The sequence below is a fragment of the Passer domesticus genome, chromosome 9, assembly GCF_036417665.1.
Source record: "Passer domesticus isolate bPasDom1 chromosome 9, bPasDom1.hap1, whole genome shotgun sequence".
Taxonomy (NCBI): Eukaryota; Metazoa; Chordata; class Aves; order Passeriformes; family Passeridae; genus Passer; species Passer domesticus.
The window spans coordinates 3,620,180-3,903,653 of NC_087482.1; the positions used below are offsets into that span (position 1 = coordinate 3,620,180).

At 52.2% G+C, this 283,474-nt stretch overlaps 1 protein-coding gene and 3 long non-coding RNA genes across 5 annotated transcripts; 1 reads left to right on the forward strand and 3 right to left on the reverse strand.

Annotated features, from left to right (window-relative positions):
- Positions 1-13,867: 13,867 nt before the first annotated feature.
- LOC135307046 (uncharacterized) lies at positions 13,868-191,528 on the reverse strand. Of its 2 annotated transcripts, none has more exons than XR_010367788.1 (3): positions 191,432-191,528; positions 191,243-191,344; positions 13,868-13,978 (listed from the first exon to the last, which is right to left on the reverse strand). It is a non-coding gene; the product is annotated as an uncharacterized LOC135307046 (long non-coding RNA). The 2 variants fall into 2 exon arrangements; XR_010367789.1 differs by lacking the exon at positions 13,868-13,978 and adding an exon at positions 190,712-190,813.
- Positions 191,529-215,355: 23,827 nt separating this feature from the next.
- Positions 215,356-216,327, reverse strand: LOC135307455 (uncharacterized). The gene is made up of 4 exons (XR_010368175.1): positions 216,254-216,327; positions 216,094-216,165; positions 215,905-216,006; positions 215,356-215,463 (listed from the first exon to the last, which is right to left on the reverse strand). It is a non-coding gene; the product is annotated as an uncharacterized LOC135307455 (long non-coding RNA).
- Positions 216,328-237,551: 21,224 nt separating this feature from the next.
- LOC135307047 (uncharacterized) lies at positions 237,552-240,293 on the reverse strand. Its single transcript, XR_010367790.1, has 5 exons — positions 240,207-240,293; positions 240,047-240,118; positions 239,861-239,959; positions 237,971-238,042; positions 237,552-237,663 (listed from the first exon to the last, which is right to left on the reverse strand). It is a non-coding gene; the product is annotated as an uncharacterized LOC135307047 (long non-coding RNA).
- An 11,829-nt stretch (positions 240,294-252,122) lies between these two features.
- LOC135308308 (TOG array regulator of axonemal microtubules protein 2-like) lies at positions 252,123-275,364 on the forward strand. The gene is made up of 19 exons (XM_064433249.1): positions 252,123-253,037; positions 253,121-253,167; positions 255,063-255,274; positions 256,793-256,953; positions 257,379-257,434; positions 259,022-259,110; positions 260,062-260,209; positions 261,304-261,465; positions 262,254-262,338; positions 263,867-263,972; positions 264,704-264,939; positions 265,954-266,106; positions 267,255-267,372; positions 268,314-268,417; positions 269,795-269,999; positions 271,170-271,386; positions 272,470-272,556; positions 273,837-274,391; positions 274,871-275,364. Exons 1-18 carry the CDS (start codon positions 252,994-252,996, stop codon positions 274,070-274,072), a joined length of 2,466 nt encoding a protein of 821 aa, XP_064289319.1. The 5' UTR covers positions 252,123-252,993; the 3' UTR covers positions 274,073-274,391; positions 274,871-275,364.
- Positions 275,365-283,474: the final 8,110 nt, after the last annotated feature.

Here is a 283,474-nt window from a genome sequence, read left to right on the forward strand (position 1 = left end):
GTCTTCCCTGTAGACACATCTGTAACACAACAGCCACAGAAGCTTCTGTCACCTGGTGCCTGCCCGCTTGTCTACAATTCTTCCTTGGTGGCACACTGAGAACATACCTGCAGGAGGCTCCAAGGGCTTCAAAACTTTATTCATCCAAGCTGATGGAGAAGCCTTCCCAGCACCCTCATCTACAATGCAGCACAGATGAGAACATTTTCCAGTGTGTGCTGGGATCTCTTTCTGCCACAGGGAACTGGGCACTGCCAGGGGGTTGGGTAAGGCCATGGGAGCCAGATGTGAATAGACATGGCCAAAGCTGCCCAGGGGCCTGGGGAGCTCTGGGCTGGCTCCTGGTCACTCTCCACACTCTTTCCCTGCCCTCAGCAACATCCCTGGGAGGGGTGGCTGCAGCAGTGCAGGGACCTGGGACTCTCCCCCTCACACACAGAAGAAATCCTCCCTAAAGCATGGGGGAAAACTGCAGCAGGCAGTGCCACAGCTATCCATCCTGCTCTCCCTCTGTCCCTCCTGCCCTCCTTCTGTGGGGAAACCCCCCAGATCCCAAGGGCAAACAGCCAGGCCCTCTCAGGACACACTGGAGCCTTGCTCTCCCCCTCTGTCCTTTCCCCACCGTGGGCACCCAGTGCAGTCGCTCCCAGGTTTCAGGACATGTCTCCCATGGAGGGACCCCAGCAGGACTGCTCAGTGACCTGAGCCTGCTTGGGATAATTCCTCTGGGCTGTGCCGCTCTAGTCCAGGCTGTGCCCGCACTGCCAAGCAGCAGAAAGTGCAGCTCAAGCCTCAGCAGGGCTCAGGCCCAGAGGCACAGCAATTACCTCCTGTGCCTGTGCCTGGCATGGCCTCCCTTCCTGGAGCTGAGGCTGGCATGCAACCACTGCTTCTTCCGGGAAATGCTTCCTTCTGCACAGGCTCTCCTTTCATTTCTGGAGAATGGAAAAGAGACAGCTGCATCAGATGAAAACATTCCTGACTGGGAATGGGGAAGGGGACAATTTCAGGAGGCATCACTTGTGAAAGGAAAGCATAAGGGTCAGAAAACACCCAGGATTTTGGGACAACCCAAGGCTGCTTCCTTCCCCAAACAGCCCCAACATCTGATCTGCCTGGACACCAGGAAATTGCAGAGCATCTGAGGGTGGGCATGGCCTGTGGTGCAATTGGGGCTGTCTGCCAGCTGTTGCCAAATGCCTTCCTGCAGAGGCTGGGCAGAAGCTGCAGCCAGGCCAGGCTGGGAAACAGCCCTGCAGGGCGTGAAAGCAGCAGCAGGGCAGCGAGGCTGCCATGGATCCCTTCCTGCTGTGCCGGGCACGGCGTGTCCAGATGTGCAGCCAAAGCCCCCGGCTGCTGAGTCCCAGGAGCAGCATGAGGGAAATGCACCCACCTTGTCTTCTCTGCAGACATTCCTTCAGCATTTGCCACATGATTTCTAATGGGTCCTGGAATTTCCTGCCTGCCATGTCTTTGGTCTCTCCTGTCAGAGGACCTTAAGAGAAAGTAGTTCCATTTCCCAGCAATGGACCCCACAAAAGCAGGGCTCAGCCTGAGGGGTCAGCAGGGACACACTACTCACCCCTGCCATGGGAGCTGGCCATTTGTGCAGCATCCAAGGTAGGAGTTGGTGAGGTCGTCCCTGCAGACACGCCTGTAACACAACAGCCACAGAAGCTTCTGTCACCTGGTTCTTACCAGTCAGTCAAACATTACGCCTTGGTGGGACAGTGAGAACATACCTGCAGAATGCTCAGAGTGCTTCACAACTTCAGAGCGCCAGGCTAATGGAGAATCCTTCCCAGCATCCCAGTCTGGAAGCAAACCAAGATGAGAACTGTTTCCATTGTGTGCCAGGGCTGGCTCTGGCCCTGGGCTGGCGGCAGGGCTCCCGCTCGGGGCTGCTCCTGTGCCTTGGGCCTCTGGGCACTCAGGGCCAGCTCCGCAGCAGCTGCAGCGCCAGGGACGTTGCTGCACCAGTCCCGTTTCCCCGGGGCTCTGAACCAGCTCCAGAGGCCTGGAAGCCGAGGCGCCTCCAGCTTTGGCTGCTGCCGGGCCGGGCAAGGGCAGGCCCTGGGGGAAGAGCTGCTGCCACACAGCCCCGGCCAGGCCTGAGCCCGGCACAGCAATTACCTGCTGTGCTTGTGCCCGTGTCTGGCTTTGCTTTCCTTCCTGCAACAGGGGCTGGCACCGAAAATGGAGTGCTTCCTTCAAGAAATACCACCTTCCACTGAAGCACTATGTCCATCTCTTGACAAAGGAAGGGAGACAGCTGCATCAGATGGAGCTGTTCCCCACTTGGGTGGTGGCATCAGAGGTAATATTTGTGAAATTTATGGAGCAGGAAAATGGCCAGGTTACAGTGGCATGATGAGAGCACTTCCACCGCCAAACAACCACCCTTTTCCTAATCTGCAGGGCTGGATATAGTGGGGGATCTCAGGGTGTGTTACAGTTTGGGCATGGCCTGTCAGCTGATGCCAAATAACTTCCGGCAGAGGCTGGGCAGAAGCTGCAGCCAGGCCAGGCTGGGAAACAGCCCTGCAGGGCGTGAAAGCAGCAGCGGGGCAGCAAGGCTGCCATGGATCCCTTCCCACTGTGCCGGGCACGGCGCGTCCAGATGTGCAGCCAAAGACCCCGGCTGCTGACTCCCAGGGGAAGCATGAGGGAAATGCACCCACCTTCTCTTGTCTGCAGGGGTTCCTTCAGCTCTTGCCTCATCTGTTTGGATGGTTCCAGGGATATCTTATCTGTTGTATCTTGGATTTTCCCTGTTGGAGTACCTTAGAGAAAAATATTTCCATTTCCCAGGAATGGATCCCAGAAAAGCAGGGCTCAGCCTGTGGGGCCAGCAGGGACACACTACTCACCCCTGAGATGGGAGCTGGGCTTGAGTGCAGCATCCAAGGTAGCAGCTGGAGAAGCTGGAGAAGTCTTCCCTGTAGACACATCTGTAACACAACAGCCACAGAAGCTTCTGTCACCTGGTGCCTGCCCGCTTGTCTACAATTCTTCCTTGGTGGCACACTGAGAACATACCTGCAGGAGGCTCCACGGGCTTCAAAACTTTATTCATCCAAGCTGATGGAGAAGCCTTCCCAGCACCCTCATCTACAATGCAGCACAGATGAGAACATTTTCCAGTGTGTGCTGGGATCTCTTTCTGCCACAGGGAACTGGGCACGGCCAGGGAGTCGGCTAAGGCCATGGGAGCCAGATGTGAATAGACATGGCCAAAGCTGCCCAGGGGCCTGGGGAGCTCTGGGCTGGCTCCTGGTCACTCTCCACACTCTTTCCCTGCCCTCAGCAACATCCCTGGGAGGGGTGGCTGCAGCAGTGCAGGGACCTGGAACTCTCCCCCTCACACACAGAAGAAATCCTCCCTAAAGCATGGGGGAAAACTGCAGCAGGCAGTGCCACAGCTATCCATCCTGCCCTCCCTCTGTCCCTCCTGCCCTCCTTCTGTGGGGAAACCCCCCAGATCCCAAGGGCAAACAGCCAGGCCCTCTCAGGACACACTGGAGCCTTGCTCTCCCCCTCTGTCCTTTCCCCACCGTGGGCACCCCGTGCAGTCACTCCCAGGTTTCAGGACATGTCTCCCATGGAGGGACCCCAGCAGGACTGCTCAGTGCCCTGAGCCTGCTCGGGATAATTCCCCTGGGCTGTGCTGCTCTAGTCCAGGCTGTGCCCGCACTGCCAAGCAGCAGAGAGGGCAGCTCAAGCCTCAGCAGGGCTCAGGCCCAGAGGCACAGAAATTACCTCCTGTGCCTGTGCCTGGCATGGCCTCCCTTCCTGGAGCTGAGGCTGGCATGCAACCACTGCTTCCTCCCGGAAATGCTTCTTTCTCCGCAGGCTCTCCTTTCATTTCTGGAGAATGGAAAAGAGACAGCTGGATCAGATGAAAACATTCCTGACTGGGAATGGGGAAGGGGACAATTTCAGGAGACATCACTTGTGAAAGGAATGCATAAGGATCAGAAAACACCCAGGATTTTGGGACAACCCAAGGCTGCTTCCTTCCCCAAACAGCCCCAACATCTGATCTGCCTGGACACCAGGAAATTGCAGGGCATCTGAGGGTGGGCATGGCCTGTGGTGCATTTGGGGCTGTCTGCCAGCTGATGCCAAATGCCTTCCTGCAGGGGCTGGGCAGAAGCTGCAGCCAGGCCAGGCTGGGAAACAGCCCTGCAGGGCGTGAAAGCAGCAGCGGGGCAGCGAGGCTGCCATGGATCCCTTCCTGCTGTGCCGGGCACGACGTGTCCAGATGTGCAGCCAAAGCCCCCGGCTGCTGAGTCCCAGGAGCAGCATGAGGGAAATGCACCCACCTTGTCTTCTCTGCAGACATTCCTTCAGCATTTGCCACATGATTTCTAATGGGTCCTGGAATTTCCTGCCTGCCATGTCTTTGGTCTCTCCTGTCAGAGGACCTTAAGAGAAAGTAGTTCCATTTCCCAGCAATGGACCCCACAAAAGCAGGGCTCAGCCTGAGGGGTCAGCAGGGACACACTACTCACCCCTGCCATGGGAGCTGGCCATTTGTGCAGCATCCAAGGTAGGAGTTGCTGAGGTCGTCCCTGCAGACACGCCTGTAACACAACAGCCACAGAAGCTTCTGTCACCTGGTTCTTACCAGTCAGTCAAACATTACGCCTTGGTGGGACAGTGAGAACATACCTGCAGAATGCTCAGAGTGCTTCACAACTTCAGAGCGCCAGGCTAATGGAGAATCCTTCCCAGCATCCCAGTCTGGAAGCAAACCAAGATGAGAACTGTTTCCATTGTGTGCCAGGGCTGGCTCTGGCCCTGGGCTGGCGGCAGGGCTCCCGCTCAGGGCTGCTCCTGTGCCTTGGGCCTCTGGGCACTCAGGGCCAGCTCCGCAGCAGCTGCAGCGCCAGGGACGTTGCTGCACCAGTCCCGTTTCCCCGGGGCTCTGAACCAGCTCCAGAGGCCTGGAAGCCGAGGCGCCTCCAGCTTTGGCTGCTGCCGGGCCGGGCAAGGGCAGGCCCTGGGGGAAGAGCTGCTGCCACACAGCCCCGGCCAGGCCTGAGCCCGGCACAGCAATTACCTGCTGTGCCTGTGCCCGTGTCTGGCTTTGCCTTCCTTCCTGCAACAGGGGCTGGCACCGAAGATGGAGTGCTTCCTTCAAGAAATGCCACCTTCCACTGAAGCACTATGTCCATCTCTTGACAAAGGAAGGGAGACAGCTGCATCAGATGGAGCTGTTTCCCACTTGGGTGGTGGCATCAGAGGTAATATTTGTGAAATTTATGGAGCAGGAAAATGGCCAGGTTACAGTGGCATGATGAGAGCACTTCCACCTCCAAACAGCCACCCTTTTCCTAATCTGCAGGGGTGGATATAGTGGGGGATCTCAGGGTGTGTTACAGTTTGGGCATGGCCTGTCAGCTGATGCCAAATAACTTCCGGCAGAGGCTGGGCAGAAGCTGCAGCCAGGCCAGGCTGGGAAACAGCCCTGCAGGGCGTGAAAGCAGCAGCGGGGCAGCGAGGCTGCCATGGATCCCTTCCCGCTGTGCCGGGCACGGCATGTCCAGATGTGCAGCCAAAGCCCCCGGCTGCTGACTCCCAGAGGAAGCATGAGGGAAATGCACCCACCTTCTCTTGTCTGCAGGGGTTCCTTCAGCTCTTGCCTCATCTGTTTGGATGGTTCCAGGGATATCTTATCTGTTGTATCTTGGATTTTCCCTGTTGGAGTACCTTAGAGAAAAATATTTCCATTTCCCAGGAATGGATCCCAGAAAAGCAGGGCTCAGCCTGTGGGGTCAGCAGGGACACACTACTCACCCCTGAGATGGGAGCTGGGCTTGAGTGCAGCATCCAAGGTAGCAGCTGGAGAAGCTGGAGAAGTCTTCCCTGTAGACACATCTGTAACACAACAGCCACAGAAGCTTCTGTCACCTGGTGCCTGCCCGCTTGTCTACAATTCTTCCTTGGTGGCACACTGAGAACATACCTGCAGGAGGCTCCAAGGGCTTCAAAACTTTATTCATCCAAGCTGATGGAGAAGCCTTCCCAGCACCCTCATCTACAATGCAGCACAGATGAGAACATTTTCCAGTGTGTGCTGGGATCTCTTTCTGCCACAGGGAACTGGGCACGGCCAGGGAGTCGGGTAAGGCCATGGGAGCCAGATGTGAATAGACATGGCCAAAGCTGCCCAGGGGCCTGGGGAGCTCTGGGCTGGCTCCTGGTCACTCTCCACACTCTTTCCCTGCCCTCAGCAACATCCCTGGGAGGGGTGGCTGCAGCAGTGCAGGGACCTGGGACTCTCCCCCTCACACACAGAAGAAATCCTCCCTAAAGCATGAGGGAAAACTGCAGCAGGCAGTGCCACAGCTATCCATCCTGCCCTCCCTCTGTCCCTCCTGCCCTCCTTCTGTGGGGAAACACCCCAGATCCCAAGGGCAAACAGCCAGGCCCTCTCAGGACACACTGGAGCCTTGCTCTCCCCCTCTGTCCTTTCCCCACCGTGGGCACCCCGTGCAGTCACTCCCAGGTTTCAGGACATGTCTCACACGGAGGGACCCCAGCAGGACTGCTCAGTGCCCTGAGCCTGCTCGGGATAATTCCCCTGGGCTGTGCTGCTCTAGTCCAGGCTGTGCCCGCACTGCCAAACAGCAGAGAGGGCAGCTCAAGCCTCAGCAGGGCTCAGGCCCAGAGGCACAGCAATTACCTCCTGTGCCTGTGCCTGGCATGGCCTCCCTTCCTGGAGCTGAGGCTGGCATGCAACCACTGCTTCCTCCGGGAAATGCTTCTTTCTCCGCAGGCTCTCCTTTCATTTCTGGAGAATGGAAAAGAGACAGCTGCATCAGATGAAAGGATTCCTGACTGGGAATGGGGAAGGGGACAATTTCAGGAGGCATCACTGGTGAAAGGAATGCATAAGGATCAGAAAACACCCAGGATTTTGGGACAACCCAAGGCTGCTTCCTTCCCCAAACAGCCCCAACATCTGATCTGCCTGGACACCAGGAAATTGCAGGGCATCTGAGGGTGGGCATGGCCTGTGGTGCATTTGGGGCTGTCTGCCAGCTGATGCCAAATGCCTTCCTGCAGGGGCTGGGCAGAAGCTGCAGCCAGGCCAGGCTGGGAAACAGCCCTGCAGGGCGTGAAAGCAGCAGTGGGGCAGCGAGGCTGCCATGGATCCCTTCCTGCTGTGCCGGGCACGGCGTGTCCAGATGTGCAGCCAAAGCCCCCGGCTGCTGAGTCCCAGGAGCAGCATGAGGGAAATGCACCCACCTTGTCTTCTCTGCAGACATTCCTTCAGCATTTGCCACATGATTTCTAATGGGTCCTGGAATTTCCTGCCTGCCATGTCTTTGATCTCTCCTGTCAGAGGACCTTAAGAGAAAGTAGTTCCATTTCCCAGCAATGGACCCCACAAAAGCAGGGCTCAGCCTGAGGGGTCAGCAGGGACACACTACTCACCCCTGCCATGGGAGCTGGCCTTTTCTGCAGCATCCAAGGTAGGAGTTCGTGAGGTCGTCCCTGCAGACACGCCTGTAACACAACAGCCACAGAAGCTTCTGTCACCTGGTTCTTCCCAGTCAGTCAAACATTACGCCTTGGTGGGACAGTGAGAACATACCTGCAGAATGCTCAGAGTGCTTCACAACTTCAGAGCGCCAGGCTAATGGAGAATCCTTCCCAGCATCCCAGTCTGGAAGCAAACCAAGATGAGAACTGTTTCCATTGTGTGCCAGGGCTGGTTCTGGCCCTGGGCTGGCGGCAGGGCTCCTGCTCGGGACTGCTCCTGTGCCTTGGGCCTCTGGGCACCCAGGGCCAGCTCCGCAGCAGCTGCAGTGCCAGGGACGTTGCTGCACCAGTCCCGTTTCCCCGGGGCTCTGAACCAGCTCCAGAGGCCTGGAAGCCGAGGCGCCTCCAGCTTTGGCTGCTGCCGGGCCGGGCAAGGGCAGGCCCTGGGGGAAGAGCTGCTGCCACACAGCCCCGGCCAGGCCTGAGCCCAGCACAGCAATTACCTGCTGTGCCTGTGCCCATGTCTGGCTTTGCCTTCCTTCCTGCAGCAGGGGCTGGCACCGAAGATGGAGTGCTTCCTTCAAGAAATACCACCTTCCACTGAAGCACTATGTCCATCTCTTGACAAAGGAAGGGAGACAGCTGCATCAGATGGGGCTGTTCCCCACTTGGGTGGTGGCATCAGAGGTAATATTTGTGAAATTTATGGAGCAGGAAAATGGCCAGGTTACAGTGGCATGATGAGAGCACTTCCACCTCCAAACAGCCACCCTTTCCCTAATCTGCAGGGCTGGATATAGTGGGGGATCTCAGGGTGTGTTACAGTTTGGGCACGGCCTGTCAGCTGATGCCAAATAACTTCCTACAGAGGCTGGGCAGAAGCTGCAGCCAGGCCAGGCTGGGAAACAGCCCTGCAGGGCGTGAAAGCAGCAGCGGGGCAGCAAGGCTGCCATGGATCCCTTCCCACTGTGCCGGGCACGGCGTGTCCAGATGTGCAGCCAAAGCCCCTGGCTGCTGACTCCCAGGGGAAGCATGAGGGAAATGCACCCACCTTCTAATGTCTGCAGGGGTTCCTTCAGCTCTTGCCTCATCTGTTTGGATGGTTCCAGGGATATCTTATCTGTTGTATCTTGGATTTTCCCTGTTGGAGTACCTTAGAGAAAAATATTTCCATTTCCCAGGAATGGATCCCAGAAAAGCAGGGCTCAGCCTGTGGGATCAGCAGGGACACACTACTCACCCCTGAGATGGGAGCTGGGCTTGAGTGCAGCATCCAAGGTAGCAGCTGGAGAAGCTGGAGAAGTCTTCCCTGTAGACACATCTGTAACACAACAGCCACAGAAGCTTCTGTCACCTGGTGCCTGCCCGCTTGTCTACAATTCTTCCTTGGTGGCACACTGAGAACATACCTGCAGGAGGCTCCAAGGGCTTCAAAACTTTATTCATCCAAGCTGATGGAGAAGCCTTCCCAGCACCCTCATCTACAATGCAGCACAGATGAGAACATTTTCCAGTGTGTGCTGGGATCTCTTTCTGCCACAGGGAACTGGGCACTGCCAGGGGGTTGGGTAAGGCCATGGGAGCCAGATGTGAATAGACATGGCCAAAGCTGCCCAGGGGCCTGGGGAGCTCTGGGCTGGCTCCTGGTCACTCTCCACACTCTTTCCCTGCCCTCAGCAACATCCCTGGGAGGGGTGGCTGCAGCAGTGCAGGGACCTGGGACTCTCCCCCTCACACACAGAAGAAATCCTCCCTAAAGCATGGGGGAAAACTGCAGCAGGCAGTGCCACAGCTATCCATCCTGCTCTCCCTCTGTCCCTCCTGCCCTCCTTCTGTGGGGAAACCCCCCAGATCCCAAGGGCAAACAGCCAGGCCCTCTCAGGACACACTGGAGCCTTGCTCTCCCCCTCTGTCCTTTCCCCACCGTGGGCACCCCGTGCAGTCGCTCCCAGGTTTCAGGACATGTCTCCCATGGAGGGACCCCAGCAGGACTGCTCAGTGACCTGAGCCTGCTTGGGATAATTCCCCTGGGCTGTGCCGCTCTAGTCCAGGCTGTGCCCGCACTGCCAAGCAGCAGAAAGTGCAGCTCAAGCCTCAGCAGGGCTCAGGCCCAGAGGCACAGCAATTACCTCCTGTGCCTGTGCCTGGCATGGCCTCCCTTCCTGGAGCTGAGGCTGGCATGCAACCACTGCTTCTTCCGGGAAATGCTTCCTTCTGCACAGGCTCTCCTTTCATTTCTGGAGAATGGAAAAGAGACAGCTGCATCAGATGAAAACATTCCTGACTGGGAATGGGGAAGGGGACAATTTCAGGAGGCATCACTTGTGAAAGGAAAGCATAAGGGTCAGAAAACACCCAGGATTTTGGGACAACCCAAGGCTGCTTCCTTCCCCAAACAGCCCCAACATCTGATCTGCCTGGACACCAGGAAATTGCAGAGCATCTGAGGGTGGGCATGGCCTGTGGTGCAATTGGGGCTGTCTGCCAGCTGTTGCCAAATGCCTTCCTGCAGAGGCTGGGCAGAAGCTGCAGCCAGGCCAGGCTGGGAAACAGCCCTGCAGGGCGTGAAAGCAGCAGCGGGGCAGCGAGGCTGCCATGGATCCCTTCCTGCTGTGCCGGGCACGGCGTGTCCAGATGTGCAGCCAAAGCCCCCGGCTGCTGAGTCCCAGGAGCAGCATGAGGGAAATGCACCCACCTTGTCTTCTCTGCAGACATTCCTTCAGCATTTGCCACATGATTTCTAATGGGTCCTGGAATTTCCTGCCTGCCATGTCTTTGGTCTCTCCTGTCAGAGGACCTTAAGAGAAAGTAGTTCCATTTCCCAGCAATGGACCCCACAAAAGCAGGGCTCAGCCTGAGGGGTCAGCAGGGACACACTACTCACCCCTGCCATGGGAGCTGGCCATTTGTGCAGCATCCAAGGTAGGAGTTGGTGAGGTCGTCCCTGCAGACACGCCTGTAACACAACAGCCACAGAAGCTTCTGTCACCTGCTTCTTACCAGTCAGTCAAACATTACGCCTTGGTGGGACAGTGAGAACATACCTGCAGAATGCTCAGAGTGCTTCACAACTTCAGAGCGCCAGGCTAATGGAGAATCCTTCCCAGCATCCCAGTCTGGAAGCAAACCAAGATGAGAACTGTTTCCATTGTGTGCCAGGGCTGGCTCTGGCCCTGGGCTGCCGGCAGGGCTCCCGCTCGGGGCTGCTCCTGTGCCTTGGGCCTCTGGGCACTCAGGGCCAGCTCCGCAGCAGCTGCAGCGCCAGGGACGTTGCTGCACCAGTCCCGTTTCCCCGGGGCTCTGAACCAGCTCCAGAGGCCTGGAAGCCGAGGCGCCTCCAGCTTTGGCTGCTGCCGGGCCGGGCAAGGGCAGGCCCTGGGGGAAGAGCTGCTGCCACACAGCCCCGGCCAGGCCTGAGCCCGGCACAGCAATTACCTGCTGTGCCTGTGCCCATGTCTGGCTTTGCCTTCCTTCCTGCAGCAGGGGCTGGCACCGAAGATGGAGTGCTTCCTTCAAGAAATACCACCTTCCACTGAAACACTATGTCCATCTCTTGACAAAGGAAGGGAGACAGCTGCATCAGATGGAGCTGTTCCCCACTTGGGTGGTGGCATCAGAGGTAATATTTGTGAAATTTATGGAGCAGGAAAATGGCCAGGTTACAGTGGCATGATGAGAGCACTTCCACCGCCAAACAACCACCCTTTTCCTAATCTGCAGGGCTGGATATAGTGGGGGATCTCAGGGTGTGTTACAGTTTGGGCATGGCCTGTCAGCTGATGCCAAATAACTTCCGGCAGAGGCTGGGCAGAAGCTGCAGCCAGGCCAGGCTGGGAAACAGCCCTGCAGGGCGTGAAAGCAGCAGCGGGGCAGCAAGGCTGCCATGGATCCCTTCCCACTGTGCCGGGCACGGCGCGTCCAGATGTGCAGCCAAAGACCCCGGCTGCTGACTCCCAGGGGAAGCATGAGGGAAATGCACCCACCTTCTCTTGTCTGCAGGGGTTCCTTCAGCTCTTGCCTCATCTGTTTGGATGGTTCCAGGGATATCTTATCTGTTGTATCTTGGATTTTCCCTGTTGGAGTACCTTAGAGAAAAATATTTCCATTTCCCAGGAATGGATCCCAGAAAAGCAGGGCTCAGCCTGTGGGGCCAGCAGGGACACACTACTCACCCCTGAGATGGGAGCTGGGCTTGAGTGCAGCATCCAAGGTAGCAGCTGGAGAAGCTGGAGAAGTCTTCCCTGTAGACACATCTGTAACACAACAGCCACAGAAGCTTCTGTCACCTGGTGCCTGCCCGCTTGTCTACAATTCTTCCTTGGTGGCACACTGAGAACATACCTGCAGGAGGCTCCACGGGCTTCAAAACTTTATTCATCCAAGCTGATGGAGAAGCCTTCCCAGCACCCTCATCTACAATGCAGCACAGATGAGAACATTTTCCAGTGTGTGCTGGGATCTCTTTCTGCCACAGGGAACTGGGCACGGCCAGGGAGTCGGCTAAGGCCATGGGAGCCAGATGTGAATAGACATGGCCAAAGCTGCCCAGGGGCCTGGGGAGCTCTGGGCTGGCTCCTGGTCACTCTCCACACTCTTTCCCTGCCCTCAGCAACATCCCTGGGAGGGGTGGCTGCAGCAGTGCAGGGACCTGGAACTCTCCCCCTCACACACAGAAGAAATCCTCCCTAAAGCATGGGGGAAAACTGCAGCAGGCAGTGCCACAGCTATCCATCCTGCCCTCCCTCTGTCCCTCCTGCCCTCCTTCTGTGGGGAAACCCCCCAGATCCCAAGGGCAAACAGCCAGGCCCTCTCAGGACACACTGGAGCCTTGCTCTCCCCCTCTGTCCTTTCCCCACCGTGGGCACCCCGTGCAGTCACTCCCAGGTTTCAGGACATGTCTCCCATGGAGGGACCCCAGCAGGACTGCTCAGTGCCCTGAGCCTGCTCGGGATAATTCCCCTGGGCTGTGCTGCTCTAGTCCAGGCTGTGCCCGCACTGCCAAGCAGCAGAGAGGGCAGCTCAAGCCTCAGCAGGGCTCAGGCCCAGAGGCACAGAAATTACCTCCTGTGCCTGTGCCTGGCATGGCCTCCCTTCCTGGAGCTGAGGCTGGCATGCAACCACTGCTTCCTCCCGGAAATGCTTCTTTCTCCGCAGGCTCTCCTTTCATTTCTGGAGAATGGAAAAGAGACAGCTGGATCAGATGAAAACATTCCTGACTGGGAATGGGGAAGGGGACAATTTCAGGAGACATCACTTGTGAAAGGAATGCATAAGGATCAGAAAACACCCAGGATTTTGGGACAACCCAAGGCTGCTTCCTTCCCCAAACAGCCCCAACATCTGATCTGCCTGGACACCAGGAAATTGCAGGGCATCTGAGGGTGGGCATGGCCTGTGGTGCATTTGGGGCTGTCTGCCAGCTGATGCCAAATGCCTTCCTGCAGGGGCTGGGCAGAAGCTGCAGCCAGGCCAGGCTGGGAAACAGCCCTGCAGGGCGTGAAAGCAGCAGCGGGGCAGCGAGGCTGCCATGGATCCCTTCCTGCTGTGCCGGGCACGACGTGTCCAGATGTGCAGCCAAAGCCCCCGGCTGCTGAGTCCCAGGAGCAGCATGAGGGAAATGCACCCACCTTGTCTTCTCTGCAGACATTCCTTCAGCATTTGCCACATGATTTCTAATGGGTCCTGGAATTTCCTGCCTGCCATGTCTTTGGTCTCTCCTGTCAGAGGACCTTAAGAGAAAGTAGTTCCATTTCCCAGCAATGGACCCCACAAAAGCAGGGCTCAGCCTGAGGGGTCAGCAGGGACACACTACTCACCCCTGCCATGGGAGCTGGCCATTTGTGCAGCATCCAAGGTAGGAGTTGCTGAGGTCGTCCCTGCAGACACGCCTGTAACACAACAGCCACAGAAGCTTCTGTCACCTGGTTCTTACCAGTCAGTCAAACATTACGCCTTGGTGGGACAGTGAGAACATACCTGCAGAATGCTCAGAGGGCTTCACAACTTCAGAGCGCCAGGCTAATGGAGAATCCTTCCCAGCATCCCAGTCTGGAAGCAAACCAAGATGAGAACTGTTTCCATTGTGTGCCAGGGCTGGTTCTGGCCCTGGGCTGGCGGCAGGGCTCCCGCTCGGGGCTGCTCCTGTGCCTTGGGCCTCTGGGCACTCAGGGCCAGCTCCGCAGCAGCTGCAGCGCCAGGGACGTTGCTGCACCAGTCCCGTTTCCCCGGGGCTCTGAACCAGCTCCAGAGGCCTGGAAGCCGAGGCACCTCCAGCTTTGGCTGCTGCCGGGCCGGGCAAGGGCAGGCCCTGGGGGAAGAGCTGCTGCCACACAGCCCCGGCCAGGCCTGAGCCCGGCACAGCAATTACCTGCTGTGCCTGTGCCCGTGTCTGCCATCGCCTTCCTTCCTGCAGCAGGGGCTGGCACCGAAGATGGAGTGCTTCCTTCAAGAAATACCACCTTCCACTGAAGCACTATGTCCATCTCTTGACAAAGGAAGGGAGACAGCTGCATCAGATGGGGCTGTTCCCCACTTGGGTGGTGGCATCAGAGGTAATATTTGTGAAATTTATGGAGCAGGAAAATGGCCAGGTTACAGTGGCATGATGAGAGCACTTCCACCTCCAAACAGCCACCCTTTTCCTAATCTGCAGGGCTGGATATAGTGGGGGATCTCAGGGTGTGTTACAGTTTGGGCATGGCCTGTCAGCTGATGCCAAATAACTTCCGGCAGAGGCTGGGCAGAAGCTGCAGCCAGGCCAGGCTGGGAAACAGCCCTGTAGGGCGTGAAAGCAGCAGCGGGGCAGCGAGGCTGCCATGGATCCCTTCCCGCTGTGCCGGGCATGGCGTGTCCAGATGTGCAGCCAAAGCCCCCGGCTGCTGACTCCCAGGGGAAGCATGAGGGAAATGCACCCACCTTCTCTTGTCTGCAGGGGTTCCTTCAGCTCTTGCCTCATCTGTTTGGATGGTTCCAGGGATATCTTATCTGTTGTATCTTGGATTTTCCCTGTTGGAGTACCTTAGAGAAAAATATTTCCATTTCCCAGGAATGGATCCCAGAAAAGCAGGGCTCAGCCTGTGGGATCAGCAGGGACACACTACTCACCCCTGAGATGGGAGCTGGGCTTGAGTGCAGCATCCAAGGTAGCAGCTGGAGAAGCTGGAGAAGTCTTCCCTGTAGACACATCTGTAACACAACAGCCACAGAAGCTTCTGTCACCTGGTTCCTGCCCGCTTGTCTACAATTCTTCCTTGGTGGCACACTGAGAACATACCTGCAGGAGGCTCCAAGGGCTTCAAAACTTTATTCATCCAAGCTGATGGAGAAGCCTTCCCAGCACCCTCATCTACAATGCAGCACAAATGAGAACATTTTCCAGTGTGTGCTGGGATCTCTTTCTGCCACAGGGAACTGGGCACTGCCAGGGGGTTGGGTAAGGCCATGGGAGCCAGATGTGAATAGACATGGCCAAAGCTGCCCAGGGGCCTGGGGAGCTCTGGGCTGGCTCCTGGTCACTCTCCACACTCTTTCCCTGCCCTCAGCAACATCCCTGGGAGGGGTGGCTGCAGCAGTGCAGGGACCTGGGACTCTCCCCCTCACACACAGAAGAAATCCTCCCTAAAGCATGGGGGAAAACTGCAGCAGGCAGTGCCACAGCTATCCATCCTGCCCTCCCTCTGTCCCTCCTGCCCTCCTTCTGTGGGGAAACCCCCCAGATCCCAAGGGCAAACAGCCAGGCCCTCTCAGGACACACTGGAGCCTTGCTCTCCTCCTCTGTCCTTTCCCCACCGTGGGCACCCAGTGCAGTCGCTCCCAGGTTTCAGGACATGTCTCCCACGGAGGGACCCCAGCAGGACTGCTCAGTGCCCTGCGCCTGCTCGGGATAATTCCCCTGGGCTGTGCTGCTCTAGTCCAGGCTGTGCCCGCACTGCCAAGCAGCAGAGAGGGCAGCTCAAGCCTCAGCAGGGCTCAGGCCCAGAGGCACAGCAATTACCTCCTGTGCCTGTGCCTGGCATGGCCTCCCTTCCTGGAGCTGAGGCTGGCATGCAACCACTGCTTCCTCCGGGAAATGCTTCTTTCTCCGCAGGCTCTCCTTTCATTTCTGGAGAATGGAAAAGAGACAGCTGCATCAGATGAAAACATTCCTGACTGGGAATGGGGAAGGGGACAATTTCAGGAGGCATCACTTGTGAAAGGAAAGCATAAGGGTCAGAAAACACCCAGGATTTTGGGACAACCCAAGGCTGCTTCCTTCCCCAAACAGCCCCAACATCTGATCTGCCTGGACACCAGGAAATTGCAGAGCATCTGAGGGTGGGCATGGCCTGTGGTGCAATTGGGGCTGTCTGCCAGCTGTTGCCAAATGCCTTCCTGCAGAGGCTGGGCAGAAGCTGCAGCCAGGCCAGGCTGGGAAACAGCCCTGCAGGGCGTGAAAGCAGCAGCAGGGCAGCGAGGCTGCCATGGATCCCTTCCTGCTGTGCCGGGCACGGCGTGTCCAGATGTGCAGCCAAAGCCCCCGGCTGCTGAGTCCCAGGAGCAGCATGAGGGAAATGCACCCACCTTGTCTTCTCTGCAGACATTCCTTCAGCATTTGCCACATGATTTCTAATGGGTCCTGGAATTTCCTGCCTGCCATGTCTTTGGTCTCTCCTGTCAGAGGACCTTAAGAGAAAGTAGTTCCATTTCCCAGCAATGGACCCCACAAAAGCAGGGCTCAGCCTGAGGGGTCAGCAGGGACACACTACTCACCCCTGCCATGGGAGCTGGCCATTTGTGCAGCATCCAAGGTAGGAGTTGCTGAGGTCGTCCCTGCAGACACGCCTGTAACACAACAGCCACAGAAGCTTCTGTCACCTGGTTCTTACCAGTCAGTCAAACATTACGCCTTGGTGGGACAGTGAGAACATACCTGCAGAATGCTCAGAGGGCTTCACAACTTCAGAGCGCCAGGCTAATGGAGAATCCTTCCCAGCATCCCAGTCTGGAAGCAAACCAAGATGAGAACTGTTTCCATTGTGTGCCAGGGCTGGCTCTGGCCCTGGGCTGGCGGCAGGGCTCCCGCTCGGGGCTGCTCCTGTGCCTTGGGCCTCTGGGCACTCAGGGCCAGCTCCGCAGCAGCTGCAGCGCCAGGGACGTTGCTGCACCAGTCCCGTTTCCCCGGGGCTCTGAACCAGCTCCAGAGGCCTGGAAGCCGAGGCGCCTCCAGCTTTGGCTGCTGCCGGGCCGGGCAAGGGCAGGCCCTGGGGGAAGAGCTGCTGCCACACAGCCCCGGCCAGGCCTGAGCCCGGCACAGCAATTACCTGCTGTGCTTGTGCCCGTGTCTGGCTTTGCTTTCCTTCCTGCAACAGGGGCTGGCACCGAAAATGGAGTGCTTCCTTCAAGAAATACCACCTTCCACTGAAACACTATGTCCATCTCTTGACAAAGGAAGGGAGACAGCTGCATCAGATGGAGCTGTTCCCCACTTGGGTGGTGGCATCAGAGGTAATATTTGTGAAATTTATGGAGCAGGAAAATGGCCAGGTTACAGTGGCATGATGAGAGCACTTCCACCGCCAAACAACCACCCTTTTCCTAATCTGCAGGGCTGGATATAGTGGGGGATCTCAGGGTGTGTTACAGTTTGGGCATGGCCTGTCAGCTGATGCCAAATAACTTCCGGCAGAGGCTGGGCAGAAGCTGCAGCCAGGCCAGGCTGGGAAACAGCCCTGTAGGGCGTGAAAGCAGCAGCGGGGCAGCGAGGCTGCCATGGATCCCTTCCCACTGTGCCGGGCACGGCGCGTCCAGATGTGCAGCCAAAGACCCCGGCTGCTGACTCCCAGGGGAAGCATGAGGGAAATGCACCCACCTTCTCTTGTCTGCAGGGGTTCCTTCAGCTCTTGCCTCATCTGTTTGGATGGTTCCAGGGATATCTTATCTGTTGTATCTTGGATTTTCCCTGTTGGAGTACCTTAGAGAAAAATATTTCCATTTCCCAGGAATGGATCCCAGAAAAGCAGGGCTCAGCCTGTGGGGCCAGCAGGGACACACTACTCACCCCTGAGATGGGAGCTGGGCTTGAGTGCAGCATCCAAGGTAGCAGCTGGAGAAGCTGGAGAAGTCTTCCCTGTAGACACATCTGTAACACAACAGCCACAGAAGCTTCTGTCACCTGGTGCCTGCCCGCTTGTCTACAATTCTTCCTTGGTGGCACACTGAGAACATACCTGCAGGAGGCTCCACGGGCTTCAAAACTTTATTCATCCAAGCTGATGGAGAAGCCTTCCCAGCACCCTCATCTACAATGCAGCACAGATGAGAACATTTTCCAGTGTGTGCTGGGATCTCTTTCTGCCACAGGGAACTGGGCACGGCCAGGGAGTCGGGTAAGGCCATGGGAGCCAGATGTGAATAGACATGGCCAAAGCTGCCCAGGGGCCTGGGGAGCTCTGGGCTGGCTCCTGGTCACTCTCCACACTCTTTCCCTGCCCTCAGCAACATCCCTGGGAGGGGTGGCTGCAGCAGTGCAGGGACCTGGAACTCTCCCCCTCACACACAGAAGAAATCCTCCCTAAAGCATGGGGGAAAACTGCAGCAGGCAGTGCCACAGCTATCCATCCTGCCCTCCCTCTGTCCCTCCTGCCCTCCTTCTGTGGGGAAACCCCCCAGATCCCAAGGGCAAACAGCCAGGCCCTCTCAGGACACACTGGAGCCTTGCTCTCCCCCTCTGTCCTTTCCCCACCGTGGGCACCCCGTGCAGTCACTCCCAGGTTTCAGGACATGTCTCCCATGGAGGGACCCCAGCAGGACTGCTCAGTGCCCTGCGCCTGCTCGGGATAATTCCCCTGGGCTGTGCCGCTCTAGTCCAGGCTGTGCCCGCACTGCCAAGCAGCAGAGAGGGCAGGTCAAGCCTCAGCAGGGCTCAGGCCCAGAGGCACAGAAATTACCTCCTGTGCCTGTGCCTGGCATGGCCTCCCTTCCTGGAGCTGAGGCTGGCATGCAACCACTGCTTCCTCCCGGAAATGCTTCTTTCTCCGCAGGCTCTCCTTTCATTTCTGGAGAATGGAAAAGAGACAGCTGGATCAGATGAAAACATTCCTGACTGGGAATGGGGAAGGGGACAATTTCAGGAGACATCACTTGTGAAAGGAATGCATAAGGATCAGAAAACACCCAGGATTTTGGGACAACCCAAGGCTGCTTCCTTCCCCAAACAGCCCCAACATCTGATCTGCCTGGACACCAGGAAATTGCAGGGCATCTGAGGGTGGGCATGGCCTGTGGTGCATTTGGGGCTGTCTGCCAGCTGATGCCAAATGCCTTCCTGCAGGGGCTGGGCAGAAGCTGCAGCCAGGCCAGGCTGGGAAACAGCCCTGCAGGGCGTGAAAGCAGCAGCGGGGCAGCGAGGCTGCCATGGATCCCTTCCTGCTGTGCCGGGCACGACGTGTCCAGATGTGCAGCCAAAGCCCCCGGCTGCTGAGTCCCAGGAGCAGCATGAGGGAAATGCACCCACCTTGTCTTCTCTGCAGACATTCCTTCAGCATTTGCCACATGATTTCTAATGGGTCCTGGAATTTCCTGCCTGCCATGTCTTTGGTCTCTCCTGTCAGAGGACCTTAAGAGAAAGTAGTTCCATTTCCCAGCAATGGACCCCACAAAAGCAGGGCTCAGCCTGAGGGGTCAGCAGGGACACACTACTCACCCCTGCCATGGGAGCTGGCCATTTGTGCAGCATCCAAGGTAGGAGTTGCTGAGGTCGTCCCTGCAGACACGCCTGTAACACAACAGCCACAGAAGCTTCTGTCACCTGGTTCTTACCAGTCAGTCAAACATTACGCCTTGGTGGGACAGTGAGAACATACCTGCAGAATGCTCAGAGGGCTTCACAACTTCAGAGCGCCAGGCTAATGGAGAATCCTTCCCAGCATCCCAGTCTGGAAGCAAACCAAGATGAGAACTGTTTCCATTGTGTGCCAGGGCTGGCTCTGGCCCTGGGCTGGCGGCAGGGCTCCCGCTCGGGGCTGCTCCTGTGCCTTGGGCCTCTGGGCACTCAGGGCCAGCTCCGCAGCAGCTGCAGCGCCAGGGACGTTGCTGCACCAGTCCCGTTTCCCCGGGGCTCTGAACCAGTTCCAGAGGCCTGGAAGCCGAGGCGCCTCCAGCTTTGGCTGCTGCCGGGCCGGGCAAGGGCAGGCCCTGGGGGAAGAGCTGCTGCCACACAGCCCCGGCCAGGCCTGAGCCCGGCACAGCAATTACCTGCTGTGCCTGTGCCCGTGTCTGGCTTTGCTTTCCTTCCTGCAGCAGGGGCTGGCACCGAAGATGGAGTGCTTCCTTCAAGAAATACCACCTTCCACTGAAACACTATGTCCATCTCTTGACAAAGGAAGGGAGACAGCTGCATCAGATGGAGCTGTTCCCCACTTGGGCGGTGGCATCAGAGGTAATATTTGTGAAATTTATGGAGCAGGAAAATGGCCAGGTTACAGTGGCATGATGAGAGCACTTCCACCGCCAAACAACCACCCTTTTCCTAATCTGCAGGGCTGGATATAGTGGGGGATCTCAGGGTGTGTTACAGTTTGGGCATGGCCTGTCAGCTGATGCCAAATAACTTCCGGCAGAGGCTGGGCAGAAGCTGCAGCCAGGCCAGGCTGGGAAACAGCCCTGTAGGGCGTGAAAGCAGCAGCGGGGCAGCGAGGCTGCCATGGATCCCTTCCCGCTGTGCCGGGCATGGCGTGTCCAGATGTGCAGCCAAAGCCCCCGGCTGCTGACTCCCAGGGGAAGCATGAGGGAAATGCACCCACCTTGTCTTGTCTGCAGGGGTTCCTTCAGCTCTTGCCTCATCTGTTTGGATGGTTCCAGGGATATCTTATCTGTTGTATCTTGGATTTTCCCTGTTGGAGTACCTTAGAGAAAAATATTTCCATTTCCCAGGAATGGATCCCAGAAAAGCAGGGCTCAGCCTGTGGGATCAGCAGGGACACACTACTCACCCCTGAGATGGGAGCTGGGCTTGAGTGCAGCATCCAAGGTAGCAGCTGGAGAAGCTGGAGAAGTCTTCCCTGTAGACACATCTGTAACACAACAGCCACAGAAGCTTCTGTCACCTGGTGCCTGCCCGCTTGTCTACAATTCTTCCTTGGTGGCACACTGAGAACATACCTGCAGGAGGCTCCAAGGGCTTCAAAACTTTCTTCATCCAAGCTGATGGAGAAGCCTTCCCAGCACCCTCATCTACAATGCAGCACAGATGAGAACATTTTCCAGTGTGTGCTGGGATCTCTTTCTGCCACAGGGAACTGGGCACGGCCAGGGAGTCGGGTAAGGCCATGGGAGCCAGATGTGAATAGACATGGCCAAAGCTGCCCAGGGGCCTGGGGAGCTCTGGGCTGGCTCCTGGTCACTCTCCACACTCTTTCCCTGCCCTCAGCAACATCCCTGGGAGGGGTGGCTGCAGCAGTGCAGGGACCTGGAACTCTCCCCCTCACACACAGAAGAAATCCTCCCTAAAGCATGGGGGAAAACTGCAGCAGGCAGTGCCACAGCTATCCATCCTGCCCTCCCTCTGTCCCTCCTGCCCTCCTTCTGTGGGGAAACCCCCCAGATCCCAAGGGCAAACAGCCAGGCCCTCTCAGGACACACTGCAGCCTTGCTCTCCCCCTCTGTCCTTTCCCCACCGTGGGCACCCCGTGCAGTCACTCCCAGGTTTCAGGACATGTCTCCCATGGAGGGACCCCAGCAGGACTGCTCAGTGCCCTGCGCCTGCTCGGGATAATTCCCCTGGGCTGTGCTGCTCTAGTCCAGGCTGTGCCCGCACTGCCAAGCAGCAGAAAGTGCAGCTCAAGCCTCAGCAGGGCTCAGGCCCAGAGGCACAGCAATTACCTCCTGTGCCTGTGCCTGGCATGGCCTCCCTTCCTGGAGCTGAGGCTGGCATGCAACCACTGCTTCCTCCCGGAAATGCTTCTTTCTCCGCAGGCTCTCCTTTCATTTCTGGAGAATGGAAAAGAGACAGCTGCATCAGATGAAAACATTCCTGACTGGGAATGGGGAAGGGGACAATTTCAGGAGGCATCACTTGTGAAAGGAATGCATAAGGATCAGAAAACACCCAGGATTTTGGGACAACCCAAGGCTGCTTCCTTCCCCAAACAGCCCCAACATCTGATCTGCCTGGACACCAGGAAATTGCAGGGGATCTGAAGGTGGGCATGGCCTGTGGTGCATTTGGGGCTGTCTGCCAGCTGATGCCAAATGCCTTCCTGCAGAGGCTGGGCAGAAGCTGCAGCCAGGCCAGGCTGGCAAACAGCTCTGCAGGGCGTGAAAGCAGCAGCGGGGCAGCGAGGCTGCCATGGATCCCTTCCTGCTGTGCCGGGCACGGCGTGTCCAGATGTGCAGCCAAAGCCCCCGGCTGCTGAGTCCCAGGAGCAGCATGAGGGAAATGCACCCACCTTGTCTTCTCTGCAGACATTCCTTCAGCATTTGCCACATGATTTCTAATGGGTCCTGGAATTTCCTGCCTGCCATGTCTTTGATCTCTCCTGTCAGAGGACCTTAAGAGAAAGTAGTTCCATTTCCCAGCAATGGACCCCACAAAAGCAGGGCTCAGCCAGAGGGGTCAGCAGGGACACACTACTCACCCCTGCCATGGGAGCTGGCCTTTTGTGCAGCATCCAAGGTAGGAGTTGGTGAGGTCATCCCTGAAGACACGCCTGTAACACAACAGCCACAGAAGCTTCTGTCACCTGGTTCTTACCAGTCAGTCAAACATTACGCCTTGGTGGGACAGTGAGAACATACCTGCAGAATGCTCAGAGGGCTTCACAACTTCAGAGCGCCAGGCTAATGGAGAATCCTTCCCAGCATCCCAGTCTGGAAGCAAACCAAGATGAGAACTGTTTCCATTGTGTGCCAGGGCTGGCTCTGGCCCTGGGCTGGCGGCAGGGCTCCCGCTCGGGGCTGCTCCTGTGCCTTGGGCCTCTGGGCACTCAGGGCCAGCTCCGCAGCAGCTGCAGCGCCAGGGACGTTGCTGCACCAGTCCCGTTTCCCCGGGGCTCTGAACCAGCTCCAGAGGCCTGGAAGCCGAGGCGCCTCCAGCTTTGGCTGCTGCCGGGCCGGGCAAGGGCAGGCCCTGGGAGAAGAGCTGCTGCCACACAGCCCCGGCCAGGCCTGAGCCCGGCACAGCAATTACCTGCTGTGCCTGTGTCCATGTCTGGCTTTGCCTTCCCTCCTGCAGTAGGGGCTGGCACCGAAGATGGAGTGCTTCCTTCAAGAAATACCACCTTCCACTGAAGCACTATGTCCATCTCTTAACAAAGGAAGGGAGACAGCTGCATCAGATGGAGCTGTTTCCCACTTGGGTGGTGGCATCAGAGGTAATATTTGTGAAATTTATGGAGCAGGAAAATGGCCAGGTTACAGTGGGATGATGAGAGCACTTCCACCTCCAAACAGCCACCCTTTTCCTAATCTGCAGGGCTGGATATAGTGGGGGATCTCAGGGTGTGTTACAGTTTGGGCATGGCCTGTCAGCTGATGCCAAATAACTTCCGGCAGAGGCTGGGCAGAAGCTGCAGCCAGGCCAGGCTGGGAAACAGCCCTGCAGGGCGTGAAAGCAGCAGCGGGGCAGCGAGGCTGCCATGGATCCCTTCCCGCTGTGCCGGGCACGGCATGTCCAGATGTGCAGCCAAAGCCCCCGGCTGCTGACTCCCAGAGGAAGCATGAGGGAAATGCACCCACCTTCTCTTGTCTGCAGGGGTTCCTTCAGCTCTTGCCTCATCTGTTTGGATGGTTCCAGGGATATCTTATCTGTTGTATCTTGGATTTTCCCTGTTGGAGTACCTTAGAGAAAAATATTTCCATTTCCCAGGAATGGATCCCACAAAAGCAGGGTTCAGCCTGTGGGGTCAGCAGGGACACACTACTCACCCCTGAGATGGGAGCTGGGCTTGAGTGCAGCATCCAAGGTAGCAGCTGGAGAAGCTGGAGAAGTCTTCCCTGTAGACACATCTGTAACACAACAGCCACAGAAGCTTCTGTCACCTGGTGCCTGCCCGCTTGTCTACAATTCTTCCTTGGTGGCACACTGAGAACATACCTGCAGGAGGCTCCAAGGGCTTCAAAACTTTCTTCATCCAAGCTGATGGAGAAGCCTTCCCAGCACCCTCATCTACAATGCAGCACAGATGAGAACATTTTCCAGTGTGTGCTGGGATCTCTTTCTGCCACAGGGAACTGGGCACGGCCAGGGAGTCGGGTAAGGCCATGGGAGCCAGATGTGAATAGACATGGCCAAAGCTGCCCAGGGGCCTGGGGAGCTCTGGGCTGGCTCCTGGTCACTCTCCACACTCTTTCCCTGCCCTCAGCAACATCCCTGGGAGGGGTGGCTGCAGCAGTGCAGGGACCTGGAACTCTCCCCCTCACACACAGAAGAAATCCTCCCTAAAGCATGGGGGAAAACTGCAGCAGGCAGTGCCACAGCTATCCATCCTGCCCTCCCTCTGTCCCTCCTGCCCTCCTTCTGTGGGGAAACCCCCCAGATCCCAAGGGCAAACAGCCAGGCCCTCTCAGGACACACTGGAGCCTTGCTCTCCCCCTCTGTCCTTTCCCCACCGTGGGCACCCCGTGCAGTCGCTCCCAGGTTTCAGGACATGTCTCCCACGGAGGGACCCCAGCAGGACTGCTCAGTGCCCTGCGCCTGCTCGGGATAATTCCCCTGGGCTGTGCTGCTCTAGTCCAGGCTGTGCCCGCACTGCCAAGCAGCAGAGAGGGCAGCTCAAGCCTCAGCAGGGCTCAGGCCCAGAGGCACAGCAATTACCTCCTGTGCCTGTGCCTGGCATGGCCTCCCTTCCTGGAGCTGAGGCTGGCATGCAACCACTGCTTCCTCCGGGAAATGCTTCTTTCTCCGCAGGCTCTCCTTTCATTTCTGGAGAATGGAAAAGAGACAGCTGGATCAGATGAAAACATTCCTGACTGGGAATGGGGAAGGGGACAATTTCAGGAGGCATCACTTGTGAAAGGAATGCATAAGGATCAGAAAACACCCAGGATTTTGGGACAACCCAAGGCTGCTTCCTTCCCCAAACAGCCCCAACATCTGATCTGCCTGGACACCAGGAAATTGCAGGGGATCTGAAGGTGGGCATGGCCTGTGGTGCAATTGGGGCTGTCTGCCAGCTGATGCCAAATGCCTTCCTGCAGAGGCTGGGCAGAAGCTGCAGCCAGGCCAGGCTGGCAAACAGCTCTGCAGGGCGTGAAAGCAGCAGCGGGGCAGCGAGGCTGCCATGGATCCCTTCCTGCTGTGCCGGGCACGGCGTGTCCAGATGTGCAGCCAAAGCCCCCGGCTGCTGAGTCCCAGGAGCAGCATGAGGGAAATGCACCCACCTTGTCTTCTCTGCAGACATTCCTTCAGCATTTGCCACATGATTTCTAATGGGTCCTGGAATTTCCTGCCCGCCATGTCTTTGGTCTCTCCTGTCAGAGGACCTTAAGAGAAAGTAGTTCCATTTCCCAGCAATGGACCCCACAAAAGCAGGGCTCAGCCAGAGGGGTCAGCAGGGACACACTACTCACCCCTGCCATGGGAGCTGGCCTTTTGTGCAGCATCCAAGGTAGGAGTTGGTGAGGTCGTCCCTGCAGACACGCCTGTAACACAACAGCCACAGAAGCTTCTGTCACCTGCTTCTTACCAGTCAGTCAAACATTACGCCTTGGTGGGACAGTGAGAACATACCTGCAGAATGCTCAGAGTGCTTCACAACTTCAGAGCGCCAGGCTAATGGAGAATCCTTCCCAGCATCCCAGTCTGGAAGCAAACCAAGATGAGAACTGTTTCCATTGTGTGCCAGGGCTGGCTCTGGCCCTGGGCTGGCGGCAGGGCTCCCGCTCGGGGCTGCTCCTGTGCCTTGGGCCTCTGGGCACTCAGGGCCAGCTCCGCAGCAGCTGCAGTGCCAGGGACGTTGCTGCACCAGTCCCGTTTCCCCGGGGCTCTGAACCAGCTCCAGAGGCCTGGAAGCCGAGGCGCCTCCAGCTTTGGCTGCTGCCGGGCCGGGCAAGGGCAGGCCCTGGGAGAAGAGCTGCTGCCACACAGCCCCGGCCAGGCCTGAGCCCGGCACAGCAATTACCTGCTGTGCCTGTGTCCATGTCTGGCTTTGCCTTCCCTCCTGCAGTAGGGGCTGGCACCGAAGATGGAGTGCTTCCTTCAAGAAATACCACCTTCCACTGAAGCACTATGTCCATCTCTTAACAAAGGAAGGGAGACAGCTGCATCAGATGGAGCTGTTTCCCACTTGGGTGGTGGCATCAGAGGTAATATTTGTGAAATTTATGGAGCAGGAAAATGGCCAGGTTACAGTGGGATGATGAGAGCACTTCCACCTCCAAACAGCCACCCTTTTCCTAATCTGCAGGGCTGGATATAGTGGGGGATCTCAGGGTGTGTTACAGTTTGGGCATGGCCTGTCAGCTGATGCCAAATAACTTCCGGCAGAGGCTGGGCAGAAGCTGCAGCCAGGCCAGGCTGGGAAACAGCCCTGCAGGGCGTGAAAGCAGCAGCGGGGCAGCGAGGCTGCCATGGATCCCTTCCCGCTGTGCCGGGCACGGCATGTCCAGATGTGCAGCCAAAGCCCCCGGCTGCTGACTCCCAGAGGAAGCATGAGGGAAATGCACCCACCTTCTCTTGTCTGCAGGGGTTCCTTCAGCTCTTGCCTCATCTGTTTGGATGGTTCCAGGGATATCTTATCTGTTGTATCTTGGATTTTCCCTGTTGGAGTACCTTAGAGAAAAATATTTCCATTTCCCAGGAATGGATCCCAGAAAAGCAGGGCTCAGCCTGTGGGGTCAGCAGGGACACACTACTCACCCCTGAGATGGGAGCTGGGCTTGAGTGCAGCATCCAAGGTAGCAGCTGGAGAAGCTGGAGAAGTCTTCCCTGTAGACACATCTGTAACACAACAGCCACAGAAGCTTCTGTCACCTGGTGCCTGCCCGCTTGTCTACAATTCTTCCTTGGTGGCACACTGAGAACATACCTGCAGGAGGCTCCAAGGGCTTCAAAACTTTCTTCATCCAAGCTGATGGAGAAGCCTTCCCAGCACCCTCATCTACAATGCAGCACAGATGAGAACATTTTCCAGTGTGTGCTGGGATCTCTTTCTGCCACAGGGAACTGGGCACGGCCAGGGAGTCGGGTAAGGCCATGGGAGCCAGATGTGAATAGACATGGCCAAAGCTGCCCAGGGGCCTGGGGAGCTCTGGGCTGGCTCCTGGTCACTCTCCACACTCTTTCCCTGCCCTCAGCAACATCCCTGGGAGGGGTGGCTGCAGCAGTGCAGGGACCTGGAACTCTCCCCCTCACACACAGAAGAAATCCTCCCTAAAGCATGGGGGAAAACTGCAGCAGGCAGTGCCACAGCTATCCATCCTGCCCTCCCTCTGTCCCTCCTGCCCTCCTTCTGTGGGGAAACCCCCCAGATCCCAAGGGCAAACAGCCAGGCCCTCTCAGGACACACTGGAGCCTTGCTCTCCCCCTCTGTCCTTTCCCCACCGTGGGCACCCCGTGCAGTCGCTCCCAGGTTTCAGGACATGTCTCCCACGGAGGGACCCCAGCAGGACTGCTCAGTGCCCTGCGCCTGCTCGGGATAATTCCCCTGGGCTGTGCTGCTCTAGTCCAGGCTGTGCCCGCACTGCCAAGCAGCAGAGAGGGCAGCTCAAGCCTCAGCAGGGCTCAGGCCCAGAGGCACAGCAATTACCTCCTGTGCCTGTGCCTGGCATGGCCTCCCTTCCTGGAGCTGAGGCTGGCATGCAACCACTGCTTCCTCCGGGAAATGCTTCTTTCTCCGCAGGCTCTCCTTTCATTTCTGGAGAATGGAAAAGAGACAGCTGGATCAGATGAAAACATTCCTGACTGGGAATGGGGAAGGGGACAATTTCAGGAGGCATCACTTGTGAAAGGAATGCATAAGGATCAGAAAACACCCAGGATTTTGGGACAACCCAAGGCTGCTTCCTTCCCCAAACAGCCCCAACATCTGATCTGCCTGGACACCAGGAAATTGCAGGGGATCTGAAGGTGGGCATGGCCTGTGGTGCAATTGGGGCTGTCTGCCAGCTGATGACAAATGCCTTCCTGCAGAGGCTGGGCAGAAGCTGCAGCCAGGCCAGGCTGGCAAACAGCTCTGCAGGGCGTGAAAGCAGCAGCGGGGCAGCGAGGCTGCCATGGATCCCTTCCTGCTGTGCCGGGCACGGCGTGTCCAGATGTGCAGCCAAAGCCCCCGGCTGCTGAGTCCCAGGAGCAGCATGAGGGAAATGCACCCACCTTGTCTTCTCTGCAGACATTCCTTCAGCATTTGCCACATGATTTCTAATGGGTCCTGGAATTTCCTGCCCGCCATGTCTTTGGTCTCTCCTGTCAGAGGACCTTAAGAGAAAGTAGTTCCATTTCCCAGCAATGGACCCCACAAAAGCAGGGCTCAGCCAGAGGGGTCAGCAGGGACACACTACTCACCCCTGCCATGGGAGCTGGCCTTTTGTGCAGCATCCAAGGTAGGAGTTGGTGAGGTCGTCCCTGCAGACACGCCTGTAACACAACAGCCACAGAAGCTTCTGTCACCTGGTTCTTACCAGTCAGTCAAACATTACGCCTTGGTGGGACAGTGAGAACATACCTGCAGAATGCTCAGAGTGCTTCACAACTTCAGAGCGCCAGGCTAATGGAGAATCCTTCCCAGCATCCCAGTCTGGAAGCAAACCAAGATGAGAACTGTTTCCATTGTGTGCCAGGGCTGGCTCTGGCCCTGGGCTGGCGGCAGGGCTCCCGCTCGGGGCTGCTCCTGTGCCTTGGGCCTCTGGGCACTCAGGGCCAGCTCCGCAGCAGCTGCAGCGCCAGGGACGTTGCTGCACCAGTCCCGTTTCCCCGGGGCTCTGAACCAGCTCCAGAGGCCTGGAAGACGAGGCGCCTCCAGCTTTGGCTGCTGCCGGGCCGGGCAAGGGCAGGCCCTGGGGGAAGAACTGCTGCCACACAGCCCCGGCCAGGCCTGAGCCCGGCACAGCAATTACCTGCTGTGCCTGTGCCCGTGTCTGGCTTTGCCTTCCTTCCTGCAACAGGGGCTGGCACCGAAGATGGAGTGCTTCCTTCAAGAAATGCCACCTTCCACTGAAGCACTATGTCCATCTCTTGACAAAGGAAGGGAGACAGCTGCATCAGATGGAGCTGTTTCCCACATGGGTGGTGGCATCAGAGGTAATATTTGTGAAATTTATGGAGCAGGAAAATGGCCAGGTTACAGTGGCATGATGAGAGCACTTCCAGCTCCAAACAGCCAGCCTTTTCTTAATCTGCAGGGATGGATATAGTGGGGGATCTCAGGGTGTGTTACAGTTTGGGCATGGCCTGTCAGCTGATGCCAAATAACTTCCTACAGAGGCTGGGCAGAAGCTGCAGCCAGGCCAGGTTGGGAAACAGCCCTGCAGGGCGTGAAAGCAGCAGCGGGGCAGCAAGGCTGCCATGGATCCCTTCCCACTGTGCCGGGCATGGCGTGTCCAGATGTGCAGCCAAAGCCCCCGGCTGCTGACTCCCAGGGGAAGCATGAGGGAAATGCACCCACCTTCTCTTGTCTGCAGGGGTTCCTTCAGCTCTTGCCTCATCTGTTTGGATGGTTCCAGGGATATCTTATCTGTTGTATCTTGGATTTTCCCTGTTGGAGTACCTTAGAGAAAAATATTTCCATTTCCCAGGAATGGATCCCAGAAAAGCAGGTCTCAGCCTGTGGGGTCAGCAGGGACACACTACTCACCCCTGAGATGGGAGCTGGGCTTGAGTGCAGCATCCAAGGTAGCAGCTGGAGAAGCTGGAGAAGTCTTCCCTGTAGACACATCTGTAACACAACAGCCACAGAAGCTTCTGTCACCTGGTGCCTGCCCGCTTGTCTACAATTCTTCCTTGGTGGCACACTGAGAACATTCCTGCAGGAGGCTCCAAGGGCTTCAAAACTTTATTCATCCAAGCTGATGGAGAAGCCTTCCCAGCACCCTCATCTACAATGCAGCACAGATGAGAACATTTTCCAGTGTGTGCTGGGATCTCTTTCTGCCACAGGGAACTGGGCACGGCCAGGGAGTCGGGTAAGGCCATGGGAGCCAGATGTGAATAGACATGGCCAAAGCTGCACAGGGGCCTGGGGAGCTCTGGGCTGGCTCCTGGTCACTCTCCACACTCTTTCCCTGCCCTCAGCAACATCCCTGGGAGGGGTGGCTGCAGCAGTGCAGGGACCTGGAACTCTCCCCCTCACACACAGAAGAAATCCTCCCTAAAGCATGGGGGAAAACTGCTGCAGGCAGTGCCACAGCTATCCATCCTGCCCTCCCTCTGTCCCTCCTGCCCTCCTTCTGTGGGGAAACCCCCCAGATCCCAAGGGCAAACAGCCAGGCCCTCTCAGGACACACTGGAGCCTTGCTCTCCCCCTCTGTCCTTTCCCCACCGTGGGCACCCCGTGCAGTCACTCCCAGGTTTCAGGACATGTCTCCCATGGAGGGACCCCAGCAGGACTGCTCAGTGCCCTGAGCCTGCTCGGGATAATTCCCCTGGGCTGTGCTGCTCTAGTCCAGGCTGTGCCCGCACTGCCAAGCAGCAGAGAGGGCAGCTCAAGCCTCAGCAGGGTTCAGGCCCAGAGGCACAGCAATTACCTCCTGTGCCTGTGCCTGGCATGGCCTCCCTTCCTGGAGCTGAGGCTGGCATGCAACCACTGCTTCCTCCGGGAAATGCTTCTTTCTCCGCAGGCTCTCCTTTCATTTCTGGAGAATGGAAAAGAGACAGCTGGATCAGATGAAAACATTCCTGACTGGGAATGGGGAAGGGGACAATTTCAGGAGGCATCACTGGTGAAAGGAATGCATACGGATCATAAAAGACCCAGGATTTTGGGACAACCCAAGGCTGCTTCCTTCCCCAAACAGCCCCAACATCTGATCTGCCTGGAGAGAAGGAATTTGCAGGGGATCTGAGGGTGGGCATGGACTGTGGTACAATTGGGCCTGTCTGTCAGCTGATGCCAAATGCCTTCCTGCAGAGGCTGGGCAGAAGCTGCAGCCAGGCCAGGCTGGGAAACAGCCCTGCAGGGCGTGAAAGCAGCAGCGGGGCAGCGAGGCTGCCATGGATCCCTTCCTGCTGTGCCGGGCACGGCGTGTCCAGATGTGTAGCCAAAGCCCCTGGCTGCTGAGTCCCAGGGGAAGCACGAGGGAAATGCACCAATACACCCACCTTGTCTTCTCTGCAGACATTCCTTCAGCATTTGCCACATGATTTCTAATGGGTCCTGGAATTTCCTGCCTGCCATGTCTTTGGTCTTTCCTGTCGTAGGACCTTAAGAGAAAGTAGTTCCATTTCTCAAGAATGGATCCCAAGAAAGCAGGGCTCAGACTGTGGGGTTAGCAGGGACACACTGCTCACCACTGCCATGGGAGCTGGGCTTCTGTGCAGCAACCAAGTTAGGAGTTGGTGAAATCGTCCCTGCAGACACATCTGTAACACAACAGCCACAGAAGCTTCTGTCACCTGGTTCTTACCAGTCAGTCAAACATTACGCCTTGGTGGGACAGTGAGAACATACCTGCAGAATGCTCAGAGGGCTTCACAACTTCAGAGCGCCAGGCTAATGGAGAATCCTTCCCAGCATCCCAGTCTGGAAGCAAACCAAGATGAGAACTGTTTCCATTGTGTGCCAGGGCTGGCTCTGGCCCTGGGCTGCCGGCAGGGCTCCCGCTCGGGGCTGCTCCTGTGCCTTGGGCCTCTGGGCACTCAGGGCCAGCTCCGCAGCAGCTGCAGCGCCAGGGACGTTGCTGCACCAGTCCCGTTTCCCCGGGGCTCTGAACCAGCTCCAGAGGCCTGGAAGCCGTGGCGCCTCCAGCTTTGGCTGCTGCCGGGCCGGGCAAGGGCAGGCCCTGGGGGAAGAGCTGCTGCCACACAGCCCCGGCCAGGCCTGAGCCCGGCACAGCAATTACCTGCTGTGCCTGTGCCCATGTCTGGCTTTGCCTTCCTTCCTGCAACAGGGGCTGGCACCGAAGATGGAGTGCTTCCTTCAAGAAATGCCACCTTCCACTGAAGCACTATGTCCATCTCTTGACAAAGGAAGGGAGACAGCTGCATCAGATGGAGCTGTTCCCCACTTGGGAGGTGGTATCAGAGGTAATATTTGTTAAATTTATGGAGCAGGAAAATGGCCAGGTTACAGTGGCATGATGAGAGCACTTCCACCACCAAACAGCCACCCTTTTCCTAAACTGCAGGGCTGCATATTGTGGGGGATCTCAGGGTGTGTTACAGTTTGGGCAGCCTGTCAGCTGATGCCAAATGCCTTCCTGCAGAGGCTGGGCAGAAGCTGCAGCCAGGCCAGGCTGGGAAACAGCCCTGCAGGATGTGAAGGCAGCAGCGGGGCAGTGAGGCTGCCATGGATCCCTTCCCGCTGTGCCGGGCATGGCGTGTCCAGATGTGCAGCCAAAGACCCCGGCTGCTGTATCCCAGGGGAAGCATGAGGGAAATGCACTCACCTTCTCTTGTCTGCAGGGGTTCCTTCAGCTCTTGCCTAATCCGTTAGGATGGTTGCAGGGACATCTTATCTGTTGTATCTTGGATTTTCCCTGTTGGAGTACCTTAGAGAAAAATATTTCCATTTCCCAGGAATGGATCCCACAAAAGTAAGGCTCCGCCTTTGAGGTCAGCAGGGACACACTGCTCACCATTGTGATGGGAGATGGGCTTGCGTATAGCATCCAAGGTAGGAGCTGGAGAAGTCTTCCCTGTAGACACATCTGTAACACAACAGCCACAGAAGCTTCTGTCACCTGCTTCCTGCCCGCTTGTCTACAATTCTTCCTTGGTGGCACACTGAGAACATTCCTGCAGGAGGCTCCAAGGGCTTCAAAACTTTATTCATCCAAGCTGATGGAGAAGCCTTCCCAGCAACCTCATCTAGAACGGAGCACAGATGAGAACACTTTCCAGAGTGTGCTGGGATCCCCTTCTGCCACAGAGAACTGGGCACTGCCAGGGGGTCGGGTAAGGCCATGGGAGCCAGATGTGAATAGACATGGCCGAAGGTGCACAGGGGCCTGAGGAGCTCTGGGCTGGCTCCTGGTCACTCTCCACACTCTTTCCCTGCTCTCAGCAACATCCCTGGGAGGGGTGGCTGGAGCAGCGCAGGGCCCCCGGGTTCTCTCCCTCAGACACAGAGGAAATCCTCTCTAAAACCCCGGGGAAAACTGCAGCAGGCAGTGACACAGCTATCCATCCCTCCCTCTGTCCCTCCCGTCCTTCTTCTGCTGGGACAGCTCCCAGATCCCAAGGGCAAACAGCCAGGCCCGCTCAGGACACACTGGAGGCTTCCTCTCCCCCTCTGTCCTTTCCGCACCGTGGGCACCATTGCAGTCGCTCCCAGGTTTCAGGACATGAAATAAATGGGCAGGAGATCTTTCTCCTTTTTAATGGCTTTATTAAGAAGAATCAGCTCACGTGGGGAGAAATTGACGGGTTGCGCCCTCGCCGCCGTTGCTCCCAGGTGTGGCACGAAGGAGGAGGATGATGCAGTTTGTCCGCTGGTCTGCAGACAGAACTGGGGACTCTGTCCTCACGGGAGAGTCGTTGAGTCCTTGGTTTGTTTTGTTTACAAACCCGGGGGGTCTCTTTAATCAGTGTCTTTTCAGGTTAGGGTGAGAAAATAAAAAGGTCCAAGCAGGTACGGGACTATGCTCCCATTCTTAGACCACTTAAGTCACTTGTTGGCTCCTGATTTTAGGGGTTTTTTTCTTGTAAAAACTGTAAAACTGTAAAAACCCAGGGTGCACTGCATTTCTTATTTGCATGTTGTCTCTGGTGTCACTGCCCATTCTCTTTACCCTGGAGGGTTTCCCTTGGTATCTTCTTGGCATGCAGCCAGCATCAGGGAAACGATCAGTTAATCACCTGCCATTAACAGGCATTTGAAGAGCTTTCCTTCAGCAGCGAAACCAAAGGAGTCTGACTCGGTCTGGCTTGTTTTTTTTTAATTCTGAAACTTAAAAAAAATACAATTTTCTATTCATAACAGGACATGTCTCCTATGGAGGGACCCCAGCAGGACTGCTCAGTACCCGAGTGCCCTGAGCCTGCTCGGGATAATTCCCTGGGCTGTGCCGCTCTAGTCCAGGCTGTCCCTGCACTGTCAGGCAGCAGAGAGAGCAGCTCAAGCCTCAGACGGGCTCAGGCCCACAGGCACAACAATTACCTCCTGGGCCTGTGCCTGGCATCGCCTCTCTTCCTGCAGCAGAGGCTGGCACGGAACCACTGCTTCCTCTGGGAAACGCCGCCTCATGCCCAGCCTCTGCATCCACTTCTGGAGAAAGGAAGAGGGACAGCTGGATCAGGTGGGGCTGTTCCCCACTGGGGAGGTGGCGCCTTCAGAAGGGAATGCTTGTCAAAGACATGGCTAAGAATCAGGAAATCCCTATAAACATTTTGGGAAGGCCAGGGCCCTCCCTTCTCCAAACTGCTGAGCTTTCTGTTCTACCCGGCGACTGGAAAATTTCAGGGGATCTCAGGCCTGTGGTGCGATTAGGTGGCCTGTCAGCTGATGCCAAATGCCTTCCTGCAGGGGCTGGGCAGAAGCTGCAGCCAGGCCAGGCTGGGAAACAGCCCTGCAGGGCGTCAAAGCAGCAGCAGCAGCTGTGGGGCAGAGAGGCTGCCATGGATGCCTTCCCGCTGTGCCAGACACAGCGTGTCCAGATGTGCAGCCAAAGCCCCCGGCTGCTGAGTCCCAGGGGAAGCATGAGGGAAATGCACCCACCTTCTCCTGCCTGCTGCATTTCCTTCAGCATTTGCCTCATGTTTTCGGATGGATCATGGGGTTTGTGGTGTCCTGTGGCTTGGTCCTTCCCCCTCGGAGGACCTTAGAGCAACAGAATTCCATTTCCCAGGAACAGACCCCACAAAAGCAGGGCTCAGCCTGTGGGGTCAGCAGGGACACACTACTCACCCCTGCGATGGTTGCCAGGCTTCTCTGTAGGAATCAGCAAAGGAGCTGGAGAAGTCCTCCCTCCAGACACACCTGTAATTCAACAGCCACAGAAGCTTCTGCCATCTCTGCTGATCTGCACGGGCACCACTGAGCCGCAGCAGCGATGAGGGGATCGTGCAGGGCAAGGGCACACACGTGCATGGTTCTGTGCTGGCACCTGCAGCGCTGCCTCCCTGGCCCAGCTTTGGGCTCTGAGCTGGCAGCTCTCCCAGGGGAAAGGCCTTGACCTACCCTCAGCATCTCCCAGAGCCTCAGTCCTGGACGTGGCTTGGGAAGCTGCACCACCTTCACCAGCAGGTTCAGCTGCAAAGAAAGACAGGACAGGAGACCTGTAAATCCACCAACAGAAACACCAGCCAAACCTCACTAAAATGTCACCACTACTCCTTGAAGTAAAATAGACTGATGCATGTTAATACCTAAGCTTGTAAGCTGTAAAACCCATTGTAAGGAGAAGTAAAATATTTTATTTTAAACTGTATTATTCATGAGGTTGTTTTAAGTGAACTGAATATTTAAGGTGTGATATGCAAATTTATTTCAAAAAATAAAATATTTTTGTGCTTTTGTTATAACAGACAAAAGAAATAGAAGTAAAAGCTAATGAAACACTGTAAAAATATATTAGAACAATAATATGATTCGTGAAAAATCGGAAAAAAATTAAGTATATAAGATACAAACCAGATTTAAGTTCCAAGAAACACTAAAAGTAACATTAAATCAGATAGGATATAACAAAAGCCGTTAGATATTTAATAAGGATCAAATTAAAATAAAGGAAAAAAGCCAAGTATAGCTGAAAGAAAGAGAAGTGTACAGACTAATTACAACTTTAGAGCTAAAATGTCAAAGAAACAAAACTATAACAATTAGAAATAAGCAGGTGCTATCCTAAATCCTGAAAAACAATTTAAAAGGCTCTTATAAATCTTATGAAGTAATACTGAGAATGAGACGAATGACGTCAGTGACTAGATCCCAAGGTGTAAGCTCTGCTACCAAGAAGATACACATCTTGGCCCTTTGGCTGCAACCCAAAGGGGCTTTGAGAGAGCTAGAGTGTTAAAACTGCAGAGGATTATTGTCACTGTATTAGTTATCCAAGCCCAAAAAGAATGAGCCATATGCACACTACCAAGTTAGTGTAGTACGCTATAATTTTAACAAATTCAGAAGGTGCACTATGAGTAGTAAAAGACTGCAATGAAGAAAATGTGAAATACAGCAAAAAGAATAAAATGGCAAAATTTGTAAGCAATATATTAAAACTTTTTGCTCTGCAAGAGCTAGAGAAGAAATAAATCCTGAGAGTAGAATAAAGCAAATTGCTCAAGAATTAGAAAACAAGAACATGAGACAGTTATAAAGACACATTTTAGCAGGCAACATAAGAAAACATGAAAAACTTATTTTACAAATATTACCAGCCTTAAACGACTATGGAGTCAAAATATATCTAAATTACAATAAGCACATGCATTGATTTAAAAAAATATAATTGACAATCCAAAGAAAAGAAATTAAAGATTTAGAATAATATACCTTATGAGAAGAGCTGTTAATTTTATACCCTGACTAGTAGTATGAAAGTGTAGTTGTCAAGTTTTATAAATACTAAACATAAAATTAGAAAATAAGTAAGCTTTGTCAAAGTGTATCCTAAAAGTACAAATTTAATAAATTAATAGAGAAAGGGAGGGATTCTGATAGATTGTATGCACAAATTCATGCTGAGACTACAGTAATCTCGCCTAATGAAAATCCTAGCATAACAAAGGAGGGTTCAGGGCAATCAACATGCACCAAAATCCTAGCCTGAATATTCGTCCCCAGAAATGCTGATTCCAGAAGATTATTTCTCTGACCAAACCTCAGCAATGTGCATTCGATTTGCATCATCTATAAGATAAATGTGTGCCTCCTAGAATGCATATTGCAGGAGATTTTCCTCTAACAAAGTGAATTTTTTACCAGTTTTGGGGAAACTCTCAGCAAGAGCTGCAGCAAGAAAGGAAAAAATACATGAATATGCAAAAAGGATAAAAACAACCATAAGAAAGCAGAAAAACTCCTGCCCTCCACACCGCTTGGAGCTTGGAAATGGACAAAAAAGACTTTGAGAGAGCTGTCCCTTCGTGATGCACAGGGGAGAGAAATGCCCCACCTGTCTCACCTGACGCTGTCAGCCTGCTTCAGGGCCAATCTGATATTTGCTTCTAGATTTTCTACGACTGAATTTTAATTATGGAATAAATTCTCCGTATTAATCAAAAAAAGCTAATTCATTTAAAACATCCGGGACTCCTGGAACCCTCATCAGGCAACCCAAAATATCCCTTTGTGCCTCTTCAGGTCCAGGCCCAGATGATCCCACAGAAGGAAATGTGCCCTCAGCCCAGGGATGCTCAGCATGGGCTCCCCCATCCCCTCGGGGCCCCGCCGCTGGGCACAGCAGCCCCTGCCTGGCTCCTGCCTGCCCACACCGTGGCCATCCATGGCTGCTCCTGGGCATGGAGCTCAGGCAGTACTGCTGCCGGGTGGGCTTTGCTGGTGCTACCACCAGGACAATCTGGTCACAGCTCCATCTCTCTACTGCAGCAGAAGAGCTGATTTGGGAAGTGCTGTGCTGCCCCATTTCTTCAGCCCCACTAGCTGCCCACACCCACAGTGGCACTGGGCTGCCCCCAGAAAACTGTCGAATCTGGGCTGTGGCTGCAGGGCACAGCTGCTCTACAGCACAGCTGGACTGCCTTGGGGGTAGGACTGCCCTGAGAGTAGGGACAAGGAACAGGGTGAGGTCTGCTCTATGTTTTCCTAAGGTGATTATTCTGCAGACCATCAGGGGCAGGCCAACACTGCATTAAAAGCATACACCAACTTACAAACAATGCAGGGTCCCAGGGCAGGATCCAATCTTTAGCCAATTGGGAGAAACTGAGGGTGGAACACCAGGCGGGGAATACAAGGTTTAAACCAATTGGGGATTACAGGGGAGGGGAAGAACTTAAACAAACCAATGGGATTCCGAAGGATACAAAATTGATAGGGAAGTTTCTAGAGCAAGGGGCAGGCTTGGAGAGGGACTGACATGCAATGGGAGGAGGAACAGTGAACAAAAGGGCAGGTCTTTGGAGAGATGGACAAGTGGGGCAAAACCAACATCACAGGGGGGAAAGGAGCAACCCATTGCTAATAAAATATGCTATAACAATAGAAAATAAGGGGAGGGGTATAAAACTGACTGCTAGGACTGAATTACAGTCAAAAATTTTGTTATATTTCTCCAATTACTGTATCATGAAAGAAAACCAAGCAAATTAAATGTTGCAGCAATTTTAATGAAGTAGCTGAAAAGTATATGAAATTGAATCCACTCAAAATATTGACAATATAATTTGGTTATGATAAGGGATAATTTGGTTCTTATAATAGCGCATAAGGAAAAATAACCGTGCGGGGTACACGGGGGGTACGGAGGGCAGGGCTTGACCCCTGTCCCCTCACATACAAATTGCCAAGCCTAAAATTCTCCTTTTTACACTGTACATCATCACCATCTCTTCCCATTTTCAATTTGTCACACTTGTATCTCCACCTTCATTATCACTTTTACCACGCATGCTCCACCATTTTTTAGGTGGTTGCACTGTTCTTTGGGGTCATCTCTGATGAAGGCCTCTCCTCTTCCTCAATGTCCTTTGATTCACCTTTTGGATTACACATGCGCACCAAGCTGGTATAATGTAAGCCAAAGCTAATATCATACAAGCCAATACTATGTTCTAGCATCAAAGCAATAAATCTCCTATAATTAACATTTTCCTGGATGTCCAACCAAACTTTCCTCTCTTCCAACTAAATTCAGTAATACTTATCTCTTGCTTCTTCCGGTTCTGAACATCTGCAGGAGAAGGGGGGGAGCCCCTCCTCTCCCTTTCTTCCTTGGCATTACACCTTCTAACTGTTTTACTGTTTCCAAATATTAATTATTATATCAATATTGATTACTTTACAATTTTATCAGCAGGAATCACACCTATTTATTACAACATGAACTGCAATGGAGAAGCTCTGAGTCAAGGCTCGGATGAGCTCTTCAAATAATTTCCTGGCAGAAACAGATAGCCAAACTTGCCCTTATCCCATGCAAACAGAGGGTTCCAAAAATAGCAAGACCTTCCGAGGCCCTTCTGGGCATCGGGAACACGTGTTGTGGTGCCGGCTGCATCTGTGGGAGCAATGGGGAGCGTGAGCCCGTGCTGTGCTGCACTGCTGAGCTGGCAGCACGGTGGATATGGGCAAGACGTTCTCTGTTTCCCCCAGAGCTGGGGCCTGCAGGAACCTTGCCGGCCCTTGGCACAGGCTGTGCCAGCCAACAAAGCCCAGCAGGCCGGGAGGAGAGCCCGGGGGCAGCGCAGCTGCTTGGGCAGTGGCTGCTGCCAGGGACATGGGCCAAAGCCATCCCTGAGCAGCCACTGCCAGCCCTGGCCCTCCCTGCCCCGTCACAGCTCCCCCAGCCCCAGGGGACAGGCTGTCAAAAAGTCCACAGCCAGCAAAGAGATTGTCCCAGGAATTGTGTGCTGCTTTTCCTTCCTGCAGTTGGTCCCAGAAACATCCCTCAGACTGCTGTAAATGGCCACACGTGGTCTGATCAGCCCCTATGCTTTTCCAGTCTGCTCTCCGAAATTCTGCAACATATCCACCAATAAATTCCAGGTTACCTCTGTTTATTGCACACTACAGTTTCCTTCATTTTTTCCGAATAGCTGGAAGTTTCTATATATAGCAATGCCCTTGAGGATCTCTGATTCTTTTCAGTATTTTTTTTTTTCTATTCAGACATATGAAACAGCCTTATTGGTTTTTATTTTGGCAGGTCTGTTTTTTTTCTTAGCATGATGGTTTACTTATTACCTATATGTAAATTTGTTATTATTTATGGTTATTCATTCCCCAAGTAATTATTTTCACAATCTGTCATTCACTTCCTAGTTAATGTTCCATACATGAACAACTTGGACTCTCTTTTTATAGGAATAGAAAGATCTCAGAAAGCTGAATTTTTTATTTTGATGACACTCTTTCTGCCCACTCCCACCTATAACGGTGATTCCTTTTGAAACATATCTGAGGACATGTGGAGTTTTTGGGAAATGCTTAGCTTAACCTGGGTATTGGATTATTATTTTCAGTGCTATAAACCTACATTGCTTCAAGGTTCACACCACGGTCCTGATTTGTGGCTCAATGCATGGATGCCTGCCTGAATTAAAACAATGTTTGTGAGGCAGCTGAAGAGCTTAGACCTCAGAGATTAAAATTCCTAGGAGGAGGAGGAGAAAGAAGAAAGGATAAAATCCTGATTCAAAGGTTTTTTTCTCACTTCTAGTATGCCAGAAGTATGGTAGACTACACCTGTCTTCAGATGTCATTTACTTACAGAAAAAACTCTCTACAGTGCCAGATTCCAGGAGAAATGACTCAACACTTTGCCTCCCAATGCATCAGCTATAATTCTAGTGAGAGGTAGCCTTAATTACAGTCCAATTAGAGCAAATCAACAAAGCAGTCTTGCCGTTGTGAGAGTGGCAAGAGGAATTTGCTTGTGAACAGATGACTATGTCCCACACAGTAATGAACAAAATTTGCCTTGACTTGGAAGAAAGTAGACAAGGAGCAATGCAGTATTTGGGGTTTATCCAGGGATAAATGTGGCAAGAAGCTGTAACAACTTACCTGTTTTACAGAACACAAGTACTGATACGGCCAATAATGCACCCACATGAAGGGATCTTCAGGACATTCCTTTATTTCTCTAACCAGGAATGGGCAGCAAAATGCTGGCATTTATCTGAACTGGAAGCCGTGTTGCTCTCCTTTTTCTCCTTGAGCACACTGTGTGTTATTTGCAGACTTCACTGCCCAGCCCATCAATCCTCTCATGGCCAATTGCTAAATGGCACAAGTACCAAAATACAGGTGCCAGCACAATCAGCCCAGCACTAATGCAGCACTGCTTTGATGGTGCACAGGAGCACAGAATGGCTTGGCTTGGAAGGGACATTTAAAGGCCATCTAGTCCCAATGGCCTGCAATGAGCAGGGACACATTGAACTAGGTCAGGTTGCTCAGAGTAGGAGCTTGAATGTCTGCAGGGATGGATGTCCACCTCTATGGGTAACCTGTGCCAGGGTTTCATAACAAACAGTGTAAAAAATGTGTTTCTTTCATCTAGTCTGAATTGACCATCTTTTAGTTTAAAAGACCCTCGGTCTTGTCACAAAAGACTTTACTAAAAATTCTGTCCCATCTCTTTACAAGCCCCCATAAGGCCCTGAAAGGCAGCAATCAGGTGTCCCTGGAGTCTTCTCTCTTCCAGGCTGAACACTGCCAGCTCTCCCAGCCTGTCTCCAAAGCAGAAGGGCTCCAGCCCTCAGAGCATTTTGTCCCTCCTGTGGACTTGATTCAACAGGTCCATGTCCTTCCTGTCTTGGGGACCCAGAGCTGGATGCAGTACTCTGTCGTGGGAGAGACTGAGACACTACAAAGCAACACACTCCATTTCCAGAAGGCTTCAAACCCTGTTTTAATTCTAGCCTGCATGCTTTTTCTCCATTCTTACAAAGCTCTTAAGTTTACACTTTATTCATTGGTCACGAGAGACAAGCAAAATGCTCATTGGAATAGGGAGTTGCAGGTTTCTCTTATTTATCTTTCTTTCTTGGTTTTCATGTCAAAAACATTGGTAGGAAATTCTTCCAGGGGTAAACATGGATCTTGTTATCAAACTTCTCGATGTCTCACAGAGGCCACTGTAAAACCTCTTCCACAGTACTCCAGGTGGGGTCTCACCAGAGCAGAGAGGTGGAATCACCTCCTTCAACCTGCTGGGCACTCTCCTTTGAATGCACATGGCTGCCTCATGTCCAGCCTCTCATCTAGCTGCAACACCAAGTCCTTCTCGGCAGAGCTGCTCTGCATCTCTTCATGCCCCAGCCTGTGAGATCAGCTGGGCTGGGACTGTGTCACAGCCCTTGGGCAGAGCAGCTGGGCAGGATGAGCTCCCTTCCTAAGAAGGCAGATCCAGCTCCAAAAACAATTCCACCCTGGCCATGAGGTCACAGAAGGCTCTGAGGTCACAGAGGTCCCAGAGCCCCGCGGTTGCACAGCAGCACTAGGACCCAGCAGTCAGTCCTTGAGCACAACTGTTGCGGCAGCAGTGGCGGTGGCAGCAGCGGTGCTGACGTTGGCACAGCGGTGTCAGGACAGCGGTGGCAGCAAGAGCTGTGGGACTGGCAGAGGACAAGGCACCATGGCCCTTGCTCTGCGCCTCTTCCTCCTGCTCCTCCTGGCCGTAGCCCTGTCTACCAGGGCTGCCCAGGCTGCTCCGCTGCAAGCGCGGGGAGCAGGTGAGCCGGCAGCCTGGCTGCTCTTTCCCGGGACAGCGCTCCCTGCTCCCTGGGAAGTGCTGGGGATGGTTTTGCCCAGGGCTTTGAGGAAGGTTTCCCCTGTGGGAGGGAGAGAGCCCCCATGGTCCCTGGGCTCCTCCAGCCACCCATCCAGGGATGTTGCACAGGGCCTGCAAAGAGGGTGGAGAGTGACCAGAGCCATTCCAGAGCTCCCCAGGCCCCTGTGCAGCTTTGGCCTTGTCCACTGACATCTGGCAGCCAAGGCCTTACCCGACCCCCTTGCAGTGCCCAGTTCTCTAAGGCAGAGGGGAATCTCAGCACACCATGGAAATGGGTCTGATCAGATCTGTGCTCCCCTCTAGATGAGCATACTAGGAAGGCTTCTTCAGCAGCTTGGCTGAATGAAGATTTCCAGGGTCTTAACCCTCCAGCAGGTATGTTGTCAATGTTCCTAAAAGAATAATCATTGAGAACCTGGCAGGAAGCAGGTGACAGGAGCTTCTGTGGCTGTTGAATTACAGGTGTGTCTGCAGGAAAGACTTTTCAGGCTCCTTTCCTGGTTGCTGCACACAAGCCCCGCTCCCATGGCAGGGGTGAGTAGTGTGTGCCTGCTGACCCCACAGGCTGAGCCCTGGTTCTGTGGGATCCATTCACCTGAAATGCAAATGCTTTTCTTAAGGTCCTCCGAGAGGGAGGAACAAACCTAGAGGAGACAGCAAGTCCCTGGAGGCATCCAAACAGATGGACAGGATCTGGAGTGACCTGGAGAGACAACGTGGTGGGTGCATTTCCCTCATGCTTCCCCTGGGACTCAGCAGCCGGGGGCTTTGGCTGCACATCTGGACACGCCGTGCCCGGCACAGCAGGAAGGGATCCATGGCAGCCTCGCTGCCCTGCTGCTGCTGCTGCTGCTTTGACGCCCAGTAGGGCTGTTTCCCAGTCTGGCCTGGCTGCAGCTTCTGCCCAGCATCTGCAGGAAGGCATTTGGCATCAGCTGACAGGGAGCCCAAACTGCACCATGGCCCACCCTGAGATCCCCTGCACTTTCCCAGTCTGTGAGCGCATCTGGAGGGGCAGCTCTTTGGAGGAGGCAGGGCCCTGGTCTTTCTCCTAAATCTTATCCATTACTTAGACAAGCATTGCCTCCTGAGGATGCCACATTCCCATTGGGAAACAACCCCACCTAATTCAGCTGTCCTTTTTCCTTTCTGCAGACATGGAAGGAGAGCCTGTGCTGAAGGCTGAGTTTCCCAGAGGAAGCAGTGGCTCCATGGTAGCTTCTGCTGCAGGAAGGGAGGCCATGCCAGGCACAGGCCCAGGAGGTAATTGCTGTGCCTCTGGGCCTGAGCCCTGCTGAGGCTTCAGCTGCCCTCTCTGCTGCTTGGCAGTGCAGGCACACAGCATTACCTGACCCCCTTGCAGTGCTCGGTTCCCTATACAAGGGGATCCCAGCACAGCATGGAACAGTTCTCATCTGTGCTCCTTTCTAGATTGGGAACGTGACTTCCATCACTGGGAAATGCTGTTAAAGAACAGTTTAAGGATGTTGGAGCTTGGTGATGGTAGGTTTTCAGCAACTCTTTGCTAACAGAGCAATCATTGTCCAAGTGTAATCATTGTCCAGAGTAATATTCCTCTGTCATTTCCCTTGAGATCCTCTGAAGTTTGATGGATTGTGGAAATCCTAGCCTCCAAATTTCTACTCTTGTACCCAACAGTGATCCCACAGGATGGCTGTCAGTGGGAGGAAGGAGCATTTAGCTGTCCATCTTCCTCCCGTGTGCAATGCCAGTGTGTCCTTCCATGTGCTCTGTGCAGCCAGGGAGAAGGCCAGAGAGGGAAGGGGCCGGGCCCAGGGCTGTGCCCCGGGGCTGAGCCTTTGGCAGCTCCCTTGCCAGCCCCAAGGAGCCTGAGCTGCTCCTGCTGCCACTGCCAAGCCCTGGCCCTGCCTGGGGCTGGGTTTAGAGCTGCTGGCAGCTCCAGGGAGTCCTTTCTGCCCACACAGCCCCCCAAGGGGCCCCTTCCATCCCAGTGTGGGGCCACTGCAGGCATGAGGTCCCCCTGCTCCTGAGTGGGAGGCAGAGCTGATGGAGTGCCTTGGAGGGCACCAGTCACCCAGGTGCCCTCCCAGGTACTTGGGCTTGAAGGAGAATCTTCAACAGTGTCAGAGTAGCTCTTCTGTCCTGCCTTTCTTTGCAGCTAACCCGGTTGGTGAAAGTGATCTGGCTTCCCAACCCACGTTCAAGATTGAGCCTCTGGGAGATGCTGAGGGTAGGTCAAGGCCTTTCCCCTGGGAGAGTTGCCAGCTCAAGAGCCCAAAGCTTGGCCAAGTAGGCAGCGCTGCAGGTGCCAGCACAGAACCATGCACGTGTGTCCTCTTGCCCTGCACGATCCCCTCATGATTTCTGCTCAGCACTGGCAGCTGTCTGGGGAAGGGAGGGCCCTGGCCCAGTCACAAAAGCCCAGATACTTTGTAAATCTTTTCCCAATTTTTGATAACCATGCTGCCCTGAAGATGCCAGCAAAGGAATGGGGAATTGTTCCATCTGATCCAACTGTCCTTTTTTGTTTCTCAAGTGATGGACCAAAAGGCAGGGCTGAAGGAGGTGTTTCCCCGAGGAAGCAGTGACTCATTGGCAGCCCCTGCAGCAGGGAGGAAGGTGATGGCAGACACGGGCACAGGCACAGCAGGTAATTGCTGTGCCGGGCTCAGCCCTGGCCGGGGCTGTGTGGCAGCAGCTCTTCCCCCAGGGCCTGCCCTTGCCGGGCCCGGCAGCAGCCAAAGCTGGAGGCGCCTCGGCTTCCAGGCCTCTGGAGCTGGTTCAGAGCCCCGGGGAAACGGGACTGGTGCAGCAACATCCCTCGCGCTGCAGCTGCTGCGGAGCTGGCCCTGAGTGCCCAGAGGCCCAAGGCACAGGAGCAGCCCCGAGCGGGAGCCCTGCCGCCAGCCCAGGGCCAGAGCCAGCCCTGGCTCCCGACTGGGCAGGGGCTGCGCTGGGTCCTGACAGGGCCTGAGCCTGTCCCCTGGGGCTGGGGGAGCTGTGACGGGGCAGGGAGGGCCAGGGCTGGCAGTGGCTGCTCAGGGATGGCTTTGGCCCGTGTCCCTGGCAGCAGCCACTGCCCAAGCAGCTGCGCTGCCCCCGGGCTCTCCTCCCGGCCTGCTGGGCTTTGTTGGCTGGCACAGCCTGTGCCAAGGGCCGGCAAGGTGCCTGCAGGCCCCAGCTCTGGGGGAAACAGAGAACGTCCTGCCCGTATTCACCGTGCTGCCAGCTCAGCAGTGCAGCACAGCACGGGCTCACGCTCCCCATCGCTCCCACAGATGCAGCTGACCCCACAACAGGTGTTCATGATGCCCAGAAAGGCCTCGGAAGGGTCTTCTATATGGGAACAGGCTGCTGGGCAGGGTTAATGGCTGGCCTGCTTTTTTTGGACCTTATTCTCATGTTGTACTGTGTCAAAATCTGGTGTAACTGGAAGAAGAAATGGTGAGTGGTCATCTTTCCCTGAAAGAGCTTCTTTTGAAAGCCTTATGTAGACAGGAAGCATTCCCACTGAGGCTGCAATGGAGTTGTGGCCAGTCCATGATTGTCCAAATAACTCTGCTGAGGGTTCTGCTGCTGCCCAGTGCTTCCATTGGCCTCTCAATTGCTGGGCCTTGTCCTGGGGCCCCGCTGGGGCTGCAGCCAGAGCTGGCTCCCACTGAGGCTGCCTGGCCAAGAGCAGCCCCAGGGGCACGGGGCAGAGGCAGAGGGAGGTGGGGAGGAGAAAGAGCAGGGCCGAGGTTGCCCTTGAAAGGCAGAGGCGCTGTGGGGCCCGCTCCTGGCCAGGGACCCTGCCCAGAGCCGTGCCCTGCTGGCCGGGGCCTTGAGGGGCAGCTGTCCAGCTGGGCCCAGCTGTGCCAGCAGCTCCAGCCGTGCTGGGGAGCCTTGCCAGCTCTGGGCCCTGCTGTGCACGAGGGTCCCTGTGTGCCACTGGCAGCTGGGGCCTCAGACACCTCCTCTCTCCACAGGAGCACCTCTGGAACTTCCCTAGTCCAGCCAAATACCTCAGTCATGGAGAACTTGGCCTGTCGTCGTGCATCTCCGTGCCAGTGTCCGTTGTCCCTTCCACAGGTGTATTACCAGCTTGTAGCTGGCAGTATGCTACAACCACTGCCTAGAACAGATCCGTCTCTCCCTGAAGGGACTGGCCTAGCTGCCCATCCAGGACAGGAGGTGCAGCCCTCTAGCCAGGGAATGGATTATTCAAAAAGTTATATTTACTTGTAAAAATTTTAGATGTTTATTAAAAACCTTATTAGAAATATAACAGGACACTGAATAAAGACAATGTTACTGTGCTGGGAGTAGAGGATTTTTCCCACCACATTCTCATCCACACAATGGAGGTTTCACCTTTTAACTCTTTTGCCCTTCTTAAAGTTCTGTCCATCGACTCCTTCTTTGATGTCCAGTGCTGGAGTTTACTTCCTTACATCTCGATTGGAGGTCAGGTGCTGCTGTCGTAGTAAGGTGACCCTCTTAAATGTCTCAAACTCAGGTAATCCCAAGATAACAACACAACAGGGGGTAAAACATATCTATATATATAAAAAACTTCTCTTAACAAATATACATGATATTTCTCCTTTATTGTGAGAGTCAACTGTCACTTTACTCATCTATCACAGGCTTGAGTCCAGCTTCAGCTCAGGTTTCTGTGTGCAACCACCAGCACTGGCGGAGCTGCTCGTCTGGGCACAGCCAGGCATGGGCAGGCAGCAGCTGGGCATGGGGCTCATCAGACCAACAGCACCCTCATGTTATCTTTGTCTTTCATTTTAAAACATTTAGATATATTTTTCCTTTGTAGCATTGAGGAGAGTTTTTCATAGAATACAGACACCAGATATTTGTTCCCCTTTGCTCCAACAGTTCTGTAATTGATAAAGTAGCTTTACAGTTAAGGAAACCTAGAATCTTCTGACACTTTGGCAATAAAATGTAAAATTGCTTTTAATTCTTAATGTTTAGTCTTACACAGCCCAGGCACGACCGGCATAGCTCAGGGGAATTATCCCAAACAGGCTCAGGGCACTCAGGTTCTGAGCAGTCCTGCTGGGGTCCCTCCATGGGAGACACATCCCGAAACCTGGGAGTGACTGCATGGGGTGCCCATGGTGAGGACAGGACAGAGGGGAAGAGCAAGGCTCCAGTGTGTCCTTAGTGGGCCTGAGCCTGTCCCCTGGGGCTGGGGGAGCTGTCACGGGGCAGGGAGGGCCAGGGGTGGCAGTGGCTGCTCAGGGATGGCTTTGGCCCGTGTCCCTGGCAGCAGCCACTGCCCAAGCAGCTGCGCTGCACCCAGGCTCTCCTCCCAGCCTGCTGGGCTTTGTTGGCTGGCACAGCCTGTGCCAAGGGCCGGCGAGGTGCCTGCAGGCCCCAGCTCTGGGGGAAACAGAGAATGTCCTGCCCGTATCCACCGTGCTGCCAGCTCAGCAGTGCAGCACAGCACGGGCTCACTCTCCCCACGGATCTTGTAGAGGTTCAAAGCAAGACAGGAACACATGCCCTGACTCCACTTTGATGAATCCCAATGATTTTCTGCTTGCAGGATGGGCACAATCAGTGCATGATAGGTATAGCAGAGCCTCTGTTCACTGTGTCACTTGCCATGGCCTCTTTCACAGTTGTATCTTTCTCCCATCATGTGTCCTGCCGAACACCTAAGGGAAAACTGGACCTCTAATTGTATCGCACATCTCCATGCCCATGCCCGATGTCCCTGTGCCAGCTGCTTTAACAGCTTGTTGCTGTGCAGATGCTGCCTGCAGCCAGACAAGGTCCTCTCCCCGTGAAGGCACTGGCCCTGCTCTCTGGCCCCTACTGAAGGTGGGCAGGGCTTGGCCCAGCTCTTCTCTTGCACTAAAGAGATGGAGCTGTCACCCCAGTGTCCGGGTGGTAGCAGCAGCAAAGTCCAGCCAGGATCAGCACTGGCTGAGCTGCGTGCCCAGGGACAGCTGGGGATGGCCACGGGGTGGGCAGGCAGGAGCCAGGCAGGGGCTGCTGTGACCAGTGGCAGGTCCCCGGGGAGGATGGGGCAGCCCATGCTGAGCGTCCCTGGGCTGAGGGACATTTCCTTGCCTGGGACCATCTGGGCCTGGACCTCCTCCAGTGGCATGCCCAGGAAAAGAGGGAAGCCATCAAGAGCCTGTGAGTTACGCAGGGATGGGGTGCAGCTTCCTCCCTCCTTGGTTAGCGGGCGGATTAAAAGAGGCCTCTAGGGTTTGCGGCAAACAGGAGTGGGCAAACAGGGCCATGGCATGTCTCTGAGGGACAATTCACGAGGCAGTGTGCACAGGCAGGGCAAGGAGGCAGGGTTGCAGGTTTTCTTGCTAGGGAGGTTTACTGTGTGTTGTTTGCATTGTTTCTGTTGGTTGCTTGGCTTTGGACTTTCTGGTAGTAATGGTTTTTACACAATCGAAAACTGTAGTTAGTACAAGTGCATGTAACTAAGTGGAACCCTCCAAAAAGGATGTGTCTGTCCTGACCCAGTCCTGTGCAGAGTGTTTGAGCTTAGCAGTGGTTTCAGGGGGCAGTGAGGAGAAAAGCTGCCTGCGGTGTGAACAGGTGAATGATCTCCTTTCACTGGTGGCCGAGCTTAGGGAGGAAGTTTAAAGACTAAGGAGTATCAGGGAAAGTGAAAGGGAAATAGATTGGTGGAGTTCAGCCCTTCCATCCTTACGGAAGGCCCAGCAAGAGTCACAGGACTCCTATGCCGCACACTGTCAGGCAAGAGAAGGACACCTGGTAGATGAAGGGGAGTGGAAATGGTCCCTGCACGGGGAGGTTATGATAAAAATTCCTCCCAACCCCCGTCCCCTAGCCAGGGGCCACTTCAGAATAGGTATGAGCCCCTGGATCTAAAGAGTCAGCCAAATGATCAAGAAGAAAATTATCTGTCCGGAGAGCCTCCCAATTATAATTAATCTGTAACATGGATTGCCAGCTCTAACATCAAAAAGGAGAGAAGGGTAATCGTGGTGGGTGACTCCCTTCTGAGGGGAACAGAGGGCCCCATGTCAAGGGGACCCACCCCGCAGAGAGCTCTGCTGCCTCCCTGGGGCCCAGGTGCAGGATATTCCTCAGGGACTTCCTGGGCTGATTCAGTCCTCTGATTATTATCCACTGTTGAAACTCCAGGCTGGAAGTGATGAGATTGAGAAGAGGAGTGTCAGGACCATTGAAAGTCACTTTAGGGCCCAGGGACAAGTGGTTGATAGGACAGGGACACAGGTAGTCTTTTCCTCAGTCCCTTTGGTGGCTGAGAAAAATGGTGAAAGCAATAGGAGAGCTCATATCATCAACAAGTGGCTCAAGGGCTGGTGTCATTGGCAGAATTTTGGATTCTTTGATCATGGTGCAGCTTTGATGGCACCTGGCCTGCTGGAACCAGATGGGCTCCATCTCTCTGTTAAGGGCAGAAGGTTTTTAGCTGATGAGCTTGCAGAACTTGTTGAGAGGGCTTTAAAGTAGGTTTGAAGAGGGAACGGGATGCAGCTGGGCTGTCTGGAAGCAGGCCCAAGGGTGGTAAGCCTGAGTTAGGGATGAAATCAGCAGCCCAGCTGAGGTGCATGGATAGCAGTGCACACAGCATGGGTAACAAACAGCAAGAGCTGGAGGCCATGGTCCAGCAGCAGAGCTGTGATGTCATTGCCATCACAGAAATGTGGTGGGATGCCTCACATGGCTGGAGCACTACACTGGATGGCTACAAGCTCTTCAGGAGAGACAGGAAAGGGAGAAGAGGTGAAGGTGTGGCTCTTTATATTTGGGAGGCTTTGGACACCATGGATATTGAAACTAATGATGATGAGGTGGAATGCCTATGGGTGAGAATTAGGGGGAAGGCCAACAAGGCTGACATCCTACTGGGAGTCTGCTATCATCCACCCAACCAGGAAGAAGTGGTGGACAACTCATTCTATGAACAGCTAGAGGATGTTTCAGGATCATCAGCCCTTGTTCTTGTAGGCGACTTCAACTTGCCAGACATCTGCTGGGAACTTAATACAACAGAAAAAAACCAGCCCAGGAAATTTGTAGAGTGTGTGGAGGACAACTGTTGGTTGCAGCAGGTGGGTGAGCCCAGCAGGGGAGGGACTATGTTAGATCTGCTGTTTGCAGATAGAGGTGGGCTGGGGGGACATGTGGTGGCTGGAGGCCGCTTGGGGCACAGTGATCATGAAATGATAGAATTTGTTGCATTGCAAGCTGATCTGTAGTCAGCATTAATCAAGTTCTAAGAAGCAGTCCAGCTCAGCTCCATGAACTAGCCTCTGTGTCTGACTGACAGAAGCTCACATGCAATGGGAACTCTCCTAGGATGCAGACATTGCCTTGGTTCAGAGTCTGGGGCCACACAGATAGACCAATGAGCTGTCTCGGCCCAGGAGATTGGAATGGGCTATAAAAGAACACTCCGGACAATAAACAAGGCTGCTTTTCTGAGGAAACATGAGTGGTCTGTCTTATGTTATGTCTCAGACAGGGGAACACCAATGTATCAAGAATTCTTGGTATTTTGTGAAAACAGGAGGAAGATCAATAAGACTTTTACACATGACTTTCAGAGGGCAGACTTTGGCCTGTTTAGGAGACTTCTTCAGAGAGTTCCTTGGCAAGCAGCCCTTAAAAACCAAGGAGTCCAGGAAAGGTGGGCATGCTTCAAAACAGAGATCTTGAGGGCACAGGAACAGTCTGTCCCTGGCTGCCGAAAGATGAGTCAATGAGGCAAACGCCCAGCCTGGATGGGCAAGGAGGCTTTGGAGGAATTTAGGAATAAAAAGAGGATGTATCATCTTTGGAAGGAGGATCAAGTCTCTCAGGAAGTATTTAGAGGAGCTGCTAGAGCATGTAGGAAAAAAAATTAGGGAGGCCATAGCTCAGTTTGAACTTAAAATGGTGACTTCTGTAAAGGATAATAAAAAAATGTATTTACAAATATATCAACGGGAAAAGGAAGGGTAAGACCAACCTTTGTTCTTTATTAGATGTGGGAGGGAACTTAGGAACTGCAGATGAGGACAAGGCAGAGGCGTTGAACACCTTCTTTGCCTCAGTCTTTAGTAGGAAGACGACTTGTCCTCAGGACAAGTGTCCTGCTGGGCTGGTAGATGGTGTCAGGGAGCAGAATGGGCGCTGTTAGCCAAGAGGAGGCAGCCAGAGAACTGCTGAGCTGCTTGGATGTTCCTAAATCTATGGGGCCAGATGGGATCCACCCCAGGGTGATGAGGGAGCTGGCAGATGAGCTGCTGAAGCCGCTCTCCATCATTTACCAGCAGTCCTGGCTCACTGGTGAGGTTCCAGGTGACTGGAAGCTGGCCAATGTGACGCCCATGTACAACAAGGATGGGAAGGAGGATTCTGGTAATTATAGGCCAGTCAGTCTGACCTCAGTACCCAGTAAGGTGATGGAACAGTTTATACTGAGTATCCTCACACAGCACTTACAGGATGGCCAGGGTATCAGACCCAGCCAGCAGGGGTTTAGGAGTGGTAGGTCGTGTCCGACCAACCTGATCTCCTTTTATGAGCAAGTGACCTGCCTGATGGATGCAGGAAAGGCTGTGGATGTGTCTGTTTAGACTGCAGAAAGGCCTTTGCACTGTCTTCCACAGCACACTCCGGGAAAAGCTGCAGCCCAGGGCTTGGAGAGGAACACTCTTTGCTGGGCTCAGAACTGGCTGGATGGCTGGCCCAGAGAGGGCTGGTGAACGGTGCTGCACCCAGCTAGCAGCCAGTCACCAGAGGTGTCCCTCCGGGCTCTGTGCTGGGGCCAGCTCTGGTCAATGGTTTTATTGACAACATGGATGAGGGGATTGAGTCTTTCATTAGCAAATCTGCAGACAACACTAAGCTGGGAGAGTGTGTTGATCTGTTGGAAGGTAGGAGGGCTCTGCAGGGAGACCTGGAATGGTTGGAGGGATGGGCAGAGTCCAGTGGGATGAAGCTCAGTAGGTGCAAGTGCCCCGTCCTGCACTTTGGCCACAAGAAGCACCTGCAGTGTTCTAGGCTGGGGATAGTGTGGCTGGACAGTGGCCAGGCAGAAAGGGAGCTGGGGGCACTGGTCACAGCCAGCTGAACATGAGCCAGCAGTGTGGCCTGGTGGCTAAGGAGGCCAATGGCTCCTGGCCTGTGTCAGGAACAGCGTGGCCAGCAGGAGCAGGGAGGTCATTCTGTCCCTGTACTTGGCACTGGTGAGGCCGCACCTCGAGTGCTGTGTCCAGTTCTGGGCCATCAGTTTGGGAAGGACATTGAGTCGCTCGAGCACATCCAGAGGGGGCAAGGAGGATGGTGAGGGGCTGGGAGCACAAGCCCTGGTGAGGAATGACTGAGGGAGCTGGGAGTGTTTACCCTGGAGAAAAGGAGACTCCGAAGTGACCTTATCACTCCACAGCTCCCTGAAGGGTAGTTGTAGTCAGGTGGGGTTGGTTTCTTTCTCCAGGCAGCACTGACAGAACCAGAGGACACAGTCTCAAGCTGCATCAAGGGAAATGTAGGTTGGATATCACGAAAATATTTTCCACAGAAAGAGTGATAAAATTCTGGAATGGCCTGCCAGGGGAGGTGGTGGAGACACCATCCCTGGATGGGTTTAAAAAAGACTGAATGTGGCACTTGGTGCCATGGTTTAGTTGTGGTGTTGGGACATGTGTTGGACTGGATGATCTTGAAGGTCTCTTCCAACCTGGTCATTCTGTGAATTCTGTATGAATACTGAGCATCTCCAGGGACACAGCCTGACCTGCAATGTCAGTAGGCGAAAAAAAAGTTTTGTGAATGGCCCTTTGATGAAGCAAAACATTTACAATCAGGGCAGTGCATTCATAGAGATGGGCGCACACTCTGGGGGTACAGCTAAGGCCATGAGGTCACAGAAGGGCTCTGGGGTCACAGCAGGCTGAGCTCTCAGCAGGCCCTGAGGTCACAGAGGTGCCAGAGGTGCCAGAGCCCCGTGGTTGCACAGCAGTACAAGGACCCAGCAGTCAGTCCCTGAGCACAACTGTTGTGGCAGCAGCGGCGGTGGCAGCAGCGGTGCTGACATTGGGACAGTGGTGACAGGACAGTGGTGGCAGCAAGAGCTGCAGGACTGGCGGAGGACAAGGCACCATGGCCTTTGCTCTGCGCCTCTTCCTCCTGCTGCTCCTGGCCGTGGCCCTGCCTGCCAGGGCTGCCCAGGCTGCTCCGCTGCAAGCGCGGCGAGCAGGTGAGCCGGCAGCCTGGCTGCCCTTTCCCGGCACAGCGCTCCCTGCTCCCCGGGAAGCGCTGGGGATGGTTTTGCCCAGGGCTTTAGGGAGGGTTTCCTCTGTGGGAGGGAGAGTGTCCCCACGGGCCCTGGGTAGCCCCATTTCCCTTTCCTCTCCCAGAATGTTACACAGGGCAGGGAAAGAGGGTGGAGAGTGGCCAGGAGCCTGCCCAGTGTTCCCCAGGCCCCTGGGCAGCTTTGGCCATGTCCATTCACAACTGGCTCCCATGGCCTTTCCTTTCCCATTTCCTGTACCCAGCTCCCTGAGGCAGAAGGGGATAAAACTCAGCATGGAAATAGTTATGATCTCTACTCCCTCTAGATTTGGATGGCGACATAAATTATTTGCAAGTACTGGTGAATGACACTTTAAAGATCTTGGAAAATGCTGGAGGCAAGTTCTGAATATCTGTTTTATCTGATAGAATAATCAGTGTCAATGTGGCAAGAGCTCATTCATGCCACTTTCCTCAAGGGTCTGTCAGGGTTGAAAGGCTGAAAAATTTGCTCTGCTCCCTTCTGGAGCCCTGAGGGATCCCACAGGATCACTGTCAGTGGGAGGAAGGAGCATTTAGTTGTCAGTCTTCCTCCCGTGTGCAATGCCAGTGTGTCCTTCCATGTGCTCTGTGCAGCCACAGAGAAGAGCAGAGAGGGAAGGGGCCGGGCCCAGGGCTGTGCCCCGGGGCTGAGCCTTGTGGGCAGCCTGAGGATCTCCTGCAGTGCCACAGGAGCTCTTCTGTCCTGCCTTTCGTTGCAGCTGAACCTGCCGGTGAAGGTCCCACATCCAGGACTGAGGCTCTGGGAGATGCTGAGGGTAGGTCAAGGCCTTTCCCCTGGGAGAGCTGCCAGCTCAGAGCCCAAAGCTGGGCCAGGGAGGCAGCGCTGCAGGTGCCAGCACAGAACCATGCACGTGTGTGCCCTCGGCCTGCGCCATCCCCTCACCGCTCCTGCGGCTCAGTGGTGCCCGTGCAGATCAGCAGAGATGGCAGAAGCTTCTGTGGCTGTTGTGTTACAGGTGTGTCTGCAGGGAGGACTTCTCCAGCTCCTTTGCTGATTCCTACAGAGAAGCCTGCCTCCCATTGCAGGGGTGAGTAGTGTGTCCCTGCTGACCCCACAGGCTGATCCCTGCTTTTGTGGGATCTGTTCCGAGGAAATAGAAATATTTCTCGTAAGGTCCCCTGAGAATGGAGAAAAAACCCAGAAGGAACAGTAAGTCCCTGGAGGCATCCAAACACATGGAGAAGATGCCGAGTGATCTGGAATGATGCCGTGGTGGATGCATTTCCCTCATGCTTCCCCTGGGACTCAGCAGCCGGGGTTTTGGCTGCACATCTGGACACGCCGTGCCTGGCACAGTGGGAAGGGATCCATGGCAGCCTCTCTGCCCTGCTGCTGCTTTCACGCCCTGCAGGGCTGCTTCCCAGCCTGGCCTGGCTGCAGCTTCTGCCCAGCCTCTGCAGGAAGGCATTTGGCATCAGCTGACAGGCAGCCCAAACTGCACCACAGGCCATGCCCACCCTGAGATCCCCTGTGATTTTGCAGTCTCCAGGCTGATCACTAATGGCGGGTGTTGTGATGAAAGTGGGCCCTGTTCTACCTAGGATGTTTATGTCTTTGACAAGAATTGCCTCTTGATGATGCCGCCTATCCAGTGGGGATCAGTCTTACCTGATGAGCTGTTGCTTTTCCTTTCTCCACAAGTGGATGGAGAGGCTGTACAGAGGGCGGCGTTTCCCAAAGGAAGCAGTGGCTCCATGCCAGCCTCTGCTGCAGGAAGAGAGGGGATGCCAGGCACAGGACCAGGAGGTAATTGCAGTGCCTCTGGACTTGAGACCTGCTACGGTTTGAGCTGCCCCCTCTGCTGCCTGGCAGTGCGGGCAATGCCCAGACAAGACTGGCACAGCCCAGGGGAATTATCCCAAGCAGGCTCAGGGCACTTGGGTACTGAGCAGTCCTGCTGGGGTCCCTGCGTGGGAGGCAGATCCTGAAACCTAGGAGCGACTGCATTCCCATGGTGGGGAATTGACAGAGCAGCACAGGAAGGCTCCAGTGTGTCCTGAGGGGCCTGGTTATGTCCTCTCCATTCAGGGAGGAATTTCAGGGGGAAGAGGAATAGAGGGAGAGAAGAAATTAGGAAGGGAGGGAGAGAGGGCAGACGGAGGGAGGGATGATTGTGGCAGTGCCTGCTGCATTTTTTCACTAGTGCTTTAGCAAGAGTTTTAGCTCTGGGAGTGGGAGAGCCCAAATGCACCCTGGGCTGCTCCAGCCACCTCGCCAGGGATGTTACACAGGGCCTGCAAAGAGGATGGGGATTGGCCAGGAGCCTGCCCAGAGCTCCCGAGGCCCCTGTGCAGCTTTGGCCACATCCATTCACATCTGGCTCCCACAACCTTACGCAACCCACTTGCAATGCCCTGTTATCTGAGGCAGAGGGGGCCCCAAGACACCAGGGAAATGGTTCTGATCTGTGCTCCCTTCTAGATCGGGATGGCAAATTGCATTATTTGGATGCCCTGCTGGATGATGGCTTAAGGCTCTTGAAGAATGCTGGAGGCAAGTTGTCCCTGTGCCTTTCTTAACAATATCCTGACAGTGCTGCAGGTGCCAGCACAGAACCATGCACGTGTGTGCCCTCGCCCTGCGCGATCCTCTCACAGCTCCTGCGGCTCAGTGGTGCCTGTGCAGATCAGCAGAGATGGCAGAAGCTTCTGTGGCTGTTGTGTTACAGGTGTGCCTGCAGGGAGGACTTTCCCAGGTCCTTTGGTGGATGTTGCACGCAAGCCCAGCTCCCATGGCAGGGGTGAGTAGTGTGTCCCTGCTGACCCCACAGGCTGATCCCTGCTTTTGTGGGATCTGTTCCTGGGAAATGGAACTCTGTTGCTCTAAGGTCCTCCGAGGCGAAAGAACAAAGCTACAGGTCACAAGAAACCCCATGAGCCACTCAAAATCACGGGACAAATGGTGAAAGAATTACTGCAAACCGAACAAGGTGGGTGCATTTCCCTCATGCTTCCCCTGGGTCTCAGCAGTCAGGGCCTTTGGCTGCACATCTGTGTGGAAGGGGCTAACAGCAGGCCTGTTAGCTAAAGGAGCAAGAAGAAGCTGAGAAGAAAGAAGAGGCTGATAAGGACCTCTCTCCAAGGCTGTAACCAAGGAGACCAAGAGAATTGAGGGACTGAAGAAAGATAAGAACTTCACAGCTGCATGAAGTATATTTAGAAAGTTAGTTAAGTCACTGTAACTTTTCACCAATGGTGTTATGTTGATTTATTGTATCCAATAGTTAGGGTAGAGGAAACATAAACAATTAAAAAGTGTATAAAAGGTCAGCCATGTTCAATAATAAAGTGTTGCCATCTGAAACTGCTTGTAGTCCCTGCTTTGTGTCGTGACCGACTCGACAACGACACATCTGGACACGCCGTGCCCGGCACAGCGGGAAGGGATCCATGGCAGCCTCTCTGCCCTGCTGCTGCTTTCATGCCCTGCAGGGCTGCTTCCCAGCCTGGCCTGGCTGCAGCTTGTGCCCAGTCTCTGCAGGAAGGCATTTGGCATCAGCTGACAGGGAGCCCAAACTGCACCACGGGCCTGAGATCCCCTGAAATTTCATAGTCTCCAGGATGATCACTAAGGGCGGGTGTTATCATGAAAGTGGACCCTGGCCTACCCAGAAAATTGTGTGGATTCCTGATCCTTAACCATGACTTTCACAAGTACTGGCTGCTGAAGATGCCACCTCCCCAATGGGGAACAGCCCCACCTGATCCAGCCATCCCTCTTCCTTTCTGCAGAAGTGGATGGAGAGGCTGGGCAGAAGGCGGCGTTTCCCGAAGGAAGCAGTGGTTCCGTGCCAGCCTCTGCTGTAGGACTGGAGGCGATGCCAGGCACAGTCATAGGAGGTAATTGCTGTGCCTCTGGGCCTGAGCCCTGCTGAGACTTGAGCTGCTGTCTCTGCTGCCTGGAAGTGAGGGCACAACCCGGGGGAATTATCCCGAGCAGGCTCAGGGCACTCGGGTCCTGAGCAGTCCTGCTGGGGTCCGTCCGTGGGAGACATGTCCCGAAACCTGGGAATAACTGCACGGGGTGCCCATGGTGGGGAAAGGACAGAGGGGCAGAGCAAGGTTCCAGTGTGTCCTTAGTGGGCCTGGCTGGGTCCCTTTGGGCTGTGGGAGCTGTCCCAGCAGATGGAGGAAGGGCGGCTGGGAGGACAGGCAGGAGGGAGTTTGCGAGGGATACTTGCAGCACTGCCTGCTGCAGTTCTCCCCAGGGATTCAAGGAGGATTTTCCTTGTGCGACTAAGAGAACCCCCACGGGCCCTGGGCTGCTCCAGGCACCTCTCCAGGGATGTTGCACAGGCCCTGCAAAGAGGATAGGGATTGACCATGAGCCTGCCCAGAGCTCCCCAGGCCCCTGAGCAGCTTTGGCCTTGTCCATTCACATCTGGCTCCCATGGCTTTACCTGACCTACATGCAGTGCCCAGTTCCCTGAGGCAGAAGGGGATCCCAGCACATCATGGAAATGGTTCTGATCTTTGCAAACTTCTAGGTTGGGATCAAGACATGGATTATCTGGGAAAGCTGCTGGATTATGGCTTGAGACTCATGGGAAATCCTGGAGGCAAGTGCTCAATGTACCTTTCCTGAGAGAATACACGGTGACCAGGTGTCAAGAGCTCATAAATTTGCCCTTTCACTTAAGATCATCTGAAGGTTGATGGATTATGGAAAATTTGCTCTGTTCCCTTCTGGAGCCCTGAGAGATCCCACAGGATCACTGTCAGTGGGAGGAAGGAGCATTTAGTTGTCAGTCTTCCTCCCGTGTGCAATGCCAGTGTGTCCTTCCATGTGCTCCATGCAGCCACAGAAAACAGCAGAGAGGGAAGGGGCCGGGCCCAGGGCTGTGCCCCGGGGCTGAGCCTTGTGGGCAGCCCGAGGATCTCCTGCAGTGCCACAGGAGCTCTTCTGTCCTGCCTTTCTTTGCAGCTGAACCTGCTGGTGAAGGTGGTGCAGCTTCCCAAGTCACGTCCAGGACGGAGCCTCTGGGAGATGCTGAGGGTAGGTCAAGGCCTTTCCCCCTGGGAGAGCTGCCAGCTCAGTGCCCAAAGCTGGGCCAGGGGGGCATCGCTGCAGGTGCCAGCACAGAACCATGCACGTGTGTGCCCTCACCCTGCACGATCCCCTCCCTGCTCCTGTGGCTCAGGCATGGCAGCTGTTTGGAAACAGGAGAGCCCTGACCCTCCCCTGAAAGCCAAGACATTTTCTGAAACCTATCCCCATGTTTAACACGCATGACATCCTGAAGATGCCAACACCCAAATCAGGAACTCTTCCATCTAATCCAACTGTCCTTTTCCTGTCGGAAGTGATGGACCAAACATCTGTGCAGAAGGAGGCACATCCTGGAGGAAGCATTTCCCCATGGGCAGCCCCTGCTGCAGGAAGGAAGGCGATGCCAGACACGGGCACGGGCACAGCAGGTAATTGCTGTGCCGGGCTCAGCCCTGGCCGAGGCTGTGTGGCAGCAGCTCTTCCCCCAGGGCCTGCCCTTGCCCGGCCCGGCAGCAGCCAAAGCTGGAGGCGCCTCGGCTTCCAGGCCTCTGGAGCTGGTTCAGAGCCCCGGGGAAATGGGACTGGTGCAGCAACGTCCTGGCGCTGCAGCTGCTGCGGAGCTGGCCCTGAGTGCCCAGAGGCCCAAGGCACAGGAGCAGCCCCGAGCGGGAGCCCTGCCACCAGCCCAGGGCCAGAGCCAGCCCTGGCTCCCGACTGGGCAGGGGCTGGCTGGGTCCTGACAGGGCCTGAGCCTGTCCCCTGGGGCTGGGGGAGCTGTCACGGGGCAGGGAGGGCCAGGGCTGGCAGTGGCTGCTCAGGGATGCCTTTGGCCCGTGTCCCTGGCAGCAGCCACTGCCCAAGCAGCTGTGCTGCCCCCGGGCTCTCCTCCCGGCCTGCTGGGCTTTGTTGGCTGGCACAGCCTGTGCCAAGGGCCGGCAAGGTGCCTGCAGGCCCCAGCTCTGGGGGAAACAGAGAACGTCCTGCCCGTATCCACCGTGCTGCCAGCTCAGCAGTGCAGCACAGCACGGGCTCACGCTCCCCATTGCTCCCACAGATGCAGCCAGCACCACAAGACCTGTTCCCAATGCCCAGGATGGCTTCGGAAGGGGCTTCTGTAAGGGAGCAGGCTGCTGGCTAGGGTTTCTGGCAGGCGTGCTTTTTTTGGAGCTTATTCTCATACTGTGCTGTGTCAGAATCTGGTGTAACTGGAAGAAGAAACGGTGAGTGGACACCTCTCCCTGAAAGAGCTTCTTTTGAAAGTCTAATGTAGACAGAAAGCATTTCCAGCGAGGTTGCAGTGGAGCTGTGGCCAGTCCATGGTTCTCCAAATAACTCTGCTGAGGGTTCTGCTGCTGCCCAGTGCTTCCAGTGGCCTCTCAATTGCTGGGCCTTGTCCTGGGGCCCCTCTGGGGCTGCAGCCAGTGCTGGCTCCCACTGAGGCTGCCTGGCCAAGAGCAGCCCCAGGGGCACAGGGCAGAGGCAGAGGGAGGTGGGGAGGAGAAAGAGCAGGGCCGAGGTTGCCCTTGAAAGGCAGAGGCGCTCTGGGGCCCGCTCCTGGCCAGGGACCCTGCCCAGAGCCGTGCCCTGCTGGCCGGGGCCTTGAGGGGCAGCTGTCCAGCTGGGCCCAGCTGTGCCAGCAGCTCCAGCCATGCTGGGGAGCCTTGCCAGCTCTGGGCCCTGCTGTGCACGAGGGTCCCCGTGTGCCACTGGCAGCTGGGGCCTCAGACACCTCCTCTCTCCACAGGAGCACCTCTGGAACTTCACAAGACTGGCCAAAGAGTTCCATCAGGGAGACTGCCACCTGCACCTGTGCTTCTCATCAGCCTTCTCTAAGCCAGTGTCCAAAGATCCTGCCACAGCTGCATTACCAGCTTGTTGCTAGGGACATGCTGCCACCACTCAGAACAGGAGCCTCTGGCCCTGAACATGCTGGCCCTGGTGTCCGGCCCGGACTGAAGGTGGGACTCGCCTGCCAAGGAAGGGCTTGATCAACACCTTTCACCTCTGCTCTCTGGGTGGTAGCACCAGTTCTTCCTTTGCTGATTTTCTGGGCACAGCCAGGTTTGTCCAGGCAGCAGCTGGCCATGGGTCTCCTGAGACTAGGAGCTACTATAGTTATTTTTAATTTTGCAAGATTTAGGAACATTTGTCATAGAATATTCCCCTAATAATTCTTCCCTGTTTCTACAATAGTTCTATATTTTTCAACGTAGTTTTAGAATTGGGAAAAACACAGGACATTTTCACACTTCTAGAATAAAACATAGAATTGCATTTAATTGGTAATCTTTATTTCTGGAAGAGCTAAGACAGCCAACAGCACCTGTGTACTGCCGAGGCTCATTTCCTAGGGCAGATTTGTGTCTTGTTAAAACAACTAACGAAAAACCTTTTCCCTTATATTTAGTGGGATTTCTGACTAGCTCTCCTCTTAGTCTTCAGAGGCAAACTTTGAGCACAGTAGGAATCTCTTCAAGTCACCATCTTTTTTTGCTTCTGCCAAGAACTGCCTCAGTTCTAGAGCAGAGGCTTCTCTCAGCTTCCTTCCACCCCGCTCCGCCCCAAGCCTGTCCTGAGCCCTCTCCTGCAGCTGCTGCACTGCCATGGAGCTGCTGTAAAACACAACAGCTCTGCCACAGCCACTCAGCTGGATTGGAGAAGCTTTCTGGCCGTGTTTACATTAGGCTGGTGGCTTCTTGAAACACAAGCTGAGCTTCTGAATACTGTGTTTCACCTGGCAAAGGAACTGATGCTACCTTTCTCATGCAGCCTAAACTCCCATGGGCTTTCAACGCTTTCTGGCCAGCAAATCGCCTGGAAAACCATTTAATGCATCCATTTAGTACTGAAAATGGCCCAGTCTGTGTATCAAAGGAACTTGTTTAAATGCTGGAGCCCACCAGAGCATCCTTCCAGGGCATATCTTTCTCCCCACACCTCTCCCTCCATGACTGCCAAACAGCACCTTTGACAGTTCTTTCCTCCAGAACATGAATGGCACCATTTTATTTGGGGGAGGAAAATAAAGGAAATGTTCTGGGATACAATCATCATCTTCATCATCATCACAATGAGCTGCAAATCAGTTAAATGACATCAACAACTCAGACTGTGGACTTACTTCTCAGAGTGCAGCACTGCCTGTACTACCCCTTGAAAGTGCAGATGTGCTACAGTCTTTAAAATCAGGTGGACGCAGACGAAATTTGGAGCCAAGCACAGCTCTGGGAGAGCTTTTGGGATTGGGCCTCCATGGGCACCGCTGTGTGCCTGGAGTAACCTGCCCCAAGCCATCTGCCACCTGAAGAGCCAAGTGGGGCATGGAAAAGCACAGGCTGCAGAGGGGCTGGGAGTGCAGGGAGCCCATCCTTGTCAGGACTAACACGCTCATCCCACCTTTGGACTGGGTTTGGATGGAGACCAGAACTAATAGCTCGCAGAAGGAAAAGAGGGTACAAAGGTCCCTGGAGTCCCCTGCCCCAGTACCTTAGCCAGCGGGGAAAGGAAGAGGGCAATATGTGGCCGGGGATTTAAAAGGAGGCTGTGTTCCCCACTAGTTGAGAGAGACAACCCCACAAGTGGATGTCCCAATGGACTCTCTCCCTATGTTCAAACAAAGCTGCAGGACTTCTCTGGCTCCTTTATGGACACTGGCTTTTCACAGCGTGATTTTTATGCATACCTGTTTCCTTGTATCAGACTATCAGCAGCCTGCAGTGACTCACTGCCACTCTGGTCTGCAGGGGAAATGGAACTAATTTCCATTGGGGCCCTCCCAGAGGGAAGAACAAACCCAGAGGAGACAAGCAACCCCTGCAGGCATCCAAACTTCTGCACCAGAGGCTGAGTGAGCTGCAGAGGGGGCCTAGTGGGTGCATTTCCCTCAGCCTTCTCCCGAGACTCAGCAGCTGGGCACTTGCACTGCACATGGGTGTTGGATAATATACCAAGTTTAATTTTTGTTTCATGTCTCCAGTCAGGCTTGGTTTGCCTTTCCCTTGGGGAAAGGAATTCTCATGGCTTTTTTAAGGGATCTTGCACCACTCTCAAAGGAAATGAGCTTAACATCTCAATGAACTGGGAATAACCCAAAAGGTCCCCAAAAAGATAATGACCATCAAGAACACATCAATGACCATCAGCAAACATCCAGGAACATCTGCCCCAGACACTGCCCCCTGGCATAGTTGGAGACACCTGGTCTGCAAGAGGCTGAGACGAAAATCAAGGAGGGTGGACTTTATTAACATCAGAGGCCAAGAAATCTGGGTCCAGGAGGAAAACAAATACTAAGAACTATGTGACTTGAGACCAACGAATATTAAATGAATGGAAAATTACATCTAGTTGAATATTAGGAAGTCTGAAGCTTAATAATGGAGCTCTGTGTATTGTGATGTGTTTCTTCTTTTATTAATTTGATTCGTAATTTTGTAGTTTCCTTATGCTGTTCCTTTTGTCCCTACCCTTTTCCCAGAACTTTCATCACTTTTCCTTTTACTAGATGCCGGTTTCTCCCAGAGCCTGCCTCCCCTCGAGAATTTTCAGTTTTGTATTTCTTCAAACTTTATTAGTTCACTGAAACTGTTTTGCTCCCTTGAAATTCTTTATTGGTTTATACATTGTATTTCCAGCCATATATTAACTCCCAATTTTCCTGATTTGTTAAAGATTGTATCCTCCCGCTGGGACCTGCCCCTGTCTATAAGTTACTGTTTGCCCTCAGTTCAGGGTCCTGGGATGATGAAGAGGGGAAGTTTTACCATCAAATAAAGTTACCTTGGTACCTGTGTTTCTGTTCCTTCGTTTCATGCTGTGCCGTCACTGGCAGCTGGGATTTAGTGGAGCTCGGGGTAGGGGGATTGTTGCCCCTCTGTCACCATCCAGCTGGGCCAAGCAACAGTGATGTGTAGTTATGTTATTGTAGTTTAGATGTCCTCTGTTCTCCCCATAGTTCCCTTTCCCCCCATGTCTTGTTACCGTCAGGCAGCCCGCGTTGTCAAGGCCAGGTAGAAGGCGGCGTGCACGTGTCCCTTACCTGGGGCAGTTGGGAATGGAGAAGCTTGTTGCCAAGGGGGTGCAGCATGGCAACACCTGATCTCCCATCAAGTTACAAGAAAGCAATCTCCACCAATAAATGGCAAAGAAGAGCTGACTGACAGACTTTGGCAGGGCCCAGGGCTGTCGGAAGCAACTCTCAGGGGTAGAAAAGTCTGAGTACCAATCTTGAAAATTAATCAGACACGTGGTCTCCATGAGGCCAGTTCCCAGCACTGCAAATTTTTTCTTATGTTGTCCTTTGCTGTATTTTTGTTAAGGTTTAATAAACCTTTTTTAAATTTTCAAAGTGAGCAGTTGTTTCTCACTGATAGAACTACTGTCAATATGCTTTTGCTTTGTGTGATTGGTCAAAAAACTTTTGAAGTAAGTTGTAACATTAAGTTCTTGGTCTGCTGCCAGGGATGTGAGCTGCTGGCATCTTCCCATTGTCATAGCCATGTAATGGGACTGATGCTGGAAAAGAAACAGCTTGAGACGTGTTCCCCAGCAGTTCCATCCCGTTCGTGATTTGTACGTAGACTCCCCCGGTCAGCAATAAATGGTGCTCCTCAGTGAGGAGGATTGGTAGACTAGAGGAATATAAAAAATAAAAAATAAGACCGTGGACAGTGCTATTGCCAGAGGCCCAGGCTGTTAAAAGGAGGAATGGATCATGCCCTTTGTTGTCTGTCGCTGGTATGCTTGTAAGTAACAAGTAGCAACTTTAGGGGCTCCTGGGCAATGAGATGGGAAACCATCTATCTAAAACAGGAGGGGATGTCTTTTACCGGCTTCAGACAATTTTACAGGAAAAAGGACATTCAGACAGCTCAAAACATGAACGAAAAGACTTATTAATCTGGGTAAAAGCGAATACTCAAAATATAGACTTGAAGTCTGCTTTTGCCTTTGATTTCTGGGACCAGATAAACTGGAAAATTTACAGTCTAGTCTCTCTCAAAAGGAAGAGACTTTAATCAAACCTGTTTCCAGAGCTTTATCATAGAGCTTTAAACAGAATGATCGTAACAGAGACTTTCTCAAACACCAAAACAGAACACCTAGTTCTAAGATGTTAATTCCGAGTGGTGCTAGGTCTTTGTCCATCTCTGGGAGGATCTGGGGTTTTGTTTGTAGCTCTTTCCCTTCTCCTGGCATGTCTGGGGTTTCCCCAGGCAGTGTGAACAGCATCCCAATCCCCGTGAAGGGGGAATCAGATCAGCTTCTAGCTTCGGTCGTGTCCTCTGTTTCTTCCAGGATTCCCTGTGCCTCTGATGCTGTGACCAGGCATCCTCCATTTCTCCGCAAAATCATCCACCCCTGGATTTCCTGGGAAAGCATTTGGGATTTTTATTGTGCTCCAAGAATTTGGGGGTTAAGGAGTTGTGTTCTGGGGAGATTGGGAGTCAAACGGGTGTGAGAGATGAGAGTTTGGGGAAGGTTTGCAAAACAAGGGCTGCTGTTTCTGCGCCCTGTTCCTCTTCCAAACAAGTTGCGGTCGGATCTTGTTCTGAAGTTGTTCAGCGGGGTCTGCCAAGGGGGGCTCCAGATCCGCTTTGCCTGGCCGAGGGGCTGTGGGAGTCACCCCTGCCACGGTTTCTTCCCGGGAAATCATTCCCTCAGATCGGGCTCAGGCGGGCAGATTGTTTTGCAGTTCTGAGAATTCTTTTCATAGAGATTCCTCCACCAAGCCTCTTCCAGGGTGTTTGCCGCTTTTAGCACCCCAGACTCTGGTTACAGCTAGTGGGGGGGGCTTTAGATTTAGCTGTGCCTGCAGGGAAGCAGGCAGGGGGACAAACAGAAGCAGCGGGAGGCAGCCAAGAGTCGAGCAGAGCTGGGATGGCTCTGCCCAGAGAGATGGATGGGGTGGAGGCGGGAGAGTTCAGGAAAGTTTCTGTGCAAACACAAAGAGTTCAGTAGAAGCCTTGAAACCTCTCTCATTTGTTGCTGGGGGTTGGGCGGGGGGGAAAGCATGCTGAGATCGCAGCTCAGACCTGAGAGTTTTCCAGCTGAGTCCCTGTGGGTAGGGATGTGGTGTGGAACCTGTAACAGTTCATTGCAAAGTGTCACAAATACAAATTTGGGATCTGCAGCTGTAGAGCAGCTTGATTTGTATGAATCTATAAACCCCAATTTAGTGAATTGAGATGTGATTTAGCAAGCTCTAGCTTTCTTCCTCTAACCAATACAACACATTCCTCGGCCGCTACCTCCAGCGGCGGGCAGGGGAAGGGAGGTGTGGGGTGTGTTAAAAATGTAGAGCTCTCCTCCTCCACCCTTCCTGGCAGGGCTCCCGGGAAGGGCGACACCTCTGCCAAGAACTTGGAGCTTCTTGGCAAGGTTCCTGAGACAGCTGATTGCTGTGACAACACTACCTGTTCTTCTGTACCAGATACAGGAGTGATGAGAGGAAGAAACCACACGCAGTCTAAATCAGAGGGAAACCTTCCACTTCAACTACCTAATTCATCTAATATTAGTCAAAGTTTAGAAAAAATTTAGACTCAAATAAACAGCTTCTTGCCTTAACCTGTAGGATATAGTCATAATGATGTAAATCCATGCTATGAAACTCATTCTCACCATGATATAAAAGAACTCCATCAAGCTTTGAAAGAATGTAGGTTCTCTTCTCCTTATTTTAAGAATGTCTTGAAAAGTATATTTAATTCTTTTACTTTAGTCCCTGCTGATTGTCAAAATGTAGCTTCCTTGATCTGAACCAATTCACAATATCTTTTATGGGAATTACAATGGAAAAAATCTTCTTAATAAATCAGTTGAAAAATATAACAATACTCCTTATGAGAATATAGATATTATATGCCCAACTAGCAAGTGATCCAACTTTCCACAGACCAGAAAGTCAGGCTGTAGAATTGCCTCAGCCTATAGTCACAGATATTAAAAATGCTGCTAGAAAAGCTTTCCTTGCAGTTGAGCCAGCTGGTACCCATGTAAATGCTTACCCTACTATCAAACAAACTGATTTAGAACCCTTTAGTTCTTTCCTAGATAGATTACCCAAGCTGTTGAAAAACAGTGTCCAGGTGAACAAACTCATTTCTGTTTTATTCAAAACCTTGCTTTTGTCAATGCCAACGAAGAATGTAAAAAAATTATTTTAATGTACCTGATCAGCCTCCAAGTGTAACACAGATGCTAACAGCTGGCAGTAAGCTCACCTCTCCACAACATCTGGCTAATGTACAAGTCAATGCTTTTGGAAAGCAGATTGCAGAATCGCAGCAAGAATAGTCTAGAAAAACATCGGGAGATAATTTAGGAAAAGCTTTAAGTGAAAATTTGAGACAACAAATGGAAAAGCTTGAAAAAGCCCTAGAAGCACAAACAAAAATTTTGTCAAAATCTGTTGGCACTGTACAGTTGGACTCTGATAAAAAAATTTCTTGCTTTGCTTGTAGTAAAACACACTAAAAAAGATTGTCCTTCAAAAACAATCCAACCTAAACAACTTTCTATTTGCCCTCGATGTCGGAAAGGGAAGCATCTTGCTAAGCACTGACACTCTCAGTTTGACATCGATGGCAAACCTTTGTCGTTAAACTCAAAAAAGATCGTGGATAATCTCTAAAAAGAGCGTGGATTAGCACCCCCCCCTCGACACAAGCAGTGGTACCTCCTGACAGTCAATTACCCAGCCAAGTGGCATTGGTTCCTCCATCATTTATTCCGCAGTCAACCATTCCTCAAATGGTCCCAGCTCAATACGCTCAAGTACAAGGTTTGAATTGGCCTCCTCAAAATTAATACGGCTTTTAAATAAATTTTGTTATGAAAGTATTTCTACTGGAATTATCAGGTTTTTTTCAACTAAGACAAGATCTTTTAATTATAGGCAAGGCCAGCACCAAAATTTTCAGACTTTCAGTGCATCCAGCTGTTGTTTCAGTAAATTGTAACAAAGAGCTAGTAATTTTAGCTCTTGCACTTAATGTTCCTATAGTAATTCCACCAAAAACACCTATAGCTATTGCATTTCTTTTACCCATGAATACATCCAAGCAAAACAACTTTCCAGAGAATTCAATTCTGTCTGTGCCATGTGGAACTCAGGTCCTGAGGTCTTTTGGGTGCAATCTTTAGACCACAGCCAACCAAAATTGACTTGCAGCCTGACTCACCGTGGTAAAACAATTTCCATTACAGGCATGCCAGGTACTGGTGCAGGTGTCACTGTAATTTCTCACGTGTTTTGGCCCAGTGATTGGGATTTGGTAACTCCTGCAAGTTCCCTCACAGGGACTGGAGGTGCTACTGCGTGTTTGCAAAGTGCATCCCTGATTAACATTACAAGTCCTGAAGGACAAAGAGCGACACTGTGTCCTTTTGTTGTTCAGAAGCCTCTCAGTGTCTGGGGCAGAGACATCCTGTCCTAACAGGGAGCAGAACTAAAAGTGAGCCTGTGATGGAAACCACACCAAAACCTGCCACTTTAAAGCTGAACTAAAAAACTGATCATCCTGTAGAGATTGATCAATAGCCTTTAACTGAGAAAAAAATTAAATATCCTTAAAAGATTAGTAAAAGAACAGTTACAGCAAGGTCACATCACACCCACAAACAGTCCCTGAAATTCACCAGTATTTGTCAACCACAAGAAGACATCGGACAATCCTGGATGTTGCTTCATGACCTAAAGAAGATCAATAAAATAATTGAAGACATGGGACCTCTTCAGCCTACACTTCCTTCTTTATCAATGATCCCAAAACCCTGGCCTCTTGTTGACATTGATTTAAACTATTGTGTTTTCCACATCCCACTTCATCCCAGTGATGCTCCAAGATTTGTCTTTTCAGTTCCAGTCAGTCATCAATCGAAGAGAACCCATCCAGAGATGCCACCAGAAATCATTGCCTCAAAGAATAAAATAATTGCCTATAATTTGTCAATATTTTGTTGCACAAGTTTTGTCTCCAGGTCAACAGAAGCATCCAAGATCCATTATTCTACACTAGATAGATAATTTGCTCATCACAACTACAATGCAGCCAAGGAGAAAACAAACTCGTGCTAGTGTTGTTACTGAAATCCAAAATACTGGAGATGAAATTTCTATGACCACAACTCAAGAAGTTCCACCCTAGAAGTATCTAGGATGGAAAATGACTGAAAAAACAATACAAAAGATACAGCTCCAGACCAGTATCAGCAACCCACAAAATTTACAACAACTTCTAAGAGAAATCACTTAGGTCAGGACTGATTTGAGAATTACCAGTGATGAACTGAGACCACTTTTTAATTTACTGAGAAGAAGATGTGACATCAATTCTCCTAAAACTCTAATATCTGAAGCTCTTGCAGGCCTTAACAAAGTCATAGAAGCTCTCCAAAGGCGACAAGCTCATCACTGTATTCCAGAAAAGCCTTACTTTTTTGCAATTTTGAGAGAAAAAAATGCAACTTTGTAGCCTCATCTTTTGATGAGACTCCTCTAAGAGACATCCTTTGTTGATAATAAAACAAGTCTTTCTTCCCTACAAGTTTCCAAAGACTCTTTTTTCAGTTTTAGAGATAATAGCACAAATTGTAATGAAAGCCAGAATAAAATTGTTAAGTTTAGCAGGTCAAGAGTTTACAGTTATCTATTTACCATTGGAGAAAAAAATATCTTAAATAGGCAAAGTAAAATTCTGATGATTTGCAATATGCATTGTTACATTTTCCAAGTATTTGTTGTGTTCATTACCCAGCTCACAAACTATTGCAAGCAAAATTGAGTTGGAGAGAGAAACCTATGTTAGGCAAAGAACCCTTGAACGCAAAAACTCTTTTCACTAACAAATCTAGCAAAAGTCACAAGTCAGTCGTAACTAAGTTGAACCAAACAACTAATACTTAAGAATCAGATATTAGAATAGCAGAAGGATCTCCTCAAATTGTTAAGCTTGCTGCTGTAGTTTGGGCTTTTCAGCTCTTTCTACAACCTTTTAATTTAATCACAGATTCTGCTTATGTTGCTAATGTGGTTAAAATATAAGAAAGATCAGTTCCAAAATATGTTATGCTGCTAATGTAGTTCAAAGAATAGAAAGATCAGTTTTAAAGAATGTTAATAATGACACTTTATATCGTTGGCTTTCATGTCTTTATACAACTTTGCAATCTAGAACTAATCCATATTTGATTTCTCACATTAGGGCTCATTCCTTGCTTCCTAGATTTTTAGTGGAAGGAAACACAGGAGCATCAAACCTGACAATGGTCATTTCAAACACTTTACCAAACAATTTTTGAATAAGCAAAACTGAGTCATGCCTTTTTTCACCAAAATGCACAAGCATTTGTGCAAATGTTTGAAATTTCCAAAAGTGAAGCTAAGGCTATCGTCAGTACTTGCACTCACCATCAGCTTGTGCAGCCTCCTGTTTCTACAAGAGCAGTCAACCCACAAAGCTTACAAAGCCTGCAGTTATGGCAAACGGATATCACTAAATATCCTTCCTTTGGTAAATTTAAAAATATGCAGGTTTCAGTAGACACGTTCTCTTGCACAGTTTTTACTTCTGCTCGCAAAAGTAAAACAAGTAATCATGCCTGTCAAACTTTTTTGCAAGCTTTTGCTTCATTAAGTGTACCCCAAGATAGAAAAACTGACAATAGTCCTGCATATAGATCTAAAAATTAGCCACATTTAAAAAAATTTAAGTGTTCATCACATCTTTAGTATTCCTCATTTTCCCACAAGTCAAGCAATTATTGAGACAACACATCAAATATTAAAACATATTCTTCATCGACGGAAGGGGGATTAGAGGTCACACCACAGATGAGGTTGAACAAAGCTTTCTATGTTTTGAAGTTTTTAAACAGCTCTGTTGCAGAACCCGATCCCCCAATTTTTAGGCATTTTTCAAATAATAGACAGATAAAACGGAAAGAAAATCCCCCTGTTTTAATTAGAAACCCTGAGACTGGACAAATTGGAGGTCCTTTTTGCTTAATCACTTGGGGCAAAGGGTGTGCTCCTGTCTCTACAGGTGCAGGAATTAAGTGGGTCCCAGCCAAAAACGTCAAACCGTATCGCACCCCAGAACGTGTTGGCGAGTCCAAGACCGTGGAAGCGAGTACGCAGACGTGAGCCCAACAGAGGCATCACGGGCCACGCCTGGCATTCCTTGTTCATCCCTGGAACCTGCAAAGTCTGATTGTATGCTATTTATCAATGTGTCAGTTGTGTGTTTCGTAGAATCTTTTTGGCAAATGCATGGGTTTTGTTTTGTTACATTATAGATCCCCCTACTGGATTTTCAAAGGTGAAATTCTTTTTAAAGGTCAAAAGCAAAGTTTTTAAATTGAGATATATAGGAAGATCTTTTGCCAAAAATATACTCACTAAAAGGATGGAACAAAATTGAGTGATACACTAGTGTTAGTTGGTTTTAATTGTTTCTTGTAGTGCAAATTTGCCTGTAGAACAACTAAAAACAAATGTTTGGGTGACCTTAGCCAAGGCAACAGGCTCAGATATCATATGCTTGTCTAATTCAGAAGCAGAAAACCTGTCCAGTTGGTGTGCCAGTAAAGGATTTGCCTTTGATTGAAAAACAATTTAATAGTAAGCCTAGTGAAATTGACAATGAGAGCAATCCTGTACTGAATTGGAACATTTGGGCCTAGGAACTTCCCAAAGCAGTGTCTGAACCCCAAGAATTAGAAATCCTCGGTTCTTTAACAATGGACTATTGCCTTACGTTGACAGCTAATGACTCACCAGAAGGTGACCTTCCAAAGTACAATGTTAGTCCCCATTATTTTGCATACAGAAATTCAAGTTTTTAGTGTAGTGATTCAGACAGTTGGGATGTGCTTTCCGAGGCTGACCAATGTCCTTGACAATTGCCAAAAGGATATGGGCTCATTTGTGGAGATAGGGCTTGGCAAGGCTTTCCATCACGCCTTGAAGGTGGCCCATGTAGCATTGGCATGCTCACTGTGATAGCACCTACTGCTAAAGCAGTCATTAAGAAGAAACATAGGGGAACAAGATCTGCTCATCACTATGATGAGAATTGTAAGAGTGATTTCATGCCTTAGAATGCTGCCAAAAAGGTTTCAGCAGGTTTGTTTTTACCCCAAATGGCTTCAGCAAGGGCATTGAAACAATGAGATTGAGTTGGATGTTGGCTGAGTAAAGGAACTAATGCCACATCCACTGCAATCAGTGATATGCTGACAGATGTTAATAATGTTAGACATGCTACCCTTCAAAACAGAGCAGCAGTGGATTTTCTTTTACTGGCACATGGACAGGGTTGTGAGGAATTTGAAGGATTCTGTTGCATGATCCTGTCAGAGCATTCTGAATCCATCCAAACAGCATACAAAAGCTGAAAGATTTGACAGCTCAAGTTAAAGAAGATGGTCTGTCATAGTTAGATGATTTGTTCCAAGAATGGAGCTTTGCACCTTGGCTAAGGGAACTCTGTAAGATAGGTCTATATGTGCTGAGTGTTTTGGTGGCCATACTAGTAGTGACACCTTGCAGACTTTGGTGCGACAAATGATGGAGAAAACTATCAGAGAAGTTTTTATCATACAAGAGAGAAAAGCAGGAAATAGATTTCCACAAAGTTCTCCAAATCTTATATAGATGGTAGATGAAGGTATAGCCATAGAAAAAGGTTTTGAATTAAAACCTTAGAACAGGCAGGAGTTTTTGAACAATGAGTTGTAATTGTTATCAGACATGACTTATGCCCTTTGAACCAACTGGATTTACACTGCATTAAAATTGCTGTGTTGTAATATAGCAATACTTAATGTGAGCAAAAAGGAAGCTCTAAGCAAGTAACAAGCAGATATATTAGAGTAACGCTACAAAACGCAAGGGAGTTAATAAAGGAGACAGTTAGGAAAGTTTCTTTTTAGTTGAACCAAGAGGGGGAATTGTGGGAATCCATAAAATCTGAGGGTTTTGGGAAAGCTGCAAAAGGCAAGCCTCAGTGACAGCAGAACTGCAATTAGAGCTAAAAAGTAATCATAAGATTTGTCAGCAGAAAAATTGTATAAGAAGTAGGCAAGTAAAGACTTAGAGAGCAATGGTCTATGTATTAACACTTGTCTAGAACAACTCCCTAACCTGCAGAAAAGTCTATCTAGTTGAACATGAGGAAGTTCTAAGCTTAATAATGGAGCTCTGTGCGTTGTATTTTAAGCAGATATTGTATTTGAAATAAGCAAGCATTATTTTAACCAAAGGAATGTGTGCTTATAGTAATTGGATGGAACTAATGTCAATAGGTTTTGCTTTTTGTGATTGGCCAGGAAACTTTTAAAGTAAGTTGCAACATTAAGTTCTTGGTCTGCTGCTTGGGATGTGAGATGCTGGCATCTTCCCATGGTCATAACCATATAATGAGACTGATGCTGGAAAATGAAACTGCTCAAGGCACATTCCTGAGTAGTACTGTCCTGTTCGTGATTTCTACATAGATCCAGATCCAACAATAAGGGGCAGCTGTCCAGCTGGGCCCAGCTGTGCCAGCAGCTCCAGCCGTGCTGGGGAGCCTTGCCAGCTCTGGGCCCTGCTGTGCACGAGGGTCCCTGTGTGCCACTGGCAGCTGGGGCCTCAGCCACCTCCTCTCTCCACAGGAGCGCCTCTGCAGCTTCACAAGACCGGCCAAAGGCCTCAGCCATGGAGAACTGGGCCTGTCCTCTTGCATCTCCTTGCCAGTGCCCATTGTCCCTGCCATGGCTGCATGACCAGCTTATTGCTGGGCACATGCTGCTGCCACCACCACCCAGAACAGGAGCCTCTGTCCCCAGAGGTGCTGCTCCTAGTGTCCAGCCAGGACAGATGCTGCAGCCCTCCTGCCAGGGAAGGGCCTGAGCCCAGCAACATCTTTGGGCTTCAGCTCAGGTGTCTGTGTGCCACCACCAGCACTGGCTGAGCTGATTGTCTGGCACAGCCAGGAGGGGCAGCCAGCAACCACATATAGGACTCCTGAGAAAAAGCGACCCCATTTTGTCTTTGATTTACATTTTGACATATTAGAAATTTTTAGAAATATTCAGCATTATTTTTCATAGGAAAAAATCCCCAAATGATTCTTACATATTTCTATAGTACTTTAGGATTTTTCAAATTACTTTTTGAATTAGAAAAATTTAGAACACTTTTACACTTGTAGAATAAAAAATAAAATTGCATTTAATTGGTAATCTTCACTCTAAGAAGAATGAATTCATCACAAGACACCCAGTGTACTGGAGAGACTCTTCTCACTGGAGATTTGTACCTAGTGAAAACAACCAACTTAAAACCTTTTCCCTGATATTTTCTGGGATTTCTGACAGCTCACGTCTCCATCTTCAGAGGCAAAATTTGAGCCCAGTGGGCATCTCCTGCAGTGCAGGAGGGTCTGTGTGTGCCAGCTGCAACTGGGGCCTCAGCCACCTCCTGTCTCAACAGGTGTCCATCTGCAGCTTTACAGGAACGGCCAAACACCTCAGTCTGGGACACCCATAGCACACATTTCCCATCTCCATGCCCATGCCCGATGTCCCTGTGCCAGCTGCTTTAACAGCTTGTTGCTGTGCAGATGCTGCCTCCAGCCAGACAAGGTCCTCTCCCATGAAGGCGCTGGCCCTGCTTTCTGGCCCCTACTGAAGGTGGGCAGGGCTTGGCCCAGCTCTTCTTTTGCACTAAAGAGATGGAGCTGTCACCCCAGTGTGCGGGTGGTAGCAGCAGCAAAGCCCAGCCAGGATCAGCACTGGCTGAGCTCCGTGCCCAGGGGCAGCTGGGGATGGCCACGGGGTGGGCAGGCAGGAGCCAGGCAGAGGCTGCTGTGACCTGTGGAGGGTCCCTGGGGAGATGGGGCAGCCCATGCTGAGTGTCCCTGGGCTGAGGGACATTTCCTTCCATGGGACCATCTGGGACTGGACCTCCTCCAGTGGCATGCCCAGGAAAATAGGAAAGACATCAAGAGCATCTCCAGGGACACAGCCTGACCAGCAATGTCAGCAGGTGAAAAATAAGGTTTTTCTGAGCAATGGAACTGTGATAAAGCAAAACAATCAGGGCAGTGCATTCATACAGATGGGGGCACACTCTGGGGGTACAGCTAAGGCCATGAGGTCACAGCCGGGCTCTGGGGTCACAGCAGGCTGAGGTCACAGCAGGCCCTGATGTCACAGAGGTGCCAGAGGTGCCAGAGCTCCGTGGTTGCACAGCAGCACAAGGAGCCAGCAGTCAGTCCCTGAGCACAACTGTTGCGGCAGCAGCGGCGGTGGCAGCAGCGGTGCTGACATTGGGACAGCGGTGTTGGGACAGCGGTGGCAGCAAGAACTGCAGGACTGGCGGAGGACAAGGCAGCATGGCCCTTGCTCTGCGCCTCCTCCTCCTGCTGCTCCTGGCCGTGGCCCTGCCTGCCAGGGCTGCCCAGGCTGCTCCGCTGCAAGCGTGGGGAGCAGGTGAGCCGGCAGCCTGGCTGCCCTTTCCCAGGACAGCGCTCCCTGCTCCCTGGGAAGCGCTGGGGATGGTTTTGCCCAGGTCTTCAGGGAATGTTTCCTCTGTGGGAGGGAGAGTGTCCCAAGGGGCCCTGGGTATCCCCATTTCCCATTCCTGTCCCAGAATGTTACACAGGGCAGGGAAAGAGGGTGGAGAGTGACCAGAGCCAGTTCAGAGCTCCCCAGGCCCCCATGCACCTTTGGCCATGTCCATTCACATCTGGCTCCCATGGCCTTACCAGACACCCTTGCAGTGCCTGGTTCCCTGAGGCAGAAGGGGATCCCAGCACACACAGAAGTGGTTCTGGTGTTTGCCCCCTTCTAGATTTGGATCACGACTTACATGACTTGGAAGTCCTGGTTAATGACACTTTGAATGGCTTGGAGAATGCTGGAGGCAAGTTCTGCATTTCCGTTTTTACTGGCAGAATAATCAGTGTCCATGTGGATAAAGCTCACTCATGGGCCATTTTTGTTAAGGTTAAGTCAGAGTGGAAAGATTCTAAAAACTTTGCCCTGCTCCCTTCTGGAGCCCTGAGAGATCCCACTGGATCACTGTCAGTGGGAGGAAGCAGCATTTAGCTGTCCATCTTCCTCCTGTGTGCAATGCCAGTGTGTCCTTCCGTGTGCTCTGTGCAGCCACAGAGAAGAGCAGAGAGGGAAGGGGCCGGGCCCAGGGCTGAGCCCCGGGGCTGAGCCTTGTGGGCAGCCTGAGGATCTCCTGCAGTGCCACAGGAGCTCTTTTGTCCTGCCTTTCTTTGCAGCTGAACCTGCTGGTGAAGGTGGTGCAGCTTCCCAGCTCACGTCCGGAACTGAGGCTCTGGGAGATGCTGAGGGTAGGTCAAGTTCTTTCCCCTGGGAGAGCTGCCAGCTCAGAGGCCAAAGCTGGGCCAGGGGGGCATCGCTGCAGGTGCCAGCACAGAACCATGCACGTGTGTGCCCTCGCCCTGCGCGATCCCCTCCCTGCTCCTGCGGCTCAGCGGTGCCTGTGCAGATCAGCAGAGATGGCAGAAGCTTCTGTGGCTGTTTTGTTACAGGTGTGTCTGCAGGGAGGACTTTCCCAGGTCCTTTGGTGGATGTTGCACGCAAGCCCATCTCCCATCACAGGGGTGAGTAGTTTGTTCCTGCTGACCCCACAGGCTGAGCCTTCGTTTTGTGGGATCCTTTCCTGGGAAACGGAAATATTTCTCTTAAGGTCCTCCAAGACGGAAGAAGAAACCTACAGGAGCTCGTACATCCCTGGAGGAATCCAAATATCTGGAAAAACTCCTGAGTGATGTGGACAGCCAGCGTGGTGGGTGCATTTCCCTCAGCCTTCCACTGGGACTCAGCAGCCGGGGGCTTTGGCTGCACATGTGGACACACCGTGCCCGGCACAGCGGGAAGGCATCCATGCACCACAGGCCATGCACACCCTAAGATCCCCTGCAATTTCCCAGTCTCTGTGCACATCTGGAGGGGCCGCTCTGTGCAGGAGGGAGGGCCCTGGAGCAGCTCCAAAACCCTGGCCATTCTCCTTATCCATGTCTTTGACAAGTGTTGCCTGGCGCAGAAGGGCACAGCACAGAGGAATTATGGCATGCAGGCTCAGGGGGTTTGGGTACTGAGCATGCCTGTGCCAAGGGGCAGCAAGGTGCCTGCAGGCCCCAGCTCTGGGGGAAACAGGGAGTGAGAACGTCCTGCCCGTAACCACAGTGCTGCCAGCTCAGCAGTGCAGCACAGCACGGGCTCACGCTCCCCATTGCTCCCACAGATGCAGCCAGCACCTCAACACATTCTGACATCATCTGGAAAAGCATGAGAAGAGTTTTCTGCTGCGGAACACCTTGTTTGATTAAGTTGATGGCCATTGTGGCTGGTGCGGCACTGTGCCTGATGATGTGCTGTGCAGGAATCTGGTATTGCTGGACGAGAAAATGGTGAGTGTTTTGCGATTCTCCACCTCAAACAGCTTCCTTTAAAGGCTGCTCATAGTCAGGGAACATTCCCAGAGAGTCTGCAGTGGAGTTGTGGCCAGTCCATGATTGTCCAAATAACTCTGCTGAGGGTTCTGCTGCTGCCCAGTGCTTCCATTGGCCTCTCAATTGCTGGGGCTTGTCCTGGGGAGCCCTCTGGGGCAGCAGCCAGGGCTGGCTCCCACTGAGGCTGCCTGGCCAAGAGCAGCCCCAGGGGCACGGGGCAGAGGCAGAGGGAGGTGGGGAGGAGAAAGAGCAGGGCCGAGGTTGCCCTTGAAAGGCAGAGGCGCTCTGGGGCCCGCTCCTGGCCAGGGACCCTGCCCAGAGCCGTGCCCTGCTGGCCGGGGCCTTGAGGGGCAGCTGTCCAGCTGGGCCCAGCTGTGCCAGCAGCTCCAGCCGTGCTGGGGAGCCTTGCCAGCTCTGGGCCCTGCTGTGCACGAGGGTCCCTGTGTGCCACTGGCAGCTGGGGCCTCAGCCACCTCCTCTCTTCACAGGTGCTCCTGTGTATCTCCAGAAGACCAGCCTAAAAACAGAGGCAATGACAACCTGACCGTTTATCCCAGCTCTTCACTTCCGCCCCTCTTTGAACTGCCGTGGCTGCATGAGCATCATGAGGCATCCCAAAACCCACCCCTCCTCAATGAGACCCTCTGCCCCTGAGCCCCCTGGTCCTGTTCCCTGGCCAGGACTGAAGGTGGGCAGCCCTTGTCTGCCAGGGCAGGGCTTGGCCCACATTTTATATTTAAATAAAGAAATAGAGTTTTCGCAGCTATGTTTGTGTGGTAGCACCAGCAAAGCCCACCCGACACCAGCACTGGCTGAGTTCCATGCCCAGGAGCAGCCGTGGATGGCCACGGTGTGGGCAGGCAGGAGCCAGGCAGGGGCTGCTGTGCCCAGCAGCGGGGCCCCGAGGGGATGGGGGAGCCCGTGCTGAGCGTCCCTGGGCTGAGGGCACATTTCCTTCTGGGGGATCATCTGGGCCTGGACCTCAGGAGGCACACAGGGATATTTTCGGGTCGCTGCTGAGGGGTGCAGGGATCCCTCATGAGGCACAAAGGAATATTGATGGCCTCGCCTACATTGTGCAGGGATCCCTCATGTGTTGGGCACCAGGGTTACATTTGAGGGGGTTTTTACTCTTCTCAGCACAGCACAGGGACACTTGGCCGAGGTTTTGCCAAGCTGGGAGAAAGCCTCTTGCAAAGGCTTGGGCCCAGCCTGTGGGCAGAGAGGGCGGGCGCAGCCCATCCCCTGGGCCAGTCCGGGCTGCTCAGGCCGGGCCGGGCCGGGCCAGGCTCGGGCCCCGGCAGGGAAGGGCCGCGGCCCTGGGCTCTGCTGAGGCTGCTGAGCTCCGGCCTGCCCTGTGCTGCAGCCCAACACATTGACAGCCATGGCCGTGCCCTGGGCCACCGCAGGCACCCGGGGCTACAGCTGAGGCCGCACCTTCTCCCACTGAAGGGAGGCTGGCTCTGTTCCCTCGCAGGGCACAGCTTAGCTCCCAGCACCTTTGGGAACCTGCCTGCCGGGCAAGTGCTGGGGGGCAGAGAGTTCCAACCCTTCTCACTGGGAAGTGTGTCTGGTGATGTAGGGATTTCAAATTTTTTTCCCTCTAAATTTGTGTCCTGGCAGAGGGTTAAGTTTGGTTGCTCTCAGTAGGGCGCTTTTCTTCTTGGCAGTCAGTGGGGCTTCAATGCAGCCAGGGTTGAAGGAGGATCTCTGGCTGCTTGGGCCATGGTTGTGGGACACCTTGGCTTCATCCTTCCTTTGGCTGTTATTTGCACTGGTGCTTGTGCAGGCATTTTACAGTGAGTGGCTTCAGTTTGTTCCTCTTGGTACCAAAAACCGAGAATAAACCTCTTTAACACCACTGTAGTATTAAGAGGCAGGCCTTACTTTCTTGACTTGCTGGATTGCACAGGCCATTGGCATCACAGGGCCTTCTTGGTGGGGTCTTCAGATACCCTGGTGGTCACTGAAGAAGGAAGCTGAATTTTCTGGGAAAAAGATAGTTTCCCATGTGTGGAAAAGAATAACCTGTCACTTCCCCATCCATTTCTATACAAAGTGATACAGGCAAGTGCATTCATCTATCTCTATCTGCCTTGTCTATCTATCTATCTATCTATCTATCTATCTATCTATCTATCTATCTATCTATCTATCATCTATCTATCTATCAACTATCTATCTTAATAATCTATTGTGGTGTTGCATTTTATTCAAATGGTATGCTCTGTCTCAAAAATGTAGCTCTTGGAAATATATGGTTTATTCCAAGCTCTGTTCCTCCCCTGAAGTCCCATGAATCTACAATCCCATTTGCCCAAACCTTATTTCGCACCTACATTGAATTTCCCTCTTAAGCTGTGCGAGGAAGACCAGATTCTCTCATGGCCCATCTCTCCCCTAGGCTCGCCCTCTCTCCCCCTCTCTTTCCCTTTCCCCCTTCTCCCTCTGAAACCATGTTACACCCGGGGCTGGGACCCCCAATAAACCCTCATCTAATCAGCACCCTCAGAAGCCGTGTGGAGTCTCCTTGTGTGCCTGCTGCTGCCAGCCAACTCACAGCCCAGGGGGCCCTCCGGGGACTCCCTGGGGAGCTCCCCTCAAAGGAACTGCTACAATCCATGAAATATTTCTATGCATGATATTTTGTTTATTGGTAAATTATGACACATCTCTTGAGAGCTGGAAAAGAATACCATCCATCTTTGATATAGAAAAGCTTGGGTGTAGGAGCAGAGATGATCTGTGATTTCCTTCTTGCTAGACATATGCTGGCTTGTTTAGATTGACTTTGAACTGAAATCCTACAAAGCTGGAAAATGACTGGTGGCCATCACTCTGATATCCTTAAAAGCCCTTTTTTCATTTTAATTTTTTTCATCTATGGTGGCTGGTAAATACCTTTCTTCCTTAAGCTATGTGCAGGCAATATTGGAGGTAGAAAATAACATAACACGGCATATTTTAGATACTTGAAAATTTTCTTGTGAAATTTTATGGCAGTATCTCCTGCCTCACAGCTAAAGCAGCAGGTCAGCTACTGAGCACAACTTACTGCATAGCTGCAGCTCATGTTTCTACAGTGGAAGTGGCTTTTTGTTCTTCTGCATGGGTATGAAACACTACCAATTGAAAGGTTGATTACAGAGCAAAGAGCCTTGTTTAGTGTAGCCTGGACTTTGGGAAGGTGGTATCTGTTAGATGAATACCCAGCAAACTACCTAAGTTATTTTTCGTGACTACTCCCTCGTGATTTTGGCCTGGCTTCTTTAGGAGATTCTGTTTTCATTTCTAAATGGCATAGTGGAGCCAGTGCTGCCTCAGGACAGGTGGAGCTGGGACAAATGGCTCATTGATTTTGATCTCAACAAAAAGCCACCTGAGCTCCTCATGACAGCAACCCCACAGAATGGTAATGGATCCATTAAAACTAACTCATCACAGAGCTTTTCACTTGAGGCTCTGACATATGTTGCTTGTTCAGTTCTGCCATGGAGGAAGGGAGTTTGTAGACAAAGAGGTTTAGCAAGGAGATCCATGTACAATAAAAGTGCTTCTATTTCAGCAAATGAAGTATCTTAGGATGTAAACCCTAATCCATACTCCAGTCTTATCCCTCCATTACCCAAATTCTTGGTCTTAATTCCTTAGTCAGTAGGAAAATATGACAGGGAAGTGTAGATCCTCCTTTCCTTCTTCAGCTGGACAGCTTGTAATCTCGTCTTCTCCCACAGACAGGAGCAGACAAACGGGAATCTTGTGATGAAACCATACTTGGGCAAGTTTGCCCTGTGTTTGTTTTTGCCCTGAAGTAACTGAGATTCACCGGAATATTTACAAGCCATAAATGATGGATTTATTGGGGTTGCTAGAATCTTTCATATTTTATGACTTTTCTGCTGCACAAGAGCCTGGCACTTGCAGAACTCTTACCCCATGCACTTCCCCAGTGCTTCTTGCAGAGAAGCTTTGGGAAGCACTCAGGAAAAGTGCCATGTTCATGTGTGGTTTGTGGAGCCCACAGGACAGGGAAATGTCTTTGCAGTGGGCACTGCCTTTTATTCCAAGGTGTAGAAGGATTCTTGGCTGAACAATGCCATGATATTCCCCTGTGGGAATTGGACAGCCCTGGTCTGCAGATTACAGAGTTACTCTGAAAACCATGTATCGTCCTCAAACAGGAACAAGATAGACCATGTGCTGTCCTCAAATAGATACAACAAGGAAGAATGAGCATTGTGCCAGGATGAAACCAAATGCGCCAAGCACGTTGTGGGAGCTGCTCATTTGGCACACCTTAGCTAAAGATGCTTATAGTGTGACAACCAATCAGTAATTAAGATGTATGTGTGAATATAGCTACTTAACCAATCAGCATTAAGCATTAGTGGCAGGAGACAGTGTATAGAGGAGGATAACTATGTCAAAGTTGCTTAATAAAGGAGAACGACATGTAGCCACATTGGCTGTGAGTGTCATTACTCAGCCGACTCTCCGTGGGACCCTCCTCACCAAGGAATTGTCATTGCTGTGGGCACTGGCTGTTATTCCAACACCTGTGTCATTTATTCTACTGGAATCCTTGTCAGAAAGGTTGTTCTTCGCCATTGAGATTTTTAGGTAACATTTTTGATCTCAAACAGCCCAAAGTTTTCCATCTCACAGGTTTCTGATGCTGGTTTTCCCTTTCCAGTCTGTTGTTGGCCAAGGAAGATGCTGCTTAGATTCTGCAGGCCCCCATACATGGATACTGTTATAGGTAAAAATCGATCCAGCCAATTTAATAAAAATAAAATATAAATTTATTCACAACCGATATGCAGCCACGATAGCCAACAATCAAGGACAGCACCGACCCCGGGATGGAAGCTGGGTGAACACAGATCCGCCTTCTATCGCACCCAATCCCCCCTGTTCACCAATGCCGCTTGGCAGAATCCTTTCTTATACTCTTTTTCTAGCCCATGGCAGAGTCCCTTTGTCTTTCCTCAGGGTTCTTCACATTCATGATGCCTCTATTCTCCGTCCTGTGCTGGACAAAACCTTGTGCAGGAACTGATGTGTATCCACTCTTTGGTTACCGGAATCCCGTATGCAGATGTATGTCCTTGATGGTCCCCTCTGTCTATGATGAACATCTCCATGGGCCATCATCGCTGGGCCTCCTCCTGTTCACACCAGTGAGAACGACAATCTCCTGTGCCGGCTGGGTTCACTTCCTATGTTAATGACACTCCTCCTACCCGACTGCCAGCTGCGGTTTCCTCACCCTGTGAAGCAATCCCCTCTTCCCTTGCTACTGTGATTTCAAGTTTTATATTTTATTCTTATATATATATATATATATATACATATATATATATAGTATGAGTATGAATTACCATTATATATATATCTATGTATCTATCTATCTAGCTATATATATATATATATTCTATCAGCACGAATTACCATAATATACATAACAGGTACCAAGCTGAAAGTTCTCCAGTGCTCCACAGTAGTCCCGTTATCACAGGAGGGCCAAGAGCAGCTCCATAAGCTCCAAGGGATTCTAACAGATGAATTTCTATCCCTCAGGAAGGCAGGGCTGGGTCTGAAGTAAAGGGTCTGACTCTGCACCCACTTTGCATTGCAGCAGCTGTCCCACACTCTGTGGAAGGCACATAACATGTGCCACTCTTAAATCAGCACTGGCTTAGTCAGTCTTATAAGCCTCTTAAAAAAACCTAGCCTGAGCAAATAATATTTGCGTTTTAGTTGCTTGGGGTGTTTTTGGGTTTTTTTGTTGTTTTTTTTTTTTTTCCTTGGTTCTTTGCTTTGGTGCTCAGAGATCATGGAGGAAGAGGCAGATTTTCTGTTCAACTTGCCTGTCAGTATGCAAGGAGCAGGAAAAGAAGATCAGTGTTTCACCATCTGGTTAATGAGCTCTAAAAGCAATTGTGCTGTCCCTAATCAGGGGGTGGGGGCACTGCTAACAGCCTGGATTGTCCCCACCTGTGTTCCCCTCCTTACCAAAGTGCTGTGTAGATCCAGAGCCTTCTGTCTCGGCCTGATGGTGCAAAAATTCTCCCAATATCCATCCCTTCGCAAAAATAAAGTCTTTGTGCTCATTAAGATGAAAAGCTGTATGGGTAGCCTGCAGCTAATGTTGTTTTGTTGCCTGTACCCCAGTCAGTGCTTGTTATGATTAGAAACTTGTATTTTTTTTAAGTTTCAGAGTTAACAACAAGTCAGACCATCAGACATCTTTAGTTTCACTGCCAAAGAAAAGCTCTTCAATTACCTGTTAATGTCCGGTGATTAACCATTGTTCCTCTGATGCTGGCTGCTTGCCAGGGAGGGACACAGGGACAGACCCTCCAAGTATGAAGAGAATAGGAGTGACATCAGAGCCAGTATGCAGATGAGAAATGCATTGCGCCCCAAATTTTTACAGTTTTACATTTTTTACAGGAAAACCCCTAAAATTACAAGCCAACAAGTGACCTAAGTGAAGTCTAAGGATAGGAGCATTGTCCCGGACCTGCTTGGATCCTTTTTGCTTCTCACCCTATCCTGAAAAGATGTTGATTAAAGAGAAGCCCCGGGGTGTTAGACAAAAAAGCCAGGAATCTGCTAATCTCCCGTGAGGATGGAATCCCCAGCTCTGTCTGCAGACCAGTGGACAAAGCTGCATCACCCTCCTTCTCCGTGCCATGCCTGGGAGCAACGGCGGCGTGGGCGCGACCCGTCGATTTCTCCCCACCTGAGCTGATTCTTCTTAATAAAGGCATTAAAAAGTAGAAAGCTCTCCTGTCCATTTATTTCAGTGCTCACATCTAAATGACTGACCAGCCCCAAGCTGCTCTTAAGACTGATTTGATCAAAGGCACTGAAGCTCTGTTGAGTGCAAATTCTTCAGGAAAACAAGCACAGGAACTTGGATAATGTTGCTGGAAAAAGCAGAGTGCAGAGTTGAACCTCTGAGGACACCTCCCTGCTGCCTCCCCCCACCCTTTTATTTTAAATTCATTTAATATTCTGAGTGTGAGCTCTTGCATGAAGTGGGTCCTCAGCAAGGAGCTGCTGAGCCTCCTGGCTTTGTCCCTTTGTGCTCCCAGTGCTTCTTGAAATAAATGGGGCAGGAGATCTTTCTCCTTTTTATTGCCTTTATTGTTGTGGTTTGACCTGGAAATGTGTTTTTGGAAAAGTTTAAGTCGGGGTAATTAGTGGCTAAATTCAAAATTAGCATTTAATGTGGCTACTAAGAATTTGAATACGCTTTTGAGAATACACAGGGGTTAAAAGCAGGAGATTCTCAGAAAACTTTTTCTTTAGGAATCCGACGTTAGTGAGTAGAGTCTAGCCTCTCCCCTGCCCAGCTACGTCTGGGTGGGGGAGGGGGAGGCCATGACAGGGAGGAGGCCGGGAGTCCCAAAAGCTGCAGAGGTGGAGGAGAACATGCAGGGGTGGAAGAAACTTGAGATGTCTGGGCAGCCCCCCCCGGAGAGAGGGACAAAAATTGTGCTAGCAGTTCAGCCGGCCAGAAGCGGGGGATGCGGCGAGAGAGGTGCCCAGCTGCTGTGGGAGTCCTTGGGCAGGCAGAAGAAAATTTTAACCCCTTTGTAGACTAATAGAAACCTTACAAATACTGAATCCTCCTGAATCAGGATGAGGTGAGAGAGAGATGAGAAATGGGCAAGCGTGAAGAAAGCTGGAAAAGAGAAGAATCCTGAGTAGAAGAGATGATGGAGTAGCCTTGGGCTGGACTCTTTCTTGTATAGCCATAGACAGACCCGTGTTTTTTCCCTGTAACCCAGAGACTGTATTTAAAGGGAGGCAACACCCGGGAGTCAAAAGTAAAGCAGCAGCGTGAACAGAGACGGCTGAAGGGAGTGTAGGATGCCCTCTGTCTCCACGGAGAAGAAAATCTCTGTTCATGAAGCCCCTCGGCCCCAAGGGGTGAAATTTGAGGGAGACTGGTGTCCCAAGAGTTGAAAGACTGCTGCTTCTGGAAGTGGGTGGAACATCTTTAAATGAGGAGCCCTAAAAGCAGTCCTGGCCCGTGTCCAGTGGTGAGAGCACTGGACATGGGGGGGGAGAAGTCACGAGAGCCGATGTTCTCTGAGTGGAGCCATGGGTGACACGGAAGCACAGGAAGTTTCAATTATGCTTCCGGGGGAGGCCCATAAAGCAAGGGGGGTCTCCTCTCTCCCTGATGAATTTGAAAGTTGATAATTTGAAGGGTAGTGGATCTCTGGAAAAAAGGGAGAGGGAGGAGGAAGGTATCTGGAAAGTTTTCATTCTTAGTTTAGTATGTGTTCCTTTCTAGATTTGTAATAAATAAAGTGTTATGTTTTTTTTCCCTCCATCCCCGAATGAGAGCCTGCTTTGTTCTGTTCCCGGGTCACATCTCACAGCCACCATTTTGAAAATATACCCTTCATAGGGGCCCTGGCATTGTGCCAAGGTCAAACCATGACATTTTTGGTTCCCTGACCGGGAAAAATCGAGAGTTTTAAGTAAGTGATGAAATGAAAGCTTCGAAATAAACCAAAGGAAATAAGAGCAAAGCACGTATTAAGTAATAAATAAGTTGATGATAAAATCTAGAGATAGAGGTTTGGTGTATGTCATTGTTGTATGTAAAAGTATGTTGAATGTAATTTTAGTAATATCTTAGAATGAAATGTGTGTTCTCAGAGGCAAGAGGTGGAATGTCGTGGTTTGACCCGGAAATGTGTTTTTGGAAAAGTCTAAGTCGGGCCAATCAGTGGCCAAATTCAAAATTAGCATTTAATGTGGCCACTAAGACTTTGAATACGCCTCTGAGAACACACGGGGGTTAAAAGCAGGAGATTCTCAGAAAACTTTTTCTTTAGGAATCCGACGTTAGTGAGTAGAGTCTAGCCTCTCCCCTGCCCAGCTACGTCTGGGTGGGGGAGGGGGAGGCCATGACAGGGAGGAGGCCGGGAGCCCCAAAAGCTGCAGAGGTGGAGGAGAACATGCAGGGGTGGAAGACACTTGAGATGTCTGGGCAGCCCCCCCCGGAGAGAGGGACAAAAATTGTGCTAGCAGTTCAGCCGGCCAGAAGCGGGGGATGCGGCGAGAGAGGTGCCCAGCTGCTGTGGGAGTCCTTGGGCAGGCAGAAGAAAATTTTAACCCCTTTGTAGACTAATAGAAACTTTACAAATACTGAATCCTCCTGAATCAGGATGAGGTGAGAGAGAGATGAGAAATGGGCAAGCGTGAAGAAAGCTGGAAGAGAGAAGAATCCTGAGTAGAAGAGATGATGGAGTAGCCTTGGGCTGGACTCTTTCTTGTATAGCCATAGACAGACCCGTGTTTTTTCCCTGTAACCCAGAGACTGTATTTAAAGGGAAGCAACACCCGGGAGTCAAAAGTAAAGCAGCAGCGTGAACAGAGACGGCTGAAAGGAGTGTAAGATGCCCTCTGTCTCCACGAAGAAGAAAATCTCTGTTCATGAAGCCCCTCGGCCCCAAGGGGTGAAATTTGAGGGAGACTGGTGTCCCAAGAGTTGAGAGACTGCTGCTTCTGGAAGTGGGTGGAACATCTTTAAATGAGGAGCCCTAAAAGCAATCCTGGCCCGTGTCCAGTGGTGAAAGCACTGGACATGGGGGGGGAGAAGTCACGAGAGCCGATGTTGTCTAAGTAGAGCCATGGGTGACACAGAAGCACAAGAAGTTTCAATTATGCTTCCGGGGGAGGCCCATAAAACAAAGGAGGACTCCTCTCTCCCTGATGAATTTAAAAGTTGATAATTTGAAGAGTAGTAGATCTCTGGAAAAAAGAAAGAAGGAGAAAGAAGGTATCTGGAAAGTTTTCATTCTTAGTTTAGTATGTGTTCCTTTCTAGATTTGTAATAAATAAAGTGTTATGTTTTTTTTCCCTCCATCCCCGAATGAGAGCCTGCTTTGTTCTGTTCCCGGGTCACATCTCACAGCCACCATTTTGAAAATATACCCTTCATAGGGGCCCTGGCATTGTGCCAAAGTCAAACCATGACAAAGAATCAGCTCAGGTGGGGAGAAATCAAAAGGTCGCGCCCACGCCGCCGGTGCTCCCAGGAGTGGCACGGAGGAGGAGGATGATGCAGCTGTGTCCACTGGTCTGCAGGCAGAGCTGGGGATTCCGTCCTCACCAGAGATTAGGAGATTCCTATCTTTTTTGTCTAACACCCCGGGGCTTCTCTTTAATCAACATCTTTTCAGGTTAGGGTGAAAAACAAAAAGGATCCAAGCAGGCACTGGACTACGCTCCCATCCTTAGACATCACCTAGGTCCCCTAGTTCTATGTTGGCTCCTTGTTTTTAGGGGTTTTCCTGGAAAACTGCAAAATTTGGTGCAATGCATTTCTCATCTGCATACCAGCTCTGATGCCACTCCCATTCTCCTGGTACCTGCAGGGACCCTGTGTCACTCCCTGGCAAGCCTCATGGGGACAATGGTTAATCACCAACCATTAACAGGTAATTGAAGAAGAACTCTTAACAATGAAGCTAACTGAACAGCAACTGGTCCAACTTGTTTTAACTCTGCAACCTTAAAAACATAGATAACTTTTTATTCATAACACTTCTGGTCTGGTTTGGCTGGGAAAATTGTCCATCCTGCCTCTGTGGCTGCTCCCTGTCATTCTAATGCACAGCCCTTTCCCACTGCTTGGCATTTACAAGCTCTGATTACTTCATTGGGTAACTTGCATCTTGCACTCCATGACATTAAATTGTGTTTACTCAGACTCTGCCCTATCCTGAGTTTCTGGAACACATTTCTAAGCCTTCCAGCTGTAGCCCAAGGGAAGCTGTTTCTGTCTTGCATAACAAAATTGGCAATTTTTTTGCAAAGACAGCCCGTTACAAAGGACTTGCTGTGTGCATTAACATCTGAGGGGCTGCTTTCAAAGACAGGCAAAAAACCCATGAACAAACAGCAAACCAACCAAACAACATATTTTTAAAAATTACTTTATTTTTACCTCTTATTTTTAATCTTTTCCAAGCTGGCCTCCTTTTTCACTGCAGTGTTTTTCTTTGGACAGAAAAGCCCCCTTGCCAGATGATGCGACTTCACAGGAAAACAAAACTCACACACAATGCATATATGAAAGCTAAACGTAGAGATTCCCATTATCACAATCACCATCATAGATTTTCAGTTTATTTTGATGTCAGATTGTTTCCAGAAGGGTGAGAACAGTATCTCAGATCCCCTGGCTAGTTTGGTGTCATACCCACTTATTATCTCTCCTTTCTTATTATCTTTCCTTTCTGCACTTCTGTAGTTGCTCTGCCCATTTGTTGCTCTTGGATCTCTGCCTCCTTCACCTGATTTTTACCTTTTTCTGGATTTGTGGGGATTTTTCTGTTGGTTTTGGCTTTTTCTTGGTGGTTGTTTTGTTTACCTATTTTATTTGGTCACAGTTTTGCTATAGTTTTTTGTGGGTTTTTTTTAATCCACTCAACAGCAGAATCAGCTTGTGATTTCTATTATGAAGTTTTGATATACAGGTGTAGCACATTAAGGTTGTTTTTGTTTTTAAAGTCATCTCAGACACAGACCTGCAAGCTCCTGTGACTTTGAGAACTGAGTGCTCTCAGACAGCAAATTGTGTATGAATAGGATACTTGTAGTACCTATCTCCATTACACACAGCTGAATGTCAAGTGGTTGGAATTGTTATAGATAGAAATTGATCAAGCCAATTTAATAAGAATTAAAAAAGAAAAGAATGGAATGTATTGCATGACTGATATACAGTCTTGAGATCCACAATAAAAGGGACAGCGTTGAGCCTGGATGGACACTGGGTGAACACTGATCTGACCTCTATCGCATCAGGCCCGCTCTGTTCACTAAGGCAGTCTGGTACAGTCAGGTTTTATACCCTTTCTGTCGCTCGAGGCAGCACCTCTCTTGTTCTTTTCATAGTCAAACACATTCATGATGTCCTCTTTCTCCAAGTTGCACTGGACAATGTGGTTCCTGGCAAGCTGTGAATGCTGATGGTAGGGGGAACCTGGTATTGGGATACAAGTTCCCTGATAATTTCTGCTATCTTGATCTCAGAGCTTGATGAGCGTTGACCGCCCAGGTGGCATTTGAGTAAGGATCCATCTCCTTCCCCAGCTAGGCTCTTTTAATTGCAAGTTAGACCCCTCCTCACTGCTGTATGCAGTTTTGCAATGGCATGTGGCAGTCTCTAAACATGAAGCAATTACTTGGCTTCCGCTGAAAATGCTTTTGAGTATTTCTTTTCAACATTATAACGTATCTTCATCTCATATTCTACATAAGCACAAATTACCTGTATCACATATTACAATCCCTCCCCTTCTATATAAACACATTAATTCATGCTAGAGTCCTAATATCCTTTAATTCATTTAGTGAATTTTCCCTTAGCCCATGTAACTTCTTTAATATCTATGTGTGTTAGCTATTTTGTGTTTTTAGGAAATATAGTTACCTTTTTAATTTTCCCCAGCCTCTCTGTCTTTTTCCTATTTGTCCTGGGATATCTCCTGATATACTTTACAGACAGCCCTGTCTCCCTTCACTTGTTTTTCAAATGTTGCCAGGGCCTCAGCTGCTTTATTATCTTTTTCCTCTAATTTCATTATTTTAGACACTTGACTTACTTTTCCTGCAGCACATTCTAGGTCTATGGGCATGGCTGCTACTTACATACCTTACACAACTGAGTACAGCAGTCTAATAAAGCAAGGTATTAAAACAGGGTAGGAATATAACCCTGGCTACTGAACATAGTATAAAGAATACTACTTTCTTCTACCAGGCTCCTTCGAATAAGTGATCCCACCAGGATGCTTAGAGAATGGAATTCCATTTCTGAACTGGTACATGTGCTACCCTCTTAATTTCTGCTGCCAGACCTCAGATGGTTTCCCCATAATGGCCAATTTCTATGCAACATTCTGATTTGTTAAATTTTCCACAGATGCCCCCTTCTTCAGCTAACAAATAATCCAGGGCTATCTGATTTTGATATACAAAAACCCGCATTTGGGAATGCTGTCTAGATAACAATTCAAGGGCATCTGATGTATGTTTTGAAATTATCTCAACTACAGCCTGAAGTCATATTAGCCTGTTCAACAGAAAAATCAGGGTTCTGTACCCCCAGCTTCCATCTGGGGCTTACGTGGCAGGGCCATAATATTCTATTATTCCCTCAGCAGGCCACTCTTCCTCTCCCCATGTCTGGCTACCGTCCACCACATGGAATTTCTTCTTTATTTCTCTTTTTCCCCTACTTAAAGTTTCATATAAGGGTGCTCCCAATGAGCTACTTTCTGACATAGGGAGTGTGAACAAAACCTGATTTTTCCTAGGGTGCACGACCCTTTCCATTTCAGGGGTAATTTTTTGTATGCTTTTCTCCCACAGATCCAATATATACCATTTGGGGTTTTCCAATTCCCCTTGGTATTTTCTGGCTCCCTTTGGGGAGTTCCAGTATCCCTTTAGGTCTCCCAAGGATTGGTAAGGATTAACTCCAGAGCCTTTGTTCCAGCAGAGCGCAATTATTTTGTTCCACTCACAAGTGGTCCCTTTTTCCCGGCTCCAATATCCAGCAGGAGGTTCTGGTTGCCAGGTCCTGCTTTTATTAGTTGAATTTACTGATAAGGTAGAGATAAATGAGGTATATCCCACTACCTTGTTATATTCTCTCCCTTCTTGGCTGATACAAACCATCCCAATTCCCCACTGGTCCAAGACCCACCTCTGGGGCCTCTGTATTGTTCTTGAAATCTCAGTGTTATCCCATTTTAGCAGCTGCTCTGGAGTTAAGCTCTCACCTTTCCAAGGCCATTTGTCCGCTGATTTAAGCCCTCTGCAAATCCAGCAATTTGATAAACCCAGTTCAGTAGCAATTTCTTGCATTAGATCTATAAATAAATTTCTCTCGGAAGCAGGCAGCCCCCAGCCAGTATACTGCTTTTCCAATTGGTCGTATTGTTCACTTAGAGTTCTTAGCCTTTCTTGCTCTATTCTCTTTTTCCTCATTTCTGATTCCTGTCTTTTCAATTCTTGGGCTACCTGTTTCATTTTCCCCTCTGGGTCTATACCATCCTTATTCTTTGAAAGGCAGAATGTTTTGTCAAACTGTAGATAGGCTCTGTCATCATGTTCCTCAAGGAGGTCAAGAAAGACCAGTTCATTTCTGAGGGATACCCTGCCTTCATATTTCAAGTTCTTTCCAACCTAATATGTTTTCCTCCCATTGCACACATCTCCAGTTGGCTATTATCATAACATAGTTTGTTAACCTGAAAGTAAGCTACAAATCCTGACTCTGTTTTTCCTCCTACCCATACCGTGTGATTGCATTTGTTACAGATAGGAATAGACATCTGTTCAACATTCTGTTTATGTAGTCTATGTTCTGACTGCCTGTCCTTAGATTGCCTTTTGTGAATAACATATCATCTTTCCATTCAACTCACATATTGAGTGCCATTTATAAAGCAGAACCTGCTTTGCTTATTCATGTTGCAATTTCCTGGGGCTGGGTATGCCAGAGTCTCCGCTTCTCCTTGTCCTCCCCCGGACAATTTCCACACACTGCCCGCACCCCTTATCGAGACTTGACCCTTTCTGGCTGGGTGAATTCTCTTGGTGCAGGCTAATCAAGTGGCACGTGACTAGACTCAGGCTCATCAGAACTCCCCATATTTGTATCCCTCTGCCTCTGCCTGTGCCCACTGGGTTGCCACCAACAGCGAGATAAGCCATCTTTTCAGCAACAGGAATATTCTTCCAGGGTCCTGGACCGAGCTGCATACGTCCTCTTAAAGGAGCCCCACCTCACAAGTTTAATGGCATCAGCGCTGCAGGGAACTTTTTTTTAACCTCTGGCACTCAACCGTTATAATTTGAGCTCTGGAGTTTAATTTTCCTCCCACCCTGTTTTGAAACAGGTGAAACCATTCCCAGGAATCTAATTCTATTATACCCAAAGCAGTAGCGAGCTCTAAGACACGGCTAGTCAGGTACAGTTTGTCCTCTAGGCACTTATCACACAAGCCCTTTGGTCGATATCCCCTTCTACAATGTACCACCCACACCTTGTTACAATATTCACACTTAAAATGCACAAATGGATAACATCTACACCTAGGAGTTGCACAACTTATCTGATCCCGTTTGGTCATTTACTTGGCCGACATAAAGTTATCTTTAGGTCTCCAGGGGAAGTGGTAGCCTTCCACTCAGGCATCTCCTCCCGGTGCTCAATCTTTCTTACTCGAGATGCATGGGTCCAGCCTTTCTCTGCTGTCCCGACGGCGGTGTCTGTGGTCAATAGGATGAGAAAAGGGCCTTCCCAGTGAGGAGAGAGGGACCTCTCTCCATGTTTTTATGAGCACTCAATCCCTGGGCTGTAGCCTATGTACAGCAAACCCCAAGGGGGTGCCCTGAGTTATTATATCCTGCTTTCGTAATTCCTGCAGATTCTTATCTCTATCAGGTATGGCTGTATCTGGCCATCCTCTTTTCTTGGGTGTCCTACCAGCATCCCATATTACATTTCAAAAGGTGACAGCCCTGTCTCTGAATGGGGCATGGTCCTGATGTTTAGCAAAGCTAAGGGGAGGCACTTTGACCAGGACATCTTGGTTTCGAGTGTCAGCTTTGATAATTGAGCCTTCAGCGTCTGGTTCATCCTTTCAACCTGTCCCAAACTCTGTGGGTGCCATGGAGTATGGTGTTCCCACCTGATCCCCAAGGCTCCTGCTAGTTGCTTAATGATTTTAGAATTTGATCTGAATCTATATATTTTGATCTGAATCTGTATATTTCACCAACCCATATCGAGGTATGATTTCTTCTAGTAAAAATATTGATACTGCCTGAGTCATAGCCCTAGAGCTTGGAAAGGCCTTTACCCAATGGGTCATTTTTTCCACTAGTACTAGTAAAAATTTGCATCTTCCTTCCTTAGGCAGTTCTGTAAAATCCACCTGAATCCTCTCCAAAGGACAGTATGCTGTTGGACGCCTTCCCAATGCTACCTGTCGTGCCCTGGCTCAATTAACTTTCTGGCAAACCATACATCCCTGTATTCCTTGTTTGGCTAATTCATAAATCCTCTTACATCCGAAAAATTTTAGAAACTGTTCTGCAAGGGCCTGAGCGCCCCAAAGCGTCTGCTGGTTTAATCTTTTCAATATCCTTCAGGTATAGTCTTTAGACAGTAATTCTGTCCCATCTGGTAATTTCCACTTACCTTCTTCTAATCTTCCCCCTATTTTCTCATACCCTTCAATTTCTTTGGGAGAAGGATACAGAGGATATTCCTGGGTACCGCTTTCTTCGATCTCTGGGGTACTTACCTGCAATAGAGCCGCGTTTTTCACTTCCCTGCTAGATTATTCCCTCGGGTCCAGAACTGCATTCCTGCTTGGTGCCCTTTCACATGGACTATTGATATTGCCTCTGGCTCCCTGATGGCTTCTAAGATTTGCTTTATTAATTCTCCATGCACTAGTTCTCGTCTCTTGGTGTTAAGTAATCCTCGCTCCTCCCAAATTTTTCCGAAGGTATGGACTATCCCAAACGAGTGCTTAGAATCTATGAAAACCGTTCCCTTTTTGCCTTTTAATTTCCATAGGGCTGTAATTACTGCATATAATTCACATGCTTCTGCTGACCAGCTAACACTCAGGGGTCCTGATTCTATTACTTCTCTGATCTTACCATCCACTACAGCATATCCAGATTTCCTATTCCCCTCTATGACTCTGGCTGAGCCGTCTACAAACCATTTCTCTCCCTCGTCTAATTCCTCTTCCTCTAGGTCAGGTCTTATCTTGGTCTGCAATTCCACCACCTCGACGCAATCATACGCTGGTTCCCCTGAGGCTTCCCTGAACAAGATTGTGCCAGATTTTTTGCAGTAGTCAGTTGTAGTTCAAGATCACGGGAGTGGATTAATATGGCTTCATATTTCAAAAGCCTGGCATCAGTGAGCCATTTCTCGACCTTTTGTTGCAATATGTTCCTCACACTATGAGGAGTGTATACCACTAGTGGGGCTCCAAAAGTTACCTTTTTCGCTTCCTCCACTAATAATGCCACAGCTACAATAGCTTGCAGACAGGTGGGCTACCACCGGGTCTAAAGGCTTAGATACATATCCTACTGGTTTCTTATCCCCTGCCCAATCCTGCATTAGTACCCCGTGAGCAGTATGGCTACTCATGTCCACAAACAACTGAAATTGTCTTTTTATATCAGGCAAACTCAACACCGGAGCTGCCGTCAGGGTCTCTTTTATCTGCTTAAATCCTTCCTCATCCTGCTGTGTCCATTTCAGTCTATCAGTGGTCCATTTCTCATAGAAAAACTTCACCTTCTCACTATATCCCTCTCACTATATCACTGCCTGCAATATCCTAAAAGTCCCAACAGTTGTCTGATTTCTCTCTTCGTCCACAGGGAGGGTAAAGCAACAATTCGTGCCACTCTTTCAGGACAACCAGCGTCCCAAGTATCTTACCTCGGGCTCAGTAAACTGTAGCTTGGAGTTTGAGACCTTTAATCCTTTGTCTCCTAAGAAACAATGAAATTGTGCTGGCCCTTACATCTTCCTCCTTAGGACCTGCTACCAGTAAGTCATCTGCATACGGCAGTAGCTTGATACCCTCTGGCGGTACAAATTGGCTTAGAAATTGCTCAAGAGCCTGTCCAAATGAGTTTGGTGAATCCACGAACCTCTGAGGCAGATGTCCATCTGAGCTGTTGCTTCCTATTCGTCTCTGGATCCTCCCATTGAAATGCAAAATAGTCCCTACTTTCTTTAGCTAAAGGACGGGTCCAAAAAGCATCTTCTAAATCTATTACGCTATACCATGTACCCTCAGGAGAAATATTATTTAGCAGAGTGTAAGGATTGGAAACTGTGGGGAATAGCATTTTTGTCCTCCCATTCACAGCCCTCAAATCCTGTACTAATCTGTAATTTCCAACTGGTTTCCATACTGCCAGAATAGGAGTATTATGTCTAGACATGCACGGTTCTAGTGTTCCTTTTGTGATGAATTCCTCTATTATTGCTTTCAGCCCTTTTCTACCTTCCATAGGTATAGGGTATTTCTAATTCTAACTGGATCCTCTGGTCTTTCGATTTCAATACAAATTGGCTCCATATGCAGCCTCCCAGCCTCTCCTTGTGTATGCCGAACCTTTGAATTTATTTTGCTTTTGTCCTCAGTGGTTAGTTTATATAAACTTAGCATGAGTTGAGACTCCTGTGCAATTATACTTATCCCCAGGGCTACCATCAGATCCCTTCCTAGTAGGTTATAATCTGCCTCTTCCACCAGTAACATATTCCCGAAGCAAAACTTTGATTCTATCTTAACATTTTTAATCACAGGTACCTTAAAAAGGTCTCCCTTCAATCCGATCACCACCATGGTGTCTTTGCTTCTTATACATCCTGGTGGCAGCCGCTGAATGGTGCTCTGCTCTGCTCCTGAATCTACTAGAAAAGTTAATTCCTGTTTCGGGGTCTTGTCTTTAATTTTATTAAGGGCTCGTTGGATGTTCTGGACCCCAAATTAAAAAGCCCCTGACACCTCTAATCTTCCTGAAAGATTTTCTCATCCTTCACTCTTTTCTTGCATTCCCTCCGAAGGTGCTCCCTGGGCTTGCAGTAAAAGCACTCGGGGTTGTACTTGTTACTGTTTGAGTGCCTTCTCTGAGGAAGGTTTGGCTTTCTCGGAGGCGGATGACTCTGTGTTGGTTTCATAGAGTCTTGAGTCCGTTCCTGCTTTTGGGCTTCCCTGACGGCGGCCACCAGTACCTTTGCCTGTGCTTTTTGTTGTTCCTCGTCTCTTCTCATATAAACCTTTAGAGCCTTCCTTAGTAATTTCTGTAATCCTTTTTCCTGCCAGCCTTCTATTTTCTCTAGTTTTCTCTATATATCCTCCCATGATTTCGCAACGAATTGTGTTTTTAGCATAACCTCCCTGACAGGGGAGTCCGGATCTGTCCCCGAATGCATTCAAAGTCCTTTCCTTAGTCTCTCTAGCCATTCTGTGGGTGTCTCATCTTTTCATTGGCATTCCCGGAATACCTTACTGATATTTTGTTCTTTTGGCACTGCTTTCCCTATACCCTGTATTACCATATTTCTCAGTTCTATCATTTTTGTTCAGTCCTCCTCATTCTGAGCATTCCATGATAGCCTCTGATCTGGCCACTTCTGGTTCCCCCATGTCCCTTGGGGATTCCTGTGATCCCAGTCTCATATCGCCACTTGTCTTATCATATCCCTTATGATAAGACAATGACCTTCGTATGCCGTTATATCATCGTAAGTGTATACGCTTGTCCCCAGGAATTCATCTAGCTTTCTGCTACTCCTATCGGATTGTCCATCAAACTCCCCATCTCTTTCTTGAAAGCCCTTACATCCTCAGTATTAATTGGTACATTTACGTACCAAATTATTCCTGGGGCAATGGGCATTTCTCTTAAAGAGATTCTGTTTGTCCTCCTCGCTCTCACTATCATCATTGGCCACCCTCCTTGTCTTGTGCCGTATTCGGCTGGCTGGAGGAGAACTGGTTTCCCCAGTATGACAGGCTTGCCACTTGCTTTCCACTGGCAGCAGTAGGGGAGGGGGCTGAGCACTATCTTGTGGATACTATGGAGCCAAGCCTGTCCCTGTGGGAGCAGGACTTACGGCTGCTGCACTGGGAGCGGAGGTGCCTGTGCCTGTGTGGGTGGGTGTGAAGGATCCAAGGATGCAGGCAAAGGAACCTGAGCCTGCAGAGGATATGGAGGCGGAAGGTTATCTAAGGGCTCCCACGTTTCTCCCTGAATCATGGCACTCCTGTAAGTTTTAACTGTGCTAGCATATTCCCATAGTTTGGCATAGCTCATCTCCTCACTTTCTGGCAGGGACTCATCGTACACGTAGTCGTGCAAAGCTCGGCAAGTCCACCTTTCGAAAGTGCCAAACATCAGCCACGTTAGGTGTCTTTTAATCTCTTTTCCTCCCCATACCTCAATGCAATAATGTATCATTCGTTCCTTGGATCTCATACTTCTCTTGAGGCAGTCCTCCCAGTGTTCTAACATCCACCCCAATGGACTATTTCTCGGAATTTCAGGTAAACCGTTCTCCTGTTCCTTTTTTGATTTACCCTGAGTTTTTCCCTGCATCTTACTCTTTTTCTGCCCCACCTTCCTCGAGTCTATTTCTTTTAGTCTCTCCATACCGTGTTCCTGTGTTGTATTTCGATATGAGTCCTAAAGTTTTCCCTGAATCAGTACCGTAGCTGTTTTTAATCCTAATTGAACGTTACCAGCCTGCTAGGCTCACAGTGTTGGTTTGCCGACTGGTAGAAGGCTCTCTTACCTGGACTTACTGAAGTCCTGGACCAAAAAAATTTACCAGCTTCCGAACGCCTGGGAACGTACCCTCCCTTTCTGGTCCGCCCGTGATCAAACCCCTGAACTCCCCTCCCCGGAGTTACAGGCTTTACGTGTGAAATGAGCTCCTCTGCTTCCCCCTTGACCGACCCCTTCCCTCAAGGGAGAGGGGAGCTGGGATCTTGGAGTTTGCACTCGCTTTGTGATAGTATCATGTCTCACACACGCGCTCAATCACACCTCACTCAACCACATGATATGATTCTTTTTTCCGTGTGGATTCTTCGTGCACGTAGACTTCTATGAGTGAAAAAATGTTGCCGCAGCCTCGGAGACCCACCTCCAAATACCTGAGAGCTATTTTTGGGCCCCCTTTTTTTTTTTAAATCTCGTCCCAGATTGTATCTTTTAGCTTTTGGTTTGTCTGATTGGTCCTACAGGGCTTCCCAACCTTGTTGGGCCACTGAAATGACCAGGGCACCTCCTGACCAGAGGAAGAGGGTCCCCAGAACCCCTAAATCAGATCATGTAGGGGTCACTAAGATTGTTGTAAATAAAAACTGATCAAACCAATTTAATAATAATAAATATATGTATATAATTTATTGTGCGACTGATATACAGTTTTGAGATCCACAATCAAAGGGACAGTGTTGAGCCTGGATGGACACTGGGTGAACACTGATCCGACCTCTATCGCATCAGACCCGCTCTGTTCACTAAGGCAGTCTGGTACAGTCAGGTTTTATACCCTTTCTGTTGCTCGAGGCAGCTTCTCTCTTGTTCTTTTCATAGTCAAACACATTCATGATGTCCTCTTTCTCCAAGTTGCACTGGACAATGTGGTTCCTGGCAAGCTGTGAATGCTGAGAGTAGGGGGAACCTGGTATTGGGATGCAAGTTCCCTGATAACTTCTGCTATCTCAATCTCAGTGCTTGATGAGCGTTGACCGCCCAGGTGGCCTTTGAGAAATGATCCATCTCCTTCCCCAGCTAGGCTCTTTTAATTGCAAATTAGACCCCCTCCTTCCTGCTGTCTGCAGTTTTGCAATGACATGCAGCAGTCTCTAAGCATGAAGCAATTCCATGTGGATTTGAAAATGCTTTTGTGTATTTCTTTTAAACATTATAACATATCTTCCTCTCATATTCTACATAAGCACAAATTACCTATATCACATATTACTGAATGGTACCAATTCTAGCCTTTATTTTGCCTTCTTTTGCTGCCATGCACCAAATTGTGTCAGACTCATCAATGAACTGGGTTCTTCCAGGATGGGGTGTGCAAGGACGATCCCTCAGCTCATGTGTGGACCTGGTGTGCACCAGGCCAGAGACGTGAGTGTCATCCATAGCCAGCCCCTGTCTGCCAAGAGAACAGGGAGCTGCAGCTCTGAGGAACTCCGGGGTGAGGCAGCAAACAGCCCAAATGCCTAGTTTATATCAGTTACTGGTCAGGAGGATTTACTGCTGAGAGATTTTTATTGTCCTGCCCAGAGCTGGAAAAAAAGAACCCTGGCAGTTTGCTTTAGCTGTGAAGAGACTCTTTTCAACAGGTTCCAGCTCTTCTGCTTGTCTAAATTAAAAGCAGAGCCAAACTCTTCTGTTGGTCACATCAAACCAACATAAGTTTCAGGAGTCTGTGGAAGACATAAGAGTGTCAACATTATTTCATTTTATAATACTTACAGTCTTCTAATTCAGCCATGGGATAATTAGGCCATCACTCACTATATCAAATAACTGGAAAAAGCACTGGAAAAGAAGTTTTTTTACAACTAAGTTTTAAAAACTAATGAATGAATTTCATAAAGAAAACCATGTAGTAAGAATACAGTAATTTAAACGTCTCAAATCTCTTTGATAATGGAACCCCGAATCCCAGTCATGTGCAGTGCAGCCTCAGCTGTCCCTTTGAGGCCAGAGAACTGCCAAGGCTCAGGGCTGGGATGAGCCTTCGCCCAAAACCAGCTCCAAGACTGATTTGGAATCAATCCAGAGCAAGGCCTACACAAAGAGGAAAGTCTCAAGGCCAAAGCCAAACCTTCATCATGTTGGATTTGTTTTAACACTGATCTGGAGCAAATTTGCTTGACCTGCAACAACACTCTTACTGTAAAACTTTACATGTGGTACTAAATAAGCACTGTCCTGTCCTGTCCTGAGCTGTGCTGCCCAAATACTGTGGAGAACTTGCTCTGCCTCTGCCCTGTGCCCCTGGGGCTTCTCTTGGCCAGGCAGCCTCAGTGGGAGCCAGCACTGGCTGCAGCCCCAGCGGGGCCCCCAGGACAAGGCCCAGCAATTGAGAGGCCAATGGAAGCACTGGGCAGCAGCAGAACCCTCAGCAGAGTTATTTGGACAACCATGGACTGGCCACAACTCCACTGCAGCATGACTCCCAGTGAGGCTATGTATGCAGGAGCAGAGTTATAAGAAAACTGTGGAGAAAAATCAACAACTGACTGTCTGAGCCCGTACAGTTTGCGAATGCCAAGATAGCAGCCTATCAGCACAAGTGGCACAGTGAACACTGTCACCACCGTGCCTATCATGCAGGTCCTGCGCACATCCTGGAGGCAGACAATTCTTGGGAAGCGCACTGGATCCGGGGCATATATTCCTGTTTCATTGATAACGTCTGTGGGAGCAATGGGGAGCGTGAGCCCGTGCTGTGCTGCACTGCTGAGATGGCAGCATGGTGGATACGGGCAGGACGTTCTCTGTTTCCCCCAGAGCTGGGGCCTGCAGGCACCTTGCCGGCCCTTGGCACAGGCTGTGCCAGCCAACAAAGCCCAGCAGGCCGGGAGGAGAGCCCGGGGGCAGCGCAGCTGCTTGGGCAGTGGCTGCTGCCAGGGACATGGGCCAAAGCCATCCCTGAGTAGCCACTGCCACGCCTGGACCTCCCTGCCCCATGACTGCTCCCCCAGCCCCAGGGGACAGTCAGGCCCTGTCAGGAGACACTGGAGCAATCACCTGCTGTGCCAGTGCCTGGAACCGCCTGTTCTCCTGCAGAAGAGGCTGCCACTGAGCCACTGCTTCTTCCTGGAACAGCCACCTTCTGTGCCAGCTTTTGGGTCATCGCTTGAGAAATAAAAGGGACAGATGTATCAGATGGGACAGTTCCCCATTAGGGAGATATCGTCTTCAGAAGCTAATACTGGTGAAAGTCACGGACAATGATCAGGAAATCAGATGAGCTTTTGGGATTGGACAGGCCCCTCCCTTCTCCAAAGCACCACCTCTCGTGATCTGCCTGGAGACTGGGAAATTGCAGGGGATCTCAGGGTGGGCATGGCCCATGGTGCAGTTTGGGCTCCCTGGTGGCAGATGCCAAATGCCTTCCTGCAGGGGCTGGGCAGAAGCTGCAGCCAGGCCAGGATGGGAAATAGCCCTGCAGGGCATCAAAGCAGCAGCAGCAGCAGCGGGGCAGCGAGGCTGCCATGGATCCCTTCCCGCTGTGCCGGGCACGGCATGTCCAGATGTTCAGCCAAAGCCCCCAGCTGCTGAGTCCCAGGGGAAGCATGAGGGAAATACACTCACCACGGCACCTCTCCAGATCACTCAGCATCTTGTTCAGAAATTTGGCTGCCTCCAGTGACTTGCTTCCTCCTGTGTCTTGGTTCTTCCATCTAGGAGGACCTTAATGGAAAGTGATTCAATTTCTCATTCAGGCCTGAGTGGCAGTGAGGGCACCTGCGTGACTGGTGCCCTCCAAGGCACTCCCTCAGCTCTGCCTCCCACTCAGGAGCACAGGTGGTTTCTCAGTGAGCTTTGCTTGGGTGGTATGTGCAAAGTGGTGAATTATTGGTGGATCAGGCTCTGATGTTGTACAGTTCAAGAAGTTGATGACATAGAGAGCCTTGCAAAGTCTTTCAACTGGAGAAATGATTTTTGTTTCTCTCTATTGCTGATTGAGGACTCTTTTGAGGGTTTGATGCATCCTTTCTATGACGGATTGTCCTGTGGGGTTTGCAGGTATACCTGTCTTATGTTCTATTCCCCAGTCACTGAAGAACTCTTTCAACTTGTGAGAGGTATAGGCAGGTCCATTGTCTGTTTTGATCTCCTTTGGTACTCCCAGGGTAGCAAAGGCCAGGAAAAATTGTTTTATGGTGTGCTGCGCAGTTTTTCCTGGATGTGTTGATGCAAATACTGCTCCTGAAAATATATTGACCCATACATGCATATATTTTGACCTTCCAAAAGTTGCAAAGTGGGTTACATCTGTCTGCCACAGCTGGCAGCTGTTTAAACCTCGGGGATTGACTCCCGTCTCCATAGATGGTATCTGGTAGTTTTGACGGTGTGGGCATGTGGCAACAATAGCTTCTGCTTGATCTTTTGAATGCTTGAACATTCTGATAAGGGCAGGCACATTTTGATGAAAAAATGAGTGTGACAACTTTGCCTGGGCAAAGATGTTAGGGACATTAGCAGTCTCTATTGCCATGGCTAAGGTGTCTGCTTTCCTGTTCCCTTCTGTAATGAAACCTGGGAGGTCAGTGTGTGACCTCACATGCATTATATGGTAAGGTTGTTTTCTGTGGGAAATTAAGCGTGTTAATGTAGAAATCAATTGGTATAACTTTGGATTGGAAACCTCTTTGAGAAGAGCATGTTCTGCTCTCATAGCTATGCCAGCAACATAAGCTGAGTTTTATGTGACCAGATTAAAAGGTTCATTTTTGAATTTCTCAAAGGCTCTGACAACAGCTGCTACTTCTGCAATCTGTGGAGATCGCTCCACTATTTCTATGTCAGATTCCCAGTTTTGGGTCTTAGGGTCTTTCCCGGTCCTTACCGACTTGTGGGACGACCCTGAGCCATCTGTAAATGCTGCAAGGTAGGGCTGGAGAGGAATGGGGGGGGATTTGGTTGTTCTGCAGGAAGCACTGCCAATTGGAGATATCTCTCCTGAGAATTCACCTTAACTGGCTTGGTGAGCCACAGGTTTCCTCCAGCTAAAGTCCACTTTCTTCCTGAGAGGATCATATTCAAGAAAGAGTCCAACCTGTAAGCTTTACACACTGCTCACGTTTATAGTTTCATATTTATCAAGGAAATGCTTTCTCCTTTTAGGCTCAGATTTTAAAAGCTCTTTTAGCATCTAAATCCCTCTTCTAGACCTTCATCTGAGACCTACTTGCTATCACTTAGATCTGAAATCCCAGCCATGACCTTAAGTTATAATCCCTAATGCAGGAAACAAGAGTTTGCATTTAGTCAAGAAAGTGTTTAAGTACCTGCAAGTGATTAAATGTTGTCCTGAATTGGAGTGTGTAATTATAATCACCTATTCCTGATTTCATATTCCAGACTCATATTCCTGCAATCTGTATGACTTAAACATGAACTTCTTCTGAGAGCACAAGTTCCTGTGCCAGGGTTTGAACTGCCCCTGTCATGTCACTGGGTTCCTAAACCAGCCTAGTTGACCAAATAGTTCATAGTTCTTTTCTTCAGGTGCCCATCCTGATCTTCCTACTCTGATGCGTGTGCCAGGTTTGTGTCTGGACTATCTTTCAGCTTTTACTTTTTAATCCCTGTCAAGTTAGTGAGTCAGCTCAACTTTAAAGGTACATTTCAATAAATTCCTTCCTGAAAAGCTTGAGTTCAATTCATTTCAGTGCAAAAGACATCACAAGAAATTGTACACTTACCATTGGTGTTGTATCAAGAGTGTGTAGTTGCCAGTGCCTGATGACAGGAGAGTTTAGGAAGTCAGGCAAGTCCCATTTTTATGCAGTGCCCAGGGATTTATTCTCACAGGACAAATCATTGGTCACTATTCCCTAAACTCCCTTTTTCCCCCCCTCTAAGTTCTGCTGCAGCACAAGGTGACATCTTCCATGTTCTAATGGAATCCTATGATTTTTAAGTGTTGTTTCTAAAAATACCACACATTAAAATATTACTACAGTACAAATGTCACATCTACTGCTTCTTTCACCCATTGAGCCATTTGCCCTGTCAGAAAAGGAAACTGGATTGGTTTGACGTGAATTGTTCTTGCCAAATATGAGTTAGCTTTGTTTTCTATACTAGATTGGAGGTGGCTTAGAAATCGATTACTTAATAAAGTGTCCATATTCTTTTTCTCTGTAAGAGCATTGGAGGTGTCTTGGTGGGAAAAGACAGCTTTTGCTAAGGAAGGCAGGAGCCTTCCATGAAATGGACAATGTCAACCCCCTCCCTTCAAATTGCTATAATTTTGAAATTAAAAAGTTCTCAGTTAAAGATATGGGAATAGGAATAACATTTCTTTACTAGGAAAACTAAAAATACAAATGCAACAATACAAAAGAAAAAAACCCAAAACCCACAGCCAGGGTCAGAGCAGGACCTGACACCCTGTGGGTCAGTGTAGCAGGCCCAGGGGCTGCACGGCCTCCTTGGCGGTCAGACGCCTGAGCTAGGAAATGCCAGGTCAGCATGACTGGACCCTAGCAGCCCCTCTCTTCCGCCTTTCCGACCCTGCTTATCTCTCTGTAAGCCCATAGGTCACTTTCCCCTGACCCTTTCTGTTGGACAGTTTTCAAAACCCCTGTAGGGTATAAAAACCCCCGATTCTGCCCGGTTCGGCAGAAGAGCTGTCACTGGGAACCTTCGTGGCACACCTGCATAAAGAATCCTGTGGAACCTCACACGGCCTTCTCCTCTCTCTCCCTGCGTCTGCTGCTGCAGCACCTAGCAAGCCACGAGCTGAAATCACTGAGCTGATAATCACTAAGAGCTCCAATCACTATAGCTTGCCTAGGCTGCTTGAGCCTCCACTGAGTTATCCTGGCTCCGGCACCCTGCTGGGCATCAGCCTGGTGGGAAACTGCCGTGATAAACTGGCACCCAAACTGAATGCTGGACCTGGCATTTCAGAGGAGCAGCATTTCTTCTTGAAATTGTCACTGCCTTTGCTCACCAGACGTCCTGGAAGAAGAAGCCCTCCGTTTTAGCAGGACTCTTCTGAAAGGCTGTCAGTCGACCCTCAAACCGCTGACATCTGGGCACAAAAAGTGCTCGAGGAGACTGATTCAGCAGACTACATGCTGGCAGACCTTTGACCCACATCTGGCTGAAGAAGTGTACGTTTTAAAACAGCCTTTCTTGCACGCAAAAAACTTTTTCCTTGGGTCCTTTTTTTTGGGTTTTTTTTTTTTTTTTATTTTATTTTTTTCTCTTTTTTTCTGCTGGCAGGGAAAGGGAACATGGGATCAAAGCTCAGTACGTTAAAACGATCCCAGAACGAGAGAGATTTATATTTACTAATCCTAGAAATCCTGTCTTCTAACAACTTTTCTTTTTCTAAAGGTAACCTTTAAAAAACTAACCTGAAAAAATTTATAAAATGGATTCTTTCCCACTTTCCAGATACTAACACACACACTACCACTTTAGACTCCTTTTGGGATACAATTGGGACCACGATATATAAGTTTCAAACTAACCAAGATTTTTCTGTAACTCAGTTTATCCCTATATTTCACATTATAACCAAAGCCATAGAAAAAACTAACAAAAAACCTGTAACTTCAGTGCGAACCTTTTATGAACAAAGTGCTAACTTATCTGTTTCACCAGAACCCTTTCCATCAAATGCTAATCGTGCTGATAACATTCCTTCACCCTCCACTCTTCCCCTGGTTCCTAGTGTCCTGCCGTCCCCCTTCCCCTTGTGCCGCCTCCCCCACCCCTGCCGTGCCCGAGGCTCCTGCCTGTGTCCCCCCCTCCCCCTTGGACATGAATTCCACTGTGCAGCCCGCGGCATCCTGCGAGCGACCTTGCTCTGCGTTATCTCCAAGTGCAACTGCGCCTGTTTCCGTTTTGGCTCAGAGAATTACTGCCTTTCCAGTAGATTATAAAAAGGAAAAAAGGGGCGGTGCTACTACTAGAAAGACATGGGAACCTATTACAAATAAAGAACTTGTACAAAAGAACATGGTAGAAGTTCACATATTTTTAGAAATTCCCTAGAATCTATGTTCTCAGCACATGTTCTGGTACCCCGCGATATTAAAAATATTGCCCAGTGCCTCCTTTCTCCTGCCGAGTACATGCTTTGGGAAAGGCATTGGAAAAAGCAATTAAAAACATTATCAGATAACTATGCTGCTGATGCTGATAAGTCAAACTTTACAGTCGAACAGCTGGCTGGTGAAGGGGATTTGCAGAAACCCTCTCACCAAGCTGATACCTTACCTAAGACAACACTACAAGACATGGTTATTGCAGCAGAAACCTCCTTACTTCTTACCCCTGATGACTCTATTTCTACCCAACACTTTTCTAGTATTAAACAAGGAATAGATGAAAGCTTTATCAAATTTGTAGATAGAATTAAGGATGCTCTGGAAAAACAGATAGAGAGCACAGAGGCAAGGAAAGAACTGTTGTGTAAGCTTGCCATGAGTAATTCAAAAGAAAAATGTAAAGCAATTCTGAGAGTCTTACCCTTAGACACAGAACCTACCATAGAGCAAATGCTGGAAAGCTGCACACGCCACCTGTCCACTGAAGATACAGTGGCCCAAGCAGTTACTAAGGGTGTTGCAGAAGGAGTTTCTGGTGCATATGCAGCAATAGCTTCTAAAGACCAGGTCCGCTGCTACCACTGCAGAGACTTTGGACATTTTATAAAGGACTGTCCAGAGAGGTCACCTCCCAGGTACCCTCGCAATTTCTACCAAAGGTCCCAGAATCAGCAGTACTATCAGCCGTGTCCGGGAAACTTCCAGTGGAGCGTGGTGGGGCCCCAGGCAAGGACACCAAATCAAAGGCCATCCACAGCCAGTCACGCACCATCCCAGGAGATTCCAGACCACATGAGGAGGACCCAACACACAGAGCAATACCGAGGGGAACCCGTCAGCTACTGGTAACTGCTATGTCCATTGACTTTAAAAATGACAATGTTTATCGTGTTCCCACAGGCAAACGTGGGCCAAAAGGTGGTCCTTCTAACATCCTAATTATAGGTGATACTCTCCGTAGCCCAAAGGAAGTATTTGTTGTTCCAGAAGTACAAACAGTGTACTCGGGACAAGAAATCTCTGTCAAGATGTGCCGCACAGACTTACCATTTTTTCTTCCAAAGGGTACTCCGTTTGCACAAGCCTTTTTACTCCCTAAGAATCACAGGGAACAGCTTCCTCTCAACCCCACAGCAATGTGGACACAAGCTGTGGGACCGAGTAAGCCTGTCATCGAGTGTGGTCTTACCTGCAGAGGAGAAAAGATCCACCTACCAGGGATGTTGGACACCAGTGCAGACGTGTCCATCATCACCCGCTCAGAATGGCCAGCACACTGGGAACTACAACCTGTGGCAGGCATGATTACAGGGATCGGTGGAGCTACAGTTTCCATGCGGAGCAAGAACTACATCCTTGTCGAAGGGCCTGAAGGCAAGTTGGCAACCATCCGCCCATTCGTGGTAAGGGCCCCCCTCACCTTGTACGGATGGGACATTTTATGTCAGTGGGGTGCTTCCCTATGTATATTCCCAGTCCGGATTTCTAACTGGGGCCACTGAGGAGCGCGCACTGCCAGACACTCCTCGTCTCACCTGGAAATGCCATAACCCGATCTGGATCGAGCAGTGGCCCCTCTCTAAAGTCAAACTGCGCGCACTACATGCCCTTGTGGATGAACAGCTCGCCAAAGGCCACATCGTAGAGACCACCAGCCCTTGGAATTCTCCAGTCTTCGTACTACAAAAGCCTGGAATGGACAGGTGGAGGCTCCTCCACAATCTTTGCAAAATCAACGAGGTCATCGAGGACATGGGTCACCTCCAGCCTGGCCTGCCCTCACCATTGATGCTGCCTAGAGACTGGACACTATCGATCATTGATATTAAAGACTGTTTCTTCAGCATCCCGCTGCATCCCCAGGACGCCCCACGGTTTGCCTTCTCCGTCCCCTCTCTTAACAGAGAGGCTCCACTCAAAAGATATCATTGGCTTTTTCTTCCTATAGGTCTCAAGTGCAGTCCCACTCTATGCCAGTGGTATGTTGCTCACATCCTGTCGCCCGTTCGGAACCTATTCCCAGACCCAATCATCCATCACTATATGGACGATATCCTGGTCTGTGCACCAGAAAAAACGTACTTGGACAAAGCAGTTAAAAGGACTATTGAAACCATAGAAAAGGCAGGATTCGAGATCCGTGAGGACAAAATACAGTACACCAATCCATGGACTTACCTTGGACTCCAGATCCGGGAAAGGACCATCGTACCCCAGCAGCTCGCCATCCGAGACAACCCAAAAACTCTGAGAGACTTACACAGTCTTTGCGGATCCATCAGCTGGGTATGTCCACTGCTAGGAATTACAACAGAGGACCTCGCTCCACTGTTCAACCTTCTTTGGGGCAAGGAGGATCTGGACTCTCCATGCACTCTAACACCAGAGGCCCGAGATGCCATCACCAAGGTCCAAGAAGCCCTGTCTTCACTCAAAGCCCATCGCTTTGAGCCCAGCCTGCCTTTCCAGTTCGTCATTCTGGGAAAAGCACCTTGGTTCTATGGACTGATCTTCCAATGGGACACTCAACTTCGAGACCCTTTACTAATACCGGAATGGATCTTTACAAATAACCAACCCACAAAGACAATTACCACCTTCCAAGAAATTATGGCACATTTAATAAAAAAGGCTAGAACTCGCCTCCACTCCCTTGCAGGGTGTGAGTTCACATGCATATATTTGCCAGTGACCACTGGGGACCTGGAACATTTGCTCCAGACCAATGAAAATCTCCAGTATGCCTTAGACAGCTATACAGGCCAAATTTCAGTACATATCCCAAAACATAAGCTTTTTAATTGTGATGTAACCTTTCATCTGACCCCAAAATTAATCCAAAGTAGAACACCTCTCAAAGCTCTAACCATCTTTACAGATGGCTCAGGGTCATCCCACAAGTCAGTAATGACATGGAAAGACCCTAAGACCCAAAACTGGGAATCTGACACGGAAATAGTGGAGCGCTCTCCACAGATTGCAGAATTAGCAGCTGTTATCAGAGCCTTTGAGAAATTCAAAAATGAACCTTTTAATCTGGTCACATAAGATTCAGCTTATGTTGCTGGCATAGCTATGAGAGCAGAACATGCTCTTCTCAAAGAGGTTTCCAATCCAAAGTTATACCAATTGATTTCTACATTAAAACGCTTAATTTCCCACAGAAAACAACCTTACCATATAATGCACATGAGGTCACACACTGACCTCCCAGGTTTCATTACAGAAGGGAACAGGAAAGCAGACACCTTAGCCATGGCAATAGAGACTGCTAATGTCCCTAACATCTGTGCCCAGGCAAAGTTGTCACATGCGTTTTTTCATCAAAATGTGCCTGCCCTTATCAGAATGTTCAAGCATTCAAAAGATCAAGCAGAAGCTATTGTTGCCACGTGCCCGAACTGTCAAAACTACCAGATACAATCTATGGGGACGGGAGTTTAAACAGGTTTAAACAGCTGCCAGCTGTGGCAGACAGATGTAACCCACTTTGCACCTTTTGGAAAGTCAAAATACTTGCATGTATCGGTCGATACATTTTCAGGAGCAGTACTTGGATCAACACAACCAGGAAAAACTGCGCAGCACACCATAAAACATTTTTTCCTGGCCTTTGCTACCCTGGGAGTACCAAAGGAGATCAAAACAGACAATGGACCTGCCTATACCTCTCGCAAGTTGAAAGAGTTCTTCAGTGAGTGGGGAATAGAACATAAGACAGGTATACCTGCAAACCCCACAGGACAATCCATCCTAGAAAGGACGCATCAAACCCTCAAAAGAGTCCTCAATCAGCAATAGAGAGAAACAAAAATCATTTCTCCAGTTGAAAGACTTTGCAAGGCTCTCTATGTCATCAGCTTCTTGAACTGTACAACATCAGAGCCTGATCCACCAATACTTCACCACTTTGCACATACCACCCCAGCAAAGCTCACTGAGAAACCACCTGTGCTCCTGAGTGGGAGGCAGAGCTGAGGGAGTGCCTTGGAGGGCACCAGTCACCCAGGTGCCCTCACTGCCACTCAGGCCTGAATGAGAAATTGAATCACTTTCCATTAAGGTCCCCCTAGATGGAAGAACCAAGACACAGGAGACAGCAAGTCTCTGGAGGCAGCCAAATTTCTGAACAAGATGCTGAGTGATCTGGAGAGGTGCCATGGTGAGTGCATTTCCCTCATGCTTCCCCTGGGACTCAGCAGCTGGGGGCTCTGGCTGCACATCTGGACACGCCGTGCGTGGCACAGCGGGAAGGGATCCATGGCAGCCTCGCTGCCCCGCTGCTGCTGTTGCTGCTTTGACGCCCTGCAGGGCTGTTTCCCAGCCTGGCCTGGCTGCAGCTTCTGCCCAGCCTCTGCAGGAAGGCATTTGGCATCTCCTGCCAGGGAGCCCAAACTGCACCATGGGCCATGTCCACCCTGAGATCCCCTGCAATTTCCCAGTCTCCAGGCAGATCACGAGAGGTGGTGCTTTGGAGAAGGGAGGGGCCTGTCCAATCCCAAAAGCTCATCTGATTTCCTCATCCTTGTCCATGACTTTCACCAGTGTTAGCTTCTGAAGACGACACCTCCCCATGGGGAACTGTCCCATCTGATCCATCTGTCCCTTTTCTTTCTCCAGCGATGACCCAAAAGCTGACAGAGAAGGTGGCTGTTCCAGGATGAAGCAGCGGCTAAGTGGCAGCCTCTTCTGCAGGAGAACAGGCAGTTCCAGGCACTGGCACAGCAGGTGATTGCTCCAGTGTCTCCTGACAGGGCCTGAGCCTGTCCCCTGGGGCTGGGGGAGCTGTGACGGGGCAGGGAGGGCCAGGGCTGGCAGTGGCTGCTCAGGGATGGCTTTGGCCCATGTCCCTGGCAGCAGCCACTGCCCAAGCAGCTGCTCTGCCCCCGGGCTCTCCTCCCGGCCTGCTGGGCTTTGTTGGCTGGCACAGCCTGTGCCAAGGGCCGGCAAGGTGCCTGCACGCCCCAGCTCTGGGGGAAACAGAGAACGTCTTGCCCGTATCCACCGTGCTGCCAGCTCAGCAGTGCAGCACAGCACGGGCTCACGCTCCCCATTGCTCCCACAGATGCAGCCGGCACCACAACACGTGTTCCCGATGCCCAGAAGGGCCTCGGAAGGTGTTGCTATTTTTGGAACCCTCTGTTTGCATGTGATAAGGGCAAGTTTGGCTATCTGTTTCTGCCAGGAAATTATTTGAAGAGCTCATCCGAGCCTTGACTCAGAGCTTCTCCATTGCAGTTCATGTTGTAATAAATAGGTGTGATTCCTGCTGATAAAATTGTAAAGTAATCAATATTGATATAATAATTAATATTTGGAAACAGTAGAACAGTTAGAAGGTGTAATGCCAAGGAAGAAAGGGAGAGGAGGGGCTCCCCCCCTTCTCCTGCAGATGTTCAGAACAGGAAGAAGAAAGAGATAAGTATTACTGAATTTAGTTGGAAGAGAGGAAAGTTTGGTTGGACATCCAGGAAAATGTTAATTATAGGAGATTTATTGCTTTGATGCTAGAATGTAGTATTGGCTTGTATGATATTAGCTTTGACTTACATTGTACCAGCTTGTTGCGCATGTGTAATCCAAAAGGTGAATCAAAGGACATCGAGGAAGAGGAGAGGCCTTCATCAGAGATGACCCCAAAGAACAGTGCAACCACCTAAAAAACGGTGGAGCATGCGTGGTAAAAGTGATAATGAAGGTGGAGATACAAGTGTGACAAATTGAAAATGGGAGGAGATGGTGATGATGTACACGGTAAAAAGGAGAATTTTAGGCTTGGCAATTTGTATGTGAGGGAACAGGGGTCAAGCCCTGCCCTCCATACCCCCCGTGTACCCCGCACGGTTATTTTTCCTTATGCGCTATTATAAGAACCAAATTATCCCTTATCATAACCAAATTATATTGTCAATATTTTGAGTGGATTCAATTTCATATACTTTTCAGCTACTTCATTAAAATTGCTGCAACATTTAATTTGCTTGGTTTTCTTTCATTATACAGTAATTGGAGAAATATAACAAAATTTTTGACTGTAATTCAGTCCTAGCAGTCAGTTTTATACCCCTCCCCTTATTTTCTATTGTTATAGCATATTTTATTAGCAATGGGTTGCTCCTTTACCCCATGTGATGTTGGTTTTGCCCCACTTGTCCATCTCTCCAAAGACCTGCCCTTTTGTTCACTGTTCCTCCTCTCATTGCATGTCAGTCCCTCTCCAAGCCTGCCCCTTGCTCTAGAAATTTTCCTATCAATTTTGTATCCTTCGGAATCCCACTGGTTTGTTTAAGTTCTTCCCCTCCCCTGTAATCCCCAGTTGGTTTAAACCTTGTATTCCCCGCCTGGTGTTCCACCCTCAGTTTCTCCCAATTGGCTAGAGATTGTATCCTGCCCTGGGACCCTGCCAAGTTTGTAGGTTGATGTATGCCTTTAATGCAGTATTGGTCTGGCCCTGATGGTCTGTAGAGTAATCACCTTTGGAAAACGTAGAGAACACCTCACCCTGTTCCTTGTCCCTACCCTCAGGGCAGTCCTACCCCCAAGGCAGTCCACCTGTGCTGTAGAGCAGCTGTGCCCTGCAGCCACAGCCCAGATTGGACAATTTTCTGGGGGCGGCCCAGTGCCACTGTGGGTGTGGGCAGCTAGTGGGGCTGAAGAAATGGGGCAACACAGCACTTCCCAAATCAGCTCTTCTGCTGCAATAAAGAGATGGAGCTGTGACCCAGTGTCCTGGTGGTAGCAGCAGCAAAGCCCACCCGGCAAAAGCACTGGCTGAGCTCCATGTCCAGGAGCAGCCGTGGATGGCCACGGTGTGGGCAGGCAGGAGCCAGGCAGGGGCTGCTGTGCCCAGCAGCGGGGCCCCGAGGGGGTGGGGGAGCCCATGCTGAGTGTCCCTGGGCTGAGGGCACATTTCCTTCCGGGGGAACATCTGGGCCTGGACCTGAAGAGGCACAAAGGGATATTTTGGGGTCCCTGATGAGGGTCCCAGGAGTCCCGCATGTTTTAAATAATTAGCTTTTTTTGATTAATAAGGAGAATTTATTTCATAATTAAAATACAGTCTTAGAATGTCTAGAAGCAAATATCAGATAGGCCCTGAAGCAGGCTGACAGCGTCAGGTGAGACAGGTGGGGCATTTCTCTCCCCTGTGCATCACGAAGGGACAGCTTTCACAAAGTTTTTTTGTACATTTCCAAGCTCCAAGGGTTGTTGGGGGCAGGCGTTTTTCTGCTTTCTTATGGTCGATCTTATCCTTTTTGCATTTTCATGTAGTTTTTCCTTTCTTGCTGCAGCTCTTGCTGAGAGTTTCCCCAAAACTGGTCAATAATTCACATTGTTAGAAGAAAATCTCCTGGAATATGCATTCTAGGAGGCACACATTTATCTTATAGATGATGCAAATCATTGCTGAGATTTGGTCAGACAAATAATCTTCTGGAATCAGCATTTCCGGGGATGAATATTCAGGCTAGGATTTTGGTGCATATTGATTGCCCAGAACCCTCTTTTGGTATGCTAGGATTTTCATTAGGCGAGATTACTGTAGTCTCAGCATGAATTTGTGCATACAATCTATCAGAATCCCTCCCTTTCTCTATTAATTTATTAAATTTGTACTTTTAGGATACACTTTGACAAAGCTTACTTATTTTCTAATTTTATGTTTAGTATTTATAAAACTTAACAACTACACTTTTATACTACTAGTCAGGGTATAAAATTAACAGCTCTTTTCATAAGGTAGATTATTCCAAATCTTTAATTTCTTTTCTTTGGATTGTCAATTATATTTTTTTATATCAATGCATGTGCTTATTGTACTTTAGATATATTTTGACTCCATAGTCGTTTAAGGCTGGTAATATTTGTAAAATAAGTTTTTCATGTTTTCTTATGTTGCCTGCTAAAATGTGTCTTTATAACTGTCTCATGTTCTTGTTTTCTAATTCTTGAGCAATTTGCTTTATTCTACTCTCAGGATTTATTTCTTCTCTAGCTCTTCCAGAACAAAAAGTTTTAATATATTGCTTACAAATTTTGCCATTTTATTCTTTTTGCTATATTTCACATTTTCTTTATTCCAGTGTCTTTTACTACTCATAGTGCACATTCTGAATTTGTTAACATTATAGCGTACTACACTAACTTGGGAGTGTGCATATGGCTCATTCTTTTTGGGCTTGGATGACTAATACAGTGACAATAATCCTCTGCAGTTTTAACACTCTAGCTCTCTCAAAGCCCCTTTGGGTTGCAGCCAAAGGGCCAAGATGTGTATCTTCTTGGTAGCAGAGCTTACACCTTGGGATCTAGTCACTGGTGTCATTCGTCTCATTCTCAGTATTTACTTCATAAGATTTATAAGAGCCTTTTAAATTGTTTTTCAGGATTTAGGATAGCATCTGCTTATTTCTAATTGTTATAGTTTTATTTCTTTGACATTTTAGCTCTAAAGTTGTAATTAGTCTGTACACTTCTCTTTCTTTCAGCTATACTTGGCTGTTTTCCTTTATTTTAATTTGATCCTTATTAAATATCTAACGGCTTTTGTTATATCCTATCTGATTTAATGTTACTTTTAGTGTTTCTTGGAACTTAAATCTGGTTTGTATCTTATATACTTTTTTTTTATCCGATTTTTCACGAATCATATTATTGTTCTAATATATTCTTTACAGTGTTTCATTAGCTTTTACTTCTATTTCTTTTGTCTGTTATAACAAAAGCACTAAAATATTTTATTTTTTGAAATAAATTTGCATATCACACCTTAAATATTCAGTTCACTTAAAACAACCTCATGAATAATACAGTTTAAAATAAAATATTTTACTTCTCATAACAATGGGTTTTACAGCTTACAAGCTTAGGTATTAACATGCAACAGTCTATTTTACTTCAAGGAGTAGTGGTGACTTTTTAGTGAGGTTTGGCTGGTGTTTCTGTTGGTGGATTTACAGGTCTTCTGTCCTGTCTTTCTTTGCAGCGGAACCTGCTGGTGAAGGTGGTGCAGCTTCCCAAGCCACGTCCAGGACTGAGGCTGTGGGAGATGCTGAGGGTGGGTCAAGGCCTTTCCCCTGGGAGAGCTGCCAGCTCAGATCCCAAAGCTGGGCCAGGGGGGCATTGCTGCAGGTGCCAGCACAGAACCATGCACGTGTGTGCCCTCGCCCTGCGTGATTCCCTCACCTCTCCTGCGGCTCAGTGGTGCCCATGCAGATCAGCAGAGATGGCAGAAGCTTCTGTGGCTGTTGTGTTACAGGTGTGTCTGCAGGGAGGACTTCTCCAGCTCCTTTGCTGATTCCTACACAGAAGCCTGGCAACCATCGCAGAGGTGAGTAGTGTGTCCCTGCTGACCCCACAGGCTGAGCCCTGCTTTTGTGGGATCTGTTCCTAGGAAATGGAATTCTATTGCTCTAAGGTCCTCCGAGGGGGAAGGACCAAGCTACAGGACACCACAAACCCCATGATCCATCCGAAAACATGACGCAAATGCTGAAAGAAAAGGCAGAAAGCAGGAGAAGGTGGGTGCATTTCCCTCATGCTTCCCCTGGGACTCAGCAGCCGGGGGCTTTGGCTGCACATCTGGACACGCCGTGCCCGGCACAGTGGGAAGGGATCCATGGCAGACTCGCTGCCCCGCTGCTGCTTTCACGCCCTGCAGGGCTGTTTCCCAGCCTGGCCTGGCTGCAGCTTCTGCCCAGCCTCTGCCGGAAGTTATTGGGCATCAGCTGACAGGCCATGCCCAAACTGTAACACACCCTGAGATCCCCCACTATATCCACCCCTGCAGATTAGGAAAAGGGTGGCTGTTTGGAGGTGGAAGTGCTCTCATCATGCCACTGTAACCTGGCCATTTTCCTGCTCCATAAATTTCACAAATATTACCTCTGATGCCACCACCCAAGTGGGAAACAGCTCCATCTGATGCAGCTGTCTCCCTTCCTTTGTCAAGAGATGGACATAGTGCTTCAGTGGAAGGTGGCATTTCTTGAAGGATGCACTCCATCTTCGGTGCCAGCCCCTGCTGCAGGAAGGAAGGCAAAGCCAGACACGGGCACAGGCACAGCAGGTAATTGCTGTGCCGGGCTCAGCCCTGGCCGGGGCTGTGTGGCAGCAGCTCTTCCCCCAGGGCCTGCTCTTGCCCGGCCCGGCAGCAGCCAAAGCTGGAGGCGCCTCGGCTTCCAGGCCTCTGGAGCTGGTTCAGAGCCCCGGGGAAACAGGACTGGTGCAGCAACGTCCCTGGCGCTGCAGCTGCTGCGGAGCTGGCCCTGAGTGCCCAGAGGCCCAAGGCACAGGAGCAGCCCCGAGCGGGAGCCCTGTCGCCAGCCCAGGGCCAGAGCCAGCCCTGGCACACAATGGAAACAGTTCTCATCTTGGTTTGCTTCCAGACTGGGATGCTGGGAAGGATTCTCCATTAGCCTGGCACTCTGAAGTTGTGAAGCCCTCTGAGCATTCTGCAGGTATGTTCTCACTGTCCCACCAAGGCGTAATGTTTGACTGACTGCTCAGGACCAGGTGACAGAAGCTTCTGTGGCTGTTGTGTTACAGGCGTGTCTGCAGGGACGACCTCACCAACTCCTCCCTTGGATGCTGCACAAAAAGCCAGCTCCCATGGCAGGGGTGAGTAGTGTGTCCCTGCTGACCCCTCAGGCTGAGCCCTGCTTTTGTGGGGTCCATTCCTGGGAAATGGAACTACTTTCTCTTAAGGTCCTCTGACAGGAGAGACCAAAGACATGGCAGGCAGGAAATTCCAGGACCCATTAGAAATCATGTGGCAAATGCTGAAGGAACGTCTGCAGAGAAGAGAAGGTGGGTGCATTTCCCTCATGCTGCTCCTGGGACTCAGCAGCCGGGGGCTTTGGCTGCACATCTGGACACGCCGTGCCCGGCACTGCAGGAAGGGATCCATGGCAGCCTCGCTGCCCCGCTGCTGCTTTCACGCCCTGCAGGGCTGTTTCCCAGCCTGGCCTGGCTGCAGCTTCTGCCCAGCCTCTGCAGGAAGGCATTTGGCATCAGCTGGCAGACAGCCCCAATTGCTCCACAGGCCATGCCCACCCTCAGATCCCCTGCAATTTCCTGGTGTCCAGGCAGATCAGATGTTGGGGCTGTTTGGGGAAGGAAGCAGCCTTGGGTTGTCCCAAAATCCTGGGTGTTTTCTGATCCTTATGCATTCCTTTCACAAGTGATGCCTCCTGAAATTGTCCCCTTCCCCATTCCCAGTCAGGAATGTTTTCATCTGATCCAGCTGTCTCTTCTCCATTCTCCAGAAATGAAAGGAGAGCCTGCGGAGAAAGAAGCATTTCCCAGAGGAAGCAGTGGTTGCATGCCAGCCTCAGCTCCAGGAAGGGAGGCCATGCCAGGCACAGGCACAGGAGGTAATTGCTGTGCCTCTGGGCCTGAGCCCTGCTGAGGCTTGAGCTGCCCTCTCTGCTGTTTGGCAGTGCGGGCACAGCCTGGACTAGAGCAGCACAGCCCAGGGGAATTATCCCGAGCAGGCTCAGGGCACTGAGCAGTCCTGCTGGGGTCCCTCCATGGGAGACATGTCCTGAAACCTGGCAGTGACTGCACGGGGTGCCCACGGTGGGGAAAGGACAGAGGGGGAGAGCAAGGCTGCAGTGTGTCCTGAGAGGGCCTGGCTGTTTGCCCTTGGGATCTGGGGGGTTTCCCCACAGAAGGAGGGCAGGAGGGACAGAGGGAGGGCAGGATGGATAGCTGTGGCACTGCCTGCTGCAGTTTTCCCCCATGCTTTAGGGAGGATTTCTTCTGTGTGTGAGGGGGAGAGTCCCAGGTCCCTGCACTGCTGCAGCCACCCCTCCCAGGGATGTTGCTGAGGGCAGGGAAAGAGTGTGGAGAGTGACCAGGAGCCAGCCCAGAGCTCCCCAGGCCCCTGGGCAGCTTTGGCCATGTCTATTCACATCTGGCTCCCATGGCCTTACCCGACTCCCTGGCAGTGCCCAGTTCCCTGTGGCAGAAAGAGATCCCAGCACACACTGGAAAATGTTCTCATCTGTGCTGCATTGTAGATGAGGGTGCTGGGAAGGCTTCTCCATCAGCTTGGATGAAGAAAGTTTTGAAGCCCTTGGAGCCTCCTGCAGGTATGTTCTCAGTGTGCCACCAAGGAAGAATTGTAGACAAGCGGGCAGGCACCAGGTGACAGAAGCTTCTGTGGCTGTTGTGTTACAGATGTGTCTACAGGGAAGACTTCTCCAGCTTCTCCAGCTGCTACCTTGGATGCTGCACTCAAGCCCAGCACCCATCTCAGGGGTGAGTAGTGTGTCCCTGCTGCCCCCACAGGCTGAACCCTGCTTTTCTGGGATCCATTCCTGAGAAATGGAAATATTTTTTCTCTAAGGTACTCCAACAGGGAAAATCCAAGATACAACAGATATGATATCCCTGGAACCATCCAAAGAGATGAGGCAAGAGCTGAAGGAACCCCTGCAGACAAGAGAAGGTGGGTGCATTTCCCTCATGCTTCCCCTGGGAGTCAGCAGCCGGGGGCTTTGGCTGCACATCTGGACACGCCATGCCCGGCCCAGTGGGAAGGGATCCATGGCAGACTCGCTGCCCCGCTGCTGCTTTCACGCCCTGCAGGGCTGTTTCCCAGCCTGGCCTGGCTGCAGCTTCTGCCCAGCCTCTGCCGGAAGTTATTGGGCATCAGCTGACAGGCCATGCCCAAACTGTAACACACCCTGAGATCCCCCACTATATCCAGCCCTGCAGATTAGGAAAAGGGTGGCTGTTTGGAGGTGGAAGTGCTCTCATCATGCCACTGTAACCTGGCCATTTTCCTGCTCCATAAATTTCACAAATATTACCTCTGATGCCACCACCCAAGTGGGAAACAGCTCCATCTGATGCAGCTGTCTCCCTTCCTTTGTCAAGAGATGGACATAGTGCTTCAGTGGAAGGTGGCATTTCTTGAAGGAAGCACTCCATCTTCGGTGCCAGCCCCTGCTGCAGGAAGGAAGGCAAAGCCAGACACGGGCACAGGCACAGCAGGTAATTGCTGTGCCGGGCTCAGCCCTGGCCGGGGCTGTGTGGCAGCAGCTCTTCCCCCAGGGCCTGCCCTTGCCCGGCCCGGCAGCAGCCAAAGCTGGAGGCGCCTCGGCTTCCAGGCCTCTGGAGCTGGTTCAGAGCCCCGGGGAAACGGGACTGGTGCAGCAACGTCCCTGGCGCTGCAGCTGCTGCGGAGCTGGCCCTGAGTGCCCAGAGGCCCAAGGCACAGGAGCAGCCCCGAGCGGGAGCCCTGCCGCCAGCCCAGGGCCAGAGCCAGCCCTGGCACACAATGGAAACAGTTCTCATCTTGGTTTGCTTCCAGACTGGGATGCTGGGAAGGATTCTCCATTAGCCTGGCGCTCTGAAGTTGTGAAGCCCTCTGAGCATTCTGCAGGTATGTTCTCACTGTCCCACCAAGGCGTAATGTTTGACTGACTGGTAAGAACCAGGTGACAGAAGCTTCTGTGGCTGTTGTGTTACAGGCGTGTCTGCAGGGACGACCTCACCAACTCCTACCTTGGATGCTGCAGAAAAGGCCAGCTCCCATGGCAGGGGTGAGTAGTGTGTCCCTGCTGACCCCTCAGGCTGAGCCCTGCTTTTGTGGGGTCCATTGCTGGGAAATGGAACTACTTTCTCTTAAGGTCCTCTGACAGGAGAGACCAAAGACATGGCAGGCAGGAAATTCCAGGACCCATTAGAAATCATGTGGCAAATGCTGAAGGAACGTCTGCAGAGAAGAGAAGGTGGGTGCGTTTCCCTCATGCTGCTCCTGGGACTCAGCAGCCGGGGGCTTTGGCTGCACATCTGGACACGTCGTGCCCGGCACAGCAGGAAGTGATCCATGGCAGCCTCGCTGCCCCGCTGCTGCTTTCACGCCCTGCAGGGCTGTTTCCCAGCCTGGCCTGGCTGCAGCTTCTGCCCAGCCTCTGCAGGAAGGCATTTGGCATCAGCTGGCAGACAGCCCCAATTGCACCACAGGCCATGCCCACCCTCAGATGCCCTGCAATTTCCTGGTGTCCAGGCAGATCAGATGTTGGGGCTGTTTGGGGAAGGAAGCAGCCTTGGGTTGTCCCAAAATCCTGGGTGTTTTCTGATCCTTATGCATTCCTTTCACAAGTGATGCCTCCTGAAATTGTCCCCTTCCCCATTCCCAGTCAGGAATGTTTTCATCTGATCCAGCTGTCTCTTCTCCATTCTCCAGAAATGAAAGGAGAGCCTGCGGAGAAAGAAGCATTTCCCGGAAGAAGCAGTGGTTGCATGCCAGCCTCAGCTCCAGGAAGGGAGGCCATGCCAGGCACAGGCACAGGAGGTAATTGCTGTGCCTCTGGGCCTGAGCCCTGCTGAGGCTTGAGCTGCCCTCTCTGCTGTTTGGCAGTGCGGGCACAGCCTGGACTAGAGCAGCACAGCCCAGGGGAATTATCCCGAGCAGGCGCAGGGCACTGAGCAGTCCTGCTGGGGTCCCTCCATGGGAGACATGTCCTGAAACCTGGGAGTGACTGCACGGGGTGCCCACGGTGGGGAAAGGACAGAGGGGGAGAGCAAGGCTGCAGTGTGTCCTGAGAGGGCCTGGCTGTTTGCCCTTGGGATCTGGGGGGTTTCCCCACAGAAGGCGGGCAGGAGGGACAGAGGGAGGGCAGGATGGATAGCTGTGGCACTGCCTGCTGCAGTTTTCCCCCATGCTTTAGGGAGGATTTCTTCTGTGTGTGAGGGGGAGAGTCCCAGGTCCCTGCACTGCTGCAGCCACCCCTCCCAGGGATGTTGCTGAGGGCAGGGAAAGAGTGTGGAGAGTGACCAGGAGCCAGCCCAGAGCTCCCCAGGCCCCTGGGCAGCTCTGGCCATGTCTATTCACATCTGGCTCCCATGGCCTTACCCGACTCCCTGGCAGTGCCCAGTTCCCTGTGGCAGAAAGAGATCCCAGCACACACTGGAAAATGTTCTCATCTGTGCTGCATTGTAGATGAGGGTGCTGGGAAGGCTTCTCCATCAGCTTGGATGAATAACGTTTTGAAGCCCTTGGAGCCTCCTGCAGGTATGTTGTCAGTGTGCCACCAAGGAAGAATTGTAGACAAGCGGGCAGGAACCAGGTGACAGAAGCTTCTGTGTCTGTTGTGTTACAGATGTGTCTACAGGGAAGACTTCTCCAGCTTCTCCAGCTGCTACCTTGGATGCTGCACTCAAGCCCAGCTCCCATCTCAGGGGTGAGTAGTGTGTCCCTGCTGACCCCACAGGCTGAGCCCTGCTTTTCTGGGATCCATTCCTGAGAAATGGAAATATTTTTCTCTAAGGTACTCCAACAGGGAAAATCCAAGATACAACAGATAAGATGTCCCTGGAACCATCCAAAGAGATGAGGCAAGAGCTGAAGGAACCCCTGCAGACAAGAGAAGGTGGGTGCATTTCCCTCATGCTTCCCCTGGGAGTCAGCAGCCGGGGGCTTTGGCTGCACATCTGGACACGCCATGCCCGGCCCAGTGGGAAGGGATCCATGGCAGCCTTGCTGCCGCGCTGCTGCTTTCACGCCCTGCAGGGCTGTTTCCCAGCCTGGCCTGGCTGCAGCTTCTGCCCAGCCTCTGCAGGAAGGCATTTGGCATCAGCTGACAGGCCATGCCCAAACTGTAACACACCCTGAGATCCCCCACAATATCCAGCCCTGCAGATTAGGAAAAGGGTGGCTGTTTGGAGGTGGAAGTGCTCTCATCATGCCACTGTAACCTGGCCATTTTCCTGCTCCATAAATTTCACAAATATTACCTCTGATGCCACCACCCAAGTGGGAAACAGCTCCATCTGATGCAGCTGTCTCCCTTCCTTTGTCAAGAGATGGACATAGTGCTTCAGTGGAAGGTGGTATTTCTTGAAGGAAGCACTCCATCTTCGGTGCCAGCCCCTGCTGCAGGAAGGAAGGCAAAGCCAGACAGGGGCACAGGCACAGCAGGTAATTGCTGTGCCGGGCTCAGGCCTGGCCGGGGCTGTGTGGCAGCAGCTCTTCCCCCAGGGCCTGCCCTTGCCCGGCCCGGCAGCAGCCAAAGCTGGAGGCGCCTCGGCTTCCAGGCCTCTGGAGCTGGTTCAGAGCCCCGGGGAAACGGGACTGGTGCAGCAACGTCCCTGGCGCTGCAGCTGCTGCGGAGCTGGCCCTGAGTGCCCAGAGGCCCAAGGCACAGGAGCAGCCCCGAGCGGGAGCCCTGCCGCCAGCCCAGGGCCAGAGCCAGCCCTGGCACACAATGGAAACAGTTCTCATCTTGGTTTGCTTCCAGACTGGGATGCTGGGAAGGATTCCCCATTAGCCTGGCGCTCTGAAGTTGTGATGCCCTCTGAGCATTCTGCAGGTATGTTCTCACTGTCCCACCAAGGCGTAATGTTTGACTGACTGGTAAGAACCAGGTGACAGAAGCTTCTGTGGCTGTTGTGTTACAGGCGTGTCTGCAGGGACGACCTCACCAACTCCTACCTTGGATGCTGCACAAAAGCCCAGCTCCCATGGCAGGGGTGAGTAGTGTGTCCCTGCTGACCCCTCAGGCTGAGCCCTGCTTTTGTGGGGTCCATTGCTGGGAAATGCAACTACTTTCTCTTAAGGTCCTCTGACAGGAGAGACCAAAGACATGGCAGGCAGGAAATTCCAGGACCCATTAGAAATCATGTGGCAAATGCTGAAGGAACGTCTGCAGAGAAGACAAGGTGGGTGCATTTCCCTCATGCTGCTCCTGGGACTCAGCAGCCGGGGGCTTTGGCTGCACATCTGGACACGCCGTGCCCGGCACAGCAGGAAGGGATCCATGGCAGCCTCGCTGCCCCGCTGCTGCTTTCATGCCCTGCAGGGCTGTTTCCCAGCCTGGCCTGGCTGCAGCTTCTGCCCAGCCTCTGCAGGAAGGCATTTGGCATCAGCTGGCAGACAGCCCCAATTGCACCACAGGCCATGCCCACCCTCAGATGCCCTGCAATTTCCTGGTGTCCAGGCAGATCAGATGTTGGGGCTGTTTGGGGAAGGAAGCAGCCTTGGGTTGTCCCAAAATCCTGGGTGTTTTCTGATCCTTATGCATTCCTTTCACAAGTGATGCCTCCTGAAATTGTCCCCTTCCCCATTCCCAGTCAGGAATGTTTTCATCTGATCCAGCTGTCTCTTTTCCATTCTCCAGAAATGAAAGGAGAGCCTGCGGAGAAAGAAGCATTTCCCGGAGGAAGCAGTGGTTGCATGCCAGCCTCAGCTCCAGGAAGGGAGGCCATGCCAGGCACAGGCACAGGAGGTAATTGCTGTGCCTCTGGGCCTGAGCCCTGCTGAGGCTTGAGCTGCCCTCTCTGCTGTTTGGCAGTGCGGGCACAGCCTGGACTAGAGCAGCACAGCCCAGGGGAATTATCCCGAGCAGGCTCAGGGCACTGAGCAGTCCTGCTGGGGTCCCTCCATGGGAGACATGTCCTGAAACCTGGGAGTGACTGCACGGGGTGCCCACGGTGGGGAAAGGACAGAGGGGGAGAGCAAGGCTCCAGTGTGTCCTGAGAGGGCCTGGCTGTTTGCCCTTGGGATCTGGGGGGTTTCCCCACAGAAGGAGGGCAGGAGGGACAGAGGGAGGGCAGGATGGATAGCTGTGGCACTGCCTGCTGCAGTTTTCCCCCATGCTTTAGGGAGGATTTCTTCTGTGTGTGAGGGGGAGAGTCCCAGGTCCCTGCACTGCTGCAGCCACCCCTCCCAGGGATGTTGCTGAGGGCAGGGAAAGAGTGTGGAGAGTGACCAGGAGCCAGCCCAGAGCTCCCCAGGCCCCTGGGCAGCTTTGGCCATGTCTATTCACATCTGGCTCCCATGGCCTTACCCGACTCCCTGGCCGTGCCCAGTTCCCTGTGGCAGAAAGAGATCCCAGCACACACTGGAAAATGTTCTCATCTGTGCTGCATTGTAGATGAGGGTGCTGGGAAGGCTTCTCCATCAGCTTGGATGAAGAAAGTTTTGAAGCCCTTGGAGCCTCCTGCAGGTATGTTCTCAGTGTGCCACCAAGGAAGAATTGTAGACAAGCGGGCAGGCACCAGGTGACAGAAGCTTCTGTGGCTGTTGTGTTACAGATGTGTCTACAGGGAAGACTTCTCCAGCTTCTCCAGCTGCTACCTTGGATGCTGCACTCAAGCCCAGCTCCCATCTCAGGGGTGAGTAGTGTGTCCCTGCTGACCCCACAGGCTGAACCCTGCTTTTCTGGGATCCATTCCTGGCAAATGGAAATATTTTTCTCTAAGGTACTCCAACAGGGAAAATCCAAGATACAACAGATAAGATATCCCTGGAACCATCCAAACAGATGAGGCAAGAGCTGAAGGAACCCCTGCAGACAAGAGAAGGTGGGTGCATTTCCCTCATGCTTCCCCTGGGTGTCAGCAGCCGGGGGCTTTGGCTGCACATCTGGACACGCCGTGCCTGGCACAGTGGGAAGGGATCCATGGCAGCCTTGCTGCCCGGCTGCTGCTATCACTCCCTGCAGGGCTGTTTCCCAGCCTGGCCTGGCTGCAGCTTCTGCCCAGCCTCTGCTGGAAGTTATTTGGCATCAGCTGACAGGCCATGCCCAAACTGTAACACACCCTGAGATCCCCCACAATATCCAGCCCTGCAGATTAGGAAAAGGGTGGCTGTTTGGAGGTGGAAGTGCTCTCATCATGCCACTGTAACCTGGCCATTTTCCTGCTCCATAAATTTCACAAATATTACCTCTGATGCCACCACCCAAGTGGGGAACAGCCCCATCTGATGCAGCTGTCTCCCTTCCTTTGTCAAGAGATGGACATAGTGCTTCAGTGGAAGGTGGCATTTCTTGAAGGAAGCACTCCATCTTCGGTGCCAGCCCCTGCTGCAGGAAGGAAGGCAAAGCCAGACACGGGCACAGGCACAGCAGGTAATTGCTGTGCCGGGCTCAGGCCTGGCCGGGGCTGTGTGGCAGCAGCTCTTCCCCCAGGGCCTGCCCTTGCCCGGCCCGGCAGCAGCCAAAGCTGGAGGCGCCTCGGCTTCCAGGCCTCTGGAGCTGGTTCAGATCCCCGGGGAAACGGGACTGGTGCAGCAACGTCCCTGGCGCTGCAGCTGCTGCGGAGCTGGCCCTGAGTGCCCAGAGGCCCAAGGCACAGGAGCAGCCCCGAGCGGGAGCCCTGCCGCCAGCCCAGGGCCAGAGCCAGCCCTGGCACACAATGGAAACAGTTCTCATCTTGGTTTGCTTCCAGACTGGGATGCTGGGAAGGATTCTCCATTAGCCTGGCGCTCTGAAGTTGTGAAGCCCTCTGAGCATTCTGCAGGTATGTTCTCACTGTCCCACCAAGGCGTAATGTTTGACTGACTGGTAAGAACCAGGTGACAGAAGCTTCTGTGGCTGTTGTGTTACAGGCGTGTCTGCAGGGACGACCTCACCAACTCCTACCTTGGATGCTGCACAAAAGGCCAGCTCCCATGGCAGGGGTGAGTAGTGTGTCCCTGCTGACCCCACAGGCTGAACCCTGCTTTTCTGGGATCCATTCCTGGGAAATGGAAATATTTTTCTCTAAGGTACACCAACAGGGAAAATCCACGATACAACAGATAAGATATCCCTGGAACTATCCAAACAGATGAGGCAAGAGCTGAAGGAACCCCTGCAGACAAGAGAAGGTGGGTGCATTTCCCTCATGCTGCTCCTGGGACTCAGCAGCCGGGGGCTTTGGCTGCACATCTGGACACGCCGTGCCCTGCACAGCAGGAAGGGATCCATGGCAGCCTCGCTGCCCCGCTGCTGCTTTCACGCCCTACAGGGCTGTTTCCCAGCCTGGCCTGGCTGCAGCTTCTGCCCAGCCTCTGCAGGAAGGCATTTGGCATCAGCTGGCAGACAGCCCCAATTGCACCACAGGCCATGCCCACCCTCAGATGCCCTGCAATTTCCTGGTGTCCAGGCAGATCAGATGTTGGGGCTGTTTGGGGAAGGAAGCAGCCTTGGGTTGTCCCAAAATCCTGGGTGTTTTCTGATCCTTATGCATTCCTTTCACAAGTGATGCCTCCTGAAATTGTCCCCTTCTCCATTCCCAGTCAGGAATGTTTTCATCTGATCCAGCTGTCTCTTTTCCATTCTCCAGAAATGAAAGGAGAGCCTGCGGAGAAAGAAGCATTTCCCGGAGGAAGCAGTGGTTGCATGCCAGCCTCAGCTCCAGGAAGGGAGGCCATGGCAGGCACAGGCACAGGAGGTAACTGCTGTGCCTCTGGGCCTGAGCCCTGCTGAGGCTTGAGCTGCCCTCTCTGCTGTTTGGCAGTGCGGGCACAGCCTGGACTAGAGCGGCACAGCCCAGGGGAATTATCCCGAGTAGGCTCAGGGCACTCGGGTACTGAGCAGTCCTGCTGGGGTCCCTCCATGGGAGACATGTCCTGAAACCTGGGAGCGACTGCACTGGGTGCCCACGGTGGGGAAAGGACAGAGGGGGAGAGCAAGGCTCCAGTGTGTCCTGAGAGGGCCTGGCTGTTTGCCCTTGGGATCTGGGGGGTTTCCCCACAGAAGGAGGGCAGGAGGGACAGAAGGAGCTAGGGAGGCATAACTATGGCACTGCCTGCTGCAGTTTTCCCCCATGCTTTAGGGAGGATTTCTTCTGTGTTTGAGGGGGAGAGTCCCAGATCCCTGCACTGCTGCAGCCACCCCTCCCAGGGATGTTGCTGAGGGCAGGGAAAGAGTGTGGAGAGTGACCAGGAGCCAGCCCAGAGCTCCCCAGGCCCCTGGGCGGCTTTGGCCATGTCTATTCACATCTGGCTCCCATGGCCTTACCCGACTCCCTGGCAGTGCCCAGTTCCCTGTGGCAGAAAGAGATCCCAGCACACACTGGAAAATGTTCTCATCTGTGCTGCATTGTAGATGAGGGTGCTGGGAAGGCTTCTCCATCAGCTTGGATGAAGAAAGTTTTGAAGCCCTTGGAGCCTCCTGCAGGTATGTTCTCAGTGTGCCACCAAGGAAGAATTGTAGACAAGCGGGCAGGCACCAGGTGACAGAAGCTTCTGTGGCTGTTGTGTTACAGATGTGTCTACAGGGAAGACTTCTCCAGCTTCTCCAGCTGCTACCTTGGATGCTGCACTCAAGCCCAGCTCCCATCTCAGGGGTGAGTAGTGTGTCCCTGCTGATCCCACAGGCTGAACCCTGCTTTTCTGGGATCCATTCCTGGCAAATGGAAATATTTTTCTCTAAGGTACTCCAACAGGGAAAATCCAAGATACAACAGATAAGATATCCCTGGAACCATCCAAACAGATGAGGCAAGAGCTGAAGGAACCCCTGCAGACAAGAGAAGGTGGGTGCATTTCCCTCATGCTTCCCCTGGGTGTCAGCAGCCGGGGGCTTTGGCTGCACATCTGGACACGCCGTGCCTGGCACAGTGGGAAGGGATCCATGGCAGCCTTGCTGCCCGGCTGCTGCTATCACTCCCTGCAGGGCTGTTTCCCAGCCTGGCCTGGCTGCAGCTTCTGCCCAGCCTCTGCTGGAAGTTATTTGGCATCAGCTGACAGGCCATGCCCAAACTGTAACACACCCTGAGATCCCCCACAATATCCAGCCCTGCAGATTAGGAAAAGGGTGGCTGTTTGGAGGTGGAAGTGCTCTCATCATGCCACTGTAACCTGGCCATTTTCCTGCTCCATAAATTTCACAAATATTACCTCTGATGCCACCACCCAAGTGGGGAACAGCCCCATCTGATGCAGCTGTCTCCCTTCCTTTGTCAAGAGATGGACATAGTGCTTCAGTGGAAGGTGGCATTTCTTGAAGGAAGCACTCCATCTTCGGTGCCAGCCCCTGCTGCAGGAAGGAAGGCAAAGCCAGACACGGGCACAGGCACAGCAGGTAATTGCTGTGCCGGGCTCAGGCCTGGCCGGGGCTGTGTGGCAGCAGCTCTTCCCCCAGGGCCTGCCCTTGCCCGGCCCGGCAGCAGCCAAAGCTGGAGGCGCCTCGGCTTCCAGGCCTCTGGAGCTGGTTCAGATCCCTGGGGAAACGGGACTGGTGCAGCAACGTCCCTGGCGCTGCAGCTGCTGCGGAGCTGGCCCTGAGTGCCCAGAGGCCCAAGGCACAGGAGCAGCCCCGAGCGGGAGCCCTGCCGCCAGCCCAGGGCCAGAGCCAGCCCTGGCACACAATGGAAACAGTTCTCATCTTGGTTTGCTTCCAGACTGGGATGCTGGGAAGGATTCTCCATTAGCCTGGCGCTCTGAAGTTGTGAAGCCCTCTGAGCATTCTGCAGGTATGTTCTCACTGTCCCACCAAGGCGTAATGTTTGACTGACTGGTAAGAACCAGGTGACAGAAGCTTCTGTGGCTGTTGTGTTACAGGCGTGTCTGCAGGGACGACCTCACCAACTCCTACCTTGGATGCTGCACAAATGGCCAGCTCCCATGGCAGGGGTGAGTAGTGTGTCCCTGCTGACCCCTCAGGCTGAGCCCTGCTTTTGTGGGGTCCATTCCTGGGAAATGGAACTACTTTCTCTTAAGGTCCTCTGTCAGGAAAGACCAAAGACATGGCAGGCAGGAAATTCCAGGACCCATTAGAAATCATGTGGCAAATGCTGAAGGAACGTCTGCAGAGAAGACAAGGTGGGTGCATTTCCCTCATGCTGCTCCTGGGACTCAGCAGCCGGGGGCTTTGGCTGCACATCTGGACACGCCGTGCCCGGCACAGCAGGAAGGGATCCATGGCAGCCTCGCTGCCCCGCTGCTGCTTTCATGCCCTGCAGGGCTGTTTCCCAGCCTGGCCTGGCTGCAGCTTCTGCCCAGCCTCTGCAGGAAGGCATTTGGCATCAGCTGGCAGACAGCCCCAATTGCACCACAGGCCATGCCCACCCTCAGATGCCCTGCAATTTCCTGGTGTCCAGGCAGATCAGATGTTGGGGCTGTTTGGGGAAGGAAGCAGCCTTGGGTTGTCCCAAAATCCTGGGTGTTTTCTGATCCTTATGCATTCCTTTCACAAGTGATGCCTCCTGAAATTGTCCCCTTCCCCATTCCCAGTCAGGAATGTTTTCATCTGATCCAGCTGTCTCTTTTCCATTCTCCAGAAATGAAAGGAGAGCCTGCGGAGAAAGAAGCATTTCCCGGAGGAAGCAGTGGTTGCATGCCAGCCTCAGCTCCAGGAAGGGAGGCCATGCCAGGCACAGGCACAGGAGGTAATTGCTGTGCCTCTGGGCCTGAGCCCTGCTGAGGCTTGAGCTGCCCTCTCTGCTGTTTGGCAGTGCGGGCACAGCCTGGACTAGAGCAGCACAGCCCAGGGGAATTATCCCGAGCAGGCTCAGGGCACTGAGCAGTCCTGCTGGGGTCCCTCCATGGGAGACATGTCCTGAAACCTGGGAGTGACTGCACGGGGTGCCCACGGTGGGGAAAGGACAGAGGGGGAGAGCAAGGCTCCAGTGTGTCCTGAGAGGGCCTGGCTGTTTGCCCTTGGGATCTGGGGGGTTTCCCCACAGAAGGAGGGCAGGAGGGACAGAGGGAGGGCAGGATGGATAGCTGTGGCACTGCCTGCTGCAGTTTTCCCCCATGCTTTAGGGAGGATTTCTTCTGTGTGTGAGGGGGAGAGTCCCAGGTCCCTGCACTGCTGCAGCCACCCCTCCCAGGGATGTTGCTGAGGGCAGGGAAAGAGTGTGGAGAGTGACCAGGAGCCAGCCCAGAGCTCCCCAGGCCCCTGGGCAGCTTTGGCCATGTCTATTCACATCTGGCTCCCATGGCCTTACCCGACTCCCTGGCAGTGCCCAGTTCCCTGTGGCAGAAAGAGATCCCAGCACACACTGGAAAATGTTCTCATCTGTGCTGCATTGTAGATGAGGGTGCTGGGAAGGCTTCTCCATCAGCTTGGATGAAGAAAGTTTTGAAGCCCTTGGAGCCTCCTGCAGGTATGTTCTCAGTGTGCCACCAAGGAAGAATTGTAGACAAGCGGGCAGGCACCAGGTGACAGAAGCTTCTGTGGCTGTTGTGTTACAGATGTGTCTACAGGGAAGACTTCTCCAGCTTCTCCAGCTGCTACCTTAGATGCTGCACTCAAGCCCAGCTCCCATCTCAGGGGTGAGTAGTGTGTCCCTGCTGACCCCACAGGCTGAACCCTGCTTTTCTGGGATCCATTCCTGGCAAATGGAAATATTTTTCTCTAAGGTACTCCAACAGGGAAAATCCAAGATACAACAGATAAGATATCCCTGGAACCATCCAAACAGATGAGGCAAGAGCTGAAGGAACCCCTGCAGACAAGAGAAGGTGGGTGCATTTCCCTCATGCTTCCCCTGGGTGTCAGCAGCCGGGGGCTTTGGCTGCACATCTGGACACGCCGTGCCTGGCACAGTGGGAAGGGATCCATGGCAGCCTTGCTGCCCGGCTGCTGCTATCACTCCCTGCAGGGCTGTTTCCCAGCCTGGCCTGGCTGCAGCTTCTGCCCAGCCTCTGCTGGAAGTTATTTGGCATCAGCTGACAGGCCATGCCCAAACTGTAACACACCCTGAGATCCCCCACAATATCCAGCCCTGCAGATTAGGAAAAGGGTGGCTGTTTGGAGGTGGAAGTGCTCTCATCATGCCACTGTAACCTGGCCATTTTCCTGCTCCATAAATTTCACAAATATTACCTCTGATGCCACCACCCAAGTGGGGAACAGCCCCATCTGATGCAGCTGTCTCCCTTCCTTTGTCAAGAGATGGACATAGTGCTTCAGTGGAAGGTGGCATTTCTTGAAGGAAGCACTCCATCTTCGGTGCCAGCCCCTGCTGCAGGAAGGAAGGCAAAGCCAGACACGGGCACAGGCACAGCAGGTAATTGCTGTGCCGGGCTCAGGCCTGGCCGGGGCTGTGTGGCAGCAGCTCTTCCCCCAGGGCCTGCCCTTGCCCGGCCCGGCAGCAGCCAAAGCTGGAGGCGCCTCGGCTTCCAGGCCTCTGGAGCTGGTTCAGAGCCCCGGGGAAACGGGACTGGTGCAGCAACGTCCCTGGCGCTGCAGCTGCTGCGGAGCTGGCCCTGAGTGCCCAGAGGCCCAAGGCAAAGGAGCAGCCCCGAGCGGGAGCCCTGCCGCCAGCCCAGGACCAGAGCCAGCCCTGGCACACAATGGAAACAGTTCTCATCTTGGTTTGCTTCCAGACTGGGATGCTGGGAAGGATTCTCCATTAGCCTGGCGCTCTGAAGTTGTGAAGCACTCTGAGCATTCTGCAGGTATGTTCTCACTGTCCCACCAAGGCGTAATGTTTGACTGACTGGTAAGAACCAGGTGACAGAAGCTTCTGTGGCTGTTGTGTTACAGGCGTGTCTGCAGGGACGACCTCACCAACTCCTACCTTGGATGCTGCACAAATGGCCAGCTCCCATGGCAGGGGTGAGTAGTGTCTCCCTGCTGACCCCTCAGGCTGAGCCCTGCTTTTGTGGGGTCCATTCCTGGGAAATGGAACTACTTTCTCTTAAGGTCCTCTGTCAGGAAAGACCAAAGACATGGCAGGCAGGAAATTCCAGGACCCATTAGAAATCATGTGGCATATGCTGAAGGAACGTCTGCAGAGAAGACAAGGTGGGTGCATTTCCCTCATGCTGCTCCTGGGACTCAGCAGCCGGGGGCTTTGGCTGCACATCTGGACACGCCGTGCCCGGCACAGCAGGAAGGGATCCATGGCAGCCTCGCTGCCCCGCTGCTGCTTTCATGCCCTGCAGGGCTGTTTCCCAGCCTGGCCTGGCTGCAGCTTCTGCCCAGCCTCTGCAGGAAGGCATTTGGCATCAGCTGGCAGACAGCCCCAATTGCACCACAGGCCATGCCCACCCTCAGATGCCCTGCAATTTCCTGGTGTCCAGGCAGATCAGATGTTGGGGCTGTTTGGGGAAGGAAGCAGCCTTGGGTTGTCCCAAAATCCTGGGTGTTTTCTGATCCTTATGCATTCCTTTCACAAGTGATGCCTCCTGAAATTGTCCCCTTCCCCATTCCCAGTCAGGAATGTTTTCATCTGATCCAGCTGTCTCTTTTCCATTCTCCAGAAATGAAAGGAGAGCCTGCGGAGAAAGAAGCATTTCCCGGAGGAAGCAGTGGTTGCATGCCAGCCTCAGCTCCAGGAAGGGAGGCCATGCCAGGCACAGGCACAGGAGGTAATTGCTGTGCCTCTGGGCCTGAGCCCTGCTGAGGCTTGAGCTGCCCTCTCTGCTGTTTGGCAGTGCGGGCACAGCCTGGACTAGGGCAGCACAGCCCAGGGGAATTATCCCGAGCAGGCTCAGGGCACTGAGCAGTCCTGCTGGGGTCCCTCCATGGGAGACATGTCCTGAAACCTGGGAGTGACTGCACGGGGTGCCCACGGTGGGGAAAGGACAGAGGGGGAGAGCAAGGCTGCAGTGTGTCCTGAGAGGGCCTGGCTGTTTGCCCTTGGGATCTGGGGGGTTTCCCCACAGAAGGAGGGCAGGAGGGACAGAGGGAGGGCAGGATGGATAGCTGTGGCACTGCCTGCTGCAGTTTTCCCCCATGCTTTAGGGAGGATTTCTTCTGTGTGTGAGGGGGAGAGTCCCAGGTCCCTGCACTGCTGCAGCCACCCCTCCCAGGGATGTTGCTGAGGGCAGGGAAAGAGTGTGGAGAGTGACCAGGAGCCAGCCCAGAGCTCCCCAGGCCCCTGGGCAGCTTTGGCCATGTCTATTCACATCTGGCTCCCATGGCCTTACCCGACTCCCTGGCAGTGCCCAGTTCCCTGTGGCAGAAAGAGATCCCAGCACACACTGGAAAATGTTCTCATCTGTGCTGCATTGTAGATGAGGGTGCTGGGAAGGCTTCTCCATCAGCTTGGATGAAGAAAGTTTTGAAGCCCTTGGAGCCTCCTGCAGGTATGTTCTCAGTGTGCCACCAAGGAAGAATTGTAGACAAGCGGGCAGGCACCAGGTGACAGAAGCTTCTGTGGCTGTTGTGTTACAGATGTGTCTACAGGGAAGACTTCTCCAGCTTCTCCAGCTGCTACCTTGGATGCTGCACTCAAGCCCAGCTCCCATCTCAGGGGTGAGTAGTGTGTCCCTGCTGACGCCACAGGCTGAACCCTGCTTTTCTGGGATCCATTCCTGGGAAATGGAAATATTTTTCTCTAAGGTACTCCAACAGGGAAAATCCAAGATACAACAGATAAGATATCCCTGGAACCATCCAAACAGATGAGGCAAGAGCTGAAGGAACCCCTGCAGACAAGAGAAGGTGGGTGCATTTCCCTCATGCTTCCCCTGGGAGTCAGCAGCCGGGGGCTTTGGCTGCACATCTGGACACGCCGTGCCTGGCACAGCAGGAAGGGATCCATGGCAGCCTCGCTGCCCCGCTGCTGCTTTCACGCCCTGCAGGGCTGTTTCCCAGCCTGGCCTGGCTGCAGCTTCTGCCCAGCCTCTGCCGGAAGTTATTGGGCATCAGCTGACAGGCCATGCCCGAACTGTAACACACCCTGAGATCCCCCACTATATCCAGCCCTGCAGATTAGGAAAAGGGTGGCTGTTTGGTGGTGGAAGTGCTCTCATCATGCCACTGTAACCTGGCCATTTTCCTGCTCCATAAATTTCACAAATATTACCTCTGATGCCACCACCCAAGTGGGAAACAGCCCCATCTGATGCAGCTGTCTCCCTTCCTTTGTCAAGAGATGGACATAGTGCTTCAGTGGAAGGTGGTATTTCTTGAAGGAAGCACTCCATCCTCGGTGCCAGCCCCTGCTGCAGGAAGGAAGGCATAGCCAGACACGGGCACAGGCACAGCAGGTAATTGCTGTGCCGGGCTCAGCCCTGGCCGGGGCTGTGTGGCAGCAGCTCTTCTCCCAGGGCCTGCCCTTGCCCGGCCCGGCAGCAGCCAAAGCTGGAGGCGCCTCGGCTTCCAGGCCTCTGGAGCTGGTTCAGAGCCCCGGGGAAACGGGACTGGTGCAGCAACGTCCCTGGCGCTGCAGCTGCTGCGGAGCTGGCCCTGAGTGCCCAGAGGCCCAAGGCACAGGAGCAGCCCCGAGCGGGAGCCCTGCCGCCAGCCCAGGGCCAGAGCCAGCCCTGGCACACAATGGAAACAGTTCTCATCTTGGTTTGCTTCCAGACTGGGATGCTGGGAAGGATTCTCCATTAGCCTGGCGCTCTGAAGTTGTGAAGCACTCTGAGCATTCTGCAGGTATGTTCTCACTGTCCCACCAAGGCGTAATGTTTGACTGACTGGTAAGAACCAGGTGACAGAAGCTTCTGTGGCTGTTGTGTTACAGGCGTGTCTGCAGGGACGACCTCACCAACTCCTACCTTGGATGCTGCACAAATGGCCAGCTCCCATGGCAGGGGTGAGTAGTGTCTCCCTGCTGACCCCTCAGGCTGAGCCCTGCTTTTGTGGGGTCCATTCCTGGGAAATGGAACTACTTTCTCTTAAGGTCCTCTGTCAGGAAAGACCAAAGACATGGCAGGCAGGAAATTCCAGGACCCATTAGAAATCATGTGGCATATGCTGAAGGAACGTCTGCAGAGAAGACAAGGTGGGTGCATTTCCCTCATGCTGCTCCTGGGACTCAGCAGCCGGGGGCTTTGGCTGCACATCTGGACACGCCGTGCCCGGCACAGCAGGAAGGGATCCATGGCAGCCTCGCTGCCCCGCTGCTGCTTTCATGCCCTGCAGGGCTGTTTCCCAGCCTGGCCTGGCTGCAGCTTCTGCCCAGCCTCTGCAGGAAGGCATTTGGCATCAGCTGGCAGACAGCCCCAATTGCACCACAGGCCATGCCCACCCTCAGATGCCCTGCAATTTCCTGGTGTCCAGGCAGATCAGATGTTGGGGCTGTTTGGGGAAGGAAGCAGCCTTGGGTTGTCCCAAAATCCTGGGTGTTTTCTGATCCTTATGCATTCCTTTCACAAGTGATGCCTCCTGAAATTGTCCCCTTCCCCATTCCCAGTCAGGAATGTTTTCATCTGATCCAGCTGTCTCTTTTCCATTCTCCAGAAATGAAAGGAGAGCCTGCGGAGAAAGAATCATTTCCCGGAGGAAGCAGTGGTTGCATGCCAGCCTCAGCTCCAGGAAGGGAGGCCATGCCAGGCACAGGCACAGGAGGTAATTGCTGTGCCTCTGGGCCTGAGCCCTGCTGAGGCTTGAGCTGCCCTCTCTGCTGTTTGGCAGTGCGGGCACAGCCTGGACTAGGGCAGCACAGCCCAGGGGAATTATCCCGAGCAGGCTCAGGGCACTGAGCAGTCCTGCTGGGGTCCCTCCATGGGAGACATGTCCTGAAACCTGGGAGTGACTGCACGGGGTGCCCACGGTGGGGAAAGGACAGAGGGGGAGAGCAAGGCTGCAGTGTGTCCTGAGAGGGCCTGGCTGTTTGCCCTTGGGATCTGGGGGGTTTCCCCACAGAAGGAGGGCAGGAGGGACAGAGGGAGGGCAGGATGGATAGCTGTGGCACTGCCTGCTGCAGTTTTCCCCCATGCTTTAGGGAGGATTTCTTCTGTGTGTGAGGGGGAGAGTCCCAGGTCCCTGCACTGCTGCAGCCACCCCTCCCAGGGATGTTGCTGAGGGCAGGGAAAGAGTGTGGAGAGTGACCAGGAGCCAGCCCAGAGCTCCCCAGGCCCCTGGGCAGCTTTGGCCATGTCTATTCACATCTGGCTCCCATGGCCTTACCCGACTCCCTGGCAGTGCCCAGTTCCCTGTGGCAGAAAGAGATCCCAGCACACACTGGAAAATGTTCTCATCTGTGCTGCATTGTAGATGAGGGTGCTGGGAAGGCTTCTCCATCAGCTTGGATGAATAAAGTTTTGAAGCCCTTGGAGCCTCCTGCAGGTATGTTCTCAGTGTGCCACCAAGGAAGAATTGTAGACAAGCGGGCAGGCACCAGGTGACAGAAGCTTCTGTGGCTGTTGTGTTACAGATGTGTCTACAGGGAAGACTTCTCCAGCTTCTCCAGCTGCTACCTTGGATGCTGCACTCAAGCCCAGCTCCCATCTCAGGGGTGAGTAGTGTGTCCCTGCTGACCCCACAGGCTGAACCCTGCTTTTCTGGGATCCATTCCTGGCAAATGGAAATATTTTTCTCTAAGGTACTCCAACAGGGAAAATCCAAGATACAACAGATAAGATATCCCTGGAACCATCCAAACAGATGAGGCAAGAGCTGAAGGAACCCCTGCAGACAAGAGAAGGTGGGTGCATTTCCCTCATGCTTCCCCTGGGAGTCAGCAGCCGGGGGCTTTGGCTGCACATCTGGACACGCCGTGCCTGGCACAGCAGGAAGGGATCCATGGCAGCCTCGCTGCCCCGCTGCTGCTTTCACGCCCTGCAGGGCTGTTTCCCAGCCTGGCCTGGCTGCAGCTTCTGCCCAGCCTCTGCCGGAAGTTATTGGGCATCAGCTGACAGGCCATGCCCGAACTGTAACACACCCTGAGATCCCCCACTATATCCAGCCCTGCAGATTAGGAAAAGGGTGGCTGTTTGGAGGTGGAAGTGCTCTCATCATGCCACTGTAACCTGGCCATTTTCCTGCTCCATAAATTTCACAAATATTACCTCTGATGCCACCACCCAAGTGGGGAACAGCCCCATCTGATGCAGCTGTCTCCCTTCCTTTGTCAAGAGATGGACATAGTGCTTCAGTGGAAGGTGGCATTTCTTGAAGGAAGCACTCCATCTTCGGTGCCAGCCCCTGCTGCAGGAAGGAAGGCAAAGCCAGACACGGGCACAGGCACAGCAGGTAATTGCTGTGCCGGGCTCAGGCCTGGCCGGGGCTGTGTGGCAGCAGCTCTTCCCCCAGGGCCTGCCCTTGCCCGGCCCGGCAGCAGCCAAAGCTGGAGGCGCCTCGGCTTCCAGGCCTCTGGAGCTGGTTCAGAGCCCCGGGGAAACGGGACTGGTGCAGCAACGTCCCTGGCGCTGCAGCTGCTGCGGAGCTGGCCCTGAGTGCCCAGAGGCCCAAGGCAAAGGAGCAGCCCCGAGCGGGAGCCCTGCCGCCAGCCCAGGACCAGAGCCAGCCCTGGCACACAATGGAAACAGTTCTCATCTTGGTTTGCTTCCAGACTGGGATGCTGGGAAGGATTCTCCATTAGCCTGGCGCTCTGAAGTTGTGAAGCACTCTGAGCATTCTGCAGGTATGTTCTCACTGTCCCACCAAGGCGTAATGTTTGACTGACTGGTAAGAACCAGGTGACAGAAGCTTCTGTGGCTGTTGTGTTACAGGCGTGTCTGCAGGGACGACCTCACCAACTCCTACCTTGGATGCTGCACAAATGGCCAGCTCCCATGGCAGGGGTGAGTAGTGTCTCCCTGCTGACCCCTCAGGCTGAGCCCTGCTTTTGTGGGGTCCATTCCTGGGAAATGGAACTACTTTCTCTTAAGGTCCTCTGTCAGGAAAGACCAAAGACATGGCAGGCAGGAAATTCCAGGACCCATTAGAAATCATGTGGCATATGCTGAAGGAACGTCTGCAGAGAAGACAAGGTGGGTGCATTTCCCTCATGCTGCTCCTGGGACTCAGCAGCCGGGGGCTTTGGCTGCACATCTGGACACGCCGTGCCCGGCACAGCAGGAAGGGATCCATGGCAGCCTCGCTGCCCCGCTGCTGCTTTCATGCCCTGCAGGGCTGTTTCCCAGCCTGGCCTGGCTGCAGCTTCTGCCCAGCCTCTGCAGGAAGGCATTTGGCATCAGCTGGCAGACAGCCCCAATTGCACCACAGGCCATGCCCACCCTCAGATGCCCTGCAATTTCCTGGTGTCCAGGCAGATCAGATGTTGGGGCTGTTTGGGGAAGGAAGCAGCCTTGGGTTGTCCCAAAATCCTGGGTGTTTTCTGATCCTTATGCATTCCTTTCACAAGTGATGCCTCCTGAAATTGTCCCCTTCCCCATTCCCAGTCAGGAATGTTTTCATCTGATCCAGCTGTCTCTTTTCCATTCTCCAGAAATGAAAGGAGAGCCTGCGGAGAAAGAAGCATTTCCCGGAGGAAGCAGTGGTTGCATGCCAGCCTCAGCTCCAGGAAGGGAGGCCATGCCAGGCACAGGCACAGGAGGTAATTGCTGTGCCTCTGGGCCTGAGCCCTGCTGAGGCTTGAGCTGCCCTCTCTGCTGTTTGGCAGTGCGGGCACAGCCTGGACTAGGGCAGCACAGCCCAGGGGAATTATCCCGAGCAGGCTCAGGGCACTGAGCAGTCCTGCTGGGGTCCCTCCATGGGAGACATGTCCTGAAACCTGGGAGTGACTGCACGGGGTGCCCACGGTGGGGAAAGGACAGAGGGGGAGAGCAAGGCTGCAGTGTGTCCTGAGAGGGCCTGGCTGTTTGCCCTTGGGATCTGGGGGGTTTCCCCACAGAAGGAGGGCAGGAGGGACAGAGGGAGGGCAGGATGGATAGCTGTGGCACTGCCTGCTGCAGTTTTCCCCCATGCTTTAGGGAGGATTTCTTCTGTGTGTGAGGGGGAGAGTCCCAGGTCCCTGCACTGCTGCAGCCACCCCTCCCAGGGATGTTGCTGAGGGCAGGGAAAGAGTGTGGAGAGTGACCAGGAGCCAGCCCAGAGCTCCCCAGGCCCCTGGGCAGCTTTGGCCATGTCTATTCACATCTGGCTCCCATGGCCTTACCCGACTCCCTGGCAGTGCCCAGTTCCCTGTGGCAGAAAGAGATCCCAGCACACACTGGAAAATGTTCTCATCTGTGCTGCATTGTAGATGAGGGTGCTGGGAAGGCTTCTCCATCAGCTTGGATGAAGAAAGTTTTGAAGCCCTTGGAGCCTCCTGCAGGTATGTTCTCAGTGTGCCACCAAGGAAGAATTGTAGACAAGCGGGCAGGCACCAGGTGACAGAAGCTTCTGTGGCTGTTGTGTTACAGATGTGTCTACAGGGAAGACTTCTCCAGCTTCTCCAGCTGCTACCTTGGATGCTGCACTCAAGCCCAGCTCCCATCTCAGGGGTGAGTAGTGTGTCCCTGCTGACCCCACAGGCTGAACCCTGCTTTTCTGGGATCCATTCCTGGGAAATGGAAATATTTTTCTCTAAGGTACTCCAACAGGGAAAATCCAAGATACAACAGATAAGATATCCCTGGAACCATCCAAACAGATGAGGCAAGAGCTGAAGGAACCCCTGCAGACAAGAGAAGGTGGGTGCATTTCCCTCATGCTTCCCCTGGGAGTCAGCAGCCGGGGGCTTTGGCTGCACATCTGGACACGCCGTGCCTGGCACAGCAGGAAGGGATCCATGGCAGCCTCGCTGCCCCGCTGCTGCTTTCACGCCCTGCAGGGCTGTTTCCCAGCCTGGCCTGGCTGCAGCTTCTGCCCAGCCTCTGCCGGAAGTTATTGGGCATCAGCTGACAGGCCATGCCCGAACTGTAACACACCCTGAGATCCCCCACTATATCCAGCCCTGCAGATTAGGAAAAGGGTGGCTGTTTGGTGGTGGAAGTGCTCTCATCATGCCACTGTAACCTGGCCATTTTCCTGCTCCATAAATTTCACAAATATTACCTCTGATGCCACCACCCAAGTGGGAAACAGCCCCATCTGATGCAGCTGTCTCCCTTCCTTTGTCAAGAGATGGACATAGTGCTTCAGTGGAAGGTGGTATTTCTTGAAGGAAGCACTCCATCCTCGGTGCCAGCCCCTGCTGCAGGAAGGAAGGCATAGCCAGACACGGGCACAGGCACAGCAGGTAATTGCTGTGCCGGGCTCAGCCCTGGCCGGGGCTGTGTGGCAGCAGCTCTTCTCCCAGGGCCTGCCCTTGCCCGGCCCGGCAGCAGCCAAAGCTGGAGGCGCCTCGGCTTCCAGGCCTCTGGAGCTGGTTCAGAGCCCCGGGGAAACGGGACTGGTGCAGCAACGTCCCTGGCGCTGCAGCTGCTGCGGAGCTGGCCCTGAGTGCCCAGAGGCCCAAGGCACAGGAGCAGCCCCGAGCGGGAGCCCTGCCGCCAGCCCAGGGCCAGAGCCAGCCCTGGCACACAATGGAAACAGTTCTCATCTTGGTTTGCTTCCAGACTGGGATGCTGGGAAGGATTCTCCATTAGCCTGGCGCTCTGAAGTTGTGAAGCACTCTGAGCATTCTGCAGGTATGTTCTCACTGTCCCACCAAGGCGTAATGTTTGACTGACTGGTAAGAACCAGGTGACAGAAGCTTCTGTGGCTGTTGTGTTACAGGCGTGTCTGCAGGGACGACCTCACCAACTCCTACCTTGGATGCTGCACAAATGGCCAGCTCCCATGGCAGGGGTGAGTAGTGTCTCCCTGCTGACCCCTCAGGCTGAGCCCTGCTTTTGTGGGGTCCATTCCTGGGAAATGGAACTACTTTCTCTTAAGGTCCTCTGTCAGGAAAGACCAAAGACATGGCAGGCAGGAAATTCCAGGACCCATTAGAAATCATGTGGCATATGCTGAAGGAACGTCTGCAGAGAAGACAAGGTGGGTGCATTTCCCTCATGCTGCTCCTGGGACTCAGCAGCCGGGGGCTTTGGCTGCACATCTGGACACGCCGTGCCCGGCACAGCAGGAAGGGATCCATGGCAGCCTCGCTGCCCCGCTGCTGCTTTCATGCCCTGCAGGGCTGTTTCCCAGCCTGGCCTGGCTGCAGCTTCTGCCCAGCCTCTGCAGGAAGGCATTTGGCATCAGCTGGCAGACAGCCCCAATTGCACCACAGGCCATGCCCACCCTCAGATGCCCTGCAATTTCCTGGTGTCCAGGCAGATCAGATGTTGGGGCTGTTTGGGGAAGGAAGCAGCCTTGGGTTGTCCCAAAATCCTGGGTGTTTTCTGATCCTTATGCATTCCTTTCACAAGTGATGCCTCCTGAAATTGTCCCCTTCCCCATTCCCAGTCAGGAATGTTTTCATCTGATCCAGCTGTCTCTTTTCCATTCTCCAGAAATGAAAGGAGAGCCTGCGGAGAAAGAATCATTTCCCGGAGGAAGCAGTGGTTGCATGCCAGCCTCAGCTCCAGGAAGGGAGGCCATGCCAGGCACAGGCACAGGAGGTAATTGCTGTGCCTCTGGGCCTGAGCCCTGCTGAGGCTTGAGCTGCCCTCTCTGCTGTTTGGCAGTGCGGGCACAGCCTGGACTAGGGCAGCACAGCCCAGGGGAATTATCCCGAGCAGGCTCAGGGCACTGAGCAGTCCTGCTGGGGTCCCTCCATGGGAGACATGTCCTGAAACCTGGGAGTGACTGCACGGGGTGCCCACGGTGGGGAAAGGACAGAGGGGGAGAGCAAGGCTGCAGTGTGTCCTGAGAGGGCCTGGCTGTTTGCCCTTGGGATCTGGGGGGTTTCCCCACAGAAGGAGGGCAGGAGGGACAGAGGGAGGGCAGGATGGATAGCTGTGGCACTGCCTGCTGCAGTTTTCCCCCATGCTTTAGGGAGGATTTCTTCTGTGTGTGAGGGGGAGAGTCCCAGGTCCCTGCACTGCTGCAGCCACCCCTCCCAGGGATGTTGCTGAGGGCAGGGAAAGAGTGTGGAGAGTGACCAGGAGCCAGCCCAGAGCTCCCCAGGCCCCTGGGCAGCTTTGGCCATGTCTATTCACATCTGGCTCCCATGGCCTTACCCGACTCCCTGGCAGTGCCCAGTTCCCTGTGGCAGAAAGAGATCCCAGCACACACTGGAAAATGTTCTCATCTGTGCTGCATTGTAGATGAGGGTGCTGGGAAGGCTTCTCCATCAGCTTGGATGAATAAAGTTTTGAAGCCCTTGGAGCCTCCTGCAGGTATGTTCTCAGTGTGCCACCAAGGAAGAATTGTAGACAAGCGGGCAGGCACCAGGTGACAGAAGCTTCTGTGGCTGTTGTGTTACAGATGTGTCTACAGGGAAGACTTCTCCAGCTTCTCCAGCTGCTACCTTGGATGCTGCACTCAAGCCCAGCTCCCATCTCAGGGGTGAGTAGTGTGTCCCTGCTGACCCCACAGGCTGAACCCTGCTTTTCTGGGATCCATTCCTGGCAAATGGAAATATTTTTCTCTAAGGTACTCCAACAGGGAAAATCCAAGATACAACAGATAAGATATCCCTGGAACCATCCAAACAGATGAGGCAAGAGCTGAAGGAACCCCTGCAGACAAGAGAAGGTGGGTGCATTTCCCTCATGCTTCCCCTGGGAGTCAGCAGCCGGGGGCTTTGGCTGCACATCTGGACACGCCGTGCCTGGCACAGCAGGAAGGGATCCATGGCAGCCTCGCTGCCCCGCTGCTGCTTTCACGCCCTGCAGGGCTGTTTCCCAGCCTGGCCTGGCTGCAGCTTCTGCCCAGCCTCTGCCGGAAGTTATTGGGCATCAGCTGACAGGCCATGCCCGAACTGTAACACACCCTGAGATCCCCCACTATATCCAGCCCTGCAGATTAGGAAAAGGGTGGCTGTTTGGAGGTGGAAGTGCTCTCATCATGCCACTGTAACCTGGCCATTTTCCTGCTCCATAAATTTCACAAATATTACCTCTGATGCCACCACCCAAGTGGGAAACAGCCCCATCTGATGCAGCTGTCTCCCTTCCTTTGTCAAGAGATGGACATAGTGCTTCAGTGGAAGGTGGTATTTCTTGAAGGAAGCACTCCATCTTCGGTGCCAGCCCCTGCTGCAGGAAGGAAGGCAAAGCCAGACACGGGCACAGGCACAGCAGGTAATTGCTGTGCCGGGCTCAGGCCTGGCCGGGGCTGTGTGGCAGCAGCTCTTCCCCCAGGGCCTGCCCTTGCCCGGCCCGGCAGCAGCCAAAGCTGGAGGCGCCTCGGCTTCCAGGCCTCTGGAGCTGGTTCAGAGCCCCGGGGAAACGGGACTGGTGCAGCAACGTCCCTGGCGCTGCAGCTGCTGCGGAGCTGGCCCTGAGTGCCCAGAGGCCCAAGGCACAGGAGCAGCCCCGAGCGGGAGCCCTGCCGCCAGCCCAGGGCCAGAGCCAGCCCTGGCACACAATGGAAACAGTTCTCATCTTGGTTTGCTTCCAGACTGGGATGCTGGGAAGGATTCTCCATTAGCCTGGCGCTCTGAAGTTGTGAAGCACTCTGAGCATTCTGCAGGTATGTTCTCACTGTCCCACCAAGGCGTAATGTTTGACTGACTGGTAAGAACCAGGTGACAGAAGCTTCTGTGGCTGTTGTGTTACAGGCGTGTCTGCAGGGACGACCTCACCAACTCATACCTTGGATGCTGCACAAAAGGCCAGCTCCCATGGCAGGGGTGAGTAGTGTGTCCCTGATGACCCCTCAGGCTGAGCCCTGCTTTTGTGGGGTCCATTCCTGGGAAATGGAACTACTTTCTCTTAAGGTCCTCTGTCAGGAAAGACCAAAGACATGGCAGGCAGGAAATTCCAGGACCCATTAGAAATCATGTGGCAAATGCTGAAGGAACGTCTGCAGAGAAGACAAGGTGGGTGCATTTCCCTCATGCTGCTCCTGGGACTCAGCAGCCGGGGGCTTTGGCTGCACATCTGGACACGCCGTGCCCGGCACAGCAGGAAGGGATCCATGGCAGCCTTGCTGCCCCGCTGCTGCTTTCACGCCCTGCAGGGCTGTTTCCCAGCCTGGCCTGGCTGCAGCTTGTGCCCAGCCTCTGCAGGAAGGCATTTGGCATCAGCTGGCAGACAGCCCCAATTGCACCACAGGCCATGCCCACCCTCAGATGCCCTGCAATTTCCTGGTGTCCAGGCAGATCAGATGTTGGGGCTGTTTGGGGAAGGAAGCAGCCTTGGGTTGTCCCAAAATCCTGGGTGTTTTCTGATCCTTATGCATTCCTTTCACAAGTGATGCCTCCTGAAATTGTCCCCTTCCCCATTCCCAGTCAGGAATGTTTTCATCTGATCCAGCTGTCTCTTTTCCATTCTCCAGAAATCAAAGGAGAGCCTGCGGAGAAAGAAGCATTTCCCGGAGGAAGCAGTGGTTGCATGCCAGCCTCAGCTCCAGGAAGGGAGGCCATGCCAGGCACAGGCACAGGAGGTAATTGCTGTGCCTCTGGGCCTGAGCCCTGCTGAGGCTTGAGCTGCCCTCTCTGCTGTTTGGCAGTGCGGGCACAGCCTGGACTAGAGCAGCACAGCCCAGGGGAATTATCCCGAGCAGGCTCAGGGCACTGAGCAGTCCTGCTGGGGTCCCTCCATGGGAGACATGTCCTGAAACCTGGGAGTGACTGCACGGGGTGCCCACGGTGGGGAAAGGACAGAGGGGGAGAGCAAGGCTGCAGTGTGTCCTGAGAGGGCCTGGCTGTTTGCCCTTGGGATCTGGGGGGTTTCCCCACAGAAGGAGGGCAGGAGGGACAGAGGGAGGGCAGGATGGATAGCTGTGGCACTGCCTGCTGCAGTTTTCCCCCATGCTTTAGGGAGGATTTCTTCTGTGTGTGAGGGGGAGAGTCCCAGGTCCCTGCACTGCTGCAGCCACCCCTCCCAGGGATGTTGCTGAGGGCAGGGAAAGAGTGTGGAGAGTGACCAGGAGCCAGCCCAGAGCTCCCCAGGCCCCTGGGCAGCTTTGGCCATGTCTATTCACATCTGGCTCCCATGGCCTTACCCGACTCCCTGGCAGTGCCCAGTTCCCTGTGGCAGAAAGAGATCCCAGCACACACTGGAAAATGTTCTCATCTGTGCTGCATTGTAGATGAGGGTGCTGGGAAGGCTTCTCCATCAGCTTGGATGAAGAAAGTTTTGAAGCCCTTGGAGCCTCCTGCAGGTATGTTCTCAGTGTGCCACCAAGGAAGAATTGTAGACAAGCGGGCAGGCACCAGGTGACAGAAGCTTCTGTGACTGTTGTGTTACAGATGTGTCTACAGGGAAGACTTCTCCAGCTTCTCCAGCTGCTACCTTGGATGCTGCACTCAAGCCCAGCTCCCATCTCAGGGGTGAGTAGTGTGTCCCTGCTGACCCCACAGGCTGAACCCTGCTTTTCTGGGATCCATTCCTGGCAAATGGAAATATTTTTCTCTAAGGTACTCCAACAGGGAAAATCCAAGATACAACAGATAAGATATCCCTGGAACCATCCAAACAGATGAGGCAAGAGCTGAAGGAACCCCTGCAGACAAGAGAAGGTGGGTGCATTTCCCTCATGCTGCTCCTGGGAGTCAGCAGACGGGGGCTTTGGCTGCACATCTGGACACGCCATGCCCGGCACAGCGGGAAGGGATCCATGGCAGCCTCGCTGCCCCGCTGCTGCTTTCACGCGCTGCAGGGCTGTTTCCCAGCCTGGCCTGGCTGCAGCTTCTGCCCAGCCTCTGCCGGAAGTTATTGGGCATCAGCTGACAGGCCATGCCCAAACTGTAACACACCCTGAGATCCCCCACTATATCCAGCCCTGCAGATTAGGAAAAGGGTGGCTGTTTGGAGGTGGAAGTGCTCTCATCATGCCACTGTAACCTGGCCATTTTCCTGCTCCATAAATTTCACAAATATTACCTCTGATGCCACCACCCAAGTGGGAAACAGCCCCATCTGATGCAGCTGTCTCCCTTCCTTTGTCAAGAGATGGACATAGTGCTTCAGTGGAAGGTGGTATTTCTTGAAGGAAGCACTCCATCCTCTATGCCAGCCCCTGCTGCAGGAAGGAAGGCGATGGCAGACACGGGCACAGGCACAGCAGGTAATTGCTGTGCCGGGCTCAGGCCTGGCCGGGGCTGTGTGGCAGCAGCTCTTCCCCCAGGGCCTGCCCTTGCCCGGCCCGGCAGCAGCCAAAGCTGGAGGCGCCTCGGCTTCCAGGCCTCTGGAGCTGGTTCAGAGCCCCGGGGAAACGGGACTGGTGCAGCAACGTCCCTGGCGCTGCAGCTGCTGCGGAGCTGGCCCTGAGTGCCCAGAGGCCCAAGGCACAGGAGCAGCCCCGAGCGGGAGCCCTGCCGCCAGCCCAGGGCCAGAGCCAGCCCTGGCACACAATGGAAACAGTTCTCATCTTGGTTTGCTTCCAGACTGGGATGCTGGGAAGGATTCTCCATTAGCCTGGCGCTCTGAAGTTGTGAAGCACTCTGAGCATTCTGCAGGTATGTTCTCACTGTCCCACCAAGGCGTAATGTTTGACTGACTGGTAAGAACCAGGTGACAGAAGCTTCTGTGGCTGTTGTGTTAAAGGCGTGTCTGCAGGGACGACCTCACCAACTCCTACCTTGGATGCTGCACAAAAGGCCAGCTCCCATGGCAGGGGTGAGTAGTGTGTCCCTGCTGACCCCTCAGGCTGAGCCCTGCTTTTGTGGGGTCCATTCCTGGGAAATGGAACTACTTTCTCTTAAGGTCCTCTGTCAGGAAAGACCAAAGACATGGCAGGCAGGAAATTCCAGGACCCATTAGAAATCATGTGGCAAATGCTGAAGGAACGTCTGCAGAGAAGACAAGGTGGGTGCATTTCCCTCATGCTGCTCCTGGGACTCAGCAGCCGGGGGCTTTGGCTGCACATCTGGACACGCCGTGCCCGGCACAGCAGGAAGGGATCCATGGCAGCCTTGCTGCCCCGCTGCTGCTTTCACGCCCTGCAGGGCTGTTTCCCAGCCTGGCCTGGCTGCAGCTTGTGCCCAGCCTCTGCAGGAAGGCATTTGGCATCAGCTGGCAGACAGCCCCAATTGCACCACAGGCCATGCCCACCCTCAGATGCCCTGCAATTTCCTGGTGTCCAGGCAGATCAGATGTTGGGGCTGTTTGGGGAAGGAAGCAGCCTTGGGTTGTCCCAAAATCCTGGGTGTTTTCTGATCCTTATGCATTCCTTTCACAAGTGATGCCTCCTGAAATTGTCCCCTTCCCCATTCCCAGTCAGGAATGTTTTCATCTGATCCAGCTGTCTCTTTTCCATTCTCCAGAAATCAAAGGAGAGCCTGCGGAGAAAGAAGCATTTCCCGGAGGAAGCAGTGGTTGCATGCCAGCCTCAGCTCCAGGAAGGGAGGCCATGCCAGGCACAGGCACAGGAGGTAATTGCTGTGCCTCTGGGCCTGAGCCCTGCTGAGGCTTGAGCTGCCCTCTCTGCTGTTTGGCAGTGCGGGCACAGCCTGGACTAGAGCAGCACAGCCCAGGGGAATTATCCCGAGCAGGCTCAGGGCACTGAGCAGTCCTGCTGGGGTCCCTCCATGGGAGACATGTCCTGAAACCTGGCAGTGACTGCACGGGGTGCCCACGGTGGGGAAAGGACAGAGGGGGAGAGCAAGGCTGCAGTGTGTCCTGAGAGGGCCTGGCTGTTTGCCCTTGGGATCTGGGGGGTTTCCCCACAGAAGGAGGGCAGGAGGGACAGAGGGAGGGCAGGATGGATAGCTGTGGCACTGCCTGCTGCAGTTTTCCCCCATGCTTTAGGGAGGATTTCTTCTGTGTGTGAGGGGGAGAGTCCCAGGTCCCTGCACTGCTGCAGCCACCCCTCCCAGGGATGTTGCTGAGGGCAGGGAAAGAGTGTGGAGAGTGACCAGGAGCCAGCCCAGAGCTCCCCAGGCCCCTGGGCAGCTTTGGCCATGTCTATTCACATCTGGCTCCCATGGCCTTACCCGACTCCCTGGCAGTGCCCAGTTCCCTGTGGCAGAAAGAGATCCCAGCACACACTGGAAAATGTTCTCATCTGTGCTGCATTGTAGATGAGGGTGCTGGGAAGGCTTCTCCATCAGCTTGGATGAAGAAAGTTTTGAAGCCCTTGGAGCCTCCTGCAGGTATGTTCTCAGTGTGCCACCAAGGAAGAATTGTAGACAAGCGGGCAGGCACCAGGTGACAGAAGCTTCTGTGACTGTTGTGTTACAGATGTGTCTACAGGGAAGACTTCTCCAGCTTCTCCAGCTGCTACCTTGGATGCTGCACTCAAGCCCAGCTCCCATCTCAGGGGTGAGTAGTGTGTCCCTGCTGACCCCACAGGCTGAACCCTGCTTTTCTGGGATCCATTCCTGGCAAATGGAAATATTTTTCTCTAAGGTACTCCAACAGGGAAAATCCAAGATACAACAGATAAGATATCCCTGGAACCATCCAAACAGATGAGGCAAGAGCTGAAGGAACCCCTGCAGACAAGAGAAGGTGGGTGCATTTCCCTCATGCTGCTCCTGGGAGTCAGCAGACGGGGGCTTTGGCTGCACATCTGGACACGCCATGCCCGGCACAGCGGGAAGGGATCCATGGCAGCCTCGCTGCCCCGCTGCTGCTTTCACGCGCTGCAGGGCTGTTTCCCAGCCTGGCCTGGCTGCAGCTTCTGCCCAGCCTCTGCCGGAAGTTATTGGGCATCAGCTGACAGGCCATGCCCAAACTGTAACACACCCTGAGATCCCCCACTATATCCAGCCCTGCAGATTAGGAAAAGGGTGGCTGTTTGGAGGTGGAAGTGCTCTCATCATGCCACTGTAACCTGGCCATTTTCCTGCTCCATAAATTTCACAAATATTACCTCTGATGCCACCACCCAAGTGGGAAACAGCCCCATCTGATGCAGCTGTCTCCCTTCCTTTGTCAAGAGATGGACATAGTGCTTCAGTGGAAGGTGGTATTTCTTGAAGGAAGCACTCCATCCTCGGTGCCAGCCCCTGCTGCAGGAAGGAAGGCAAAGCCAGACACGGGCACAGGCACAGCAGGTAATTGCTGTGCCGGGCTCAGGCCTGGCCGGGGCTGTGTGGCAGCAGCTCTTCCCCCAGGGCCTGCCCTTGCCCGGCCCGGCAGCAGCCAAAGCTGGAGGCGCCTCGGCTTCCAGGCCTCTGGAGCTGGTTCAGAGCCCCGGGGAAACGGGACTGGTGCAGCAACGTCCCTGGCGCTGCAGCTGCTGCGGAGCTGGCCCTGAGTGCCCAGAGGCCCAAGGCACAGGAGCAGCCCCGAGCGGGAGCCCTGCCGCCAGCCCAGGGCCAGAGCCAGCCCTGGCACACAATGGAAACAGTTCTCATCTTGGTTTGCTTCCAGACTGGGATGCTGGGAAGGATTCTCCATTAGCCTGGCGCTCTGAAGTTGTGAAGCACTCTGAGCATTCTGCAGGTATGTTCTCACTGTCCCACCAAGGCGTAATGTTTGACTGACTGGTAAGAACCAGGTGACAGAAGCTTCTGTGGCTGTTGTGTTACAGGCGTGTCTGCAGGGACGACCTCACCAACTCCTACCTTGGATGCTGCACAAAAGGCCAGCTCCCATGGCAGGGGTGAGTAGTGTGTCCCTGCTGACCCCTCAGGCTGAGCCCTGCTTTTGTGGGGTCCATTCCTGGGAAATGGAACTACTTTCTCTTAAGGTCCTCTGTCAGGAAAGACCAAAGACATGGCAGGCAGGAAATTCCAGGACCCATTAGAAATCATGTGGCAAATGCTGAAGGAACGTCTGCAGAGAAGACAAGGTGGGTGCATTTCCCTCATGCTGCTCCTGGGACTCAGCAGCCGGGGGCTTTGGCTGCACATCTGGACACGCCGTGCCCGGCACAGCAGGAAGGGATCCATGGCAGCCTTGCTGCCCCGCTGCTGCTTTCACGCCCTGCAGGGCTGTTTCCCAGCCTGGCCTGGCTGCAGCTTCTGCCCAGCCTCTGCAGGAAGGCATTTGGCATCAGCTGGCAGACAGCCCCAAATGCACCACAGGCCATGCCCACCCTCAGATCCCCTGCAATTTCCTGGTGTCCAGGCAGATCAGATGTTGGGGCTGTTTGGGGAAGGAAGCAGCCTTGGGTTGTCCCAAAATCCTGGGTGTTTTCTGATCCTTATGCATTCCTTTCACAAGTGATGCCTCCTGAAATTGTCCCCTTCCCCATTCCCAGTCAGGAATGTTTTCATCTGATCCAGCTGTCTCTTCTCCATTCTCCAGAAATGAAAGGAGAGCCTGCGGAGAAAGAAGCATTTCCCGGAGGAAGCAGTGGTTGCATGCCAGCCTCAGCTCCAGGAAGGGAGGCCATGCCAGGCACAGGCACAGGAGGTAATTGCTGTGCCTCTGGGCCTGAGCCCTGCTGAGGCTTGAGCTGCCCTCTCTGCTGTTTGGCAGTGCGGGCACAGCCTGGACTAGAGCAGCACAGCCCAGGGGAATTATCCCGAGCAGGCTCAGGGCACTGAGCAGTCCTGCTGGGGTCCCTCCATGGGAGACATGTCCTGAAACCTGGCAGTGACTGCACGGGGTGCCCACGGTGGGGAAAGGACAGAGGGGGAGAGCAAGGCTCCAGTGTGTCCTGAGAGGGCCTGGCTGTTTGCCCTTGGGATCTGGGGGGTTTCCCCACAGAAGGAGGGCAGGAGGGACAGAGGGAGGGCAGGATGGATAGCTGTGGCACTGCCTGCTGCAGTTTTCCCCCATGCTTTAGGGAGGATTTCTTCTGTGTGTGAGGGGGAGAGTCCCAGGTCCCTGCACTGCTGCAGCCACCCCTCCCAGGGATGTTGCTGAGGGCAGGGAAAGAGTGTGGAGAGTGACCAGGAGCCAGCCCAGAGCTCCCCAGGCCCCTGGGCAGCTTTGGCCATGTCTATTCACATCTGGCTCCCATGGCCTTACCCGACTCCCTGGCAGTGCCCAGTTCCCTGTGGCAGAAAGAGATCCCAGCACACACTGGAAAATGTTCTCATCTGTGCTGCATTGTAGATGAGGGTGCTGGGAAGGCTTCTCCATCAGCTTGGATGAAGAAAGTTTTGAAGCCCTTGGAGCCTCCTGCAGGTATGTTCTCAGTGTGCCACCAAGGAAGAATTGTAGACAAGCGGGCAGGCACCAGGTGACAGAAGCTTCTGTGGCTGTTGTGTTACAGATGTGTCTACAGGGAAGACTTCTCCAGCTTCTCCAGCTGCTACCTTGGATGCTGCACTCAAGCCCAGCTCCCATCTCAGGGGTGAGTAGTGTGTCCCTGCTGACCCCACAGGCTGAACCCTGCTTTTCTGGGATCCATTCCTGGCAAATGGAAATATTTTTCTCTAAGGTACTCCAACAGGGAAAATCCAAGATACAACAGATAAGATATCCCTGGAACCATCCAAACAGATGAGGCAAGAGCTGAAGGAACCCCTGCAGACAAGAGAAGGTGGGTGCATTTCCCTCATGCTTCCCCTGGGAGTCAGCAGCCGGGGGCTTTGGCTGCACATCTGGACACGCCGTGCCTGGCACAGCAGGAAGGGATCCATGGCAGCCTCGCTGCCCCGCTGCTGCTTTCACGCCCTGCAGGGCTGTTTCCCAGCCTGGCCTGGCTGCAGCTTCTGCCCAGCCTCTGCCGGAAGTTATTGGGCATCAGCTGACAGGCCATGCCCAAACTGTAACACACCCTGAGATCCCCCACTATATCCAGCCCTGCAGATTAGGAAAAGGGTGGCTCTTTGGTGGTGGAAGTCCTCTCATCATGCCACTGTAACCTGGCCATTTTCCTGCTCCATAAATTTCACAAATATTACCTCTGATGCCACCACCCAAGTGGGAAACAGCCCCATCTGATGCAGCTGTCTCCCTTCCTTTGTCAAGAGATGGACATAGTGCTTCAGTGGAAGGTGGTATTTCTTGAAGGAAGCACTCCATCCTCGGTGCCAGCCCCTGCTGCAGGAAGGAAGGCATAGCCAGACACGGGCACAGGAACAGCAGGTAATTGCTGTGCCGGGCTCAGCCCTGGCCGGGGCTGTGTGGCAGCAGCTCTTCTCCCAGGGCCTGCCCTTGCCCGGCCCGGCAGCAGCCAAAGCTGGAGGCGCCTCGGCTTCCAGGCCTCTGGAGCTGGTTCAGAGCCCCGGGGAAACGGGACTGGTGCAGCAACGTCCCTGGCGCTGCAGCTGCTGCGGAGCTGGCCCTGAGTGCCCAGAGGCCCAAGGCACAGGAGCAGCCCCGAGCGGGAGCCCTGCCGCCAGCCCAGGGCCAGAGCCAGCCCTGGCACACAATGGAAACAGTTCTCATCTTGGTTTGCTTCCAGACTGGGATGCTGGGAAGGATTCTCCATTAGCCTGGCGCTCTGAAGTTGTGAAGCACTCTGAGCATTCTGCAGGTATGTTCTCACTGTCCCACCAAGGCGTAATGTTTGACTGACTGGTAAGAACCAGGTGACAGAAGCTTCTGTGGCTGTTGTGTTACAGGCGTGTCTGCAGGGACGACCTCACCAACTCCTACCTTGGATGCTGCACAAAAGGCCAGCTCCCATGGCAGGGGTGAGTAGTGTGTCCCTGCTGACTCCTCAGGCTGAGCCCTGCTTTTGTGGGGTCCATTCCTGGGAAATGGAACTACTTTCTCTTAAGGTCCTCTGTCAGGAAAGACCAAAGACATGGCAGGCAGGAAATTCCAGGACCCATTAGAAATCATGTGGCAAATGCTGAAGGAACGTCTGCAGAGAAGACAAGGTGGGTGCATTTCCCTCATGCTGCTCCTGGGACTCAGCAGCCGGGGGCGTTGGCTGCACATCTGGACACGTCGTGCCCGGCACAGCAGGAAGGGATCCATGGCAGCCTTGCTGCCCCGCTGCTGCTTTCATGCCCTGCAGGGCTGTTTCCCAGCCTGGCCTGGCTGCAGCTTCTGCCCAGCCTCTGCAGGAAGGCATTTGGCATCAGCTGGCAGACAGCCCCAATTGCACCACAGGCCATGCCCACCCTCAGATGCCCTGCAATTTCCTGGTGTCCAGGCAGATCAGATGTTGGGGCTGTTTGGGGAAGGAAGCAGCCTTGGGTTGTCCCAAAATCCTGGGTGTTTTCTGATCCTTATGCATTCCTTTCACAAGTGATGCCTCCTGAAATTGTCCCCTTCCCCATTCCCAGTCAGGAATGTTTTCATCTGATGCAGCTGTCTCTTTTCCATTCTCCAGAAATGAAAGGAGAGCCTGCGGAGAAAGAAGCATTTCCCGGAGGAAGCAGTGGTTGCATGCCAGCCTCAGCTCCAGGAAGGGAGGCCATGCCAGGCACAGGCACAGGAGGTAATTGCTGTGCCTCTGGGCCTGAGCCCTGCTGAGGCTTGAGCTGCCCTCTCTGCTGTTTGGCAGTGCGGGCACAGCCTGGACTAGAGCAGCACAGCCCAGGGGAATTATCCCGAGCAGGCTCAGGGCACTGAGCAGTCCTGCTGGGGTCCCTCCATGGGAGACATGTCCTGAAACCTGGCAGTGACTGCACGGGGTGCCCACGGTGGGGAAAGGACAGAGGGGGAGAGCAAGGCTCCAGTGTGTCCTGAGAGGGCCTGGCTGTTTGCCCTTGGGATCTGGGGGGTTTCCCCACAGAAGGAGGGCAGGAGGGACAGAGGGAGGGCAGGATGGATAGCTGTGGCACTGCCTGCTGCAGTTTTCCCCCATGCTTTAGGGAGGATTTCTTCTGTGTGTGAGGGGGAGAGTCCCAGGTCCCTGCACTGCTGCAGCCACCCCTCCCAGGGATGTTGCTGAGGGCAGGGAAAGAGTGTGGAGAGTGACCAGGAGCCAGCCCAGAGCTCCCCAGGCCCCTGGGCAGCTTTGGCCATGTCTATTCACATCTGGCTCCCATGGCCTTACCCGACTCCCTGGCAGTGCCCAGTTCCCTGTGGCAGAAAGAGATCCCAGCACACACTGGAAAATGTTCTCATCTGTGCTGCATTGTAGATGAGGGTGCTGGGAAGGCTTCTCCATCAGCTTGGATGAAGAAAGTTTTGAAGCCCTTGGAGCCTCCTGCAGGTATGTTCTCAGTGTGCCACCAAGGAAGAATTGTAGACAAGCGGGCAGGCACCAGGTGACAGAAGCTTCTGTGGCTGTTGTGTTACAGATGTGTCTACAGGGAAGACTTCTCCAGCTTCTCCAGCTGCTACCTTGGATGCTGCACTCAAGCCCAGCTCCCATCTCAGGGGTGAGTAGTGTGTCCCTGCTGACCCCACAGGCTGAACCCTGCTTTTCTGGGATCCATTCCTGGCAAATGGAAATATTTTTCTCTAAGGTACTCCAACAGGGAAAATCCAAGATACAACAGATAAGATATCCCTGGAACCATCCAAACAGATGAGGCAAGAGCTGAAGGAACCCCTGCAGACAAGAGAAGGTGGGTGCATTTCCCTCATGCTTCCCCTGGGAGTCAGCAGCCGGGGGCTTTGGCTGCACATCTGGACACGCCGTGCCTGGCACAGCAGGAAGGGATCCATGGCAGCCTCGCTGCCCCGCTGCTGCTTTCACGCCCTGCAGGGCTGTTTCCCAGCCTGGCCTGGCTGCAGCTTCTGCCCAGCCTCTGCCGGAAGTTATTGGGCATCAGCTGACAGGCCATGCCCAAACTGTAACACACCCTGAGATCCCCCACTATATCCAGCCCTGCAGATTAGGAAAAGGGTGGCTGTTTGGAGGTGGAAGTGCTCTCATCATGCCACTGTAACCTGGCCATTTTCCTGCTCCATAAATTTCACAAATATTACCTCTGATGCCACCACCCAAGTGGGAAACAGCCCCATCTGATGCAGCTGTCTCCCTTCCTTTGTCAAGAGATGGACATAGTGCTTCAGTGGAAGGTGGTATTTCTTGAAGGAAGCACTCCATCTTCGGTGCCAGCCCCTGCTGCAGGAAGGAAGGCAAAGCCAGACACGGGCACAGGCACAGCAGGTAATTGCTGTGCCGGGCTCAGGCCTGGCCGGGGCTGTGTGGCAGCAGCTCTTCCCCCAGGGCCTGCCCTTGCCCGGCCCGGCAGCAGCCAAAGCTGGAGGCGCCTCGGCTTCCAGGCCTCTGGAGCTGGTTCAGAGCCCCGGGGAAACGGGACTGGTGCAGCAACGTCCCTGGCGCTGCAGCTGCTGCGGAGCTGGCCCTGAGTGCCCAGAGGCCCAAGGCACAGGAGCAGCCCCGAGCGGGAGCCCTGCCGCCAGCCCAGGGCCAGAGCCAGCCCTGGCACACAATGGAAACAGTTCTCATCTTGGTTTGCTTCCAGACTGGGATGCTGGGAAGGATTCTCCATTAGCCTGGCGCTCTGAAGTTGTGAAGCACTCTGAGCATTCTGCAGGTATGTTCTCACTGTCCCACCAAGGCGTAATGTTTGACTGACTGGTAAGAACCAGGTGACAGAAGCTTCTGTGGCTGTTGTGTTACAGGCGTGTCTGCAGGGACGACCTCACCAACTCCTACCTTGGATGCTGCACAAAAGGCCAGCTCCCATGGCAGGGGTGAGTAGTGTGTCCCTGCTGACCCCTCAGGCTGAGCCCTGCTTTTGTGGGGTCCATTCCTGGGAAATGGAACTACTTTCTCTTAAGGTCCTCTGTCAGGAAAGACCAAAGACATGGCAGGCAGGAAATTCCAGGACCCATTAGAAATCATGTGGCAAATGCTGAAGGAACGTCTGCAGAGAAGACAAGGTGGGTGCATTTCCCTCATGCTGCTCCTGGGACTCAGCAGCCGGGGCCTTTGGCTGCACATCTGGACACGCCGTGCCCGGCACAGCAGGAAGGGATCCATGGCAGCCTTGCTGCCCCGCTGCTGCTTTCACGCCCTGCAGGGCTGTTTCCCAGCCTGGCCTGGCTGCAGCTTGTGCCCAGCCTCTGCAGGAAGGCATTTGGCATCAGCTGGCAGACAGCCCCAATTGCACCACAGGCCATGCCCACCCTCAGATCCCCTGCAATTTCCTGGTGTCCAGGCAGATCAGATGTTGGGGCTGTTTGGGGAAGGAAGCAGCCTTGGGTTGTCCCAAAATCCTGGGTGTTTTCTGATCCTTATGCATTCCTTTCACAAGTGATGCCTCCTGAAATTGTCCCCTTCCCCATTCCCAGTCAGGAATGTTTTCATCTGATCCAGCTGTCTCTTCTCCATTCTCCAGAAATGAAAGGAGAGCCTGCGGAGAAAGAAGCATTTCCCGGAGGAAGCAGTGGTTGCATGCCAGCCTCAGCTCCAGGAAGGGAGGCCATGCCAGGCACAGGCACAGGAGGTAATTGCTGTGCCTCTGGGCCTGAGCCCTGCTGAGGCTTGAGCTGCCCTCTCTGCTGTTTGGCAGTGCGGGCACAGCCTGGACTAGAGCAGCACAGCCCAGGGGAATTATCCCGAGCAGGCTCAGGGCACTGAGCAGTCCTGCTGGGGTCCCTCCATGGGAGACATGTCCTGAAACCTGGGAGTGACTGCACGGGGTGCCCACGGTGGGGAAAGGACAGAGGGGGAGAGCAAGGCTGCAGTGTGTCCTGAGAGGGCCTGGCTGTTTGCCCTTGGGATCTGGGGGGTTTCCCCACAGAAGGAGGGCAGGAGGGACAGAGGGAGGGCAGGATGGATAGCTGTGGCACTGCCTGCTGCAGTTTTCCCCCATGCTTTAGGGAGGATTTCTTCTGTGTGTGAGGGGGAGAGTCCCAGGTCCCTGCACTGCTGCAGCCACCCCTCCCAGGGATGTTGCTGAGGGCAGGGAAAGAGTGTGGAGAGTGACCAGGAGCCAGCCCAGAGCTCCCCAGGCCCCTGGGCAGCTTTGGCCATGTCTATTCACATCTGGCTCCCATGGCCTTACCCGACTCCCTGGCAGTGCCCAGTTCCCTGTGGCAGAAAGAGATCCCAGCACACACTGGAAAATGTTCTCATCTGTGCTGCATTGTAGATGAGGGTGCTGGGAAGGCTTCTCCATCAGCTTGGATGAAGAAAGTTTTGAAGCCCTTGGAGCCTCCTGCAGGTATGTTCTCAGTGTGCCACCAAGGAAGAATTGTAGACAAGCGGGCAGGCACCAGGTGACAGAAGCTTCTGTGACTGTTGTGTTACAGATGTGTCTACAGGGAAGACTTCTCCAGCTTCTCCAGCTGCTACCTTGGATGCTGCACTCAAGCCCAGCTCCCATCTCAGGGGTGAGTAGTGTGTCCCTGCTGACCCCACAGGCTGAACCCTGCTTTTCTGGGATCCATTCCTGGCAAATGGAAATATTTTTCTCTAAGGTACTCCAACAGGGAAAATCCAAGATACAACAGATAAGATATCCCTGGAACCATCCAAACAGATGAGGCAAGAGCTGAAGGAACCCCTGCAGACAAGAGAAGGTGGGTGCATTTCCCTCATGCTGCTCCTGGGAGTCAGCAGACGGGGGCTTTGGCTGCACATCTGGACACGCCATGCCCGGCACAGCGGGAAGGGATCCATGGCAGCCTCGCTGCCCCGCTGCTGCTTTCACGCGCTGCAGGGCTGTTTCCCAGCCTGGCCTGGCTGCAGCTTCTGCCCAGCCTCTGCCGGAAGTTATTGGGCATCAGCTGACAGGCCATGCCCAAACTGTAACACACCCTGAGATCCCCCACTATATCCAGCCCTGCAGATTAGGAAAAGGGTGGCTGTTTGGAGGTGGAAGTGCTCTCATCATGCCACTGTAACCTGGCCATTTTCCTGCTCCATAAATTTCACAAATATTACCTCTGATGCCACCACCCAAGTGGGAAACAGCCCCATCTGATGCAGCTGTCTCCCTTCCTTTGTCAAGAGATGGACATAGTGCTTCAGTGGAAGGTGGTATTTCTTGAAGGAAGCACTCCATCCTCGGTGCCAGCCCCTGCTGCAGGAAGGAAGGCAAAGCCAGACACGGGCACAGGCACAGCAGGTAATTGCTGTGCCGGGCTCAGGCCTGGCCGGGGCTGTGTGGCAGCAGCTCTTCCCCCAGGGCCTGCCCTTGCCCGGCCCGGCAGCAGCCAAAGCTGGAGGCGCCTCGGCTTCCAGGCCTCTGGAGCTGGTTCAGAGCCCCGGGGAAACGGGACTGGTGCAGCAACGTCCCTGGCGCTGCAGCTGCTGCGGAGCTGGCCCTGAGTGCCCAGAGGCCCAAGGCACAGGAGCAGCCCCGAGCGGGAGCCCTGCCGCCAGCCCAGGGCCAGAGCCAGCCCTGGCACACAATGGAAACAGTTCTCATCTTGGTTTGCTTCCAGACTGGGATGCTGGGAAGGATTCTCCATTAGCCTGGCGCTCTGAAGTTGTGAAGCACTCTGAGCATTCTGCAGGTATGTTCTCACTGTCCCACCAAGGCGTAATGTTTGACTGACTGGTAAGAACCAGGTGACAGAAGCTTCTGTGGCTGTTGTGTTACAGGCGTGTCTGCAGGGACGACCTCACCAACTCCTACCTTGGATGCTGCACAAAAGGCCAGCTCCCATGGCAGGGGTGAGTAGTGTGTCCCTGCTGACCCCTCAGGCTGAGCCCTGCTTTTGTGGGGTCCATTCCTGGGAAATGGAACTACTTTCTCTTAAGGTCCTCTGACAGGAGAGACCAAAGACATGGCAGGCAGGAAATTCCAGGACCCATTAGAAATCATGTGGCAAATGCTGAAGGAACGTCTGCAGAGAAGACAAGGTGGGTGCATTTCCCTCATGCTGCTCCTGGGACTCAGCAGCCGGGGGCTTTGGCTGCACATCTGGACACGCCGTGCCCGGCACAGCAGGAAGGGATCCATGGCAGCCTTGCTGCCCCGCTGCTGCTTTCACGCCCTGCAGGGCTGTTTCCCAGCCTGGCCTGGCTGCAGCTTCTGCCCAGCCTCCGCAGGAAGGCATTTGGCATCAGCTGGCAGACAGCCCCAAATGCACCACAGGCCATGCCCACCCTCAGATCCCCTGCAATTTCCTGGTGTCCAGGCAGATCAGATGTTGGGGCTGTTTGGGGAAGGAAGCAGCCTTGGGTTGTCCCAAAATCCTGGGTGTTTTCTGATCCTTATGCATTCCTTTCACAAGTGATGCCTCCTGAAATTGTCCCCTTCCCCATTCCCAGTCAGGAATGTTTTCATCTGATCCAGCTGTCTCTTTTCCATTCTCCAGAAATGAAAGGAGAGCCTGCGGAGAAAGAAGCATTTCCCGGAGGAAGCAGTGGTTGCATGCCAGCCTCAGCTCCAGGAAGGGAGGCCATGCCAGGCACAGGCACAGGAGGTAATTGCTGTGCCTCTGGGCCTGAGCCCTGCTGAGGCTTGAGCTGCCCTCTCTGCTGTTTGGCAGTGCGGGCACAGCCTGGACTAGAGCAGCACAGCCCAGGGGAATTATCCCGAGCAGGCTCAGGGCACTGAGCAGTCCTGCTGGGGTCCCTCCATGGGAGACATGTCCTGAAACCTGGCAGTGACTGCACGGGGTGCCCACGGTGGGGAAAGGACAGAGGGGGAGAGCAAGGCTGCAGTGTGTCCTGAGAGGGCCTGGCTGTTTGCCCTTGGGATCTGGGGGGTTTCCCCACAGAAGGAGGGCAGGAGGGACAGAGGGAGGGCAGGATGGATAGCTGTGGCACTGCCTGCTGCAGTTTTCCCCCATGCTTTAGGGAGGATTTCTTCTGTGTGTGAGGGGGAGAGTCCCAGGTCCCTGCACTGCTGCAGCCACCCCTCCCAGGGATGTTGCTGAGGGCAGGGAAAGAGTGTGGAGAGTGACCAGGAGCCAGCCCAGAGCTCCCCAGGCCCCTGGGCAGCTTTGGCCATGTCTATTCACATCTGGCTCCCATGGCCTTACCCGACTCCCTGGCAGTGCCCAGTTCCCTGTGGCAGAAAGAGATCCCAGCACACACTGGAAAATGTTCTCATCTGTGCTGCATTGTAGATGAGGGTGCTGGGAAGGCTTCTCCATCAGCTTGGATGAAGAAAGTTTTGAAGCCCTTGGAGCCTCCTGCAGGTATGTTCTCAGTGTGCCACCAAGGAAGAATTGTAGACAAGCGGGCAGGCACCAGGTGACAGAAGCTTCTGTGGCTGTTGTGTTACAGATGTGTCTACAGGGAAGACTTCTCCAGCTTCTCCAGCTGCTACCTTGGATGCTGCACTCAAGCCCAGCTCCCATCTCAGGGGTGAGTAGTGTGTCCCTGCTGACCCCACAGGCTGAACCCTGCTTTTCTGGGATCCATTCCTGGCAAATGGAAATATTTTTCTCTAAGGTACTCCAACAGGGAAAATCCAAGATACAACAGATAAGATATCCCTGGAACCATCCAAACAGATGAGGCAAGAGCTGAAGGAACCCCTGCAGACAAGAGAAGGTGGGTGCATTTCCCTCATGCTTCCCCTGGGACTCAGCAGCCGGGGGCTTTGGCTGCACATCTGGACACGCCATGCCCGGCACAGCGGGAAGGGATCCATGGCAGCCTCGCTGCCCCGCTGCTGCTCTGACGCCCTGCAGGGCTGTTTGCCAGCCTGGCCTGGCTGCAGCTTCTGCCCAGCCTCTGCCGGAAGTTATTTGGCATCAGCTGACAGGCCATGCCCAAACTGTAACACACCCTGAGATCCCCCACTATATTCAGCCCTGCAGATTAGGAAAAGGGTGGCTGTTTGGAGGTGGAAGTGCTCTCATCATGCCACTGTAACCTGGCCATTTTCCTGCTCCATAAATTTCACAAATATTACCTCTGATGCCACCACCCAAGTGGGAAACAGCCCCATCTGATGCAGCTGTCTCCCTTCCTTTGTCAAGAGATGGACATAGTGCTTCAGTGGAAGGTGGCATTTCTTGAAGGAAGCACTCCATCTTCGGTGCCAGCCCCTGCTGCAGGAAGGAAGGCGATGGCAGACACGGGCACAGGCACAGCAGGTAATTGCTGTGCCGGGCTCAGCCCTGGCTGGGGCTGTGTGGCAGCAGCTCTTCCCCCAGGGCCTGCCCTTGCCCGGCCCGGCAGCAGCCAAAGCTGGAGGCGCCTCGGCTTCCAGGCCTCTGGAGCTGGTTCAGAGCCCCGGGGAAACGGGACTGGTGCAGCAACGTCCCTGGCGCTGCAGCTGCTGCGGAGCTGGCCCTGAGTGCGCAGAGGCCCAAGGCACAGGAGCAGCCCCGAGCGGGAGCCCTGCCGCCAGCCCAGGGCCAGAGCCAGCCCTGGCACACAATGGAAACAGTTCTCATCTTGGTTTGCTTCCAGACTGGGATGCTGGGAAGGATTCTCCATTAGCCTGGCGCTCTGAAGTTGTGAAGCACTCTGAGCATTCTGCAGGTATGTTCTCACTGTCCCACCAAGGCGTAATGTTTGACTGACTGGTAAGAACCAGGTGACAGAAGCTTCTGTGGCTGTTGTGTTACAGGCGTGTCTGCAGGGACGACCTCACCAACTCCTACCTTGGATGCTGCACAAAAGGCCAGCTCCCATGGCAGGGGTGAGTAGTGTGTCCCTGCTGACCCCTCAGGCTGAGCCCTGCTTTTGTGGGGTCCATTCCTGGGAAATGGAACTACTTTCTCTTAAGGTCCTCTGTCAGGAAAGACCAAAGACATGGCAGGCAGGAAATTCCAGGACCCATTAGAAATCATGTGGCAAATGCTGAAGGAACGTCTGCAGAGAAGACAAGGTGGGTGCGTTTCCCTCATGCTGCTCCTGGGACTCAGCAGCCGGGGGCTTTGGCTGCACATCTGGACACGCCGTGCCCGGCACAGCAGGAAGGGATCCATGGCAGCCTCGCTGCCCCGCTGCTGCTTTCACGCCCTGCAGGGCTGTTTGCCAGCCTGGCCGGGCTGCAGCTTCTGCCCAGCCTCTGCAGGAAGGCATTTGGCATCAGCTGGCAGACAGCCCCAATTGCACCACAGGCCATGCCCACCCTCAGATGCCCTGCAATTTCCTGGTGTCCAGGCAGATCAGATGTTGGGGCTGTTTGGGGAAGGAAGCAGCCTTGGGTTGTCCCAAAATCCTGGGTGTTTTCTGATCCTTATGCATTCCTTTCACAAGTGATGCCTCCTGAAATTGTCCCCTTCCCCATTCCCAGTCAGGAATGTTTTCATCTGATCCAGCTGTCTCTTTTCCATTCTCCAGAAATGAAAGGAGAGCCTGCGGAGAAAGAAGCATTTCCCGGAGGAAGCAGTGGTTGCATGCCAGCCTCAGCTCCAGGAAGGGAGGCCATGCCAGGCACAGGCACAGGAGGTAATTGCCGTGCCTCTGGGCCTGAGCCCTGCTGAGGCTTGAGCTGCCCTCTCTGCTGTTTGGCAGTGCGGGCACAGCCTGGACTAGAGCAGCACAGCCCAGGGGAATTATCCCGAGCAGGCTCAGGGCACTGAGCAGTCCTGCTGGGGTCCCTCCATGGGAGACATGTCCTGAAACCTGGGAGTGACTGCACGGGGTGCCCACGGTGGGGAAAGGACAGAGGGGGAGAGCAAGGCTCCAGTGTGTCCTGAGAGGGCCTGGCTGTTTGCCCTTGGGATCTGGGGGGTTTCCCCACAGAAGGAGGGCAGGAGGGACAGAGGGAGGGCAGGATGGATAGCTGTGGCACTGCCTGCTGCAGTTTTCCCCCATGCTTTAGGGAGGATTTCTTCTGTGTGTGAGGGGGAGAGTCCCAGGTCCCTGCACTGCTGCAGCCACCCCTCCCAGGGATGTTGCTGAGGGCAGGGAAAGAGTGTGGAGAGTGACCAGGAGCCAGCCCAGAGCTCCCCAGGCCCCTGGGCAGCTTTGGCCATGTCTATTCACATCTGGCTCCCATGGCCTTACCCGACTCCCTGGCAGTGCCCAATTCCCTGTGGCAGAAAGAGATCCCAGCACACACTGGAAAATGTTCTCATCTGTGCTGCATTGTAGATGAGGGTGCTGGGAAGGCTTCTCCATCAGCTTGGATGAAGAAAGTTTTGAAGCCCTTGGAGCCTCCTGCAGGTATGTTCTCAGTGTGCCACCAAGGAAGAATTGTAGACAAGCGGGCAGGCACCAGGTGACAGAAGCTTCTGTGGCTGTTGTGTTACAGATGTGTCTACAGGGAAGACTTCTCCAGCTTCTCCAGCTGCTACCTTGGATGCTGCACTCAAGCCCAGCTCCCATCTCAGGGGTGAGTAGTGTGTCCCTGCTAACCCCACAGGCTGAACCCTGCTTTTCTGGGATCCATTCCTGGCAAATGGAAATATTTTTCTCTAAGGTACTCCAACAGGGAAAATCCAAGATACAACAGATAAGATATCCCTGGAACCATCCAAACAGATGAGGCAAGAGCTGAAGGAACCCCTGCAGACAAGAGAAGGTGGGTGCATTTCCCTCATGCTTCCCCTGGGACTCAGCAGCCGGGGGCTTTGGCTGCACATCTGGACACGCCATGCCCGGCACAGCGGGAAGGGATCCATGGCAGCCTCGCTGCCCCGCTGCTGCTCTGACGCCCTGCAGGGCTGTTTGCCAGCCTGGCCTGGCTGCAGCTTCTGCCCAGCCTCTGCCGGAAGTTATTTGGCATCAGCTGACAGGCCATGCCCAAACTGTAACACACCCTGAGATCCCCCACTATATCCAGCCCTGCAGATTAGGAAAAGGGTGGCTGTTTGGAGGTGGAAGTGCTCTCATCATGCCACTGTAACCTGGCCATTTTCCTGCTCCATAAATTTCACAAATATTACCTCTGATGCCACCACCCAAGTGGGAAACAGCCCCATCTGATGCAGCTGTCTCCCTTCCTTTGTCAAGAGATGGACATAGTGCTTCAGTGGAAGGTGGTATTTCTTGAAGGAAGCACTCCATCTTCGGTGCCAGCCCCTGCTGCAGGAAGGAAGGCGATGGCAGACACGGGCACAGGCACAGCAGGTAATTGCTGTGCCGGGCTCAGGCCTGGCCGGGGCTGTGTGGCAGCAGCTCTTCCCCCAGGGCCTGCCCTTGCCCGGCCCGGCAGCAGCCAAAGCTGGAGGCGCCTCGGCTTCCAGGCCTCTGGAGCTGGTTCAGAGCCCCGGGGAAACGGGACTGGTGCAGCAACGTCCCTGGCGCTGCAGCTGCTGCGGAGCTGGCCCTGAGTGCCCAGAGGCCCAAGGCACAGGAGCAGCCCCGAGCGGGAGCCCTGCCGCCAGCCCAGGGCCAGAGCCAGCCCTGGCACACAATGGAAACAGTTCTCATCTTGGTTTGCTTCCAGACTGGGATGCTGGGAAGGATTCTCCATTAGCCTGGCGCTCTGAAGTTGTGATGCCCTCTGAGCATTCTGCAGGTATGTTCTCACTGTCCCACCAAGGCGTAATGTTTGACTGACTGGTAAGAACCAGGTGACAGAAGCTTCTGTGGCTGTTGTGTTACAGGCGTGTCTGCAGGGACGACCTCACCAACTCCTACCTTGGATGCTGCACAAAAGGCCAGCTCCCATGGCAGGGGTGAGTAGTGTGTCCCTGCTGACCCCTCTGGCTGAGCCCTGCTTTTGTGGGGTCCATTCCTGGGAAATGGAACTACTTTCTCTTAAGGTCCTCTGACAGGAAAGACCAAAGACATGGCAGGCAGGAAATTCCAGGACCCATTAGAAATCATGTGGCAAATGCTGAAGGAACGTCTGCAGAGAAGACAAGGTGGGTGCATTTCCCTCATGCTGCTCCTGGGACTCAGCAGCCGGGGGCGTTGGCTGCACATCTGGACACGCCATGCCCGGCACAGCAGGAAGGGATCCATGGCAGCCTTGCTGCCCCGCTGCTGCTTTCATGCCCTGCAGGGCTGTTTCCCAGCCTGGCCTGGCTGCAGCTTCTGCCCAGCCTCTGCAGGAAGGCATTTGGCATCAGCTGGCAGACAGCCCCAATTGCACCACAGGCCATGCCCACCCTCAGATGCCCTGCAATTTCCTGGTGTCCAGGCAGATCAGATGTTGGGGCTGTTTGGGGAAGGAAGCAGCCTTGGGTTGTCCCAAAATCCTGGGTGTTTTCTGATCCTTATGCATTCCTTTCACAAGTGATGCCTCCTGAAATTGTCCCCTTCCCCATTCCCAGTCAGGAATGTTTTCATCTGATGCAGCTGTCTCTTTTCCATTCTCCAGAAATGAAAGGAGAGCCTGCGGAGAAAGAAGCATTTCCCGGAGGAAGCAGTGGTTGCATGCCAGCCTCAGCTCCAGGAAGGGAGGCCATGCCAGGCACAGGCACAGGAGGTAATTGCTGTGCCTCTGGGCCTGAGCCCTGCTGAGGCTTGAGCTGCCCTCTCTGCTGTTTGGCAGTGCGGGCACAGCCTGGACTAGAGCAGCACAGCCCAGGGGAATTATCCCGAGCAGGCTCAGGGCACTGAGCAGTCCTGCTGGGGTCCCTCCATGGGAGACATGTCCTGAAACCTGGGAGTGACTGCACGGGTGCCCACGGTGGGGAAAGGACAGAGGGGGAGAGCAAGGCTCCAGTGTGTCCTGAGAGGGCCTGGCTGTTTGCCCTTGGGATCTGGGGGGTTTCCCCACAGAAGGAGGGCAGGAGGGACAGAGGGAGGGCAGGATGGATAGCTGTGGCACTGCCTGCTGCAGTTTCCCCCCATGCTTTAGGGAGGATTTCTTCTGTGTGTGAGGGGGAGAGTTCCAGGTCCCTGCACTGCTGCAGCCACCCCTCCCAGGGATGTTGCTGAGGGCAGGGAAAGAGTGTGGAGAGTGATCAGGAGCCAGCCCAGAGCTCCCCAGGCCCCTGTGCAGCTTTGGCCATGTCCATTCACATCTGGCTCCCACGGCCTTACCCAACCCCCTTGCAGTGCCCAGTTCCCTGTGGCAGAAGGGGATCCCAGCACACCCTGGAAAGTGTTCTCATCTGTGCTGCATTGTAGATGAGGGTGCTGGGAAGGCTTCTCCATCAGCTTGGATGAATAAAGTTTTGAAGCCCTTGGAGCCTCCTGCAGGTATGTTCTCAGTGTGCCACCAAGGAAGAATTGTAGACAAGCGGGCAGGCACCAGGTGACAGAAGCTTCTGTGGCTGTTGTGTTACAGATGTGTCTACAGGGAGGACTTCTCCAGCTCCTACCTTGGATGCTGCACTCAAGCCCAGCTCCCGTCACAGGGGTGAGTAGTGGGTCCCTGCTGACCCCACAGGCTGAGCCCTACTTTTGTCGGATCCATTCCTGGGAAATGGAAATATTTTTCTCTAAGGTACTCCAACAGGGAAAATCCAAGATACAACAGATAAGATATCCCTGGAACCATCCAAACAGATGAGGCAAGAGCTGAAGGAACTCCTGCAGACAAGACAAGGTGGGTGCATTTCCCTCATGCTTCCCCTGGGACTCAGCAGCCGGGAGCTTTGGCTGCACATCTGGACACGCCGTGCCCGGCACAGCAGGAAGGGATCCCTGGCAGCCTCGCTGCCCCGCTGCTGCTTTCACGCCCTGCAGGGCTGTTTCCCAGCCTGGCCTGGCTGCAGCTTCTGCCCAGGCTCTGTATGAAGTTATTTGGCATCAGCTGACAGGCATCCCAAACTGTAACACACCCTGAGATCCCCCACAATATCCAGCCCTGCAGATTAGGAAAAGGGTGTCTGTTTGGAGGTAGAAGTGCTCTCATCATGCCACTGTAACCTGGCCATTTTCCTGCACCATAAATTTCACAAATATTACCTCTGATGCCACCACCCAATTGGGAACAGCTCCATCTGATGCAGCTGTCTCCCTTCCTTTGTCAAGAGATGGACATAGTGCTTCAGTGGAAGGTGGCATTTCTTGAAGGAAGCACTCCATCTTCGATGCCAGCCCCTGCTGCCGGAAAGAAGGCAAAGCCAGACACGGGCACAGGCACAGCAGGTAATTGCTGTGCCGGGCTCAGCCCTGGCCGGGGCTGTGTGGCAGCAGCTCTTCCCCCAGGGCCTGCCCTTGCCCAGCCCGGCAGCAGCCAAAGCTGGAGGCGCCTCGGCTTCCAGGCCTCTGGAGCTGGTTCAGAGCCCCGGGGAAACGGGACTGGTGCAGCAACATCCCTGGCGCTGCAGCTGCTGCGGAGCTGGCCCTGAGTGCCCAGAGGCCCAAGGCACAGGAGCATCCCCGAGCGGGAGCCCTGCCGCCAGCCCAGGGCCAGAGCCAGCCCTGGCTCTCGACTGGGCAGGGGCTGCGCTGGGTCCTGACAGGGCCTGAGCCTGTCCCCTGGGGCTGGGGGAGCTGTCACGGGGCAGGGAGGGCCAGGGGTGGCAGTGGCTGCTCAGGGATGGCTTTGGCCCGTGTCCCTGGCAGTAGCCACTGCCCAAGTAGCTGCGCTGCCCCCGGGCTCTCCTCCCGGCCTGCTGGGCTTTGTTGGCTGGCACAGCCTGTGCCAAGGGCCGGCAAGGTGCCTGCAGGCCCCAGCTCTGGGGGAAACAGAGAACGTCCTGCCCGTATCCAGCATGCTGCCAGCTCAGCAGTGCAGCACAGTACGGGCTCACACTCCCCATTGCTCCCACAGATGCAGCCGGCACCACAAGACCTGTTCCCAATGCCCAGGGTGGCCTCGGAAGGGGTTTCTGTCAGGGAGCAAGCTGCTGGCCAAGGTTAATGGCAGGCCTGCTTCTTTCGGAGATTATCATTATTTTATGCTCTGTCTGAATTTGGAGTTACTGGATGAGAAAATGGTGTTTTCGACACCTTTCCCAGGAATAGGTTCTTATGAAAACCTAATGCAGAGAGGAAACATTCCCAGAGAGCCTGGGGTCGAGTTGTTGCCAGTCCATGATTGTCCAAATAACTCTGCTGAGGGTTCTGCTGCTGCTGATTTCATTCGTTGGCCTCTCAATTGCTGGGCTGGCTCCCACTGAGGCTGCCTGGCCAAGAGCAGCCCCAGGGGCACAGGGCAGAGGCAGAGGGAGGTGGGGAGGAGAAAGAGCAGGGCCGAGGTTGCCCTTGAAAGGCAGAGGCGCTCTGGGGCCCGCTCCTGGCCAGGGACCCTGCCCAGAGCCGTGCCCTGCTGGCCGGGGCCTTGAGGGGCAGCTGTCCAGCTGGGCCCAGCTGTGCCAGCAGCTCCAGCCGTGCTGGGGAGCCTTGCCAGCTCTGGGCCCTGCTGTGCACGAGGGTCCCTGTGTGCCACTGGCAGCTGGGGCCTCAGCCACCTCCTCTCTTCACAGGAGCACCTCTGGACAGGAGTTGGAAGACGGTGGCTGCACCTCACACCCAGACAGCGTGAGCTGCTCCTCCCACAGTAATAACGGCCTGGACAGCCCTCTCAACTGTTCTGTGAAGGGAACCCAAGAACAGCCATCTACAAGGAAACCTCCTACTACCCTGTAGATCCCACTGCCGCCTGCTCTCCCCATGGGTCTCCCCAAGATGCCTTCATCCCTTTTTTGATCTCCCTGCATCCCATCCCAGCCAATTCTCAAGGTCTTCTGGAGACCCCAGGCCCAGCCGAGCACCCTCCAGCCCATCCTGAGACCAACACATCCCTGCCTCTGCCCCTGAGCTCCCTGGCCTTGCCCTCTAAACAACACTGGAGTTAAGCCCTGCTGCCCCACCAGGGTAGGCGATGGCCCCTTCTTCTGTTGCACTACAGAGATGGAGCTGCCACCCCAGTGTCTGGGTGGTAGCAGCAGCAAAGCCCACCTGGCACCAGCACTGGCTGAGCTCCGTGCCCAGGGGCAGCTGGGGATGGCCACGGTGTGGGCAGGCAGGAGCCAGGCAGGGGCTGCTGTGACCAGCAGCAGTGTCTCGATGGGCTGGGGGAGCCCAGGGGGCAGGCAGCAGTGTGGGGCTCCTGAGAACAAGCGACCCTATTTTGTCTTTGTTTTTCATTTTTAGAAATTTGTCTTTAAAAAAATATTTTAAATATTTTTTTTACTGTAGAGAGACATCCCTAAATATTTATTCCCGTGTAGTGCAGTAGTTAAGGACTTTACAAAGTAGTTTTAGAATCCCGAAAAGGCAACCCTATTTTTTCTGGACTTCTAATTTTTAGAAATATTTAGAAATATTTCTTGCTGAGACAATTCAGCACATAGTTCGTCCCTTTTTCTAGAATACATTTCTATGTTGGAAAGTAGTTTTGCAGAAAATAATTTACCAATATACAATAAAATATAAAGTGGCATTTCAGTGGTACTCTTTACTCTGTGAAGAACTAAGACACGCTAAGACAGCCAGCCTGCTGCAGAGGCAAAGATCTTTTCCCACGGGAACTTTATATCTAGTCACAACCAAGTCACATAAAACCTTTTCCCAGATATTTCCTGGGATTCTTGACCAGCTCACCTCTTAGTTTTCAGAGGCAAACTTTGAGCACAGTGGGAATCTCTTCAAGTCACCATCTTTGCTTCTGCAAGAACTGCCTAAGTTCGAGAGCAGGGGCTTCTCTCAGCTTCCTGCTGCCCCCGGGCTCTCCTCCCGGCCTGCTGGGCTTTGTTGGCTGGCACAGCCTGTGCCAAGGGCCGGCAAGGTGCCTGCAGGCCCCAGCTCTGGGGGAAACAGAGAACGTCCTGCCCGTATCCACCGTGCTGCCAGCTCAGCAGTGCAGCACAGCACGGGCTCACGCTCCCCATTGCTCCCACAGATGCAGGTGGCAAAACAACACGTCTTCCCGATTCCCAGAAGGGAATTGGTTTCTGCCAGGGAACACACTGCTGGCTAGAGTTAATGACAAGCCTGGCTTTTCTATGGCATGCAGGGCATTGGGGGACCCCTGTAAGGATGGCACTTGGCCGGGGTCCCTCATGAGGCACATGAGCTGGAGGGGGGGTTTTGTAGGTGTTGGGTTTTGCAGGAAGGCATGCAGGGCTTTGCGTCCTTTGTAGAGTGGTGCACGGGGCTGGGGTTCCTCGTGAGGTTCTCAGGGGATTTGAGATCTCTTCTGTGGCGTACAGGGGACTGGAGACATCTGTAAGGCTGGCAGGGGCTTGAGTTCCTCGTGATTAACATGGCGGTTTAGTGCTTGCTGTCAAGGCCTGGAGAGGAGCTGAGTCCTTCCTAAGGTGGGCAGGAGGCTGGGCTCATTTGTGAGGCACACGAGGCTGCCCTGGGGTCTCTGCATTGGTGTGCATGGATTCTCTGTGAGGCACACAGGGATATTTTGGGGTCTCTGCTGAGGGGTGCAGGGATCCCTCAGGAGGCAGAAAGGAGTCTTGATGGTCTCTACTAAGGTGTGCAGGGATCCCTCATGAGATGTGCAGCGGGGTTTTTCAGTCTCCTCAGCGCAGCAAAGGGCCACTCTGGGTGGAGGCTGTGCAAAGTGGGCAGAAAGCTTCCTGCCAAGCCTTGCGGCCGGCGGGCGGGCGGAGCCCATCCTTGGGGGTCGGGCGGGGCCTCTGGAGCCGCCGCGCCCTTGTCGGGCAGGTCCCGGCCCCGGCGGGGAAGGGCCGCGGCCCCGGGCTCCGGCGGCGCTGCCGAGCAGCGGCGGAGGCACAACAAGGGCCCCACTCCGGCCTGGCCCTGTGCTGCAGCCCAGCACAGGGACAGCCACGGCCGCTCCCTGCGCCACAGGCGGCACCGGGGCTGCAGCTGAGGCCGTGCCTGCTCCCACTGAGGAAGGAGCTCCTTGCAATGCCGAGTTCCTAAAGCACGTGGGCAATCCAGCACAGCATGGAAACGCTTCTGAACTGTGCTCCCATGGGTACTGGGATCGAGAGATGGATTGACTGGAAGTCCTTGCCAGTCACAGTGTGAAGATCATGCTGCATGCTGGAGGCAGCTTCTCCATGTCCCTTTCCTGAGAGAACAATCACGCATTAGCAATTGTGGCCAAGAGCAGCCCCAGGGGCACGGGGCAGAGGCAGAGGGAGGTGGGGAGGAGAAAGAGCAGGGCCGAGGTTGCCCTTGAAAGGCAGAGGCGCTCTGGGGCCCGCTCCTGGCCAGGGACCCTGCCCAGAGCCGTGCCCTGCTGGCCGGGGCCTTGAGGGGCAGCTGTCCAGCTGGGCCCAGCTGTGCCAGCAGCTCCAGCCGTGCTGGGGAGCCTTGCCAGCTCTGGGCCCTGCTGTGCACGAGGGTCCCTGTGTGCCACTGGCAGCTGGGGCCTCAGCCACCTCCTCTCTGCACAGGAGCATCTCTGCAGCTTCACAAGATCGGCCAAAGATTTCCATCAGGGAGACCTGTACCTGTACCTGCGCCTCTCATCAGCCATCCCCAAGCCATGTCCAACATCCCTGCCACAGCTGCATTTTCAGCTTGTTGCTAGGGACATACTGCCACCACCCTGAACAGGAGCCTCTGTCCCCAAAGTGCTGGCCCTGGTGTCTTTTGCAGTGAGTAAGGGAGTGAGGGAAGCCATGACAAACATTAGCAATGTCCGTTGCTTTTACTGTGCCCAACTTGGACATTTCCAGAAAGACTGTCCTCACCTTCCTGTTGGGCAATTTATTAACTATGTTCCACCTCCTAGGCCTCCTCCTTTCCAACAGCCCTATCAGCCCACATACAACTTTCAGCAGCAATATTATCAGCCAATCCAGGGAAACGCTTGGCAGAGCGCGGGGCCACACCGCGCTACAACAGCAAATTACCAGCCTTGCCTGCAAAGCCCACCTCAGCTGCCAGCCATCCAGGAGTCCCCCGCCCCAACAGGCTCCTCGCAGAGGACCGCAGTCATGCGGACGGACTCCGGTTCTTCCGCAGAACCCGGAACTTTCCCCCAAGCCTCCGACCAGTGTTAGTAAGTTCTGTCCATCTACTTTTCCCTGACGAAGATCTAGTTTGAGTTCCAGCTGGGTACCTTGAGCCCCCTTTCCACCCTCAACCAACTACAGTCCTGCTGTTTGGGGACAGTGAACACACTCCAGATCAGGTAAGTATATTACCAGAAGGTGTGACTGTAAATCCAGGCAATGAAATTACTGTGTCAGTTGTTTGTTACAATCCACCATTTACATTGTTGAAATTTGCACCTTTTGCACAAATGTTAATTTTAACCGGCCAGGATTCAGAGGTTGAACCTGATTCAAATTTTGATGCGTTTGCATGTCACTAGATTTGTAAAGACAAACCCCTGATTGATTCTTGTATTTCCAAAAATGGGAAATCCATTGAACTTCGTCTCATGGCTGACACAGGAGTGGACGTTACTATCCTCCCCAGGGCAAAGTGGCCCCGCGACTGGGCACTGGTGTCCCCTTGTGGCACAATCTCTGGTGTTGGTGGAGCTGTCAATCCCATGCAAAGTCCTCATCTTGTAAGCATAGAGGGGCCTGAGGGGCAAGTCTCCACCATCCAACCATTTGTCGTGTCATCCAATATCTCTCTATTAGGCAGGGATGTTTTATCCCAGTGGGGTGCCCACCTTGATATCCCTGACCCCAAGTGGGATTTTTAGCATGGGCCACTGCAGAGCAAACTTCCCCACCATTGAATTGGAAAACCAATGTTCCAGTGTGGGTGGATCAGTGGCCCAGCCCATCAGACAAATTAAATGTGCTCATCGAATCAGTCAAGGAGCAAGAAAAACTCGTGCAATTAGTTACATCAACTAGCCCGTGGAATACCTCAGATTTTGTCATCCGAAAGCTTGGCAAAAGCAGTTGGCATCTGCTCCAAGACCTTCAAAAAATTAATGAGGTTATTGAAGATATGGCCCCCTTCAGCCTGGCCTCCCCTCCCCTTCTATGCTTCCCCAAGATTGGCAGCTTGCTGTCCTTGCTATCAAGGACTGCTTCTTTAACATCCCACTTTACCCAGGAGATGCCCTCAGATTTGCATTTTCAGTACCATCTCTGAACAGAAGTGAGACTTTTAAAAGGTATCAATGGGTATCAATCCTCAATTTTTCAAGGATTGAAAAACTGCCCCGTGTTATGCCAAATGTAGGTTGCTCAGGTTTTATCACCTGTCAGGAATCAGTTTCCTGAAGCTATCATAGTCCATTACATGGATGACATACTTATTTGTGCTGCCACCAAAAGTTACCTTAGTGCCGCTCTCGAAAAGACTGTTTCTACTATTGAGAAAGCAGGTTTTGTAATTGCTCAGGACAAAATACAAATGTCAGCACTGTGGAGATACCTTGGGTATCTCATCACTGGGAGAACTGTAACACCACAGATTTTTTCTATTAATGAACAGCCACAGACCCTAGAGGACATTCAACGCATTTGTGGGATCATCACTTGGGTCCGGCCTTTGCTCGGCTTGACAAGGCAAGAGCTGGCTCCACTGTTCTCCTTGCTGAAGAAAGACACCGACCCCACAGCCCCACGGACCCTGACACCAGAGGCAGAGGAAACATTGCAGAAAGTAGCAGAGGCAATGAGGACACGACAGGCTCAACATGTCAGAAAAAACCTTCCGATTGAATTTGTCATCCTGGGTAAGTGCCCACACTTTCATGGGCTCCTATTTCAGTGGGACACGACACAGAAAGACTCACTCATCATACTCGAGTGGTTGTTTCTCCCACATCAGCCTGCGAAAACAGTGTATACACAATCAGAGTTGCTAGCAAAATTAATTGCCAAAAGTCACCATCGCCTCTGAAGCCCCGCAGGCTGTGATCCCTCATGCATTTACCTGCCTTTGAAGTTAGATCAATTGGACGCCTTATTAAAAACAAATGAAAACATCCAAATTGCTTTAGATAGCTATCTCGGGAAAGTCTCAATTCACTACCCAAAGCACAAATTATTCAAAGATTCATTCCATTTAGTTCCAAAAACTTTCCAAAGTCATCTTCCTATTAAAGGCGCTGTCACAGTGTTCACTGATGGGTCTGGCAGGTCCCACAGATCGGTATTTACCTGGAAAGACCTGAACACTCAAAAGTGGGAAGCTGATGTTCAGACCATGGAAGGTTCCCCCCAGATTGCGGAGCTTTTTGCAGTTGTGAGGGCCTTCAGGATATTCCAGCAACCATTTAACTTAGTGACTGATTCATCTTATGTTGCCGGGATAGCTGATGGAGCAGAGCATGCTCTGCTCAAAGACGTGCAAAACAAACAGCTGTTTTCCTTGCTTTCAGAATTAATCTGGCTCATCTCTCATCGAGAGCAACCCTATCATATTCTACATGTACGATCCCACACCGACATGCCTGGCTTCCTTACTGAGGGGAACCAGAGGGCAGATGCATTGGCAATGACAGTCACCACCACAATTACTTCACCAACTTTACCTGACATTTTTAAACAAGCACAATTGAGCCTCATGTTCTACCACCAAAACGCGCCAGCCCTGGCACGTCAGTTGAAATTGTCACAAGAACAAGCCCGTGCCATTGTAGCCACATGTCCAAATTGCCAATCCCGTGCCCTTCCAACAGTATTAACAGGTATCAATCCTAGGGGACTGAATGCATTTGACCTGTGGCAGTCAGACATTACTCATTACCCTCCTTTTAGGAAATTAAAATATATTCACGTATCTATAGATACATTTTCTGGTGCAATCTTTGCATCTCTGCATGTAGGAGAGAAAGCCAAAGATGTCACCAAGCACTTTAACATGGCCTTTGCTACCCTAGGAGTTCCAAAAAAGATTAAGACAGATAATGAACCAAGTTACACCTCCAAAGCATTTCAAAATTTTCTCTCAGCTTGGGGAAATCACCATCACACCGGCATTCCTCACAACTCTCAGGGACAATCAATAATAGAACGCACACACAAAGAAATTAACAACCTGTTAGGTTTACAAAAAGATTCTGCCCTTTTAATGACACCTCAAGAAAGACTCTGCAAAGCACTATATGTGCTCACTTTTCTTAACTGCCATTCAAAAGAGCCAAATCCTCCAATCCTTTGGCATTTGCATAACAACATATTTGCCCATCTCAAAGAACACCCACCTGTGCTCATCAGAGACCCTGAGTCCCACCAAATTAAAGGTCCTTTTCCACTAATAACCTGGGGCCAAGGGTACGTGTGTGTTTCAACAGAAACAGGGCCGAACTGGATTCCAGGCCACTTTGTCAAACCCTACCAGGATGCAGACCAGCCTGCTGACCCACCCAGGAAAAGCCAAGATGCATCAGATCAGCCAGACACCGCAGCAGATGCAGTCGCTTGGAAGCATCGGAACAAGCAGACCAGAATTCCCAACATTGTAGCACGAACTCTCATCACAAAAAAATATTTTCCACTGTCATACCTTGCTGCAGAACCCCTCCTTTCCTCCCCAACTATCCCTATCCCTTTTCCCACATACCTTGCCCCCAACCCATCCCAGTAGTCCCCACGCCTCTCTTTCCTGCTTGTGTCCTACGATTATTAGAAAAGGGGAGGGTGAGGAGAGTGACTGAAAGAGTGTACAGAAATTTAATGTCATATGTTTCTCTTGCTATTTGCTACAGCAAAATCACCCTGGAAGGCCACCCTGGAAAGAATGAAATTCAAACAAGTGCTTTTCACTGCAATCACCATTCTGCTCCATCCGTGGATAGCAGAAGGGTGGATGGTGCAACAACTGACAGAAAATGTATGGCAGAATCTGGCGAAAACTCTGAAACAAGATAAGATCTGCTTGCCAATGGGCAGCGTGGACAATCCTCTATCTACGTGCCTGGTGGGAATGCCTCTGTTGCAAAAAGATTATCCATATGCGGGGAAGAAACCAAATCCGGTTGACACCTGGGACACCTGGACAAAGATTTGACCACACGCCACACAAGAGCCTCAGGAGTTAGATCTCTTGGGCTCTGCTCCAGCTGCATACTGTGTTAGGTTTTTCTATCTACAAAACACACCCATTTGGCATGACTCTGCAGTCTCAGGCACAGTAACTCAGAAAGATGTAACACCTAATAGCAGAAAGTATAATTCAGCCACATGGTGCAACTATACCTCTAGCACACCATCTGAGTCCAGTGATGTTCCCAGAGTGTCACCGAGAGGCGTGTTTCTTATCTGCGGTGACAGAGTGTGGGCAGGGATCCCATCAAAGATCAAAGGAGGTCCCTGCAGCCTCGAACAGCTGACTGTCCTCACCCCAAACACATCACAAATTATAAATTGGCAGAATCAAGAAGGATTGGCATCAAAAAGAGATCTTACAGTCAATTCGACCCAAATTGCGATGACAAAATTTACGATTGGAGCGAATCCAAAAGAGTCTCTGCATCCATTTTTCTACCTTGGTACGCAGCTGCAAAGGCTCTCGGTGAAATTTCCCACCTGGGGTGTTGGCTCAGCCATCAGGCCAAAGCTGCCTCCGCAGCCCTGTCAGATCTGCTCACGGAAGAAGAAACCACCAGGCACGCCACTCTACAAAATAGAGCTGCCATTGATTTTCTCCTTCTGGCGCACGGTCACAGCTGTCAGGACTTTTCTGGTCTGTGCTGTTTTAATTTAACATCTAAAAGCACCTCCATACATGCCAGCATTCAGCAAATTTGAAACCAAGTGCAAGACCTCATGATGGAGACCAGAGACATCAATGTAGTAGGTAAAGCAATCACACAGTGGGGAATCCCCGGGTGGCTTGTACCAATTCTCAAAAATTTGGTGTGGATTTTAGTTGTCATTTTCATGATAATGGTTGCCCTGAGTTGTTTCAAAAGAGCATTGGAAAAGTGACTTGGAAAAATTTATTTAATAAAGAAAGAAGGGGGAGATGTGGGGGTCATGGGTGAGAAAGCTATCTCAGGAATGCCCTGGGAAAGCACCATTGTCTAAGTCAGGGAAAATTCATTCCTTTCCCATGGTTCAAATGCTGTACTCCCTTTCCCACCTCACTCATCCTGTACCCTTTGTATCTTTCATTAGTTACTCCTATGAAAACTTTTCCCCTCCCATCCCCCTCCATGTAGCTCTGTGCACAAAATCTGTAACTTTCCCCAGAGATCTCACACTCGCCCTGGTGTCCCTCTGCTGGTTGTTACCCAAACCTGCTGTCTCTCCGTTCCACCGTGTGTCCCTCAGCCTACCCTCCGTGTTTTCCTATCCTTTTTGGACCCTGCAATAAATCAGTTGAAATTATCCAGGACTCGAGCTGCCCTCCTTCTATCTGGTAAAGAGAAACATCTAGCTGGGTTCCACCGGGTCAAAATCTTGCCCCTGGCAACCTTTTTCTTATCAATTTCTATGACATCACACACAGTCCTTAAACACACACAGCCATCACCTATATACACTAGTACCGTTTCTTGGTTGGTCTCTGGGTGGATCTCAAAGTGGCAAATGCCTTGGTCATTGTCAAGGCATATGTCTTGAGCACTAATCACATTACTGTCACAGATGAATCCCTGTTGTTCTTGAGCAATGCAAGGTTCCAAGTTTATGGTTTGCCATCTCCCCTGGATTTTCCAAGCCCATACCCTGTATTCTGAGGGGTATAATGCTGGCTGCTCGTGACTGAGCCCTAAGGCAGCAATGGCGTGAATAGCGTGAACTGTGCCATTATGCAGAGTGAGCACGAAGGCTGGAGCTGTGTTAGTGGGGGGATTATATGTAAAATTACCATGGTCCACCAAGACTGTGAATCTTTCTCAATGTCTGTAGCACTGCCCCAGAAAACCTTTTGCACTTCAGTTGGAAAGTGCCCTTCACTTCCTTCTCTTATGATTAAAGCAGCTGTTGACTGTACCCATAATTGTGTTTGCATATAGCTGAGGGCTAAAGATATGTTATCCTGTGCCCCCTTTAATGTGTCTGCTAGCAAGCTATGGTCTTGATCTTCCATATCTCTCCATTTCGGCAGCACCCTCGAGACTTGCCACTGACTATTTCCCAATGCCAAAAGAGATGACTGTAAAGGCTGTTTTAATTTTATTGGATGGCTAGCTGCTACAGCTAATTTGTTCATTAATATTTCTGAGTCAATCCTATTCAAAACCCCTAGCCCAGTCCCTAACATCTTGGTTAAATCCCTTTGCATTCTGTCTCTGAAGTGCGCTTGTTTTTGTAGCCATCTTGTCCATCCCTTGAAGGATGACCTTATGAAGGAGGAACAAGCTGGCTGAACTGTCGAGATAGTAGTTTGCATTAACAGTTTGACATGTCATAATTCTGGATTAAATAACAGTTGTTGTTGACCCATATTCCTTATTATGTATGGGCCAATTTCATAAACTCTAGGTTCAAGCTTAAATGGCATATTTTGGGTTTGTGCTTGAGTGCTGGGGTGGGTTGTAACAGGCTTAGCTATAGCATTTATTTTAAATTTGAAAGACAGCCCAATAATGTTGCAGGCCCAGAAGCAAACCATGTCAACAGTTTGTCTTAATGTGAAGTTGTGCCAACAGTCCAATTCATTTGGATGATTGCAAATCTTCCAGTGCTTATTTACACTGATTTGGGTTGCTTTACTATAGGTAGTCCCATTAATCATTCTACACCCTATCTTAATTACCTCCCCCATGGTCCCTTGAAGTCACCACAACCTCTGTTTCTGCCACTGCAGTGTTTTTTATATTTGCTTTTTGCACATGACCACAGTTGTTAGGTTTAAACCTTTTAAATGGGAAGGTTTACCCATGGATCCGGTCTATTGAGTAAGGGCTTGGGACCAAGGCCATTCAGCATTGTTCTGGCTAGGAGTACTTTCTAATTTTTGGATGACAGCGATGATTGTAAACAACACTTCAGCACAAATCCCCACCCACCATGATGCATTCATTTTGTGAGGGTAAGTTTCAGTTTCAGTTTACCATCACCCGGTGTTATTCTCCAAGGGGCTTCTGGAGCTTTCTTAACACGGCTGTGGTGGATCCAAGCACTTTGTTCCTTAGTCTTGATTGCAGTGAAGGTAGTAAGGAGCACTTGGTATGGTCCCTCCCATTGTGGTTGCAGGGCCTTCTCTGTAAGAGACTTAACATATACATAGTCTCCAGCCTGCACATCATGTACTGATGCATCGAGCCCTGTACCCCGAGTACCGGGGGTACCTCCAGGCGGTCATGCTCCACTGGCTCCCCTTGGTTTCCACTGAGGAAGGAGGCTGGATTGACACTATTAGTCACCACAATGTCCACAGCATCTTGCTCCACCATAATAGCTTGGTATTTCTGAAATCGTTGTGGGAAAAGCCAATGTCCGCCTTTCACCTCCAGCACTGCAGACACCGTGTGAGACACTGGCACAGTCATTTTGTGGCCCAGGCTGAATTGACTTACCTCTTGGATATTCAGTACAACTCCTGCAGCAGCTCTGAGGCATCCAGGCCAGCCTTTAGCTGCTGCATCCAATTGCTTAGAGAAGTAAGCAACTGGTCTCCGGTACAGGCCGAGGTCCTGTGCTAATATTCCCAAGGCCATTCCTTGCTTCTCATTGGAGAACAAGAGGAAAGGCTTACTCACGTCTGGCAATCCCAGAGCTGGAGCTGACATGAGGGCTTTTTTCAGCTGGTGGAAGGCCTGCATAGCTTCCTCTGTCCATTGGATTTCCCTGCTTTCAGTTGCAATAAGTTCATATAAGGGCTTAACAAACAGTCCATAGTAACAGATCCATAACCTGCACCACCTCGTCATCGCCAGGAAAGTTCCTAGTTCTTTTGCAGTCTGAGGTTTTGGGGTCTGGCATATTGCTTCCTTCCGGCTTTGGCCCAGGGTACATTGTCCAGTACTGACTTTGTATCCCAGATAAGTTAATTTCTGTTTTACTGCTTGAGCCTTTTTCTTTGATACCCGGCACCCTTGGAGTCCCAGAAAGTTCAAGAGGCTTACTGTCCAGGCCACGCATGCTTCACTTGTCCGTGTGGCTATGAGGATGTCATCTTTGTAGCAGCTTCGCTTCCTCTGGAGGGGCTTCCCAGGCCTCTAATTCCTTTGCAAGTTTTTCTCCAAAGAAAGTGGGTGAGTTTTTAAATCTCTGTGGGGGTACTGTCCATGTAAGTTGAATTCTTTGCCCACTTTTAGGACTTTCCCATTCAAATGCAAAAATTTTCTGGCTGGCTAGGTGGATAGGAAGGCAAAAGAAGGCATCTTTTAAACCTGAAACGGTAAACCAAGTTAGTTCAGGTGTTAAGCAATTTAATATCGTGTAGGGATTGGCCACCACAGGATACAAATCCTCAGTTATCTTGTTCATGGCTTGCAGATCCTGTACTAACCTGTATGACTCATCAGGTTTGCTGGCTGGTAGGATAGGGGCATTAAAATCAGATTGACATTCTTTTAATAATACTAGATGCAAAAACTTCTCAATTACTGGGCTAATTCCTTCCTTATCTTCCTTCCTCAGAGGATACTGTTTAACTCTGCCAGGTTGCATTCCCTCTTCTAGTCTGATCTGAACAGGCGGAGCATTTTTTGCTCTCCCTGATACATCAGAGGCCCATACCCCAGGGAACACCTGATTCATTACGTCTTCATCGATTTCAGTTTCCCTTGTGACTTGACTAGTGGTTAATATCAAACTCAATATTTCTACATACTTTTGATCATTTCCCCATTTTTGAACGCAATAGTTGGCTGTCATTGTCCCAGCAAATCTCTGTGCAGAAGTTGCTCAGGGGAGTTGGGCATATATAGAATTTTGTAGATCCCCCACTGCTTTCCCAGTTTGTATTTTAGTGGCCTAAAGACAAATGCCTTTTCAGTTTGGCCAGTCGCTCCCGTAACTGTAGCATAATCATCGCCTACGGGCATCAAGGCTGTATTTAGAACTGAGTACCTTGCCCCAGGAAGGTACTCGCTTCTAAAGGTTGACTAGGAATTTCCCTTCATTTTCCATTTCTCCCAGCTTTAGTTTTACAACCAGAGAGCCTGCTGGGGTAGTCTCCTCCAGTCCCCCCTAATCCTCTTGCACATGGGCAACCACCCCTCCTCTCCTTTGATTCCCTTCACCATTCTCTTTCTGCTCTGGACAGTCCTTCTTCCAATGGCTCTGTTTCTTACAGTTTGCACATTGATTTCTGCCGGATCGAGGAGGGCCTTGCCTGGGTGCTCCCTGCCCGCTTTCAAGTCTTTCTTTCCGTTCCTCCTGCACTATTGCTATTAAGTTTTTCATCCCTTGTTTATCCCCATCTTCTCTGTTGCTAAAGACTCACCAAGCCTCCTCCAATAAGTTTCTAAATTCCGTATATCTTCTTCTCAGACTTTTTAGAGTTTGCACCAAATATCCCCCTTGGACTGTCCCAAAAATAGATTAATTACTTGTTGTATCCCTCTCGGGTTTCCTGCAGTCAGGATGACCCCCCCCGAGAGTTCTTTTTTCCCAGCCCGACGGTGGAAGAAAGAGTCAGAATTCTTCAGCTCTGGTTCACAAGGTTGTTTATTGTCTCTTATCTAAACCATTCTTTTTCAGACCTGCAGAGGTCTGATCTGCAGGTCTGTCATGGGCACGCTGCCCGCCCCTGGGCTGGTGTCTACATTTTATACGAGGAATTACATGTACTTTATTTGTCATTATTTTCCAATACCTATCACCTCTGTTAGACTGTCTACTTCTAGTCTAAACCAATCCAAATGTGCCACCATCACCAAGAAGATGGAAGCTAGGAAGAAGAAGGAAGAAAAATAGGACAACGCCCAAATCCCTCCATCTTGCCTCCTAGACCCCCTCTAGTAAAATCCCTGAAATTCCACTTTTCACCCTAGGATTAATTCATTATCACTCCACTTAAACTTCTGTGACTTGTGATTCTTCACACAAGGTTGGTAATTTGCTCCATGGGTTAAGATCAAAATCCCAAGTGTCTCTGGCTTCCTGCCAGGATTCCCCAGCCCTCTGCCAGGGGCACGTGTCATCCAGGGCACCCAGAGGGGTGTCCTGGGTTCCAGCATATCCCCAGATCAGATGCAGGGTCCAGTGGTGCATAGCGTCGCATTGTGTTTCTCAGGTGGTCTAGGAACTCTCTGGGGGATTCTGAGGGTGCCTGTTTAATAGCATATAAAGCTGACCAATTTATAGTTTCAAGTGTTGCTCTTTCCACTCCCAATAGAAGCCAATCCTGATAATTTTTTAGCCTCTGTCTTTGTACTGGTTGGTTCAGGTTCCAGCCTGGGTCCTGAAGTGGAAAATGTTCCTTTAGATCCCCTGGTTGTTGTCTAAAGTGGTCTGCTACCTGGTTCCCAGCTGTCTTTAAAACCATCTAGCTTTCTGTTTCAGTGAATGTGTCTAATAACAATTGAATATCACCCCAGTCTGGATTGTGCTGCTTCATAATGTATCCTAGATGTTTAGCAATGTTTATTGGGTGATTTTGGTAATTTCCTGCAATCCTTTTCCAAGCTTCCAAATCAAGGGTGGAAAAGGGCACCTTAACTAATATCTTTTCTCTGCCTGGTTTTACTGTCACCTGCAAAGGGGCCTGCAGTATTTGTCCTCTGGTTCGGGATGCTATTGGGCTGCCTAGAGGGGTTGGAGCTGGTGTCTTCTCCAAAGGAGGAGGAGTAGGAGTAGGAGGAATAGTGGAAGAGGTTGACTAGCTGGTGTAGGTGGTGTAGAAGGTGTAGGTGGTGTAGATGGAGCCCCGCCCAAGTCTCCACCACTTCCTCCCTGCCCTCCCAAGTGAGGGCTAAATAGGTCAGCTAGGTCTTGTTCTTGTTCCTCTAGTGCTGTGCGATAAACTTTATCTGTCCTGCTGCATCTCTGTCTTATGCTACAGGCCGAGCAGCCCCATTTGAGTTCTCCCATTTTGCTTCTGTTTTCTCTTTCAAGAGCCAAAACGAGGGGGTCAGAGGGGGCTCTGATGCCACAGTCCCTTTGCCAATCAGGGTTATTTTGGAGGGAGGAAAAACATATCACAATAAGAAACCTCCTTCCATTTCCTTCCCTCTATGGAAACAACATTAGCTGTAACAGGGTATTCTATTCCAATGTACCTGTAGGAGGCCACCTTGCCCCATCCTCCAGGTGATATAATTGCCACCAATGGGAGCAATATATAATTAGGCTTGTTTAAAATTTTGCCTGCCCCCTTTGCCTGCTATTTCTCTCCAGTGTGCTAAGACACACCCTAATGGGCTGGCTTTAGGTACTTCCTTACTCTGCCTTGTTCCCATGATGTCTTTTTAGAGCAAGCTTTAGTTTACTCATTTCCAAATGTCCAGATGTGAGTCTCAAATCAAAACTCCTTTTTTCCCCTTCTTCTGAGTTATTTTTAAAAAGTAATAATTAATCAAATAATCAATGTACAGAAATATTTATAACCAATTTAACAATCAATAATACTTCAAATAATTAAATGTTATTAACATTAAATACAAATTAATTTAATAATTAATATATAACAATCCACCATTAACTTTTACTTGTTTCTTGTTTGCTCAGTCCCACACAAAGTTACAAACTCCTAAGGGTACAATCCAAACCACTGGGGAGAAAAGAAAAGAAAAAAAATTCCTTAATCCTTCCTTTTGATACAGCTGTGCCACTCCTTTATCCTTTCCCAGTCCTCTTCAAAGATGTCTTCCCATGTCTCAGGGTCTAGGTGACTTTTTCCACAGATTAAATTCACTATTTCACACCTTGCATGTACCTCTTGGTTATAGTATCTTGGCAGTTCAGGGGTACATGCACGGCATGCAGGTCTCTGTCTATATGAAACACAATACCACCTCCTCTGACACTTTCTGCACTGAAGGAGAACCCAAGCTGTGTGCCAGTCTGGCTCCCAGTGAAAAGCTGTCAGTCTGCACACAAAACAAGGAATCACCCCTTCAAGCCCCCAGGTCAAGGCGTTTCTAAGCACTCTTTCAGCTGCGGGGTGTTCCCAGTCAAAGGCTCTATAGCAACGTGTTGAACTGCGGTATATCCCTCCCAAGAACACTCTGTCTCTCCCTCCGTCCTCCCATTCTATGACTACCCAGCCCCTGACGGATGAAGAGACTGACTGGGTTCAAGCTGAAACCACCTGCGTAGAGCATGTCTCGGAGGCCGGGCTCTCCCAGCCCAGGCTTGAAGTTAGGCAGCCACTGTGGGCAAATCACCTCTGGCTTGCGTTATGAATAAATTGTTATCTATTTTTTTTTCAGATTGCAGAGTTAAAACAAGTTGGACCAGTTGCTGTTAAGTTAGCTTCATTGTTAAGAGTTCTTCTTCAATTACCTGTTAATGGTTGGTGATTAACCATTGTCCCCCTGAGGCTTGCCAGGGAGGGACGCCGGGACCCTACGAGTACCAGGAGAATGGGAGTGGCATCAGAGCGAGTATGCAGATGGCAAATGCATTGCACCAAATTTTGCAGTTTTCCAGGAAAACCCCTAAAAACAATGAGCCAACATAGAACTATGGGTACGTAGGTGATGTCTAAGGATGGGAGCATAGTCCAGTGCCTGCTTGGATCCTTTTTGCTTCTCACCCTAACCGGAAAGAATGTTGACTAGAGAGAGGAACCAAGGTGGTGGACCAAAAAGGTGGAATCTCCTAATCTCTCGTGAGGATGGAATCCCCAGCTCTGCCTGCAGACCAGCAGACAAAGCTGCATCACCCTCCTCCTCTGTGCCACTTCTGGGAGCAACGGCGGCGTGGGCATGATCCGTCGATTGCTCTCAACCTGAGCTGATCCTTTTAAATAACGGCGTTAAAGAGGAGAAAGATCTCCTGCCCATTTATTTCAGCTTGTAGAAAAAAAAAAAAAAAAACCACAAAAAGCAGCAAAACCCTTAATGCAAAGGCTCTCCTAGTAACAGCTGTCAAGACTGAAGGGCAGTGTTACCACACTGCAAACACTTAACTCTTAGCCCAGGCGGGCTTGCTGGCTGCCTTCAGGTGGTTCCTGCCCCTTACCAACCAGCGGCGCTTGCTTGCAAATGCCGACTTGTGCCGTGCTCCTGCTAGCTGTGCTATCAGCTAGCGGTGTTCAGAGCAACCCTACAAACCGCGGCTTATGCCCCGAGTGCCTGCCAGCCGTGCTGTCGGCCCGTTGCGCCGAGAGCAATTTGGCAAGGCCCGGCTCATGGCCCTGCACCGCGCTGGCCCCGCTCGTTAGAGCCGCCCTGCACCACGCATGTGCTGCCGGCCAGGGGCTGCCTGCGCTGGGCATGCGCTGCTTGCTCTCCCAGGCGCTGCCGGCTGGCGGCCGCTGTCCCGGCTTTGCGCCGCCTCTGCCCGCCGCGCCGACCTGCGCCACGCTCACGGCGACCCGGCGCCCTGGAAATGTTCTTTGAAAAACCACAGTTACCAGAGAAACTAAACCAAGACCTCACTCCCCGCAGCGTGTTTCACCGTTCACTCACACACGCAAGCACGCCCGTCCAGACGTGATAACCATACACAATCACAGTTCAAACCAACGCTCCGCCAGCTGCTCTGTCAGCTGGGGACCCCCCGCCACCGGCCACTCCCCGGCAGACGATTGCTTGCAAACTGCTTGTGCAAAACTGCACACAAAGGCGTCTCTTGTGCGACTTATCAGTAGCCAACCCTAAAAAAAGGAAAGGAATACATACCACTTCTGTCCATCAGCTTGGAGACAGAGGAGCTCCTTAGTCTAGGTTTCCTGAATTCCCTGGTCTTCTCCTGGTCTTATGAGTAAAAAAGTTATCTGTAGCTATGATATTTTATTAAAAATCCTTTCCTAGGATTTTTCCCCTCCTGAGGAGCTGAGGGCCCCAGGAAAGAAATGCAAACAATAACTATCTGCTGCTGTGGAATGCAACAGGTGCATCTTCCATTGCTCCATGTGGATTGTTTTCATTTGATGACCAATCACAGCCAACTGTGTTGAGCCTGTGAGCAGTCACAAGATTTTTGTTATGCATTCCATTCTGTTCTTCTTCTTTGTAGCCTTCTGGTCATTTTTTCCTCTCTGTTGTTTTAGTACAGTTTTACTGTAGTATTTTAATAGAATATATAATAAATCAGCCTTCTGAAATGGAGTCAAGCCTCGTGTCTCCACACCTGGGGTGTTCGCCCCAGCAAATTATGCATTTTTTTTTAAGGCTGCAAAGTTAAACAGGTTGGGCCAGTTGTTGTGATTTGAAATGTTGACTATTTGTTGTTGATAGCTTCATGTTGCAATCACCTCTTGTTAATAGTTTTTCTTCAATTACCTGTTAATGGTTAGAAATCAAGCGCAATTGTCCCCCTGCTGCTTCCCCAGAGCCTGCAGATAGCAGGGTGGGGGGGGTGACATCAGAGCTAGTATGCAGATGAGAATGCATTTCACCAAAGTTTGCAATTTTCCAGGAAAAAAACTCCTAAAAACAACAAGCCAACATGGAATTATGAAACCTAAGTAATGTCTAAAGGTGAGGAACTTAATCCTTAGTATCTGCTAAAATCCTTTTCACTTTTCACCCTAACCTGAAAGGATGTCAGCAAGAAAGAGGACCTGGAATGTTAGACCAAAGAAGCAGAATTCCCACTACTCCCTCGAGGATGGAAGCCCCAGCTCTGCCTGCATACCAGCGGGCACAGCTGCATCATCCTCTTCCTCCGTGCCACTCCTGGGAGCAGCGGGGGTGCGGGTGACCTGTCGTTTCCCACAACCTGAGCTGAATTTTTTTAATAAAGGCATTAAAAAGGAGAAAGATCTCCTGCCCTATTTATGACACTGGTATTGTCCTTCATAGCAAGAAGCTTCAGAAATTTGCATTTTCCTATGCCCTTTGTACCATGGCAGAGGTTTCTTAAGTAAAAGGTTAAAATTCAACACATAATTCTACAATTTAATATTTACATGCTTAGTCCATATATTGCTAACTTAATTGAACCAGCCCAAAAACCTCCATTTCAACAGCAGGCCCGGCCTGGCTTCTGCCTGCCCACACCATGGGCATCCACGGCTCCTCCTGGGCATGGAGCTCAGTCAGTGCTGGGGCTGGGTGGGCTTTGCTGCTGCTGCCACCTGGACACTGGGGTGACCACTTGTCCTAGGTTGCAGTGTAAAGATGTATTCTAATGCCATCCTCAAGAGCTGCTGAAACCAGGAGGGGCATTGTTTCTTCCTTATCTCCTGTTAATGGGCCCATCAATGTCTTGCCACATGACTCAGAGATAACTCCCTCCCAGAGCCATTTCTGTTTTATGGCTAATCAAGGACCCACAGCATGAGGCAGAATGATATCAGCCCACTGTGAGATGCTCTGCCCATGGGGGAGGAGCTAAGCATCCCCAGCTGGATATAATCTGGGTTTTGGGACACAACAAGCAGTCTTTCCACTGGATTCCCAGAGGAACCGCCGCCCTTACCCACTGCTTTTCCAGAGGATGAGAGCTACCAGATTGTTTCTACAGGATCACCACTTCCACAAGGCCATTTCAGCTGGACTGCTACCACCACCCTAACTAGCAGGGTGTCAGCAGGCTGTATTCTGAGCCTGTCAGTGGTTTTTTTTTTGTATCATTGCATGTGTTTTGATTTTTTTCCCTTTTTCTAATAAATTGTATTTCTGACTTGGAGTCTCTCACTGGTTTTGCTTTCCAACCAGAACAAAGATCCTTCTCTTTATTTAAACAGAAGAATGGGCCATTGCCTACCCTGCAAGCGGGGGGGGTGGGGTGGGGTGGGGTGTCACCTTCAGTGATTCCTAGAGGGCAAGGCCGGGGGGCTCAGGGGCAGAGGAAGGGATGTGTTGGTCTGAGGAGGGGCTGGAAGGTGCTAGGCTGCTCCTGGGGTCCCTAGAGGTACTCGAGTTGGCTGGGATGGGACAGACAAAGATAAAAAAAGGGATGAAGGCAGCTTGGGGAGGCCCATGGGGAGAGCAGGTGGCAGTGGGATCTACGGGGTAAAAGGAGGTTCCCTCGTAGTTGGTTGTTCTGGGGTCCTCTTCACAGAACACTTGAGAGGGCTGTCCGGGCCGTTCCTGCTGCTGGAGGAGCTGCTCACGCTGTCTGGGTGTCAGGTGCAGCCACCGTCTTTCAACTCCTGTCCCGAGGTGCTCCTGTGCAGAGAGGAGGTGGCTGAGGCCCCAGCTGCCCGTGGCACACAGGGACCCTCGTGCACAGCAGGGCCCAGAGCTGGCAAGGCTCCCCAGCACGGCTGGAGCTGCTGGCACAGCCGGGCCCAGCTGGACAGCTGCCCCTCAAGGCCCCGGCCAGCAGGGCACGGCTCTGGGCAGGGTCCCTGGCCAGGAGCGGGCCCCAGAGCGCCTCTGCCTTTCAAGGGCAACCTCGGCCCTCCTCTTTCTCCTCCCCACCTCCCTCTGCCTCTGCCCCGTGCCCCTGGGGCTGCTCTTGGCCAGGCAGCCTCAGTGGGAGCCAGCACTGGCTGCAGCCCCAGCGGGGCCCCCAGGAAAAGGCCCAGCAATTGAGAGGCCAATGGAAGCACTGGGCAGCAGCAGAACCCTCAGCAGAGTTTTTTGGACAATCATGGGCTGGCCACAACTCCACTGCAGCCTCAATGGGAATGCTCCCTGTCCATGCTGGACTTTGAAAATAAGCTGTTGGAGGGGGCGGGCAATAAAACACTCACTGTTTTCTGTTCCAGGAATACCAGATTCCAAAGCAGCAGAATAGGAAGACAAGCTCCAAATAAAGCATGCCTGCCAGAAACACTAGCCAGCAGTCGGTTCCCTGACAGAAGCCCCTTCCGAGGCCATCCTGGGCATTGGGAACAGGTCTTGTGGTGCCGGCTACATCTGTGGGAGCGATGGGGAGCGTGAGCCCGTGCTGTGCTGCACTGCTGAGCTGGCAGCACGGTGGATACGGGCAGGACGTACTCTGTTTCCCCCAGAGCTGGGGCCTGCAGGCACCTTGCCGGCCCTTGGCACAGGCTGCGCCAGCCAACAAAGCCCAGCAGGCCGGGAGGAGAGCCCAGGGGCAGCGCAGCTGCTTGGGCAGTGGCTGCTGCCAGGGACACGGGCCAAAGCCATCCCTGAGCAGCCACTGCCAGCCCTGGCCCTCCCTGCCCCGTGACAGCTCCCCCAGCCCCAGGGGACAGGCTCAGGCCCTGTCAGGACCCAGCGCAGCCCCTGCCCAGTCTGGAGCCAGGGCTGGCTCTGGCCCTGGGCTGGCGGCTGGGCTCCCGCTCGGGGCTGCTCCTGTGCCTTGGGCCTCTGGGCACTCAGGGCCAGCTCTGCAGCAGCTGCAGCGCCAGGGACGTTGCTGCACCAGTCCCATTTCCTCGGGGCTCTGAACCAGCTCCAGAGGCCTGGAAGCCCAGGCGCCTCCAGCTTTGGCTGCTGCCGGGCCGGGCAAGGGCAGCCCTGGGGGAAGAGCTGCTGCCACACAGCCCCGGCCAGGGCTGAGCCTGGCACAGCAATTACCTGCTGTGCCTGTGCCCGTGTCTGGCATCGCCTTCCTTCCTGCAGCAGGGGCTGCCAATGAGCCACTGCTTCTCCCTGAGTGTTCCTCCTCCTGAACAGCCTTTTGGTCCATCACTTGAAAAAGAAAAAAAGGGACAACTGGATCAAATGGAAACATTCCCACTGGGGATGTGTCATCTTCATCAGGAAATGCTTGTCAAAGTCACAGGTAAAGATCAGGAAAAAGCCCAGGTAATTGGGGCTAGGCCAGTGCACTCCCATGAGCAAACAGCTACACCGCCTGATCTTCTCAGACACTGGGAAATGGCAGGGGATCTCAGGCCCACAGTACAGTTGAGGCACCCTATCAGCTGATGCCAAATTCCATCCTGCAGAGGCTGGGCAGAAGCTGCAGCCAGGCCAGGATGGGAAACAGCCCTGCAGGGCGTGAAAGCAGCAGCGGGGCAGCGAGGCTGCCATGGATCCCTTCCTGCTGTGCCGGGCACGGCGTGTCCAGATGTGCAGCCAAAGCCCCCGGCTGCTGACTCCCAGGGAAAGCATGAGGGAAATGCACCCACCTTGTCCTCGGGGTGCTTCCTTCTGTGTTTCTCTCAGGAATTCATCTGCCTCATGAGACATTTTGGCTGCAGTATCTTGGGTCTTCCCTTTTGGAGGACCTTAAGAAAAAGTAGTTCCATTTCCCAGGAATGGGTCCCACAAAAGCGGGGCTCAGCCTGTGTGGTTAGCAGGGACCCACTACTCACCCCTGCCATGGGAGCTGGGTTGGGGCCAAGCATCCAGCCCTGGAGCTTGAGAAGTCCTCCCTGCAGACACACCTGTAACTCAACAGCCACAGAAGCTTCTGCCATCTCTGCTGATCTGTACGGGCACCACTGAGCCGCAGGAGCGGTGAGGGGATCGTGCAGGGCGAGGGCACACACGTGCATGGTTCTGTGCTGGCACCTGCAGCGCTGCCTCCCTGGCCCAGCTTTGGGCTCTGAGCTGGCAGCTCTCCCAGGGGAAAGGCCTTGACTTACCGTCAGCATCTCCCAGAGCCTCAGTCCTGGATGTGGGGCCTTCACCGGCAGGTTCAGCTGCAAAGAAAGGCAGGACAGAAGAGCTCCCGTGGCAGTGCAGGAGATCCTCAGGCTGCCCACAAGGCTCAGCCCCGGGGCACAGCCCTAGGCCCGGCCCCTTCCCTCTCTGCTCTTCACTGTGGCTGCACAGAGCACATGGAAGGACACACTGGCATTGCACACTGGAGGAAGATTGAAAGCTAAATTCTAGATCCTCCCACTGACAGTGATACTGTGCGACTCCTCAGGGCTCCAGAAGGGAGCAGGGCAAGATTTTCAGAATCCTTCAGCCCTTAAATAATGTTAAGGGAAATGGCTTATGAGTGAGCTCTTGTCACATTGATCCTGATTATTCTGTCAAGAAAGGCACACGGAGGAATAGCCTCCAGCATCCTCCAGGAATTTCAAGCCATTTTCCAGCAGGGCTTCCAAAAAATCCAAGTCATGATTCCAGTCTTGAAGGGATCAGAGATCAGAACGATATCAGTGGCATTCTGGGATCCCCTTCTGGCACAGGGAACTGGGCACTGCCAGGGTGTCGGGTAAGACCGTGGGAGCCAGATGTGAATAGACATGGCCAAAGCTGCCCAGGGGCCTGGGGAGCTCTGGGCTGCCTCCTGGTCACTCTCCACACTCTTTCCCTGCCCTCAGCAACATCCCTGGGAGGGGTGGCTAGAGCACCACAGAGCCCCGGGGCTCTCTTCTTCACATACAAAAGAAATCCTCGCAAAACCCCTGGGGAAAACTGCAGCAGGCAGTGCCACAGCTATCCATCCCTCCGTCCCTCTGTCCCTCCTGCCATGCTTCTGCTGGGACAGCTCCCAGATCCCAAGGGCAAACAGCCAGGCCCTCTCAGGACACACTGGAGCCTTGCTCTCCCCCTCTGTCCTTTCCCCACCGTGGGCACCCCGTGCAGTCACTGCCAGGTTTCAGGACATGTCTCCCATGGAGGGACCCCAGCAGGACTGCTCAGTGCCCTGAGCCTGCTCGGGATAATTCCCCTGGGCTGTGCTGCTCTAGTCCAGGCTGTGCCCGCACTGCCAAGCAGCAGAGAGGGCAGCTCAAGCCTCAGCAGGGCTCAGGCCCAGAGGCACGGCAATTACCTCCTGTGCCTGTGCCTGGCATGGCCTCCCTTCCTGCAGCAGAGGCTGGCATGCAACCACTGCTTCCTCCGGCAAATGCTTCCTTCTGCACAGGCTCTCCTTTCATTTCTGGAGAATGGAAAAGAGACAGCTGGATCAGATGAAAACATTCCTGACTGGGAATGGGGAAGGTGATAACTTCAGGAAGCATCACTTGTGAATGGAATGCATAAGGATCAGAAAACACCCAGGATTTTGGAACAAGCCAAGGCTGCCTCCTTCCCCAAACAGCCCCAACATCTGATCTGCCTGGACACCAGGAAATTGCAGGGGATCTGAGGGTGGGCATGGCCTGTGGTGCAATTGGGGCTGCCTGTCAGCTGATGCCAAATGCCTTCCTGCAGAGGCTGGGCAGAAGCTGCAGCCAGGCCAGGCTGGGAAACAGCCCTGCAGGGTGTGAAAGCAGCAGCGGGGCAGCGAGGCTGCCATGGATCCATTCCAGCTGTGCCGGGCACGGCGTGTCCAGATGTGCAGCCAAAGCCCCCGGCTGCTGAGTCCCAGGAGCAGCATGAGGGAAATGCACCCACCTTGTCTTCTCTGCAGACATTCCTTCAGCATTTGCCACATGACTTCTAATGGGTCCTGGAATTTCTTGCCTGCCATGTCTTTGGTCTCTCCTGTCGGAGGACCTTAAGAGAAAGTAGTTCCATTTCCCAGCAATGGACCCCACAAAAGCAGGGCTCAGCCAGAGGGGTCAGCAGGGACACACTACTCACCCCTGCCATGGGAGCTGGCCTTTTGTGCAGCATCCAAGGTAGGAGTTGGTGAGGTCGTCCCTGCAGACACGCCTGTAACACAACAGCCACAGAAGCTTCTGTCACCTGGTTCTTACCAGTCAGTCAAACATTACGCCTTGGTGGGACAGTGAGAACATACCTGCAGAATGCTCAGAGTGCTTCACAACTTCAGAGCGCCAGGCTAATGGAGAATCCTTCCCAGCATCCCAGTCTGGAAGCAAACCAAGATGAGAACTGTTTCCATTGTGTGCCAGGGCTGGCTCTGGCCCTGGGCTGGCGGCAGGGCTCCCGCTCGGGGCTGCTCCTGTGCCTTGGGCCTCTGGGCACTCAGGGCCAGCTCCGCAGCAGCTGCAGCGCCAGGGACGTTGCTGCAGCAGTCCCGTTTCCCCGGGGCTCTGAACCAGCTCCAGAGGCCTGGAAGCCGAGGCGCCTCCAGCTTTGGCTGCTGATGGGCCGGGCAAGGGCAGGCCCTGGGGGAAGAGCTGCTGCCACACAGCCCCGGCCAGGCCTGAGCCCGGCACAGCAATTACCTGCTGTGCCTGTGCCCGTGTCTGGCTTTGCCTTCCTTCCTGCAGCAGGGGCTGGCACCGAAGATGGAGTGCTTCCTTCAAGAAATGCCACCTTCCACTGAAGCACTATGTCCATCTCTTGACAAAGGAAGGGAGACAGCTGCATCAGATGGAGCTGTTCCCCACTTGGGTGGTGGCATCAGAGGTAATATTTGTGAAATTTATGGAGCAGGAAAATGGCCAGGTTACAGTGGCATGATGAGAGCACTTGCAGCTCCAAACAGACACCCTTTTCCTAATCTGCAGGGCTGGATATTGTGGGGGATTTCAGGGTGTGTTAATTTTTGGGCTGCCTATCAGCTGATGCCAAATGCCTTCCTGCAGAGGCTGGCCAGAAGCTGCAGCCAGGCCAGGCTGGGAAACAGCCCTGCAGGGCGTGAAAGCAGCAGCGGGGCAGCGAGGCTGCCATGGATCCCTTCCCGCTGTGCCGGGCACGGCGTGTCCAGATGTGCAGCCAAAGCCCCCGGCTGCTGACTCCCAGGGGAAGCATGAGGGAAATGCACCCACCTTCTCTTGTCTGCAGGGGTTCCTTCAGCTCTTGCCTCATCTGTTTGAATGGTTCCAGGGATATCTTATCTGTTGTGTCTTGGATTTTGCCTGTTGGAGTACCTTAGAGAAAAATATTTCCATTTCCCTGGAATGGATCCTACAAAAGTAAGGCTCAGCCTGTGGGGTCATCAGGGACACACTACTCACTCCTGTGATGGGAGCTGGGCTTGAGTGCAACATCCAAGGTAGGAGCTGGAGAAGTCCTCCCTGTAGACACATCTGTAACACAACAGCCACAGAAGCTTCTGTCACCTGGTGCCTGCCCACTTGTCTACAATTCTTCCTTGGTGGCACACTGAGAACATACCTGCAGGAGGCTCCAAGGGCTTCAAAACTTTATTCATCCAAGTTGATGGAGAAGCCCTCCCAGACACCTCATCTAGAACGGATCACAGATGAGAACATTTTCCAGAGTGTGCTGGGATCCCCTTCTGGCACAGGGAACTGGGCACTGCCAGGGGGTCGGCTAAGGCCATGGGAGCCAGATATGAATGGACACGGCCAAAGCTGTTGGGGCCTGGGGAGCTCTGGGCTGGCTCCTGATTACCCTCCACACTCTTTCCCTGCCCTCAGCAACATCCCTGGGAGGGGTGGCTAGAGCACCACAGGGCCCCGGGGTTCTCTCCCTCAGACACAGAGGAAATCCTCTCTAAAACCCTGGGGAAAACTGCAGCAGGCAGTGATATAGGTATCCATCCCTCCCTCCCTCTGTCCCTCCTGCCCTCCTTCTGCTGGGACACCCCCCAGATCCCAAGGGCCAACAGCCAGGCCCTCTCAGGACACACTGGAGCCTTCCTCTCCCCCTCTGTCCTTTCCCCACCGTGAGCACCCCGTGCAGTCGCTGCCAGGTTTCAGGACATGTCTCCCATGGAGGGACCCCAGCAGGACTGCTCAGGACCCGAGTGCCCTGAGCCTGCTCGGGATAATTCCCCTGGGCTGTGCCGCTCTAGTCCAGGCTGTGCCCGCACTGCCAAGCAGCAGAGAGGGCAGCTCAAGCCTCAGCAGGGCTCAGGCCCAGAGGCACAGCAATTACCTCCTGGGCCTGTGCCTGGCATGGCCTCCCTTCCTGGAGCTGAGGCTGGCACGGAACCACTGCTTCCTCCGGGAAATGCTTCTTTCTCCGCAGGCTCTCCTTTCATTTCTGGAGAATGAAAAAGAGACAGCTGGATCAGATGGAAACATTCCTCATTGGGAATGGGCCATGGATCCCATCCCGCTGTGCCGGGAACCATGCGTTCAGATGTGCAGCCAAAGCCCCCGGCTGCTGAATCCCAGGGGAAGCATGAAGCAAATGCACCCACCTTGTCCTCCCTGCAGCATTTTCTTCAGCACTTGCCTCGTCTGTTTGGATGGTTCCAGGGATATCTTGTCTCTTGTGTTTTGGATCTTCCCTATCGGAGAACCTTAGAGAAAAATACTTCCATTTCCCAGGAATGCATCCCACAAAAGCAGGGCTCAACTTGTGGTGTCAGCAGGGACACACTACTCACCCCTGCTATGGGAGCTGGTCTTGTCAGCAATAACTACCAAAGGACGTATGAATCTCCTCCCTGCAGACACACCTGTAACTCAACAGCCACAGAAGCTTCTGCCATCTCTGCTGGTCTGCACGGGCACCACTGAGCAGCAGGAGCGGTGAGGGGATCGTGCAGGGCGCGGGCACACACGTGCATGGTTCTGTGCTGGCACCTGCAGCGCTGCCTCCCTGGCCCAGCTTTGGGCTCTGAGCTGGCAGCTCTCCCAGGGGAAAGGCCTTGACCTACCGTCAGCATCTCCCAGAGCCTCAGTCCTGGATGTGGGGCCTTCACCAGCAGGTTCAGCTGCAAAGAAAGGCAGGACAGAAGAGCTCCCGTGGCACTGCAGGAGATCCTCAGGCTGCCCACAAGGCTCAGCCCCGGGGCACAGCCCTAGGCCCGGCCCCTTCCCTCTCTGCTCTTCTCTGTGACTGCACAGAGCACACGGAAGGACACACTGGCACTGCACACGGGAGGAAGATTGAAAGCTAAATGCTCCTTCCTCCCAATGACAGTGATCCTGTGGGACCCCTCAGGGATCCAGAAGGGAGCAGGGCAAGGTTTCCGGATTCTTTCAACCTTAAGTTTATGTTAAGGGAACTGGTTAATAAGTGAGCTTTTGTTGAACTGATCCTGATTATTCTCTCAGGAAAGGCAGAATGAAAACTTACCTCCAGCATCCTCCAGGAACTTCAAACCATGCTTCATGAGGACTTCCTGAAAACCCATGTCACGATTCCAGGCTAGAAGGGAGCAGAGATGAGAACCATTTCCATGATGTGCTGGGATCCCCTTCTGCCACAGGGAACTGGGCAATGCAGGGGTGTTGGGTAAGGCTGTGGGAGCCAGATGTGAATGGACATGGCCAAAGCTGCACAGGGGCCTGGGGAGCTCTGGGCTGGCTCCTGGTCACTCTCCAACCTCTTAGCAGGCCCTGTGCATCCCTGGAAGGGTGGCTGGAGTAGCCCAGGGCCCGTGGGGTCTCTCTCCCTCCCACAGAGGAAACCCTCCCTAAAGCCCGGGGCAAAACCATCCCCAGCGCTTCCCAGGGAGCAGGGAGCGCTGTTCCGGGAAAGGGCAGCCAGGCTGCCGGCTCACCTGCTCGCCGAGCTTGCAGCGGAGCAGCCTGGGCAGCCCTGGCAGGCAGGGCCACGGCCAGGAGCAGCAGGAGTAGGAGGCGCAGAGCAAGGGCCATGCTGCCTTGTCCTCCGCCAGTCCCGCAGCTCTTGCTGCCACCGCTGTCCCGACACCGCTGTCCCAACGTCAGCACCGCTGCTGCCACCGCCGCTGCTGCCGCAACAGTTGTGCTCAGGGACTGACTGCTGGCTCCTTGTGCTGCTGTGCAACCACGGGGCTCTGGCACCTCTGGCGCCTCTGTGACCTCAGGGCCTGCTGAGAGCTCAGCCTGCTGTGACCCCGGAGCCCTGCTGTGACCTCATGGCCTCAGCTGTACCCCCAGAGTGTGCGCCCGTCTGCATGAATGGACTGCCCTGACTGTAAATGTTTTGCTTCATCAAAGGGCCATTGCTCAGCAAAACCTTTCTTTTGCCTGCTGACATTGCTGGTCAGGCTGCGTCCCTCAAGATGCTCTTGATTGTTGCAGTTCAAATTTATTTTATTGATTTCATTTTAAGTCTTGTTTAAGGGCTCTGTTGTGCCCCCGTTTTTTTCCTGAGTTGGTTCACCTGTGGGTTTTACCCTCCCTCCAAACTGTCCCTGGTGTCCTTCCCCACCCCTTGTTCCAGCTCTTTCCCTGCCTGTCAAGGCAACCCAGCCCCTTGGTTCCCCAACCTTTGGGCCAATCCCTGACTGCAACTCCCCTTTGGAATTCCCCTACTCCTGGAAGCCCCATTGGCCCTTGTGACCCATCCTCTCCACCCTCCTACCCCAATTGGCCCCAGACACTTGATGTAATCCCCTCACTCCTCTCCTGAGCATTCCCTATTGGTTCATTGTTTGCATCCACGCCATGACTTGTATGTGTACAAAACCCCTTGGGCAGTACAGCTAGGGGCTTTTCATCCTGTTCTCTTCACCTGGACTAAGGTGTTCCTTGCAGAACCTGAAGACAGGACGCCTCCTCCTTTCTCCTGTGCCTCGTCCCTGTCGTGGCTTGTGTCTGGCACTGGAGAGCAAGTGGCACTAAAGGTTCTGCCTCTGGTAAATGCCCATAGCGAGGCAGTTCCCGACTCCTGCCGTAGTGCCGGAGTTGTAAGAGCTAGCCCAGGTTCCAGCACTCACTTCACTAATGTACCGAATGCCCCTTCTTCAGTGCCTGCTCTGGTCCTCTGCCATCTCACACAGCAGAATGTGATTCACATACTGCAGCCCAGAGGTAGGTTGTTGCAACATTGAAATGGGTGTGGTTGGCAGGATGGCTGGGCATAAATCACTACAGAACTAAAGCAAATGTGTGCACTGTCCCAGGCTGGACTTGAATAGACACAGGAATTGTGGAAAGATGAGGACAAGATAGCAGAGAACAATGGAAACACCAGCTGAAAAGGAGGACATGCTGAAGGAGTTATTTGTGCACATTTGGGGCTATATTTTCCTTGGGTGCAAAGCAAAATAAAAAGCTCCTAAATGCCCAAAAGATGAGAACTGTGTGTGGTAAATAGATATGATTCATGCTGACAAAATTGAAACAGTAATCAATATTGATAATTAATATTTGGAAATAAAAAAACAGTTAAAGGAGTCATGCCAAGCAAGAAAGGGAGAGGAGGGGTCCACCACCAACCTTCTCCTGCAGATGTTCAGAACAGGAGGAAGCAAGAGATAACTATGACTAAATTTCCTTGGAAGAGAGGAGAATTTGGTTAGACACCAGGCAAATGTTGATTATATGAGATTCACTGCTTTAATGTTAGAACACAGTATTGGCTTATACTGTAGCAGCTTGGTGCGCATGTGTAATCCAAAAGATGAACTCCAGGACTCCATGGAGGAAGAGGAGAGGCCTTCCTCAAAGAAGATCCCCAAAGAGTGGTACAACTTACTTAAAGAAGTGTGGAGCATGCGTGGTAAAGGTGATGATGAGGGCAGTGATACAAGTGTGACGAATCGAAAATGGGAGGAGATGGTAATGACATACAGCATAAAAAGGGGAATTTTGTCTTCACAAGCTAGTCCGTGAGGTGACGGGGGTCCAAAAGCCCTGCACCCCTACCCCACGCATACCCCGCGAGGTTATTTTTGCTTATACGCTATTATCAGAAACAAATTATTCATCATTTAAAGCAAATTATATTGTCAATATTTTGAGTGTATTCAATTGTATATATATTAAGCTACATAATTAAAATTGCTGTTACATTTCATTTTGTTTGGGTTTGTTCTTTCGGTTTTTTTGATTGGATAATTGGGCAAATATAACATGTGGAATGTCCTCCACAGCAGAGTGTCAGACCTCTGGATCTTTTTAAACACTTTTATCAAGGTGGAGCTGTGGCGGCTTCAGCTGGTGCCTCTGGGGGACCTTGAACAAAGAACCCCTGAGCTTTTCTACCCTCCCAGGTGAAGTGTGATAATATCAGGTCTTCCTGCTATGTCCGAGTGCCGGGCCACTGGCTGGCACCACAGGTCCCCAGACCCTCTGCTGAGGCATCCCTCTCCTACAGTCAAGTTTAGTCTGTCACATTTGGCTTTTCTCTCTGATCCACCACCAGGACCAAAGATCACACGGTCGTGAGGATGTAAAAATGCCTGTTCCTTCTGGAACATTGCTGTTGTGTGACAGCCCTGCAGGCAGAGCGGGCAGCTGTAGGGATACTGACTCGTTTCCCTGGTGCCAGCCGTGCTGCATACATCGAGCTGCTGGGTGTTGGAGCTCGCCGGGACGCGGCCCGGCCCGGCACCACGGGAGTTAGGAAGGGTCTTAAAGGAATCCCCACACGTTAAAGCAGACGATTTAGCCTGGGATTTTAAGTTGTTTCTCAGTTAACCTTGTAAAAGGCCAAAACAAGTCTCCTATGAATTCTGTCCCTGTCAAGGTCAGTTCTGCCCCGAAAGCCCGTCAGCATTCTCAGGGCAGTGGCAGGAGCCGGGTGCTGGCCCGGAGCCCCGCTGGCCGGGGAGAGCGCAGCCCAGAGCGAGCCCCTGCTGCCCGGGATGGCCACAGGCCCGGGGGAGCTGGGCGGGCAACGCCAGGGCCCTGTCCAGGGCTCCTGGGGCTCCTCTGGCACCTGTTCCGTCCCCTCAGGCACTGAGCGGTGCCCGTCCCGCGGGGCTGTCTGTGCCCGGCCCCAAAAGAGGCAGGGCCGGGGCTGTGGCCCCTGGGCTGGCGGTGCCGCCTGCCCGGCGCTCAGCACCGCCCGTGCCGTGCCGGTGCAGCGTGACCCGGCGGGGCAGCTCCGCCTTGGCGCCTCGCCACCGCCATCCCGGCACGGCGGCTGGCCCTGGGCCGTGGCAGCCCAGAGCCGCACGGGCCCGGGAGGGACTGCCGGAGGTCCCCGTCCCCTGCGTGCCTCAGCAGACACTCCAGCCCCACTGCGTGCAGCAGGAGGGACACAAAGCACCTGCACGCTTACGAGAGTCCACAGCCCTTTCTACATGTGAAATGAGACCCCAGAACCCCGACATTTGCCTCAGGAGAGATCCCAGCACCCTGCACACCTTGGGAGAGATCCCAAACCCTCTGCATGCCTCACACAGGATTCCAAATCCCTTGCATGACTTGAAGTGGACCCCAGTGCCCTCCATGCCTCAGAGGAAACCTAAAATATCCCTGGGTGTGCCGCAAGGGACCCCATCCCCTCATGCACCTTAGGGGGACTCCAAAGCCCCCACGTGCCTTACAGGGAAGTCCAGGCCAGCTACGCCGAGTGTTTTGACCTGGAAAACAAGCCTGGTTTCACCTGGGTTGTTGTGTCTCTGGGGCTGCTCACCAGCCCTGTCGAACCCCATGGCCACACAGCCCTTCCCTTCCCTTCCCTTCCCTTCCCTTCCCTTCCCTTCCCTTCCCTTCCCTTCCCTTCCCTTCCCTTCCCTTCCCTTCCCTTCCCTTCCCTTCCCTTCCCTTCCCTTCCCTTCCCTTCCCTTCCCTTCCCTTCCCTTCCCTTCCCTTCCCTTCCCTTCCCTTCCCTTCCCTTCCCTTCCTTCTGGCCCTGGCTGAGAGCAGCAGACCCTGTGCAGCACCCTGCATTGGTGATGGCCCATCAATTAGGTCCTATCAAGTGTGTGTTAATTAGGGAGGAGCTTTGTTTTGCCTGCTGACATTGCTGGTCAGGCTGTGTCCCTGGAGATACTCTTGATGGCTTCCCTCTTTTCCTGGGCATGGCACTGGAGGAGGTCTGGGCCCAGATGATCCCACGGAAGGAAATGTCCCTCAGCCCAGGGACGCTCAGCATGGGCTGCCCCATCCCCTCGGGGCCCCACCGCTGGTCACAGTGAAGCCATCTGCAGAATAAATAGACTCCACTGTCGCCCTGGTTTTTAATGTTCTTCTAAGACTTCTGATGTTTACATTCTTGTAGCAAACTTTCCCAAACACTTTATGTAAATAACTTATTGTTTTGCATTCTTTTCTGCAGAGGAGAAATTTGATGGACTGTTGGTTTGTCCAGTGTCATTGGAGAGGTGGCACTTTCACCCTCCAACCCACTGTCACTTTTGGAAATCTGTAAATGTTGGAGTCAGAAATTAAACTGCCTTCTTTTTTACCTTGGAGAGATGCGTGTCTGCGTTGTTTTATTTCATGTCCTATAGCGGCACTCCACAACCTGATGTAGTTGTGAAGTGGGTATGCGTGTCAGGGCCTGGCACAAGCGAGACGGCTCTCATGAAAACTTGTGCCCCGAGCCCTGGACTGAGCCACATCTTTGTTCACAAACATGTTCCATATGCAATACCTTACACAATCTCGTCATGCACATTCAACCCCTGGCCCCGCCTGTCCTCCCCTCACATGGCGATGAGATCCACGGCCTTCTGGGCACGCGTTGTTTCCTGTGGTGGTCACACTGGGGTCTTTGGTGGTCTCTGAGGTCGAAGGCTGTGGTCTTCCTCATGACTGAACTTTTGAACTTTTCTCCTTTGTGCATGCACTGTGGTCCCCTGGTGCTTATCTGAGTAGGTCTGTTGGCTTGGATCAGCTTGGAGACAGAGGAGCTCCTTAGTCTAGGCTACCTGCATTCCCTGGTCTTCTCCTGGTGTTATGAGTAAAACAGTTATCTGTAGCTATGATATTTTATTAAAAATCCTTTCCTGGGATTTTTCCCCTCATGAGGAGCTGAGGGCCTCAGGAAAGAAATGTAAACAATAACTGTCTGCTGCTGTGGAATGCAACAGGTGCATCTTCCATTGGTTCATGTGGATTGTTTTCACTTGATGACCAATCACAGCCAACTGTGTTGAGCCTGTGAGCGGCCCAAAACCTCCATTTCAACAGCAGCCCCGGCCTGGCTTCTGCCTGCCCACACCGTGGGCATCCACAGCTCCTCCTGGGCATGGAGCTCAGTCAGTGCTGGTGCTGGGTGGGCTTTGCTGCTGCTGCCACCTGGACACTGGGGTGACCGCTTGTCCTGGGTTGCAGTGTAAAGATGTATTCTAATGCCATCCTCAAGAGCTACTGAAACCAGGAGGGGCATTGTTTCTTCCTCATCTCCTGTTAACAGGCCCATCAATGTCTTGCCACATGACTCAGTGATAACTCCCTCCCAGAGCCATTTCTGTTTCATGGCTAATCAAGGACCCACAGCATGAGGCAGAATGATATCAGCCCACTGTGAGATGCTCTGCCCATGGGGGAGGAGCTAAGCATCCCCAGCTGGATATAATCTGGGTTTTGGGACACAACAAGCAGTCTTTCCACTGGATTCCCAGAGGAACCGCTGCCCTTACCCACTGCTTTTCCAGAGGATGAGAGCTACCAGATTGTTTCTACAGGATCACCACTTCCACAAGGCCATTTCAGCTGGACTGCTACCACCACCCTAACTAGCAGGGTGTCAGGCTGTATTCTGACCCTGTCAGTGGTTTTTCTTTTGTATTATTGCATGTATTTTGTTTTTCTTTTTTCCCTTTTCCTAATAAATTGTATTTCTAACTTGGAGTCTCTCACTGGTTTTGCTTTCAAACCACAACACAGATCCTTCTCTTTATTTCAACAGAAGAATAGGCCATTGCCTACTCTGCAAGCGGGGGGGGGGGGGGGGGAGGGCGGGGTGTCACCTTCAGTGCTGCTTAGAGGGCAAGGCCAGGGGGCTCAGGGGCAGAGGAAGGGATGTGTTGGTCTCAGGAGGGGCTGGAAGGTGCTGGGCTGGTCCTGGGGTCTCTAGAGGAACTCGGGTTGGCTGGGATGGGACACATGGAGAGAAAAAAGGGATGAAGGCAGCTTGGGGAGTCCCATGGGGAGAGCAGGTGGCAGTGGGATCTACGGGGCAATAAGAGGCTTCCTCGTAGACGGTTGTTCTGGGGTCCTCTTCACAGAACACTTGAGAGGGCTGTCCAGGCCGTTCCTGCTGCTGGAGGAGCTGCTCACGCTGTCTGGTGTGAGGTGCAGCCACCGTCTTCCAACTCCTGTCCCGAGGTGCTCCTGTGCAGAGAGGAGGTGGCTGAGGCCCCAGCTGCCAGTGGCACACAGGGACCCTCGTGCACAGCAGGGCCCAGAGCTGGCAAGGCTCCCCAGCACGGCTGGAGCTGCTGGCACAGCTGGGCCCAGCTGGACAGCTGCCCCTCAAGGCCCCGGCCAGCAGGGCACGGCTCTGGGCAGGGTCCCTGGCCAGGAGCGGGCCCCAGAGAGCCTCTGCCTTTCAAGGGCAACCTCGGCCCTGCTCTTTCTCCTCCCCACCTCCCTCTGCCTCTGCCCTGTGCCCCTGGGGCTGCTCTTGGCCAGGCAGCCTCAGTGGGAGCCAGCACTGGCTGCAGCCCCAGCGGGCCCCCAGGACAAGGCCCAGCAATTGAGAGGCCAATGGAAGCACTGGGCAGCAGCAGAACCCTCAGCAGAGTCATTTGGACAATCATGGACTGGCCACAAACCCACTGCAGTCTCAATGGGAGTGTTCCTTGACAACGTTAGACTTTCAAAAGAAGCTGTTTGTGGGGGAGAGCAACAAAACACTCACTGTTTTCTGTTCCAGGAATACCCCATTCCAAAGCAGCACAACATGAAGACAAGCTCCAAACAAAGGACGCCTGGCAGTAACCCCAGCCAGCAGCCGGTTCCCTGACAGAAACCCCTTCCGAGGCCATCCTGGGCATTGGGAACAGGTCTTGTGGTGCCGGCTGCATCTGTGGGAGCAATGGGGAGCGTGAGCCCGTGCTGTGCTGCACTGCTGAGCTGGCAGCACGGTGGATACGGGCAGGACGTTCTCTGTTTCCCCCAGAGCTGGGGCCTGCAGGCACCTTGCCGGCCCTTGGCACAGGCTGTGCCAGCCAACAAAGCCCAGCAGGCCGGGAGGAGAGCCCGGGGGCAGCGCAGCTGCTTGGGCAGTGGCTGCTGCCAGGGACACGGGCCAAAGCCATCCCTGAGCAGCCACTGCCACCCCTGGCCCTCCCTGCCCCGTGACAGCTCCCCCAGCCCCAGGGGACAGGCTCAGGCCCTGTCAGGACCCAGCGCAGCCCCTGCCCAGTCGGGAGCCAGGGCTGGCTCTGGCCCTGGGCTGGCGGCAGGGCTCCCGCTCGGTGCTGCTCCTGTGCCTTGGGCCTCTGGGCACTCAGGGCCAGCTCCGCAGCAGCTGCAGCGCCAGGGACGTTGCTGCACCAGTCCCGTTTCCCCGGGGCTCTGAACCAGCTCCAGAGGCCTGGAAGCCCAGGCGCCTCCAGCTTTGGCTGCTGCCAGGCCGGGCAAGGGCAGGCCCTGGGGGAAGAGCTGCTGCCACACAGCCCCGGCCAGGGCTGAGCCCGGCACAGCAATTACCTGCTGTGCCTGTGCCCGTGTCTGGCATCGCCTTCCTTCCTGCTGCAGGGGCTGCCAATGAGCCACTGCTTCTCCCTGGGTGTTCCTCCTTCTGCACAGCCTTTTGGTCCATCACTTGAAAAAGGAAAAAAGGGACAACTGGATCAAATGGAAACATTCCCCACTGGGGATGTGTCATCTTCATGAGGCAATGCTTGTCAAAGTCACAGGTAAAGATCAGGAAAAATCCCAGGTAATTGGGGCTGGGCCAGTGCACTCCCTTGAGAAAACAGCTGCATCTCCTGATCTTCTCAGAGACTGGGAAATGGCAGGGGATCTCAGGCCCACAGTACAGTTGGGGCACCCTATCAGCTAATGCCAAATTCCATCCTGCAGAGGCTGGGCAGAAGCTGCAGCCAGGCCAGGTTGGGAAACAGCCCTGCAGGGCGTGAAAGCAGCAGCAGGGCAGCGAGGCTGCCATGGATCCCTTCCTGCTGTGACGGGCACGGCGTGTCCAGATGTGCAGCCAAAGCCCCTGGCTGCTGAGTGCCAGGGGAAGCATGAGGGAAATGCACCCACCTTGTCCTCTGGGTGCTTCCTTCTGTGTTTGTGTCAGGAATTCATGTGACTCATGAGACATTTTGGCTGCAGTATCTTGGGTCTTTCCTTTTGGAGGACCTTAAGAGAAAGTAGTTCCATTTCCCAGGAATGCATCCCACAAAAGCAGGGCTCAGCCTGTGGGGTCAGCAGGGACACACTACTCACCCCTGCCATGGGAGCTGGGTTGGGGCCAAGCATCCAGCCCTGGAGCTGGAGAAGTCCTCCCTGCAGACACACCTGTAACTCAACAGCCACAGAAGCTTCTGCCATCTCTGCTGATCTGCACGGGCACCACTGAGCCGCAGCAGCGGTGAGGGGATCGTGCAGGGCGAGGGCACACACGTGCATGGTTCTGTGCTGGCACCTGCAGCGCTGCCTCCCTGGACCAGCTTTGGGCTCTGAGCTGGCAGCTCTCCCAGGGGAAAGGCCTTGACCTACCCTCAGCATCTCCCAGAGGCTCAGTCTTGGATGTGGGGCCTTCACCGGCAGGTTCAGCTGCAAAGAAAGGCAGGACAGAAGAGCTCCTGTGGCACTGCAGGAGATCCTCAGGCTGCCCACAAGGCTCAGCCCCGGGGCAGAGCTCTGGGCCCGGCCCCTTCCCTCTCTGCTCTTCTCTGTGGCTGCACAGAGCACACGGAAGGACACACTGGCATTGCACACGGGAGGAAGACTGAAAGATCAATGCTCCTTCCTCCCAATGACAGCGATCCTGTGGGATCCCTCAGGGCTCCAGAAGGGAGCAGGGCAAGATTTTCAGAATCCTTCAGCCCTTAAATAATGTTAAGGGAAATGGCTTATGAGTGAGCTCTTGTCACATTGACACTGATTATTCTGTCAAGAAAGGCACACGGAGGAATAACCTCCAGCATCCTCCAGGAATTTCAAGCCATTTTCCAGCAGGGCTTCAAAAAAATCCAAGTCATGATTCCAGTCTAGAAGGGAGCAGAGATCAGAATGATCTCAGTGGCATTCTGGGATCCACTTCTGCCACAGAGAACTGGGCACTGCCAGGGGGTCGGCTAAGGCCGTGGGAGCCAGATGCGAATTGACATGCCCATAGTTGCACAGGGGCCTGGGGAGCTCTGGGCTGGCTCCTGGTCACTCTCCACACTCTTTCCCTGCCCTCAGCAACATCCCTGGGAGGGGTGGCTGGAGTAGCCCAGGGCCCCGGGGCTCTCTCCCTCACACACAGAGGAAATCCTCCCTAAAGCACGGGGGCAAACTGCAGCAGGCAGTGCCACCGCTATCCCTCCATCCCTCCCTCTGTCCCTCCTGCCCTCCTTCTGCGGCGACAGCTCCCAGGTCCCAAGGGCAAACAGCCAGGCCCTCTCAGGACACACTGGAGCCTTGCTCTCCCCCTCTGTCCTTTCCCCACCGTGGGCACCCTGTGCAGTCACTGCCAGGTTTCAGGACATGTCTCCCATGGAGGGACCCCAGCAGGACTGCTCAGTGCCCGAGTGCCCTGAGCCTGCTCGGGATAATTCCCCTGGGCTGTGCTGCTCTAGTCCAGGCTGTGCCCGCACAGCCAAACAGCAGAGAGGGCAGCTCAAGCCTCAGCAGGGCTCAGGCGCAGAGGCACAGCAATTACCTCCTGTGCCTGTGCCTGGCATGGCCTCCCTTCCTTCAGCAGAGGCTGGCACGGAACCACTGCTTCCTCCGGGAAATGCTTCCATCTGCACAGGCTCTCCTTTCATTTCTGGAGAATGAAAAAAAGACAGCTGGATCAGATGGAAACATTCCTCATTGGGAATGGGCCATGGATCCCATCCCGCTGTGCCGGGAACCATGCGTTCAGATGTGCAGCCAAAGCCCCCGGCTGCTGAGTCCCAGGGGAAGCATGAGGCAAATGCACCCACCTTGTCCTCCCTGCAGCATTCTCTTCAGCACTTGCCTCGTCTGTTTGGATGGTTCCAGGGATATCTTCTTTGTTGTGTCCTGCATCTTCCTCTTCGGAGGAACTTCGAGAAAAATATTTCCATTTCCCAGGAATGCATCCCACAAAAGCAGGGCTCAACTTGTGGGGTCAGCAGGGACACACTACTCACCCCTGCCATGGGGGCTGGTCTTGTTGGCAATAACCACCAACGTACGTATGAATCTCCTCCCTGCAGACACACCTGTAACTCAACAGCCACAGAAGCTTCTGCCATCTCTGCTGGTCTGCACGGGCACCACTGAGCAGCAGGAGCGGTGAGGGGATCGTGCAGGGCGCGGGCACACACGTGCATGGTTCTGTGCTGGCACCTGCAGCGCTGCCTCCCTGGCCCAGCTTTGGGCTCTGAGCTGGCAGCTCTCCCAGGGGAAAGGCCTTGACCTACCCTCAGCATCTCCCAGAGCCTCAGTCCTGGATGTGGGGCCTTCACCGGCAGGTTCAGCTGCAAAGAAAGGCAGGACAGAAGAGCTCCTGTGGCACTGCAGGAGATCCTCAGGCTGCCCACAAGGCTCAGCCCCGGGGCAGAGCTCTGGGCCCGGCCTCTTCCCTCTCTGCTCTTCTCTGTGACTGCACAGAGCACACGAAAGGACACACTGGCATTGCACATGGGAGGAAGATTGAAAGCTAAATGCTCCTTCCTCCCAATGACAGTGATCCTGTGGGAGCCCTCAGGGCTCCAGAAGGGAACAGGGCAAGGTTTCCAGATTCTTTCAACCTTAAGATTATGTTAAGGGAAATGGTTTGTAAGTGAGCTTTTGTTGCATTAACCCTGATTATTCACTCAGGAAAGACAGAATGAAAACTTGCCTCCAGCATCCTCCAGGAACTTCAAACCATGCTTCATCAGGACTTCCTGAAAACCCATGTCACGATTCCAGTCTAGAAGGGAGCAGAGATCAGAACCATTTCCATGGTGTGCTGGGATCCCCTTCTGCCACAGGAGACTGGGCAATGCAGGGGTGTTGGGTAAGGCTGTGGGAGCCAGATGTGAATGGAGATGGCCAAAGCTACACAGGGTCCTGGGGAGCTCTGGGCTGGCTCCTGGTCACTCTCCAACCTCTTTGCAGGCCCTTTGCAACATCTCTGGAGGGGTGGCTGGAGTAGCCTAGGGCCCGTGGGGTCTCTCTCTCTCCCACAGAGGAAACTCTCCCTAAAGCCCTGGGCAAAACCATCCCCAGCGCTTCCCAGGGAGCAGGGAGCGCTGTCCCGGGAAAGGGCAGCCAGGCTGCCGGCTCACCTGCTCGCCGAGCTTGCAGCGGAGCAGCCTGGGCAGCCCTGGCAGGCAGGGCCACGGCCAGGAGCAGCAGGAGTAGGAGGCGCAGAGCAAGGGCCATGGTGCCTTGTCCTCCGCCAGTCCCGCAGCTCTTGCTGCCACCGCTGTCCCGACACCGCTGTCCCAACGTCAGCACCGCTGCTGCCACCGCCGCTGCTGCCGCAACAGTTGTGCTCAGGGACTGACTGCTGGCTCCTTGTGCTGCTGTGCAACCACGGGGCTCTGGCACCTCTGGCACCTCTGTGACCTCAGGGCCTGCTGAGAGCTCAGCCTGCTGTGACCCCAGAGCCCTGCTGTGACCTCATGGCCTCAGCTGTACCCCCAGAGTGTGCGCCTGTCTGCATGAATGGACTGCCCTGACTGTAAATGTTTTGCTTCATCAAAGGGCCATTGCTCAGCAAAACCTTTCTTTTGCCTGCTGACATTGCTGGTCAGGCTGCATCCCTCAAGATGCTCTTGATTGTTGCAGTTCAAATTTATTTTATTGATTCCATTTCAAGTCTTGTTTAAGGGCTCTGTTGTGCCCCCATGTTTTTCCTGAGTTGGTTCACCTGTGGGTTTTACCCTCCCTCCAAACTGTCCCTCGTGCCCTTCCCCACCCCTTGTTCCAGCTCTTTCCCTGCCTCTCAAGGCAACCCAGCCCCTTGGTTCCCCAACCTTTGGGCAATCCCTGACTGCAACTCCCCTTTGGAATTCCCCTACTCCTGGAAGCCCCACTGGCCCTTGTGACCCATCCTCTCCACCCTCCTACCCCAATTGGCCCCAGACACTTGATGTAATCCCCTCACTCCTCTCCTGAGCATTCCCTATTGGTTCATTGTTTGCATCCACGCCATGACTTGTATGTGTACAAAACCCCTTGGGCAGTACAGCTAGGGGCTTTTCATCCTGTTCTCTTCACCTGGACTAAGCTGTTCCTTGCGGAACCTGAAGACGGGACGCCTCCTCCTTTCTCCTGTGCCTCGTCCCTGTCGTGACTTGTGTCTGGCACTGGAGAGCAAGTGGCACTAAAGGCTCTGCCTCTGGTAAATGCCCATAGCGAGGCAGTTCCCGACTCCTGCCGTAGTGCCGGAGTTGTAAGAGCTAGCCCAGGTTCCAGCACTCACTTCACTAATGTACCGAATGCCCCTTCATCAGTGCCTGCTCTGGTGCTCTGCCAGCTCACACAGCAGAGTGTGATTCACATACTGCAGCCCAGAGTTAGGTTGTTGCAACATTGAAATGGGTGTGGTTGGCAGGATGGCTGGGCATAAATCACTACAGAACTAAAGCAAATGTGTGCACTGTCCCAGGCTGGACTTGAATAGACACAGGAATTGTGGAAAGATGAGGACAAGATAGCAGAGAACAATGGAAACACCAGCTGAAAAGGAGGACATGCTAAAGGAGTTATTTGTGCACATTTGGGGGTATATTTTCCTTGGGTGCAAAGCAAAATCAAAAGCTTCTAAATGCCCAAAAGATGAGAACTGTGTGTGGTAAATAGATATGATTCATGCTGACAAAATTGAAACAGTAATCAGTATTGATAATTAATATTTGGAAATAAAAAAACAGTTAAAGGAGTCATGCCAAGCAAGAAAGGGAGAGGAGGGGTCCACCCCCAACCTTCTCCTGCAGATGTTCAGAACAGGAGGAAGCAAGAGATAACTATGACTAAATTTCGTTGGAAGAGAGGAGAATTTGGTTGGACACCAGGCAAATGTTGATTATATGAGATTCACTGCTTTAATGTTAGAACACAGTATTGGCTTATACTGTAGCAGCTTGGTGCGCATGTGTAATCCAAAAGGTGAACTCCAGGACATGGAGGAAGAGGAGAGGCCTTCCTCAAAGAAGATCCCCAAAGAGTGGTACAACTTACTTAAAGAAGTGTGGAGCATGCGTGGGGAAGGTGATGATGAGGGCAGTGATACAAGTGTGACGAATCGAAAATGGGAGGAGATGGTAATGACATACAGCATAAAAAGGGGAATTTGGGCTTGACACGCTAGTACGTGAGGTGACGGGGGTCCAAAAGCCCTGCACCCCTACCCCACGCATACCCCGCGAGGTTATTTTTGCTTATATGCTATTATCAGAAACAAATTATTCATAATTTAAAGCAAATTATATTGTCAATATTTTGAGTGTATTCAATTGTATATATATTAAGCTACATAATTAAAACTGCTGTCACATTTCATTTTGTTTGGGTTTGTTCTTTCGGTTTTTTTGATTGGATAATTGGGCAAATATAACATGTGGAATGTCCTCCACAGCAGAGTGTCAGACCTCTGGATCCTTTTAAACAATTTTATCAAGGTGGAGCTGTGGCGGCTTCAGCTGGTGCCTCTGGGGGACCTTGAACAAAGAACCCCTGAGCTTTTCTACCCTCCCAGGTGAAGTGTGATAATCTCAGGTCTTCCTGCTGTGTCCGAGTGCCGGGCCACTGGCTGGCACCACAGGTCCCCAGACCCTCTGCTGAGGTATCCCTCTCCTGAGGTATCCCTCTCCTACAGTCAAGTTTAGTCTGTCACATTTGGCTTTTCTCTCTGATCCACCACCAGGACCAAAGATCACATGGTCCTGAGGATGTAAAAATGCCTGTTCCTTCTGGAACATTGCTGTTGTGTGACAGCCGTGCAGGCAGAGCGGGCAGCTGTAGGGATACTGACTCGTTTCCCTGGTGCCAGCCGTGCTGCATACATCGAGCTGCTGGGTGTTGGTGCTCGCTGGGACGCGGCCCGGCCCGGCACCACGGGAGTTAGGAAGGGTCTTGAAGGAATCCCCATGCATTAAAGCACACGATTTAGCCTGGGATTTTAAGTTGTTTCTCAGTTAACCTTGTAAAAGGCCAAAACAAGTCTCCTATGAATTCTGTCCCTGTCAAGTTCAGTTCTGCCCCGAAAGCCCCTCAGCATTCTCAGGGCAGTGGCAGGAGCCGGGTGCTGGCCCGGAGCCCCGCTGGCCGGGGAGAGCACGGCCCAGAGCGAGCCCCTGCTGCCCAGGATGGCCACAGGCCCGGGGGAGCTGGGCGGGCAACGCCAGGGCCCTGTCCAGGGCTCCTGGGGCTCCTCTGGCACCTGTTCCGTCCCCTCGGGCGCTGAGCGGTGCCCGTCCCACGGGGCTGTCTGTGCCCGGCCCCAAAAGAGGCAGGGCCGGGGCTGTGGCCCCTGGGATGGCGGTGCCGCCTGCCCGGCGCTCAGCACCGCCCGTGCCGTGCAGGTGCAGCGTGACCCGGCGGGGCAGCTCCGCCTCGGCGCCTCGCCACCGCCATCCCGGCACGGCGGCTGGCCCTGGGCCGCGGCAGCCCCGAGCCGCACGGGCCCGGGAGGGACTGCCGGAGGTCCCCCTCCCCTGCGTGCCTCAGCAGACACTCCAGCCCCACTGCGTGCAGCAGGAGGGACACAAAGCACCTGCACGCTTACGAGAGTCCACAGCCCTTTCTACATGTGAAATGAGACCCCAGAACCCCGACATGTGCCTCAGGAGAGATCCCAGCACCCTGCACACCTTGGGAGAGATCCCAAACCCTCTGCATGCCTCACACAGGATTCCAAATCCCTTGCATGACTTGAAGTGGACCCCAGTGCCCTCCATGCCTCAGAGGAAACCTAAAATATCCCTGGGTGTGCCACGAGGGACCCCAGCTCCTCATGCACCTTAGGGGGACTCCAAAGCCCCCACGTGCCTTACAGGGAAGTCCAGGCCAGCTGTGCCGAGTGTTTCGACCTGGAAATCAAGCCTGGTTGCACCTGGGTTGTTGTGTCTCTGGGGCTGCTCACCAGCCCTGTCGAACCCCATGGCCACACAGCCCTTCCCTTCCCTTCCCTTCCCTTCCCTTCCCTTCCCTTCCCTTCCCTTCCCTTCCCTTCCCTTCCCTTCCCTTCCCTTCCCTTCCCTTCCCTTCCCTTCCCTTCCCTTCCCTTCCCTTCCCTTCCCTTCCCTTCCCTTCCCTTCCCTTCCCTTCCCTTCCCTTCCCTTCCCTTCCCTTCCTTCTGGCCCTGGCTGAGAGCAGCAGACCCTGTGCAGCACCCTGCATTGGTGATGGCCCATCAATTAGGTCCTATCAAGTGTGTGTTAATTAGGGAGGAGCTTTGTTTTGCCTGCTGACATTGCTGGTCAGGCTGTGTCCCTGGAGATACTCTTGATGGCTTCCCTCTTTTCCTGGGCATGGCACTGGAGGAGGTCTGGGCCCAGATGATCCCACGGAAGGAAATGTCCCTCAGCCCAGGGACGCTCAGCATGGGCTGCCCCATCCCCTCGGGGCCCCACCGCTGGTCACAGTGAAGCCATCTGCAGAATAAATAGACTCCACTGTCGCCCTGGTTTTTAATGTTCTTCTAAGCCTTCTGATGTTTACATTCTTGTAGCAAACTTTCCCAAACACTTTATGTAAATAACTTATTGTTTTGCATTCTTTTCTGCAGAGGAGAAATTTGATGGACTGTTGGTTTGTCCAGTGTCATTGGAGAGGTGGCACTTTCACCCTCCAATCCACTGTCACTTTTGGAAATCTGTAAATGTTGGAGTCAGAAATTCAACTGCCTTCTTTTTTACCTTGGAGAGATGCGTGTCTGCGTTGTTTTATTTCATGTCCTACAGCGGCACTCCACAACCTGATGTAGTTGTGAAGTGGGTATGCGTGTCAGGGCCTGGCACAAGCGAGATGGCTCTCGTGAAAACTTGTGCCCCGAGCCCTGGTCCGAGCCACATCTTTGTTCACAAACATGTTCCATATGCAATACCTTACACAATCTCGTCATGCACATTCAACCCCTGGCCCCGCCTGTCCTCCCCTCACATGGCGATGAGATCCACGGCCTTCTGGGCACGCGTTGTTTCCTGTGGTGGTCACACTGGGGTCTTTGGTGGTCTCTGAGGTCGAAGGCTGTGGTCTTCCTCATGACTGAACTTTTGAACTTTTCTCCTTTGTGCATGCACTGTGGTCCCCTGGTGCTTGTCTGAGTAGGTCTGTTGGCTTGGATCAGCTTGGAGACAGAGGAGCTCCTTAGTCTAGGCTACCTGCATTCCCTGGTCTTCTCCTGGTGTTATGAGTAAAACAGTTATCTGTAGCTATGATATTTTATTAAAAATCCTTTCCTGGGATTTTTCCCCTCATGAGGAGCTGAGGGCCTCAGGAAAGAAATGTAAACAATAACTGTCTGCTGCTGTGGAATGCAACAGGTGCATCTTCCATTGGTTCATGTGGATTGTTTTCACTTGATGACCAATCACAGCCAACTGTGTTGAGCCTGTGAGCGGCCCAAAACCTCCATTTCAACAGCAGCCCCGGCCTGGCTTCTGCCTGCCCACACCGTGGGCATCCACAGCTCCTCCTGGGCATGGAGCTCAGTCAGTGCTGGTGCTGGGTGGGCTTTGCTGCTGCTGCCACCTGGACACTGGGGTGACCGCTTGTCCTGGGTTGCAGTGTAAAGATGTATTCTAATGCCATCCTCAAGAGCTACTGAAACCAGGAGGGGCATTGTTTCTTCCTCATCTCCTGTTAACAGGCCCATCAATGTCTTGCCACATGACTCAGTGATAACTCCCTCCCAGAGCCATTTCTGTTTCATGGCTAATCAAGGACCCACAGCATGAGGCAGAATGATATCAGCCCACTGTGAGATGCTCTGCCCATGGGGGAGGAGCTAAGCATCCCCAGCTGGATATAATCTGGGTTTTGGGACACAACAAGCAGTCTTTCCACTGGATTCCCAGAGGAACCGCCGCCCTTACCTACTGCTTTTCCAGAGGATGAGAGCTACCAGATTGTTTCTACAGGATCACCACTTCCACAAGGCCATTTCAGCTGGACTGCTACCACCACCCTAACTAGCAGGGTGTCAGGCTGTATTCTGACCCTGTCAGTGGTTTTTCTTTTGTATTATTGCATGTATTTTGTTTTTCTTTTTTTCCTTTTCCTAATAAATTGTATTTCTAACTTGGAGTCTCTCACTGGTTTTGCTTTCAAACCACAACACAGATCCTTCTCTTTATTTCAACAGAAGAATGGGCCATTGCCTACTCTGCAAGCGGGGGGGGGGGGGGGGGGGGAGGGCGGGGTGTCACCTTCAGTGCTGCTTAGAGGGCAAGGCCAGGGGGCTCAGGGGCAGAGGAAGGGATGTGTTGGTCTCAGGAGGGGCTGGAAGGTGCTGGGCTGGTCCTGGGGTCTCTAGAGGAACTCGGGTTGGCTGGGATGGGACACATGGAGAGAAAAAAGGGATGAAGGCAGCTTGGGGAGTCCCATGGGGAGAGCAGGTGGCAGTGGGATCTACGGGGCAATAAGAGGCTTCCTCATAGACGGTTGTTCTGGGGTCCTCTTCACAGAACACTTGAGAGGGCTGTCCAGGCCGTTCCTGCTGCTGGAGGAGCTGCTCACGCTGTCTGGTGTGAGGTGCAGCCACCGTCTTCCAACTCCTGTCCCGAGGTGCTCCTGTGGAGAGAGGAGGTGGCTGAGGCCCCAGCTGCCAGTGGCACACGGGGACCCTCGTGCACAGCAGGGCCCAGAGCTGGCAAGGCTCCCCAGCATGGCTGGAGCTGCTGGCACAGCTGGGCCCAGCTGGACAGCTGCCCCTCAAGGCCCCGGCGAGCAGGGCACGGCTCTGGGCTGGGTCCCTGGCCAGGAGCGGGCCCCAGAGAGCCTCTGCCTTTCAAGGGCAACCTCGGCCCTGCTCTTTCTCCTCCCCACCTCCCTCTGCCTCTGCCCTGTGCCCCTGGGGCTGCTCTTGGCCAGGCAGCCTCAGTGGGAGCCAGCACTGGCTGCAGCCCCAGCGGGCCCCCAGGACAAGGCCCAGCAATTGAGAGGCCAATGGAAGCACTGGGCAGCAGCAGAACCCTCAGCAGAGTCATTTGGACAATCATGGACTGGCCACAACTCCACTGCAGTCTCAATAGGAATGTTCCCTGTCCACGTTAGACTTTCAAAAGAAGCTGTTTGTGGGGGAGAGCAACAAAACACTCACTGTTTTCTGTTCCAGGAATACCCGATTCCAAAGCAGCACAACATGAAAACAAGCTCCAAACAAAGCACGCCGGCCAGTAACCCTAGCCAGCAGCCTGTTCCCTGACAGAAACCCCTTCCGAGGCCATCCTGGGCATTGGGAACAGGTCTTGTGGTGCCGGCTGCATCTGTGGGAGCGATGGGGAGCGTGAGCCCGTGCTGTGCTGCACTGCTGAGCTGGCAGCACGGTGGATACGGGCAGGACGTTCTCTGTTTCCCCCAGAGCTGGGGCCTGCAGGCACCTTGCCGGCCCTTGGCACAGGCTGTGCCAGCCAACAAAGCCCAGCAGGCCGGGAGGAGAGCCCGGGGGCAGCGCAGCTGCTTGGGCAGTAGCTGCTGCCAGGGACACGGGCCAAAGCCATCCCTGAGCAGCCACTGCCACCCCTGGCCCTCCCTGCCCCGTGACAGCTCCCCCAGCCCCAGGGGACAGGCTCAGGCCCTGTCAGGACCCAGCGCAGCCCCTGCTCAGTCGGGAGCCAGGGCTGGCTCTGGCCCTGGGCTGGCGGCAGGGCTCCCGCTCGGGGCTGCTCCTGTGCCTTGGGCCTCTGGGCACTCAGGGCCAGCTCCGCAGCAGCTGCAGCGCCAGGACGTTGCTGCACCAGTCCCGTTTCCCCGGGGCTCTGAACCAGCTCCAGAGGCCTGGAAGCCGAGGCGCCTCCAGCTTTGGCTGCTGCCAGGCCGGGCAAGGGCAGGCCCTGGGGGAAGAGCTGCTGCCACACAGCCCCGGCCAGGGCTGAGCCCGGCACAGCAATTACCTGCTGTGCCTGTGCCCGTGTCTGGCATCGCCTTCCTTCCTGCAGCCAGCGCTGCCAGTGAGCCACTGCTTCTCCCTGGGTGTTCCTCCTTCTGCACAGCCTTTTGGTCCATCACTTGAAAAAGGAAAAAAGGGACAACTGGATCAAATGGAAACATTCCCCACTGGGGATGTGTCATCTTCATGAGGCAATGCTTGTCAAAGTCACAGGTAAAGATCAGGAAAAATCCCAGGTAATTGGGGCTGGGCCAGTGCACTCCCTTGAGAAAACAGCTGCATCTCCTGATCTTCTCAGAGACTGGGAAATGGCAGGGGATCTCAGGCCCACAGTACAGTTGGGGCACCCTATCAGCTAAGGCCAAATTCCATCCTGCAGAGGCTGGGCAGAAGCTGCAGCCAGGCCAGACTGGGAAACAGCCCTGCAGGGCGTGAAAGCAGCAGCGGGGCAGCAAGGCTGCCATGGATCCCTTCCCACTGTGCCGGGCACGGCGTGTCCAGGTGTGCAGCCAAAGCCCCCGGCTGCTGAGTCCCAGGGGAAGCATGAGGGAAATGCACCCACCTTGTCCTCCGGGTGCTTCCTTCTGTGTTTGTGTCAGGAATTCATCTGCCTCATGAGACATTTTGGCTGCAGTATCTTGGGTCTTTCCTTTTGGAGGACCTTAAGAGAAAGTAGTTCCATTTCCCAGGAATGCATCCCACAAAAGCAGGGCTCAGCCTGTGGGGTCAGCAGGGACACACTACTCACCCCTGCCATGGGAGCTGGGTTGGGGCCAAGCATCCAGCCCTGGAGCTGGAGAAGTCCTCCCTGCAGACACACCTGTAACTCAACAGCCACAGAAGCTTCTGCCATCTCTGCTGATCTGCACGGGCACCACTGAGCCGCAGCAGCGGTGAGGGGATTGTGCAGGCCGAGGGCACACACGTGCATGGTTCTGTGCTGGCACCTGCAGCGCTGCCTCCCTGGCCCAGCTTTGGGCTCTGAGCTGGCAGCTCTCCCAGGGGAAAGGCCTTGACCTACCCTCAGCATCTCCCAGAGCCTCAGTCCTGGATGTGGGGCCTTCACCGACAGGTTCAGCTGCAAAGAAAGGCAGGACAGAAGAGCTCCTGTGGCACTGCAGGAGATCCTCAGGCTGTCCACAAGGCTCAGCCCCGGAGCACAGCTCTGGGCCCGGCCCGGCCCCTTCCCTCTCTGCTCTTCTCTGTGACTGCACAGAGCACACGGAAGGACACACTGGCATTGCACACGGGAGGAAGATTGAAAGCTAAATGCTCCTTCCTCCCAATGACAGCGATCCTGTGGGATCCCTCAGGGATCCAGAAGGGAGCAGGGCAAGATTTTCAGAATCCTTCAGCCCTTAAATAATGTTAAGGGAAATGGCTTATGAGTGAGCTCTTGTAACATTGACACTGATTATTCTGTCAAGAAAGGCACACGGAGGAATAGCCTCCAGCATCCTCCAGGAATTTCAAGCCATTTCCCAGCAGGGCTTCAAAAAAATCCAAGTCATGATTCCAGTCTAGAAGGGAGCAGAGATCACAATGATCTCAGTGGCATTCTGGGATCCCCTTCTGCCACAGAGAACTGGGCACTGCCAGGGGGTTGGCTAAGGCCGTGGGAGCCAGATGTGAATTGACATGCCCATAGTTGCACAGGGGCCTGGGGAGCTCTGGGCTGGCTCCTGATCACTCTCCACACTCTTTCCCTGCCCTCAGCAACATCCCAGGGAGAGGTGGCTGGAGTAGCCCAGGGCCCCGGGGCTCTCTCCCTCACACACAGAGGAAATCCTCCCTAAAGCACGGGGGCAAACTGCAGCAGGCAATGCCACAGCTATCCCTCCATCCCTCCCTCTGTCCCTCCTGCCCTCCTTCTGCGGCAACAGCTCCCGGATCCCAAGGGCAAACAGCCAGGCCCTCTCAGGACACACTGGAGCCTTGCTCTCCCCCTCTGTCCTTTCCCCACCGTGGGCACCCTGTGCAGTCACTGCCAGGTTTCAGGACATGTCTCCCCCACAGGGACCCCAGCAGGACTGCTCAGGACCCGAGTGCCCTGAGCCTGCTCGGGATAATTCCCCTGGGCTGTGCCGCTCTAGTCCAGGCTGTGCCCGCACTGCCAAGCAGCAGAGAGGGCAGCTCAAGCCTCAGCAGGGCTCAGGCCCAGAGGCACAGCAATTACCTCCTGTGCCTGTGCCTGGCATCGCCTCTCTTCCTTCAGCAGAGGCTGGCACGGAACCACTGCTTCCTCCGGCAAATGCTTCCATCTGCACAGGCTCACAATCCACTCCTGGAGAATGGAAAAGGCAAAGCTGGATCAGGTGGAGTTGTTTCTCATTGGGGAGGTGACATCCTCAGGAGGCAATAATTATTAAAAAAAATTATAAGGATCAGGAAAGGTCCACGGTCTTGGGTCTGGGCCAGAGCACTTCCTCCTCCAAATAGCTGTGTCTCCTGATCTGCTCAGAGACTGGGAAATCGCAGGAGATCTCAGGCCCATGGTGCAGTTTGGGCTCCCTGTCAGCTGATGCCCAATGCCTTCCTACAGAGGCTGGGCAGAAGCTGCAGCCAGGCCAGACTGGGAAACAGCCCTGCAGGGCGTGAAAGCAGCAGCGGGGCAGCGAGGCTGCCATGGATCCCTTCCTGCTGTGCCGGGCACGGCGTGTCCAGATGTGCAGCCAAAGCCCCCGGCTGCTGAGTCCCAGGGGAAGCATGAAGGAATTGCACCCACCGTGTCTTCTCTGCAGCATTTCCTTCAGCATTTGCCACATGATTTCAAATAGGTTCTGGAATTTCTTGTCTGCCATGACTTTGGTCACTTCTGGTGGAGGACCTTAAGAGAAAGTAGTTCCATTTCCCAGGAATGGATCCCACAAAAGCAGGGCTCAGCCTGTGGGGTCAGCAGGGACACACTACTCACCCCTGCCATGGGAGCTGGGCTTAAGTGCAGCATCCAAAGTAGGAGCTGGAGAAGTCCTCCCTGGAGACATATCTGTAACACAACAGCCACAGAAGCTTCTGTCACCTGGTTCCTGCCCGCTTGTCTACAATTCTTCCTTGGTGGCACACTGAGAACATACCTGCAGGAGGCTCCAAGGGCTTCAAAACTTTATTCATCCAAGCTGATGGAGAAGCCTTCCCAGCAACCTCATCTAGAATGGAGCACAGATGAGAACATTTTCCAGGGTGTGCTGGGATCCACTTCTGCCACAGGGAACTGTGTACTGCCAGGGGGCCGGGTAAGGCCATGGGAGCCAGATGTGAATAGACATGGCCAAAGCTGCCCAGGAGCCTGGGGAGCTCTGGGCTGGCTGCTGGCCACTCTCCACACTCTTTCCCTGCCCTCAGCAACATCCCTGGGAGGGACGGCTGAAGCAGCGCAGGGACCTGGGACTCTCTCTTCACATACAAAAGAAATCCTCCCTAAAGCATGGGGGAAAACTGCAGCAGGCAGTGCCACAGCTATCCCTCCATCCCTCCCTCTGTCCCTCCTGCCCTCCTTCTGCGGCGACAGCTCCCAGATCCCAAGGGCAAACAGCCAGGCCCTCTCAGGACACACTGGAGCCTTGCTCTCCCCCTCTGTCCTTTCCCCACCGTGGGCACCCTGTGCAGTCACTCCCAGGTTTCAGGACATGTCTCCCATGGAGGGACCCCAGCAGGACTGCTCAGTACCCGAGTGCCCTGAACCTGCTCGGGATAATTCCCCTGGGCTGTGCCGCTCTAGTCCAGGCTGTGCCCGCACTGCCAAACAGCAGAGAGGGCAGCTCAAGCCTCAGCAGGGCTCAGGCCCAGAGGCAGAGCAATTACCTCCTGTGCCTGTGCCTGGCATCGCCTCCCTTCCTGCAGCAGAGGCTGGCACAGAACCACTGCTTCCTCCTGGAAGTGCTTCCTTCTGCACAGGCTCTCCTTTCATTTCTGGAGAATGGAAAAGAGACAGCTGGATCAGATGAAAACATTCCTGACTGGCAATGGGGATGGGGACAATTTCAGGAGGCATCACTAGTGAAAGGAATGGATAAGGATCAGAAAACACCCAGGATTTTGGGACAACCCAAGGTTGCTTCCTTCCCCAAACAGCCCCAAAATCTGATCTGCCTGGACACCAGGAAATTGCAGGGGATCTGAGGGTGGGCATGGACTGTGGTGCAATTGGGTCTCCCTGTCAGCTGATGCCAAATGCCTTCCTGCAGAGGCTGGGCAGAAGCTGCAGCCAGGCCAGACTGGGAAACAGCCCTGCAGGGTGTGAAAGCAGCAGCGGGGCAGCGAGGCTGCCATGGATCCCTTCCCGCTGTGCCGGGCACGGCGTGTCCAGATGTGCAGCCAAAGCCCCCGGCTGCTGAGTCCCAGGAGCAGCATGAGGCAAATGCACCCACCTTGCTTTCTCTGCAGACATTCCTTCAGCATTTGCCACATGACTTCTAATGGGTCCTGGAATTTCTTGCCTGCCATGCCTTTGGTCTCTCCTGTCGTAGGACCTTAAGAGAAAGTAGTTCCATTTCCCAGGAATGGATCCCACAAAAGCAGGGCTCAGCTTGTGGGGTCAGCAGGGACACACTACTCACCCCTGCCATGGGAGCTGGGCTTTTGTGCAGCATCCAAGGTAGGAGTTGGTGAGGTCGTCCCTGCAGACACATCTGTAACAAAACAGCCACAGAAGCTTCTGTCACCTGGTCCTGACCAGTCATTCAAACATTAGACCTTGTTGGGACTGTGAGAACATACCTGCAGAATGCTCAGACGGCTTCACAACTTCAGAGCGCCAGGCTACAGGAGAATCCTTCCCAGCATCCCAGTCTGGAAGCAAACCAAGATGAGAACTGTTTCCATTGTGTGCCAGGGCTGGCTCTGGCCCTGGGCTGGCGGCAGGGCTCCCGCTCGGGGCTGCTCCTGTGCCTTGGGCCTCTGGGCACTCAGGGCCAGCTCCGCAGCAGCTGCAGCGCCAGGGACGTTGCTGCACCAGTCCCGTTTCCCCGGGGCTCTGAACCAGCTCCAGAGGCCTGGAAGCCGAGGCGCCTCCAGCTTTGGCTGCTGCCGGGCCAGGCAAGGGCAGGCCCTGGGGGAAGAGCTGCTGCCACACAGCCCCGGCCAGGGCTGAGCCCGGCACAGCAATTACCTGCTGTGCCTGTGCCCGTGTCTGGAATCGCCTTCCTTCCTGCAACAGGGGCTGGCACCAAAGATGGAGTGCTTCCTTCAAGAAATGCCAACTTCCACTGAAGCACTATGTCCATCTCTTGACAAAGGAAGGGAGACAGCTGCATCAGATGGAGCTGTTTCCCACTTGGGCGGTGGCATCAGAGGTAATATTTGTGAAATTTATGGTGCAGGAAAATGGCCAGATTCCAGTGGCATGATGAGAGCACTTCCACCTCCTAACAGACACCCTTTTCCTAATCTGCAGGGCTGGATATTGTGGGGGATCTCAGGGTGTGTTCCAGTTTGGGCTGCCTGTCAGCTGATGCCAAACGCCTTCCTACAGAGGCTGGGCAGAAGCTTCAGCCAGGCCAGACTGGGAAACAGCCCTGCAGGGCGTGAAAGCAGCAGCGGGGCAGCGAGGCTGCCATGGATCCCTTCCAACTGTGCCGGGCACGGCGTGTCCAGATGTGCAGCCAAAGCCCCCGGCTGCTGAGTCCCAGGGGAAGCATGAGGGAAATGCACCCACCTTGTCTTGTCTGCAGGGCTTCCTTCAGCTCTTGCCTCATCTGTTTGGATGGTTCCAGGGATATCTTATCTGTTGTATCTTGGATTTTCCCTGTTGGAATACCTTAGAGAAAAATATTTCCATTTCCCTGGAATGGATCCTACAAAAGCAAGGCTCAGCCTGTGTGGTCAGCAGGGACACGCTACTCACTCCTGTGATGGGAGCTGGGCTTAAGTGCAACATCCAAGGAAGGAGCTGGAGAAGTCCTCCCTGTAGACACATCTGTAACACAACAGCAACAGAAGCTTCTGTCACCTGGTTCCTGCCCACTTGTCTACAATTCTTCCTTGGTGGCACGCTGACAACATACCTGCAGGAGGCTCCAAGGGCTTCAAAACTTTATTCATCCAAGCTGATGGAGAAGCCCTCCCAGACACCTCATCTAGAATGGAGCACAGATGAGAACATTTTCCAGTGTGTGCTGGGATCTCTTTCTGCCACAGAGAACTGGGCACTGCCAGGGGGTCGGCTAAGGCCGTGGGAGCCAGATGTGAATACACATGGCCAAAGCTGCACAGGGGCCTGGGGAGCTCTGGGCTGGCTCCTGGTCACTCTCCACACTCTTTCCCTGCCCTCAGCAACATCCCAGGGAGAGGTGGCTGGAGCAGCGCAGGGCCCCGGGGTTCTCTCCCTCAGACACAGAGGAAATCCTCTCTAAAACCCTGGGGAAAACTGCAGCAGGCAGTGACACAGCTATCCATCCCTCCCTCCTACACTCCCTCCTGCCCTCCTTCTGCGGCGACAGCTCCCAGATCCCAAGGGCAAACAGCCAGGCCCTCTCAGGACACACTGGAGCCTTGCTCTCCCCCTCTGTCCTTTCCCCACCGTGGGCACCCCGTGCAGTCGCTGCCAGGTTTCAGGACATGTCTCCCATGGAGGGACCCCAGCAGGACTGCTCAGTACCCGAGTGCCCTGAACCTGCTCGGGATAATTCCCCTGGGCTGTGCCGCTCTAGTCCAGGCTGTGCCCGCAGTGCCAAGCACCAGAGAGGGCAGCTCAAGCCTCAGCAGGGCTCAGGCCCAGAGGCACAGCAATTACCTCCTGTGCCTGTGCCTGGCATGGCCTCCCTTCCTTCAGCAGAGGCTGGCACGGAACCACTGCTTCCTCTGGGAAATGCTTCCTTCTGCACAGGCTCTCCTTTCATTTCTGGAGAATGAAAAAGAGACAGCTGGATCAGATGGAAACATTCCTCATTGGGAATGGGCCATGGATCCCATCCCGCTGTGCCGGGAACCATGCGTTCAGATGTGCAGCCAAAGCCCCCGGCTGCTGAGTCCCAGGGGAAGCATGAGGCAAATGCACCCACCTTGTCCTCCCTGCAGCATTTTCTTCAGCACTTGCCTCGTCTGTTTGGATGGTTCCAGGGATATCTTCTCTGTTGTGTCTTGCATCTTCCTCTTCGGAGGAACTTCGAGAAAAATATTTCCATTTCCCAGGAATGCATCCCACAAAAGCAGGGCTCAACTTGTCGGGTCAGCAGGGACACACTACTCACCCCTGCCATGCAGACTGGTCTTGTTGGCAATAACCACCAAAGGACGTATGAATCTCCTCCCTGCAGACACACCTGTAACTCAACAGCCACAGAAGCTTCTGCCATCTCTGCTGATCTGCACGGGCACCACTGAGCCGCAGGAGCGGTGAGGGGATCGTGCAGGGCGCGGGCACACACGTGCATGGTTCTGTGCTGGCACCTGCAGCGCTGCCTCCCTGGCCCAGCTTTGGGCTCTGAGCTGGCAGCTCTCCCAGGGGAAAGGCCTTGACCTACCCTCAGCATCTCCCAGAGGCTCAGTCCTGGATGTGAGGCCTTCACCGGCAGGTTCAGCTGCAAAGAAAGGCAGGACAGAAGAGCTCCTGTGGCACTGCAGTAGATCCTCAGGCTGCCCACAAGGCTCAGCCCCGGGGCACAGCTCTGGGCCCGGCCCCTTCCCTCTCTGCTCTTCTCTTTGACTGCACAGAGCACACGGAATGACACACTGGCATTGCACACGGGAGGAAGATTGAAAGCTAAATGCTCCTTCCTCCCAATGACAGTGATCCAGTGGGATCCCTCAGGGCTCCAGAAGGGAACAGGGCAAGGTTTCCAGATTCTTTCAACCTTAAGATTATGTTAAGAGAAATGGTTTGTAAGTGAGCTTTTGTTGCATTAATCAAGATTATTCACTCAGGAAAGACAGAATGAAAACTTGCCTCCAGCATCCTCCAGGAACTTCAAACCATGCTTCATCAGGACTTCCTGAAAACCCATGTCACGATTCCAGTCTAGAAGGGAGCAGAGATCAGAACCATTTCCATGGTGTGCTGGGATCCCCTTCTGCCACAGGAGACTGGGCAATGCAGGGGTGTTGGGTAAGGCTGTGGGAGCCAGATGTGAATGGAGATGGCCAAAGCTGCACAGGGGCCTGGGGAGCTCTGGGCTGGCTCCTGGTCACTCTCCAACCTCTTTGCAGGCCCTTTGCAACATCTCTGGAGGGGTGGCTGGAGTAGCCCAGGGCCCGTGGGGTCTCTCTCCCTCCCACAGAGGAAACCCTCCCTAAAGCCCTGGGCAAAACCATCCCCAGCGCTTCCCAGGGAGCAGGGAGCGCTGTGCCGGGAAAGGGCAGCCAGGCTGCCGGCTCACCTGCTCGCCGCGCTTGCAGCGGAGCAGCCTGGGCAGCCCTGGCAGGCAGGGCCACGGCCAGGAGCAGCAGGAGTAGGAGGCGCAGAGCAAGGGCCATGGTGCCTTGTCCTCCGCCAGTCCCGCAGCTCTTGCTGCCACCGCTGTCCTGACACCGCTGTGCCAATGTCAGCACCGCTGCTGCCACCGCCGCTGCTGCCGCAACAGTTGTGCTCAGGAACTGACTGCTGGCTCCTTGTGCTGCTGTGCAACCACGGGGCTCTGGCACCTCTGGCACCTCTGTGACCTCAGGGCCTGCTGAGAGCTCAGCCTGCTGTGACCCCAGAGCCCTGCTGTGACCTCATGGCCTTAGCTGTACCCCCAGAGTGTGCCCCCATCTGTATGAATGGACTGCCCTGATTGTTTTGCTTTATCACAGTTCCATTGCTCAGAAAAACCTTATTTTTCACCTGCTGACATTGCTGGTCAGGCTGTGTCCCTGGAGATGCTCTTGATGTCTTTCCTATTTTCCTGGGCATGCCACTGGAGGAGGTCCAGTCCGAGATGGTCCCATGGAAGGAAATGTGCCCTCAGCCCAGGGACGCTCAGCATGGGCTCCCCCATCCCCCCGGGGCCCTGCCACTGGTCACAGCAGCCCCTGCCTGGCTCCTGCCTGCCCACCCCGTGGCCATCCCCAGCTGTCCCTGGGCACGCAGCTCAGCCAGTGCTGATCCTGGCTGGGCTTTGCTGCTGCTACCACCCGCACACTGGGGTGACAGCTCCATCTCTTTAGTGCAAGAGAAGAGCTGGGCCAAGCCCTGCCCACCTTCAGTAGGGGCCAGAGAGCAGGGCCAGTGCCTTCAGGGGCAGAGGACCTTGTCTGGCTGGAGGCAACATCTGCACAGCAACAAGCTGTTAAAACAGCTGGCACAGGGACATCGGGCATAAGCATGGAGATGGGAAATGTCTGCTCCAGCTGTCCCAGACTGAGGTGTTTGGCCGTTCCTGTAAAGCTGCAGATGGACACCTGTTGAGACAGGAGGTGGCTGAGGCCCCAGTTGCAGCTGGCACACAGGGACCCTCCTGCACTGCAAGAGATGCCCACCGTGCTCAAAGTTTGCCTCTGAAGACAGAGAGGTGAGCTTGTGAGAAATCCCAGAAAATATCAGGGAAAAGGTTTTAAGTTGGTTGTTGTCACTAGGTACAAATCTCCAGTGAGAAAAGAGCCTCTCCAGTACACTGGGTATCTTGTCATGACTTTATTCTTCTTAGAGCAAAGATTACCAATTAAATGCAATTTTATTTTTTATTCTACAAGTGTAAAAGTGTTCTAAATTTTTCTAATTCGAAAAGTATTTTGAAGAATCCTAAAGGACAATAGAAAAATGTAAGAAATATTTGGGGATTATTTTCCTATGAAAAATAATGCTGAATATTTCTAAAAATTTCTAATATGTCAAAATGTAAAACAAAGACAAAATGGGGTCGCTTTTTCTCAGGAGTCCTATATGTGGTTGCTGGCTGCCCCTCCTGGCTGTGCCAGACAATCAGCTCAGCCAGTGCTTGTGGTAGCACACAGACACAGGAGCTGAAGCCCAAAGATGTTGCTGGGCTCAGGCCCTTCCCTGGAAGGAGGGCCGCAGCATCTGTCCTGGCTGGACACTAGGAGCAGCACCTCTGGGGACAGAGGCTCCTGTTCTGGGTGGTGGTGGCAGCAGCATGTGCCCAGCAATGAGCTGGTCATGCAGCCATGGCAGGGACAACGGGCACTGGCACGGAGATGCAAGAGGACAGGCCCAGTTCTCCATGACTGAGGCCTTTGGCCGGTCTTGTGAAGCTGCAGAGGCGCTCCTGTGCAGAGAGGAGGTGGCTGAGGCCCCAGCTGCCAGTGGCACACAGGGACCCTCGTGCACAGCAGGGCCCAGAGCTGGCAAGGCTCCCCAGCACGGCTGGAGCTGCTGGCACATCTGGGCTCAGCTGGACAGTTGCCCTTTATTGCTGGATCTGGATCTATGTAGAAATCACAAACAGGACAGTACTACTCAGGAATGTGCTTTGAGCAGTTTCATTTTCCAGCATTAGTCTCATTATATGGTTATGACAATGGGAAGATGCAAGCATCTCACAACCCAAGCAGCAGACCAAGAACTTAATGTTGCAACTTACTTTAAACGTTTCCTGGCCAATCACAAAACCCAAAACCTATTGACATTAGTTCCATCCAATTACTATAAGCACACATTCCTTTGGTTAAAATAATGCTTGCTTATTTCAAATACAATATCTGCTTAAAATACAATGCACAGAGCTCCATTATTAAGCTTAGAACTTCCTCACGTTCAACTAGATAGACGTTTCTGCAGGTTAGGGAGTTGTTTTAGACAAGTGTTAATACATAGACCATTGCTCTCTAAGTCTTTACTTGCCTACTTCTTATACAATTTTTCTGCTGACAAATCTTATGATTACTTTTTAGCTGTAATTGCAGTTCTGCTGTCACTGAGGCTTGCCTTTTGCGGCTTTCCCAGATCCCTCAGATTTCATGGATTCCCACAATTCCCCCTCTTGGTTCAACTAAAAAGAAACTTTCCTAACTGTCTTGTTTATTAACTCCCTTGCGTTTTGTAGCTTTAATATATCTGCTTGTTACTTGCTTAAAGCTTCCTTTTTGCTCACATTAAGTATTGCTATATTACAACACAGCAATTTTAATGCTGTGTAAATCCAGTCAGTTCAAAGGGCATAAGTCATGTCTGATAACAATTACAAGTCATTGTTCAAAAACTCTCGCCTGTTCTAAGGTTTTAATTCAAAACCTTTTTCTATGGCTATACCTTCATCTACCATCTCGGAAAGATTTGGAGAACTTTCTGTGAATCTATTTCCTACTTTTCTCTCTTGTATGATAAAAACTTCTTTGATAGTTTTCTCCATCATTTGTCGCACCAAAGTCTGCAAGGTGTCACTACTAGAATGGCCACCAAAACACTCTGCACGTATAGACCTATCTTACAGAGTTCCCTTAGCCAAGGTGCAAAGCTCCATTCTTGGAACAAATCATCTAAGTATGACAGACCATCTTCTTGAATTTGAGCTGTCAAATCTTTCAGCTTTTGTATGCTGTTTGGATGGATTCAGAATGCTCTGACAGGATCATGCAACAGAATCCTTCAAATTCCTCACAACCCTGTCCATGTGCCAGTAAAAGAAAATCCACTGCTGCTCTCTTTTGAAAGGTAGCATGTCTAACACTATTAACATCTGTCAGCATATCACTGATTACAGTGGATGTGGCATTAGTTTCTTTACTCAGCCAACATTCAACTCAATCTCATTGTTTCAATGCCCTTGCTGAAGTCAGTTGGGGTAAAAACAAACCTGCTGGAACCCTTTTTAGCATCATTCTAAGGCATGAAATCACTCTTACAATTCTCATCATAGTGATGAGCGGATCTTGTTCCCCTATGTTTCTTCTTAATGACTGCTTTAGCAGTAGGTGCTATCACAGTGAGCATGCCAATGCTACATGGGCCACCTTCAAGGCGTGATGGAAAGCCTTGCCGAGCCCTATCTCCACAAATGAGCCCATATCCTTTTGGCAATTGTCAAGGACATTGGTCAGCCTCGGAAAGCACATCCCAACTGTCTGAATCACTACACTAAAAACTTGAATTTCTGTATGCAAAATAATGGGGACTAACATTGTACTTTGGAAGGTCGCCTTCGGGTCAGAAGCTGTCAACGTAAGGCAAAAGTCCATTGTGAAAGAACCGAGGATTTCTAAATCTTGGGGTTCAGACACTGCTTTGGGAAGTTCCTAGGCCCAAATGTTCCAATTCAGTGCAGGATTGCTCTCATTGTCAATTTCACTAGGCTTACTATTAAATTGTTTTTCAATCAAAGGCAAATCCTTTACTGGCACACCAACTGGACAGGTTTTCTGCTTCTGAATTAGACAAGCATATGATATCTGAGCCTGTTGCCTTGGCTAAGGTCACCCAAACATTTGTTTTTAGTTGTTCTACAGGCAAATTTGCACTACAAGAAACAATTAAAACCAACTAACACTAGTGTATCACTCAATTTCGTTCCATCCTTTTAGTGAGCATATTTTTGGCAAAAGATCTTCCTATATATCTCAATTTAAAAACTCTGCTTTTGACCTTTAAAAAGAATTTCACCTTTGAAAATCCAGTAGAGGGAGATCTATAATGTAACAAAACAAAACCCACACTTTTGCCAAAAAGATTCTACGAAACACACAATTGACACATTGATAAATAGCATACAATCAGACTTTGCAGGTTCCAGGGATGAACAAGGAATGCCAGGCGTGGCCCGTGATGCCTCTGTTGGGCTCACGTCTGCGTACTCGCTTCCACGGCCTTGGACTCGCCAACACGTTCTGGGGTGCGATACGGTTTGACGTTTTTGGCTGGGACCCACTTAATTCCTGCACCTGTAGAGACAGGAGCACACCCTTTGCCCCAAGTGGTTAAGCCAAAAAGACCTCCAATTTGTCCAGTCTCAGGGTTTCTAATTAAAACAGGGGGATTTTCTTTCCGTTTTATCTGTCTATTATTTGAAAAATGCCTAAAAATTGGTGGATCGGGTTCTGCAACATAGCTGTTTAAAAAATTCAAAACATAGAAAGCTTTGTTCAACCTCATCTGTGGTGTGACCTCTACTCCCCCTTCTGTCGATGAAGAATATGTTTTAATGTTTGATGTGTTGTCTCAATAATTGCTTGACTTGTGGGAGAATGAGGAATACTAAAGTTGTGATGAACACTTAATTTTTTTAAAATGTGGCTAATTTTTGAGATCTATATGCAGGACTATTGTCAGTTTTTCCTTCTTGGGGTACACTTAATGAAGCAAAAGCTTGCAAAAAAGGTTGACAGGCATGATTACTTGTTTTACTTTTGTGAGCAGAAGTAAAAACTGTGCAAGAGAACATGTCTACTGAAACATGTATATTTTTAAATGTACCAAAGGAAGGATATTTAGTGATATCCGTTTGCCATAACTGCAGGCTTTGTAAGCTTTGTGGGTTGACTGCTCTTGTAGAAACAGGAGGCTGCAGAAGCTGACTGAGTGTGAGTACTGACGATAGCCTTAGCTTCACTTTTGGAAATTTCAAACATTTGCACAAGTACTTGTGCGTTTTGGTGAAAAAAGGCATGACTCAGATTTGCTTATTGAAAAATGTTTGGTAAAGTGTTTGAAATAACCATTGTCAGGTTTTGTGCTCCTGCGTTTCCTTCCACTAAAAATCTAGGAAGCAAGGAATGAGCCCTAATGTGAGAAACAAAATATGGATTAGTTCTAGATTGCAAAGTTGTATAAAGACATGAAAGCCAACGATATAAAGTGTCATTATTAACATTCTTTAAACTGATCTTTCTATTCTTTGAACTACATTACCAACATAACATCTTCTAGAACTGATCTTTCTATTCTTTTAACTACATTAGCAACATAACATCTTTTGGAACTGATCTTTCTATTCTTTTAACCACATTAGCAACATAAGCAGAATCTGTGATTAAATTAAAAGGTTGTAGAAAGAGATGAAAAGCCCAAACTACAGCAGCAAGCTTAACAATTTGAGGAGATCCTTCTACTATTGCAATATCTGATTCTTAAATTTTAGTTGTTTGGTTCAACTAAGTTACAACTGACTTGATACTTTTGCTAGATTTCTTAGTGAAAAGAGTTATTGTGTTCAAAGCTTCTTTGCCTAACATAGGTTTCTCTCTCCAACTCAATTTTGCTTGTGATAATTTGTGAGCTGGGTAATGAACACAACAAATACTTGGAAAATGTAACAATGCATATTGCAAATCATCAGAATTTTACATTGCCTAATTAAGATTTTTTTTCCAATGGTAAATAGAAAACTAAAATTCTTCACCTGCTAAAATTACAATTTTATTCTGGCTTTCATTACAATTTGTGCTATTATCTCTAAAACTGAAAAAATAGTCTTTGGAAACTTGTAGGGAAGAAAGACTTATTTTATTATCAACAAAGGATCTCTCTTAGAAGAGTCTCATCAAAAGATGAGGCTACAAAGTTGCATTTTTTTCTCTCAAAATTGCAAAAAAGTAAGGCTTTTCTGGAATACAGCGATGATCTTGTCGTCTTTGGAGAGCTTCTATGACTTTGTTAAGGCCTGCAAGAGCTTCAGGTGTTAGAGTTTTAGGAGAATTGATGTCACAGCTTCTCAGTAAATTAAAAAGTGGTCTCAGTTCATCACTGGTAATTCTCAAATCAGTCCTGACCTAAGTGATTTCTCTTAGAAGTTGTTGTAAATTTTGTAGGTTGCTGATACTGGTCTGGAGCTGTATCTTTTGCAATGTTTTTTTCAGTCATTTTCCATCCTAGATACTTCTAGGGTGGAACTTCTTGAATTTTGGTCATAGAAATTTCAACTCCAGTATTTTGGATTTCAGTAACAACACTAGCACGAGTTTGTTTTCTCCTTGGCTGCATTGTAGTTGTGATGAGCAAATCATCTATCTAGTGTAGAATAATGGATCTTGGATGCTTCTGTTGACCTGGAGACAAAACTTGTGCAACAAAATATTGACAAATTATAGGCAATTATTTTATTCTTTGAGGCAATGATTTCTGGTGGTATCTCTGGATGGGTTCTCTTCGATCGATGACTGACTGGAACTGAAAAGACAAATCTTGGAGCATCACTAGGATGATGTGGGATGTGGAAAAAACAGTCATTTAAATCAATGTCAACAAGAGGCCAGGGTTTTGGGATCATTGATAAAGAAGGAAGTCTAGGCTGAAGAGGTCCCATGTCTTCAATTACTTTATTGATCTTCTTTAGGTCATGAAGCAACTTCTAGGGTTGTCCAATGTCTTCTTGTGGTTGACAAATACTGGTGAATTTCAGGGACTGTTTGTGGGTGTGATGTGACCTTGCTGTAACTGTTCTTTTACTAATCTTTTAAGGATATTTAATTTTTTCTCAGTTAAAGGCAATTGATCAATCTCTATAGGATGATCAGTTTTTTAGTTCAGCTTTAAAGTGGCAGGTTTTGGTGTGGTTTCCATCAGAGGCTCACTTTTAGTTTTGCTCCCTGTTGGGACAGGATGTCTCTCCCCCAGACACTGAGAGGCTTCTGAACAACAAAAGGATGCACCGTGGCTGTTTCTCCTTCAGGACTTGTAATGTTAATCAGGGATGCACTTTGCAAACACACAGTAGCACCTCCAGTCCCTGTGAGGGAACTTGCAGGAGTTACCAAATCCCAATTACTGGGCCAAAACACGTGAGAAATTACAGTGACATCTGCACCAGTACCTGGCATGCCTGTAATGGAAATTGTTTTACCACGGTGAGTCAGGCTACAAGTCAATTTTGGTTGGCTGTGGTCTAAAGATTGCACCCAAAAGACCTCAGGACCTGAGTTCCAAATAGCACAGACAGAATTGAATTCTCTGGAAAGTTGTTTTGCTTAGATGTATTCATGGAATGCAATAGCTATAGGTGTTTTTGGTGGAATTACTATAGGAACATTAAGTGCAAGAGCTAAAATTACTAGCTCTTTGTTACAATTTACTGAAACAACAGCTGGATGCACTGAAAGTCTGAAAATTTTGGTGCTGGCCTTGCCTATAATTAAAAGATCTTGTCTTAGTTGAAAAAAACCTGATAATTCCAGTAGAAATACTTTCATAACAAAATTTATTTAAAAGCTGTATTAATTTTGAGGAGGCCAATTCAAACCTTCTGCTTGAGCGTATTGAGCTGGGACCATTTGAGGAATGGTTGACTGCGGAATAAATGATGAAGGTACCAATGCCACTTGGCTGGGTAATTGACTGTCAGGAGGTACCACTGCTTGTGTCGAGGCGCGGTGCTAATCCACGCTCTTTTTAGAGATTATCCACGATCTTTTTTGAGTTTAACGACAAAGGTTTGCCATCGATGTCAAACTGAGAGTGTCAGTGCTTAGCAAGATGCTTCCCTTTCCGACATCGAGGGCAAATAGAAAGTTGTTTAGGTTGGAATGTTTTTGTAGGACAATATTTTTTAATGTGACCTGTTTTACTACAAGCAAAGCAAGAAATTTTTTTTATCAGAGTCCAACAGTAAAGTGCCAACAGATTTGGACAAAATTTTTGTTTGTGCTTCTAGGGCTTTTTCAAGCTTTTCCATTTGTTGTCTCAAATTTTCACTTAAAGCTTTTCCTAAATTATCTCCCGATGTTTTTCTGGACTATTCTTGCGATTCTGCAATCTGCTTTCCAAAAGCATTGACTTGTACATTAGTCAGATGTTGTGGAGAGGTGAGCTTACTGCCAGCTGTTAGCATCTGTGTTACACTTGGAGACTGATCAGGTACAGTTAAAATAATTTTTTTACATTCTTCGTTAGCATTGACAAAAGCAAGGTTTTGAATAAAACAGAAATGAGTTTGTTCACCTGGACACTGTTTTTCAACAGCTTGGCTTAATCTATCTAGGAAAGAACTAAAGGGTTCTAAATCAGTTTGTTTGATAGTAGGGTAAGCATTTACATGGGTACCATCTGGCTCAACTGCAAGGAAAGCTTTTCTAGCAGCATTTTTAATATCTGTGACTATAGGCTGAGGCAATTCTACAGCCTGATTTTCTGGTCTGTGGAAAGTTGTATCACTTGCTAGTTGGGTATATAATATTTATATTCTCATAAGGAGTATTGTTATATTTTTCAACTGATTTATTAAGAAGATTTTTTCCATTGTAATTCCCATAAAAGATATGGTGAATTGGTTCAGATCAAGGAAGCTACATTTTGACAATCAGCAGGGACTAAAGTAAAAGAATTAAATATACTTTTCAAGACATTCTTAAAATAAGGAGAAAAGAACCTACATTCTTTCAAAGCTTGACGGAGTTCTTTTATATCATGGTGAGAATGAGTTTCATAGCATGGATTTACATCATTATGACTATATCCTACAGGTTAAGGCAAGGAGCTGTTTATTTGAGTCTAAATTTTTTCTAAACTTTGACTAATATTAGATGAATTAGGTAGTTGAAGTGGAAGGTTTCCCTCTGATTTAGACTGTGTGTGGTTTCTTGCTCTCATCACTCCTGTATCTGGTACAGAAGAGCAGGTAGTGTTGTCACAGCAATCAGCTGTCTCAGGAACCTTGCCAAGAAGCTCCAAGTTCTTGGCAGAGGTGTCGCCCTTCCCGGGAGCCCTGCCAGGAAGGGTGGAGGAGGAGAGCTCTACATTTTTAACACACCCCCCACCTCCCCTCCCCTGCCCGCCGCTGGAGGTAGCGGCCGAGGAATGTGTTGTATTGGTTAGAGGAAGAAAGCTAGAGCTTGCTAAATCACATCTCAATTCACTAAATTGGGGTTTATAGATTCATACAAATCAAGCTGCTCTACAGCTGCAGATCCCAAATTTGTATTTGTGACACTTTGCAATGAGCTGTTACAGGTTCCACACCGCATCCCCACCCACAGGGACTCAGCTGGAAAACTCTCAGGTCTGAGCTGCGATCTCAGCATGCTTTCCCCCCCGCCCAACCCCCAGCAACAAATGAGAGAGGTTTCAAGGCTTCTACTGAACTCTTTGTGTTTGCACAGAAACTTTCCTGAGCTCTCCCGCCTCCACCCCATCCATCTCTCTGGGCAGAGCCATCCCAGCTCTGCTCGACTCCTGGCTGCCTCCCACTGCTTCTGTTTGTCCCCCTGCCTGCTTCCCTGCAGGCAGAGCTAAATCTAAAGCCCCCCCACTAGCTGTAACCAGAGTCTGGGGTGCTAAAAGCAGCAAAAACCCTGGAAGAGGTTTGGTGGAGGAATCTCTATGAAAAGAATTCTCAGAACTGCAAAACAATCTGCCCGCCTGAGCCCAATCTGAGGGAATGACTTCCCAGGAAGAAACCGTGGCAGGGGTGACTCCCACAGCCCCTTGGCCAGGCAAAGTGGATCTGGAGCCCCCCTTGGCAGACCCCGCTGAACAACTTCAGAACAAGATCCGACCACAACTTGTTTGGAAGAGGAACAGGGCGCAGAAACAGCAGCCCTTGTTTTGCAAACCTTCCCCAAACTCTCATCTCTCACACCCGTTTGACTCCCAATCTCCCCAGAACACGACTCCTTAACCCCCAAATTCTTGGAGCACAACGAAAATCCCTAATGCTTTCCCGGGAAATCCAAGGGTGGATGATTTTGCGGAGAAATGGAGGATGCCTGGTCACAGCATCAGAGGCACAGGGAATCCTGGAAGAAACAGAGGACACGACCGAAGCTGGAAGCTGATCTGATTCCCCCTTTGCGGGGATTGGGATGCTGTCCACACTGCCTGGGGAAACCCCAGACATGCCAGGAGAAGGGAAAGAGCTACAAACAAAACCCGAGATCCTCCCAGAGATGGACAAAGACCTAGCACCACTCGGAGTTAACATCTTAGAACTAGGTGTTCTGTTTTGGTGTTTGAGAAAGTCTCTGTTACGATCATTCTGTTTAAAGCTCTATGATAAAGCTCTGGAAACAGGTTTGATTAAAGTCTCTTCCTTTTCAGAGAGACTAGATTGTAAATTTTCCAGTTTATCCAGTCCCAGAAATCAAAGGTAAAAGCAGACTTCAAGTCTATATTTTGAGTATTCACTTTTACCCAGATTAATAAGTCTTTTCGTTCATGTTTTGAGCTGTCTGAATGTCCTTTTTCCTGTAAAATTGTCTGAAGCCGGTAAAAGATATCCCCTCCTGTTCTAGATAGATGGTTTCCCATCTCATTGCCCAGGAGCCCCTAAAGTTGCTACTTGTTACTTACAAGGATACCAGCTACAGACAACAAAGGGCATGATCCATTCCTCCTTTTAACAGCCTGGGCCTCTGGCAATAGCACTGTCCACAGTCATATTTTTTATTTTTTATATTCCTCTAGTCTGCAAATCCTCCTCACTGAGGAGCACCATTTATTGCCGGCCGGGGGGTCTACGTACAAATCACGAATGGGATGGGACTGCTGGGGAATGGGTCTCAAGCTGTTTCTTTTCCAGCATCAGTCCCATTACATGGCTATGACAATGGGAAGATGCCAGCAGCTAACATCCCTGGCAGCAGACCAACAACTTAATATTACAACTTTAAAAGTTTTTTGACCAATCACACAAAGCAAAAGCATATTGACAGTAGTTCTATCTGTGAGAAACTACTGCTCACTTTGAAAATTTAAAAAAGGTTTATTAAACCTTAACAAAAATACAACAAAGGACTATATAAGGAAAAATTTGCAGTGCTGGGAACTGGCCTCGTGGAGACCACGTTGCTGGTTCTTTTTCAAGATTGGTGCTCAGCCTGTTCTACCCCTGAGTGTTGCATCAGACAGCCCTGGGCCCTGCCAAAGTCTGTCAGTCAGCTCTTCTTTGCCATTTATCAGTGGAAATTGCTTTCTTGTAACTTGATGGGAGATCAGGTATTGCCATGCTGCACCCCCTTGGTAACAAGCTTCTCCATTCCCAACTGCCCCAGGTAAGGGACACGTGCACGCCTTCTTCTACCCGGCCTTGACAACCCCGGCTGCCTGATGGTAACAATACATGGGGGGAAAGGGAACTATGGGGAGAACAGAGGACATCTAAACTACAATAACATAACTACACATCACTGTTGCTTGGCCCAGCTAGATGGTGACAGGGGGGCAACAATCCCCCTCCCCCGAGCTCCACTAAATCCCAGCTGCCAGTGATGGCACAGCATGAAACAAAGGAACAGCAACACGGGTCCCGGGGTAACTTTATTTGATGGTAAAAGTTCCCCTCTTCATCATCCCAGGACCCTGAACTGAGGGCAAACAGTAACTTATAGACAGGGGCAGGTCCCAGCGGGAGGATACAATCTTTAACAAATCAGGAAAATTGGGAGTAAAAACAAGGCGGGAAATACAATGTATAAACCAATAAAGAAGTTCAAGGGAGGAAAACAGTTTCAGTGAACTAATAAAGTTTGAAGAAATACAAAACTGAAAATTCTCGAGGGGAATCAAGCTCCGGGAGAAACCAGCATCTAACAACATTAAAGGAAAAATGCTGAAAGTTCTGGGAAAAGGGCAGGGACAAAAGGAACAGCATAAGGAAACCACCAAATTACAAATCAAATTAATAAAAGAAAAAACACATCACAATACACAGAGCTCCATTATTAAGCTTCAGACTTCCTAATATTCAACTAGATGTATTTTCCATTCCTTTAATATTCGTTGGTCTCAGGTCACATAGTTCTTAGTATTTGTTTTTCTCCTGAAGCCAGATTTCTTGGCCTCTGATGTTAATAAAGTCCACCCTCCTTGATTTTCTTCTCAACCTCTTCCAGACCAGGTGTCTCCAACTATGCCAGGGGGCAGTGTCTGGGGCAGATGTTCCTTGATTTTGGCTGATGGTCATTGATGTGTTCTTGATGGTCATTATCTTTTTGGGGACCTTTTGGGTTATTCCCAGTTCATTGAGATGTTCAGCTCATTTCCCTTGAGAGTGGTGCAAGATCCCTTAAAAAAGCCATGAGAATTCCTTTCCCTAAGGCAAAGGCAAACCAAGCCTGACTGGAGACATGAAACAAAAATTAAACTTGGTATATTATCCAACACACGTGTGCAGCGCAAGTGCCCAGCTGCTGAGGGAAATGCACCCACTAGGCCCCCTCTGCAGCTCACTCAGCCTCTGGTGCAGAAGTTTGGATGCCTGCAGGGGTTGCTTGTCTCCTCTGGGTTTGTTCTTCCCTCTGGGAGGGCCCCAATGGAAATTAGTTCCATTTCCCCTGCAGACCAGAGTGGCAGTGAGTCACTGCAGGCTGCTGATAGTCTGATACAAGGAAACAGGTGTGCATAAAAATCACGCTGTGAAAAGCCAGTGTCCATAAAGGAGCCAGAGGAGTCCTGCAGCTTTGTTTGAACATAGGGAGCGAGTCCATTGGGACATCCGCTTGTGGGGTTGTCTCTCTCAGCTAGTGGGGAACACAGCCTCCTTTTAAACCCCCGGCCACATATTGCCTTCTTCCTTTCCTGGGGCAGGGGACTCCAGGGACCTTTGTACCCTCTTTTCCTTTTGCCAGCTATTAGTTCTGGTCTCCATCCAAACCCAGTCCGAAGGTGGGATGAGCGTGTTAGTCCTGACAAGGATGGGCTCCCTGCACTCCCAGCCCCTCTGCAGCCTGTGCTTTTCCGTGCCCCACTTGGCTCTTCAGGTGGCAGATGGCTTGGGGCAGGTTACTCCAGGCACACAGCGGTGCCCGTGGAGGCCCAATCCCTAAAGCTCTCCCAGAGCTGTGCTTGGCTCCAAATCTCGTCTGCATCCACCTGATTTTAAAGACTGTAGCACATCTGCAGTTTCAAGGGGTAGTACAGCCAGTGCTGCACTCTGAGAAATAAGTCCACAGTCTGAGATGTTGATGTAATTTAACTAATTTGTGGCTCATTGTGATGATGATGATGATGATGATGATTGTATCCCAGAACATTTCCTTTTTTTTCCTCCCCCAAATAAAATGGTTCTGGAGGAAAGAACTGTCAAAGGTGCTGTTTGTCAGTCATGGAGGGGGAGGTGCGGGGGAGTAAATTATGGCCTGGAAGGATGCTCTGGTGGGCTCCAGCATTTAAACAAGTTCCTTTGATACACAGACTGGGTAATTTTCAGTACTAAATGGCTGCATTAAAAGGTTTTCCAGGCTGTATGCTGGCCAGAAAGCATTGAAAGCCCATGGGAGATTAGGCTCCATGAGAAAGGCAGCATCAGTTCCTGTGCCAGGTGAAGCACAGCATTCAGAAGCTCAGTTTGTGTTTCGAGAAGCCACCAGCCTAATGTAAGCAGGGTCAGAAAGCTTCTCCAATCCAGCTGAGCGGCTGTGGCAGAGCTGTTGTGTTTTACAGCAGCTCCACAGCAGTGCAGCAGCTGCAGGAGAGGGCTCAGGACAGGCTTGGGGGGAGCGGGGCGGCAGGAAGCTGAGAGAATCCTCTGCTCTAGAACTGAGGCAGTTCTTGGCAGAAACAAACAAAGATGATGACTTGAGGAGATTCCTACTGTGCTCAGAGCTTGCCTCTGAAGACTAAGAGGTGAGCTTGTCAGAAATCCCAGAAAATATGAGGGAAAAGGTTCTTGGTTAGTTGTGAGAAGATACAAATCTGCCCTGGGCAATGAGCCTCTGCAGTAGACTATGTTTCTACAGTGAACTTAGTTCTTCCAGGAATAAAGATTACCAATTCAATGCAATTTTTTTATTATTATTATTTTATTCTAGAAGTGTGAAACTGTTCTGGTTTTCCAACTACTAAAACTACGCTGAGAAATATAGAACTGTTGTGGGAAAGGGGAAGAACTATTAGGGGAATATTCTATGACAAATGTTCCTAAATTTTGCAAAATTAAAAATAAATATATTAGATCCTAGTGTCAGAAGACACATGCCCGGCTGCTGTCTGCACAAACCTGGTTGTGCCCAAAAAATCAGCACAGGCAGGGCTGATGCTACCACCCAGAGAGCAGAGGTAAAAGACGTTGATCAAGCCCTTCCCTGGCAGGAGGGTCCCACCTTCAGTCCTGGCTGGACACCAATGCCAGCACGTTCAGGGCCAGAGGCTCCTGTTCTGGGTGGTGGCAGCATGTCCCTAGCAACAAGCTGGTAATGCAGCCATGGCAGAGACTTTGGACACTAGCATAGAGAAGGCTGATGAGAAGCACAGGTACAGGTACAGGTCTCCCTGATGGAACTCTTTGGCCAGTCTTGTGAAGCTGCAGAGGCGCTCCTGTGGAGAGAGGAGGTAGCTGAGGCCCCAGCTGCCAGTGGCACACAGGGACCCTCGTGCACAGCAGGGCCCAGAGCTGGCAAGGCTCCCCAGCACGGCTGGAGCTGCTGGCACAGCTGGGCCCAGCTGGACAGCTGCCCCTCAAGGCCCCGGCCAGCAGGGCACGGCTCTGGGCAGGGTCCCTGGCCAGGAGCGGGCCCCAGAGCGCCTCTGCCTTCCAAGGGCAATCTCGGCCCTGCTCTTTCTCCTCCCCACCTCCCTCTGCCTTTGCCCTGTGCCCCTGGGGCTGCTCTTGGCCAGGCAGCCTCAGTGGGAGCCAGCTCTGGCTGCAGCCCCAGCGGGGCCCCCAGGACAAGGCCCAGCAATTGAGAGGCCAATGGAAGCACTGGGCAGCAGCAGAACCCTCACCAGAGTTATTTGGACAATCATGGACTGGCCACAACTCCATTGCAGCCTCCCTGAGAATGTTTCCTGTCTGTATTAGATTTTCATAAGAAGCTGTTTCACAGAAAGATGAAGAAAACACTCACCATATTCTCTTCCAATAATAATTAATGTAGACACAGCATAAGATGAAGATAAACTCCAAAAAAAGGAGGCCTGCCAGTAACCCTGCCAAGCAGCCTGCTCCCTTACAGAAGCCCCTTCCGAGGCCCTTCTGGGCATCGGGAACACGTGTTGTGGTGCTGGCTGCATCTGTGGGAGCAATGGGAAGCGTGAGCCCGTGCTGTGCTGCACTGCTGAGCTGGCAGCACGGTGGATACGGGCAGGACGTTCTCTGTTTCCCCCAGAGCTGGGGCCTGCAGGCACCTTGCCGGCCCTTGGCACAGGCTGTGCCACCCAACAAAGCCCAGCAGGCCGGGAGGAGAGCCCGGGGCAGCGCAGCTGCTTGGGCAGTGGCTGCTGCCAGGGACACGGGCCAAAGCCATCCCTGAGCAGCCACTGCCAGCCCTGGCCCTCCCTGCCCTATGACAGCTCCCCCAGCCCCAGGGGACAGGCTCAGGCCCTGTCAGGACCCAGCACAGCCCCTGCCCAGTCGGGAGCCAGGGCTGGCTCTGGCCCTGGGCTGGCGGCAGGGCTCCCGCTCGGGGCTGCTCCTGTGCCTTGGGCCTGTGGGCACTCAGGGCCAGCTCCGCAGCAGCTGCAGCGCGAGGGACGTTGCTGCACCAGTCCCGTTTCCCCGGGGCTCTGAACGAGCTCCTGAGGCCTGGAAGCCGAGGCGCCTCCAGCTTTGGCTGCTGCCGGGCTGGGCAAGGGCAGGCCCTGGGGGAAGAGCTGCTGCCACACAGCCCCGGCCAGGGCTGAGCCCAGCACAGCAATTACCTGCTGTGCCTGTGCCCGTGTCTGCCATCGCCTTCCTTCCTGCAGCAGGGGCTGCCAATGAGCCACTGCTTCCTTGGGGAAACACCTCCTTCTGTCCTGCCTTTTGGTCCATCACTTGAGAAACAAAAAGGGACAGCTGGATGAGATGGAAAATTTCCCCATTCCTTTGCTGGCATCATCATGGCAGCATGCTTATCAAAAATAGGGAAAGGATTCACAAAATATCTGGGCTTTTGTGGCTGCGCCATGGCCCTCCCTTCCCCAGACAGCTGTCAGTGCTGAGCAGAAATCATGAAGGTTTCGTGCAGGGCGAGGGCACACACGTGCATGGTTCTGTGCTGGCACCTGCAGCGCTGCCTCCCTGGCCCAGCTTTGGGCTCTTGAGCCAGCAGCTCTCCCAGGGGGAAAGGCCTTGACCTACCCTCAGCATCTCCCAGAGGCTCAATCCTGAATGTGGGTTCGGAAGCCAGATCATTTTCACCAGCCGCGTTAGCTGCAAAGAAAGGCAGGACAGAACAGCTCCTGTGACCCTGCTGAAGATTCTCCTTTAGGCCCGAGTGGCAGTAAGAGCACCTGGGTGATTGGCGCCATCCAAGGCACTCCATCAGCTCTGCCTTCCACTCAGGAGCAGGGGGACCTCATGCCTGCAGTGGCCCCACACTGGGATGGAAGGAGCCCCTTGCAGGGCAGTCGAGGCAGAAAGGACTCCCTGGAGCTGCCAGCAGCTCTAAACCCAGCCCCGGGCAGGGCCAGGGCTTGGCAGTGGCAGCAGGAGCAGCTCAGGCTCCCCGGGGCTGGCAAAGGAGCTGCCAAAGGCTCAGCCCCGGGGCACAGCCCTGGGCCCGGCCCCTTCCCTCACTGCCCTTCTCCCTGGCTGCACAGAGCACATGGAAGGACACACTGGCATTGCACACGGGAGGAAGATGGACAACTAAATGCTCCCACTGACACCAATCCTGTGGGGTCCTTCAGAGCTCCAGAATGGAGCAGGACAAGATTTCCTGAACTGATCAACCTTCAGAGGAACTTAAGGGAAATGCCACTTGACTCAGCTCTTGCCACATTGACACTGATTATTCTGTCAGGAAATGTACATTGAGAACTTGCCTCCAACATCTGGCAAGCTCTTCAAACCACCATTCACCAGTGTTTCCAAGTAATCTAAACCATGATCCCAATCTAAAAGGGAGCAGCGATCATAACCATTTCCATGGTGTGCTGGGATACCTTTCTGCCTTAAGGATCTGGGCACTGCAAGGGGGTTGGATAAGGCTGTGGCAGCCTGTGGCTCCTGGTCTCTCTCAACACTCTTTCCATGCCCTTGGGAACATCCCTGGAGGGGCTGCTGGAGCAGCCCAGGGCCCTGGGCCTCCCTCATTCCCACACAGGAACCCCTCACTAAATGCTTGGAGAAAACTGCAGCAGGCAGTGCCACAACTATCCCTCCCAACCTCTGTTCCTCCCTCCTGCTTGCCCACCTGCCCACGGAAGAGCTCCCACAGCCCAAGGGCAAACAGCCAGGCCCTCTCAGGACACACTGGATCCTTGCTCTCCCCCTCTGTCCTTTCCTCACACTGGGCACTCCGTGCAGTCACTCCCAGTTTTCAGGACATGTCTCCCATGGAGGGACCCCAGCAGGATTGCTCAGTACCCGAGTGCCCTGAGCCTGCTCGGGATAATTCCCCTGGGCTGTGCCTGTCTTCTCCGGGCTGTGCCCGCACTGCCAAGCAGCAGAGAGGGCAGCTCAAGCCTCAGCAGGGCTCAAGCCCAGAGGCACAGCAATTACCTCCTGTGCCTGTGCCTGGCATCTCCTCCCTTCCTTCAAGAAATGCCACCTTCCACAGAGCCTCTCTGTCCATCCCTTGAGAAAGGAAGAGGTACAGCTAGATCAGATGGAATCATTACGCACTGGGGAGGTGGCCTCTTCAGGAGGCAACACATGTCCCAGTCATGGATAAGGATCAGGAAAATCCTGATCCCTCCAGTGCCATTTGGGCTGGCTATGGCCCTCCCTCCTCCAAGCAGCCACCACTCCGGATGGGCCTGGGGACTGGGAAATTGCAGAGGAATTCAGGCCAGTGGTGCAGTTTGGGCTGCCTGTCAGCTGATGCCAAATGCCTTCCTGCAGGGGCTGGGCAGAAGCTGTGGCCAGGCCAGGCTGGGAAACAGCCCTGCAGGGCATGAAAGCAGCAGCGGGGCAGCGAGGCTGCCATGGATCCCTTCCCGCTGTGCCGGGCACGGCGTGTCCAGATGTGCAGCCAAAGGCCCTGGCTGCTGAGTCCCAGGGTAAGGCAGAGGGAAATGCTCTCACCATGCCCTTTGTGCAGTTCTGTACCGATTTGTTTCAGGGTGTTGTTTGGCTCGTGGGGTTTCTTCTGTCCTTTGCCTTTGTTCTTCCCTCTCAGGGGACCTTAAGAGAAAGTAGTTCCGTTTCCCAGGAATGGGTCCCACAAAAGCAGGGCTCAGCCTGTTGGGTCAGCAGGGAAGCACGACTTACCCCTGCCATGGGAGCCAGGCTTCTGTGCAGGAATCAGCAAAGGAACAGGAAAAGTCCTCCCTGCAGACCCATCTGTAAGACAAGAGCCACAGAATCTTCTGTCACCTGGTTCCTGACAGGCTGTCAACAATTCTTCCTTGGTGGCACGCTGAGAACATACCTGCAGGAGACTCCAAGGGCTTCAAAACTTTATGCAGCCAAGCTAATGGAGAAGCCTTCCGAGCAACCACATCTAGAATGGAGCACAGATGAGAACATTTTCCAGGGTGTGCTGGGATCCCCCTCTGCCACAGGGAACTGGGCACTGCAAGGGGGTCGGGTAAGGCCGTGGGAGCCGGATGTGAATGGATGTGGCCAAAGCTGCACAGGGGCCTTAGGAACTCTGGGCTGGCTCCTGGTGCCTCTTTCCATGCCCTTTGCAACATCCCTGGAGGGGCTGATGGAGCAACCCACGGCCCTCGGACTCTCTCTCACTCCCACAGCTGAAACTCTTGCTAAAGCACTGGGGAAAACTGCAGCAGGCAGTGCCACAACTATCCCTCTATCCCTCCATCCCTCCTGCCCTTTTCTCCCTCCCGTTCTACCTTCTTCTGTCTCTCCATGCCTCTTTTCCCCTGGGAACAGCTCCCAGATCCCAAGGGCACATATCCAGGCCCTCTCAGGACACACTGGAGCCTTGCTCTCCCCCTCTGTCCTTTCCCCACCGTGGGCACCTCGTGCAGTCACTGCCAGGTTTCAGGACATGTCTCCCATGGAGAGACCCCAGCAGGACTGCTCAGTACCCGAGTGCCCTGAGCCTGCTCAGGATAATTCCCCTGGGCTGTGCCGCTCTAGTCCAGGCTGTGCCCGCACTGCCAAGCAGCAGAGAGGGCAGCTCAAGCCTCAGCAGGGCTCAGGCTCAGATACACAGCAATTACCTCCTGTGCCTGTGCCTGGCATGGCCTCCCTTCCTTCAGCAGAGGCTGGCACAGAACCACTGCTTCCTCCAGGAAACGCCGCCATCTGCCCAGCCTCTCCATCCAGTTCTAGAGAAAGGAAGAGGGACAGTGGGATCAGGTGTGGTTGTTCCCCACTGGGGAGGTGGCAAATTTAGGAGGGAATGCTTGTCAAAGACATCACTAAGAATGAGGAAAATTCCTATAAACTTTTTGGGCAGGCGAGGGCCCTCCCTCCTACAAGCAGGTGCCCTTTCTGTTCTACCCGGCGACTGGAAAATTGCAGGGGATCTCAGGCCCATGGTGCAGTTTGGGCGTCCTGTCAGCTGATGCCAAATGCCTTCCTGCAGGGGCTGGGCAGAAGCTGTGGCCAGGCCAGGCTGGGAAACAGCCCTGCAGGGCGTGAAAGCAGCAGCGGGGCAGCGAGGCTGCCATGGATCCCTTCCCGCTGTGCCGGGCACGGCGTGTCCAGATGTGCAGCCAAAGGCCCCGGCTGCTGAGTCCCAGGCGAAGCATGAGGGAAATGCACCCACCTTGTCCTCCTGCCTGCTGCATTTCCTTCAGCATTTGCCTCATGTTTTCAGATGGCTCATGGGGTTTCTGGTGTCCGGTAGCTTTGTTCTTTCCCCTCAGAGGACCTTAGAACAACATTAGTTCCATTTCCCAGGAACGGATCCCACAAAAGCAGGGCTCAGCCTGTGGGGTCATCAGGCAGACGCTACTCACCCCTGCGATGGGAGCTGGGCTTGCGTGCAACATCCACCACGGGACCTGGGAAAGTCCTCCCTGCAGACACACCTGTAACACAACAGCCACAGAAGCTTCTGCCATCTCTGCTGATCTGCACGCGCACCACTGAGCCGCAGGAGCGGTGAGGGGATCGTGCAGGGCGCGGGCACACACGTGCATGGTTCTGTGCTGGCACCTGCAGCGCTGCCTCCCTGGCCCAGCTTTGGGCTCTGAGCTGGCAGCTCTCCCAGGGGAAAGGCCTTGACCTACCCTCAGCATCTCCCAGAGCCTCAGTCCTGGATGTGGGTTCAGAAGCTGCACCACCTTCACCAGCAGGTTCAGCTGCAAAGAAAGGCAGGACAGAAGAGCTCCTGTGGCACTGCAGGAGACCCTCAGGCTGCCCACAAGGCTCAGCCTCGGGGCACAGCCCTGGGCCCAGCCCCTTCCCTCTCTTCTCTTCTCTGTGTCTGCACAGAGCACATGGAAGGACACACTGGCATTGCACACAGGAGGAAAATGGACAGCTAAATGCTGCTTCCTCCCACTGACAGTGATCCTGTGGGATCCCTCAGGGCTCCAGAAGGGAGCAGGGCAAGGTTTTCAGAATCTTTCAACCCTGACTTAACAAATGGCCCAGGAGTGAGCTTTATCCACATGGACACGGATTATTCTGCCAGTCAAAACGGAAATGCAGAACTTGCCTCCAGCATTCTCTAAGACATTCAAAATGTCATTCACCAGGACTTCCAAGTCATGTAAGTCATGATCCAATTCTAGAAGGGAGCAAAGACCAGAACCATTTCTGTGTGTGCTGGGATCCCCTTCTGCCACAGGGAACTGGGCACTGCAAGGGCATCGGGTAAGGCCGTGGGAGCCAGATGTGAATGGACGTGACCAAAGGTGCACAGGGGCCTGGGGAGCTCTGGGCTGGCTCCTGGCCTCTCTCCTCCCACTTTCCCTGCCCTGTGTAACATTCTGGGAGAGGAATGGGAAATGGGGCTACCCAAGGCCCCTTGGGACACTCTCCCTCCCACAGAGGAAACCCTCCCTAAAGCCCTGGGCAAAACCATGCCCAGCGCTTCCCAGGGAGCAGGGAGCGCTGTCCCGGGAAAGGGCAGCCAGGCTGCCGGCTCACCTGCTTGCCGCGCTTGCAGCGGAGCAGCCTGGGCAGCCCTGGCAGGCAGGGCCACGGCCAGGAGCAGCAGGAATAGGAGGCGCAGAGCAAGGGCCATGGTGCCTTGCCCTCTGCCAGTCCCGCAGCTCTTGCTGCCACCGCTGTCCCGACACCGCTGTCCCAACGTCAGCACCGCTGCTGCCACCGCCGCTGCTGCCGCAACAGTTGTGCTCCAGGACTGACTGCTGGCTCCTTGTGCTGCTGTGCAACCACGGGGCTCTGGCACCTCTGGCACCTCTGTGACCTCAGGTCCTGCTGTGAGCTCAGCCTGCTGTGACCCCAGAGCCCTTCTGTGACCTCATGGCCTTAGCTGTACCCCCAGAATGTGCCCCCATCTGTACCAATGGACTGCCCTGATTTGTTGGGAAGGATGAAAGTTTGACAAGAAAGTCTCACAGCTATGTGTGCTTGGCAGAGAGATTTTTGAATGTGGAATCTGAAGAAGAAATAGAGATGGAAGCAAGTGGAATGTGAATGTGGAATCTGAAGAAGAAATAGAGATGGAAGCAAGTGTTGATATAGAATAAAAGAATTGCCGAGCCACTCTTAGTGGATAACTAAGAAGGCAAATGGTGTGTTAGTTTGAAGGGGGCTTTATGATCTGGAGCAAAGGATAAACCCACCTGAAAGAAGAAGATGCTTTCACCAAGCATGAAGATAGCACAGGAAACAAGACGGCTGATGTTGCAAGTAGAAAGAAGCTCTCAGAATTTTCGACAACTTCCAGTTTAAACTGTAATGTACTAACTTTTAGTGATTGGAGAACAGTAACATGAATGTGGTAATTACAGTAGTTATGACAGGTTATAGATAAATGTTAAGTTACCGATTGGTTCTTCTCTCTTAAGATGCTCAGCGAAGAAAAGTACATAATGCATTGTCAGCAAAACTAAAGGGTCTTCAGGCTTGTGTGCAGCTGGAGCTGACAGCTGCAGGCACAGGCTCTGTCACGCACGACCCTGGACTGCTGTAATGTCTTGGATGTAAGAAAGTGCATTATGAAGAGCTGCCTGGAGTCCCCCATCCCCCATTAAGGCTATTACACTGATTGTAATTGCTTTGCTTCATCCAAGGGCCATTGCTCAGCAAAACCTGCAGGGACACAGGGTCTTGTTTGGGTGGAGGCAGCATCTGCACGGCAGCAGGCTGGTAATGCAGCTGTGACAGGGACATTGGGCATGGGCATGGAGATGGGAAGTGTGTGCCAGGTGTGTCCCAGACGGAGGTGTTTGGCTGTTCTTGTGAACTTGCAGAGGGGCAGCTGTTGAGAGAGGAGGTAGCTGCAGCCCCAGTTGCAGCTGGGACACTGTCCTGGGAAGACTTTATGATGCTTGTATCCCCATTTGTGGGTTGAGCCCAGAAATAAGTTTTGCACCTTTAGGTCTGGTTCCAAGAGTGAAGGGGGGACAAGAAGAATCGTGGAGTTTGTTATCAGAAGTCTGCATCCTTCTCCTGCACTGTGTTGTCTGCGGCAAGGACAGACAACAGGATAGAGCTCTACTTTGATTTTTAGTTAGTTTTAGCTAGCTAGAGGCAGAGAATTTCTCTGGACTGTGGTTTTTCTTTTTTCGTGGAACTGTTTAAACCTCCTCTGGACTGAAAACCCAGAAGGGCACCAGCAGCTCACTGCTGTGGCCCACTGGGCTGGGCCAGGCTTGCAGCATTTCCAGTGCTAGAGGGACTGAGAAGAGAATGAGTTAGCAGAGCTATAGCCCACGAAGGTGACTTTCTGAGCATGTCATCTCTTCTAAGTGGCGAGAGGTTTTATTGTTTAACATTGTTCATCATTTTTTCTGATGGTGAATTCCTTGCCTATTAAATAAAGAGGGTTTTTATCCCATTTTCACCAAAAAAAAAATCTTTTTCCCAATCTAGTTGGCAGAGGAGCCTCTTGAATGTGTTTCCTAGAGAATGCCTTTGGAGGTTATCTCCCAAATCTGCCCTAAACCAAGATAAAAAGAGACCAACCTGCGCAGCAGCAGATTAGTATTGTACTCAAAGTTTGCTGCTGAAGACTAAGAGCTAAGCTTGTCAGATATTCTGAAAAATATCAAGAAAAAGGTTTTTCATTGGTTGTTGTGACTACGTAAAAATCTCCAGAGGGAAAGTGGTTTCTCCAGTAGACAAGGTGTCTTGAGATGTCTTAGTTCTTCCTGGAGTAAAAATTGGCTATTAAATTCTGGTGTTTATTCTAGAAGGGCAAAAATGTTCTACATTATTCCCTATTCTAAAACTACTTTGAAAATCCTATGCTACTATGGAAAAAGGGGAGAAATATTTGGGGGTTTCTTTCTACAAAAAAGAAAAGTCTGAATATTTTTAAAAATTTCTAATTTCTAAAAAAGAAAAATGAAGACAAAACATGGTGGCTCAGTAGCCCCATGCCCGGCTCCAGCCTGCGCACTCCTGGCTGTGCTCAGCCAGTGCTGCTGCTACCAGCCAGAGAGCAGAAGTGAAGCCCAAAGGTATTGCTCAAGCCCTTTCTTAGCAGGGGGGGGGCCCATCTTCAGTCCTGGCCAGACACCAGGGCCAGCAGCTTTGGGGACAGAGGCTCCTGTTCTGGGTGGTGGCAGCATGTCCCTAGCAACAAGCTGATAATGCAGCTGTGGCAGAGATGTTTGACACAGGCTTGGGGATGGCTGATGACAGGTACAGGTACAAGTACAGGTCTCCCTGATGGAACCCTTTGGCTGGTTTTGTGAAGCTGCAGAGGCGCTCCTGTGGAGAGAGGAGGTGGCTGAGGCCCCAGCTGCCAGTGGCACACAGGGACCCTCGTGCACAGCAGGGCCCAGAGCTGGCAAGGCTCCCCAGCATGGCTGGAGCTGCTGGCACAGCTGGGCCCAGCTGGACAGCTGCCCCTCAAGGCCCCGGCCAGCAGGCACGGCTCTGGGCAGGGTCCCTGGCCAGGAGCGGGCCCCACAGCACCTCTGCCTTTCAAGGGCAATCTCGGCCCTGCTCTTTCTCCTCCCCACCTCCCTCTGCCTATGCCCCGTGCCCTTGGGGCTGCTCTTGGCCACAATTGCTAATCTGTGATTGTTCTGTCAGCAAAGGGACATGGAGAAGTCGCCTCTAGCATCCAGCATGATCTTCACACTGTGACTGGCCAGGACTTCCAGTCAATCCATCTCTCAATCCCAGTGTCCATGGGAGCACAGTTCAGAAGCGTCTCCATGCCGTGCTGGCTTGCCCACGTGCTTTAGGGAAGTGGGCATTGCAAGGAGCTCCTTCCTCAGTGGCAGCAGGCACGGCCTCAGCTGCAGCCCCGGTGCCGCCTGTGGCGCAGGGAGCGGCCGTGGCTGTCGCTGTGCTCGGCTGCAGCACAGGGCCAGGCCGGAGCGGGACCCTTGTTGTGCCTCCGCTGCTGCTCGGCAGCGCTGCCGGAGCCCGGGGCCGCGGCCCTTCCCCGCCGGGGCCGGGACCTGCCCGACAAGGGCGCGGCGGCTCCAGAGGCCCCGCCCGACCCCCAAGGATGGGCTCCGCCCGCCCGCCGGCCGCAAGGCTTGGCAGGAAGCTTTCTGCCTACTTTGCACAGCCTCCACCCAGAGTGGCCCTTTGCTGCGCTGAGGAGATGAAAAACCCCACTGCACATCTCATGAGGGATCCCTGCACACCTTAGTAGAGACCATCAATACTCCTTTGTGCCTCCTGAGGGATCCCTGCACCCCTCAGCAGAGACCTCAAAATATCCCTGTGTGCCTGGCAGGGAATCCGTGCTCACCAATGCAGAGACCCCAGGGCAGCCTTGTGTGCCTCACAAAAGAGCCCAGCCTCCTGCCCATCTTAGGAAGGACTCAGCTCCTCTCCAGGCCTTGATGGCAAGCAATAAACCGCCACATTAACCACGAGGTACTCAAGCCCCTGGCAGCCTTACAGATGTCTCCAGTCACCTGTATGCCACAGAAGAGATCTCAAACCCCCTAAGAACCTCACGAGGAACCCCAGTCTCATGCACCACTTACAAAGGACGCAAAGCCCTGCATGCCTTACTGCAAAACCCAACACCTACAAAACCCCTCCTCCAGCTCATGTGCCTCATGAGGGACCCTGGCCAAGTGCCATCCTTACAGGGGTCCCCCAATGCCCGGCATGCCATAGAAAAGCCAGGCTTGGCATTAACTCTAGCCAGCAGTGTGTTCCCCGGCAGAAACCAATTCCCTTCTGGGCATGGGGAAGACGTGTTGTGGTGCCGGCTGCATCTGTGGGAGCGATGGAGAGCGTGAGCCCATGCTGTGCTGCACTGCTGAGCTGGCAGCACGGTGGATACGGGCAGGATGTCCCCTGTTTCCCCCAGAGCTGGGGCCTGCAGGCACCTTGCCGGCCCTTGGCACAGGCTGTGCCAGCCAACAAAGCCCAGCAGGCCGGGAGGAGAGCCCGGGGGCAGCAGGAAGCTGAGAGAAGCCCCTGCTCTGGAACTGAGGCAGTTCTTGCAGAAGCAAACAAAGATGGTGACTTGAAGAGATTCCCACTGTGCTCAACGTTTGCCTCTTGTCATGGTTTGACCTTAGCACAATGCCAGGGCCTCCATGAAGGGTATATTTTCAAAAGGGTTGCTGTGAGATGTGACCCGGGAACAGAACAAAGCAGGCTCCCATTCGGGGATGGAGGGAAAAAAACAACACTTTATTTATTACAAATCTAAAAAAGAACACATACTAAGCTAAAAATAAAAACCTTCCAGATACTTTCCTCCTCCCCCTCCTTTTTCTCCACACACTCACCACCCCTCAAATTATTAACCCTCAAATCCATCCGGGAGAGAGGAGTCCCCCCTTGCCTCATGGGCCTCCCCCAGAAGCACAATTAAAACTTCTTGTGCTTCCGCATCATCCATGGCCCCGCACAGAGAACATCGGCCCTCGTGACTTCTCCCCCCCGCCCCGTCCAGTGCTCTCACCACTGGACACGGGCCAGGACTGCTTTTAGGGCTCCCTGCCTAAAGATGCTTCACTCACTTCCAGAAGCAGCAGTCTCTCAACTTCGGGACACCAGTCCCCCCCAAATTTCACCCCCTGGGGCCGAGGGGTCTCATGAGCAGAGATCTTCCTCTCCGTGGAGACAGAGGGCATCTCACACCCTCTTCAGCTGTTTCTGTTCACGCCGCTGCTTCACTCTTGAGTCTCTAGTGTTGCCTCCCCCTAAAATACAGTCTCTGGGTCACAGGGGAAAAACACAGGTCTGTCCATGGCTATACAAGAAAGAGTCCAGCCCAAGGCCACTCCATTATCTCTTCTACTCAGGACTCTTCTCTCCTCTTCCAGCTTTTTTTACGCTTGCCTATTTCATCTCTCATTTCTCTCTCTCACCTCATCCTGATTCAGGAGGATTCAGTATTTGTAAGGTTTCTATTAGTCTAAAAAGGGGCTAAAATTTTCACTTTTGCCTGCCCAAGGACTCCCACAACTGCCAGGCACCTCTCTCTCGACGCATCCCCCGCTTCTGGCTGGCTGAACTGCCAGCACAATTTCTGTCCCTCTCTCCGGGGGGGCTGCCCAGACATCCTAAGTCTCTTCCACCCCTGCATGTTCTCCTCCACCTCTGCACCTTCTGGGGCTCCCGGCCTCCTCCCTGTCATGGCCTCCCCCTCCCCCACCCAGACGCAGCTGGGCAGGGGAGAGGTCGGACCTTACTCACCAACGCCGGGTTCCCAAAGAGGAAGTTCTCTGGGAATCTCCTGCTTTTAACCCCCGTGTGTTCTCAAAGGCGTATCCAGACCCTTAGTGGCTATATCACATGCCAATTTTGAATTTGGCCACTGATTGGCCCGACTTAGACTTTTCTAGAAACACATTTCCGGCCAAACCACGACAGTTAGTAGTGTTAGTTTTGCCTTGTTTTTGCATGTGCTTACAGAACATGGTTCAAAGAATGATATTTGCTGCATCTAATCAGACTATGCTTGTGCAACAGAAAAACAGGGGAAGTGTGGAGGATTTTGTGAACAGCTGGCTAGCTAACAAAGGTCACACTGACATAATACCGTTAATTAAGCAAGAAGGAGACGAGGACAGGAGTCAGCAGTCAGTGTCCAAACCTGGCAAGGGCACTGTGCCCTTGGTGCAACATCAGGATGGGGGAGAGGATCGTTAGTTAGAAACATGAAGAAAATATGTAAACAGCTGCAGCATAGTAGCCTCAAGAATGATAAGGTAGGCGTAGTTAGCTGATAAGTAACTAACCAATAATGAGCTCGCTTTTTGCAATATGTATTAGCCTCATTAACACCAATATAAATGTATGTGCCTATCAATAAAGTTTTGAGATTTGCTGATCACTCATATTGAGTGCTGCATTTCTTCCGCCGATTACCACAGAAGGTGACACCCCACCCCACCCCACCCCACCCTCCCCGCCCCTCCAACTCCCGCTTGCAGGGTAGGCAATGGCCCATTCCTGTGTTCAAATAAAGAGATGGATTTGTGTCCTAGTTTGAAAGCAAAACCAGTGTGAGGCTCTCTTGTTTAAACTGCGACCCTTTGGACGAGGACACGAGGCTTGACTCCATTTTCATCAGAAGGCTGATTTATTATGTTATATATTATACTAAAATACTACATTACAACTATACTAAAAGGACAGAGAGAAGAAGATCAGAAGGCTACCAAGACAAGAATAGAATAGGAATCAATAACAAAAACCTGTGACTGCTCACAGCCTTGGCACAGGTGGCTGTGATTGGTCACTGATTGAAAACAATCCACATGAACTAATGGAAGATGCACCCGTGGCATTCCACAGCAGCAGATAGCCATTGTTTACATTTCTTTCCTGAGGCTCTCAGCTCCTCAGGACAGGAAAAGTCCTAGCAGAGGCTTTTTCCCTAAATTATCATGGCAACATCTCACCCTTTTAAATTATTAAATTAAACAGAAAAAGACATGTTTGTAATTTCTTCTACTAGGGCTTTGTAGAAGAGAGAACAACACCTCTTGAGGTTCATCTGTTGCCAATCAAAATCTCAATCATTTGCTGATGTGGAATGGTCAGGGAAATTCTTCACCTGTAGAACATTCAGGGAAATTCTTCACTTATCAAACATCTAATTATATCATATCACTAAAACAATCTTAAAAAATAAGAAAATGCAAAAACTCATGCAAGGAAAGTTCATTGTTTCAAGTCCAAGCAGCTGAATTTCAGGACAGAGTCCATGGACTGAAGATGTTCTTTTTTGACATCTCTGGAAGTCCCCTTTGGTCCTGAAACAGGCTTGCAGAATTCTGAAACAAAGAACTGCTAAAGAAAACAAGAATTATCAAACAATTCATTGACAGTCATGAAACAATTCAGAGAAAATTTCTGGAATGCCCTGGCCACAGCCCTTCATTGAACCGCTTGGGCTGAGGCTAATTTTTGGCTTTTCAATGCTTTTGAGCTGCTAGCTCTTTCCACTTTTCTTTATTATTATTTTTTTTTTTTTTTTCATTAGAAGAAGAGTAGCAGCAGCAGAGTGTCTCTAGGACCCTTGGGTGTCTCTGGTCCTGGTGGGCGGACCAGAGAACTCAGACTTGGCTCACAGAATGGTGGCCTAGGTTCTTGTGGGGAAAGCAAAGTTTTTGAACTCAGCACTGGACGGGGCGATGGCCCCGGCCCAGGGAAATGAGTTGAACGGCTTAGAACTAGCTTGTGAGGCGGGCTCTGCACGCTCAGAACTTGGTAGGACTATGCTGCTAGTGTTTTGAGAGTAGAAATGACGAAATGTTTTTTTTTTTAGAAGCACTGGTGCACACTGGCAGCTGGAGAAGAGAAGTTTTCTCAGGAATTGTTATTTTAGATTTGAGGGTTTCTTGTCTCCAGAGCAAGCGAGCAGTGCTTGCTTTGCTCTGTGTCTCTTGTTTTTGTAAGGTAAATGTTATTTTTTCTGCTTTTTGCTTTTTGGCACTACTTTTATCTCTACTGGGTTGGGAACTAGAGGTAGATGTTACAGGAGCCAACTCCCCCACGCCGCTGGGGCGCTCGGGGGAAGGCAGGCACTTTAACTTCTAGGGAGAAGCTCTCGACTATACGCGAAGTGATTTAAAAACTATATTGATTTTGAACACAGCCAGCCGAACTGCTCCTGCAGTCAGCTGGAGGGTTATGCTTTTTTTACGGAAGGACAGGCTTTTCGCAGGGTTTGATGTGAATGATGGAGTTTCGGAAACCTGCGGGACAACTGGGGTGGGTGGTGCAGGCAGCACGGGCGCTGGTGTCGACTTTTGAGGCGGTCTCGTGGGCTCAGCACTATTCTCAGCAAGCTCTTGCACTGCAATTGGATCGGCAGGGAGCGGCGGGACAGGCGGGGGCGGCGGGCTCGGAGCGGGGTCGGCCCGCGCAGGCGCCGCCTGCACCGTTGCGAATTCCGTTGCCGGCTGGGATGCAGAGAAAGAAGACACGGAGGCAGCTCCTGCAGCTCCCGGGAGCAGCAGCACAGCCGGGGAATCACTGTTGTTGATCGCGCTGCCTGGCAACACGGGCGGATCGGCGGGAGGCGGTTCCGGGTGCCGCGGCGCAGGCGCAGTCATCAGAGCCGGCGGAGCTGGCCCGGGCGGCTGCGGGGCCGCGGGCGGAGCCGGCTGAGGCGGAGCCGCGGGGTCCGGCGCCTCCCGCGGGGCTGGCTGAGGCGGAGCCGCGGGGTCCGGCGCCTCCCGCGGGGCTGGCTGAGGCGGAGCCGGATCCGCTCCCTCCCGGGGTGGGGGAAGCGGAGAATTCCGCGGTGAAGCGGGCGGGGCCGGCCCGGAAAGCGGCGGGCTCGGCTCCCCATCCCCCCCAAGAGAAGGAGCGGGGGGGGAAGGTAGATCTGTTTGCTCCGAGGGAGCGGAGAAAAACTTTTGCTCAGCTGTGGGCAGTGCGGGGGGAATGCAAACTCGCGGTTTGTCTTCTTTGAGAGGCTTCTCTCGTGCCGAAGCTGGCGGGGACAGAACGCGACTGCGCGCCCGAGCCATGATGTCCCTCGCATTGTGCCATTTTGCGAAAATAACAAAATAAATGTGCATGTGCACTAGAAACACCTCTGGGTACCCAACACCCTGGCCTTCTGCCCAATGAAAAGCAGTGTTCAAGACCTCCCAAAAATCTAAATCAAGGGAGTAAACGACATTTGTAAAAAAATCTATGAAATTTTGCCCATCTGAAAAACTCATAACACTCTCTCTCCCACGTATGATGAGTAATTCTGTCCTCGCGTCCCCATCTGCACCAGAATTTAATAACTTTCTCCTCTGACGCAGTAAAGGAACCTGAGCTTCCGAAGGTACATTTTCCCAACTTTCCTCCCACCTTTTGCGAATGGCAGGATCTTCAGAAAGGGAAAAAATAACAGTACCTTTAGACAGTGTCCTTGTGGATCCAGCTGTGCAGCTCTGCTGCTCTGCGGTCTCTGGACACAATCTCCAGTAAAGTCCAACAGGTTCTCCTGTTTGCCTTGGCTGTGAACTCTGCCCATCTTCAGGGTCTTGTTTCTTCAGCTCCAGGCTAGATTCCATGGTCACTCTTGGGGTGACCATCAGTTTCACACGTCCAGGGGTCACCAATTCTTGCTTTGACTGCAACCCCTGGTGCGAGGACACGAGGCTTGACTCCACTTTCATCAGAAGGCTGATTTATTATGATATATACTATACTAAAATGCTACATTACAACTATACTAAAAGAACAGAGAGAGAAAGATCAGAAGGCTACAAAGACAAGAATAGAACAGGAATCAATAACAAAAATCCTGTGACTGCGCACAGCCTTGACACAGGTGGCTGTGATTGGTCACTGATTGAAAACAATCCACATGAACCAATGGAAGATTCACCTGTGGCATTCCACAGCAGCAGATAGTTATTGTTTACATTTCTTTCCTGAGGCCCTCAGCTCCTCAGGACAGGAAAAATCCTAGCAGAGGCTTTTTCACTAAAAATCCTGGCAACACCATATTTTGCCCATCTATGGTGATCCAGCAGAATGTCAAACCCAAGAGCAATGCCCCAAGAGCAGAGGTGGTGCTGGGGAAAGGGAGGCAGGGCTTCAAAGTGTCTCAGGATGGGTCCCCAGCTGGACTTGGCTGTTATTTCAGCCAGAGCTTGGCCAGCTCTGTGTGATTCCAGCAACTGAAAGCTTAAGGACAATGACTCATCTTTGGGATTATGTTTTGCAATTCCTCCTTCATCACAGGGACCATGCTTAGAAGGTTTGCCCCCTTGCATGGTACGTCCATTCCCTCCCTTCTCTTTCTAGCTCCTCATATGTTCCTTTGTCCTCCATTTTCTCCAGGCCAAGACCCAGCACCAGAAGCCAAGAGAAGAGCCCGGAGTATGCAGGTAGGCACAGGGCTCCAGTGTACTGTTCACCTCACTCTTCCCATCTCCTGTGGTGATTTGGCACAGTCAGCTGTCCCACGTATTTAGGTGAACTTTTCTGTATTCCACATTTTGTCCGAAAGTGGCCTTTCTAGTCTTCACACTGAGTTGACATTTAGAAATCTTGGTTAACACCCATTCATTTAAAGGTATCTTTAAATGTATTTCAATTTCCTAATGGGCTCAGTGGACTCTCCCAGAGCCCAGTCCCTGGGAGTGTTCTCTGGTGGTGCAGTGAAAATTCCTCCAGTGTTAATTTTTGAGTGGAAGGAGCTGGAGGGGTACCTTGGGGTCTTGGATAAGCTGGGCAGGAAACGGATACATTCCTCTCCATCCTGCACATCCCTTTTATCTCCTTGCAGCCTTTCTAGTGCCAAATGGGGAATGGAAAAATAAGCCAATTAGCATGAAATGAGAAATGTTTCCACTCCTTCCGACTGCCCTTGAGGGAGAAAACCATTCCTTGAGGTAGTTTCTGATCTGAATCCCTTGAGAGTTGAAGGAGATTCCTGTGTATTGCCTGGTTTTGCACTGTAAGGAATAGGGAAACCTCCTATGATGGAAAGTCCTTTTGAATTTTCCAGTGAAGGAGAAGGAGACTTCCAAATGGCTGCAGCCTAGACAGGGTGTGAGTTTGTCATCCTCTGACAGCACAAGGCCAAAGCCACCTATGGCAGGTTCCCAATGACAAATCTCTTCCCCGGCTGTCTCTGCCTGTGTCAGTGCTGCAGGCTGAGGCTGGGAGAGGAGATGCCTCCTGCCTTGTCCCTGTCCCTGCCTTGCCTGATCCCTGACAAGTGGAATTGTGCCAGACAAAATGCAGTCTCTGGCACCTCTGGGTCATCCACTGCTTTCAAGCTGTAAGCTTCAATGACACTGTTGTAGTTCCTTTGGCATCTCTGGTTGTGTAATGATAGGAGAGATGAGACTTGGAGAAGTAATTCTGCTGATGCAGAAAGAGGGATCAGATCCCCTGGTCCCTTTGCTCAGGGTTAGTTCTGCCAAATCTTGGGTATGGCCCTATTTGGAATGACTCCTTCATTGCTGGAATGCATCTGCAATGCTGAATGCAGCACTAGACCAGTATTGCTCCATAAGCAGGGGGATAGTTTTTCTGGATTAATTCTGGATTGGAAATTACTTAAGTCGTTGAATGATTCCTCTCTTTTGTTACTGACCAGAGCATTGTTCAGGCTGAAAGGCCCCAGTTTTAAGAGAAGTGTTTGTTTTGTATTGCTTGGCTGCCTTTTTATTTTACCCTTTGTGAAACAATGTAAAAAATTAGTTCTCTTACTTCTAAGAGCTTGCATGCCTAACCCATTAGATGGATTGATTCTAAAAATGGGAGTTCACCGAACTCACTTGTTCCCTTGTGAGCGTGGCTCAGCCTCACACAGAGGTGAGGTGGGAGCTGGGCCACTCTCTGTTGGGAGGAAGGGTCTTGTGGCAGCCCAGAGAGGCTGTGCACATTGGCAGGGAACAGCTGTGCCCTGCATGTGCCCCTGCAATGAGCTGTGCTGCTGGCAGTGCCCCGTGGAGCTGTAGGGCTGCTCAGCTGTGGGGCAGGGAGAGCAGCAGCAGGGTGCATGTGCAGCTGAGCCATGGCTGGAGAGCACAGGGCTCTGGGCTCCCTGCTGTCCCAGGGCAGCCCAGAGGCCAGGCTGTTCCTGTGGCAGCTCTGTGGAAGTGGGGCAGGGTTTTCCCCCTGGCCTGCTTCAAGCTGCTGGTGGCAGGAGCATGTTTCCCTGTGCAGCTATTTAGAAGCTTCCAAGGAATCTGTCCCATGAAATACGGAGCTTCAGATGCTTCATCTTTGCACTGGGGGCTCTGTTACATTTTGTGTCTCCACTTTGCAGATCTGACTGGCTACACTCCTGCCACGAATCTTCCTGAGACACGTCCCGCTTCACTCCTTCCCTTCAAGCCCTTGCCTCCCATCCAAGAGAGCTCTTCCATCAAGCTGAGCAAGATGTATGATGGGGAGGAAGGGAAAGGGAAAAGTAGCACTGACAACGAAGATGTCAGAAGAAACAACGCGGAGCAGAGTTCAGAGGGAAAAGGACATAAGGTAAGGAGACCAAGCTAAGTCCTGGATGGTAGATTTTCATTTTATGTGCTGTAGGCAGAGCATGGAGGCCTTTTCCTGTGCTGTGAGCCCAGGGAAGCAGCTGAGCTAAGGAAGAGCTCAGCTGGACACTGCACTTCAGGCTGTCTTTGCCATGGGTGTGTAGGGCAGACGTCATGTCCTCAGCATGTATCAATAGCAGGAGAGGTCTTTGAATGGTTTCTGGGCTGTGTTGTAGTTCCTCGCCTGTCTTATGGCTGAGAAAACACCTACAAGCAGTCAGAGCAGCTGAAGCTGTGCAATCTGGGAAAGCAGTCCTTCCCCATTGAGTAATCTACAGGTATCTATGATGCATCTGTATGTTTTGCTGATGTTTTCTGTCAGCTGTGTCTGCTTTGGATGGAAAAAGATGATTGCTGGAACCTGCAAAGTCAGGTTGTCTGAGCTTGTGAGTGGTACAGCCATGCCCCCTGCACAGCAATCTCTGATGCTATTTCCAGAGTTCATCAGATTCTGGGCAGCTGTGTGCTCTGGCATGGCTTTGTCCATAGGGAAGGGATGGCAGGTGGCCATCGGGAAAGCAGCCCGGATCCCAGGCACACGATTTTCTTTGCACCAGGGCCAGGATGTGCAGTTGTTCTGGGTTTGCTGTGGGGTGCAGGAGGAGACAGATGAACAACAGTTTTGGTTGACAGAATGTCCAATCAAAGGCTTGGGCACTTGATTTCAGCCTTGCAGAGAAAGGGCTCAGTGTATACAGGAACTGACCCTTTCAGTGAACTTTGAACAGGTCCTGGCATGGCTCTCTAGCGGGGCCAGAAATGATGGGATACTAAGCATGGGTGTGCATCTGCCCCTGCTGCCTCCTCCCCCATTCCTGGCCATGGCATGGGGGCCCTGGAGCAAGTTGGGCAGGCAGAGACCTTGCAGAGAGCAGCAGGGCAGGGAGCTCTGTTGAACTTCCTGAATGGCAGTGAGGCTGAGATGATGGATGTGTGGGAGCTGGAGAGCAGCGAGCATCCTGAGAGCTCAGCAGCAGCATCTGGGCTGCAAGGCTGCTGGGGAAGTGTAGGAGGGAAGGGCAGCAGCAGAAGGAATGAGGGACTTGAGACAAGCAGGTTTGGACATGCTGCAGAATGGCTTTGTGGGGATTTGGCTGGAGATCAGCACTGGCTGTGAGACACGTTAGGGGCAGGGAGAGAACAGTGATCTAAACCCACTGCCATGGCATCCAAAAGGCCAGGGGAGGCAGTGGCACCCCAGAACACCTTGATGTCAAACATGTGGATGCCAGCTGGGAATGTAGTCGCATTTCCAGGGAAGTGAGAAGGTGGGGAGAGCTCAGAAATGTGGGACATGGTCTCTCCCAGTTCCCTTTGCATTCCCAATCCACAGCCAAGCTGCTGCATCAGTTTGACTTTTCCTACCAGGTCCCAGTTAAGAGCATTGATAAAATTCTTGAGGCATCAAAGGGAGCAAGTGTGGATGATTGATCTGAGCACTGTGTTCTACTCTTTCCAGACCTCCTTGCTGTATTCCACGGGCGGGGAAATGAAGAAGAGACAATTGGGAAAATCTTTGATTCCCCGTCTGCGCAAGGCAGGAATTCCCCCTGTGGGCAGTGCTGCTGGGTCTGTGCACAGCTCTCCAAAGATGGAATTGCAGGAGTCCCAGGAGATGAGGTAAGCCAAGGTGTCTGCTGCTCCAGTGTGCTCTTCACCTCACTCTTCCCATCTCCTGTGGTGATTTGGCACAGTCTCCCATGTATTTAGGCAAACCTCTGAATATTCCGCATTTTGCCCATCCAATGTCAAACCCAAGAGCAACGCCCCAAGAGCAGAGGTGGTGCTGGGGAAGAGGAGGCAGGGCTTCAAAGTGTCTCAGGAAGGGTCCCCTGCTGGACTTGGCTGTTATTTCAGCCAGAGCTTGCCCAGTTCTGTGTGATTCCAGCAACTGAAAGCTTAAGGACAATGAATCATATTTGGGTTTATGTGTTGCAATTCTTCCTTCATCACAGTGACCATGCTAAGAAGGTTTGCCTCTTTGCATGGTACACCCATTCTCTCCCTTCTCCTTCTAGCTTCTCATATGTTTTTTTGTCTTCCAGTTTCTTCAGGGCAAGACCCAGCAGCAGAAGCCAAGAGAAGATCCCGGAGCATGCAGGTGGGTACAGGGCATGTCTGTCCTAAAATGATCATTGGGATCTTGACTCAGAGGTGACACTTGGAAAGCTTGGATAAAACACATTCATTTAAAGATATCTTTAAATTAATTTCATTTTCTTGATGGGCTCAGTGGACTCTCCCAGAGCCCAATGACTGGGAGTGTTCTCTGGTGGTGCAGTGAAATTCCTTCAGTATGAAATGCTGAGTGGCAGGAGCTGGAGGGGTAGCTTGGCTCCTGGATGTGCTGTTCAGGAAAAGGAAACATTCCTCTCCTTCTTGCTCATGCCTTTTATCTCCCTGCAGCCTTTCTTGTGTCAAAATTAGAGTAGAAAATGAAGGAATTTTATGAAATGAGAAATGTTTCCACTCCTTCCTCCTGCTTTTGAAGGAGTAAACCATTCCTTGAGGTAGTTTCTGGTCTGAACCCTTTGAGATTTGATGGTGATTCATGGATTTTTGGTCTGCACTTGGTTTTTCGTGGTTTTTCACTGTAAGGAATAGGGAAACCTCCTATGATGGAAAGTCCTTTTGAATTTTCCAGTGAAGGAGAAGGAGACTTCCAAATGGCTGCAGCCTAGGCAGGGTGTGAGTTTGTCATCCTCTGAAAGCACAAGCCCAAAGCCACCTGTGGCAGGTTCCCAATGACAAATCTCTTCCCCGGCTGTCTCTGCCTGTGTCAGTGCTGCAGGCTGAGGCTGGGAGAGGAGGTGCCTCCTGCCTTGTCCCTGTCCCTGCCTTGCCTGATCCCTGACAAGTGGAATTGTGCCAGGCAAAATGCAGTCTCTGGCGCCTCTGGGTCATCCACTGCTTTCAAGCTGTAAGCCTCAATGACACTGTTGTAGTTCCTTTGCCATCTCTGGTTGTGTAATGATAGGAGAGATGAGACTTGGAGAAGTAATTCTGCTGATGCAGAAAAAGGGATCAGATCCCCTGGTCCCTTTGCTCAGGGTTTGTTCTGCCACATCCTGAGTATGGCACCTTTGGAATAACTCCTTAATTGTGTATATGCAACTGCAATGCTTACTGCAGCTAGGGAGAGGTAGTCCTCAGTAAGTAAATGACATTTTTTCTGGATTAATTCTGGACTATAAATCACTTCTGTCATTCATCCTTTCCGGTCTTTCTTTTGTTACTGACCCAATCATTTAGCAGGGTGATAGAATCCAGTTTTAAGACAGGTATACCTCTCATAGTGCTTGACTGCTACATGATTTTATCCTCTGTGAAACCATGTGAAGAATTAGTTCTTCTAGTTCTACCAGCTCTGTTGGGGAGTGTTTCAGAATGACCGGCCATCAGCTATTTCTATTAAGGACATTTTGAATTGTCAATATCAGCCAAGATCAAAATTATTTTGAGATAGGTCATGTTTATTTGGGTTTGGATGTCTCTGCTGAAAAGAAAGCAGAGAAGAAACCCCTGGAACAAGGAAGCAGAGCAAAAGTGGAACTTTTGGATGAGCACTTTGTTCCCTGCAAATACAGGATTGCAGAATGCTGGGCACATCTAATGAGGAAAGCAAAGCTTCTTTTGCTTCCAACACGTGGTGCCAGAGATTTACAGGAACCTTTGCTTCCATTCCCAGGCCTCTCACTGAGTCAGGCCAAGGAGACAGATCATCCCAGCAGTCCTGGTCTTAGGAGTGACAAGGAGCGGAGGGACAGCTTTGGAAAGGTAAGGGATAAGAACAGGGATGAGCAGACTTCCTTTCCAGTGGCTGTTTAGTGCTTGGCCCAAAATGCCACTGAAAATCATAATCTTCCACTCCTTGGGGGAATGGGGATTCTCTTGGGAATGTATTTGACAGCTACAGAGCAATTGCTTGGCTATTTCCAGTAGTGCCAAGGTGACTGGTTTGGAGATGGTGCTAAGGTCACGCCAGAAGCATTCTTTATGTGCAAAGGCTGGTTTAGAGAAGTTCGGAATGGCAGATCATGCTAGACATCAGTGAATGTGGGAGAAGTGCATCCTTGGATGCAGAGAAGCAAAGACTCTAATGTTGAGTGTAAGCAAGGCTGCAAACTAAAATGGGAGAGTTTGCTTTTTCCTGGTTACCTTTGTGGCTGTATCTCACAGCCCTCTCATTCTCAAGTTTTCTGCTCATTAACATCAGCATTTGTGCAACTTGTTTTCACAAGACTCCTCCTTTTGGTCTGCTGGCCTCAGAGACCAAGTCCTTCAGAGCTGAGTCCTTCAGAAGCCAGGAAGTGAGAAACAGCTGCAATTCCTGGCCATGAGTGTTAAGCAACAGTCATTCCCCCTCCTTGCTGGGTATTGCACATGGTTTTCGTTCTTCTGCCATGGCCTGTAGGAACTGCACTGCCTGCTCACTCTCATGTGAGCTCTTCATCTGTCTTGGAGCACTCCTATGACTTTCATGCTTCAAGCAGGGCTTCCTGACATAGGTTGCAGTTGCAGCAGTGTGAGGTTGTGGCAGTGAAGTGTTCCACCTCACTGTGTGTAATTGCCGAGGCGAGCATGGGAGACATTCCTCTGAAACTATTGGAATGGATATAGAGCTGCATGGAAGACTGTGGCACTCTGCACTCTGTGCTCCTGATGAGGTGTTGTGTCTGCTTGGTGTGTCTCTGCTTACAGTCTGTGATGTGTTTCCATTGCACCTAGACCCGCGCTGAATTGTGCAGGTTGTCTAAAGAGAACTTAGAGCAGAAGAAAATGGAGATTTTGATGGAAGAGATGAAGAGGAGACAAAATGAGAAATCATTGCAGCTTCCTCCAGAGACATTTGAGCCTGGAGATGCAGCTGAAGCAAGTAAGTGGTGGCAACACTTGTAGTGGTCCTTTTTGACCACTTGCTTGCCCTTTGCACAATGTTGCAATCAGACTGGGGGGGCTGTTCTGCTTGCATCTGAGTAAGAATCTTGCATTAGGATTTAATTCTGTTTCCCAAAGAAAAATAGAGAGACATGAAGTGTCTTGCCCATGGCCTCATTGAGTCAGTAACAGAATATTAGCTTCCCACCTCCACTTGTAAAGTCTTTCAGAGTAGAAAATTCTGTCTTGCAAAGTACACTGTGGCTTCAGACTCTCTCCTGGAGAGCAGCCTCCAGGGAAGGTGAGGCCAAAAGGATGCTTTTCAACCAGGCTGCAACCTGGAAGGAACTAAATTCCATTCCTTCTGATGAAAGCACCAGAGATCCTTCTCCTGCCGCTCCCTGCTGAGGAGCTGGCGCTGTAGAGCTGTGCTGAAGCCCCAGGCAGTGCTTGTGTTTTCGTCCCAGGAGCAAGCAGCGTTCCCAACTGAATCCTGGCTGAGGGGCTCAGCCTGCAGGGCCGTGAGTGCTGCCCGAGGGCGGCAGCGGGGCCCTCAGGGGCAGCACTCAGCCCGAGGGCATCACACCAGGCTATCTGCACTTTGGTAACTTCCCTGCCTGCCTCTGGAACAGAAGAACAAAAGCAAAGCAATACTCTGGGTTTTCTTTGTTTCTTAGGAGAAGCGTCACTGCAGTTTGCTTTTAAACTAGAAGAGGGCAGATTTACATTAGATATTAAGGAGAATTTTTTTTTAAATGAAGGGGATGAAAAGCTGGCAGGATTTGCCAAGGGAAGCTGTTGTTGGTCTATCCTTGAAGGTGTTCAAGGCCAGTTTACGTAGGGCTCTGAGAAACCTGATCTAGACAACGTCCCTGCTCACAGGGGTTGGACTAGATGGTGGTTAAAGGTGCCTTCCAGCCCAAACTCCTCTGGGATTCTGTGATCACTGTCCCATGTTAGTGTGCCATTGTTATACTTGTAGTTCTTTGGGACAACAAAGAATGTTACCCAGCTCTAGCAACTTCTCTGGCCTTTTCCATCGTCACCCCGTCCAGCACTCTCCACTTACAGGCTCCTCTTTGGTGCCTGCAGGCTTCAGCCTACCACCTATCAATGGCACAGCTCCCAGTGTACAGAGAAAAGACCCTGGTAGCGCCATGAAGAAAACGGTCGTGAGAAAGCAGGACACGGTGCCCTTACAGCCCAGTACGCCCACCCTCCATGGAGATGGCAGCTTCCCACGCAGCTCCTCGGGTAAGCCTGCTCCATGGCAGCATTTTCCTGCAGGGGTTTGTCCTTGCAAAGGGAGCACAAACTGCCTCCTGCCTCAGCCAGCACAGTGGGATCTTGGGTTCATAGTGTGTCCTGAGAATGAACAGCAAATCTACTTTGGAGTTACTCCAGCTTGGTAGTCTAGAATATTTGAAGTCAATGGAAACAGAGGCACTGTCAGGTGTGAAGGGTCAGGTGTGGCTGTTCCCTGGTTGTTACTCCCTGGGGATTGAGCTGGGCCCAGCAGGGCTGGGTTCTTCAGGCTTGGCTTGGTGCTGTCACGAGGCAGCTGCGGGTCTCTCCTCAGGGACTTGCCGAGAGCCCCTGTCCTCAGGGCTGTGGGAAATCAGGGTGCTGAGACAAGAGGGGCACCTGAGGGGTTCCCTCCTGGGCTGGCCAGTCCTGCTGTTGGCACTGCCTGGCAGGGAGCGGGAGCTCTGCGGCCTCAGGAACCTGCCGCTGGCTGTGGCACCTGTGGCACTTGGAGCTGGGGCTGTGGGGCAATTGTCAGGTTTAGCCTGGAGTTGTGCTCAGCTGGGGAGGCTGAGAGAAAGCAGGGAGCCCCAGGATCCAGAGAGCAGGGAAGTCCTTGCAGTGACCTCGCAGACAGCCACTGGTGCCCTGCGCCGAGAGGAGCCGCTCCGTGAGCACAGGCAGAAGGACAGAGCCTTTTCGGACCCACAGCAGGCCTTGCAGGAGGCACTGTCCTTGCTGGGCAGTGATGACTGGTAAGAAAGGCCCCATCACTCTGTGTCCCTCTTGGCGTTAAGGTCGGTCAGAAGCGAGTCTTGCTGGTGCCTCTGAGCCCCGAGAGCCCAGAAGGCCAAAGGGCACTGCTGAAACCACTGTGGAGCTGTGAGAGGATAAAGAGTGGAGAGCAGCCTTTTCTTGGCCTTGCTCTGCAGCACTGCTCCAACTGCAGCAGGTCCATGCTGTTTCCTGGCTTTGGCTGCTGCTCCATGGAGCTGCAAAGGAAATGCTGAGGGAAGAGAGAAAGCTGTGGGACGAGATGCTTTGCTGGCTGAAGGCAGAAGCAGGATGGCAGCAGTTTTGAGTGTAGAGATTTGGGTGCCTTGGGCCACTGGCCCAGTGGGACTGAGTAAGATTCCTCTCTGCTCCCACTGCTGACAGCAATGGCAGGGACTCCTGCATGTGAGTCCCAGAAGCTGCTCCAGGCAGCTCCTCTTTTTGAGAAATGGACTGAGTTGTGCCTTCAAGTCCTTCTGCCTACCATTACTCCTGAAGGGCTCATGGCAGAAGAGAAGGAAAGAGAAATAAAATCCTCTGGGAATCTTGCACTTTTGCAATTCAACTTTTCCTTCTCAAGGAATCATACGGGCTTGAGATGTTTTGTCAATACTCACAATGTGTCCCAAAACTCTACACAGACAGAAGGAGGCCCAGAGGTGATACCCTTCCAAATGTTAGGTGATATTGGTTGTCTTTTTGATGTCTGGGTTAGCATCCACTCACTGGTGGATGCTTCATTCTCACAGGGAATGAAAAATTTCACAGCATGAAAAATTAGCCACGTTGCATCTCCTTGTGCAGTCTTCTTTGCTTTGCCCTTTCTCTTCTGCTTTCTCTTCCCCATTTCTCTTTGATGCCCTGGGAGGTGCAGAGAGCTTCTGCAGGTGTGGGGGTCTTGATGACACTCAGGGGTGCCCATGGGATCAGTTGCCAGCCCTGGCTGCAGCCCTGATGCCTCACACACCTTCCTGTAGCTGAGGGCCTGCACAAAGCAAGTGCTGAGAGATGGAGTTGTTTGCACCTTTTCAATAACACTTTGCTGTTGTGGGCATTGTTTTAGGTCGGAGTGTTCTGGGAAAAGCCAGAGTTTTAACAGTTCTTGCCCAGCGGTGGAATCTTAATCTTCTGGGACATCCTGCTGCTTTTTTGGGGAACGTGTGAGGTGGAGTGGGTGACACACAGGCCTCGATTGTAGAGTGGAAACTCAGCTCCAGAGTGCCAGTGCAGACTCTCAGTGCTGAACTGCCTGCTGGGGCTGCCAAAGAAGGAAAATGTCCCAGTAACAGCCCAATGGGACTGTGTCTCAGGGACAGGTACAGGGAGGTGACAAGAACCAGCAGCATGGCCTGGCCTCACAGCTTCTAGGAAGCAGTGATGACAGAGGGACTTAATAGCAGAGATTTTCAGAAAGGTCACAAATGAAGACTCTGAAAGCCCTCTCTTTGCCTCTTGGATTTGTGTATGCTTTTGACAGCCACAGCATCCTGTGGCAATGTGTTCCACGATTTCATTAAGTACTCCTTGAAAAGCACCTGCCATGCTTTGACTGAGCTGCCAGCCTGGTGATTTGAAAGGGTGCTGCCAAGTGCTTGGGTAGAGAGAAAAATCAATCTTTTTTGTACTTGCCTTTCAGGGAACGGAAGAAGAAGGGACTCTTGAACATCACACTGCTGGCTGAGTCCCATTCAGAAGTCCTACTCTGTCGGCTTCGTGAGATTTGCTTGGCAGTTACCAGAGAGGTGAGAACATTTCTCTGAATTGTCCCCCATACTCGATACACGGCTTGTAGAGTAGAATATGTGCTTGTTCATCTCCATGTGTGCTCAGGGACTGCCTTCATTCTGGTTTTAGACCTTCTATTTCTAGTGTCTGTCAGCTATCTGTAGGATCTGTGTGTACATGTAGCTGTATTTACTGTCAGGTCGGGTATCTGACACTTGTCTGTGAGTGAGGTACCATTATAATGCAAGGCAGAAAAGAGACACTAATAACATGATATGCCAGATTCCCAATCTCTGCCCAAGCTGTAATTGAACACTGCAAATGAGTCTGTAGACCTGAGCCTGTGTTTTCTGTTTTCTGCCTGGGTGCTTCAACTACAGGTGTTGCTTTTTTGAACAGGAGCATCTGACTGTTTTATCTTTATGCCTTGTGCCTTTATGGTTTGAAAGCAGCCCTTTCTTTATTTTGCTTCTATGTTTTTCAAATAAAAGGGCCTAAAATCAAAGCAGTAGACATTATAGAAGGTTTAAGTGGAACACTTTAGTGAAGCCTATTTTTCATGCCTGCAGTAAGAAGGTGTGTGGGCAGAAACTGGTGCCAGAGTAAGTGTCTTTCATGCTTGGGCTCTTCTGCTCCTACTGTGCTTTTATACACAGTGGGACGTGTTGTGATTTCCTGGGAGTCTTGTCTAAGGAAACTGGTTTTCTTTGCAAGGTGATGCTTATGTTTCCCCTCATGACTTCCCCAGGTGACCAACCTCCGGTCCAATGTGTCCTGCTCTGCAGTTGTCACTCTGGGAGAGCTCTTTGCGATCTTGGGGAAGGACATGGACTCCGAGGTGGATCAGATTGCTACAGTCCTTCTCCACATGTTGCGGAACTCCCCAGAGTTTATTCAGAAGGCAGCCTGTCAGAGCCTGGGCATGATGGTAGAGAACGTGATTCCTACACGAGCAATGACTGCTCTCATGGACAATGGAGTCAAGTAGGTTCTTCTTCTTTCTGTGATATTCTTGACCTTCTAGTGTGTGGGTGAGGGAAGGGATGACAGAGAGAACAGGAATGGTGGAAGGGAAGGGCCCTGTATCCTGCATCTCCTGTGGACTCAGTGACTTGATTCTCTGATCAACCTCATTTCTCCTTTCTGAGAAATAAGGAGGGTACTTGCTGGGGCATGGAGCACATCAGGGAGAATGTGCTGGGTGTGGCACAGCCTGCACAGCAGATGCAGCTCCTGCCAAAAGGAGTCTTGTGTGACTGTCCTGGCCTTAGAGCTGTGTTTTCTATTCAAACTGATGTTTCATGTTAGCCCTGAGATGATGAAGCACTTTCCAGGCACCCTCACTGGCTGAGTGCCATGTGACAGCTGAAGCAAATGCTGCCTGAAGTGTTGGTGCTGGGCCTGATAGTTCCCAAGAGACAGTCTCTAGAATAGGACAAGCTGTCTGAACTGACTGCCACCCTTTCCTCAGCTTTGGAATATGGTAAAGCACTCAGACGTATCCCTTGCCAAGCTTTACAAAAGAAACAGGCTGCATTGCTGGGTGTTCCTCAACTTCACGGCCCACGGCGTGTTTTCTCTGCATTTGTGTTTTCCCAGGGGTCTGCAGATTTGGGGATGAATGGGTGGAAAGAGCCTCATCCTGCTGCAGCTCTGGGTAGTGGGTGCCCTCTGATGGGTCAGCACGAATTGTCCTTAATTTCTAAATAATTCATATGTAACCTATTACTTTAATCTTTCTCCGAGTAAACTTTGGGAAAGAAATTGAGCATCCAATAGTGCAGGGAGACTGAATGCTTCCCTTTTCCATGCAGACAGCCCATCTGTACAATGCTAACTTTGTGTTTATCTGAGGACAGAACCTTCTACATGTGTCTGCAGCTGCAGGGAGAAGCCAGGCTCCTTCCCCCAGCAAGGACAGGGAGCAGGCTGTGGCCAAGGCCTGTGCTGCTGCTGCTCCTTCTCCCTGTGTCCCAGGGTTTGCTCTCTCCTTCCCAGGAGCTGCTACGTCCCGGCACGGAAGTGTACGGCCGAACTCCTCCTGTCCTTGATGGAGAAAATGGGAGTCACGAAGCTGGCAGGCACACCCAGGGCTGAGAGGCTGGCACAGGTGGCAGGGACACTCGCTCAGGACAGTCACAAGGACACGAGGTAATGATCTTCTTTCACCTCCTAAAACAGGAAAACCGTTTTGTGTTTGGCTTTAAGCTAAAACCAGAAAGAGTGGAAACTCAAGGCAATAATAAGTGACCTCACAGTGTGGCTAAGGGGCATAGAATCATGGAATATGCAGAGTTGGAGGGGAACCATGTAGATCATCCAGTCCAGCTCCCGGCCATGTGCAGGACAGCCCAAGAGTCACTCCACGTGCCTGAGAGCATTGTCCAAACGCTTCTTGAGCTCTGTCAGGCTTGGTGCTGTGACCACTGCTCTGGGTTGTCTGGGGAAATGACTGTACTGGGTAACCTGAGGTTGGCAGCAAGGAGCATTGCCAGCTCCCTGTGACTTGCGAGATTCTTTACTGAGTTCACAAGAGCTCTGATTAGCCAGTCCAACAGTTTTGTTTAGCCTTAGGCGCACAAGAGAAAGCCAAGTGTAGGCTAATGTTCATCACTGAAGGATCCCAAACATCTGTTTCTCATTAACTTAAGACTTCCCTAGAAATATTTTAGAGGTCTTTAGCCAATGTATTCAGTCTTTCTAAACCTCTTCTGCAGATTTCTAGAGTGCTATTATCTGTGGCTCAGTGACCTCCAAATTTCTTCTTGAAGACAATTGTGGTTTCCTAGTGGCAAAATCACCCCAAGCCACCAAAATCCCCTTCCTTTGATGATGAAATTCCCATTAATAGCTGCCAAGAACACCAGAGCAACTGGCTGCCCATGTGTATACAGATAGTATAGAATAGTCAAAAGCAAGGATGAGGTGTTTTGTCCTGGCTTCCCTGCCAGTTAAAGGAAGGAAAATGTATGTGCAAGGGCAGCAGAACACTGCTAATAGGCTCTGACAACAAAGCAGATGTGTTTCCCTTGTTGCCTGGGATCCTTTGATCCCACAGAAGCACACCCTCAGTTTCAGAGAGAAATGGTATTTTTCTGTTGGCCCACATTCTCCTCTTGCCTCTTGTGTTCAGCTGACAGCACTGTGCAGTGTCAAGTGAGGTAAATCCCCCTCTTTGCTGAGTCTAGGTAACGCCTTCTCATGCAAACATTGCACCCGATGAGTTTAAGGCATCAGCCTCTTCTGTTAACACTTTTCCTTTGTTCACTTTTCTTTTGTTTCCTTCCTTCCTTCCTTAGGCATTATGGACAGGAGATGGTGAAGATGTTGCTTAGTAATCAAAAATTTCAAAAGCTTTTGGAACAATCTCTTTCCACGCATGACCTGGAAGATATCCTGAAGAGAATTAAGAAGAAAGTAAGTGCTTGGCAGGACAAATGTCTCCTTTGTGCAAGTATTGCCACTGCTAATAGGAGATCAAATATACCCAATGTGTCTGTATCTCATTCCTCTTTTGCTGAATCATTTTATTCCTGAAAATGAGCTGTTAATCCTCAGCCTGTTCTTCTGCAGACCACACAGGAACTGTATTCTTAGGGGAAAATACTTTGAATATGGGTCACAAAGAGGAAAGGGAGAGAGGAGAAAATGGGTTTACATTCATGTTTAAGCCCCCACAGCACTCTCCCTACCCTGCCCTCAGTAAAGCAATTAAGTGACAATAGTGCTTCTGAACATAACAGAGTCTTTGCAAAAGAGACTCTAAGTCTCTTAGTACTACCAAGAAAATTTCCAAATATACAAAAGATGTCCAAGTCAATCCTAAATACTACAATTATTTTAGGACTACTGCCCTGCTGTCAAGCCCTGTGGAGCTGGAAGAAGCTTGGTAAATTCAGCAGCATCCAGTGGAAAATCATTTTTTTGATTGGGAGGGATTTTATTCTTTTTATCTACATTACAGAAGGGAGTTTTTCTTTGTGCAGGGGCAGGGAGAGTAAGTGTTGAACCAAATCAACTTCCAACACAATGGGCCAACCCCCAAAGAGTCCAATTTTTTCTGCTGCTTCCTTTAAGACCACTCATTGCCTACCAGTTTGCATAATTCCCATTTATGGTCAAAACTCATAAATTTGGGATTTTAGACAGCAGCTCAGTCTGGTAGCACCCATAACCTGCCTTGGGCTACCAAAAACAAAGAGCTGGCATCACTGAATCTCTGGTCTGTTTATTTCTGTAAGTTAGGAAATGTTTCCCTAGGCCTTGGTAGCAGTGATCCTGGTTCTAACTGGTGTTTTAAAGAGGGAATTTCCTAGTTCTATTCTAAAGATTGATGGGGTTTCTCTGTGTCTCTGTAGGGGATGGAAAACCAGAAGGCTGAACACCCACCTGTGCAGGAGCCGGTGAAGAAGAGGAATGAAGGCTCCAAGGAGCCCCAGGCCACATCACCTCCTAGCAAACGGTACTGAGCACTTTTGCCAGATGTGACAAAGCCCATGACATGCTTCACATGCCTCTTCCTCAGGCACATCTTTCTGATGGAGATGACCAGTGTCAAAGATTGTTTCCTTTCCCTACAAATGCTCTAGGATAAAAAATATCTATTTCTGCATTGTGTTGAACACAGCTTCTCTGGAGGGCTTTCCACAAATACTGGGCGACAAAAAGTCACCCATTGCTTGCAGTTCAGATGATCCAGTGCAGTGGCAAGGGCAGGGCTGTGGAGGCTAGGAGAGGGCCAAGTCTGTGCTGCCTGACTTGAGACAAGTAAATTCAACCAGGGTTTTTTTCATCCAAGTGGAGTCCTTTTTAGATGGGTGTTTTAATGAGAAGTCCCAGTCTAGAGGCAGGATGCCATTCCTCAAACAAGCAGTTCCCTTCCATGAGGTTTGGTCTAGCTGATTGTTGGTTTTCTTACCCTCAAACAGCAGTACCAAGTTTGAGTAGTAAGGAGCAAGACAATTCCTAAGCCATTTTGGTCAACAGGTATCTCAAGGTGGACTTTTTGTCTTGTGATTCCTGTCCTTCCTACAGTTTGCTTGATGGACAGCGTGTTTGGTTTATTTCCCCCTGTGCTGCAATCAGCATTTAAGACAGGAATTTGGTCCTTGCTGTCTCATCATGCCAGTGGCAGAGCTACTTGTACTGTTTTCCTCTGACAACAGAGGGGGATTTATTTAGCTCTGTCATGCTCAGCAGTGGCAAGAAAGTGACCACATGCCTCAGTAGCATAGCTAGCATCTTCCCATTCTCATGGAAGAGGCAGGTTGATCCAAGAGGATTATTCCCAGTGGGTTTGTTACGCTGTGCATCTAGTTTCTAGGGAAGCAAATGAAATGTGAGCGTAGTTCTGGGATGTCTGATTTCTGTTTTTCTCTCTGTTACTGATTTTCTGGATCATTTAGCTATGCCCCTGTTCATCTGTTCAGATGCATCTGAGCTACTTTTGCAGATTGTCATGCCTGGTTGTAGAGACACTTCTCCAGAGTGATGAGTTTCCTTATTGTAAGACACACACATCCCGTATGAGGAGGCATTTAAACTTGGAAGCAGTGTCTCTCTTTCCCCACAAAGTAACGTGGCCTGTGTGTCTTAGAAGCCATCTGAAGATAGAGCAGATGCATCTCATCCTTGGTTTTCCTGCGTGAGCACTAGAAGAATGTGACTTGCAGATTGTTTCCCATAATGATTGTCATGAGGTCCACATTGTTCTTCACTTCAGAGCCTCATGATTTTCTAGCTTGAAATCACATCATTAGGAAAGCTCCCCAAGATGTTTGGCTCACAATTAACTGAAGGGATTATCAGAAACAGATCCTAATTTGACTTTGTTTTCCAGGGCAAAGTCTGCCACTGGTGGACGCCGCCTACACCGTGCAAGAGCCCAGGTCACATTACCTGCATCTGTGGAAGAAAGGGAGCTGCTCCAGAAGCTTTACCATCTCCTGGAAGCCAAGGCGTTCCAGACACGGATGGAAGGAGTGGCACTCCTCCTAGACCTGTCCAAAACCAGACCCCAGCTGATCTCCACTAACATTGTCCAAGTATGTAGGATATCTTCATTGCTCCTTTCATTTAGCTCCTTTCCCAAGCCTGCGGAAGTAAAGTTAATTCAGTGTGTCTTGGCACTATATCCTGGCTGTTTGGGACAGACTGGCCCTTCTTATCCAGACAAATTAATTGAGCTCCAGGCTTCAGGACAAGTTATTTCAGTCCAGCTGTATTTTTCTGGCAGGTGCCTATTGCTGCTGTTCATCAGATGATGGTAGAATTTTCTGCTGGTGTAACCTCTGCTGTCTCCTACTCCCAGTTGGGTTAAGTGGAGGGAATTGAGCCATTGAAGACATGGCAATTATTTCTAGAGAAAAAATGGGTTTGCATGGGGAAGAGAAGTATCAGGCTGGGTTGGTTTAAACAAAATGTTTTTAAAATGATACTTCTGTGAACTCCATCTTGTCTTGCACAGGTAAAACTCATTTCCATCCTCGTCCCTATTCCTCTTGGTAAAGATGGTGCTCACCCTTCTTGGGGAGCCTTTTTTTCTCTTTGGAAAGGAAGAAAACAAATAAGGACAGATCCATCCCTTCTCCTCCCTGTAGCTGCTTTTCCCCTTTTTCCAGAAAAGTGTGCCTGATAATGTGGCTGTCAAGGGACTGAACCTGCTGGAATGAGAGCTGTACAGCACATTATATTTCACAAGTCCACCTGTTAGTCAGAGCAATGGTCTGGATCCTGGAGGAGTTGATCTGAGCCCTGCCCTTCTCCAGACACAGGTTCTGAGACAGAGAAAATAAAACTTAGATCTCCTCCAGCCATAGTTTAGGCAAAATCATAGCTGCCCTCAATACTTGAGGCAACTGTATAAAAAACTGGGCATTGTAAACATCTGCTTCCATACTTGTAAAGCAAAGGTAGTCTTTTGAATTAATAAATGGAATTGATTCAATGATTTATAGGATGAGAGAAACACCATAGGAATTTTTCTGTCCCCACCCAAACCTCTTAAAAACAGATGAAAATCTTTCAAGCAGCATGAGGTTGTGCAACCATTCCAGTGAGTGGCCCACAGGAAAACAGTGAAATTGTGCAAGCAAGGGCTGACCTGAGAGAAAGGATCACTTTCATCTTTTAGATTCCTGAGTGCTCATTTCTACATCGCTTCTTCAAAAAAGGTCATTTTAATCAAGCTTTCATGTTGTTTGTTCTCTTCACAGATTTTTGATTATTTTGGCCTGAGAATCTGTGACACACATAAGAAAGTGAAGCAGAAGGCGCTGGAGGCGCTGGCAGAAATCATAGGACTCCTGCAGGATGCCATGAACCCATTGATGATCCGTTTGGTTGAAGGCATAACAAAGAACCTAAACTCAAAGGATCCTGGGGTTCATGCCGCAGCTATGACGCCTCTGGACCAATCTGTTGTGCATTTAGGTAAGGCTGAGCCCTGGCATGGACTCTCCTCACCTGTGTCTCTGTCTCTCCGACACAAGAGAACGCTGAGTGCCTTGGTAGCTGTTGCTGTCTGTGGAATGCTCCAGCTGACACCCACCAGAAGCTGTGCAGGTGCAGTCCTTATGCACCATCCCCAACTGGCTGGAATGTGCAGCAGCATTTGCCAACAGTCCCAGGAGCCCTTGGCTCTGTGCTGCTGGTCTGAAGAGCAAGTCCTGGACTACAGCTTTGCTGCAATTCAGAGGCAAAGGGGTTTTGGAGTTTGCTTGGGCCCCGTCTGACTTGCCAAATGAACAGCTTTGCTGTAGGCATGAAGGGACACCGGCCCATCAGAGCTTCTGCACAGCAGCCACCTGGAAGGCTCTACATTATAGGCAGTAGCTGCCTGTTTTCCACCTTTCTTCTTTGTCTTCTTTTTTCAAAGGGGACCATAGGATTCATCAAGTTCATTTCTTTATAACACATGGGTCAAAATCCATCTGTCAATGATGCCTTGTTCCACACGTTGTTTTGCATGGGACAAGAAGGAAATGGCAAATACCTACAGAGGCAAGGGCAGCTGTAAATTTTTCTGCCACACAGATTGATGTCAGGTCTGAAAATGCCACACTGGGGGAATATGGCTGAACAATGGAGTGTTGAAGAGGCAGGTCTTCAAGGGGAGTTTCCACTTTCTCCACCTCAGCTGCTCTGCGAAGTCATGGACTGCCTGACTCAGTGCCTTTCTGTGTCCCAAGTATGGGCTTCTTCCTTTTGGCTCTGGGATGCAGAACCTTTTCATTGCTTCCATGTGACTGAACTCTCAAGGACCCTGATGTGAAATGTTTTAACATAGCTCCTGATAGAGCAGACAACTTTGGATTTACAAATGTGAAAGGAGAGCTTTTCTTTTGGCATTTTAAACACCGACAAGTAGGCTGGAAGGAAAGAAGAAAAGGATTCAAAAATCAGCAGAAATGGACTTTATTGTATAAAATGGGGTTGCCCCTGCCCTTTTCCTCACCACTGTCCTCTCTCCTATGCCCTCAGAAGAGTGAACAGAAACGTGTGTTTCACTTGTAGATGAAGTATCACTGATGAAAGAGCTCTGCCACCAATGGAGACAACTGAGTGGCCAAGCTCTGCTGGATGTCACGGAGCGTATCACAGGTACGGCCTCCCCTTCTAAGCCAAGAGGTCTCCGAGGGAGTATTTACAGGGAATGCCAGTGAACAGACAGTAGAGTAGCTCCTCCACATCAGGAGGTGCTGAGCTCTCACTTGGGCCCTTCTCAAGTCCCATAGTGGCCAGTGTCTTTAATTGCATTTAAACTCAAATGAAGTCCCATTTTTGAATGGGTACCATAACCCTTTTCCTGCTTAGCCAAATTGGTTTTGGGTACTTTCAGGAGCTCTTTCAATGTTGATGACTGCTGGTGGATTAACAGCATAGAGGAAATGAAGTTTCTTCCACCACAGAATAGTAAATGGCTACTACATAACAGTTTGCCTGATCAGGAAACAAGACTGGTCTCCTGAGCGTTTCAGGTTTTGATCTTTCAGCCAAATCTGCCATGCAAGGAGCCTGTTGGTAGTCACTTTTTGTCTGTGTTTGATATAGTTCAGCAGAGAGCAGATTCCAGAGGCAATGTGAGAAAACCCTCGTGTTTTGGATAAATTTCAGTCCCCTGTGTAGCTTTTTTCTGTCTCTATGCCCCTATTTCAGTGCACGTTGTAAGAAGAAATGCTATTAACATTGGGAGGGAAAATGTCATTAAAATGTGGAGATGCTCAAGTGCCGGGGCAAATGCAAAGGGCAATGGGTCTGGGTAATTCTCCAAGACACCCTGAGGTTTGAAACAGCTCTTTGTTGGAAGCCACAAAAGCATTCTGCCAAAGACACCAGGCTAGTCTCTGGTGGTTCTCATCCAGCTGTCAAGTAGCAGCCATCTCTGGTGGGCTGGAGTTTTGAAGTGTGTTCTAATACTGCCCTTTGCTGTGGGCCACGGAGCAAAGGGGAGAGCCAGATTAGACTTTTGGCCCTTGACATCAAAGTTACAAAAATGGAATCATTGCTTTTATTAGAAATCTCTCAATTGCCTCTCTAGGGTGCATTTCCAAATCTTCTAGGTGGGTTTAGACAACTTGTTAATGGAAATAGAAGGCTATTTGACGTTTCATTCATTGTTCATGCAGAAAGAAATTGTGCAATAATTGAGTAAAGGTACAAAGTCTGCCACAGGTACAAGGCTCTGGTTGGAGATATTAGTCCCGAGGGGTTGGTGGTTGTGTTTCAAGGATGATCAGCGGCTTTGCCCATTTCTGGGTTGTGGGGCTGTGTGTGCTGTTTCACTGATCTTGGCCCGAGAGGCTTCCAAGAGGCAAGAGCAGAGGTAGATCCCTGTTTGCATGGAGGCTGGTGGGTAAGCAGCTGTGTCTCTCTCCCGGCAGTGCTTGTGGAATGGGCTCATGCCAGGAGCCCTGAAGCGGTCGAGCGCTACGCCCTGCCCGTGCTCTGGTCCTGCCTGGAGAACAAGGCGCTGCCTGTGCGAAGCGCCAACGTCTGCGCTGTGGTCACCAAGCTGGCCTGTGCCTTCTGCGAGGCACTGGGCAGCCAGATCATTAAGTTTGCTGACAGCACACCTCCACATGTGCAGGAAAACCTCAACAGCCTTCTGGACTGGTGAAGGTTTGATGTTCTCCAGAAAGCGGACAAGTTTCTGAGCTGGACACCACCGGACGTGACTTTTCAGCTGTGCCAGAAATGACAAAATACTAAGGAAGGGTGTGCACCTGCCCCCGCTCTGTTATCAGCATTGCCCTTCCTAGTCATGACATGGGGGGCCATAAGCAACTGCAGACTGATGACTGGGTAAAGATGAAGTATGGATCAGCCTCAAGTGAACCCAGACTGAGGAAAAGGTGAAGACTAAGCATGGATCAGCCTGAAGCAACTGCAGACTGAGGACAAGGTGAAGACCAAGCATGGATCTGCCTCACACAGAGGTGAGGTGGGAGCTGGGCCGCTCTCTGTTGGGAGGAAGGGTCTTGTGGCAGCCCAGAGAGGCTGTGCACATTGGCAGGGAACATTGGCTTGAATTACACAATGGCTGTACACATTGTGCCCTGCATGTGCCCTGCAATGAGCTGTGCTGCCGGCAGTGCCCCGTGGAGCTGTAGGGCTGCTCAGCTGTGGGGCAGGGAGAGCAGCAGCAGGGTGCATGTGCAGCTGAGCCATGGCTGGAGAGCACAGGGCTCTGGGCTCCCTGCTGTCCCAGGGCAGCCCAGAGGCCAGGCTGTTCCTGTGGCAGCTCTGTGGAAGTGGGGCAGGGTTTTCCTCTGGTCTGCTTCAAGTTGCAGCCAGCAGGAGCATGTTTCCCTGTGCAGCTCTTTAGAAATTTTCAAGGAATCTGTCCCATTAAATACGGAGCTTCAGATGCTTTAGGTTTGCATTCCAGGCTCTGTTAAACTTTGTGTCTCCACAGATACGACTGGCTACAGTCTTTCCAAGAAGTTTTCTCTGGACATTTCTGATATTCCCTTACCAAGAAAGTCCTTGCCTCCAGTCCAGAAATGCTCTTTCCTCCAAGATCAGGAAGAACCTGTAAACTGTCCAAAGAATGTTTCAAGAATAGGATTTAGGCTTTAGGATTATCAAGAATAGGATTCATTAAGAATAGGATTCATCAAGAAAAGTATTCATCAACAATAGGATTCATCAAGAATAGGATTCATCAACTATAGGATTCATCAACAATAGGAGTTAGGATTTTGGAATAGGTTTAGGCTTCATAGTTGCAGATGTATCTATGTTCTGATAGTTTTGAATAAATGTGTTTGATTGTATATTTAAATTTTGATGACATATTTTAATTGTATATATTTTATTTTGATGATTTAAAAAAACTTAAATGAATCAATTAAATTTAAATAAACCAAAAGAAGAATGTGACACCAGGATCTCCTGGAGATTATGGGAGTACAGTGTCTCACCAAATCCTTTCTTCACTGGGCCTCTCTTCTTCCTCTTTTGCCATGTTTTCTTTGTGTCACTTGTGCTGCTGTTTTTAACTTGTCATGACAACAGGGCCACACATTGACATGTTTGGGGGACAATGGATCCAAAAGATCCTGTATGGTCAAAAGTTTTCTACCTAGATGAGTTCTGTGCTCACCAAAGGCCTGAGCAAAGAAACAAAGAGAAGTGTGCCCAAATGCCAAAGCTTTGCTCCTTTGCAATCTTGCACAGAGCTGGCTCACAGGTGTCTTCAATCACAATTTCATAGGTAAGAAGAGGTCGTGTATTTCACTGGGAAACGATGCACTGCTTTGGAAAAGTCATCTGTATATAGATTTACCCAGGCCAGCAGTCCAACTTTGTTGTTTGCAACTTGTTTGCAGAAGGATGAGTGGACTGGGAGGCCAATAACGAGTGACAAGGTTTCCTCAAACCTAAAGTGCAGCCTGTGTGCCATTCAGCCCAGAGCTGAGGGATCATTTGTTCCCATGGACCACTGCCTGCCAGGGTAATGAATTCCTGCATAGCTGGAACAAGCAATTCAGGATTCTGCTCCAGAATTGCTTGGTGGGCTGCATAATCATTGACAATACTCCCTATCCAGAAATTCTTTTGCAGTTTCCTTTCATAGTCTTTTGAAGCTTTTAAAGTTCACATTTCAATTTGCTTTGCCTTAAGGGAAAACACTTCCTGGGCCCAATGCATACTGCAAGCTCTTGACAGCAAAGTCCTCATGGTTGCCAGCTTCTGATGTTACAGAAGAAACTGCGTGTGAATGTGTTAATTAGGTTTTCTGATGGAAAAACTCTATGTCACGTGGCTGCATGTGTTTGCTTAGCTATGAGTCTAGTCCTGGCCTAGTAAAGCCCAGGCAGGGTGGCATGTTGCAGGGAAAACAAGTCCGTGTGCTTATGGGGTTGCCATCAGCAGCAGAGTGAACGTGTGCTTTGGGGCTTTCTCTGGAGACACAATTAGGGACCTGCTCCATGCCACAATATTCTCTTAGATCTTTCTAAAATATTCTAAAAAGGGCAGTGAAACTTCACATCTCCTTGCAAAGCCACTGTTTGAATAGGGGCATTCTTGTCCCTCCTCAAAGCCACTGCTGTTGCAGACCAGAAACATGAACATCCACAAACAGGAACAATGCGAGGACCTCCAGCTGCTGCTTCAGAGCACTGGGAAGGCAGACCTGGTGTCTTGGTTTGAAAAGACAGGAGCCTGTGAAGGAAGGCAAAAGCCTCCTGTGAAATGGAAAAGGTAAACCCCCTCCCTCCGAATTATCACAACTTCAGAATTAAAAGGGCTCTCAGGCAAAGATATGGGAACGGGAATAACAGTTCTTTACTAGGAAGAAAAAAAACTAAATAACAATGTAATTTAGCACAAGCAAAAAAAAAACCACTGGCAGAGTGAGAAAAACCTGACACCCTGAGAAGTCAGGGTGCTGATAGCAGTCCAGCCAAATGGTGGCTGCTCCTCCTGGAGCGGCGATCTGCAGAAGGGTGTAGATCCCTTCCGAAAATGCAGCAAAGGAGCAGCTGGGCCTCGGTTCCTGATTCCTCTCGGAAATCCAGCGAAGAAGGCTGTCTGTGGTCTTAGAAATGCTTGTTTTATGGTGGCAGGGATGCTTGGCTCCTCCCTCTGGGTGGAGCATCTCCCAATGGGATGATGTAACTAATCTTACCAGCCACAGTGAGTAATTCAATAGGCCATTAGCAGGAGATTATCTTCCTGGCAGTGTCATTGTTCTTGAAAGAGATAAGAAAAACTGCCTAACCCCCAACAGACGGCAAAAATAGAATACATGCTTATTTTACAAGCCAGGACACCTGGGTATTACTAATGTGAACACTTATTTAGCATTTCATTCTCCTTCACAATATCCAGATCTCTGGGTTTTTAGTTTCAGCAGCTGCTGGACTGGCTCTAGGGAAGAACAGTAAATGGGAAACAGCGACTGCCAGCCTTGCAGGGGTGGGGGAAAACCTGGAGTGTCTGCGTCAAAAGATGAATGGGAAGAGTGTAAATGCCAAAGCCAAAGCTTTGTTAGGATAGCAGGATCAGTTCTTTACTGCATGCTTGCATGAAGGTCATGTGGGACCTCCTTTTTGTATCTCATGCAAAAAAGGAGGTCTTAATAATACCATGCTACTTAAACCCACATTGTGATGTAGCTCTGTAGTGGTTCACAATGAAGCAGATTGCATGCTTTGTCACTGCCAGCCCTGGTGACCCTGTGAGGGACTGTAGTGTATGCCATCCCTGTTTTACATCCAAGCAAAGCTTGATTTTGCTTATTAGTATAGAATAAATACAAGAATAGTAAAATGGACAACTAAACTGGCCACTTTGGAGGATATGCTCATGGTTTCACACATCACTCCTATACCGCATGCTCTCAAGGCTTGCACTCATCATGAAATATTTTAATAGAAAAACTCAGATCCCATGTTACATCTGAATAAAATTGCATCAGATCATCAATAATTCTGCAGGCAGGAACAAGACAAAAGCCTTCTGACTCTCGCTTTAAGCTGTCCTGGATTTCTGCAGCTCTTTCTGAAAGCTGCTATAGGCAGAGTGTTTGTAGTTGTTTTTATGGGCTTTATGAAAGATATGTGGAACAGTCTGCAGGGCTCTCTGAGCAGAAAACTGCTTGTCCAAGCCCAGGGACATCGTGCTGGCAGAAGTGGAACGGTCCCGCTCCCAGCCCAAGAGTGTGAGCTGTGCCACGCTGGGCAGAAAAGACACGAGGGTCTCCAGCCCAGCTGATTCCCCTGCCGTGACCACTCCACAGAGCTCTGCCATTGGGAGAAAGTCCCAGATGCCAGACGAGCCACCGAACTTTCATCTCCTGCTGGAACTGCTCCGTGACAGCTCCTGTTCTTCCTGAGGGAGAACCCGGAGCCATCTTGTGACGCGTGTCCTGGGGGGATTGTCCTCCGGCATTTTGGGCCTTTGTTCCAGAGGGGGGACAGTGAGGTCTGACAGTTTGATATCTAGAAGTCACTGGCCTTTTTCTTTAGTTTTCATTTCCTGTTGCTGGAAGGGGATTGTTGGAACAGTTTAGAGGACACAACTTATTGTTTTAAGTTGTCTCAAACTGCATGGGATAGATGGCTTCACACAGGAACATCCGCAATGCTGCTGAGGGGAAGGCACAGAGAGAGACAAACCCAGTATTTCTGAGGGAAATTCCTTGGCACCAAACCAACCTGAGTCATCAAACAGTGCACCTGATGTTTCGAGACATGGGCCAAAGGGGAACCCTTGCAGTGTGTTTGGTCCAGGCCGGGCTATGCTCAAGGCAAAGGTGTGTCAGTGCACTTGGCTCCTCGTCTCCTCCTTGTGTCCAGCACAAACAGGAGCCCAGAGCTCCTGCAGAAACCATCACACCAGCCAGTGGGAGCAAACTTTTGTCCAGTGCTCACACAGAGCTGTGGGGTCCAGCACTGCACCTCACTGGGATGAGGAACTGTTCCAGCCCTCTTGGGAGGAGCTAAAAGGGGGTTTGGCTTTCAGATCAGCTCCTTCCCTGCTCTGGATTTGCTGCCCTGGTTGAGCTGCTGCTTGTGGCAACACTTGTTTCCCAGCTGCCAGCCCTGCTCTGCTGGCCAGCAGCCATTGCAGGAGCTTGTGCTAGTGACACTGAACCTTTCCGATCTTCCTCAGGAAAGCTCAGGGCAGAACTTGTCAAAAGAGCATTGCCTGGGTGATGCCTTTGACATTAAATCTTTCCTCTGTTCTCTGTGCCACACACAGTAATGATTTGAGGAAGCAAGTTGCTGCTCCAGAAATTCCTTAAATCAGTCAGTTAAACGGTAAGAGAACACGATTTGGGATGTGTAATCTCACTTTAATTCATTGTGCAGAAAGCTACAGTGAGCTGTGTGTCTAACCTAAATGACCTTGCCACCAAGAACTTAGAAAAGTGGGAGAGATGGAATCAGGTGCACAGGATCTGCATTGTGATTCTCCCACAGGCCTGAGGACACAGCCCACTTCCACTGGGCCATGGCTTTTTATCCTACATCAAAACTTTGTGCTTCAGGTTGTGGTGCTGAATGCCCCCGGCCTTGTCCGGCCACACGGTGGCCTGAGAAAGGCTTGTGAGGCCTGGGCCTTGCTGAACAGCCCCTGGGCCCAGCTCCTCCTGGGCTTGTCAGAGACACTGAGCACTCCCAGGAGCTTGTGCTGTCTGACGAGCTCCTGGGGTGTCCTGTGAACAGCCTTGGAAACCACTTTTCTTGCCTCAGTGGCACAACATCCTTCTTCTCCCACTTTCAAAGACAGGCTGCTGACCCACAGTGTGGCCATGATGAAGCATTAACAAAACACCCAATATATAGAGACCTATCTTGCAAAGTTGCCTTAGCCAAGGTGCAAAGCTCCATTCTTGGAACAGATCATCCAACCAGAATTCATCATCCTCTTTAATTTGGGCTGTCAAATCTTTCAGTTTTGTACGCTTTTGTGAATGGATTCCGAATGATCAGACAGGTTCATACAACACAGTCCTTCAAATTCCTCACAACCATGTCCATGTGCCAGTAAAAGAAAGTCAATTGCTGCTCTGTTTGGAAGGGTAGCATGTCCAACACTATCAACATCGGTCAACATATCACTAATGGCAGAGGATGTGGCATTAGTTTGCTTGCTCAGCCAACACCCAACTCGATCTAATTGTTTCAAAGCCACTGCTGAAGTCAATTGGGGTAAAAATATACTTGCTGAAACCCTTCTTGCAGCTTTCCAAGGCATGAAATCACTCTGACAGTTCTCATCGTAATGATGAGCAGATCTTGTTTTCCTTTGTTTCCTTTTCATGACCGCTTTAGCTGAGGGTGCGATTACAGTGAGCATCCCAATGCCACAAGGGTCACCTTCAAGGTGTGCTGGAATGCCTTGCCAAGCCCTGTCTCCACAAATGAACCAATATCCCTTAGGCAATTGCCGGGGATGTAGGTCAGTCTCAGGAAGCACATCCCAACTGTTTGAAGAATTACACCAAAACCTCAAATTTCTATATGCAAAGTCATGGGGAGTAACATTGAAATTTGGAGGATCACCTTTTCGCCAAGCACTAGCTATGAAGGTAAAGCAAAAATCTATTGTTAAAGAACCAAGGATTTCCAATTCTTGGGGTTCAGAAGCTGACCTCGGAAGTTTTTTGGCCCAAAGGTTCCAATTCAGTGTGGGATTGTTTCCATTGTCAATTTCACCTGGCTTACCATTGGATTGTTTTTTGACTAAAGGCAACTCTTTTACTGGCACACCAACCAGACAGGTTGAGAAAGGTTTTTCTGGTTCCGAATTAGACAACCATATGGTATCTGAGCCGGCTGCCTTGGCTAAGGTCACCCAAACATTTGGTTTTGGTTGTTCCACAGGCAAATCTGCACGACAAAAAAGAATTAAAACCCACCAATACCAACATACAACTTGCATTTGCTTCATCTTATCCATGAGCTAAATTTTGGCAGAATCCTTACATATATATCAATTTCTAAAATTTTGCTTTCAACAAAAACAAAAACCCAAACTTTTGCCAAAAGTCAGCTCTACAAAACAAACATTTGACATACAATTGACACACTTATAAATAACATTAACACAAAGCCAGAATTTGCAGGTTCCACCGATGAACAAGGAACGTCAGGCGTGACCAGGGATCTCTGTGCTCGGCTCACATCTGCGTACTTGCTTCCTCGGTTCTGGGCTTGTCAACACGTTCTGGGGTGCGATATGGTTTGACATTTTTGGCTGGGACCCACCTAATTCCAGCACCTGTAGAGACAGAAGCATACCCTTTGCCCCAGGTTATTAATTGGAAAAGACCTTCAATTTGTCCAGATACAGGGTTTCTAATTAAAACAGGTGGATTTTCTTTCAGTTTTGCCTGAGTGTTATTTGAAAAATGCCTAAAAATAGATGGATCAGGTTCTGCAAAACGAACTGTTTAGGAAATTAAAAACATACAAAGCTTTGTTCAGTCTCATCTACGGTGTGACCTCTGCTCCCCCTCTCTGTTGATCTAAAATGCGTTTTAATGTTTGATGTGCTCTTTCAATAATTGCTTGGATTGTGGGAGAGTGAGGAATACCACAAACGTTGATGTGATCTTTTGCTTGAGCGAGTGTGGCAGATGCAGGCTCATTTATTCCTGTTTTTGGACTTGACTTAACTTTTAGTTCAGGGAGATTAAGACTCAGGCAATATAGATGGGGGTATTTCCTGCTGGATTTCTCAAGTGATGGAATGTAGGAAGGCCTTCCAGGTGGAAAGAAGTGACGGAGTGCCTGTCTCAGATGAAGAAAGCGAGGCACTGCAAGAAACCAGCATGCCAGGGAACTGCTGTCCTGGGCTCACGAGTCCGACTGACGGTGGTCCTGCAGGCCTTTGCCCATGCCTGCTCCAGCTGGGCCATCTGCAGCCAAAGCTGGAGGTGTGAGTGCAGCAAAGCTGCTGTCCAAGGAACGCAGCACAGCTGCTGTTGAGGCTGACTGTTGCCTGCAGTGTGTGGGGAGGATATTGCCGGCAGCAATTGCCAGAGAGATGCTTGAAGGCATCTCTGGACAGTGGGCTTTTGGGGGGGTCCTTCTACTTCTTGCTCGGGCGGTAAAGACTGTCCCAAGACAATGCTCTTCCCTTTGAAGTGATGAAGAGGAAGCACTGAGCTCCTCACCCTTGTTCCTCTCCTCTGCTCTCCACAGCAGCTCCAGCTGCGCCTCTGCGCTGTCTCTCATGGGCCTCTCTGAGATAGCAGCAGCTCTGAGATAGCCACCTCCTGAGAGGGCAGCCCAAGGCTCTGTTCAGAAGAGAGCTGTGCCTCAAGCCTTGAAGCAAGCCTCACAAACTCTTCTCATATAGACACCCACACTTGCAGCCTTCCAGATGCACAACTGAGAGCTGTGGGACATATGCACGCTCATGCCCTGCAGTGCCCTTTCTGAAATGCCTCGGCTGCTTCTGAGGGAGCTGACATGCCACTGCAGCAGCAAAAGAGCTCTGGATTCAATGGGGTCCGGCAAAAAGCGTGCCTGGCATTTGCCTTGTGTGTTGCTCTGTCCAGTGGCCAGTGCCTTGGTTTGCCACCTCATCCCTGCTCTCTGCCACTGGGGCCGGGAGGGGCGGGCCCGGGGCTGTGGGGCTGTGCCGGCCCCGCTTCCCGGGCCGCAGCTCCAGCTGCCGCCGCTGCCTCGGAGCGGCCCCGCTCCGGCGTGAGGGCCGAGGCGCCGGTGTCGGGCCCCATTGGCCGCTGTCGTGCCGCCGCAGGAGAGCTCCCCGCCGTGTCCCGGCTGCAGAGAGCGGCTGCCGGGACGGTTCGCCTGGGAGTCTGAAGCGAGCATGGCCCAGGGAGCGGAGCCGAGAAATAGAGACCGAAGAGAAAGGGGCAGGAAGCAGAACGGAGAGACAACGGGAGCAAAAGAGGGCCAGGGAACGGGGCTGGAGCTGCGGGAAGGGGCAGCAGGGACAGAGGAAGAGACGCAGAATGAGCAGGAGGGAGCAGGAGAGAGCGAACGCTGGGCTGGGGCGGGATGGAGACTGTTGAAGAAGCTTTGCAGGGACAACAAAATAGAGAGCGAGTGGCAAAGAACAGGGCTATAGCGGGCAAGCAAGGGACTGGCAATTGGCTAGAGCAACACACAAGGAGAAGCCCAGGGGCAGTTTTTGTATGCACTCCAGTAAACCCCGAGGTGTTTTCCTGCTGCAGTGGTCGCTGCCAGCCAGCGGCAGCAGCTGGGGCTGAGGCCCGGCAAGCGGGGCCGGCACAGCCCCGCAGCCCCGTGCCTGCCCCTCAGGGCCCCGTGCGCAATGGCGGCAGCAGGGGACGAGGAGGCCGCGGGCTGCGGGCAGCGCTGCCGCCCCGCCGGGCCACACGCCGCGGGCGGCTTCAGCAGCAGCACAGGAGCTCTGGGGACACTGGTGCCGCAGCTGGTGACGGGCCGCCGAGCAGCACAATGGCGCGGAGCGCGGTAAGGGAGAGCCTGGGCGTGTGGCCCCTTAAGGAACAAAGGAGGGCCGTGTTCATCGGTGCCTCCCCTGGGGCAGGAATGGAGGGCCCGAG

Coding starts and splice junctions, on each gene's coding strand:
- LOC135308308 (XM_064433249.1), top strand. CDS start 252,994: ATGTTTTGCAATTCCTCCTTCATCACAGGGACCATGCTTAGAAG. Junction 267,373..268,313: donor TGAAGAGAATTAAGAAGAAA/GTAAGTGCTTGG, acceptor GTGTCTCTGTAG/GGGATGGAAAACCAGAAGGC. Junction 271,387..272,469: donor CCAATCTGTTGTGCATTTAG/GTAAGGCTGAGC, acceptor TTTCACTTGTAG/ATGAAGTATCACTGATGAAA.